General features: G+C 40.5%; 3 protein-coding genes across 5 annotated transcripts; 2 read left to right on the top strand and 1 right to left on the bottom strand.

Moving 5' to 3' along the window:
• Positions 1 to 269: 269 nt before the first annotated feature.
• Positions 270 to 51,958, top strand: PAMR1 (peptidase domain containing associated with muscle regeneration 1; the record flags this gene model as incomplete). Of its 2 annotated transcripts, XM_084288446.1 has the most annotated exons (11): positions 270 to 342; positions 11,203 to 11,379; positions 12,113 to 12,241; positions 16,983 to 17,097; positions 21,774 to 21,991; positions 25,633 to 25,740; positions 45,156 to 45,368; positions 47,000 to 47,066; positions 49,244 to 49,476; positions 49,889 to 50,184; positions 51,422 to 51,958. In XM_084288446.1, 11 exons carry the CDS (start codon positions 270 to 272, stop codon positions 51,956 to 51,958), a joined length of 2,166 nt encoding a protein of 721 aa, XP_084144572.1. The 2 variants fall into 2 exon arrangements, with proteins under 2 accessions (XP_084144572.1, XP_084144573.1); XM_084288447.1 differs by lacking the exons at positions 16,983 to 17,097; positions 21,774 to 21,991.
• Positions 51,959 to 55,468: 3,510 nt separating this feature from the next.
• SLC1A2 (solute carrier family 1 member 2) lies at positions 55,469 to 148,701 on the top strand. Of its 2 annotated transcripts, XM_084288172.1 has the most exons (12): positions 55,469 to 55,812; positions 111,308 to 111,447; positions 113,364 to 113,516; positions 114,129 to 114,379; positions 117,901 to 118,066; positions 121,121 to 121,247; positions 123,382 to 123,615; positions 127,365 to 127,559; positions 130,077 to 130,211; positions 135,704 to 135,935; positions 138,482 to 138,552; positions 139,509 to 148,701. In XM_084288172.1, the coding sequence occupies exons 1-11, from the start codon at positions 55,796 to 55,798 to the stop codon at positions 138,515 to 138,517; spliced, it is 1,686 nt and encodes a 561-aa protein (XP_084144298.1). In that variant the 5' UTR covers positions 55,469 to 55,795; the 3' UTR covers positions 138,518 to 138,552; positions 139,509 to 148,701. The 2 variants fall into 2 exon arrangements, with proteins under 2 accessions (XP_084144298.1, XP_084144297.1); XM_084288171.1 differs by lacking the exon at positions 138,482 to 138,552.
• A 5,904-nt stretch (positions 148,702 to 154,605) lies between these two features.
• On the bottom strand, positions 154,606 to 217,444 carry CD44 (CD44 molecule (IN blood group)). Its single transcript, XM_084288422.1, has 9 exons — positions 217,312 to 217,444; positions 193,603 to 193,768; positions 190,556 to 190,692; positions 188,898 to 188,969; positions 188,381 to 188,620; positions 187,102 to 187,197; positions 161,149 to 161,271; positions 159,994 to 160,072; positions 154,606 to 157,893 (listed from the first exon to the last, which is right to left on the bottom strand). The coding sequence occupies exons 1-9, from the start codon at positions 217,376 to 217,378 to the stop codon at positions 157,677 to 157,679; spliced, it is 1,197 nt and encodes a 398-aa protein (XP_084144548.1). The 5' UTR covers positions 217,379 to 217,444; the 3' UTR covers positions 154,606 to 157,676.
• Positions 217,445 to 287,582: the final 70,138 nt, after the last annotated feature.

Here is a 287,582-nt window from a genome sequence, read left to right on the forward strand (position 1 = left end):
CAGCGCGAGACAACAAGCCCGTCACAAAAGGGATCGCCTGCCAGAGTCCAGAAAGGGTTAAGGCAGCAGTTGGAGAGGTTTGGGGTGACGTCGTGCTTCTGGACGCCTGAGAAGTCTCTTGAAGGTAGTTCCCCTCTGGTGAGGATGGGAGCGAGCCGAGGTCTGAAATCCGAGATCCCTCGCAGCCTGGAGCTGGTGAGGTCCCAGTAAAAGCTGTTTGCCTGCCTTCCCTTGCTGAGCAGTCACACCGCTGCACCGGCCTGGGCAGTATGGAGCGAGCCCTCTGGACACACGTAGGACTCACCCTCCTGCAGCTCCTGCTCATCTCCTGCTTGCCGAGAGGTACCGTAAGTCAGCGTCTGCGTTCCCGGCACGGCCAGAGCAGTCCCTTTCCTTCAGTGTGGTCAGAGGGGTTTGAGCTCAGGGGCTGTCATGGGCAGTGGAGAGATCTGCAGGGCTGGTAATAGTAGAAGGAAGGGGCTCTGCTTTATTTATTCCTTTCTCGCCGGCACAGAGCATGTGTGGGGGGAGGTCTGCCCAGGGATGATTTCCAGGCAAAGTTAATAGCCTTAAAGAGAAACAACTGGCTGGATTTGTTTGCCAATGGCCATCAAGAAAAGGGTATGCAATCACTTCACTTACTACTGCTTTATTTTCTCAACACTCAGTGCTAAGGAAATGATGATAAAAAGAGGCATTTAAGTCTCCGAATTGTAAAGCGTAATTTGTTTAGTTTGGCAAGACAGAGACTTTCCTCTCCAGCCCCAACACCAAGAATGAAGGCAAGGGAGGAAAAAAGTGAAGGAAAAAAAGAAAACAAAAGCCACACATTGTTTCCGATCTGGGCTTTAGTTCTGCCAATATTATTCTTTCGAAGGGGAAGCCTCGTTAAAGCAGAATGATCTTTTTTATAGCCAAGCCTCGCTCCAGATTCTGCTGAACCAGCATGTTCAGTTTCTTCTTGATAAGGTTAAGCGAAAGGCATTTACTGGCGAGTGCAGATTCGCTGTCGCTGCGGCCACGACCGTGGGCTGGTTACACCTGGGAGCAGCTGAAGCTGCAGATGGCTGTCAGCATCCCGCGGGCTGCCTCAGGAGCCAAGCCCTGAGCGCTGGGCGGTGTGGTGCCCCCGAATCGCCCGCCCTTCGAGCTGTGGGGTTGTGGCAACGTTAGCTGCCAGGTAAGCACCTCGGGGGGACGCAGCAGAGCAGGGGAGGTGCCAGGCATGCAGGCAACCCCATCGTGACGGCTATAAATAATCAGTGTCAAGGACGGGGCTACAGAGCCCACCCCGCTGGGGGCTGAGGCAGAGGGTCTGCCTCTGTGGTGTCCTTCCCTGCTGGGCCTGGGGGCCCAGGGTGCTGGTGACAGGGTGACTGATCCCCTGCCAAAGCCTGGCCCCAGGGCCACCAGCACAAAGCACAGTCTCACTGTCCCACGTGCACCCACGTTTTGTCCCCACAGCAGCCTGTCCCTCTGCCATGTGCCAGAGCTCCCCTAGGCATGGGCAGCGGCTGCCTGGTGCTGTGGAGAGGCTCATTGCCCACTCGTTCTCCCCAACACCAGCTCCTCACGCACCGGGGGCAGTGACTGAAGGGCCTGGGGGTCCCACATCGAGGACAGCCACCCCCCTGCCCCCTCCGTCCTCACTGTGCCTCCGTGCCCTGTCTCCAGAGGAGTCACCGCCATCAGCGCTCGCCCTGCATGCAGCGGTGGGAGGGGTGCTTGGAGCCACGGGAAGGATTCAAAAGTGCGGTGGCCTGAGCGTGTCAGGGCAGGTTGGAAAATAGCATTTTGCCTCCTCCCCACAGATGTATCCAATTTTTATCCCTATTTATCACACCCAGTTGCACAGGGCCTGCCTCTGGAGTTGGGGGCAGGAGTCAGGGGAGGTCTGGGAGTTGATTTCTGGAATAAACTTGAAGTGCAAGTGACTCATATTTCCTTAAAAATATATGTGTGTTTGTGTGTGCTCCTGCCTATCTCAACCCTCCCCAATCTCTCCTCCCCTCCCCCTTTGTCCTCTGTCTAGAGCCGTGGAGCCCAGATGCACTCAGATGCATCCAGATGCATTCAATCTTAGCAAATGGGTTACTTCAGTTCACACGTTTAGGTCCCTAGCTTGGACAAAGGGGGAGAGACTCGCTTTTTGGATCGGAGGAAAGCTGGGGTTACTCATGCTCAACCCCGAGGCCACCTCACGGGGCTCCCGGGAGTCCCGTTAAGCCCTCCAGTGCCCCCTGGTTTGGCTTGTTGCCCTCCCCGCCGCAGGGGCAGAGGGCTGGCAGCTCGGGGGCACCCTGCGCTCCTTGGCTAGGGCTGAGCTACAGCCCCAGGGCTGCCGCGTACAGCTTGAGGTGGAGGCTCAGGGATTTTGCTGCTGTCTGTGTGGGCTGTTTCTATCCAGGCAACATTAGCTGCCAACCTGCTCCAGGTCTGACACCGCTACAGCAAGCAAACACTCAAGACAGCGCCAGCACCACTTCTCCATGTTTAACACAGGCATGTCCCCATGTCATGTGCTCATGGATTTAGATATTGCAGCTGTTTCTTTTCTACAGATTCCCAAATATCCTCCCATATCACAGCAGTCTGGCTTTGTTCCCCAGCCCCGTTACTGAAGGCTGGGCTTTCCAACCTCGTGCAAGCTGCCACTATCTCAAAAGTACCGCGTTCACACCCGCTCCTGTTCCTTGTCTTGCAGCACAGGAAAAACAAAATCTCTTCCCAATCACACTAGTGTAATTTTCCTGGCCAGAATAAGCTTCTCTATCCCAGAAACAAATCAAGGCCTGCTGGGTAATGTAGCAAACTCAGTTTCAGCCTTATCCTGGCTGTTTTACAGCCCTGTCACAGCCCTTCTTGGATGAACACGCGATGCCACGGTGCCAATAGTGAGATCAAAAATGCCGTCCCGTAATTACAGAGGAGAAAGTGGAGGACGGGGAGGTTTAGGGCAGACGTCTGCAGGTTGCTTTAGATGCTATAAACATCCCAGCTCGTGGCATAGATGATGGCCTGTAATTTAAATCCAGCCATGACGAAAAGATACAGAAAGAGGAAGCTGTGGTGTTTTGAGGGCAGGGGGAAGACGCGTGCTGAGGAGTGCGAGGTTTAAACTGGAACAGCATCTGAGATGCGGCGGAGGCGTGTACGCCTGCTGCAGCGCTCCGGGCCTGTGGGCCAACTGGCCTGTCCCCAGAGGGAAGGCAGGGATTAGAAGGGCTTTGTACAAGAAAAAGGGGAAAGGAGCAGAGCTGCTACTTGGAGTGTATGGAGTAGAGCTCTATCTTGTGTCTTACAGCTCACTATCTGGAAGAAAGGGCTGCTCAAATGTAGGAAGAAGCGAAGCGGGATGTTTCTAATAGGAACGAGCACCCTGCCTGAGGCCTACCTGCCCTGCTGTGCTCCTCCTCAGCAGGGGTAGGGCAGGCGAGGAGGGGCTGCAGGGCGGGCGGGTTTGCTGGGAGGAACATGGGCAGAACATGCGCAACCGGTGGGCATCGCAACTGAGGCGGAGTTGGCTGAGGGGTACTGGGACCATCAGGGCTTTATGGTATAGAAAGACTGAATGGATGCTCCTATTTGCACTTAATGCTCTTTATCCATTAACCCACTGCTGTAGCTTCTAGGTGGGCAACTCCTACACACCACAAAGAGGAAGCACAATTTTTACTTGGCTTTCCTTGATTCTTGATTTTTCTTATGGACAAAGCAAAACAAGGCAGTGTGGAATGAGGTACAAACACTGGAAGTCATATGGGAACTCCTGTTAAGGACCTGATGGAGACCTCAAAAAGGACTTTTTATTGAAGTAACAATTCTTCTTGAAGCAGAGGTGTTGTGATTTGTTTATCACAGCCCAGTCAAGAGTGGAAGCTTGCAGGTGTAAAAGAGGCACCACCGTAGGAGCATGCTGAAGCAAACCTATGTCCTATTGGGATCAACAGAAATATTTATTTCTGAATTTTATAGATATATGTTTAGTAAGTGGACCAAGTCAGCTTAGTATAGTAGACCTCACCATGTGTTCACATGTTAACTTTTTAATTTTATTTATTTTTAATGAGAAAATCTTTCATTTTTTCCCCTCACATTCATGGCTGTGTAAAAGTGCACACTGACAGTTAGGAAAGGATGCAAACTGGCTCACTGGAAGAAGCAGTCCAATTATTCAGCAGTGGCCTGCAATCCATAAATGAAACACACTGAGTAAAACTAAAACAGGGATGTATTTTAGCTCCTCTTTTAATTAGCTCAGCTGCTAAAAAGAATAATAGGCACATAATTTCCTAAAGGGAAGCAAGCTTCTTTAGAGATAGCGTTATTCCCTTTCGTCTTCTTAACCTATTAGGAAAATAGGCATCGTTTGCACAACGGGTTATCTGAGGGATAAAAAGGTTAGGAATAAAGACCTGCACTTCCCATCGTTATTAAGGGTTTGGGGTTAAACTGTTCTCCAAGTGCACCAGTTAAAACTTCTTAAGGGAACAACTCTCTTCCTTTCTGAGGTCTGTTCCTCTTGGCCTTACTAAGTGAATCCAAGATGTTTCTCATTTCCAGTTGAGAAATTCTAGATCTTCTGTGTGCTCAGAGCTCTTCATGTTGTTAATGTCCATACCCATAACACCTATGGGATAGGAGCCAGCCTGCACAGTGGTGCAAGGAGAGTAGACTTGAATAAGGAGCAGGATAAAACAATCATGAAAATGAGACAGACATGGAGAGAAATAAACGTGTTAGCTTTTACTAGATTTCACCTCTGTCAGATTTATTCTGTCTTTAAATGAGAAACCTTCATTTCAGAATTATTACATGGCTGAACATTTCCTAATAAGAGCCTTAAGAAATTGCTCCTTCAAACTCAGATGCTTGCTTCTTCTGCAGAGGCAGTAATTGTTATTGAGCATCGTGCTGAAAAAAATAAAAGGCAATCAAATAAAAGGGGACATATTCTCATTTGTGGAACATGAGCTGTTTGAATAATCACTTTGAAACAGTCATCGTCTATGGACTTGCATTTTGGAGATGTATATGTTTGTATCTGCTCTTATTTACAATGCACTTTTAATTTGTATGGCACTTTTCAAAGCAATTTGAAATGATGTTTCTTCGAGTGTAAGTATTGTTACACCAGCGTGCTGATGGATAAACCGTGGCATGGGAGGAAAACTCATCTTTTCTATGTAACACAATGGATGTGTAGGATGGGAAGTTCCATCAGCTCAGATCAAGGTATGGATGTCCTTATAAAACACTTTCTTCCATGTTATGATAAATACATATATACAAGGTCTCTCTTGTAGGACTGTGGCGAACATTTAGGCTTTTTTTTTTTATTATTTTTTTTTCTTTTTTTTTTTTTTTCAGGGAGAAATGGAGACTGCAAACTGGCTTTCTGTTGGATCAGTTGGATCAGTACTCTGATCCCTCTATGTAGCAGCTAATGCCAGCACAAAGATAGGGAGTGGGAAGTCAGGGACACAATGGAGGGAGATGTCCCATTGCAGCAGCAGCATGGATTTATATCAGCTTAAAATGACTACATTAAAATGACAACAAGCCATTCTTCCAAAGAAGTAGAAGACATCTAAGTTAATTGCTGTAATTGGGCTTGCTTTAATTCACCTTAGATCCTAGCCATATAATTTTCCTAGCTCCAAGCCCTTTGGAACAGAAATCCCCTTTCTGTTTAGTAAGGTATCTATGACAGGCAAATTCACCATGACAAGAAAAGTGTGCTAAAATTGAAGTTTAAGAGTGATGAACTGTCTGGCCCACCCTTGAGGCAGCAATGTGCCTGTGAATCTGTGAATCACCAAAGTTTTTAGCCTGACCTAGTAAGATAAACCAAAATGGTTGAAGCTGGTTTACTTGAATATCCCAAGCTGCAAGCTGCAGTTGGTTAGAAGTTCACTAGTATGTGGATCACACCTTAACTGTTTCCACGCCCCCAAACCCATTAATGTAGACTCCCTAAAGATGAAAGCTAAGAACTCACCACACTGCCCACCACCATCTTACATTTCATCTGCATCCGCATCCCACAAGAATCGCTTTTCTTATTTCCTTATTTTCTTATTATGACTGAAGAACCTTTTACTATTATTCTAATTTCCTTCGCAAGGTCAAGTTCAGCTTGGCTTTTGGCAGCGCTCCCTTTATCCCTGAGCTCTAAGACATAGCTTTCTTTGATGATCAGACTTTTTCCATCCCTCATAGGTCTCCGCTTTTCCCTCAAATGAGAGATTTGGCTGGGCTCATTGCATATCCCATAGGACTCATCACTGTCCTTTCCAGCAGACCTTGTACTGAATAGAACTAGTGCTTTAAGACAGCCTGATCCTTACAGCTATTTCTTCTTTCTTGGGCATCCTCTTTGAACTCACTGGCATAAGAGTAAGTAACATACCTCCAGTCTTCAGGGGGAGTGCTAATGGAGCCTTCACTTATCTTCCAAAGAGACTTCTGGCTTTTCCGAATGGCATGGCAAAAACTGCCCTTTTGGAAAGCTGCATTTCCAGTCCATTTCAAGCAATATTTCTGTCAAACCTCCATCGCCATCTTTCCCAAGTACTAATAAAATATTTCATTGTGGGGGCTTCATCACCTCACCTTCTGAGGTCCTGCAGTTTGGAAAAGGATGGTATTTGAGGTTTGGCCAGGACAGGGATGGCTGAGTCACACGCGTGCCCTGACCATGAGGGCAATAGGAATAACAGACCCATTTGTGTGAGGGAGATGACAGCTTCACTGCCAACTGTTCAAGCTCCTCTTCCACACACCGGGCTGCCTAGCCTAGGCACATCTTGGCTGAGGACATTAGCACCTCTTGAAAAGGTGAAGCAGGAATAAGAAGCAAATAAGAGCTCTCTGGGCCAGAGCAAGTGAGGGAAGTGGATGCACTAGACAAGTTAAATCACAGCTGAATTTTTTGCAACTTTGTGAATGGAGTGCGTGACAGCAGAAGCTTGGCAGTCCAGCGGATTAAAATTGTATTTCCCCTTAAAGCTATTAGAGCACCAGGAGTAACCTTCTTCCACTCCTTCCCTGGCTCCTGTGGGTATACAGCACAGAGGCAGGCAGATAAGCAGCACTTGTACAAAGGCAAACACAGAGCTGAATCAAAATCAAGAGCAAAGGCTGAACACTTTGCCTTTTCAGTCTTGAGAATCTGTGGAGAACCAAGGCCCTGTCTGCACAGGGATGTCAGTAAGCATTAGAGCATCCAGTAGATCAGCCGTGCACTTCATTCTGTGCTGGCCCCTCTGTGGCTGCTCTTCATCTGCTTTCAGCGGCTCAGCTCCCAGTGCAGGCTCAGCCACCACAAGAGCAGGAGCTGGCTCCCTCGAGACACTCCTGCGGCACCTTCTCCTCACTGTGGCTCATCACCTGCACGCAGGTTTTCATGGAGGAAGCTCAGGGCCTGCCTGTTAGTGGGGACAGCTCCCCGGGGAGAGGAGTCTTTGGCTCCTCCAAACACCCAGCTTAGTATCTGAGAGCAGGGGAGGTGGCGGTGTGTCTGTGATGAATTGCCTTCTCTGGAACAGCCCTCGGGCTGATGCTGCCAACAGAAAGGCCATTTAGAGCCCACAGAAACGTGGGCACTGCTGGGGAACATCCCCTCCCACTGCTGTCTGGCAGCAGCAGCCGCTGAGAGCTGCGGGATCTGAAACGCGCCCCTGTGCTGCGGGGGCGAGGCGGTCTCTCTAGGTACAGATGTCAGCAGAAAGAATGAACGTGCACCCACCCAGACCTGGAAACACGTGAGAACTACCAGCTAGGCCGCATGTTACCACCATACTCCCCCACTGCTCCCCCAGGCTGGACTCAAAGCAAGAGGAGAAACGTGGTGCTGTGTCCTGCCAGGCTGCTGAGCCCCACGGGCATTCCCCCAGCACCTTCCCCCGGCTGTTCGCCTGCCTTCCCACACGACTACTTCTTGCTCCGTTTCCGTGGTCTTGAGCTGCTTCCACATGCACTGTCTATTCCTGGATTTAATGGGTTTCTCTTCCATCATTAAAATCCCATAAATTAATCCGCTGTTTATTTGCCTGTTCTGAGACTTGTTTGTTGATTTCAGCCAAATATTTTGCAGGGGTTGTCAAGCAGCCTCTTCCTGCTTCTTCCAAAATCAGGTCAAAGCACTTTCTGGACTATGTTTGACACTGGGAGACGCAGCCACTGCCTCCACGCCAGCCTGCCTGCTCTGGAGGATTATCAGCTAGGCCCACAGTGTACCCTGTGATTATCGCAGCCGCAGCCGGCCAGGGCCCTTTTTCCAGCAATTCACTCAGTAAAGCTCCCCCTGCTCCTCCCTGCCTCAGCCTCTTCTCTTTTGGGGTAATAATGGCCAAGTGTGGCTGCAGGGAGCTGCCAGTGGGGACATGGTTAATGTTCCCCAAGTGCACAATAGGGATAATTCTTCCTCCCTGGGGCCCAGGCTGAGCTCAGCAACCCAAACAAATGTTTGTTGCGTGCAGACTGCTCTGTGCATCTCCCTCTTGCATTTCTGAGGGAAAGTGTTCCTTGGCCTGCTGCTCAGCAGGCAGGAGATGTATGTGCAACACAAAAGGGACACTACCACTATTAAAAGGGTACATCGAGTCTTTGCACAAGTTTCCTTAAAAAATAGCTTCTACAGATCTTCAGAATAACAGACTTCATGATTTCTTTGAAGAAAATCCTAGACATGATCACTTAAAAAAAATAAATAAAAATCCTCAGACCCACAGATTTCCCTGTCAATGAAAATATGCTGCCCAAACTACCTGCGAACCTGGAAGGGAACTCAATGGTCAGTGAACCAAAAGACAGTCTGTTTCCATTGTCTCACTTGAAACAAGGGCAAGAAGGAAGCAAACAGCAATATTGCTATAAAATCATAGAATAATTTAGGTTGAAAAGGGCCTGTGGCGGTCGCCTGGTCCGGCCCCTCTCAGAGGGAAGCGCTAACCCGGCAGCCACGTGGTGCTGCCTGCGGCCTGGCCTGGCCAGGCTTGGCATTTCTGCACGGGTGGAGATGTCTTGGTCAGCCCTCATGGTTCTCTCTGCCTGTGAACATTTGGATTGTTTTAGCTAGCAAGAGATAGCTACACCCCAAATGGATAGAGCCATTTCATTAATGAGCATTGGCAACCTTGAGAGAATTTAGATTTCCAGCTTGAGCTGGGAGACCGAAGAATTTGAAGGAAGCTTCGCGAAAGCTCCTGAGTGTTAGGTAGCTTTTTATTGCTCAGGCTTTGGGGATTCCTCCTTCAACAGGGAGCGAGACACCAGCCCCCGCACACCACAGGAACAGCGATTGCCAGTCATGTATGATGAGATGGATCAAGCTGAGTGTCAGTTCTAATAAGATAATTAGACACGTGTAATCAATTCGCTCTGGAATCTGAATCAGATACAGATCACAGATAAACGGCTTCATTAGAAGAGAATAATAGCTATAGGTTAAGAAGTCCCAACTTGGCCAAGCTGATTGACTGCTGTTCTGGGAATTAGGAGGCATGGGTTTAATTCCTGGCTCTGCTATTGTTTTTCTCTGGGACCTTGAGCAAAGTCACTTCACCTCGCTTGTGCTTCAGTTTCCCATCTGGAAAAAGCACTTTGTAAAGCATGCCGAGATCTACAGGCAAAAGGCTATATAACTGCTGAACACTAAGGTCATTTGGATGCAAGAACTTATATTGGAATAAATAATTACAGAATGTTATTGAATGACAGACGTGGCTCTTTTCTTCCTTTTGGAATGGTTGTGGCTGGGAGGGAACAGGAAGGTTTTAGCGCAAACAGCAGCCCGGTTTCCAAACTCCGAACGGCAGTGGACTGGGAAAGGTTCAGCTGCGAGGAGCACCAAGGGCTAAACTTCATTTCCCAGCCAAAGGGAAAAAAAATGAAGAAACAGTTGGTGGTCCCTTTTTGATGGAGCAAATAAATATCGTTAGGGAAAAGGATAAGCTTCCAGGAACCTCTTCATGAGCCCGTGGAGAATCCAGTGAGACGGAGCAGCAAGGTTCAGTGGCAGGGAGCTGCGTCTGGCAGATGCGGTAACTCGGTTATGAGGCACGACGACAGCAGAAGCAGCGGGGTGAGGAGGGAGCCAGGGACGGGCCCAGGCGGGAGCGCTGCACCTTAGAGATGTGTGGCTGGTTGTGATGGCAATGCAGCTCTGTCACTCAGAGATTAAAACAAAAGAAAAAAGGATGTTACCTAACCACAATAAAAAAAAGAAAAAAGGGGAGGGGAGAGGGAAGAAGAAAGAGAGAGTCTCATTATGCTTCCTTCATGCCTCATCTTCCCAGGCTGCTCTCACACTTCTCACCATCAGGCTCCATGAAAGCAGCCGTCAGGTCTGTCAGCTGGCTGAGGCATGCTGACAGCCGCGTGCACTCATTAGATTTCAGTTTGTAGACCTTAGACAGCGTGCTGGTGACGGAAGGTGGGGTCTGCACTTACTGCGGCAGCCTGGAGTCACACCCTGAGGTATCACAGTGCCCTTTCCTAAAAGGGCACTTCCAGCATAGCTTAAATACCAGTGTATAAGGTTATGCTAGATAATAAAAAGACATTAATAATGTTATCATATTAGAAATGCCAGACAAAACAAACCTTTATAAATAACGAAAAATCTTGTTTCCTTTGGCAACAAGACTGAGCATAACACTATGTATTTCTGAGTGAAAATAGGGAGTGAAACTGGCGAAAACCCAGCTGCGAAATTGGCCTTTCCTGCCGGACACCCTCATCTTCGACAGCAGCAAATTCACAGGCTGAACAAAACATGCTCACATAGCTTAAATAAAGTACGCTGTATACGAGGCTGTAAGTCAGGCTGAGATCTGCAGAAGAGTTTCTCACATGACCTCATCCCCTGTTTTTTTTTTTTTTTTTTTTTTTAATAATTATTTTTCTCAGTGCTGATGTGGAAGGCCCTGCAGAGAAAAGAATTAAATAACCATATTCCTTACGTCTGCTGTGTTTGCCTCCCCTGGCTGTCCCTGCAAAACTGCCCGTGCGTCCCTCAGACACCCCAGCTGCTATTTGGGATGTGGGTTACCACCTAGTTTGCAATTTTCTACACTGAAGACCCGGGGCAACCTCATGCCATGCCTGATCTGACGAATCACTGAATAACAGATTCTGTCAATCCTCTGCAGAGTGGCTTATTTCTTCTGTCCCCCCCCTTTTCCTCCCTGCCTGCAGAGTACACGGTGATCAATGAGAACTGCCCCGGGGCGGAGTGGAACATCATGTGCCGGGAGTGCTGTGAGTATGACCAAATCGAGTGCGTCTGTCCAGGACGGAAAGAAAAAGTGGGATACACCATTCCCTGCTGCAGGAATGAGGAGAACGAGTGCGACTCCTGCTTAATCCACCCAGGTACGTGTACTACCAAGCTGTGCTCACACCAGACCTGTGGCCAGCATGTAAAGGCAGCTGTTGAGCAGGGGAGCAGTGAGGGCATGGACATCCCTCAGGGCCTGGGATGGCGCTGGGTCTCCTCAGGAACGCCCCTGTCACTCTGGTGGCAGCAGCAGTGCACATGGCAATGTAGCATTGCTGCCCAAAAAAAGACTCTTCTAGCAGAAAAGCTGTCCTCAGGGCTTCTCAGAAGGTTTGGCAGCTGCCAAAGGGTGATGATGCAGCTGGCTGCCCACCAGGAGTGTTTCACAGGTGCTCAGGGATGATTTGCATCCCCAAGGCAAGAAGAGAGAGATGATGGGGCAGTCTGACTAGCGAGGAGGAGAGGGCAGGGTGACAGGTGAGAGCAGGAGGAGACAGGACCAGGTCAGGAAACATCTGAATCACTTGGGCTGAGTCCAACCTGCACCAGCATAATGTGCTTAGACTCATGAGAGAGGCATTTACAGCTGAAGCAATGAGATTTAGAGGTTTGGCCAGTGAAACTGAGCATTTGGCTCCAGATCTCAGAGTCTGAGCTGCCTAGGGCTTGGAGTTGGAGGCTGGGTATGGTTCACAGCGGGGAAGCTGTCAGCACCACAGCAGTCAATAATGTTGTTGGCATTTATTGTGAAAAACAGAGAGTGGCTGCTCCTCTCCCCTCAGCACAATCCACCTTGGCTTTCTTCTAACACGGTGGCTCTCCTTTCAGGCTGCACCATTTTTGAGAACTGCAAGTCCTGCCGGAACGGCTCCTGGGGGGGGACACTCGACGACTTTTACATCAAGGGGATCTACTGCGCGGAGTGCAGAGCTGGCTGGTACGGAGGGGACTGCATGAGTAAGTGTCCTACACGGGCAGAGAGGCACGTCAGGGACAGGGAGCGATGGGATGGAGCCAGAGCCATGCTGTGCCTTTGCAGCTGTTCCTGTACCATGACCCTCGCAAAGGGCACAGGCAGGAGAGGACAAACGCAACCAGGCACTGAGCAGATGTATGGTGGGGAAAAGTTCTCTCCCAAGGCTCATCTGCTAGGGATTGGCGCGGGCCCCAAGTCATGGGAGTTTACAACCCTACTAAACTTCTGTTTTGTTTTGTTTTGTTTTAAAACTTTAACTACTGTGACTCTGGAAATCTTCTGTTCTCTGCATTTCTCGGACATATGTCAGCATAACTAATTCCCCAGAGGATTTCAGCAAAGCATAAACATTTACAAGGGCAGCAGCTACGTTACAGAACTTCTCCTCTGTCCTCTTTCAACCCCCGGGCTACAGAAGCAGCCCCAGGGAAGTCCTGGCGCTCCCTCCCTCCTCCTCACAGCTCCAACACGCTCAGAGGAAGCGCTGGGTAACACAGGGTCTTTCAGGCCCTGCTGGTGCTATCTGAAGGTTTTGATTCAAAAGCCCTGCCTTCCTGGGTTTTGCTAAGTTGTTGGTCCCAGTGCTATCATTTAATAATGAATTCCATAAGCTAATTGGAGACCGTTTAAGGCACGTATTTCCTTTACCAATTTCCCACGGGTGAAACTACAGCCTTTCACCAACCCTCCCTCAGCTTTTATTGACTGCCTCTCTGTGTTTCACCGAGAGGGATGAAAGCAGCGTCTGCTTTTCCTACTCTCTTCTGTCCATTGTTCTACACACTTTAGGCTTATCTCCTCCTAGTCACAGATGTTAGAGCAACAAGTTAATCTGTCTTCCTATCGGACACAGCCCATGACAATTAAGGAGGTGAAAGCAAACAACATAAAGTAACTGCTTGAAAAGCAGGATTCGGGGAGCCCATTGTTTCAGCAGCAGGGTTAACTCAGCCTTGGCTCCTCAGAAGCTGGTAACTGAGTCCCTTGCGATTTACAGTCTGATTTCTGATTTTTAAGGCCCTTTTGCTCTGGGTTGATTCTCAAACTCCCTCGGCACTTCAAAGCCGAGCCAAGACAGGCTCATTAGCTCATCTCATCACCTCACGCTGCGGCCCGTCAGGAGGCTGCAGCACCACTGAGACTTCACAGAGCTTTGCCCGTCGGTGCTTTTCGACCACTTGGTCTTTTGGGGTGCCGGGGGGTGCCCTTGTCTGGGTGCCTCGGGGCGCTTCAGGGCGGAGCGAGGGGAGCGGCGGCCGCTGCCCCCCGGCAGCGCGGTGCTCTGCCTCCCTCTCGCGGGCCGCGGGCGGCTCTGCCGCGCACAGCGGCGACCCCCAGGCTCCTTCTCCCGGCTCCGGCCGCTCCGGGCTCGGCCCCAGCGGGACGGCTCCGCCTGGCGCCGGCTCTGCCTTCCCCGGGCCCGGCCAAGCCGCCGGGGCACGGCGCAGCCCCCTCCCCGCTATGCCCGCCCGCCCGCGGCGCCATTTCCCCTCAGGCGGCCGCGCTGCAGTAGCGAGGTGCGGCCGCGGGGTGGCGCCCGGGAGCCCCGCAGGAGCCCGGCCGGGGAGTGGAGTTAATGGGGGCGAGGGCAGCGCCTGAGGGGTGGGAGGCTTGGCGTCCCCTGCCAGGCACATCACAACCTAAAACCAGCCCCTCCTGCCCGACCCTTCTCCCTGCACCCAGTCCTCGAGCCTTTCCCGAGCTCTGATGTTCACAGCGCTTGGGAAGATGCTTCCTCAGGGCAGGGTTACCCACAGAGCTGATAGCCAGCAGCTCCTTCCCTGTCCCGGTGTTCCCCGGTGATGGCAGTGCCTGTGCATTTACAGACTGAAAATTACAGTGTCTCCCCTAATAACCAGCCTGTGACGAGCAACGGGTACCAACGGGGTGGGACAAGCGAGAGCTGCCTTCTCGTACCACCCTGTTTCTGAAGAGCGGTAGCATTGCTGCTGCCATTCCCCCCTGCTCACCCACCGGAGCTCTGAAGGAGCCCCACATCGCTGCTGAGCACTCCAGCAGCAGGCACCAAGTTCTCAGAGGAGGTCTCCTCAGGACCTCTACCTTCACAGCGCCGCGGGTCCCCGTGGGCAGGAACTCGGAGCTCTCTTGCATTGTTTTGCTTTCTGTCGGTAACGAGCCTTAGAGGAAATCTCACTGTGGCCCTGAAAGCTGCCTTTTTTCAGGAACAGGAACGGAACAAGGAAGTTGACAGCCTGCCAAAGTGGATTATTTTTTTGTAAATGAGGCCGAATTTGCCAGCATTTGTGTTTAGGATGTAAATTATTCTTGAGAGCTTTCCAGGTCTCCTGCAGATTTCAGGAAGGGAAATGATTCCTTTTGATCAACAGATAACCGAGCTGTTGGTCTGGGGAGGCAGCCTAACCTCTGCTAGAAGCGCTGGAGATACAGGAGCACAGATGTGATCGCAAAGGTGCTTTGTGCAGAGGAAGGTGGTAGCAAACCTGAGAATGTTCTTTTGGAGGCAGTCACTGAAAGGCTCCTCTTTAGCCTCTGGACCACCTGCTTCGCTGGCCAAACCTACTTCCTTGGCATCTGTGTTCAGAGGGTTCAGGCTGTACCACTGCAAACAGAAAAGTTCATTTAGTATGCCTTGCACACAAGTATCTCTTTGCACCAGTTCTTTGGCTTTCCTTTGTTAAAGGCACAGGAAACTCAAAAGCCCTTCGGGACGAAAGGGAAACTTTCTTTGAGGTGGTCCAAGCCCCCTGTCAAACCATCTGAAGATTTCTAGCAGCTTTGTCTCAGGTTGTTTTTGAGGCAGGAGCCAGCGGCAGCACAAGGTCCCGCTCCATGCTGTGGGAAGGAGCATTATCATGTGCACCACAGCAGATCCTGCCGTACTTGCTGAATCGTAATGTGGCTCCTGGGCACAGTCATTAATCCTTGCCTTTTACACAAGGAACTAAGCAAGCCACAGAGAAGGATGAAACACTTGTGAGGAACTCCTCTGAGCAGGATTTCTCTTTCCTTGGGTCCTGCTTAATTAAGGGTAACCGAGGGTAAATGAACAAAGGGTATTTCATTCGAGCAACTCTTTCTTAAGAAGAAAGAGGAGTAATTGACCCTCAGTTTTCACGTCTCCCCATAGACAAGATGCAGCAGGACAGATTTCCAGACACTAAGATCAATGGGAACCGCGGTGCTTTCTACTTCACCAAATCAGGTCACTGTCTCCCTCATTTCCCAAAGGAAAGAAGGGCCCTGGGGCAAGTGTTAAAACCCACCACTCCCGTAGGGAACATTCATCCTGCATTACTTGTTAAAAACGTAGGGTTCATCTTCAGAATTTATTGCAGGGAACAGGTCTTTATGTTGGACTGAGAGATAAAAAGAAGTGAGAGACATGCCGTGGAGGCCTGTTGGGTCATTTTTGACCCTTTGGCTTCTTCTAGTTACCTGTGGTGCAGAGCCTATCAGGATCCCCTGGTTCAGCCGTGCTATTAGACTCGATTGCAATTTCTGGCTTACAGTTACAGCCTTATTCCCCAGCAAAACAACAGAAGGCTTAGTAGAGAATGTAGCCATGTGCAAGACTCTATTCGAAAAGATGTAGTCAGGAAAGTAGAAACTGAGAAATGAGCTCTGCTTGGTGTGTAAGGATTTAACTGTTCATTTTGCTAGCATTTCCATTTACAGATCACAGAAGGCTGTACAAAAATTGCTAAACAACTTTCCTTCTTCCACAGAGGAAGATACTTCTAGCCATATTTTATAGCTGGGGGAAAGGGAGAGGTTACAGAAGGTGAGAGAACTCTCTGGACTACAAATGTTCAGCATCCACGATGAGGAATTAGGGCAACTATCTCTGGACAGCTGCCTAGGGACAGCTGCAGGATGGCCATGAAAAGATCCTGCTTCCTCTGTGTGTGACCTTGTCTGCCTATTCGAGTCCCTCTCCTCTGATGTTTTTTTTCAGACTGGGCAGAAGTGACTGGAGTACTTCTTCTTATTCTGTTGATGCTGGGCACTGAGGTAGATTTTTTGGTATGATGTAAAGCTGAGGGTGACACAGATAGAGTAGGACAGGAGGAGAGAAAGGTTAGGAATGAACCTGAGAAAAGAGGTGAGGGCTGCATATTACACATACCCTACAGTGAGGTGGAGGGGTCATGGTGGTTTTATGTCTCCATTGGCACACATAAGGATGATGTGGTGAATCCTGAGGGAAAACGGATACCTCCTGTAGGAATACATCAGCTGTTTTTCCTCCAAGAATCTCCTTGGGAAGGTCTTCAAACCATGATTTTGGGTGCAATGACTCCTCCTCTCAATTTTTTACTCACTTGAACTAATTTAAGTGTTTATAGTACCTTTGACACTATCCCACAAGCTTCTTCAGCTTCAGTTTGAGATGAGACCTATCGGAACTTTTGTGAGCTGGAGCATTGGCCAGGTGGGTGGACGGGCTAATCCTGAGTGGGACAAAAGCAGTAAGACATAGTGTCATGGGGCTGCTTTGCAAAGCAGGGAAAAGCAAGAAAGTAAAACTTTTATTGGGGCAGTCTTAACATGGATGAGACTTCTGATAGAATCATAACTTTTTACAGCCTCTGTGTGGCCATTCCATTGTTTTCTGTGCTGCCTTGTATGTATCTTCCTAAGCCACACTGTCTTCTCATTCCAATGTTGTTACTACTTATATTTTCTTCAAATGCATTTTGAAGGTTCCTCAGACAGATTATTTCTTCTTTTGCTCCCCAGGGTGCGGGCAGGTTCTTCGGGCTTCTAGAGGTCAGATTTTGCTGGAGAGTTACCCACTGAATGCGCGATGTGAATGGACTATTCATGTTCAAGCTGGATTTAACATTGAATTAAGGTAGGCTATAATGACTTTCAGCCAGCACTGGTTTCAGGTAGACATCAGGGCACATGAATAACCGAAGAGTCAGCAAGTGTCAGCAGCTCAGAGCTCTGGGACAGTGAAGACACTACTCCCACTTTGCATCTGGCACCTTCAGCTTTCCCCTAGCTTAGCTTGTGATGGGCAGCCACTGCACAAATCATCGATGCTCTGCCTTCAGTTCCCCTTTAGGACAGCTGGATACTAAGAAGAGTTTCTCAGATATTGGGCACAATGCATCTCTCCAGATCTCTTCAACACCTTGATGCCACAGCACCCAATACTTTCTCAAGCACATACCAGAGTGACCTAAGACATTCTTTGAAGAAAAGCTATGGGAGCATTTTGATATGATGCCTCCTGCCAGGAGAGAGCTACCTTTGGGACATGCTTTGCAGTTAGTCTACATTTTCTCTCTCTTAATTTTCTTTCACTCATTTTACCAGCCCAGTCCTCTACCAGCCTCAGTTATTCATCTTACCATTCATATGTCTGGAGATGTGACCGACTCTCCTGAAAGTCATTGCTGCTCTGACCCGTGTATGCTTTGCCCTGTTACCCTCCCCTGATGACTGAAACTCACAGTTCTTGATCAGGTGTCTTGTCTAGAGCAGGAGAGCCCCTAGTTGGGGTAATTAATACTGTTTTTGTATGTGTGTGGCAGGGAACTCACACACACACAGCAGGAAGCTTGGCAGGGGATCGCATTCAAAACCCACGAGCTAATATAATAAAAACAGTAGCTGAAGCCTCCACATCAATATTTCACCAGCTTCTGAGCCCAGGCAAAGGAACTGTGCTAGACACACAGACATATTTCTTCCTATATATTTAACAAGACTTAATATTTAATAAGAGGAACAGAAATGAACTGAATAGAAATGAAGAGCTCGTGGCATTCCCACACTAACCCTCCCCCCCTTTTTTTTAGACTTGCAAATGCAAGCCTATTGTGTAGTTATGAGTAGCTGTAATTATTGCCTGGTTAGTGTTGGAGCCTCTTGACTGGAGAATTGTGTGGCACATGGGAGACACAGGGAAGCAATGCTGTGAGGAAGAGTTTGGCATTCTTGTGACACAGCTTTGTTTCGGTCTCAGTGGGTATGAGCTGTACCTACCCTGTTTTTAAAAGACATTGTTGGCTAGGTGCATGGTTTGCACAGCACAGGCTCGGAGAGTTGATAATCCAGTATTTTTTACACTTATGAACAAGACTTTGTCAATTTTAAGGCTAAGAAAGTTCTTCAGCAGCTACAGGTGTCACCCTGTCTTCACTTTTATGGGAATAGCTATGAGAGGAGAAACGGATCCCATGCATGCACATCGCTAGTGAATGCACCCATCAGTAGTGTAAAGAGATGTTAGCCAGTGATACGGGGTGCACGGTACTAGAAAGGAAGGAAAGGCTATTTTAACAAAGGACACTTAGCCCTGCAACCCTGCATGGCGTAGGAGGGAACCTCTAGGCCAAGCAGAGCAGAAGGACCTATATCTGCTTCATGTAATGAAGCCCTGGCGTGTATTCTGAACACGCTGAGGTTTTCAAGGTAGGCTACCTCAAAGTGGCCATTGGGGTACTTCAGCAGATAGGTACTGTGGAAAATTGGTACATTTAGCTAGAAGCTTCTCCGTTAGGCCATACTTGCACAGAAGGGCAGGTACGATCAAGCCGGCCTGCAGAATCTTCCTCCTGGTCTGCCATCCTGGCTGAACCTTTGCCTTCACTGCATTTCTGTAAAAACACTGATTCCCTCTGAGTGCTAACTCTGCTGAGAGCTGTAGCACACAGCCAGTGTTGTGCTGAATCAGCATCACTGCTAACAAAAGAACGCCTTTCTTCCTTCTCTCTGTGCATTCCCCACAAATTCTGTTTGCTGCCACGCTGATGGCTTGCGAGGGCGAGGGATGGGGACAGTGTGATACAAAGGGGGAACAAAGTGGTTTGTCTCCACTTACACTGGGCAGGAAGAGTGAAACTCTCAGGAGCACCAATAAATCTTCTCTTGCCTCAAGCTGTGCCACACTGTCCTTTGGGGGTTGGCTAAGCAGAGCTGTTTTGATAAATGATGCCCAGATTGCAGTGGTGGTTTGTTTTCTCTGTTTTTTTTTTTTTTTTTTTTTTTTTTTTTTATTCGAGCCTTGTTTTTCCTTAGGTTGTGATGTATAGGCTCCCTCAGCCCGAGCCACATCAGGGATGTCACACCACAGTAGACGTAGCTCACAACTTTCAATCATTTTCTTTAATGCCTCAGCAGAGATGTAGTTTTAAATCTTTTCCTTTGGCTGGAAGCTTTCCTCAAAGGGGTTGGTGAATGTATTCCCATCGCAGACAGTAATGAAATCAAGACAGTGCTTTTCATTCCCTTTTGTCTCTGGTGACCAGTAACATTAAATTTAAATACTTAGTTTCATAATACATAAGAGAATTAGGATATAGTCACAGTTTCACAGCTGAGGGAAGTGAGGTTAATTACGTAGACTGTAACTGATTTAAATAGCAATAGATGTTGTGGTCTCTAAATAAGAGTCCTGTCAACTAGGCCATAGCCAAGAGGTTTTGAATGGCAGGTTTTTTGACCTGCTAATTCTGAGTCTTAATCATGGGATCCAGTGTCATCAGTACAGTGTGTCTGCTTCTGTGCTAAGTGAAATAAAATGCAAATCAGAACCCCCTATGCCTTTCATATATTCCACTCCGTTTTCATCATTTTTAAAGCAGAGAAAACAACTAAAAACAGTGTTCCGCATACGAATCTTGCATTCTGTGCCTTCACTCTGTCTAGTGTCTCCTGATACTCGTTCAGGAATGCATTGCTAGACAGAGTTTGCCTCTGCATCTGTAAATAGTAGTACGCAGAGAGTTAATGGTATTATCCCAGCTCTTTCCCTCATTACATGGAGGGCATCCCGGAAACATTTCTGGTATTCTTACACACATCCTTAATTTTAGTCAGAAATGTATCAGTTCAGAGAACCAGTAAGTATCTTTAGGAGTGAGTCAGGATAAACTGTAGCCAGATAAGTGTGACAAGGATGAATAGATTAATTTGCACGGCTTTATTACTTCCATAAGGGTAGCTCCCTGGTATTTGACCTGCAGGTGAAAGAATATTTTGAAGATGTAGTGTGTAACCTGATGCCTGTGAGGATGTCTTTGGCAAACCTGACAGAATTAGAGTTCAGTCTTCCCAACTCATGTATTTTATGCAAACCTAAGTGGAATTAATCTCTTATGTATATTAAAAGCAGATATATATATATTTTTTTCTATTTTCTACATTCTACCAGATAATTTAAAAAACGAGGGGCTCTGCTCCATTGTTGTAGCTTCCTAAAACTGCTCATTCATTTCTCTTTATGTAGAGCATTCCTGATGCTCTAACACCAACCACATGAGCTGAACAAAGGTGACTGAGTGAAGAGGCCTCTTAGGTCAGTTCGTGAGTTGGCAAAGAAAGGTCATTTCACAGAACACGGGGGCTTCCTTATGGCCTGAGTCCCCAGAAGAGAAGAGCAGGAGATAAACTCCTGTACTCTTTTGCCTCTTCAGACTGTGAGATGTGGCAGCAGATCCAAAATTTGGCTCATCTCCTTGGTGTGAAAATACAGTCTTTCCAAACCACTAGGCCCACACTGGAATAGGCAACGTGGGAGATATAGCCTGATCCTAAGTACACATAATCTACGGAGTTAGGAATTCTCAGGAAGATTGAATGCTTTGGGAGTTTCTTTTATAAAATGTGCAGCTAAACAGTAGCATGGCCTTCTCCCAGCCCAGATCTTCTCGTTCTTATCCGCTGTACCAGGGCTGGGCTGAGCACCCCTAGCCATTGCTTATTCTCCAGAGGCCCTTGGTGTTTCTCACTCTGCTTCTCATTCATATTCTGGTGGCATGCTTTGGCTCGGTGCCCCTCTGAACTCAAATAGCAGCATATAACATTGATGTTAATGAACAAGAGCCTCGCGCAGTGGCTGGATCAAAGCTGGGAAAGACAGACATTGTGGGGAAAAGCTTTAAATATTTCCCTTCTACACTAACTGCTGTCCCTTATTTCTGCCCTTAAAAGAAGGGCAAGTGCCAGACACTGGGGATTTACTACCATTTTGCTTTCTAATGCGCAACGTGCTGTACTGTTTCAGATTCCCTTTCTCCGTTTCTCCTTCTGTCACGTCTCTGGGCTTTCATTGTACCCCGAATTGCCGGCTTTTGGACATAACAATGTAAATAGTTTTTGATCCTTGGTCTTTGATACTGTTACTTTCAGTACTTAGGACTTTATTTAGGGCAAACAGAACAATCTTTAGCAAACAGCCATGAAAGAAATATACCCCCTACTGCATCTGACCAGAGATGAAAGCTTAAACATTGTGATGTGGTTAGGGTCCTGATGCAAGTGATCAGACTGTATGACTTCAGTTCTGGCTTCACTGTCGTGCCACTTAATGTTCTCATGAAGCAGCTCTGTAGAGCTGAGCTGGCTTTCAAGGATCATATTGCAAAAATGGAGATGAAGCAAGGGGGTCTTCATGTGATTGGGACTTGTTGATTCACGGAGGAGGGGGCACTAACATAACTAAGCTTCTAAATAAAACAGAATCAGGGTGCACAGGTCAGAGTATGAGGTCTGAATGCATGTCCTTATTCCCCCAAGGTTTTCCATGCTGAGCCTGGAGTTTGATTACATGTGCCAGTATGATTATGTGGAGGTCCGTGATGGGGACAATTTGGACAGCCGAATAATTAAGAAATTCTGTGGAAATGAGAGGCCTCCTCCCATCCGAAGCACTGGGTCTTCTCTCCATGTCCTTTTCCAGTCTGATGGATCCAAGAACTTTGATGGATTTCATGCTGTCTTTGAAGAAATTACAGGTAAAATAGTCCCAAAAGTGGAACATTCCGCTCATTCTCATTAATTCAATTTCACTAATCTCTCTCCCTGTTTTGCTTCATTAAAAACTTTCATGCTGTGTTGCCAACAGCAACTTAAACAAAGTCAGTGCATGGAAGGTTCAGAAGCCATCAGATAACACGTGAATGTGAGGTTCTTCTAACAAAGGCTAAATTCCCTCTACCTGTGTGAAGAGCAAGCATATCAGCAAGCACAGAAAGGCTGCTGTGTTGTGAGGCTTTGCTGTGTGAATATGAGAACTAAGAGCACAGAAGGAAATAGAGGAAGGGGCATGTATATCTTTGCAGTTGTGGAATTGCTCAATGCTGTGTGCAGGAGCAGAGCCACTGACTCTGTTAGCAGAAACCTGATGCAAAGCCTCGTAATTAGCTAAGTGACAATGTCCTGACATGCCTTTTATTGTCTCATGTATCATACCATTAGAGTTAAGAAAAAAAAAAAAAAAGTAAAAAAAAAAAAAAGTGTGTACAAAGGACAGATTCTTTTCTGAAGAAAAAAATAGGGGCATTTCCCATTCTGTGGTGAACTCAGTGTTATGAATGACAGAAGTAGGGCTCCAGAATTCCAGTGTTTTTGTTCATACTCAGTAACATAGAAAGTGTAGCTGGCTCCTGGTTTTGCAGTATGTATGCTCTTCCTGGACCTTCCTTATTTAGCTATGTAGGGAATTTTGGCCCAATCTATCTACAGTACTCCTGGCACAGAAGGCTAATCAGAGCATACTGCTTTGCCACAGATAATCCCTGCAGGGCCTATGGCTCAGTGTAACTTACCTTCCACATACCCCAATGACCCACATTTCATGAGGTTGTCCGGGGTACATCTCTCTCAGGAAGTTTAGTTGGTTTGTGTAACTCCTATATAAATATACAAACCTCCCGTGGGGCAGCTGTTGCCAATGATCAGGGTTGTGACTAGCAATCTGAGATGTGTGTACTGCTGCATGTGGTGCCTGTGCCATTTCTTAGCCTGCCCTGTTCTTCAGCTGTTACCTTTGGTACCCCTTAGTAACGTGGCGGTAGCAGTTAGCTATTGGTAGCTTGCCTGGGCTTACAGCAGGAGAGGTGATATCGAACAAATGAATGTGGTGTGGGCTATGTTGCATAAGGGCTGCCTACACTCAGGAAACTAACATTTTCCATATGGCGCAAGCTGAATTGATTCTGTTTTCTCTGCCCAGCAGGGAACACTTGGTATTCGAATACTGTTGAGCACTTTATTTCCGCCCCATTTTTAGTGGTAATTATTCTGAGGCTGGGTGGTTGCAAGTGTGGTAATCCACACAGAGCATGTTGCAAAGGGCTTCTTAGAGTTTGTGAGGAGGTCTCATTGTAGGCTTTATTATGAGGCTGTTCTGGCCTAATGTGTAGCTGGAGTGAAAGGCTTTTAAAACACTCCCAGTGCCTCTTTATGTGAAGCATTAACCTGGCCAGCAGGACGGTTTAGGGGAAGAATACGGCGTGCATGGGGCAGTGTAGAATTGAAAGCAAGGGCAGCACAAGATCGAAAGCTCTGGCAACACATTGCAAACTGAAGCATTGCCCCTGAAATTTCCCTCTGTGCACAGCCTTGTGAAAAGCCAAGGTCTCGGGAAAAAGCTGCTCGAGGCTTGCTAGAGCAATTCCCTGTGGCGCAGGTGAGAGCTGCAGCAGCAGTTGTGCTTATAGGGTGTGGAGATGATCAGACGTTGCCAGCACTGTAATGGTGTAATGGGGAGGACTGGAAAAGTGGCTTGTGCCACTGTTTTCCCTTCTGCTGAGCTTTGTGCTGGCTTATCAGTCACAGCCTGCTGAAGCAGTGGCACTGACTGCACAGAGGTCACTGGTTCGACAGCCAGAAAGATTTTGATTAATATAAAATAAGCTGTGAAGCCTATATTCCCCTTTGGAAAAGTTGCTGCAGGTGTAGTTATTAAAGGAAGAAACCACACAACCTGCTGCTCCGCTGCCTGGTCTGGAAACAGGTGTTAGGTCCCTGAGCTCTGTCACCCATCCCATGCTAAGTGTCAAATGAAAACCAGTAATTGGCATGAGTGATGTGAAGCCACTCAGCAGACTTCAGATGAGAAGGATGGAGGGCCAGATGGGGAGGCATCAGGATCTCCTAGGGATTAGACATATGTTGGATCTGTTTAGATGAAAGCCTGTTGTTGAATTTCAGTACCACTTCACTTTCTGTACCCCCAAGCTAGTGATCTTTGACACGACATAGGGGCTTTAACATTTTGTAGCACTGTCCCATGTTGTTTCACTGAAGCCCGACAATCAAGACTCCTTTAAAAAGAAAAATATCTAGTGCTCTTGAGAATCAGGCATTTTCCAGGACAGTATCTGGCACTTATCCTCGTTTACTTGTTTCTACAGAGTCATGAGACAAAGCTAGGGTGAGGAGAAAGCTAAAAGTTCACTGGCTTCAAACCAGTGACTGCAAAATACCAGTCTATACAAGCTCTTCTGCTTCTCTTTCCCTTTCTTGGTGATTCTTTAGGTTAATTGGATACAGTACAATTGCCACATATATATTCCAAATTATTGTCCTTAGTTCGACCTTAGTCCTCAAAGGGACCTGGGAAATATACATTGCCTGGCTACATACCAGTTAGTGTTACATCACCACGTCAAAACCTCTGGAGAAACCTATATGTGTCAGCTTTATATTTCTTGTCTGGATGTAAGGAATTCCAAGTTCATGCTTCAGGTGAAGTCTTTGCAAGGAAAACTGCTTATTCTGGTATCTGTGATTCTGAACTGCAGCAGGGAGAATGCTTTAAATGTGATAGCATGGGACCTTCAGGTGTCGGACATACTCAAATCTGAAACGAAATCTAAATCTTGTAATTGGGATCTACTTTCTGTCTGCTGAAACCAGCATTCAGTTTTGAAAATAATCTAGACTGAAACTATGTCTTTGTTTTTCTGAGAGTAAATGAATATTCTATTCCATCGTCTTCCCTTAGAGGCCAAAAAATGTGTATGTGTTATTGCACAGTGCAATTTGATGATATTAAATGGCGCAATTGCACTTTCTCCATTATGCTAATATACACTGTTTGATGTGCATCACTGTTAGATTTGTGATATGCAAGAGCTTCCTCAGCAGGCTCAGGATCATCAAGACCGCTCAGCTTCTTGAACCGAACACCAAATAAATGTTCCTCAGGGGTAAAACAACTTGCAAGGTCTCAAATGACATATGCCCAATACAAAGCCAAAACAAAACAAAACTATAGCTCCTGTAATTCATCCTTCAACTCCAAGATGAATGGCAGGAGAAATGTAGCTTGATATTAAACTTCTTTAAGGCTATAAAACACTAAGCCCTAAACACTGTTGGAGCTTGCTGTAAATTATATTTCTTCCATAAACCTTTCTCACCACTGGGCAGCAGGTAGAGGAAAATGGTAAGAGTAAATGATGAATGCTTGGAAGAGAACTCCCCATCCCTAGAAGTATAAAAGAGCAGAAGTGTTAGGCTGTTTACTGTCTTCCCACCTTTTTACCAGAATATATAATTCTGGTAAAAGACGCAACCATCGTGAGGAAAAATATATAAGAACTCCAACCTATCAGAGACCATGAATGTTCTTGTTTCTCTTTTATAGCTTGTTCTTCATCTCCATGTCTTCATGATGGAACTTGCATTCTCGACAAAAGCGGTACCTACAAATGCGCCTGTCTGGCTGGCTATACGGGGAGTCGCTGTGAAAACTGTGAGTACAGGCACTGTGTGTGTGACCAGCCTCCAGGGTTGTTACTGATGCAGGTGCTTGAATGTTAGGAGTGTCACTGGTATGTAGGTTAGGTTAATCACAGTGCCAGAGAACACACCAAACTACTTCTGGCATTTATAGACACATTGCATGCAGTTTATGATTTCCACTGAAAAGCTCTGAATCTTTATATCTGTGTGGAAGAGGGTAAGACAGAATTGGAGCTGAGAAACAGCATATGAGAGGTATACCTCTCTCCTGAGAAGGCCAGTCCATTACAAGATTTCTTGTCTTCCCTCACAGTGGTCTGAAAGTTAGAGCACTGGCGTCATGAATGACAGAGATCCTTGGGGTCAGAATGAACAGAAAATGGCTGATTCCGTCCACATCTGTCTTCGTAGTCCTCCCTGTACATATAGATACACACCTGCTTTTGTTCTGCCAAGTGAATTGTAAATTAACTGGATTCAAATCTGATCAAATCCATTGTCTGCTCTAGCAGTTTCATTTTTTCCATGCTTGAGCAAATGTCTTCATCTGACAGGGCTTGAAAGAGCAAGAAGGAGTAAAAATTATGCAATATATGCTATGATGAAGGCTATATCATCTCTACTGGCTGAAGGAAGCAGTATGCAATATTTAACGTCAAAGAGCTGAAGCTCCAGCTGACCCTGGAGGATTTCAGTGATACTAGTGAAATCCAGAAGGGACTATATTTGGCCCAAGTATGGCTTACTATGGCATTGCTTTGGCACTGATCTGGCCATAAGGCACACAATGCCTTGCCTGCTTTCAGAGTTTTCAATTCTATTCAGAATAGCCACTATACACCAAACCTCACCACTTCAAAATCTTTTCCCCACTTGTGCCATTGTCAGAAATGGGTTTCTGTCCTGGAACTGCTTTTAATTCATCAGGGGAGTTAAATCATAGTGACATGGTATCTCCTTACATTGTTAAATGGATGATTTTGAGACAAAAGACCTTTGGATTTCTATGGATCCAGAACTAGCTCATAAGACTTGACTTTTTTTTTTTTTTTTTTTGGCAGACCAAAGGAGAGGTAGTTTTGCATATTCTATAAACCCCAGAAGTTTTGGTTCAGAAAAGGGTGCTACATTCTGACAAATTGCACAGATTCCTCATGTTTTTGGTATGGAAAGAGCTGCTGAAAATTGAGGGTTCGGGGCTAACGTGTCTGTCTCTTTTGCTAAAAAACCCGTTTCTGCCAGTAGCAGGTCATTTAGGGACTGCAAACTCGAAGCTCTTCTCAACTGCTCAGTGAGATTATATTGCTGTCTGTAGGAGAGAAATTAAAAAAAAAAAAAAAAAAAGGTTCCTATTTGGTTCAGAACCAACCTAAATTTCAAATTAATTAAATTTCCAGCAAACCTCAACCCTACTTTTGGCAGGCTTTACAGTACAGTCAAGGGAAGAAATGAAGTTTGAATTCTTGTACTAGTTTTCTTTTGTAATTCCAGTATAGAAACTTCACCCATGCAACACAAGCAGCAAACAACTGAGGAGGTAAAGGATAAACAATAGGATGAGACTTCTATTTTAGTGTAAACAATGAAGGCTGTATATAGTAATAAAGCAAAGGGAGGAGATACTTATAAATATATACAGTAAGGTCTAACTTGACAGGAATCCTTTTGTTTGATTTGTGAAAGAATGGGGCAGGTGGATAAAATACTGTTACTTTATGATGTTTGTGGTTGTATGCTGACCTTTTGCTTAGGCTAGGAAATATTTCTTTCAACATCTGTTTTGCTGTCTTCCGTAACAGGTAAAGGTTGACTTTTTTCCTTGTATGTGAACAGCAAACCTCACAGTATGAGGAAATCATGGCAAATCTCTGTTCTCTCTGGCTTCAAAGAAGTATTTTTAAAGATATTTCCTGCAGTTTTGCCAAAGCATATCCTAAGTATTTTCCAGTGTATAGGGGAAAAAGAGGCAGAAAATAAAAGTTTGATTTGTTTTCTAAGAGCAAATGGAAGAACTGGAAAAAATATCTGTGGCTATAATTCTTTAAAAATTAGTCATTTAGTTTCCTGAACAGCATTGCAGTTTAAATATTAAAGGAAGATCACATCATGCTCAGAATCATTCTCTGTGTTAGGTCTTGCAGCAGCAGAGCTGTCTTTCCTGTGACTTGTGAGGTGGAGCTGAGGTTGTAACTTTATTTCTGCAGAAAACGGTCATAAAATGGTCACTGTTGGAATACCGAATATGACTTTGGACACGGTGATCGTGATTCTTTCAGTCCGGTTTTCTTGGAGCATGTCAGGTGCAATCCCATTAAAGACAACGGATTTATGTTGATGAAAAATAAGTATAAGAGCGAAGAAAATTAGAGCCCCTTAATGTTAAGTGGATGTAGAAGATTTGAGGTGGTGCAACAGAAGGTAGCCAGAGAGATATGAGAGATTTAGTCAGAGAAATCCAATGGGCTTGCTTTGGAGAAAAGGAGGCTGTGGGATTATCTCACTGAGGAATAAATAAAACAAATTCAGCAATAGACATTCAGTGACTTGTATCCCCCTTGATGAGGAACTTGTAGAAGTCCCTCATCATCCCAACACAGCTATGTCTTTTTGTCTGTTTCCAAGTCTAGTTTTAAAGGTGTGGGATGCACTGTGGAAATTATGGAAATGGCTTTAATGAGATAAACCTCAAGGAACCTACTTTTTCCTCTGTTAAAGTAAATTCTATCTCTTTAACAGGATGATCAACATTGGTCAAGCTACTTTCCTGGGTTAATATCCAGCCCTAATTGCTGTCAGTTGCAATTTGCAATATTAATAAAATGATTAAAGGCACAGATTGCTGATTACTAGTACTCTCTTCTCTCTTCCTCTGTGGCAGCCAGGCAATTGCCTTTTTGTTTACAATCTGAGGGGCTAATACAATCATCTAAAGGCATGAAAGTTGAAATGCAGGCTCATTTCTTTCTTACAGCTGTTAATATTTCAATCAGCCATACTTATGACTGATTCACTGGTCAAAAAATTCCTATTTTAACTAAGTCTGATTTGACTCTGGAGATTATTTATTTATTTATTTATTTTTCTGTAAGAAATTGTAAAATAGATGCTAACCAGTACAGTGAGATCTTTACTTCTTTCTTCTCTCCTAAAACACAGTAAAGAAAAGGCCTAACGACCAGCAACAAATACCTTCTTACACATAAGCATGCTTTGTTATGATGATACAGTAAGTAGAGAATCTTAATTCCTATTTTAAATACTTGGACTTCTTCCTGATCTTAAGCTGAATTTGCAGTATACCAGCACACCCCTCCCAGTGACCTCTGAGCCATGCTGATATGATTGAGATCAAACTCAAGTTTTTCTGTATGACCTCTGTCTATTTTAATGCAAATAATCCTGCAATCAGAGGTGTAAGAAATGACAAAAAAAGGATCATCTTGTTCTCTTAGCCTGAAATATCCTGAAATGGAGCAGCAGCTTCCTCAAAAGATATGTTAGGGAAAAAAAAAAACAGCTGATTAGTGGCCTGATCCTGGAGCTCTACATGCTAAAAAGCATCCACACAAATATCACACTGTCAATGACACTGTACAGTGTGATGCCTGCTTGTTCACCTCAAACTTAGCAAGGTCTTTTCTAAAGTCTCAGTGTTGAGTTTGCCTTCTGAAGATGCAGCTGTAGCAAGATGGTACCCTGGTACCCCATGGCAAATGCTCTCACCCTCAGATTGTTCTCCTCCTAGGACAGGGCGTTCTGACTCAAGAGTCCTCCCAGGGCCTGCTGGCCCCAAAGCAAGAGACCTTGACCTCATCCTGCCCTGAAATTTCCTGTCACCTTTATTTTAAACAAAGCCAGGCAAACTAGAGTTCCTACGCAAATAAGGGATCTCGTGCTGAATGGGGAATTCAGGGCTCAGATCCGATTTCCATTTTCATTCTGTTTCTCGCTCCTTGTTGCCAAGAAGAAAAGCTTTGTTCTGCATCCTAATGAAGGGTCTGATCCAACTGACTAAGCTGTATAAACTAACTCCACGCTGTAGCCTTTGATGTTGCTGGGGCTGGCCTTACCATGTTGCAGTCAGCCTCTGAATATAGCTTTCAGACCCTTCCCCACTGCTGAAATAATCCCCTTCCATCCTTCTCTCCCCCGTGAAACTATGACTTGGGCTGGTTCTTAGGGATGGCCTCACCCTTCACTGGACTGATATTTAAAATAGGAAGAAAGCAGTAACACTCCCCCATCCTCTGCCTTCTTCTGCTGTGGGAAAAAATGAGCCCAGCTGTCAGCGTTTGGCATAGACTAGACAGTTTTAAACTCAGCAGAGTCTAGGATGAGGCACAAGGGTAAGGTTCTGGATGTTAAACCTATTTTTCTCACCTAGCTATGGACATGTAATGTAGAGACTTCTAAGGATATACTATTTTTTTTTTTTTTTTACTTCTGTCAGAACGATTCTCAATAACAGGTCAAGGAGCACCATAATCACTGGTGTATACTCTGCCATTTGCAGCCTGCATGTGTTAAGCCACGCATACACTGCATATTTATAGCAGACAACTTCAGGTGTAAGAAAATGCCCCTGAGCCCTTTCTTGCCATTCTGGCCAGTCCTATAATTAGGAGTAAAGGATAGCGGCCTTTTATTCACCATTACTACACAAGGGCTCAATTACCTTGAGACCCATACACCAGCAAAAACCTTTAACTGGAATGTGGAAATCCTCGGCTTTTGCAGGCCTGGCAGGGGTAACAGGCTAAGGCCTAAACCACCACCACCCTTAAGCCTGTCATGGCAAAGCTGTGATGTGAACACAGTCAAGATGCTCTCATAGATAGCTTGTTCTCAGAACCTTCCTGGGACTCCCTCTGAGAGGCAACGTAGCATCACTACTGTGCCTTGAGCACTGTCACTCACTGAAACTGCCCTTTGTGGGCAGGACTGTTCAGCAAGGCAGTTTGTTCAGACAGGGTGAGGTACTTCTGCAGAGAAGACATGGCCAGTGCAGTCATACAGGAAGCTTTATTGGCCCACATTTCTCTGCATAGCTGGGTAAGAACAGTACTGCAGTCCTTGGGTTTTAAAAGTCACCTTCAGAGTTTGGTTCTGGTGGGATTTTGTTATTCTCCTGACCTGGTCAGAATATTGTGATAGCAGCTAGACAGTTGGTGGGATGTTATTGTTGCTCCCCTGTAATACAGTATGGTGCCACCCAGGAGAATTGTAGAATCACAGAATTTCCCAAGTTGGAAGGGACCCACAAAGATCATCAAGTCCAACTCCTGGCTCCACGCAAGAACACCCAAAAATCAAACTGTATGTCTGAGAGCATTGTCCAAATGTTTCTTGAACTCCAGCAGGCTTGGTGCTCTTACAGCTTCCTTGGGGAGCCTGTCCCAGTGCCTGACCACCCTCTGGGTGCAGAGCCTTTCCCTAACCCCCAGCCTGCCCCTCCCCTGTCCCAGCACCATGCCATTCTCTCGGGTCCTGTCGCTGTCCCCAGAGAGCAGAGCTCAGCGCCTGCCCCTCCGCTCCCCTGTGAGGGAGCTGCAGGCCGCCATGAGGCCTCCCCTCAGCCTGCTCTGCTCTGGGCTGAACAAACCAAGGGACCTCAGCCACTCCTCACACATTTTGCCCTCCAGACCCTTCACCATCTTTGTAGCCCTCCTTTGGACACTCTCTAATAGTTTTATGTCACCCTTATACTGTGGTGCCCAAAACTGCACACAGTGCTCGAGGTGAGGCCGCAGCAGCACAGAGCAGATCTGGATGATCTGTCCCATGACCAGCAAGCCACACTGTGCCTGATGCAGCCCAGGATTTGGTTAGCCCACCTGGCTGCTGGGGCACACTTTTGACTCATATTCAACTCACCATTGACCAAAACCCCCAGATCCCTTTCTGCAGGGCTGATCTCCAGCCTCCCATCTGAGTCTGTACGTATATCCAGGGTTGCCCAGTCCCGGATGCAGAACCTGGTACTTGCTCTTGTTAAACTTCAGGTGTTTGGTGATTGCCCAGCTCTCTGATTTCAAGATGTCTCTGCAATCACGTGCTTAATATGTGTGATCTGCATTGTTTAGTGCCTAGTGCATGTATTCAAAGGGCTTAGCTTGAGATGGAGATAGAGATTTCTGCTCCCACTTTACAGTTCAGTATATTTCCTGGAGGTTTTTCCCTTAGGTAGAAGGATGCCAGAACTGTTCACATAGCAACTGCCAAACCACAAAACATGGCACCCGATGTTTTAAGGCAACCTAACATCAGTTTTGGGTTATCTTAATTCACTGAGCTGTAGACTAAAGGTCTTCATCTTCTGTTATGCAAACAGCCAAGATGCCCCCATAAGGAGAGCAGGAACATCTAATAGGAAATTACTACAAATGTCTGAGGCAATCAACAACTGCTGCTTGTGAATCAGACTGCACAACACTTGTCCTTAACACTGCTCTTTCCTTCAGCTCCATCAGTACAACTACTGGATTGGGCAAGTCACGGTTTGTGCAAGGAAGTTGCTAATACTGTTTAGCAGTGCTTGGTTTCATAATATTTTTATAGAGTTTTGAAACCCCAGTGAGTAAGTGTAGCTGATAACAAGGCTTAAAGAGACAGGATAACTCCTTTAGTGGCAACTTCTCTTGGTCCTTTATTATTTTCCCAATGTTTATTAAGTAGCCATTTTTAAAAACTTCTCAAAAAAGGCAACGTGTCTGGTAAAAAACATTCTGCCCAGAGCATAGCTCTAGGCATTGCTATCATCTAAATCAAAAGTTGTTTTCTCTGTGATGAAATCTATACAAGGATAGGCCTGCTGTAGGAATAGAGGTGCATTTCTAAACCACGTTAAATCAATTCATAGGAAATCTCCACTCCTTACACCCCAAAACAATCTTGAGCATTTTCCTCAGTCTGCTAACATGCCTTAGAGTAAAACCATCCAGGGGATTCTCCTTGGTATGACTTGCCATATGGAAAGACAAATCCATATTACAGGAGGCCAGTTCAGCCCAGTCTATGTTTCAGGTATTCTTGTCATTCTGGACAGCACAAAGCTACTTTTCCCTGTCACTGCATCACTGAATCACTTAGGGACAAAGTCATCCTCCCAGGTCCAATCGATGGTGTAAATCAGCTCTTCAGCATGGCAGGCCAAATAAAACTTTGCATCGCTGACACACTTTGGGGTCACCCTTTGGGGTCTACCCTTTGCAGAGGTTGCTGACTATGAGTTGCTGGTATACAGCTGTAAGCTGCTGATGGAGATGTTTTCTGCCTCCTAGCTGAGAGGCAGGGGATTATCTTTTGATTTCTTTGGAGTGAAAAGAAATGAGAGAAAGGCCCAGAGCAGTTATAGATTTGGGGTCTCTGCCTCTAACTGCTCCTTGTCCTCTCTGAAGACTACTAATACATAGCTCATAGCTTTTTGGGTGCAACTGTGGAGCCTGCGCATTCTTTCAGTGTTTCAGTGCTTTGGGGTAACTTTAAATCTACTTTGAAAGCTTGTTGGAGTAACCAGCATGCTTAAGTGCTGACAGTTTCACTCCCCCCTCCCGTCCCCTCCCGTCCCCTCCCCAGTTCATTCAAAGGCTTTGTTCCTCCTTGAGGATTTTACATGCAAACATCTCTGAGGCTAGGTACCTTAGGCACTTCCCTTTGTTGTGCTCTTGGGCTTGATTTCACTGCCTTGCACACTCCTTGCAGCTGATAAAAAATACTACCAAGGCAGGATGGCCCCAGGCGGTAGGCATGATGACACAAATGATCAGGCAGTATCTCACTTGCTCTTTCTTATGGCTCCCATACTCCTCTTTGTATTCTTCAAGAGCTCAGCAACTGCGTTTCACAGCCAACCAAATTGCCCTGCTACTTCCTTAGTACTCTCCTGCTTTTTAATTCCCGTAATTTTCTTTTTCCCTATACCCTCATCTCAACACTTGGTAATTTTGATCTCTTTCTCTTAAACAGGCAATGCCAGATCATCTTTTCTGCCTGAAATCCAGCTTAGATCCCTTCCAAAGACTGAATAAACTATTCTGTCAGCCACACCGGAGTGAATCTATCTCATTAAATGGTGTTTTCCTGTTCCTGTTAATGGACATTCACAAACATTGTTTCAAAGCAACTTGCATTTCTTTAGAATGTCTTTCCCATCCGGCATTGCCTGGGCTTGTCCCTGCTCAGCTGGAAGGCTGACATCTCCAAAATGAAACACCTCAAGATGATTTACTCTCTTTTGTCATTTGGTATAATAACGAGCATATCAGCTTCTCTGTGGCTCTACAATCTTCCCTGTGAGCAGATGGTGCTCTCCTCTGCAGCGTGATATTGTGATGTTTTCCAAGGGACACATTGGGGAACTCACTCTCAATATTAGTTCCTGCTGCTGATAGAGAAAGTGAATATTGAGGATCATTCATTAGGATTTCACTCAGTCCAGTATCCCATGCACAAACAGGTCCAGTTGTGTAATTAAGTAGGCCATCCGAATACCGAATACCGGAAAGGTTGTATCCAGAGACACAGCTTTCTAAGGGCTAGGAACAATGCTGATAAAGATCAAGTGGCTAATTGTAAGCAACAACCTCCAAATTGCCTCCGGATGAATAAATCACAGTGGGTGATCCAAGCATATTTTCACATGGATACTGTCTCATTCACAGAAGCAGGGAGCTGGAAAACATCAGGAGTGAGTTCCAATTGGCTGGAAGGGAATGAAAAGATTTAAATTTCAGTAGGGATTATGTCATAGTTTTGTGTAATTATTCCTAGCTGGTGGAACTGCTGCAAAAGTGAAGAGGCCCAGAAAGTAGGACTGGAAGTCTACAATCTCTAGTACTTGGGGTTGGCTCATGAGTTGCTCTTGTTATGATTTCCTTTGACATTTCCAGGATTAATGTGAGGACTGGCAAAAATCAACAATGAGAGGAGCTTTTCAGCTTCCAGAACTCTTTCAGGGGGCACAAATTAAGATCAGCGGTCTTTGTGGTAAATTGTGCGTCCCAGCATTTCTGCAGGAGATGTGGCTTGAGCTGGTTTTGGAACTGAGAGAATGTGTCACCGCACGAGCCATGACAGAGGGCAGATAGTTTCCTCTTTTTTGAAACACAAGTTAATGCAAAATCCTTGCTGGCTAACAAAGTGAATGGAAGCTACTGCAATGAAGGGGCACATTTCTGGGGAAGAATCCTTGTTCCTCTTCTAGCAGTGTCACAGAGAGAAGGGCATTCCTGCCACAGCTAACACAGCTTGCTCTATTAGGTGCTAGACAGAGCAGGTTTCTGATGCTCCAGCCACTGGGTGTGAGACCTGCTTGGAGTCATCCGCCAGCAATGGCACCTTTCTGCCCTAGGGCTGTGGCAGCTCTACCCATTCTCCTGCTGCAGACCTCAGGTATGCAATGTGGCAGTCAGCAGGCTTTGAAGGCCAGACCAGGAAGCTGGGGGTCCTAAAGCATGAATCTGGAGTCAGGGCTTCTCCCCTGCAGTGTGACTTGAAGCATCAAGGTCTCCCAGGCTCCCGGAGGTGGTACTGCCCTGCTCAGAGGAGACTGCAGAGCCACACTGCCCCAGGATGTGCCTCAAGATGCTGGTGGGCAATTTCATCAAACCCACCGCCAGCATCATATACTTGCTTGGAAGCCCTCCTCACTGCTTATGAGAAAAAATTAAAAAACATTCTCCTGAGTACTCTGAGCCACAGCCTCCAGAAATCCCTCACCTTGTTCCCTCCTTGAGGACACAGGCATTCCAAAAACATTTTGACAGCCAATGCCCTTATGCTTTTGGCTAAAGTTAGTATCTGTGGGCTTATGTGTTAGGCATCCTCGTCTCTGGGCTGCTTTGCCAAGCTGCGGGGGGTGATGTCTGAGGAGAGCCATCTGAGTCCTCCTCCACATCAGCTCTTCTCTGCCAGCAAACCCTGTGGGAACCTGGGGCATCCTCACCTTGTGGGTGCCCGCTGGGGAGGGAAGGGATAGTGTAGGAATAAGGAGTGCCAGAGATTTGCATGGACTCCCAAAGCTCAAGGGCCAAGAATAGAAAACAAGCTCTGTTATGAGTGAAGATGACAAATTCTGTAAGTCTGAATTCGGAAAAGCTCTTTATTCAAGGGGCTTTGCAAAGGGCGTCCTGCTCCCCCTCAACTCCTGTGCTGTGCCTTCAGGGGCACACAGCTCTCTGCTCCTGTACAGCTCCATCACCTCGTCACTGCTGCTGAGAACAGCGCATTGGATTATACAACGGCACAATATTTTAATGCTGGTTTCTGCACAAAGCTGGGCCAGTTTGCAAGTAAACTTAGTAAGAATATACAGAGATAACAGCTCTTTTCCTAGCTCTGCCACTCACTCACTATTTGCCTTCTGGTAAATCACTTAATATGTCTGTCCTACAGCTTCCCCAGCAGTCACATGCAGACAGGCGCTCATTTTACAAAGAATTCGGAAATACAGATATCATAAATTTTAGGAACTGCTATATAATGACACTCAGGTAGTCATGTAATTAGACTTGCCCTCATAACAAAAGTTAAACCAAGAAAAAGATTTTGATCAAGTCAGAGATTTACAAGCCAAAAATCAAACCTGATGGGATTTGCCACTATTTACTTCAGCAGAGTTGGCCATAGGCAGCAACTGCAGCTACGGGTGGGCTGCATGAAGTGCACGTGGGTACCACTGGCTGGGAGTCCTCTGTTAGAACGGTTCTGAAGTGGTAAATTCACTTTTCAAAGAAATTTCTATTTTCTGCTGGATTTTTTAAAAATTACTTACTTAAGCAGAGGAAAAAAAATCACTTCCAATCCCACATCCCCTGCGTGTTAGGCTCTTTCCAGCAAGAGCATCTTGGAGCTGTGATTTCCAGGGCTTCCAGGTTCACTGGCTCCAGAGTACCTTGCCAGCCAGGGTGCTGTGGAGCCAGGAATCTGCAGAGCTCAGGGTCCAAAATCTTGCTGTGGAGGGTCCCTGTCCAGCTTTTGTCTGGCTCAGGGGCTGCTGTGGCTTTCAGCAAGGGGCTGAGTCACGGTGCCGTTCCCAGGAGAAGAGAATGGCGTTTAGGCTTTCTGCTGACAAAATGCCCAAATTCCATTTGGAGGCTGTTTCGGGATTTTGTTTCTGAGGATAGTCATTTAAATTTCTTCAGCTGAAGTCTCTGTCAGGCTTTCTTTGACAGTCACTAGAGTGGTTTTGGCTATGGTGGTGGCACTGTGAGCAGGTCCGTAGCTCTCTTTCACTGCAGAATATGTACGCTAGGAGCCATACCAGCAGAAGCTGCTCTGCAGCCCTGCTCATCATCAAGTGCAGTTTCTGTGGCCATTTTCAGTGTTTGGCCTCCACTAAGCCTGCCAGCACACCTTATGTGAAAGCAATATTACAAGTGAATAGAAAAATTTTCCCCAAAGCCACTAGATGTCAAAATGTGCTATATACATTAGCATGGGTCAGTCTGAAAGCCAAACTCTGACTTGGGAATATGCAGAAAAATCAATTTCTTTAGCAGTAGTAGCATTAAAACATCCTGTGAGCAAATTAGTATAAAAAATAAAAATAAAAATTATTAACTCTTTCGCCCAATATATTGGGGGGAGTAAAAACAGAAATATAAACCTTTAATTTGAAACAGCAATGAGAAATGAGATTTATTTCAGGTAAGCAATATATTATTGAAAAGGATGTGCAGAATTTAGAGATAATGTATGATTTGTGTGAGGGAATATATATTATTTAATGAGGAAGTGGGTGAGAGGAAGGCAGCAGAATAAAACGGTGTTCATTTAATGAAGGGACTCTGGGACAAGAGCAAATGATAATTCCATCAGGCAGGATTTGAAGGACACTGAAAAAGAAAAGTGTAGCCTAAGAGACCATCTAATTTATCTCACTGGTTATAAAATGAACATGAAAACTATTTCTAAATGGCAGATAATTCAGATCTGAGGAACGTCTCCTACTTATAATTGAGAAGAGAGAAGAATTTGCGCTGGTTTTATTAATAATGGAACATTTACTTAAAAATTCAGGAACTTACTGTTCCTCTAGTCTAGTTTTTCTCTGATTGAAGAAAGTTATCTGCAAAAGTGGAACCATTTTTGTGTTTCATATGGGACAGAAATATTTTTGTTTTGTTTTGTTTTCCAAGGCAACAAGTTAAGAGACAAGAAGGATAATCAATTTTATTGGGATTCTCTGAGTTTGTTATATAGATACTTGAAGCAGTTCTGAGTTTTGTCCTCCCTCTAAAAACGGTTGTGACAGTTCAGCATTTCTTATGGAACTGTCTGTAGCCACCTTGTCTTACACCTCTCTACTTTACTTTCTTGTAAACTGAGTTTTCTCAGGCCACTAGTTGCCTCACACACTAAAGTGACAAGGATTATCTATATGCCTATACAGATTAATTGTGGGACTTCCAAGGAACAACATGGTGGGGCAAAACATGGAAAAATTAAAACAAACAAACAAATCTCTTAGGTCATAATGGGCTTGCTAGTGATGATCAGTGTTCTCCAACATCTTCTTTGTTGTTTTGTTTTTATTTTTTTAGATAGATTTTCAGTTTTCAAGTGCTGAGACATACAATTTCAATTTAGATCCTACTATGTCTTTCAAACATTTGTCAAGAAGACTTTTGTAGCATTTTTCTTGAGTAAAAATTCTGTTATTAATTTTATTCTGCCTGAACATACCTCTTTATCTTCCTTTAAACATTTTGCCATATCCTTTCTGGTTTTAGCTTTTACATTATTACAGTTTTTAGTTTTGCATGACCAGAGCCGTCATTCTTAGCTCCTAGTCTCTTCTCAAGATTATTTTTCGCTAATTTTCCCCAAGATTATTTTTCCCTAATTCCCTAGTTTTTCTTTCAGATCCCCAGAGCCTTTATAGGTGTGATAACACCATGGCATGAGAAATGGATCAGGCTCAGACATGGGGTCTCTGTGTTGCTCAGACCTTTTTTTGGCAGACGTTGCATGCAATCTCTTTCATATTTGGCTGTCCATTACCATCTTGTAATTTTTCACTCACCTATCCCATTTTCTGGATTCTCGGTGTCTTTGGTCTTCTGTTTGTGGAAAGAAGGGTGCAGAGACTGAACACTACAACCTGAAATCCCTGCCAGTCTTAGTTCCATTTCTGCAGGATTGTCTCAAACATTACAGTTTAGGGTGAGCATGACTGACCTCACAGTACAGTTCATAGATGTTCTTCAGGTAATTCTGTTTGAAGCTCTCTACCTTGCCATTTGCATCTTTGCATTGCAAAGGGCACTGAGAGGAAAGGTAAGGTATTTATCTCTTGAGAAGCTAGGCACTGGCTGCTGTTCAGAGGACAGAGGCCTTTCGGCTACTGTGTATAACCAGAGGGTAGAGCTAGGTATGAATGACATTTACAAAATGTTCCTTTTTTCTTTCTTTTTGACTTCTGAAAAATGTGTTGGAGAGTTGGATATAGTCTTATATCAGGAGAGAATGTAAAGACTTCAGTACAATATCTCAAACAAAAGAGGCTGTCCTAAGATTCAGTGGAATATACTGCACATTCAGAAAGATGTAAGAACCCATCAGATTTATACCCTTGATGGGAAGCCATCTACAAAAAGGAAAGAGTGAACTGTATGAAGCACACAAGAGGCTAGGATTCCCTTCACAATAACTGTTCAAAACTTCATTGCCTGAAGTATTCACAAGTAAAAGGACAGGGTGCATAAGAGCTACCTGAGATTTATTAGGTAAAAGGGATAAAAGGCAAGTCAGGCTGTACAGGGAGAAAAGCTACAGAGCTCAAAATCAAAGCAGCAGAGGCAAGTACTAGAGTAACTGTATGTGACTTTCAGGCTAGATAATATAAGCTGAAAACAGAGCTCAGCTGCGGTAGTGAGGTGCAGGGAATATCTCAGGATTCAAAACCATGTTTAATTTGAAGCGAGTAAGAATGAACTAATGAAATGATCCAAAGAAAAGATAAAAGGCATGGCTGTGCCTCCAGTGGCACAGTTAAAGACTAGGACAGACCATGAGGGAGGATGATGAGAACAAGAGAACAGACACCCAGCAGATAGAGGCACGGGCAACAACAGGGACACGCCTGTTAATAATACTCAGCTGTTTTGCAATCAGAGAAATTCCACCATGACTCTGTGACACAAGTGGATATGAGCTAATGCTTATAACATCCCTGTGAGGAACAGGGTGCTTTCGTTTGATTGATACAGCAAATGAAGCAACTTACCCATGGCCACAGTTTCATAGCTATGATTAGATCTCATGACCTTCTGCCTCCATATCCTCTACTCTAGGCCATAGTTTCATTACTAAATCAATCTGTGCACAAAATCCTGAATTTACCTCATAAGTAAAACCAGAGTTGTTCCAGCTGGGTCACACTGGCATAGAGAATCTAAAGAAAGACTGGCAACCAAAGCAAATCGCAAGAGCTAGGAACTGAATATCTTAATCACTCAGGAGACTGAACAAGAACAAACACTCATAGTTTGTGGGTAAAAAGTAAGTGTAGCTTGGATAAGTTTTTTCCAGGAGGGACCTCGAACACAAAAGCACCAAATGATTTTTTCTGTAGAGCTGAACTGGACCACAAGAAAACAGAAAACCTGTATTTATGACAAAAAGGAGAACTCTGAGTGGTGTACAGATGGTTCTGATCAACTGTTTTCATTTGACAAGCTGAGTGTGACTTTACATCAACAGAGAGAAACACAAATATGATGCAATAAATTGAAATTTAGATATGGAGGGAGTTACTGGGAATACAAAGATCATAACTGGGATGACAAGCATTCACTGAGAAAATCTATGCTTCCATTATTTTCCTTTCATTTCTGCATGTGCTTTTGTATACACATAAATACGCATGGGTATATTTCACATGAAAAGCCTCATGGGCAAGGAATGAATTTTGCTGAATTTTCATCATTATTCTTTTTCAAAAGATGACGCTGATGCAGAACGCTTGCAGCCAAGAGGAAATGTTGACCTTCCCTAAGTGGATGTGTTTTGACTTGGAGTAGTGAGTCTGGGCCCGTCTCTAAAGTTGACGTATTAGACAGTTTTTCTTTCCAGGACTTGGGCTTACTAGTGCACAAGTGATTCTGCCAAATCATTGTTTGACATTTGTAGTAATCCATAAAATGAGGGGAATTTCTACTGAGCCTTGTTCTTGTGAGTGCTACTGCTTTAGGACGTTTACTCACTCAAGAATCTCTTCCTTATGTGAATAATTGGATCGTCCATGCTCCATATAAATAGATGGAGTCATGCGTGTTCTGAGTAAGGATTACAGGCCTGAGGCCTTACAAAGTTTTTTCCTCTGCAAGTGTAAGGATCAAAATTTGGCTGTAAGCAACATTCTTTGTGTGTCCAGATCCAGTAGCTACAAGGCAAAACAGAAAGGGAAGTCAAATTCTAAAAACATAAAGCAAGGATGATCTCTGTAGCATTCACCTGTCTATCTTCAAAGGAGTACTGCATCTGCTGGGTTGTGCAGACACCAAAATCTGTATTTCCTACATTGTTTTAATTTCTACATTGATACAGAAAATTGCTCTTGAAAAGTGACTTGCAGAAGGTGAATAGGACATGGGCATTCTTTGTCTCTGATAGCGAAGAAAGCATCAAATGAAGTTATCATGTGGCAGGCTAAAAACCAAACCTATGAAGGCAGTGGATTTTTGACACAACGCGTACTCTGTAGAACTCATTGCCACAGCATATTGTGGATATAAAGTATGTAGTTGAGTTTAGAAGATACTTAGACAAACTAATATAAAGGAATCCACCAGGGTATGTTTTACCAAAGATACCATCGTAGTTTGGGTAGTTCTTGAGCCTCAGATTGCTGAATGCTGCCAGATTATGCCAGGAAAGCATTCTTTATGCTTTCTCTGTTTTTACATTCTTTTTATCAAATCTACCTTTTGCTGTCATTGAAGACAGAATTCTGTGCTGGATGGACCTTCAGTCTGATTTAGTATGGCTGGTTTGATGTTCTCAGAGAAATCTTGCTTAGGATGTTTAATCTAATATTTACTACTTGCAGTAGTTAAATACACCATCGTCTGTCAGTATTTCCCCAATAGAACAAACCCTGTGGAAAGAGTAAATATCACGGTTTGGTAAATATCAAGGTTCCTTTTTAATGTCATTATGATAATGTTTGATCTGTACAAATAACAATGTTTTAATATTTCAGTGATGTTATCTGAAAAAGTATATAAATGTTGAAGGAAGAATTTGAAAGAGTTTAAAATTTAAGGCTCTTAAGGATCTAAATTTTCTGTTGACCAAAAATGGTTCAAGACCTGTTTAGGTGGAAGGTGCTTCAAATACCAGTGTTTTGAGCAGATGAAAATCATAATGGTACAAATACTTATGCATATGATCATTTTGAGTTATCCCATTGAACTGAATGGATCTAGGCATGTTTTGAAAAGTGACGTATATGTAAGTGTGTGTAGAAATGAGGTATAAACAACTTTCTAAAATCAGCAGTTGTCTTGCAATTTTGACTTCTGTGCCCATTTTAATTGGTTTTTCAATGTTCTAAATAAAGAATCATCTTAACACAGTCCTGTTTTTGTAATAAAGTGGATTTTTTTGAAATATCTGAACTGTCAGTGGTGATGTGTAGGACTCCAGGTGCTCCCGCTCATGGTATTGTGGAAGGAGATGACTTTAAATACGGGGCCCAGGTTTACTTCAAGTGCAACGCAGGTTACAGCTTAAAAGGCAGCCGTGTTGCCTACTGTCAGCTTGATGGGATTTGGTCAACACATCATCCCGAATGTGGTAAGGTCACTTTAAGTTTTGGTTCTTATCAAGTGTTTCAACCATTGTATTCGCATGAGACCAGAATATCCAAATCTCGCTTGAAATTTGGTAGATCCATGGCTTAACATGATGTTCTTATGTCTTCCTGCCTTAAATAGCAGTAGGGATTCTTATTTTATTCTGCTGGAGCCCAAGCCTGCAAGACTTACTTATATAAAGGTCTGACTGAAACATCGAATGACTGAAAAATAATCTCAAAAACTGTAGGCATACATCCTTCTTATATTATAGACTGGCAATTTCTAGGACCAACTCCAAGTGAGGGTCTTTGTGCATCAATGGATAGCTACTTCCATTGCTACGTACCTCTGATACTTTCTCTGCAGGAGCTTGGTGCACTCTGTGGAGGTGATTGAGGCTTACCACATGAAGACTAGACTCTTACATCAACAGCATTCCCATCCTAGAGAAAAACTGTTAAAAGAGAAACTTCTATCCATTCTTGCTGTGCAAGTTTGCATGCCTATGGTAGATCTACCATTCACTTTGATTCAGCTGTGATATTCCAAGCCCCTTCTTCCCATCCAAAGAGACTTCTAATTTTTCTTTAGTTGTTCCATATTGCACAATTTTATTTCCATATTCCAGAATAATTTGTATCAATTTGAAAAGTGCTTTCACAACTGTGTTGTGGCAAGCAATGCAAATTTCAGGTGAAGTGTCGTGAAACAGCTGTATATAAGTTCATCTGAAAAAGCAAGCAAAGGCATTCTTCTGTCTAGAGAGAACACCTCCAATTGCAATAAATGTGATAATTTCCTGCTGCATGACGTCCCTGGATAAAGATCTGTTGAAACATCTGTCTCTAGACTTGATTGTTACTGTAGTGTCAGTGCTGAAATTTGAGTCTCTCCTTCCCAGATGTTTTCTCTTTGTTTTTAATGTGTCAGAAAAATCATAACCCAGAACTTACAGAAGAAAAGAATTATGATTTGAGTTACTGATAGGCACAGGATGAAATAAGAGAAGGTCTTTGTTGACTTATTTGGTCAAGCTTTGGTACATTTGGAAACAAATGCACTCTGCTCATCAGATGATGCCTCTAGGCTAGATATCAGCACAGAAAGCAACTTGCAAATGAAGCATTATACTGTGGGTGATTCCCTGCAGTCTTCAATCAGTATCAAGTTATAAGTCATCTGTGAGAGAGTGAGACAGTCCCTGAGGTACGGGGCAGAAAGACAGAGGCAAAAGAACAGGAGACAGGGCTTGGCTTCTCCCTTTCTCCTGGTTGAGAGGAAGTTCAACTCTCATTCTTGTTTATTCAATATGACTCATGTGGAAAAGTATTCAAGTACACGCAAAACCTTCAGCGCATACAAAAATCCAGTGTCATTAAATAAAGCACTGAAATGCACACTACACTTGAATTATACGCTCAGTGTTAAGAGCACATGCCCTTATTGAACCTTGTACCGCCATGGTTAGCAATGTGCTTACATCTTTGTTGGTCTGGGCTCTGTCTGGTGACATGAGGATGTGGGAGCAGGTCAGGCCCATGCCTATGCACTTTTACTGTGCTCCTTTCACAGGGATTTTAAGCATTTTGGTCTGTGTTGGTGCTTTTGTGAAGTGAGGCTCAGCAGAGTCTGAAGCAATGCCATGAAGGGGTCATTTCTGGTCAATTGAAAGACCACAGACTTCTCAGGACGCTCTGCACAGAGCAGCACCAACACTGTCTAAATGAGACCTTCACTGGATGTCATGCGATGAGACAGAGGAGGAGTTAAATAAAATTGCATATTACGATCAGCCTGACAAGAAAACTGAGATGAAATCCAAAAAAAGCAACCTTTTCCAGCTGCTAATTATAAAGAGCGGAGGGGTCAAGATTACAGGGAATAGCATTCATTAGCATCAGATAGGGAATATTTTCATCTAGATTTAGGCCAAAAATTTAAGCTTATTGAAAGAAAAAAGAACAACAGCAAAAAAAAAAAAAGGAAAGGAAAATATTGGGAAGGAGAAAGTAAAAGAGGTTTTATAGGCAGTGTGCTTATGAATTTCCACATTAAACTTTTAGTATCAGTAAATATATTTATATATGTTCTATTTAAATTCCTGTATTTCCCTGGATTATTGAGATCTCTCTGTCAGTGCTAAGAGACCAAACTGCAACCAAACATAAAAGCAAAATTAAGTAGTCTAGTTTATTATTCAAGTTCAGTAAAGTATTGGAAGTATATAAAGGGAAAAGGATGCCAAGAGCCTGTTTTCTGCAAATAGTTTAAGTGCATCCTTTTATGCTCCTGAAGTAGCCCCGTTAATGTTAATGGGACATTAACATCATGTAAAGTCAAGGTTCTTTTTCAGGATTGGCAGCCAAGTTTTAAGGACTTTTTAATGATTTGAGAGTTTTACACTTTCAACAAAGACAAATGTATTATAAATAGACATCTGTATTAACATTTCTTCTTTAATATATGATCTTTTCTAAGACTGGGATCCCAAACGGGTCTTGGGGCATCCTTAATGAAGTGCAGAATGCGTTGTAAAATCCGAATGAAATGTCAAGCAGTGTGATGGGTGAAAATAATGCTGTGAACTTGATAAAATGGTTACTATTTTTCCCCCTATCATTAGTTCTAGATGAAAAAAACTGCTCAGATCCTGGTGGCCCACTCAATGGCTACAGAAGAGTAATGGAAGACGCTGAGCTCTTGAATGGACGCTATGCAAAAATTGGCACAGTCATTGCTTTCTTTTGTAACAACTCATATGTTCTTAGTGGGAATGAAAAGAGGACCTGCCAAGACAATGGAGAATGGTCAGGGAAACAGCCAATCTGCATAAAAGGTAGTTTACAAATTTTTTATTTATTTATTTTTTTTTTACAACAACTCTTACAAGCTGCTATGTTTTTACTGGAGTTTGCTTTTTATATTTTGCATTGGCCAAAGAAACATTTTTCCTAAGAATAAACTCTGACTGACACCTGATACTGAGATTGGTAGTTTGCCAGCTCTTACTGGCTGCTAAACTCAGCCAGAGAAGCTGCCAGTGATTCCAGCAGATGCTTTCATCTTTAAAGATGGTGAGTAATGCTCCCCATAACCCTTATTACCCTCTTTCTAGGATGAAATCTGTATAAGGTTAAAAGCAAAGAAGATCAGCAGGGAATTGAAATAGAAGGAAATAACTGTGTCATCAGAATTGTTGTGACAGGACCCAGCTCTCCTCTCACAATGCTGTTCAGTTGGTGGGACCAGTCCTGAGCATAAAGGTTTATAAGGCCAAGCCTGTAGATTGCAGCCTTGGACATTCGGTTCAGAAAACCACTTGAGGACATGCTTAAATTATCTGTGTTCACCAAACCATTGAAACACATCTTTAAATACTTTGCTAGAAAGGGACTTATGCTGTTGACCTGGGGCTACTGTAAGCATGAGCCCTGAATGGATGAAGGAATTTGGTCTGGGGAACTGCCAAATTCATTTTCCCAAAGCAATTTTTTGAAATATATTTTAATGGATTTTTTTTTTTTTGTTAACTGAAGTAATGATAATATAAGGAAATATATCTGTCCCCTGAGGAATTTGCTTTATTCTGTTATTTTAGATGGAAATACTCTCTCCCTGAAGCGTATAATCATCTCCATTTGTGGAAGGCTTCTTTATTGAAGTTAACTTTGACAATGACATAAAGGTTAACATATACAGTAATCACAAAGAGCTAGATATTGTTAAATCCCACTGAACATGAGTGCTCAGGCATACAGATGAAATACATCCTGCAAGATTCCTTTTCTTCCACTGTGCGCAGCAGGAAGGAGATCCTTGCAGAGTTATTTGAAGTGATAAAGCTGAATATTTTATCCTGCTTTTAAAGTAAATAAACAGAACATGCAAAATTAGAAATCCTCAATTGTCCTTCTGCTATTTTGTGCACATTCAGGTAACTCTGTGGTGTTCGTTTCCTTCAGAGCCCCCAGCTCCTCCCAAAGGGTGCCCAAGCAAACAGGCTCTCAGGAGCCTGTAATATCTTGCAGCCTTTCTCAGTGTGCTGACTCACTGGCATTAGATCTGTGTGGCTACATAAGTGGAAATTAAATGTTTTTTTTTTTTTTTGTATGGTTCTATTATTGCTAAAGTTTGCTAAGATTCATAACTGCCAGCTGTGGTGGTGTAAATCTGACATTCAGATACTCTAATAGACAAATCTTCTTCAACAGCTGAAAGTGTCCAGTGCAGATGATGCTGAGTTGCTTCCATTGTGGTAAATGGATAGATATGGAGACCTGTGGGGAAGTATTTTCCTAAAGCTTTACCTTTTAGGGCCTACCTTTATTACAATGCACATAATTTACTGCCCCTTTTCTTAATCCAGCCCCCTATTGCTAGTGAGAGGAAAGGGTGGAAATGGGTATGAATCATAACATTTTAGCTGTGAATGTGGAAAAGTACTGTGCAACATTATATTTTTTCTAGCCTGCAGAGAGCCAAAGATCTCTGACCTGGTGAGACAGAAAGTGCTTCCAATGCAGGTTCAGTCAAGGTGAGAATGCAATACCTCAAGTACAGTTTTAAGAAATTGTGATTGCTTTTCCTCTCCTTTCCATCCCATGACCATGCCCTGACTGAGCAGCCTTTCCTAGGAAATGCTTCATGTGTACTCCACTGATAACCGAGCCCTGAGAGCTGCTGGGAGGGGAGGTCTGGTTAAGCACAGGTGTGCAAGCTGCAGGACACTGCCAGGAAGAACTGCATGGTTAGAGGTGTGCAAACCACTGGACAGTGCCAGAATTAGGCTTGCAAGCTTGTAACAGACTACAAGAACAGTCTGAGGAACAGTTCCCAGGAGCTGGGAATGTATCTTAAAATATGAAAATGTGTTACCTTTGTGAAGAAATGAGTGAGGAGAGCACAAGAAGGGAAAGGGCAATGTAGTCTGCTTCCATTAGGTTTCACTACCCATTAGGTTTCACATTATAGCACAGTTGATAGAAAGTTGGGTATGGGATGGGCACAGGGAAAAGGTGAAGGAGAATAGGAGGGAATGAAATGAATGAATGATTAGACCTTGTGTGAGCTTGCCCTTTTGCAGATTTCTTGAAATGAACACAATCTGAATCTGGTTATGCTGAAATGTTCAGTTTAATTTCTGTCCAAGTAGTCATTTCTCATTTCAGCGTTTTCTTTCAGTAGAGGATTCATTTATTTTTAGATGCAGTGCAAGAACTGTCCTCATCTTTGGTCTTAAAAACAGCCATTTGAGGGCAGAATAAAGGTCCAGCTCTAGCCATATCTTGTCTCTGGCAACGGCCAGTAGCAGATGCCTAGAGAAGCCTTTAGGAACAAGGCAACATGTACCCCCCACACTTCTCCCACTCCCCAGCTGTCTGTAGTGTATGAGTGTTGAGGTGGCCCTGGGAAGCCATCAGGAGGCTTTCATAGCCATCAAGATTTGTTGCTTCACTTTTGAACGCAGGTCTTTTTATGCTAAATGTTTCAGATATTAACACCAGCTGTATGAGAGGGCATGCATGCCCCCACCTGCATAGCATCATGATGGCATCTCATGTCTGTGCACTGTTTTTGTCCCTTGAAGCATGATCCCATGAAGTAGCACAGATAAATAAAGAGGACAAATGTGGATTTTGTAGCATTGCGTGGTCACACGTGAGTAGGGAATGGGACCCAGGCAGTTTGAGCATGACCAGAGCAATTCTCATCCTTCTTCCAAAACCCAAGAAACTTCTTATTGCTCTTCTTCTTAGTAAGTTTATTTTCCCTGAGTGGTGTCATGTATCTCCTCACAAATTCTATATGGTGAAGGTAGTCTTCGTTTCTCTCTGACCGAAAATGGAATTACTATGTGAAAAAGCATTCTTATGGCTTTTCTGGATACAGGCAGTTCCAAAAATAGCAAGGGAAATTATTTTCCTGCTGTTTTTTTCAGATGTAAATAGTTTGTTGTTGTTGTTGTTTTGTTTTGTTTTATTTTGTGTAGATATATGCTTTTAACCATTAGAACAAGAAATATATTTTAAGTGATGAAGATTTAAGTATAACTGTAGTCAAGCTTATGGTCCATATCCAGGCTGGTGCATATATTTATTTTTTTTTAATTATGTGCCATGTTTCAGCTAATCAGTACAATTTCCAAATGGAAGCTTAGTGATTATTGCAATTATGAAATCTCTGTGGTGAGGTAATTATCTGTTAATTGCTAAATCAAGCAACTTTATCAACATGATTTAATCTGAATCGATTCCTAATACTGCCTATTAAAACATTCACTAGAGAAAAGAAGTGCCTAACTCCTCTCTAGTGAGAATTAATTATGGCAGCACCAACTTCTAGTGTAATTTCTCTATTTAAAAACACAATATCTCGGTCCTTTTGTGAAGGGTGAAACCTGTTCCACACTCAAAGACAACTAAATATAATCCAGAAACTGTAAAATAAAAATAATTTAAAAAAAAAAAAAAAGAGATACAAATAATTTAAAAATATGTGAATATATATATATGTATATATATAAATAAAATATCTGGGTTGTAAATGGCAATATTGCTCAACTGTGTTGGAAGGATATTTTCCTTGTGTTTTTACAAGCAAACTACCTGCTTATATTTTTAAATGTTACTTAAGACAGCTGGTGATAAAGCTATGGAAATGATCTCTTTTATTTTGTTGTTATCATGACCTTGTGTTTGTGCATTGAAACAGGGAAACACCTTTGCATCAGCTTTACTCATCTGCATTCAGCAAGCAAAAGCTTGAAATCTACCCAACCAAGAAGCCAGCACTGCCATTTGGAGACCTGCCCCCCGGGTACCAGCATCTGCACACTCAGCTTCAGTACGAATGCATTTCTCCTTTCTACCGCCGCCTGGGTAGCAGCAGGAGGACTTGTCTGAAGACAGGAAAATGGAGTGGGAGGGCCCCCATTTGTATTCCAAGTGAGTCTCAGAGGGAAGAAAAGCACATGTCTCTTGGCGGATGGGGGCACAGGCTGTGTATTTGTCTTAGATAATTAGGGAGTCCCAGCAGTGTAGGCTGCCTATGCTTCCAGCTGGGAGATAGGAGCAATAAAGGTTGGAGGATATATGGCTCTTTTTACCATCAGTAGGTGATGTAGGTGATGGTAAAGGGATCAAGCTTTCGGCATGGTAATTTGCCATCGGTTTTTCTACCCTTTCATTGAGCAAAGGGAATGAGGTTCTGTCATGATTTGAAAATTTGTTCCTACTATCACCTCATGTTTTCCTGTATTTTTATTGCAAAAATGTATTTTTATTGCAAAAAACATTGTAGTTTGGTTTCTTTGATTGGGAAGAGGTGTCACCTCCCTCTTTGTCCGTGTTTCCCCAGTCTGTGGAAAGGCAGAAAACATCACTCTTCAGAAGACAGTGACCTCTACCAGGTGGCCCTGGCAAGCAGCAATCTATCGGACAGCCAACGGGGTGAAGGAGAACAGCCTCCGAAAAGGGTCCTGGATCCTCATCTGCAGCGGGGCCCTGGTGAACGAGCGCACCGTGGTGGTGGCAGCTCACTGCGTCACTGACCTGGGCAAGACCATCGTCCTCAAGTCAGCAGAGCTCAAGGTGGTTCTGGGGAAGTTCTACAGAGACGATGACAGGGATGAAAAGACCATCCAGAACCTGCGGGTGAGTAAGTCTGCTGGGAGCTGAAAATGATGAGCACTGACAGATGCTGATCACATCCGTCTCGTATGGGGAGAAAAAGATTATCCTTTGGGCAATGTATTGTTTTACACGCCATTCCTTGAAATACATCTCTAGAGATTCAACTGACAGAATGATCATGGCATAAGGAGGGCACGTGCTGTAGTGCTTTAATTCCCCTGACATTGTCCAACCAGCGTGTTTCTCCCCTAACACCAATCACTGAGAAAATAGCTCAGGTTCCACGGGCCATGACATCTTGAGTGATATTGCCAGAAAAAAAGAAGAAGAGGTGCCAGCTACTGTCAAAAGCGATTAGCATAATTTATGAAGGAAACACTTGTGCTCTAGATCCTGGTTTGACACCGTGAACGCATTTCACATCTCAGCCCCAAAGCTGTCCAGCTCTAAACTCAAAAGAAGTTTGTATCTGATTCCAGCTCCAAAAACAGCAACGCAGGCTCAGAATAATTTGTTTTTTCAAGTAAAACCAGGAGCATAGAAATCAAAATGAGGAGAAATACAGTAATTTTGGCTGTGAATTTTTTTCTGAAGTGGGGAGATATGTGAATCAATTAAAGGATTTGATCCAATAGTTAATAATTAATTTGTTTCCTCTCTCCCCTTTATTTTTGATTCCTTTCTCTAATTCCAACTTTCTCAGACCTACCTAGATATATTATTTTTTGACAATTTTTTAGCTTCCATGTTATGTTATGTATTGCTAATATATATATATATATATATATATATATATATATATATTTTTTTTTTTTTTTTTTTTGGGGGGGGGTATGATGGCTGAATTTCAATGAGAATATAATATTTAATTTCAAAAGGCCCTCAAATTCAAATTATACAGACAGAAGATGACATCATAGGTGAATTCTTTTCAGTAAACAGTGGAAAAACTTGAACTGCACATTAACTCCCTATTTTTTTGGAAATGTCCTTGACTATATTTCATTAGAAGGAGCTTTGTACAATAAAAACTGTCCTGAAACGACCCCCCACCCAAAAAAAAAAAAAGTTCTTAGAAGATGCTTGGTCTCTTTGCTTATTTCTCATTTGAGTGAGCTCTAAGGTGAAAGAACCCTTTGGGAGCAGAGGTTGAGTTAAGTAATGCTAAATAAACTAAAAAGTACTAATATGGAAATAATGCTGCTGATTTTCCATGGCTGTTAACGCTACAATTGTTCTCGTTCTGTTTCCTCCCCAGATTTCTGCCATCATAGTGCATCCCAATTATGACCCCATATTACTCGACTCTGACATAGCTATCATAAAACTCTTGGACAAAGCCAGAATCAGCAGTCGCGTTCAACCCATTTGCTTGGCATCTTCTCATGACTTGACTTCACCCACAGAGGATTTAAAAATAATGGTTACTGGCTGGAAGGTGTTGGCTGACATTAAAGATCCCGGATACAAGAACGACACGATCCGCATGGGAGCTGTTCGGATGGTGGACTCACTGTTGTGTGAGCAACAGTATGAGGACAATGGGATACAGGTCAGCATCACTGACAGCATGTTCTGCGCCAAACAGGACCACACGGCCTTTTCGAATATCTGCCCTGCTGAGACTGGTGGGATTGCAGCCATAACTTTACCAGGAAAAGCATCTCCTGAGCTAAGGTGGCACCTGATGGGATTGGTGAGCTGGGGTTATGATAAAACTTGCAGCCTAGAACTCTACAGTGGCTACACCAAAGCTTTTCCCTTTAAAGACTGGATTGAGAAGAACCTGAAATAAAAAGCTGTGTCTGGAAACGGCATTTTATAATTACCATAATATCTGTCACAGTCTCCTCTGCTTTAGGCTTCTCATCCCAATGATGAGCCACGTCTGGGATAAGGTTAAGGCAGACACCCTGGTAATTTGTCCTAGGATCAGATGTTCCATCAGGCTACTCTTAATTCCTGGCAGAGTGTCTTTGTGCGTGGGAAGTTTTGCCATATTTCACCTGTCTCCCCTGGTGGGAGGACGATGCCCTGCTCCTGAGTCTGACATACAGAAACGGGACAGCAAATTCTGACTGAAATTAATCTGTAGCATGGAGTCCCTTAGAGAAATCAACGGTGAGCCTCTCCCAAAGGTCAGCGTGACTGACAGGAATAAGAGGCTGGAAAGAGTAGCCTGAATTCATTACGATGGATGAGCTTGTTACGGTATGTGCTGTCTCTATTGCCATAGTACAATGTAATCTTTTTCCCTCCCAAGTACTTTACACATTTAAATAAACCATGGTTTGTTTTTTTAACCTACATACCCATGTCTGACATTATTTAGATTCCTTGTTGCTTTATCTGTGTCACACTCTAGGGACTCCCTGCTGCCCTTGTCTGTTTGCATGTGACTCACTTGGGACTCTGGGACTCTTCAGGCACACCGAAAGGCAAAATTAGCACAAAATTCAACTACTGCATAAATAACAAGAATCCTTTTTTTTTTTTTTTTTTTTTTTTTCCCTTAATACATCCAGTGATGGTATTGTATATGAGCCATTGCAGTGAAATGTACCTGGAGGGTTAACTCCCACCTTGTATTCTGAACAGATGAAAACCCAAAACACACTTTTCAAAGCATTTTTCCATGTGGATTATTTCAAAGACCTCTGAAAACCTTGGGACAAGTTCTGGTTTCTGTCAGTTCACACACTTTTGTGGCAAAATAACTCCCCTGTAGTCCACCAGGGTAAAGAATAAAGTCCAGCTCTCATGCTTAGTAGAGGCTTTTCTTAACTGGACTTTTTGACATCCGAGTATAAGATTCTCCCGTTGGGCATATTGCCAGGGGAGAGACTTTGGTGTCCTCATGGTCCTTAATTACTGCTCTCTGCCTAAATCATTTTCCTCTATTCAGCTGTGGATGAAGACTGAAGATGATCCCTAGAAAAAGTTTGTGAGAGTGGACAGAGGAATGTCTCCTGTCACAGATCTGTCATCTATGACACCCTGGAATTTGCAGGACTTCCAGATTATTACAGAGCCCAAACCAAGTCAGAACAACAGTTGGATGTGAAGATGTGATGAAAGGATTTGTTACTCTCACCAGGAAGGACTTGCATGTTATAAGCTTGCTGCTATAAGCTATCAAGTCTGTTTTCAACTCTCATTTCTCTGACGCCATGAAATCTTGTTTAGTGTTTCTTAGTGCTCAGAAGTTTTTCCACCTACTTTTGAATCTGAAAATTACTGCTAAAAGGGCAACCTGTATTGGGGACCACTCTGTGTAATTTCTGTTTGCTTTCCTGGTCAACAGTACTTAACACTTTTGAAATTCTCTTATTTTTACTGGTGATAGGATCAGTTTATTTGTTAATTGAATCAGAAAGTTTAAGGGCTACAACCAAAGTGAGTTACTTTTCTTGATGTTGCTTGTCTATCTCCTCCTGCCAGGAGATTATGCTTGGCTGACAAACTGCATGACAACAAAAATTCTGAATTAAATGTGAAAAATGAGATCCGTTCCTCTGCTGGGAGGAACATGTTTCAGTGAATGTATGGTACTTGTCCTCTAAAAGAAGTGTTTAGAGGATATTAGGTGGCAGTTTTGGAGGAGAGTAAACTCACAGAAGGTTGACACGTGTTTCTTCCTAACACTATCAACGGTGAATGAAATGAAGGAATGAGAAAGAAATATAATTGTTTATTGGAGCATGGCTTGCCCAGTGTGAGCTCTTCCGTGGTTAAGTTAAATAAAAGTCTCACACCCTAACAGTAAGAGAAATTCTCTTCTAAATCACAAATCATAAAGGGCCATGAGCTGGATCTTTTCTCCGCTGTGGCACTGTAGCTGCCCTGCTCTATATCGTGTTGTTCTCCACTGCTGCAACTGAGAAGGTAGGCCACAGGGGGTTTTCCCTGTAGGATTTGTCCAAAGGAGAGCTAGGTGCTCCGCACTGAACTGCAAAGTCTGAGTTAATTCCAGCCTTAGCCCTCACTCCTCTCCTCTTACCGCAGCTCATCCATACTGAGTATTTACTGATCCTCCAGCTCCTCCTCTGTGATGAATCCCATCCCCATGTCATTTCAGTCCCTACAGATTTGGCAATGTAAAGCTGAAATCTGCTGGGCTTGGGCAGCAACAATATAGCTGTTCCCTGGCTGTGTATCACAGAAAAGTGCATTATTGGAGAGAAACTTGAGTTGAAGGAACTGATGGGATGAAAATCACCGGGTGTTAAGGCTCGTCGTGGGAGGAGGGTGCTACAGCTGTGCACGCACCGCAGAATTCAGCCCCCTCCCTTTCACAGGATGGAGATGCTATTTAGGGGGAAGCAAGGACATGGTCAGGCTTCGCTGGACACCAGCATTAAGATTTCAGCTCGGTCCTTTATGGAAGGAGGACTTAGCTGCAGCATCGGGGTCTGCTTCTGGACCACCACCGGGCTGAATCCTCGATCCAGTTCTGGCTGATCTCCAAACGCAGCCACCGTGCGTTGTTCCTGCGTTATGTGACAGATACATGGCCGTGTACATGTACAGATACACACGGGCACATGGGGCGGGCGGTCACAGCAGGGCACACAGGCACCTGAGCTGCCCCCGGGGGTTACAAACATGCTCCCGGCTCAGCCTGCCCCCCCGGCCCGAGCAGGGCAGGGGTTAACACCTCCTTTGAGGAGGGAGAACCGGGGGTGAAGGCTGGCAAGACCCAGCCCCCCGGCTGTAATCGCTGCTCCTGGGGAGCTCCGGGACCCGTCTGCGAGCCGCGAAGCGACGCGGAGCATCCCCATCTCCGCCCGGCTGGAGGACCCCGACCTCTCCCCGGGGACAGACGGCACCCGGCAGCCCGGGGGTCCCGGCCTCCCCTCCCCGGGGTCCCTCACCCTCAGGTAGGGCGGGGGGCTGCGGGTCGGGGCCGTGCAGGTGGGGCCGCGCCGCCGCCGCCTTCCCGTCAGGGGGCAGCACCGCACCGCCGCCGGGACCCGGGGCCGGGAATGGGGCCGGGAATGGGGCCGGGGGGAGTGGGGAGTGGGGCGTGAGGGGCTGGGGGCGGCTCCTTGGTGTCCCCCCCCCCACGGCGGAGGGGAGCGGGGCAGGTAGCGGGCGGCGGCAGCGGGCGGTCCTCCCCTTGCGGGGGGCTCGCCGCCCCCTTCCCCTCGCCTCTCCCTCCCGCTTTAAAGGCGAGCTTGGGGGGGGGCGTGGGGGGGGATTTGCGGGAGGCACGGCGGCGGTGATGTCAGCCCGAGCCTAAAATAGAGCGGGATAGGCTGCAAATCCACGGCGCGGGGGCTAAAGCCTTGCAATCCCGCCGCAGCCCGGCACCATGCCGCTGTGAAGTGCCCCCCCCCCGGCTCTCTCCCACTCGCACCCGCAGCCGGAGGACCCCGCCCGGCCCCCGCCAGGTGCCCGCAGCCCCTCTGCTGGGCGGCCCCCGGGGCACGGAGCCGGGGCGCGGAGCCCCCCCTGGGCGGGCGGCGGCGGCGGCGGGGCGGGGGCTGCCGGTCGCTGGCGGATCCCCGAGGATTACCAGGAGCCGCTCGCCCCGTCCCGGAGGCTGCCGAGGGCCGCCCGCAGGGAGCGCAGCGCCCCGCTGCCCGCAGCCGTCCCGCGGGGCCCCCAGGAGCCGGGGGCTGCCGGCACCATGGCATCGGCGGACGGGTGAGGGGGACCCCGGGGCTGCTCTGGGGGGGAGGTGGGGGGCGAGGGGGGTCCCCCCAGCCGTGCCCCGGTGCCGGCTTCGTGCCTCGGCCTGCCCCGCAGAGGGAGATCTGGGGGGAAAAGGGAAGGGTTTGCGCTGTCAGCCGCCGGGAGGGGTTCGGGTTCCCTCCCCGCCGCTCCTTTGTTTAACCCCTGGGGGGCACGGCAGGCTCGGAGCACCTGCCGGGGAGAGCGAGCCGCTTGGATGGGAGAGGGGAGCCGCCTCCTAAAATAATACCAGCAATAGCAATAACCTGTGCTGCTAAAAGAAATGGGGAGCTGGCTTCCCCCCCCCTTACACCCCCCCCGCCCGCCCGCCTCTGCAAAAGGCAACACGCAAATCCAACTTCTCGAGGAGTTTTGCAATTTTGCAGGTTTGTGCCAAACGCAGCGCTAGCGAGGGAAGTGCCGGGAAGGGCGAAGGGTTACACAAGAGGCTTTGAGGCAAGCCAGCCCCGTCCCAGTCCCGCCACGGCCTCGTCCCCCTGTCCCCTGCCCTGTCCCCCTGGCAGAGACCTGTCCCCTGCCCCTCAACACTGAGGCTCAGCTCCCGTGGGGCTGGGGGCTTGCTGCTCTGCAGACTGGCTGGCAGTGTGCGAGGAAAGAAAAGGTTTCCTTGATCTCTGCTTGCCCTCTTCTAATAGTAGCTGGCATTAGGCTGCGTGTGGTGTGAGCCTCCCCTTTATCCCTGGCTGTTGTCAGGTTGGATCAGCGTGATCTGCTCTGGATGGGACTCTCTGAGGACAGAGTGCAAAAGGAAGCTGTGTTGATACTGCCGCTGCGTCTGGGGCTGGGAGGCTTGCTGAGCTGCTTTAAATAACCTAGCACATGGCTGGGGGGTGTGCACACAGGTGTCCCATCGCTGGGATGGCAAAAGGAACTTGCTCTCCGCAGAGCGGCCCGAGGACAGTTGGCTTGGGCCGAGGGGAAGGATAGGAAGAGTTCGCTTTGGTTGCTTTAGGACAGGGACAGTCCCCAGGGCTGGCAGAGGGCAGGTCCGTGGGGCTCTTCTACCTCACAGAGTCACTAGCTTGCCGTTTGTCTCGCCCTCGCTAGGAATTTCTCCTCCAGATTTGTACATTCCTCTACTACTGGTAGCTGCTCAGCAGTTCAATCTGCCCTGTAGCATTCCCATAACAATGCAATCACCCAGCTAGATGCTGTCAACGAATGCTTGGAGCCACAGGGCAGAGGCTCGGAGATGGAGGAAACCACCTGCGGCCGTATGGCTGCAGCTCCGTGTCCTCTGTCCCTTCTGTTTCCTCGGACCACCCCAACTTCTGCTCTTCTCATAGTGCTCTGCTTGCTTAGAGTCATTAAGGTTGGAAAAGACCTCCAAGATCATCTGGTCCAACCGTAAAAAAACAATAATAGAGCATTGCTCAGACACAGAGGGCTTCCTTTCCTTCCATACGGAGGTGATCCAGGTGCAGAGGGGCTGGATCAGGGGCCACAGCAGTTAGCCAGGATGATGTCCATTACTTCCTACCCTAACAGAGCATTTGGCTTTGCACCGTGAGGGTCATAACTCTCAGTTAGTGCTGACTTGAGGCTTCTGCTGCAAGTGTTTAGAAATATTGCTTGCACATAAAGCATTCCCCTGCCTGAACAGGGAGGTGCAGAGGTGTCTGCTTGTTTCAGGCTGCTGGGGCAAGGGGGGATCTGCTGTGCAAGGCTTTAATAGGAAGAGACGTGATGAGAGGTGGCTGCAGCACCGGGATTTGTCAACTTCAGGGGCTTTAAATGTGTGCAGAAAGAGAGGCGCTTTTCAAGGAAGCTACCTGAGCAGGTGGGCTGAAAAGGATGAATGCCACAAAAAGAAGGGCTTCGCTAGAGGTTTGGTTTTGCTTTCTGTATTGGACGGACCTAAATTGTCAGCGTGAGGAAAGAAGCAGAAAGGTTAGACTTTGTTTTCAAACTTTTTAGGAAACTCACCTAGACAGAGACAAGCCAAAACTGCTTATTTGGTGTGTTTCTGCTGATGCTCAGTGATAGCTGAGGTAGGTGTGGAAAGCAAGCTGAGTGGAAAGCATTTCACTTGCTGGTCCCTTTTTGCCACTGAGAACCTCTTCCAAAACTGACCTGCCGCCTTTCCCTCCCCTCAGGTAAGAAGCTGAGGAGAGAGATCAGCTTTGCACGCTGGCATAAAGGTCAGCAAACTCGAGCCCTGTAAGGATCAGCAGGGAAAACGAATTCAGGACCAGGCAGACCTTGTTCAAGAAAGGCTTTCGTTGGCACCAGCACAGTGGAAGAAAGACAGGCAGCAGAAAGTGCCCATTGCTGCCAGCAGAGCAGTGTCTCAGGGACACGCGGGTACATGGAGAAACACCTGCTGGAGGTGGGGACAGGCTGCCTGCACTCCAGTGTAAGGTCTGGTGGCTCTTGCGATGTTCAAATAGACACCTTCATTGAGGTTTATAGTATACGAAGTCATTATTTTGTAATGATATGTGCAAATGACCAACCGTGGTCATTTTCACAGCGTACAATTTCTCCTCTAACAGGGAAGTTTACATAAAAACTCCAAACTGGTGGTGTCAGGAGCATGATAAGGTATTTGGCAAAAAATAAGGCCCCTATGTATACACAGAGGAAGACAAATCTCTATTATGTTGTTAAAAAATAGTCTTAGAGCCAGGATTTGCTAGGAAAGCTTCCCTTGTCTGCACCTTTCCAGTCTTTTCTTTTTTTTTTCTTCCAATGTTTAAGTTGGATAAAGTTATCCATGTAAAGAAATTTGCTGCCCAAAACTTTCTGTTCCAAGAAAGGAAAATGTAGACAACAGAAAACTTCAATCAGTTTAAAACAAAAAAAGGAAATGTCCCTTGTGCAGCATGGCAGAATCAGACCCAGGCAGTCCCTGTGTCCACCGTGCTAGTTTCAGCTACTGGGGCTTCCGCAGGCCAAAGAATACTCTGGCTGCTATCTTGACTGTTAAGTCTTCTTTCCACAACATCCTCCGATAGCGATCTCATTACCAAGGTGGATTTTTGGTGCTTAGCTGGTGCTGGAAGCTGAAAATAGTGAGTTTGGGGAGGAAGAGCTGGAAGCAGTTCTTGATGTACTGCTCGGGGTTGCTTGTTTTCATGCTCTCCATCTAAACCTCCTCTGCTGGCTGTGACTGCAGAGAGGATGCTCACAGATGTGGCCTTTTGGGCTGTGCCAGGATCATCTTTTGTGAGCCCCTAGCATGTTTCAGAGATCCAGCGATGTCAGTTCACGCTCAGCCTGTGGTGTCTGGCATAGCCTCAGTACGCACTAGGTTGAATGTATGGGGACTGACTTTCTGCTTCAGGATGGTTGAGCATTTAAGCCTTTCCTTTGCTTTTACAGGGTCTGAGAGGACCTAAAGGTTAGATGAGATTGCCTCTGAGCCAGCTGGTTCCCATGCTTGTCTCCAGACCTTTGAGCAAAGGCCTGAACGCCTTGCCTCACCTGGGTTCCTTGTGTCTCTCCTTGCTCTCTGCAGTGTTACTGTTTCAGAAGGGAAATAATGCAATGCTTTGCTACAGGTTTTTAAATTACACTTGTGTATCTAGAGAGAGGTTTTAAATCTTAAATCAGCATGTGACTTTGTAACTGGGATATTAAACCTGGAACGTTCAAATTACTTTGTTTTCGCCTCCTTGAGTGATGCTCTTTTAATGCTCTAAAAACCCTGCGACATGTTTGTATTTTGCGTGCTTTCGGAGCGTGGGAGTTCCAGGTGTGAAGTTTGGGTCTGGATCAGTTCCTTTAAGAATGCAGCCACTAGGAGACACTGTCACTGCGTCTAGAGCAGAAGTTGAGGAGAGGCAGAGCAGGTGTCTGAGCGCTGGAGCTCAGCCCTCTGCGCGCAGGTCGCGCACCCCCAGCTCCCAGCCAGCCTGGGCCCGCCGGGATGCCTCTGCCACCTTTTGGAGAGGGCAATGACACAGATGTGGGCTCTTCCACTGCCAGTAGTCTCAGTGCCCGAAACAGTCCCAGAGCAGGTTGGCATAGATGGCAGAGATGTTACCTTTATGCGTATGCAGGGCACAGGTACCTGGCAAGTGTGTGTGTGTGCTCTGCTACTAAACAAATCCGGTGAAGTGGAGCGGTACGCTGAAATATCAGGATGTTTGGAAACACAGAAGTCTCTGGGTAATTGCCTAGCATCGTGGTTTGATTAGTGCGATAGTCGCAAGTGCTTCACAATTGTATGTACAATTAATACAAGTGGTGTTTACGTTACATGGATTGGCGTGGAGGCAGGGCTCCCGGTCTGTCTGGAGGAGCAGAGATGCTGCATGTCAGCTGCAGAGATCCCTGTCTTTGCTGTTATCGTTACCTCAGTTAACAGGCCAAACAGCAGCCCAGCTGTGGGCTTTTCTTCCTCTCTCAGCCCTCCTACATCCTTCTACAGATGCTCTCTCTGCATCCCGGGTTTCACTGCCTCTGAAGTTACGGTTCCGCAGGCAGAAACAGAGTCTGCCTGCGCTACCTGCTCACAGAGCAACACGAATTCGGTCCCGATCAGGGAGGGGCATACGATTTGAGTTCTCTAAAATTAGCCACAGTATATCGCATGGAACTTACAAAGGTTTTTCACCAGCTGTGGAAAGATGATTGTTAGTCAATTCAAGATAAAGCTAATATGGGAGGCATAAATAGTAAGTACCTTACCCAGCATCAAGCCCTGTGGATGCGAGTTAACCTGTCAACAGTTTTTGAACAAATTTGATCCTTAAGAATGAATTTATTATGCTGGATTAGTGTTTTAGTCATGTGGCTGTAGTGGTTTTGGATGTTGGAGTAGAAGCCCTAAAGCCATTTGCTGCATCGTCAAGACAAAGCCCAAAAGGGAGATTGCCAACATATATTATACACCTAGCCTGGGGACAATGAAACACACCTTAGTGAGTCAGAAAAACTAGCTTTGCATTTCATGATAGGGTTCAGGCTCCTACATAGAGTGGGTTTTCAGGATCTGCCACAATATGTACACAAGCACACCCACAGATTTCTTGTCATCTGAATTTTCACTCTGTAATTTACCCACAAAACTCCTCTAAATGGAAACTTGGTGAAATGTGCTGGCACAAATGTTTAGATACTTCAGAGGATGAAATCCTCCAAGTGCTCTCGCTGTTATTTTTATGCAGATTTTGAACAGTACCAACTCAGGATGGAGACGTTTTACCCTATACTCTCTCAGACATTTTGTGGGACAGATGGAGTGGATGTAGCCTATTAATTAGACATATCAGCTGTGGCTCTGACCTCATTTCACTGTTGCCGATTGCAAATCTCTCATCGATTTCAATGAAAGGGAATGAGGCTCCGCAGAAGATAACACACGTTCCTTAAAATTAACCTGATGACATGATAGTTCTCATGACCCCAACCTTCAGTTTGGCCTTGAGCTATACTTTCAAAAAGAAGTCATCATCTAGACATTAACTCAGTTTTTGTAGGAACCCAGACACTTATGTAAAGGTGCAAATACTAAAATGCTTCTTAAGAAGCCTATAGTGCTTATTCATTCTAAACTTTTTGAAAAAAACAGATTAGGGAATTGGATTAGATATAAAAGGCTGTATAGATAGCAGTTCCTGAAAAAAATGGATAAAGTTTTCAACAGTCTTGGCTTACCGTAGCGTTTCATGAGATGAATAAATACATACACACCCCCTTCCCGTGAACATACGCTGAGATGTTTGTGTATAACACCCTAAGAATTCACCTGATGAAGCAGTTCTGTATTTCTACACTAACAAGTTACCGCATTTAATTTTCTTTTTGATCTTAGCATTTCCCCTTGATCTACAGTCTGTCCTAACCAAGAATACTGATAACTCAATCTGTGAACAATATTCAAAGGGTCAGATTTTTTCAGCTAAAAACTACTGTCATAAAACCTCTGCTCTGCTCCACCTGCACAGATATCCATTCCTTCCAGTAGTGACCCTGACCAGCAGTCACCGAATGCTTAATTTCAGTAGGTAGGGGAAGTTCACCTGGAAAGTCTGATATTTTGTGAAGTGCCATTACTGGAAATAGCCACCTCGGTGTTCCTGACAATCAGAGATTTTAAATCACGTCGGATACCTCAGATTTTTCAGTGCCTGCTTGCCCAATTTGACATTGATAGAGCTAGTTTTGCTCCGTGAATCATCTGTTCCTTGGCTTAAGTTGTGAAATACTGTATTTTATAGCTTATACCTCATGACATAGATAATAAAGGACATTTTTAGAAGACTTAAAATAGCTAGTACTACTTTTGTTTCTTCTTCTGGCATGCACAGGCATTCAAGTTTCAACAACTTCCTTAGGTGTACTGAGCAGGAGGAAGTGAGAATATAAAGCTGATCAGCAAAACGAGCGCTTTTGTAAGAGGTGAGGCACGGACAAAGTAAGTGCATAGGCAGTGGGAGCAAATGCTGTTCCCTCAAAAGTGCAAATACAGCTTTTAAACCACCGTGCCCTATGCATTGATCATCTTTCCATGGGGTCTCAAATGAGTTCAGGTGTGAACCTGTCAGGATTTACCACGTTGCTCAGATCAGGTTACTGCGGTGTGTATGCGTGAGGGCCAAGCCTGTGGGTCTTCAGACAATGGTTGTTTTCAGCTGATGCAACAATCTGGAGAAAGCTCTGGGACTGCCTTTGGGTAGGGTGGCATCACTTAGGGTGCAGCCGGTCAAGTTGTGCAGGAGCCCTTCCCTGTCTGCAGGCTGCACCCCCTGCCAGAAGGTGGGCAGGAGCCCTGGGCTGTCAGTCGAGGGCATCTTGTGAAGAGCACCCACCCTCTGTGCGAGCCCCCAGCGCTTCGTGGAAGGTGCAGGTCCATGCCCATGGGGCACGTGCTGGGTCCTTCCTGGCACACATGGCGGTGCGAAAGGCGCAGCGCTAGCAAGTGTGCCTTCATCTTTGGTGCCTTCTCATTTAATGCCTTCTCATTTTCCGTGAGATTTAATTCTCTCCCCCAGACCGATGTGTTGCAATACCTGCTATTTAGAACAATTAAGAATATGAGTTCTTGAAAACACTGGATGGGTCTGTCAAATCCATCATCTCTGCTATTGTCCATCTGCTAATGAAAACCCCGCTTTTGCCAAGTCAGTACAATATCTGACACTTTTAGCCTCCAGCCCTTTAAGTTAAAATGCTGTTTCCACAGGCATGAGAGCAATAAAAATGAGTGTGCTTTTATATATTTAATCCTACTTCTATATTAATTTCAAAGCCTCTCAGTGTACTTAAAGCTTTAAGACAATTAGCTGCAGTGTATGTCTCAGTGCTTGGGAAAGATAACAGACTAGGTTCAAAGATCGTATTTTATAATTTTTATATAGAACATATTTGATCTTGTATTAAGCAATTCCAAACTGGGGACCCTTAAAAGGAAGGTCAAAAAAAGAACCAAAGCATAAAAGCATTAAGAAACACTCCTGCTAATTACAGGCTAATTACAGGCGTCCTTAGGAGAACAGCGTGAAATTCACAAAAATGCAGTAGTTCAGGTTCACTGAAATACCCGAGAAATCAAATTCATTGTAGTGTTTTAAAGAAAAGAAGGTGGAAAGGGAATTTAAAAATTAAAAGTGTTTAGTTTTTACTTTTCAAATATAAATGCTCAGTTTCAGCTTTTGAAATGTTTGAGATTTCAAAATTCCTACTTCACACCTATTTTTCAATTGGAAAAAAATGGAATAAAAAAAGAAAGACTAAAATGAAATGACGGGATACTCCAGTACAAAGGAAAACACACCACTGTGTATTAAGGAAGCATTTTGGGTTGACCAAAACAGCGTTTGTCCTCTTTTCTTTCTTTTTTTTTTTTTTTAAACTTTCACTGGCAAACTCAAAATATATGCTGTTAAGTGTGACTGCAACTGATCTTTTCCTTGATATATATGTTTTTAAAATATAACCACCAAGTCAAAAATCAATAATTTCTCTAGGCTGCTTTCTGCTCTGTATCCTTTCTTACTATTTTTTTCAACACACAAGTAAAATAGTGGTTTATTACTTTAGGCATTTAAATTTATATACGTATAGAGTTGTGAGATTTTACGCGTCATCATTCCATTTCAGATATTGTCTCCTTTCTGCAACATTTTTATTTACCAGACTTTGCTGCTGTTTCTGTCATATTGATGTGCTTTGATTCCACCTCTTGCATACATTTTGACTTTCTCTTTTACCTTTAGAATTTGGACCAATTCCTATACTTTCAACCATTTCTGTTGTCATTCTTTTATTTCTAGTCCTTCATGGCTTCTGTTTTGTCTTTTTCATAGTACTTCTCTGTGCTGGTCAGTAGCCACTGAAGGTTCACTTAAGTTCTCTGTGAAGACAGCCAGTTGAGGAGAAGTTTTGCCAGGTCTCAGTGCTTCAACACTATTCTGTTTAGTTTGGAGTGAAAGGTTTCTTTTTCTCTGGAAGCATACAAAGGCATATCTGATTCTGGCTTCAGCTGGTTCACTTGTTTTTCTTCCAAAATTGCCAGGGTGTTTTGAACCTTTAATGTGTCAATCGCAGAAACTGTTAGTATATTTTGTGGTGCTGATTTTCACAGCTGCGGGTTTGTGGTGTTGGTTGCTGATGCTGGTTGCCGTAATGCAGGTAACCAACACAGGAGATACCTGCTCTGACCTGCTTGTCTCTGCTGGGTGGGCAGGACGCAGCTTTCGTTACCGAAGTCAGGGTCCTGGAGCTTCATCTAGGAATCGATCTTTTTCTTCTTACATCTGCACATCTACTTGTACATCTACCTCAGGGAAGACCAGTAAGCAGGTCTAAGGGGAGTGATAAGTACATCACCTGCTAGTTCACATTTCTGTGTGAATCAGGTTAGTCTCTTTTAGCTCTGTTGACAAAGCTGTGTTTCAAACCTGCGAGTGACTGCACCTCTGATTTACCTGTGGCCTCCTCAAGATGTACCATGTGGCTTCCAGGCCCATGGACTTTGTTTCCCCTGAGGCAGGAACCCCTGGTGCTCGCCTTTCCAACCACTCATTGCACGTTTCTCCTGTAATTCTCTTGGATCTTGGAGATTTGCTCTCTCACAGGGACTGCAACAGGGATCACAGGTAAACAAGTCACGCGCATGGCTTAGCTTCTGACGCACTACCCACTGTTGGCAGGGGGCGTCTGGCACATGCTGCACGTGAACTTGTTCATTCCTGCTCCCATGGGAGGGTCTTTGGGCAAGTGGGTTTCATGCAGCACCCTCCTAGAGACTCCTAGACTGTTGCCTCAGGTACATCTTTCCAACCTGGAGGAGCAACACTATCAGGGAACGGTTTTGAAACTGAAGGTGGTGTAACTGCTTTAGCCCAGTACTGTATCCAGGCTAATGATAGCCTCTTAGCTAGGCTAATTAGCTTGAGTGCAGCAGAGAGTTAGTATGGATGTCCTGGGCTAGCACGGAGGAAGACATGGTTACCTTTCATGCCCCAGGTCAGGTCCACACAGAGCCTGAAAGCCTGTTTCTCAACAGGCTTCTTAGTCCGAGGAAAAAAGGTCGACATTCTGTCTTCAAGAGTATGAAAATGATGGCCAGCTCTTGTGATTATTCACTACCAGCCATCTAGGACTGTGGCTTCCTTAATCTATAAAAATGCCAGCACATATGTAACACTTATCTGGGAATATGGGAATGTATTGGAGGGTCTCCAGAGCTCCTTTCCAACCATAGTTATTCTGCATTTCTGTATACTGCAAATAAACAGCATACAGCTGTCTCCATGCAGTGCCTTCGTATCTCAGTTTTTGGATGTGGCTGTGATGCCATATACTGCTGGCATACCATATCATACTCTGTACACTACTTCCATGTCCCTGAGCTTTCAGGAGATTGGCTATGCCTACATGAATAAGTAGTTGAGCCCAACAGGAACAGCTGGTCCTGGTTAAGTCCACGCTACAGTGGTTAGTGTGTGGAATGCTGTTGGTGTGCTACTGGAGTGCATTTTCTGGTGTAACTGCACCCAAAACCAATTCAGTGCGTCTGCCCCAGCACAGTTCTGTGATGCGAGCCGCAGTGCAGCAGGTGGGCACCATCAGGAAATTCACTCCAGAAGCTCATGCCTGGTTCAGACTAAACTGCTAGTGTAGGTTTGTCCTCAGCCGGTTACTGAGACTCCTCAGGTAAGTGCTCCCTGCTGGGCAAGTTCCTGGTGGCCTCCTGTGACCTGCTGGGTGCACACATAGAACCATAGAATAGAATCACTGAATCATTACGGTTGGAAAAGATCTTCAGGATCATCTTGTTCAACCATCGCCCTACTACCAATCTTGCCCACTAAACCACGTCCCTAAGCACCAGGTCCAACCTTTCCTTGAACACTCCCAGGGACGGTGACGCCACCACTTCCCTGGGCAACCTGCTCCAACGCCTGACTACTCTTTCTGAGAAGAAATGTCTCCTAATTTCCAACCTGAACCTCCCCTGGCTCTACTTGAGGCCATTTCTTCTTGTCCTATCACTAGTTATCTGCTAGAAGAGGCTGACCCCCAGCTCCCCACCTCTTCCTTTCAGGTGGTTGTAGAGAGCAATAAGGTCTCCCCTGAGCCTTCTCTTCTCCAGACTAAACACCCCCAGTTCCCTCAGCTGCCCCTCACAGAACTTGTGCTCCAGGCTTCGTGGCCCTTCTCTGGGCATGCTCCATGGTCTTGGTGTCCTTGTACTGCGAGGCCAACGTGCGTGCAGGCAGCGCTGCTGATGCCGTGGCCACGACCCCGAGCCACTGCTGTGGCCCGTGGAGATGCTGGGGTACGCGAGCTGCCCCCGAGCAGCACGTGGAGCACTGGCTGGGGCGGGCATGGCCCATGGTCTGTCACAGAGGTGGTGTCCTCTGCCAGGTCATGGCAAGAGTGCTGAGGGCTCCGGGTCCCTTCCAGTGGCAGAAGCACAAGCTTCCGAGTTTACTACGGTCATAGTACGCTTCCCTTGAGGCAGAAAGCAGTCTTTTAATGAAGCATCTGGCCCCTTGGCCGTGTAAGAACTGCTCTTCCTATAGCAGCTGAGAAAAGGTTTGCCTCTACGAGTGCACGTGGATAAAACACATGGCACTCGCACCCGGGCGTGCATATGGGAACTAATTAACACCTGGCTGCTATTTATAGCACAGCAATCTAGGACAGGGAGCGCAGAACCAGTCCGAGTCCCTCGCCCGCCATTTTAGGGGCTGCGAGGCGGGCGGCTGGCACTGCCCCGCGGCCGGAGGCATTCCCACTGCGGGCTCCTGACCGACACCAGGGCGCCTCTGCCGGCGCCCTCCCGTGCCGCAGGGCTCGCCGCGGCCCCCGGGGGCTGAGCTTGGACCCCGGGGGCTGAGGGGCCGCCCCCGGCTCCCCCGCGGCCGGGCCGGGTGTCCCGGAGCCCGCATGGCCGCGGCCCGACAGGGGGCGGCCGAGGGCAGCGCTGGCGGCCGGCGGGGAGAGCCGTGCTCCGGGCCCGGTGCTGGAGCTCCCCGGGGGCCTGCCTCTGATTTTTAACCACGTTTAAACAGTTAACCACGCTGTGGCCTCGCAGTGAGAGTAGGAGTATGGTGGAGCCTGAAACCAGCTCGGTTTGTAGGTGTTAGCCTGCTCACCAGCCTACAGAGAAACGCTTCTAACCAGAACAGCAGTGGGGCTAGTGAATCTGGACGTGCTGTCTAAATCAGGAGAAAAGAATGCGTTTTCCTGTCATAAGGGAATGGTTAGGATGTAGTCATAGAAAGGCTTGAATGCCAAGATCTTCATTCCTATGCATTTTTGAGCTTCAGGCTGCCCCCAAAACGTCTTGTGGAGCCAGCATATGTAGCCCATAACAATAAAAACATGAAGAACAATAATATTACATCAGTGAGATTTTCCCCTGTGTCTGGAGCACTTGATCCAGATTTCATATGCTTTGATCTGTATGACTGATTTTCTAAAGCACACAGCTCTATAGCATGCTATTCAGCCTGTGCACGAAAACGGTTCATTCATAGACTCCTAGACAAATTGGTGTAATGACAGTATGTGACCGAACATAGAAAGTCCTCGTTTGAAAGCTGGTCAGGAGCCGATGACAGGGACCAGTCAGAATGGGACATGAATTGGACAGGCACAGCAAACAGGAGCAACAAAGTCAGGAGGTCAGACTCAGCCCCGAGGCTGAGAACCGAAAAGGAGGGGGACAAATTAATTCCCGTCTTGTACCTGCGTGTTCATGCCTTGCAATTACCCTGGGGTCAGCAGCGACGATGTATCATCCTCCAAGTGAAGTATTTCCATAATTTTAGACACCATAAGGAAATCACGGTAGCTGTCATATACTGTTTCTTCATTATTTTGAAGGGGCAGAGAAAAGAAAGGGAAGGAGGATTTTTAACTTCCACCCAGTTTCCCTGCTATTTATACTCAAGAAAAACTATAGTTTTTATAGTTTTGGCAACCGCTCTTCTCACCCGTGGCATATCGAGAGTGGCCACAAGGAGGTGTTGTTTTTCCAAGCCGTGTATTAGTAATCCTGTGATACCAGAATGCCTAAGAGGCGCCTTTTGGGGCTAAAATATGTACTGAAAGATAAATGTCTCCTAATTTATCTTCTTGTCTAAACAGAGGAATCAGAGACAGCCTGGAAGTAATGTGTTCTCGTCTTTATAGATGGAGAACCAAGGTGTAAGGTATGCTCGCTGTTACACAGGATCTGTGACTGTGGACAGAAGTGAGTTAAGTTGTCCTGTCTCAGTAGCCAGTCAGGTAACACAAAACTCTCTGTTTTCCACACTTGTCATCCCAGGTGATGTTGGTTGTCCCTTGGCTGCCTGACCAGAGCAGAGGGAGGCCAGGTGAGGGGTTGAATTTACTTTGTGTGGACCTGTAGTGGCTTCCTTGTTCTTGCAAAAAGAAAATATCAGGATGTTTTCAGATTTATTGAATCGCTTGAGAAAGCTTAGGGTTCCACTTTTGCTTTCTCTCATTTTTTTTTTTTCCATGAAGCTCAAAATATCTGAAAACCTGACAACAACTTATTTATTTTTAGAGTCAGACCACGTTTCTCAGAACTTCTGTTTCTGGCACTGTTGTGGAACTGATGCATTTATTAACAGTGGCTGATTTGTAAAATTAGGCTTTTAGGCACCAGAAAATGCATACCTGAAGAACAGATAGGACATTGCCCAGTGATGGGAAATAGAGTAGTGCCAGCTGTGCACCGAAGGCCGGAATGGAAAGATCCTTCTTGGCAGATGACCAGCATATCACCATTCACAAACCTGCCACTCACTGTTTGTTTTATGGACTACTACAAAAGAATACTCAGGAAATGGAAAGTCACAACCTGTCTGAAGCCTCTTTAACACTTTAACTGAAGTTTCTTTAACACTTTTTGGTGTAATGTGTCATGTTTCTCATGGTTCTTTCTCATTCGTTTTCTCTCTTGACATAACTTCAGATTCTGCCTAGCAAGACAGAATAGCAAGAGAAAGAAAAAAAATTAGTCTATCCGTTGAATAAGCAATTAGGTAAGCAAGATAACATCCCAGTAATCCATTTTTTTTCATGACAAAACACAAAAGACGAATGGAATAGTTCATTTTCTTGACATCATTCATAAACAATTGTTGAATTGAGGGTGTTTCTTGTTTAAAGAATACATTCACACATCTGATGAGCCAGGGAAGACATTTTTACTTATGGACACATACTGTAAGAAATACATGCTAACATGCAGTCACTCGTCTGGCCAAGTGGTCAAGTTGAAATCTGTCTCTAGGACATAACTGAGAAACGTGGCATAATTTTAAATTGCTCCATTTGATTTACTGAAAATAAAATAAAATAAAATAAACCAGAGATGGCACAGCTATCATTTGGTTTGTCTGTGGATAGTTAGAAAAATTACAGTAAATGCCCACTGTAAAAGCAGTTATGGTAAGTTGACTTGGCTGTTTTGTTGGATAATACTAATTCTGATTTCACATAAAAAATCCACATCAAAAAAATCAACCCACAGCTCAGTAGAGGACCATGACCAATGACTTCCCCAGCAGGGAGAGAGGCCCCTTGGTCTCATTGTTCCACACTGGTCACAGCAGTTACTGCTTTGCATTTCTATCTAGATTCCATATCACTGACACCACTGAAATACCTTCCAATGGCTTTCAGATCAATGCACGAGTCTATGTGCTATATGAAGATCATAGAACAATGTGTAAGTTTTGTTTAAAATGCATCCTTCCAGGTCAATGGAATCATACATTAGGTGTTTTCATGTGGGAAAATGAAAAATTAGAAGTTAACGTTTCATGGTCTACTTAGTATTTGCCCCTACTGACATCCACCTAAGTAACACTTCTGTTATCACAGAATCACAGAATTTCTAGGTTGGAAGAGACCTCAAGATCATTGAGTCCAACCTCTGACCTAACACTAACAGTCCTCCACTAAACCATATCCCTAAGCTCTACATCTAAATGTCTTTTAAAGACCTCCAGGGATGGTGACTCCACGTTAAGTGCTTTCTTGCTTTTTTTTTTTTTTTATTATTTCCTTTTTTTAATCACTGATCCACATCCCACATGGGAATTTTCTCCACCTTCTTCAGTGCCAGTCTGGATGAAGCTCATGCTGGAGACCCTGTATGCCCTGCTCTGTGACAGTCCCCCCCCCCAGCAGGCTCAGGAAGCAGTCTCTCTTGTGAGCATGCATCTTCTCAGCATCTGTGAGTGCAGAGAGCCACATTCTTGTGGGTGTCAGTGTTCATGTGCAGTGTCCCACAGGTTTGTCCGTACAGACATCTCACATACCTTAAACCTGACAATTTTTCACTCTCAGTTTTTTGAACAGACCAAAGGAGGATTTAACAATTCTGCCTACCCACTCTATTCTGTTTGGACTATAAAACTCTGTTGATAAACAGTGGAAATAATCTCAGATTTTCTTACCACGTTTTTTCTTCAGTCCAGTGGCAATGGTTAGTCAGGTGAACAAGAATCAGACTTGATAGCTGTTGGGACTCATTCATGATCCAATTTTTTGTTGTAAAGGAAGCGGGGGAAAGCTGGGCATTGTAGGATTTTCACAGTGCTGTACAAATACTTGTTTTAATAGGTGAAAGGTAGATATTTTGCCCAATTGACACTTTTTTGATGCTTACTCATTGCAAGAATGAATGCAAGTTAATTACAAAAGAATGTGAGGAAGGTGGTACAGCTTTAATTGCAGCTTTCCTGGCCAACTATGCATAGCTTGTTTGGGTTTGTCAGTACAGACTGTCCTGTCTATTTGCCCATATTCTGACAATTGTTTCTCCTCAGTTAAAATAAAGGAAATTTTTATTTTAGGCTTAGTCTTTTTTCAGTGCAATTGTTACCTCTGTGGCTGGCAGTATTGTCAGTGGAGTGTGCTGGACTTTGCCTGAGTGCGGACTTCCATAGGATACGTGCTATGCCGCATGCATTCATTCTGGTGCTTTGCTGGATTTTCTGTTGATCTGAAAGTCTTTCTTTGGGAGTCCTTTGCAGCAACTCACAAACATGCTCACACTTGGTCTGGAAATGTATGGGCCTGCCTTCTGTGAAGCAAGCTATCTGGCTAATTGGCAGCGTGCTAGCTACTCTGCTCATTCCTCCTGCAGGTAGGCTTGCCCCAAAGCAAACGTGGGGTACCTGCCTCTACCTTGAAAGCGTAGAATAGGCAGCATGGTGTATACTCGTACCTTTGTCTGCACCACAGTAGGTTCCAGAGTTGGAAAGGTTTTGCTGTCCTAAAAATCACATCTTCTTTCCATCCACCTCATGTTTTGTGAGCTTTCTTTTCTGTGGCCACACTGTGAGCCCGACTGCCCGGCCGAGCCAGGAGATGGCGTTGAAGAATTGACTCCGACTCTGCTCCTTTCTGCCTACCAGTCGGTAGCACACCAGGCACTCTGCAAGTTTGAGCCTGGCAGCTAATAAAACCGCTGGATTTTATGCACAAAACAAATTTGACTCATGGTCTTACTTATCTTAGAAATGTAATTCAGCTGTGTCAGAGCAACAGGCCTTTGCTTGTTGCAGGCTTTGCCTTGTTCCCTCTGTGGTGTAACCTTGCGCTGTGGGTGTGAGTGGAGCAGGACGGGGGCCTGGAGCTGCTCCCCCCCAGCCGTGGGACACTCGTGGACACAAGTGGCATGCGATGGCATGGACACCATAGCAGGCAGAGCTCACAAACACTGGTGTGAAGGGCAGACAAATTCCTGGTTCTCCCAGCACCAGGCCTTTTGTTGGCAGCGAGTGCTGCCACCCCATAATAAGTCACTGCAAGGACGCAACAGGGCTGCATGGGAGGGTGTAATTAGCACTAAATAAAGATGGCTTGGGAAAACCTAAGCAAGCCAAGTAGACACTTCCCTAATGAGGCTGTCAGGGAAGTGCTCACAGATGGTAAGTTTTATGAAATGCCATAAATAGGCTAATGAAACTGTTTAAGAATACACTGACAATGCCATTTCCAAGCAGCAGTCGTGGAGTCGCATTTTTTCCTGCCATAGAAAAATACAAATCTGGAATTCAATTCTGCCAGCGGATGGACAGCAAAGATGTGCTGTGTTAAAAAAGCAGAATTCACAACATTCAGATCTGCTTCGTAATATGCATCATGACATACTTTTAACATTACGGCTGTGATTTTCTTCTGGGGCTCCCCAAAGCGGAAGAGAAAAGGGAGTGGTGATTTATATCATCAAACCCAGCTAATAACATTTTTTAAAGTAGAAAAAGATCCATCTCTGCTCCTCCCTGAGCATTTGCTTAATGCTGCTGTAGCTGGCTTTGGAGTAATGTACTGGAAAAACTCAAATGGGGGACATGCAGGTGGACGCTTGAGCTACAGAAGGAGCTGGGCTTGGTTGGAAATGGATTTAGGAGAATTGTAATGTTGTTACTGCCTTTTCATATGGCTTGGCTCAAGATGCAGATGTTGCTGGCGTGCTCTGGGCTGGAGGGATGTGAGGCAGCTCTGGTCGAGGGGAGCTGTGTGCCTGCAGTAGCAGTGAGCTAGCGCACCTTGTCTGTCGGCTGTGTTTGGGATCGTGCTAACCCTGCCGGTCAGCCCGAGCAGAGGGAGTTTGTTTCTGCATGTTGTGTGCCATTTGGGCATGGGAATTCAGTATCATGGTGCATCAGCCAGGCTGCAGGCTGACCCCAAAGTCACTTACCCTGGTTAAGCAGGAAGAGCACAGTTGTAGGGCTGGGATCTGAGCTCCTCCAGGTCTCCAGGCAAGAACCTGAACTCAATGACCAGCTCTCCAAGAGCACCCTTTTTCTAGGGAAATAAAACCCTTTGTAGAGAATTAGATACAGTTCTTAAAGCCATTCTTACAGTGCTGTTAATGTGGACACTCCTATTCCAGCACAACGTAAAAGAATAGAATGAACTTTGTCACCTGCTAGCCTCCTCTCACTGCCACCTTACAGCTCATCACAAATACGTGCATACCGAGCATCTCTTTCCCTCTTTGTTTGCCTTTCAGAGCTTAGTCATAGGCAGTTTCTCTGAAATTATTTTTCCTTTCCTTTGTTTTTAATCTGAACCGTAATTACGTGATGGTTTCACTTCACATTAGCATGCTCTTTGCCTACTGTAGGTCAGAGTGAACTCTGTGCTGAAGAAGGGAGCTGAAAGAGCAGCCCAGGACAGATTTCAGTCGTTTTTTGTCCATGGGTAGGAAGGCCTCAGCGCTGCCTCAGTACGGCCTTGCGGAGGCCTCCCAACACTCACCCGCACATCTGTGTGTGTCTGAAAAATCTCATCCCGTCTCTTGCAGGGAGCGAATCCAGTCCCAGCAGGCAATTTATCCTCTGGCTTCTCCCCGCTGAGTCTACCACAAGTAATGTGTTCGTGGTTTGTGGGCCTGTTCCCTAGGAACTGAAATCACTTGCCCCACATCCATCACAGGGCTGCCGTTAGCGGTTGCGCCTCTGGTCACAGCCAAGCCGGGCTGGCCGGGGTCCAGAGGTGAGCCCAGCTCCCCTCCCCTGGGCATCCTGCAACACCAACACCCTCCGCTACGTAAAACTCGCTCTGCCTCTCCCAAAATAAAACTCCTTGCGGTATTACACAGTGCTGTTGCTACATCCATCATGCAGGAGTGGCCCTGCTAGGCAAGCAAGGCTGCATACATGTGTGCAGCTCACGCAACGGTGAATTATGTGTTGCTAATAATAATCACGGCTTCATGCTGGTGAAAAACAGCCCAAGCTCCAAGACCCTCCTTCTGAAGTCATGAGCAGCAGCATGAAACAACCCATGTATCTGACACCGCTCCTCCAGGCTTGCTTGGATCTGAAAACGCGGATTTTTGTGGCCACAGGGCACAGACCGGGGCCGATGCAACGCTGTGGAGGGCTGCTGTGTGTGTGCATGGGCACACACAACTGGTGTGTTGTGTCTGTTAGGGCAAATTGATCCCGTTATAGTGTGGCCAACTACTCCCCAGTGCAGCAAGAAAGAAAATGGAAATGAAGAATATTGATTGTGACTTCCCCTCAGCCAGGAGACCTTGCAGACAGTGAGCTATATTTTCTGCTCGTGCTCGCTGGTCATCACTCTGCTGGCTTCAGTGCGGGTCTGTCAGTTTGCATCAGCAGAGGTTTGACCTTCCACTTGCCTGAAATTTATAGGGACAATACATCGTTCAGTCAGTCGCAGACTACGTGTTTTATGGGGCAGCCATCACCTTTCATGTAGACACATCTACCCTTTGTCAAGACACGCACCGTTCGTGTTCAAAGAAGCCCAAGTATGTTTTTATGAATAGAGATCTTAGGCATTGCTATGGCAACCTAATGCTGTCATTCAGGAGTAAATTATTAATGCTTTTCAGCAGCAGAAAATTGAAAATCCAATTCCTTATGGCTGTGCACCGTGGTATCATGTTTTATTATGAAAATACTGCAGGACTTGTGTAGCTCTGGGAGTTCACAGTGCAATATGTAAGCCAGAAGATTTTTTTCCTTTTCTTTATATATTTTTTCTGGAGCTTTGTCATCTACTCTCAATCTTTAAGCAGCTCTAGCAGTTCATTTAACCATTACCTGACAGGCAGAATAGGTTGTGTTTAAAGGGGAATCTTTTCCTCTGAGCTTCAAAATTGGAACCCCAAACTCTCACTTGTTATAAATTTTATACAGAAAATGCCTCCTGACATTTAATATATTACTATTTTAAATTAGAATCTGGGTGGTAGCTATAAAAATCAAAACTGAGGAAAAAAATGTGTATGTTGCTTGCTATTTTTTTTGTACAGCTTTTCTATACAGAAATAGCATGGTTGTAAAAATATTGCAGAAGATTTTAAGTTTTTTTATACATTCAGTAATCAACAATTTTTTTTTTTTTTTTTTCCAAACTAATGCACACTTAAGTAAAGAGTGGAGTGTTTAATTTTCTAAGAAAATTATAGCTAAATTGATGAGCTGTGAAGTTCTGGTTCTGCTCTTTTTAATAAGAATTTTAGTAAAGGATTTCCTTGCTCAGATCCTCCCCCAAAACATATTTCAAACATTTTCTTTTGCAAAATTTCCTGGAAGTTCTTCCTAGGGTGTAGTATGAAAAATGTCATGAGGATAAGAAAGCAGATCGCATGGAAATGAAACACGCTGGTGGCATGACTTGAGGGCAGACCTTTGCCCAACATTAATATCACGAGCAATGTGTGCTTCTGTGTGTTAATATTGCCGAAGGTGGCAGCTGTTCTGGTAAGGGTCAGACAACTCCTTCAAGCTTACAAAACCGGTTAACTGGTTGTTTACTTCTTGAAAGGCCTCTGAGTAACTGCTCTTGTAGGATCTTACATTACTGCTTTAAAACTACTTAAAATATGATCCTCCTTATCACATTTCTCATGAATGTACAATCGGTTTTCTTAACAAATACGCTACAGAGGAAATCTGGTAGACGTCGTTATTCTCAAAAAATACTGGAGAAATGTGATCCTACACTCGTTTGCTGAAATAACTAGATAACTGAGTGACTACCAGTCACGTCATAAATTCTCCCACCTCGAGGTAATGTGTCTCCCAGCTGGGCTGTCCCAGCTAGGCGAGTGTTGGTGTTAGCTCTGGAAAGGGAGGTGTGTGAGTCTTTCACTGGGCTGCTGTTCCTGGCTGGAGACAGTCTTTTCTTTCAAAAATTGGTAACTGGAGTATGCTGCCATGTGTAGCTCCACCTTCGTTCGTTGGGAATAGGGACTTGTGACTCTGGGATGAATTTGGAGCTTGCTGTGGTGTAGTCAGTGGGGATCTCCTCCTTCCAAGCCCAGCTCTCCCTGCTGGGATGGCTGGTATATCCAGGTGTTACTGCATGCTGATAATTGTAGTTATCTTTATTAATGCTGATTTTTCCACTGCTCTTCTCCTCCTCTCTTCATGCTCCAGCTAGGCTTTGATATGCAGGATTGAGGCCAAAGGCAGGTTTTGTGTGCAGGGTTTGAAATACAAAGCTGATGGTCTAGGGCAGATACTATAACCTCATTAGCCACGCAGACACGAGCTGCATCTGCCTGGCTGTCCATCACAGGCCCTTAATGAGTCCTTGGGAAAAAAGATAAAACCAGGAAATCAGAGCTGTAAGATGCCCTGCTTTGCTGAGACACCTGGCAGGTGCCTTGATCGTTTCTGGGAAAAAGCAATAAAATGAAGAGTAGGCAGCTTTTTATTTATTTATTTTATTATTTTATTTTATTTTTTTTTACCGGCTGTTCCAGCTCAGATCACACTTCAGTGCAGCTTTGTAGAAGCAAACGTGTGATCCCATTTCAGAGGAGATGGTGGACTTCAATCAGTCAGAGAAGCTGGGAGCAGGTCGGGCCAAACAACTGACCTCAGATGAGCGGCAGCACAGCAGGCTTCTTGGGGAAACTTGAAGTTCAAAGCACAGATTCTTGCTTTTTGTCGGGTTTTTGTTAGAAGAAAGTTTTCTGTACTAGGCCACTGTAATCAGACAGAAAAGCAGGGCCAGCCTTTACTTTTATTGCCATGGGAAGGAGAAGCAGTGATTTTGGGTGAAATTGTTAGGAAGTTGCATGTGTTTGTGTGAGGACATTCTTCTGCTGGGCACTGAGCTGAGGTGCACTGCTGCTGGTTGAGTTAACTGTTGGTATCATAAAGAAAAGAAGGAAATTAATTTGCTTGGTCCTCGTGAGATATAATTAGGAATATTCAGATGAAAATAAACAGGGGAAAAATGATCTTGAATTTACTGAAAAAAAAAAAAAGATCCAAATGTATGCGTGTATTTATGCATTAATGGCAAGATTCATTAGACTAATGCATAGATTCTCAGGGGAAGTCATGGAAGATAAATTCCTTAAAACTTTAATGAGCAGACTGGACAAATCACCCCAGTTTATCACCAGACACACAGCCTGCTTTATCTGGGGAGTGCCCAGATGACCTACTAGATACCTGGTTTAGAGCTTTCTTGGAGAGGAGAGAGGTCCAAAGGCACTAATGGAAATAAAAAACACCCAGTCATCTACAGGGGGATCCTCTTGTGCTCTGGTTTTGAGAGCTTCCACCAGGTTCTTTCCGGATGTGCTTGTCTCCCATCTTCTTCACCGTGCAATCTGCACCACAGCCCAAAAGCCACCTTTTAGCAGGAAAGGAAATATCCCTTCCCTGTGCAGAGTGCAGTCAGTGGTCGGGAATGGTCTGTGTACTACAGCCAAGGAGTGATCCTGAAATGGAATCCACTGAAAACATCCAGACAGCAGGGATGAAGAGGCTGGGCCTGTGGGGAACGCGCGGGGCTGTAATGTTAGCAGGGGGATTGTGCTTGGCAGATATTTTAGCTATTCAGTAAGCCTGGGGAGAATCATGAATCAGGAGTACTCAAGGCAACTCCCTCTTCCTTGTGACCAAAAACGGAAGCATTACAAATCAGATGGGATCAAAAAAAAAAAAAAAAAAAGGAAAAATAAAAAATGAAAAGTAGTAAACCTTCAGGAAAATCCTCATGGCTTGGGAATAATACGTATTTTTTTGCTTGCTCTGTTGATTACCATTCATCCCCCAAGGGTGGGATGTAATAGACCTCCTGGAGGCTGGCTAATGCAACTGTGTGCTGTTGAATGGGAAAGGCCCAGGTCTCTGATGTGCTCAGTGTACTGATTTGGACACAGTCATCGCTTCTTGACTGAGATAAAAATAGAGAATTACTGCAAACCCCAGGAGTTCTGACTGTAGCAGAAGCAACGCTGCTTTTTGCTATTTTCCACCCTTGCCTGACATCTGTATCTTTTCCTCTGTCCTGCAGGCAGCCCAGCCATCTCTGCGGTCAGCGGTGCTGGGCCCTGCCCCTCTTGGCTGATTTCTCTTGCAGAGGTCTCGGGGCTGTTGGCCAGGGGATATAAGGTCTCAGATTCATGCCCGAAATAGGGCAAAATGTTACAGCTGGAGCCTCATTTATAAGATTTATTTGAATATTTCTAGAGACATTTGCTTGCATTTACAAGGCATTCCACTGCCCAGGAATTCAATAAACATCTCAAATGAATAGTACATCTAGGTGTCATTTCACCAAAAAACGGGTTTCTTGTGGTTTCTTGTGCTTGTATGCCTTCCTTCCCTCCCCAAAATGGAACGGAAAGGAGCATTATCAAAGCTAGGGGCAGAAGAGTTCAAGGCTGATGTTGCAATGCCTGCTCATAAGCAGTCCCTGCAAGGTTACTTGGAAGAATAAGGGTTGTGGTTGTACTGTCTGCAGAGCAGAGCACATCAGGGAGCCAAAGCCAAGATTTTCTTTCTTGCTGAAGAAAATCAGACTGCGGTCTGGGCCTAAGACTTGGTGACGTTGGGAAGTGCCTGTCAGAGCTCCCACATTTTCCAGGTGTCCATTGCTCCAGTGCAGATTAGGAAAATATATTTGCTGCTCTACCTCTACCTAGCTGCGGGTCATCCGATGTCTAGGCTGGCACTTTAGCATGCAGGGAGTCTGCTGTTTGTCCTCACAACTCTTCTGAGTGTGAAATGGCTTTCCCCATAGCCATACAGCTGCTGTGGTGGTGTTTGGAGGAGGGATTTCGGCCTTTAGGACCTCCCTGACACTAGAGAAATCCCATCTACTCATTGTATGATGGCCAGGAGGCCCTTACCTTTATGCCAGATCCTTCACAGCACCTGCAATAACCATATTACCACATACAAGCGGTGGGACACTCAGTTTTGGGAGCTTGGAGGCCAAAGAGGCCTCTAAAATTGCACCATTCCACAAACTGACGTATATTTCTCCCTCAGCGCTTTTTTTTTTTTTTTTTTCCCCCAAAAAGCCTAGTTGGAGAGAAAGAGATAAAACTAAGAAAACCTGAGTAAGCAAACGTGATGTATGTTTTTCCTGTCATTGAGATGCAGTGAGTAATTGCATGCAGAGCAGATAAATCCACGTGTTGCAGAGCTGCTAAAAATATTGTGGGAAGAAACAGGGGAGAACTAAATGCTTGTGGCTCCCCCCCAGTTTTCCAGGCTGCACTAGAGTCCTGGGGAAGCACTGCATACTGTCTGGCTTTTTATGTGCCTCCCTTACCCTCTCTTAAGGTAGGATGTAAAAGAGGATTAATTGAAAACGCAGTCGGTGTCTTCTTGCAGCTCACTGCCAATCTAAGCTAAGATTTATCAAGAGATCAGCCTAGTCCATGGTGCAGCAAAGGTTAGTCAGGCTTTAAAATAAAACTCTTTGGAAAAAAAGTTCACTAAAAATAAACCGCCATGCTTTTATCCGTGAATAGGTACAGGGACTACAAATAGACACCAGGGCTTAAGACAACATGGAGTCACGGTGAGAGAAAGCATAAACACCAGCCCTGTTCTAGGACGTGTAAAATACGAATTTCTGTACCTCTGCCCTAAATGGGGTGTGATGGTGCCTGGGGTTGCTGCAGGAAACAGGAATTCTAGGTTATTTTTAATGATTAAAGAGCATCATGTTATTAATCAAATGTACACTTAGACATGTCAGTGGGAACCTTCCCACTAATGAACACCACTGACATCAAAATTCCTTGATATTTGGAAAGTGACAGGGAGCGTTACATCCCAGTCAGCCCTGACATCACTGCTGGAGATGTAGCTTGTCAGACGTGGTTCAAGGAGAGCAGCGTGACGCCTCAGCCCCGCACAAACTGTAAAGCACATGCACTGTCTGCGGCAGGCTGATAATTAGGAAGAGATTAAAGGCAATCAAGCAGCCAAAGCTCTTTGCTGTTTGTTTGTGTTAATGCTCATTCCATGTTAGTGAACACCACAACACAGATGTAAGGCAGCCATTGGGAGTCTCAAAGGAAGTAATGCTGTGAGGGGCCTCGGAGGTTTTCCATCCTTCATCTGAGATGGGTCAGTGGCTCGGGTCTCACCTCCCACAGGTCTTTGGTTAAATAGGCTCAGTGAAGGGCATCCCCTGGCCTCTGCTTCTTGCTCAAGTGTCACTGTCTGCATCATTAGAAAAGTTTTTTTTAACACCTAGCCTTAGCCTCTTTGCTAAACCTTAACATTTTTGCCTTCTATCCGTTGCAGCCACAGATTAAAAAAAAACAGTTCCTGTCTTATAGAGCAGTCTATTTCATAAGGGAAGACCTTTCTAATTGACACTTGTTCTTAAATCTTAATTTAAATAGCTAACGTTTTATGAGAAGAATTACATTTAGTATATTAAAGCTTATAGCAGATCCAGTCCTGTGCCCAGTTCCCACTGTGCAACCACAGAATAAAGTTCTTCTTTTGTTCTGGCCAAAATAAAGCTATCAGCCACTTGCTTTTATAATGTGGTATTTTAATGAGGGTTTGTTGTATTCAGCAAAACCTGTTTCCATTTTATGAGCAGGGAAGATTTGGTACATCTCTTACACATATACATTGCAAAAAACCCCTTGTTTTGTGAAAACTCTACCTTTTTAGACCTGTTCAGAGAGCCTACTTTAACTCCCAGATCATAAAATGGATTTTTTTTTTTTTCCTTTTCTGAAAAATGTCAGGAAGACATCTATGGGGACTAGCCTCATTTTGCTGTACTGTGGCGTTTATGTGTCCGGCACATGGGGCCAAACGTGGTGGTTGTCTGTCCTCAGCATATGCTCTCAGAATGGCAGACTGGGCTTTCCCTTCGGATGTAGAAAAAGGAAAAATGAAGACCTTTGCAAGGCAGAAGCAATCACAGTGGTTGGTGGGTCACAAAATGTTCTGTGTACACACATGAGGGACTGGTATCACTAGGCCAGTGATGTCTATCTTATTTTTCAGTATTTGTTTTCTTTCTAGAAAACTGTGTTTTATTTACTTTTCCACATATAATACTGGGTGCATTTTGGAAAGAGTCTTGAAGAGAAACCTGGTGATCCTCATTGTGAATAGGAGTGACAGTGTGTAGTTTGATACAAGCTTGTTGCAAATTTAGGTGACATTTTTAATAACATGTTTTTCTAATATTGTGTTTCTTTTTCATTATTCTGCTTAGCCACAAGTGGGATTTAACTTACAAGTAGGATTTAACTACAAGGCTACCTTAGTTTCTTCTTTGTTTTCTCTTTGTAAAGGCACCATTTGAGAAGTGTAATTATAAGAAAATAGGAGTTTAGTTCATTGGATTAATGCCCCCTGCTTTTTGATGAAATTTGTCCAAGAACCTGACAATAAAAACACCATCATTTATTAAGTCAGGGGTAAAGTGTGAGAGAAAAATGTTTAGAAGATTTTCTACCGGCAGCTAAGTCAACTAATTGAGCAGAGAGCAAAATGCTGCATTGTTAATTGGTTTAGTTTTATGCTGTTTTAGCTCTCTTAATCTGAGTGGTATATCAAAATATAAATCCAGGAATGGTGTGGTGACTTGTGGTGACTCTGGCCTGAGTGCTCTGGGACTTTGCCTTGATTTTCATTTGCGATACCTTGCTACAATACCCAGAACAAGTCCAATAAACTGATGGTCTGTGTCCTCAATGCAGTTCTTGTTGACCCCATAAAGAATGGCACAATGTCAGCTTAAGAATCAGATGCAGCAAGGTCAGACTTCTCTAAGACTAGTGTGGTAAACCTGAGGGTCAGGTCATTTATGTGATTTTTATAAGGACTATGTTTTAAAATGTCAGTGTATAGGTGATGTTTAGTTGCCTGTTCTATGGAAAATGCCTTTGTGTTATCAGTGTAACAGTTCCTATGTTTTCTGGGTTTTATTGTGGTAACTGGAATCTAGCATCTTGAGACAGCAAATGCAGGATGGCTCGTTACTAAGTGCAGTTAAGAAGAAATACATTAAGGTTTGCACTAGCTTCTCTTTATTACGTTTAAGACTTTGCTTTGGGAGAATGCACCTAGGGTAAGTTATGTGTACAAAGGCAGCTCTGCGAAGTAATGGCACCTGCACACGCACACCGTAGTTTACCCAGCTGACCTTCCCATGGTGATGATCTTTAGGATAAGCAACAAATGCGAGTCCTAGTATTTACTTTGTAAAATAAATGCTACGTAGAAGCCAAATCCGTGGGCGTAGGTTGAGGCAGAAGAAGGCCATAAGACAGGGAAAAATTGTCCTTATGAAACATCAGAAATTCTCAGCAGTATGTAACGATGCTGTAGTATTTTCCATACAAGTCTTTACAGTCTATTCTCCCTCTCAAGGCAAAAAGTGGAGGGCATAAAAGGATTTAGATTTAGTTTGCCGAGACCACATCTGTGCTTGAAATGATGCACTACAGACTGATCTGCTCCATAGGAGACTGCTGGGAGGAAGGGGAGCTTGAAAAAACATGCTGGGGTTTATTATTCAGCTAGAATCATGAAGGGTTGCTCTGCCATGACCTCAAATATGGCAGAGGACAGTGTTTGCTTTCACTGGAAAACAGTCTGCAGGTAGCTTTGGTCTGTGTGGGGGCTACCGAAACAGGTACCTGGTCTACTGCCACCAGCCCAAGCTCATGAGTAGGCCGCTGAGCCCTGAGGCTTTCTTCTAGGCTTCTGTTCCGAAGCAGCTGTGTGTGATTTCCAGGCTCAGGAGCCTGTCTGTGGGTCCAAAGTGACAGAAACCTTCAGGCTTAGCCATGAGTTTGTTTAGGTGCTGGAAAGGCCCGACGGATTTACTGCATGTTGGGGCCTCCCTCGCTCCCCCCGGAGCACACTTTGCCCGTCTCCTGTCCTCGTTTCCCCAGTGCCCTTCAGGTGAGCAAGCTTCATCAAAGCTGTAGTAAAACAGCAATAAAAACTCCTTGTTTCTATAGTGGCCTGCAAACATGCTTCTGCACCCTAACAGCACAGCTGTGGGTGGCGTTACATTTGCTTTGTTGGAGGGTAAGCTGAGGTGCAGGGAGGTCCAGCAGGTCACCAACGTAACGGTGAAACAACAACAGAGCCAAGGACGAGCATAAAGGAGCTATAACTCTGATCATGCAGTGGGCTAATTCATCATTAACTAGCTTATCTTCTCTTCAGTCGATAAAACGGAGGTGGCTTATTTCACAGTAAATGTGCCCTTAGAAGTGCCGAGCTGTCCTAATAATTGGTATTCTAATTCATATCCTGATTCAAATTTGCAGCAGAAGAAAAACAGATTGAAAAAAGAACTGGAGTGTATATCTTTGTCTTTCAGCAGCTGTCTTGTGTCCTATGGATTCCTGCTATGAATTGCCCTCAGTTAGGTCTTTGGAAGGGTTGCCAAACTGTGATGAAGTTCCCACACATGTTTCTTGGTCTGACTACCAAGTTTGCCACAAAGCTTCTTTCTGCTTGGTTGACACTTTTTCATCTGCTGTTGTGTTTTTTTTTTTTTTTCTTTTTTTCTTTCTTTTTTTCTCTCTCTCCCTCTTTTTTTTTTTTTTTTTTTTTTTTTTTCTTGGCTAAATTAAAAAAAAGGAAGGTCTATAGGCAAAACTTCCAATAACCTTAAAGGAAAAAGGATCTGATCATGAATGCAATTCATCTGTGTTTTCCAATAACAAGTTTAGTTCTGTCTTTAATATATGTTGGTGTAGGACATAAAACATAGCTTTTTCTTGAACTGATTATTTTTATGTCTCTTTCCAACTGACAAGTATATATGTTTTTAATAACATGATTTTTCAGATTCACATTAACTTTTTTTTTTTTTTTTTTTTTACAAAAAAGAAATAAACAAATGCAGAGATCATTTTTTATTTGTCAAACTTAGATTGGGAAATCTAGACAGAAAGAACATATGAGCAAAAAGCTGTGATGAAAAACATTTCCAAAGGCAAATGTTGACCAACTATTTTGAATGTTGGTTGCTGCACACTGCCTGTGTGGATCCAAGATCCTTTCAGTGTGTGCAGCCTGGCAGGGAGTCATGTGGGCACCTCCTCTTGTTCCATTTGCGAGAGTGTTCCCTGAAACAAGAGGACTGATTGTCCTTCTGGGTTTACTTCAGTGCACACCAATATTGTGTGCTTTAAAAATAAGTCTGCTCTTTCATTTGGAGCTAAGTGATATGCTCCCAAAAAGTCAGAGGGTGTTTTGCTTAAAGAAGTAATTAGATATTTGTTTGACAGTCTTGTAAGGAGCCTTTTTTTTTTTTTTTTTTTCCCCAAGATATTCCATGTCTATGCTCAATATCCCCAAAAGGCACTTTTGTAGCCAATTATTTCCATGCTCCAGTAACACAAGTTTGGAGAAGGGAGTGCTCTTTGATGGCACTGTAGACCGTAATTGCAGAAGAAAAGGTTTGAAGCTCCAGTGTGCAGTATATCAATACAGAATGATTTTTTTTTTAATTACTTGAAAGTTTCATAACTGAGCTAGAGAAAACCGAACTAGGGGGTATAGTGGGACTCTTTGGAGGAGGTGTCACACGGAGGGAAGGAATAGATTAGCAGCAGCTGCCTTTCAAATATCTTTGAGGTTGTGGGGAATGGCTTCGTACCAGGCAAAAACATAATGAAGCCCATAACATGCGGAGGAGATGAAGAAATTTGATTTTTTTCCACTTATTCTTGGTTGTGTGTAAGGGAGCGCTAAGGCACGGATGTGCTTTGACTGCAATGGTTGCACAGTATTTGAGATGAGTCTGAGAAACAATGTGGAGGCTTCTCTACTCTGTGCCCTCAGCTTCGTGTTTTTCACTGCATATGCCGGGATACAATTGCCTTCCTCTGCATCTTACTGAGAGAGGATCTAACTGCTGAGTGTGACAAACGAGTGTGACAACACAAGATGTTTTGTGGGGCACTGCCAAGCCTCTGAGCAGTTTTGCCACCATCTCTGTCATACTTTTATGTCCAGAGGGAGGGCGCATGCACTCCAGATGTGCTTGCACGTTATTTTTTCCCAGCAATATATAAAATGAAATCTATTGCCAGCTGCTTTGTTCTGCTTGAACAACTGAGGAGAGATTGTGCATAAAACCAGCAAGGCGTGAATGAGATTTATATCTACAGAATCAGGAATGGGAGTGCTATTTCTTCCTGCTCAGGTAAATCCCTTTCCTGGCAGGCAGCTCAAGATTTCACAGAGCAAGGAGTCCACATCTTCCTATCAGGTGGCTCTGAGGTTTGAGGACTTCCTCTGAAAATCACTATAAGAAATAGGAATCCTCCATTAACTTTGGCATGGTTTAGCTCAAGTTCAAAAGCAGAGTCTTGGAAGAAGAGAGGAGATCAGGGCTCTGTCTTGGCTTGTTTTACCTTCAGCAAATCACTCCTGCTGCAGTCCTGCGGCTCTAGGTGGTTGTGCTGCTCTGGTGAGCTGTGCTGGGGGGGCATGGTGCTGCTTTGCTCACTCACACGCGTAGGGTGCACGGTGTGCTCCCTCCTGCACCTCGTCACCTCTGATAGTTGGCATGGAATAATAGCGGCCTTTGTTCAAATCCCTTTCTGCTTCCTCTGGAAAGGCTACTAGTTGCGAGGAACTCACCCCATGTGACTAGAATTTTATGTTATTTTTTAAAATATAACGTCATATAACATAATTATTATGCAGCTGACTCAGAAGATGAACCAACCACTGACTGGGTCATGCAGCAGCATGATGTGCCTTAGACAGCAGGACCATAATACTAGCCCAGGATGGCATAATTTGAATCTGTTGTAGTAGTATTTTAAATGATACCAACTGGGTCAGGCTGAGTAACCAGACAAGCTCTTTCTCTAAAGCCTTTAGCATTATCATCTCAGACAAGCGCCTGAGATCATGACCCCAGCTCTTGCGTACTTGACCTTGCACTAAGAAGCTGCACGTATCACATGGCCCGAACTCTTCAGCCCTCGAGCCTCCCACTGCTGAGCTCCATCTGTGATGGTTTGGTGTAAGAAAGGTCCCCCAAGGTGGTGCCTTGCTCCTTTGATACCTGAGCTGAAACTGCGTTACGAGCATGGGCAGGAGTATATAAAACAGATCAGGGAGCAAAAGCAACCTGGTACAAACTGTTCACCTCGTCCTCACTTCATCTTCTGAAGAAGCCCATGGAAGACTGCAGTATGACAATCTTAGAGCTCACCAGGTCTGGATAAGGGCAGACCCAGACTTGCAATAGTTTGCATCAACTCAGAGGTTTCACAGACCCTAGCAAATTCTTTGGAAACAGCAGTTGATTTTTCCCCGTGTTTGTTTTTCCCTTTGCTTGTTTTGAAGTGTGAATCAAGGCTGTGCTTATTTCTCCATCGGTAACCAATCAAAAGGGAAGTCTGCAAAAAACAGAGCAACAAAGCAGAGGGAATGACCACAGTGAGGGCATGTTGTTTGCTGTCTGCCAGCCCTTATCCTGAGTGCCAGTCACAGACACACCTCCCGAGACTGTATTAGAACATGATCTAAACCAAAGCCATTCAATCATAAATGACATTTTGTTCACTCCAGCTCTTCTAATTGCACAATAGCACAAGCTTTGTGCCCCTCAACGACCTGAAGCTTGAATGTTCCTGTGGTAAAGTTTACTCTGTGGGAGTTTATTTCCTTGTAAAATAATGTCAAGTAGGAGAATGTGTCTTTCTTCAGGAGGTCCAGATCTTTAAAAGTTAATAGATTGCATTAACGTTTCAATCTTTCTGTTTTCCTTGTGTACTCCATTTACACCAGAATATTATGTTGTAAAACTGGAGTTAGGATTTCACGTTCTTGTGCATTTAAAAGAGAACAAAGGTGGCATTCATTCATGTTGTTCATGCTATTTGCTTTCTTGCGTTCTTACTGCTTTAGTAAACTTTCATTTCGAGTCTTTATCCCCCATTTCATACTACTGTCTGGTTGCAGGTTTCTTGGCATATATATGGCAAGTGCAGCTGTTCAAAAAACCAAATTCCCTTCCCCCCATTTTTATGAGTGGTTGCAGTAGGATAAAATGGTTCATTCAGGCTGTAGGGAGATTAAGGCTGAAAATCACCATCAGGAAGCAGGAAGAATGAAATACATGTGTGTGCACAGCGAGACTCACTGGACAGCCCTTCTTTTAAAGGTTCTTCCTTCAGACCTGTATGAATGCTGCAGCCCTTGCTAGATGGACACACCACTTTTCCTGCTTTAAATACCACTCCGTACACTGAAAGTACTAACGTGAGTGGTCTGACGGAGTGTCAGTCATGTTTTCAGGATCAAGCCGTAGTAAGAACGTTAATTTTAAAAGCCCCATTATGCCTGCTCCTAAGTGAATGAAAACACGAGAGGAAAACAGGTTTTGCACCTCTCTAGTGTAATGCAGGTTCAGTTCTTCTGAAAGGCCTTTCTCACCACTGCAGTGCCCTGAACATCTCTTCTTTTTGATATAACAGGATGTCACCATAAATTATTTTCTAGCAAAGGGTCTTAGGAGTAAGCTGTCCTGCCCCACCTTGTGCAGGGGTGTCACAGTGATGTGAAAAGGCTGCTTATTCATTAGGTGAAATGGCAGCAGGCAAGAAATATCAGGTTATTAATTCTCTTCCCATGGCATATCCGTAAGACTCTTTACCTCACCGAGCTGGAGTCACTGTATGACTGTGCAACATGTGCTAATGCCCCAGGCAATGGACAAGTGAGAGACACAGGGCCAGATGATGTTCTGTCCAAATTCCCCTTTCAGCTCCGTGCTCTGATCTGTTTTCACAAAACTATTCATACTACATAGAGAAAAAAACTTTGAAATGTGAGTGTTTTTATTGTAAAGGCTCCTCTTTGGAATTTTTTCCCTCTTGTACATTAAAGGGATACAAGAGAAGCATTTCATATTAAAAAAGAAAAAGAAAAAGGCCCAACAAACCCACATCCTGTGGGTTGGGCTGCTGGATGGGAGGAGAGAGACAAATCAAACAGTGAATAGAACGATTGATCTCTGTTTTCTACTTAGTCTAATTGTTTACATTATTTTTAATTGCTTATTGATTTCACTTTTGAGGCAAAAGGCTTTCCTAGATTTCATTTTCGATCATATCTATATATTTTAGTAAGAATGTGCAAAATCAATAGCTGCAAGTTCTTTCCTTTTTTTTTTTTTTTCTTCTTTTTTTTTTTTCCTTTCTGCAATAGGAAGATCCACATTTTGACCTTCATCATAATTCACATGACCCCTAGTCAGGAATCCCAAGAGTAGAAATTATAAATCTACTGCTAATTAAACTTCTCACTGAGGCTATCTGCTGAGGAGCAGTGTTACTGAGGAGACGAGCATGCCTCTTGGCAAGTTGTGATAACATGTTTGTTTTGTTTTTGCATGTTTGCATTTGGTAGATTTCCTGGGATTTTTCTTGCTTACATATTATATGCAGAGAACACATGAAAGGCACGTGTATATTGCTCTGTTTGTGTTGGACAACTGCTGTGGTTATGATTCAAAAAGAAAAGCATAACATTGCCTCAGTAATGTTGTAAGTCACAACTGTGTTAAAACATAGGTTTTCCAGAATTCTGGGATTAAATCATATTGTCACAGAGATATGGCCCAGGGATGAAGAATGTTTCAGAAAAGGGGGGTAATTTTGTGAATCTGGTTTTATAGCAGATGTTTGAACTGCCTGGAAAGTTTGTGTGAGAAAGGAATTTGCAGACAGAGATCTTGAGGCGTGCTTTCTTTTCCTCCTATGGAAATCGAATCACTGCAGAGTAACCTCAGATCAGAACTACCCTGGCTGAACTATCAAACTGTCACAACATGGAATGCTGTTGTCTTGCCACAGGAGTTGTAATGTGGGTACCCAGATGGTTTCCCCTTCTACTTAACAGGCTGGGCTAAAGGTCAGATTATGTCTCGTGATAGGAAGAGTGAATCATGTTAATGTCCCTTACCCAGATAAAAATATATAGACCTGAGGTAGCTAGAGACCTTCAGTTCAGCATATCTAAACTGGAATACTTTGTCTGGGGATTTGTTCTGAACTTTCTTTTCCTGGATTCTTCTCAAACCCTGAATTTTGACTAAGCCCTGAATCAGAAATAAATAGGAGTAAGTAGGCAAACTGGGAGACGCACTCAAGTCCCATGTAATAAATTATTTTTCCCTCTGGGAAAGAGATTATTGCTAACCTTTATACACTCTTAATTTTGGTCAGTCATAGAGCCAGGTCTTACCTTCCCATACATATCTATGCAATTAACAGAGAGAAATAATCTCTTCTGCTACAGAAGTGACAGCAAGGAGAAAAAAAATCAAGGTGATTCCACAGGGGACCGAAGCCTTAAGAATTCATATAAACTGTATGCCTCTGTCAGTGTGTGAGAAGTGGTGGCTCAGAAAAGAAACAAAACCTAAGGAGATTAAAGGGGCAGGCAAGTGAGAGACAAAAAGGAGATGTACTGACCTTGTTTAACTCAGGAAAGCTAATTAATAAAGAGGAAAAGCATTGGGATTGAGCCTGAATGTGAGCTTTCTTTTAGGTGATGCTCATTAACAATCTGGGAGATTACTAGATGAAATATTAGTCTGAAGCGTTATTATTTCTAGTAGAAGTAAGTGGGTCTAGACTGTGACTTGTCAGTCCAGTGACTTTGTAGAAAGCCTGTGAGTAAATGTTCTTAGCTTCTTTCCTAAGCAAGAAACCTGCTGACTGGTGAGTGTGGAGGATCAACCTTTTATATTCCAAAGGGAGTTGAAATGTAATCTTTGATACGCACACAAATGAGGTAAGGGAATTCCCCTATTAATTCAACAGTGTCCACCTCACATGGTTGTAATGACAATAGCTCTCCGTTCTGTTCAATATGCAACTGCAAACAAGGAGAGATAAAATGACAGCAGATGTTATAAGGGATATTGTAAAAGGCTGTAGAGACAGTGAGGTTGTGCACAAGGCAGTCATTGTGATCACTTTGCTGTTGTAATTTTCCATCTTCAGGGCAGTGATCCAAATATAGTACCAGCAGAGAGGGCTAACAGAAAGTGTTGGCGAGATAGTCAATATGTAGAAGAATGGATGACAATGGCCTAATTTCTATGGGTGATATATGTTCTAAAGAATAGGCTTTTAGTCTAAAAGGTACTTGAAGCACTGTGTTTAGCATGATCTGCAGTGGCTCTTTGGTTACCTTGTGCTTAGATAAAGAATTTTGGTTTCCAATGCCTTTCCTCATCAAAGGATGTACACACAAGTGAAAACAGATTGTAACAAGACTTGCTGCTTGTCTCTGGAAACTACCTAGAGAACATGCTCAATCTGCAGGGCACATAGGTGTGGAAAACATTGAAATGTGTTGGGTTACTGTTGAAGGCAAGTGTGTGCTGGACTTAAAATTTTCCTATGCAAACATCAGCTTCTTCTATCTCACAGTTGTTTTTTTCTCATTTGTACTGTTGATATGCTCAGTTCACTGGTACAGTTCCTCACAATATGTGTGCTGTGGCCAATAGTGCATTAACCAAAAGGGTCTCTAGGGTCTCTTTGTAGTCAGATTTCTTTTTTTTTTTTTTTTCTCCCCAGCTAGGATGGATGTTTCCTATTGCATATGAAATCCTCCATCTTTGTTACCATTTAAGAACCCTTTGGGTTTTCAATGAGGAGCGTTCTGGCTTTCTGGCTCATTACAAGATTACATGTAGCCATATCACCCACAACAGGAAGGAAAGAAAAGATGTAGGAAGTGACCAAAGACAGTCTCAGCAGTGCTTAATACTAAGGAGATACTATGAGGCTGAAGTATTTAAAATTGCATTCAGAGCACAGTCTGATCCCACAAAATACTGGAATTTGGCTAAACTCTTTTGGTTTGTAATGGACCCTGTATTGCATAAATGCACATCTGGGAACAAGTCCAGGTAGTCTTCAGGATGTAAATTCTTTGTGGTCTGTCCAAGCCCACTTCACTCAGAACAACAGCACCCAATTCAAGCAGACCAGGTCTTGCTGATTGCAGTGTCTGTTGGCAAAGCCATACAGTACTGAAATCTGGACTCCTGTGTCATAACAAAAGTGATCTAGGACAGGGAAAGAAAGAGAGAAAGAGAGGCAGCATTGGAAAATTCTGTTTGTCAGGAAGGTAGGAGGTATAAGACCTCAACAGTCAAGTGTAAGAATTACTGTTAAAACTTTTACACTTTGATAAGGTCTTTCTATAATAATGTTCTGGTTCTTCTGGCATTTAGCAGGTCTTGATACAGCAGGTATCAGATGCAGATTCTGGATTCTACTTCTTGCCCAAACTTTTGCAAAGATTTTAATGTAACAACAAACTAAACAAAATAAAACAAAACAAAAAATGACTTCCACCACAAACCAGAAAACAAAACAAAACAAAACAAAAAAACCTGCATGGCATACAAACTTTCCCATCCCTCTGTCCAACAATCCCAAGCCTTTTCATGAAAAAGAATACATGAGAACAATGAAATTCTGTATAATCTTGTATCTTGTTTTGGAGACCTGTATTCAAAAGTCTTTGGGGAATGCACCACGTTTGCCTGTCTGTGCATGTGCTTTCTTGGGCTACGAGGAGTTGTGATGTGGACAGATAGAGATGGTACTGAGAGCTGTGACCTGCCTGTCCGTGGCTTTGCTTATCATTCCTCCTCGAGGCAGAACATGTTGGCATCAAAGATAACTGCTGACTGCTGCAGAGGAGTGTTTGTAGGCCACTCTAATGCATCTGATCTAGTGTGATGGGATGTTCTTAGAGTACACAGGGGCTGCTTGACATACTCAGGAAATGCACGGTGGAAACAAAGCAGTGTCATTAGGGTACAGTTGTAGAGAACTGTCAACCCAGGAACGGTTTGCACCCACCTCACTCTAATATAAATGGCAACATAAATTGGCAAGATTATGAATGATTCTACTGTGTCTGTCATGATTTATTTCCAGAACGCTGGTGGCTTATATATGTATATGGGGGACACTAGGGTACAGCAAAATCTTGCCTGTATGTATCATGTGCTAAATTAGGTGTGTTTTCACTTTTACTCCATCCTCTGATGAAAGTAGAGAGAAAGTGGCACTATACTTGTATGCATGCACATCGGGCTCTGAAGTTCCTTAAACTGCTTAAGTGCTTTTGTTGTGTGAGAGCCAGAACTGCCAACAGGATCTGAGAGCAGAGAGGAGGGCAGGGGCAAAGAAGTCATAGAAAGATTATTTCCTGCAAGGCCTGAGAAAATCCCATGTAGGCCTCAGCTGTGCTCATAGAGAAGAAGCCCGAGCACGGCTTCATGCAGACTTCAGTAATTCTGGAACAGTGAATGGTAAAATATTCGTTTTGCTCCTAGTTCTGAGAAAAGAGTAGAAGGAAAATTTTGTAGCCTACAACCCCTCTAATTTTAGGAAGCCTATTTTCTTGCTGTACCTGCATAAATCCCTGTTGGATGTCAGCCCACAGAAAGAGTGGTTCTGGGAAAGGTGTAAGAGACCCTCTGTGGGGTGGTTTTGGAGTCCTCTAAGAACAATGTTCCTTCCTTACTTGTGGTGCAGAGTAATTGGTCTCTGTCTTTAAGATGGAAGCTTCTCCTTTATCAGTTTGTATCCTGTCGGGAAGAACCAGAGGGAAGGATGTAGTTTCCACTAATATAATGCATGGTTTCCAGTAATGATGGCACAGCGTTAGCTAGCAGAAGATGGGCTGAGCAGACTGTATCCACTTTGGGAACAATTTTAGCAACAGGCAAGTCAGATACAGGTGTCTCAGCAGCCCTAAGGGCTTTTTCAACCTATAAGGTCTTTGAAATATTTCACATGTGCCTAGTGGATATCAAGTGATGGATATCAAAAGTGTCGTTTCACCCTTTAAAACTGTGGTAACATTCTGCTGAATTCTCCCAACCATCCCCTTCTTCAAGGCCAGATGCAGATAAACCCTGACTGAATGTAAAAACAAGCCTGGGCTTAGCATGTATCTGCACTAGAAAAATACTGTGTTAACAAAGCAGACCAACTTCCCTTTTAATGAGTTTAAAAGTAGATTGGCTGCTAGTGCAGGTGTGCATTTCATCATCCCAGACAATCTGTACCACACTTCCTGCAAGTGCGGTAACAAGCCAGATTGTTTTCAACCCAAGTGATGTGTAAGAGGAGGAAGAGCAGTTAGAATGATGTTTTTTCTTCTTTGTATAGACAATACAGGAAACCATGTAACAGGCTCTGGCATGAGCCGTTAGAGTTATTATCTTATGCAGGGACTTGCAGGAGGTGATGTAACTCGGGCTCCAAGTTCTGCTTGGTACAGATAAGGCCAAAGTCAGCAAAGGCAGAAAAATTCCTACCTGCATTCTGCCTGGCTATGGGATACATGAGCTAACAGGGTATGCAGGCGCTCAGATTGTTCTGGGGTTTAGGTAGAAGGAAACTGGGGGATGTTTGCTGAACCTGCCTAGTCCAAAGCAGCTCCCTCAAGGATTGCCAAGAGATTCCCGTTGCTATCAAGGCTATCTTCTGGAACCTGGAAATGAGAAAAGTACTCAAATGCAAAGAATGACCTAGTGGGAAGGTGCTTCTTGGAGCAGGGCTAGAGCTTTGTTTTTCCAGAGAATTTCAAGACCAGGTTTGGGCTGCACAGTGTTGTAGTGTCTCACTGAATTATGAGCCAGTGAGTCCAAATTTATTCACTAGTGAACTTCTGGTACAACATGGTGGCGAGCAAAATGCAAGTGTTTGCTTACAGAGATAGAGAGGTTAGTCATGGAGGCTAATTCAGAAATATTTTTTATACTTCTCTGAGTAGATTTTGGCATAGAACTTATTCACAAGTGGTTACATGTATCTGAATGTGTGTAGCATGGCCAGACTGAAAAAAAGGAGACCACATCACCTTAAGAAAACCTCCAAGCAGTATCCTGACAGAACAGAACATGGTCTGTCCTCATCTTGCACAGGGCTTGCATGGGCGCCCGATATATCACTTCACAACCTGGAGACACCCAAGTGGCCCTCAGTCTGCACCCAGAGGGAGATGTGGGAGAGCCTGGGGAAGTGCTGGGGCTATGTCAGTGGTGAGGGGGACGCTGAGGTACGGCAGTGATCATGGTTAATGGGGTGGGTCACTGGCAGCCATCCTATGGCCTCTGACTTTTCCATCCTTAGTGCTGTGGTATTCTTATATAGCAGATAGTCATGCTGCGTGCTTCTAGAGAGGAACATCTAAAAGATGGAGCAGCTGAGAAACACTTTATTAGACAAAACTATATATTTAAAATACAAGGGCCCTATATTGCCATTGAAAGATGGTATTTCATACACAAATGTAAGGACCTGTTTTGTAACTTCACTCTATGGCCATATATTTTCCCACTTGCTTTGCCTAACGTATGTGTGTTCACCCTTACTGTTCACATTTTCTGTTTATTTTTAAGCATGAGTGAAGAGCGATTGTATTTCCTTGTCTAACACCTATGCTTCCTGTTATAAATAATCACCTGCAAAGCACCTGTGAGTCATTATTTGTGCTACTAATAAATTTGCAAACAAGGCAGTATTGAAACACATGGAAAATGTTAAGATGTATAAAAATCTATTGTGTTAGTCTTTGCCATAAAAGCGGTCAAATTACTAAAACCAACAGCCAGGGGCAAAAACGCAGAAGCCATTATTTTTGTCTTCCCTAGCTGCAATCCTCCTGCACCACCTGGTTTGAGAAAGGCCAGGCCTGGTATGCAGCTTGTGCTCGAATGACACCAGCAAGCACGCAGTGCTCTGCAGGTCTGGGTCAGTACACATACCAAAAGGCAGTGAAAGGCAGTAAAAGGGGGTGTTGAGGAGGTTGCAAGGGGCATACCTTCACAAGAAGCCATGTTTCCTACTTCTAGAAGTGGACACATCACTGACCATTTGGAATCAGTCTTCTTCCCTCTGAAACACAACATTTGTGCTGTTCAGTTTACGAGCAAGAGTCGTTTCCTCCTGCTCAGCTGAAAATACCTTTTTTCTTTAGATATTCTGATTTCCAGTTGCTGGAGAGTTTCAAGCAGAATAAGAAAGAAGGAGGCAGAATTGGAATAAATCCAAGCTTGAAATAAAGGGAATTGTGTTGTAAAATGATTTAATTATCACCTGAGAATTAAAGGCCAGAACTCAAAAAAATAGAGGAAGTTCTGAGAATTCCCAAATTTATGTTTATCTGATTAAAAACTCAAGCTCCCTGCCAGGAACCTAATTTCAGTTTAGCCCAGATTTATTGCTGGCATAATATACTAGTGTGTAAAATACTCACTTTAGAAGAAATGTATAATATTTTACCAAAGATATGGCCATTCATCTCCCACAGATTTCTACTGTGTAGCAAGAGGCAGAAGAGATTTTTCTCCTTGTAGATGATGCCGTGATTACCAGGCAAAACCTTGCTGAAGCATGTCAGACATAACACTTCATCCCATGCCAGGAGACCAGAAGACAGTGTGACCATTTGTAGCTTTATGCTTACTGCAGCTGACAAAGAGAGCTCAGGGCAATCAATTTGAATGAACTGTACTTTTGCCCCTTAAAAGGTCAAGTGAACCTGCCAGGAAATATGATAAATGCAATAATTGCTGTAAGAGGATTGACGCATTGATTCTGGCATGAAATTTCCCACTTGTCGGTCTCATGCACTCCTAGAAAGTGACTTTCACCTAAGAGCTGGGAAAGCACCCTGTGTGTACATGGTGGCGTGGCAGAGCTGTGCTGCTGGCAAGTGGCGGGGCAGCGAGGAGTGGGCATGGGGAGAGGACTGGAGACAGAAGAATGGGACGAGAGGGAGAGAAATTGGTCAGAGGAAATGCATGCTGAGGGTGTTTTTGGTAATTCTTCTGAGGCAAACTGTGATTTTGACGAAGCTGCTGCTTTCCGCCAGCTGAAGGAGCTTGCTCATCATGCTTGGTGTTGGCCAGAGAGCTCTTGTAAATGTCCTCAGGGACACTCGTGTATTTTGAAACACACCGTGACCGGTGTCATATGCACAGTACAATGACTGAAAGGCATGTGACCGCAGGAGACAATTGCTTGGGTAATGACCTTCTGTCCTCTGGCAGGGAGATGCGGTTACATTTAGAGTGTGCTGACAGCATAAGGGAGCATTAAGCGCAGAAGGACCCGAGTTCAGTATTTTAAGAATGACAGCACCAGAAAAGATTGACTTGTTGGACTGTGTTATGATAAATATAGCAATGAAAAGCTATAGTTTTAAGTAATCAGAAAACAGCAGGGTTAGCGTGTGAAATGAGCTAGGCAGGAAGAGTGGGAAGAAGTGAGCAAAATACATGGTAAGTTCAGGTCAGGGACTTCATGATGCCTGAGGAAAGACACACAAATGCATAAGCACAATTTTTTCATTCCTATTGCTTTTAAAGAATTTCACTGGTACAGACGTTTGCTCTTTGATTGGTGTCACCTGTTAATTAATCAGACGGAAAAGTACCAGAGATTAAACTGACTCATTGGCACTGCAGGATACATGGGAAGGGCAGGAGAGGTTTAAGGAGCATTTGACAAGAATGATTCTTCAGTTAGTTTTGTTAAGCAGAAAAGCGTCATATTCCCCACTTCAGTCTGTACACTAAATGCTTAGCTGATGATAAGCAATTAAACTAGCACATGCTGTGCTGTTTATGGTGACACTGAGCTAAGTTATGTGCTATATGGATTTTTAATACAGATTTCTTCATTTCTTTGATTTCTTTGAAGTGCTGTGGGGTGCTATAAAACTCAGCATGATAACTGCAATGTATGAAGTCATTGATCTGAAGCTATTTACAAACTCAGCCTACCCTGAGCATTATTTTGCCCCAGAATCGGGCACAACCACAGAATTACCTAGTCCATTGTATTTTCTATGTGTCCACCATGGCTATTTCCCTACTTTGTAGCTTTTGACTGAATAATCTTTGCTGATGGGGAATAAGCTGTAAATGTAAATGATGTAAGTGTCTGCTGGCTGCCACTGAGGACACCTGTGCTGTGCTGTCCTGGCAGCCTGAGCTCGGGTCAGAGTGCCTGGGTTCAGAAGCTGTGTGCCAAGCTGGGGCTCCACAAACGGCACTGCTGTAGCAATGAGTTATTGGCTGAAGTGCTGGGGAAATGTTCAAGAAATAAAATGAAAATGCAATAAATAAAAGCAATGTAAGATAAAGCCTATGTAGCCCTAAAAGTCAGAACTATCTAGGTGGTCTGCATATAATGGAAAAAATCATTAGGATCTTTTAAAGTACTATTGAATTCAAAGTCCCAAAGTACCTAGAAGCCTAATATTTAGTCAATTAAAAAAAAAAAAAAAAAAAAAAAGCATGAGTACAGTAAAAAACCCTTGTTTCCCACAATCATAATTTAGACAGTGGCTACTTTCAGTTTGCAATTCTGTTGTAAACCTTTTGTCAGAAAAAATAGCCTAGTAAATTCTAGGGTTATATTTTCCTGTGGTTCACTGGTTAGGGCCCAGTTCAGTCTCCCAGATAAACATATACTTCACTTTGAGGACTTGTGTAAGAGCTGCTGAGTTAACACATAGTTGTGTCCCAGGAGATCACTATTCGTTAAAGCAAAAGTCCAGAAGATTGTGGTTGGCTGTGGCATGTGCTGTGAGTGAGCCTCCAGTGCTGTGCAATTCCTCTGACATTGGCCAAGGAACAGGCCAGTCATTACACCGAGGGATTTAACGCTTCACACGGTTTTACTAGCCCTTTTCAAACCCGCTTAAGGACATCCATTGTTTTGATGGTTAGTGGTGTGGGCGGTTTTTATTTCTTGGCAATAATTTCCTCTAAAAGTGAATGATTTTCCACAGCTCCAACTTCAGGTAAATGTTCAAGTGGCTTTAGCAGAAACCTCAGTAAAACTGAATAAAAGCTTTAGGGTTTAGCTTTGGCTTTTTATTCCTTGGACTGCAGCACTCTGCAATACGTCACCATTTCATTGGAGATGATGTTTACATAATATGCTTTGGAATTTGCTATAGAAAACATATAGCCGTAGTAAATGTGGTGGGGGTTAAGATCATTCTGTAATTTATGATTTGAGGTGTAGCTGAGCATAATTCAAGCTAAAACTCTGTTCAAGCTTTCCACGTGTATAGCATGTTCTGCAGAGGTTCCCAATCCCATCTCAGGCTTGGTCTCTTAAGCAATCTGGTTTACAAGTCTCACAAGAAAGGGGAAAAATGCTCATGGTGTGTGCTTGGACTGTCCTTTTCTAACTTTGCACTGAAGGAGTCTTAAAGCTTATGTGGAGACAACACTAGAAATCCACATCCACACACTGATGAATACCAGAACAGTACTTTGGAAATGCTATGCTGCACTCTTGTCTTGCTTTCACATTCTGGGTACGCAGAGCTCGTCACTGTCAGGGATCTGAAACTCTAGGCCCTCTAATTTGACCTGCTTCAGCCTTCATATTAGAAGCCACTACAGTGAGGACTACAGAATAATTGGTAATTTAACCTTTCTAGATCTCTCCTAAGAACTTTGAAAAAAATTCAAGTTTTGGTCATGGAAGCCAGCCAAGGTCAGGAAATCCATCCTAATTTTCACAGAGGCTATTCTGCCCCCATGCAGTGACAGCAGTTGCATCCTGCAGAAAGCCTCCTGCTACAGCTCAGAGTAATGTACTGAGGGGTTGAGCCTCAGAACTTTTATACACGAAGATTTGCCTTCAGCACACCTGTAAGTGGCTGTGCTGCTCCGTCCCAAAGAGGGGCATCTCCCTAGGAAGGCACTGCCAGCTCAGCTGAAGTTCAGCCGAGGCTACCCACAGTGCTATACCACAGTCCAGTAGACAATAGCAAATAAACAGCAAAAATAAAATGCTTCAGAAAATGTCTTGTTAGGTTAGAGCTTTAGGGAATGCCAAGAATAATCCTATTCTTTCCAGCCCTGAAATTCTGTCAACTCTTTTGCATCTGTAAAATGAGTGTACTCAGACCCCGGGGAGACGGAGGCAGTCCAATCTTGCATACAGCCCCTGAACTGGATCCTTTGGCAGAGAGCCACATGCCCCGAGGGCGTCACATGTATAATATATAAGAGAACACAGCCCATTGAGCCACGTTCAGGTCCATAATCCTAAATACACGCTTCTTTGTGAAAGCTATTTTGTATTCATGAGCTCCCATCTTAAATACAGTTGTTTTTCTGGGTGCAACCTGCAGTTTCCTGGCAGACGTGCTGATGAGGAGGCAACAATATAATCAGATCACCTGAACAACCAGTTCAGCTGTCCATTCCATTTCATGCAGCTTCTTCAATGTGAATAGAAAACTTTCCTCGCCTTTCCCCAACCTGTAGTTGCAGTGTGTTTGCTGCTGTTTTCATTAGTTTCACAGGTACAGTATGAGAAGAAGGCTCCAAAGCCTAATTTAATTATGAAGGAACATGAGACAACAAATAAGATGCTTTACACTGGGTGAAAATTATTGCTGCATTTCAGGATTTATTCAGTAGAAAGCCTTCTTGGTTCCAGCAGATGGCATGCACTCATCAAAGCTTGCTGTGTGTGATCATAAATACTGCTCCAAGCAACAGCTGTCAAAAAGGATAAAACAGCTCATGCTGAGCTTCAGGAGCTAAAATAATTTGTCACGAGAGATTCTATTATGCTACAGTTTATTTCTATAATCTCTTTAACATACTGCAGGAAGTTACTGTGTCTTCAAAATGAAGTTTCTTTACTTTTTCGGGGCTCAGCCCAACTAATTTTTGTTGAGATCGTTCTCAGTAAAGAACATGAGCAGATTTTGGCCAAAGTAATTTTGCCGGAGCAATAGCTATGATTAAAGCAATCTGAATATCTGGCTATAATAAAAGTGTATTGGCATTAAAGAAAAGCAGGGACTCTGGAAAAATAATTACAAAATGAGTAACAGAAAAGAATGATGAGAAGTTTCTTGAGCAGGATGTGTTTTAAGCTAGAATATGCCATATGGTGAGGGAAAAAGCTTAAAGAGTCTTTTTTTTTTTTTTTTTTTTTTTTTTTTTTTTTCCTGCTCGTGAAATAAACAAATACATTGTACTGGTGAACAAATATAATCCTATTCTAACAGAACTCCATACTTGAATAGAGGTTTCTGGAACTCAGAGATTGCAGTAGCAAATTAGTTTATAGTTGTTTAAAATATGCTTTAAGAGAGATTTTGGAAAGAGCAGAGAACCACCATTATTTACAGTCAAAGCAGCATTAACATCTGTTAGGGTACGTAGGAGCAAACGGGGACTTTGAATTTCCGTACACTAATCCAAGCTCTGACATTTTCTGCATAGACATTCGACTGTTTTCGTGTAGTCTTCTTAGTAGTTGTTCTTTGTGCAAACAGTTTCTGACTCTCTCCATAATGCTTTCTGGAAGAGAGATTTCCCACACAGGAAGCACTGAGAAATGTTTTAGAACAGAATTAGTGCTGGACTCGATGTTATGTGCTGGCTTGTTGACAAAAATCCCATGGAAGAGAATGCGTTTTTTAGTGAATTGGCTTCTTTTTATTAAGTTTATCTGAAGTCTAGTCAAACTTGAACCTATTTGTGTCCTTTGCAGGGTTTAGAGGAAAATGCTGAAAATGTGAAAGGTCAGTTATCTCAGACTTCAGCCACTGGAAGTCAGAAAGGAGCTTTTATTTATTTATTTAGTTTCGCAACTTCATTTTTCTAGTTAAATGTGTATAGCAAACCTAGCACTTTTAACTTCTTATAATTTCTTTTACAAACAAAAATGTTGGTTTTTTTTTTTTTTGATATTTTGAGAAGCAAGTGGTTGGTTGGTTGTGTGCCTTCTACAGCATACGGAAAAGAAAGATGAAGCTTTAGGATAAGGGGGAATTTCTTTTTGAAAGTTAAAGCAACAGAGCAATAAGAAGACTTCTAATGTATATGATCAGTACTTGCTTGATGCTGTCAAAGCTATAGGGAATTTTGAAAGTGGATACCAAGAGCAATAGTAATTCCTAGAGAGGTGTGGATAGTTTTCCTTATTTTTTTGTACTTTTTCTGCTCATTGACACATATCACACTTGCGTTACTAAATGGGTAAGATAGAAATTTGATGAGGAAAGAAATAAGCAAAGAAAAGATTAGATATGTATTTCCCTAGCAGTGTCTAAATGAATACTAAATAATTGAATTCAGATTTAGTCAAAATTTAACTGTAGAGCTCCAATTCAGCCATTGGGGTTTACATGCCCACTAGAAACTTGTTCTGTGCCAGTGATGTGGTCCAAAATCACTGGCACAGTTGCTTTTACTGACAAACCTCTGAGACCTTACCACAGGAGAAAGTCTTTCAAGAGCCATCACTTGAGAAATAAATTCTTAGGAGAACTTAGAGCTTGCATTTTGTTTCCTCTTGTCACAACAAAAGTAATTATTACTATTTCGGAGTTCAGTCTGCTTTTCTGTGAACTACTCTGAATTATATATATATATATATATAAAAACACTTCTACTCATTTTTGACCCTAGCCAGTGTAGCCAGTGTGCTAGGAGCACATTTCTGATCTTTGCCTAATCTAACTGGTTTGATAATCTTTGCTCAGTGCCCTTGAGAGCTATGTTAATCCCCAGTCATTTCATAGCCTTTTTCTTTGTGCTACCTGGCACACCCCAGGTAGAAGCAAATGGAAGATCATGATTTTACTTGTCTCCGAGTTTCTGAGCATGTAAGTAGATAATTTTTGCACAAAGCACATCATTATTATATCCTTTGCCATAGTAATAATATGATTCATCTTTAATTCTATTACTCTCCGTCTCAGACTCAGTACATAATTCTGGGGTAATGAAGCATGCAAGGCAGTGTTCCCAGGTTGTTACACCACTGTAAAGCCCTATCAGAAATTTGGCAGTTGAAAAGATATTCCACATGTGCATCATTACATAAATAAATGATCATATTTATAGCAGTTATTATACTGTGTGTTTTAAAATACACTTTTTGTTTTATATTCTGGATGATGGATAGACTATGATCGCTGTAGATGGAAGTGCACCTCTTTTGTTCCATACAAGAAACAAACCAGCAGCCACTTTTCCAGAAAGAATTGATATTCCTTTTAAGGTTCTATCAAGGAAACTTAAAGTACATTTGAATCTTTACTGTGTCATAGTAGGATTTGCTTTTTTAGGTTGGTTAGGCCTGAGATTCAGAACTAGGAAAGCAGAGAGAGTAAGTGGATAGAGTTGAAGTTTCACTAAAATAAATATCAGTGCCAAATTTAAAGACTTGTTAAAAAAAAGAGTTTGTAGCCAGATATTCCACTGATGTGATCAGAAGACCTGGCAAATAGGAAGAATTATGGAGGCTTTTTTTTTTTTTTTGTCTGCTAAAATGTGAATTATATTGCAAATTCTCTCTTCCTAAAATCAACAGCTAATCTTGCAAGGGGAAGGGCACGAGTCTTTGCTCACTCACTCCAGTCCGTAGACTGGTCAATGTGTACAGACACAATAAACCTGTTTGGGCCTTTCAGGTAGTTCTGCAATGAGTGCATCTCCCAGCACTAAAGTTTTGCCCTGTTCAAGTGCTGGGGATCTTCCTTGCCCCAGGCCATAGAAGCTTTCAGGATGCCTTTCTCTGTGAGGTCTGGATAGCTGCCTTCCCCTAGCTCTTGGGAACCAGAAATTAATCTCCTGTCAGGCTCTGTCATGCCGCTCTATTAAAAAATTAGTTAACTTTCTGTTGTGCATGCACACAGACACTCTCTGTGAGGTGTTAAAGTCAGTTCCTCATGTCACTGGGTAAGAGGTGCCTGAAGAAGGCACAGCTGCCTGCAGTCCCACCTGCCAAGCAGTCCGTGGCTCACAATGTGGCAGCCACCAGGCACAGGGCTCAGTGCTGCACATCCCTCTCCTTCCTGCAATCGCCAGCAGAAATTTCCATCTCTCTTCTTGTCAAACACCAAGGTGTTATCCTGGTTCCTTTCCTCCCTAGCTACGTGACACTACCAAAGGTAACGCAAAAGTCAGGCTTTTGCTTGCCTTTGCATTTCTAGGTCTGCAGTTACATAACCGCTGGTGTAAAACACAGTTACCTTTCTAAGAAAAACCAGCATGATTCAATGTGATCTCTTGGTCTCATGGTTTATGGTACAGGGTTCCAACAGAAGTGAACTTTAGGTCACAACTTCTCCACAGGGACTAATTTTGTATTCTGTATAAAATACCATAAAGCACTATATAAAATCTAAGTTGTGAGTTAATGGGAAAAATATTGCACAGGAGGAGGCTTCATCCATGCACTGCAGTCTGTCTAAAGAGGTTACTCAGAGTCATGCACGCAGGCGTGCACAGAGCGTGAGACCGTGTTTGTGAGTAGAAATCAATTCCTGCCCACCTGGCAGAGCCAGGACCTCTACTTCTTGTTATTCAAAGGTGTTGCTGCAACCCAATTAATACAAAGTCAATATATATTTGTCAATCAGGCATTTAAAAAAAAAAAAAAAAAAAAGGAAAACAATCTCAGCTCCTCAGCGTAATTATATGTGGAAAGACCTGCATAAATACGTAAAATTAAAAAAAAAAAAAAAAAGCTTGTAAAAAAACCCTGTCGCCTTATCTTTCATTTTCCTTTGCTCCTGCTTTCAAATAGTCTCTAAACTACCCTTTCCCCACTGTGCAACTGTGCTTCTATGCTTCTTGAGCCAGATACAAAAGCTGGAGAAAATGTTAAAGGCAAAATTTAGTCATCAGAAACCTCATGCCAACTCTATTAGAGTTTTAAAAATGCAAATAAATTGAGCCAAAGTTTGAAGTTTGGAAACTCAGGTAGATCGTGAAGAGTTGTTTTCCTAAATGTCCTAAAGGAACAATATTTTTAAAAAGTCAGAAGAAAGTGATGCATGTAACTGCTAATGAATTTGGAGAGGAGTGGGTTCGCTCAGGCCACTTTTCCCTGCAGGTTCAGTGAGGATGCTGCTGGTCGGATATTTAAATATGATCGTGTTAAACTTGCAGAATGTATACAAAATGCTAACCTGGAGAAAACAACATGGTTGTAAAATGATACAGGGAGAAAAGTTCTCCCACTGTGAAAAGCAAGTCATGTTGCAGGGTGTTGCTCATAACACCATTCTGTAGGCCAAGTCAGGATCCATGGTCAATGACTAAATCTTCACTTAGAATTCATTACTGTCCTACAAATAACAAGGAAAAACCTACATAATGCAGTTAAAATTGAATATAGGGGCTTAGTGACAGCAAGAGGCTTAAAATAAGCCCTTCATTAATGCGGACTAAAGCTTATGTTGCTTCTGTTTGTAGCAGTTGTGTGTTTGTTTTTGCATTTCTTTTGCATTTGTGAAGAGTCTGAGAGCTGACCAGAGTATTGTATTGATGTTAAAAATGCCATTTAGCAACTGGCTGTCACACAGCAGGAATGATGCCAAAGCTAATGTATACTTTGCACAATAAAAATATTGTAGCTCTTTCACCTGCATGACCTGTGCAGCCTCATATTGTGGCTCTACATGGTAAGCTTTTCCAGCTCCAGTGTGGTTTGAAAAATGTATCTAATCTAAAAATATAAAACCTCACACTGCAGCAGTGGAACAAGAAATACTCCCAGACTCACTCCCAAAAGAAATGCAACAGTTCTTGTCTTGATACAAGAAATTTAAGCAACAGATAACTCTACTTCACCTCACACTGGGAGTTTCCCGGTAAGCTGGTGCTTGAGCCTTGTTTCACAAGAGTTGTGGCAGATGATCCAGACTCCTGACATTCAGGTAATGAAATTGCTCTTGCCTTGGTGATGTTATACATCGGTTTCCCTAGTCACTCATCTTTCAACTAGCAACCACAGTAGACCCTTTCCTACAGTCAGCTGCCTGGGTGAGGCGGAGTGGATCGATGCTGTTACAGACACAGCACGTGGCCCTGAGTCACTTGAATGGCACCATTTCTCCCATGCTCCATGGTCAGGGGAAGAGATACAACCCTGATCCAAGCATTGCTGCTAACAAACGTCCTTGAGGGCAGATTAAGCTCTCGTTTACTCCCATGCAATTCCACTGACTGCCAGAATAAGCTCAGTGAGTGAGGGCTCACCAAGATTACTATATACCAAACTTCGTGATATCATTTTTGCCATGAGTTTTCAGTGACTGTGTTTGTACCACCTGTCTGAGCATTAGATAGTAGTACCTGGTATTTTGAGGTCAAGAAAACAATTTTTTCCCCCATCTTAAAAAGGCCAGTCCTACCGGGAACAAGTGCTGACATTTATACCTGCTGCTTACTCATCGCTCCAGAATAGAGCCGTGCTTGGTTTGACAGCAAACATCTAGTTCAAGAGCTGTTTTCAGAACCTGAGCTGAAACTTAGCCATTCTGTCCAAAATAAGTTTTTTTTTTTTTGAAGAATAGCTCCAGCTGCCCAGATTGAAGTAATTACTACAAAAGATAAACTAGTGTTTTATTCATGGCATTCCAGGAAGAGAGTGCTATTTCCCCTAAATGCTTATTGAAGATTTTACAGAAACCCCAAGTGACTCTAGTAAATAACCCTTAATATACCTCCAAGAGCTATTCGGCTAGGTCCTAAATATATGAATGCCCTCATTCTGTTGTCCTGCTCTAAAAGAGATATTTGTTATGCTAACGAGAGCCTCTTCTCTCAAGAGCTCACCATCCAATCCTAACCAAAAGCCAAATAACCAAATTAGCCAAAGCAGTATTTTATACTGAGTAATCCAGCTTGGTTCATTGACACAGCTAAAATACCTTATACAGATTAAACACGGTCACTGCTAATTTACCCTGTCCTCAGCATCTGTTCTCACTAGCCTCATTATGATCTTTGCCTACAGTTTTCATTTAGATCATGGATTATTCTTTCCCTCCAGTCTCTGCTCTAGGTTGATGCCAAGCTAAGTGTTCTGTGATAGGGAGCTCTTTCCCCATGACTGACTGGAAATAAAAGGATATTGTCACTCAAGTGCTATGTGAATTGTTAACCCTTAACTTTTGTGAGAAAATGAGTTATATTTTGTAACCAAGGAAAAAAGCAAACACATTTTTCCACTCCCTTATGTCTAGAGTATTCAATGGGAATATGAGAAAGAAAAAAGAGTGGAAATGAAATATAACAGCAGACTTTCCCAGAGGGAGGGAAAATAAAACCTAAGAAAAATGTTTGGAGGAAACAGGACTGAAAACCCCAGGGGCCCTTGTGTTTTAATAAATAGTTTTCCTACATTTTTACACCATTATGTGTAATAACCAGAAAGAGAAACAAACTACAGTTTAAAAACTACAGATAATTTACAGCCCTGTATATCTAACAGGCAAAAGTAACTCTAAACATTTAGGTAATCTAAAATCAAACACTTTTGGACAGATTTTCGTCTTGTACCTTGGGCATACTGTGGGGATGCGGGATACTGGAATGAGCAAGTGGCTAATCTCCTGGTTATTTGGGCAAGAGGTGGATTCCTTGCTTAAAAGGCAGGAAAATTGAATTTTGTTACTTGTTTCTATTAATGCACACATATACTGCCTTGGCAGGGTAGAGGGTATTTGGAGTAGATGAAAAAACAGATTGTATTCACTTGGAGATGCTTCTGTACTCTCCTAAGGTGAATAAAAATGAATTCTTCTGGGCTCAGAGGAGTTCCTCTCCTTTTCCTAGGGGTAAGCACTGCCTCAAAAGGGAGAAGAGTTTGTGGACTGGGCTAGGCAGATGATCATACTTATCATTCAAAAGCCACTATATGCATCTAGCTCTTGGTACGTACTGTTTCACGTGGCTACGCATTTTCCAGTATTCAGTTTATTTTTTATTTTTTAAAGTCCTGTCAATGTTTTCAAATGCCAGGAGTCAGCAGAAAGCATTCTCTTTTATTCAGAGGTCTCAGTCCTTACAGTTCTCTGTGGGCCTATTCCAGAGCTTAGCTGTTTGGCTGCTTGTCACTATGACACATGAAAATAATGAGCAGAGTTAATTTATATTATAGTGTTCTGGCTTCAGTGAATTTAGGCTAAAAGAGGTTTTGGTCTGATGGGTTTCAGACGAGCTTTCAGAATGCTCTGCTGGTTTGAGTAACCATGGAAGATCAGCGCAGTGGAACAACAATTTATTTAACCAAGGTAATCATTTGCATGTTTGAGAGATCACAGCTGCTGAAATGCATCCAGTGCTGTTTTATGACACCTACCTACAGAGGTACCATTGACATAAAGATTATATTAGCAGTGTCCAGTGACACAGAAGGGGCTGACGTTGTTGGTACCTTCCTGGCTTTGTGCTGGGGCCCCAGCACTGCCCACGAGCTGGGGCGCCTTGAAGCTCTGCTCTGGTGTGCATTGATTTGTTCCTTGGGCAGAAAAATCTGAAGCACGAGGATGCTTAATACATGTTTAAGCCCCTTCCCTGCATGCTTTTGCACAGCACTGTGGCCTGCATGGTATGGAGAAAGCGGAGCATGTGAGCATGCACTGATGTATTGGAAAGATAGCAAAGGATTAGGCCAGATCCAGGGGGGTTGCTGGAGTAACATATTCACTGAATTTACAGTAATCTGCAGCACAAGTTTTCTCTTGTTTGTTTGTTGTGTAAAGGATGTGCTCCTCACCAAGCACGTGTTGGTGAGAAAACTTCAGTTTGATGCTGCTGCCACCTCAGAGGTCAGGGAATAAGAGTTTCTGCCTGGACATGCGAGGAGGCGACTGTGCGGTGTGAAGGAGGAAAGTAGTGTCCAAAAGTGACATGAGGGAAACAGACAGATCTGTGTAGGGTGCGTAGGGCACTTGCAGGCAGAACTGCTGCATGGCTGAGATGATTTGCAGCAATGTTAGTGTGCCTTCGGGAAAATGGGAGTTCTTCTGCTGGTGGGACTTGCTGTGCCACTGGGCCTGCCCTGGGCACTGAGAGCAGGGCTGAACGGGGCAGGGGTCCCAGCGACAGAGACGTGTTAGGAAGGAGAGGGCGATGCTGCTTCTGTGTTCTGGGGTGCAGGTGCTCTGATGCTGGAGCATCATGAGATCAGACCACAGTAGTTTAGGCCATTCACAGTCTTACACTCCTCTCCTCAGGGTGGGTAAACAAAACAACCACTCAGTGCTTTCTGTGGCTAACATTGCCTTCTGATAGGCAGTGGAGGGTATTTGGCTGTTCTTGCTCGGAGGGAACTGTACCTTTCTCTTTAAGATCTTAGATCTGCACATCTTTCGTTGACTTCTCCAGGAACGTCTCGCAGTTATGTCATTACGTGATGTCTGACTTTAGATGCTAAAAGTTCTGCATCCTTTTAGAGGTAAATAGCATTTGCAAGGTGCAAACAGAGGCACTCTGTACTCTGCAACATCCTCAAAAGTCTGGAAGATACCTTGTCTCTGGTCTAGTGATAAAAATCTTGTTGCTAAGAGCAGTGCTAACAGTGCAGATGCTTAGATAATTATCCTTTGTGGTCCCGTTTTGTACGTGATTATGTTCATCTGTCAACACTTTTTGTAACAGATCCATACAGTTAACACATTTTAGTACTACATCTTTTTCTTTAAAAACAAAACAAAAATACAAAAACAACATAACAGTCACAATTTCAGTCCATGCTGGAGGTTTGCTTACAATCTTGAAGAGCTGGCGAGTGCAAAACACATTTTTCACACTTTAGAGAGAAACACAACATGGTATTAAGTTCCTGGAAGTTTAGAAATGTCCTTAAAGAGCTTTGTGTCCTCATTTCCTTCTCTTCTCAGTGGGCATTTGGATATATGAGGTTTGTTGTTATGTAAAAGCTCTGTGTTGTCTGAGAACCTCAAGCAGAGCTGGGTTCAGTCCACTTTGGGGGGTGATGCTGAAGTGGTCACTGCGGCTGTAGGAGGAGGTCCAACCCCCCTTCACTTCATGAACCTGTGCTTTTTGGTTGCTGGTCAGAGTGCAAGGAGGATCTAGCCAGCAAAGACCAAGATGTTACTTAAACATAAGTGGGAATAGAAATAAGGCTTGAATACAAGAGCATGATCAAAGGCCTGCTTCTTCATGGAAGGACTTCTTTGAGCAATGGTGGCAGGGGAATGATATGCTTCTGTCTGTGAGTCTGGGAAAAGGCATTTAGAATAGCCCACAGCTGAGGAAGAAGGTGGTGAGGTGGCTTTTCTTTGGACACTGTGAAGCTATGGGCATGGGGTTGGGTGGGAAAGGTACAGCATCCACTCAGGGAAACCAGACTCAACCTAGCCCAAAGCAAAATCCTGCAGAGATATACAACATCATCAGGTGTGTCTGCCTACTGACAAATTCTAGTTCCACCTAGTTGTCTCTAACAATTTATTTTGAACTACTTTCAACTGCCCATATTTCAGTTTCAGCTGAATATGTATGATCAACCTGTGGTGAATATAAGTCTAATCAAGTGACACTCTTGCATTCAGCATACAAGTGAGACTAGACGTGGTACCCAGTTGCAAAGTTTAGATTCCACATTCCTTGATTTTGTGGCATGTTTCCGCTTGTGATTTCATGGCTCTGTTACCCATGTGTCTGAGTGCTACAGACACTATCTAATTTCTCTTACAGCACCTCAGATAACTGCTATGAACATTTATCCCATGGATAATTCTTGTTTACCTCTGATATTTGCATTCATAACTATTCGAGATGTAGGCATGCTTCTCATTTAATCTGCAAGAATATGCACTGGTATTCTAGTTTGTTATTCCAGTCAGAAGTACATTTTACCACTGTAAAATATTTTAAAAGGTACAAAATCAAAATTGCAACACCTAGAAATCCCCCCACACCTTAAATAATAATAATAAAAAAGTATCTCCTAACCTAATATATTTTCTGCTGGTGCTGCTTTTTAACAACCAGGTGTATTGGGAAAAAATGCCATTTCACTTTGAGTGGCAACATCGTGGAGCTGTTTGTGTCAAAAGCACAGAATTCTTACAGGTCTAATTATAACTCTCTGTTGAGAAACTTTATGAAGAAAATGAACTGGTACTATATGTAATACAGAAATGTTTTGCTTCCCTGGAGATGCTTTAGCTTGTTATCTTTTGTGGCAGTTACACTGGTACGCTCCAGACAGACTCACAGTGAGACAATATCTTAATAACATCTTAAAAAGTGCTAGAGCATCATAATTTTGTCTGTCTTTTCAGGCCTATTTTAGGCCCATAAACCTCAATTTACTACTGTAAAGACAGATTTGGTTTCCTTTTTCTGAAATGTTGTTCTAATCTGGTGCAAGACCAGATCTCAATCTTTTTTTTTTTTTTTTTCTTCTTATTTTTCTTCATGATAAAAATGCTAAAAGTGTTCTTCACCCATTTGTCCCATTGAAGTAGACAGACCAAAATTTTGAAAAAACTCTGTTTTATTTATGGTAGTATTTTTAGTGTATTTTTTCCAAGTATATTTAAAGATTTTGTATATAAAAAGAGAATCTGTTACTAATGATTTCTTGGGCATTGAAAAGTTAAAGTTAGTTGTATGGCTTTCAAACTCCTGCATTCATGTGCGTATCACTTACTCAAATATAAAACAATTGGTAAAAACAATAACAAAAACAACAACAACAAAATCTTTTCCTCTAAACACTGCCAATTCAATGAAACCAAAGTTTTTCACAGAGGATGTGTAGTTTTCAGATGATTTTTCAGTGGCAGTTGATCAAATCTCATTAGAACCAGGTTGAAAAAGATTCTTTTGACCTCAACATTCTGATTATATTACATTAAGTGTTAAATGTTGAAGTGAAAAGTTTTGGAAAGATTAAGCAAAGTAGTCTGGAATGGGATATTTTGTAAATAAATCATTGTTTTTAAACTCCTTTTCTGGAATGGAATTGAAATCTGCATTTTCTTGTTAATAGAAACTTTGGTCTTCAGACGTCTCTCTGATTTCAGTAGACAGCCACGATCTTTGGGAAAACCAAATCGTCCAGATCAAGACAAATATTTTATTTCATGAAACAGTTGGCATGATGTGTCCTGTGAATTCATTCTAGTTATATCTCCACTGTTTAAGAGAGAACCACAAAAAAAAATACCCTGATGGCTAAACCTTTAGAAGGACCATTTCAGACATTAGCATTTCAGAGGCCTCTCCTTAAAGCAGTGAAGATAAAGTGTTTATGAAATGTGGGAAGCAATGGAATATGCATCAGATTCCCTAGTTATATATGATGGAAGTAATCCAGACTTTCCTCTCACTCTTGGCATCTTGTGTTATAACTTTACTTGATTTTCATTTTTTATTCTAGTGCCAACAATATGCCTAAGCAAGTAGAAGTGCGGATGCATGAAAGTCATTTGAGTCCAGTGGAGCACAGATCCAGGAACATATGTGTGCAGCTTTGCCGGTCGCTCCGCAGGAATCTGCTCCTGACTCTTACTGTATTCGGTAAGCTACAGCTGCTTCTCTGGATGCTCTGTGTATCTGTACTTGTTCCTGGAGGACCACAGCCCCTTTCCACACTCCTCAGCTGTTCTAGCTGAAGTAGGATGCCCTCAGGCACTGTCACTCTAGTTCAGGTGTGCAGAGTGTTATTAACACAGCATGGAACAAGTCCACCCCACTGAGCTACACACCATCTCCTTTTTTAATGGAATGCAACCTAACATCCCAAGGCGAGCCAGATCAATGTAATTCAGTACAACTAACAGCACTGCACTTTTTTTTCCCTCTCAGTTACTTGAAAAGAAAAAGACAAAAACTTTTCAGAATTTCTTTCTCCTCATCTTTTTATCTCTCAATTCTTGCTCTGCTGCTTTTAAGGTTTGTCCCCCTCTCTGTAGCTGTAAGCCAGCACTCAGTGATCTCATGCTGCATATTGCCCCTGGCTTCAACAACTCCCAAATATGGAGCAGTTTGACATTTTATTGTGGTTCACTGGCTTCTTGCCTGGCTCATTTTCACTGAAAGCCTAACAGCCTAACGCAGCAAATTCGTAGACATGCTCTATTTTGTTACTGTTTGAAAGCCCAACTGCAGCTGGTCCTGAGCCGCAAATTTCACATCCATAGTTTTAATCCTTCAAAACCCGTACTGCTGAAGTGTTTATACAGGGTATTTGCTTTGAATCATCTCTAGAAGGTTTCTGATGCAATTCCACAAAAAGTTTTAAATATGTGTATATTTTCCTTTGTATCAAACTGAGACTTCAAAGAGTCATAGTTGCTGCAAATCACAATTTGGGCTTTTCTGTCAAGTTTTATTACACTTGAGACTTTTTAATGGGCTTGGGATCAAGAAGGCAAAGCATCCTGGATATAAATATAAAATATGCATTCACAAAGACTGTATTATGGAAGTAAATGTGGCCTTTTTTCATATAGACAGTGCTTTAGCAGCCTCAGTCCATAGAGAGAGAGGTTTAGGTGTTATCACACTACACTTCTACACGTGATGAAGGGATTGTTTGTGGTAATGACTATTTGAGAGCATTAGTACAATTAGAACAAAAGAATGCAGTCCATCAAAGAGAGGGAGCAGTAAATTGGTACCAAGAGTCAGGTTTTTCTTCAATCAAGTTTTCTTCATGCACTATATTTCAGGTCAGGCACTTAAAAGGATGAAAAACAGCTCTGCGGGAGTTTCAGGTTTGAGTAGAAAAGTGGTGTCTGGTTGCTTGAAAGGATCCATCAGAGCTTGGGGTGGAAAGGGAGCTGGAATCTGCTAGGTCTTTTTTTTTTTTTTTTTTCTCGCTTAATTTCCTATTTTGCTTAATAGTATGCTGATAGTGATAAAACCAGAGATGACCATGTTGCTAACAAATGACTGGCCAAGCTTGAATCTGTTTTCCATGCAAAACTATTCTATATTTCCTGTAGGGTTTTTCCTAGTCTGTAAAATAGCTACTTCTGCTGTCCTTGTTTTCAAGCAGTACCATTCCGATGTTGAGAGCTAGATGTCATACTCAGAAAATCTGGACTCTAACCCTAGCTCTTCTACCAAGCCTGAATGACCTTGTATAATTCACTTCACCTCTTCGTGTCTCAAGTCTGACTATCCCTCAGCATATTACAAGGCCTACTCAGAATTAGTAAACCTCAATAATGTTGTTGGGAAAACATGATGCAGAAGCAAAATAACATAGGAGGCGTAAGCTCAGGACTATTTCTCTTTAATCGTGAGATACATGGCAAGCATGTTACAGCCAGTATTAATTAGAAGGCTAAGCCTTCCAAAATCTGTCTCTGTACCAAAAATCAGCTGCCTTCTTTAAATGTTTTTCTTCTTGGCTTTTCTGCTGGGTAATGAATGCACATTCAGGTATATTTTTCTTGTCTACTTGCTGTCTTTAATTCTGCTTCCAGGTGTCATCCTGGGTGCACTATGTGGGGGTCTTCTTCGTCTAGCAACACCAATTGACCCTGACATCATCATGTTAATAGCCTTCCCAGGAGATATACTTATGAGGATGCTAAAAATGTTGATCCTCCCTTTAATTATCTCCAGTTTAATCACAGGTAAGATCTAATACTTTAAGATGCTTGCTACAGAAATCACCTGGTTTGCTTTTTGTGATGTAAGAAGAGTAATAGTGTGATCCTGGGACTTTGTAGTTACAACATGTATTTTGGAGTTAATTTCTGATTAACTTTATTGGCTTTAATAGGTAGATGCTCTGGTGAATTTATTTTCAAACACATCCACACATACTCCCTTCTTGAACATGAGAATTTTCTTAATATCTAATTCCTGGATTGGACCTTGTAAATAATATGGTAGGATAGTCAAATGCCTAGCATTCTTAAAGCTGTGCTGTCAGCCAGAACATGACCAGTTTGCAGCTATGAAGGGCAAAAGATGGTATCATATCTTCTATATTTTTCAATGTCTCCTGTGCAGTCAGATGAAATCTCAAATGCTTCTCTTCAAAGCAGTAACAGCAGACATTGCTCACATAAGATTTGGAGGGAGAACCTTCAGTAGTCTATGTAGTGGTGAGAATTTTGCACAGACAAGAAATAGGCAGACATTAAACTATGTAAATTAGACAGTATTTTCTGTGATGAGTATTGAAGTGGGTATTGAAACTCTATTTCTTTGTTTGTTTCTTAAAAATAAAACACCTGCAGGACTGTCTGGTTTAGATGCTAAAGCAAGTGGCCGATTGGGAACAAGAGCCATGGTCTACTACATGTCCACCACTATTATTGCTGCCGTGCTGGGTGTGATTCTGGTTTTAGCTATCCATCCAGGGAATCCAAAACTCAGGAAACAGCTAGGTCAAGGGAAAAAGAATGATGAAGTATCTAGTCTGGATGCCTTCTTGGATCTGATACGAAACCTGTTCCCTGAAAATCTAGTCCAAGCATGTTTTCAGCAGGTAAATCCTTCTACTCCTTGGCAATATATTTTTTTTAAACATCTTTTATTTACCATGGTTGTCTGTAGAGTTAATGTCACTAGTTGAATGACATAAATAATGATGCTAAGAAAAATACAGGTCTTAGGTCTTGTACAGGTAAATGAATGAATATTATTTATTGCTGCTTTGTTTTATGTTGTAGTTATTTTGTTTCATAGATTATTTTTTTTTAGAAGAAATATTTTTAGTTTGTTATTAGGTAATCTTAAAAATTTTCCTTACTTTGTATACAGTATATAAGGTCATGAATGCTAGGTTGTGGCTGAATGGATGATGACTTAAAGGATCATTCACCCTGGTTGAATTTGGTTTTGGTCTTACAAAGCTGATGGTTTTATAATGGCCTGTGTATAATGTATAGATGATCTTCATTCAGGTTGGCTGCCAGTGGAAATGTAGTGTGAAACCCAATCTCTCATAACTGCTATTGCTGTACTACAATCCAGATTATATGGGGATAATACACTCAAGTGGCTGACCCACCTACAGGTGGCTCCATCAGGCCAGGCTTGAAGGATGCTGGGAAAGATGCATATTAGACCATGCGTTGCGTGCTGTGTAGGTAAATAATTGTCTGAAAGCTTTCTGCTAATGCTTTATCAAAATGGCTTCACTTTGAGGGGAAAAAGAAATGAAGATGGTATGCTTGCTGATCTTCTGCTTAAACAAAATTCTTCTGTGTGAGCTACTTTTTCCTACAACTAAACTGTTTGGCAGTAATGAGGATTTTTTTTTTTTTTTTTTTTTTTGGATGAAACGGGGTTCATTGCCAAACCTGTTCTTAAATGTTCCTAAGTGAAATGGCATGACAGCTGGAGCTGTGGTTATGGCTGAAGAGTGAAGAGAAAAGGGGGAAGGGAGAAGAGGCCATGGGGGTGGAAGAACAGAGGGCAACCTAAGATGCCAAAAGGATTTGGATTGCTTCACTTCTTTCACAGACTTCCACATTAAAACACATAGTCCTCTGGGGTTTAATGAGAGAACATTCTCAATATTTCCAAATCATCATGGGAATGTCAGTTGTGGTCAAACTGTGGTTGGCCAAACACCACATGTAATATGAAATGTGTTTTGCAAAATTGAGTGAGGGGAGAACAGGGTGCTTATGATTTTTTTTTTTTTTTTTTTTTTTTTTTCTCTTTTTACCATCCTTTCCCCAGTTTAAACTGTGGAAGAGAGAATTAAATTTCTGGTCAGTTGAAAGTTGCTGAATATCTAGACAATGGGACAAAATTCAGGAGAAAAAATAATTAAGCCACACATTTCAAATAGTTTTCTTGGAAAGTTAATATTGCTTTTTCAGTGTGTGTAATATCAATCTTCAATTCAATTCAATTCCATTGTTATGGATTACCAATTCCGTTGATTGTTTTTTAAACTTGCCTATGCAGACCTATTTCAAAGCCCGTAAAAGTCAGTGGACACAGTCCTGGTAATTTAGGTGGCACCTCAAGGATAGTCCCTTACTGAGCTTTTGGTTTTCCTAAGTTTCATCTTACGAGATTCCAAACTAATTGCCATTGAATGCCTCTGCACAGAGCCACCTTTCATTTACAAAGTCAGTCATGCTCCTTTCCAAATGGAACTTGTGCCTTCTATTAGCTCTTAACTGCTCAGTAAGGGAGTTACGTTTTACTTATTCCCCCCTTTGTTTAGTAGGAAAATTAACTTCTTGTAATGGTGTCAGCATATATTTTCTCTTCCTACTTTTATTCAGACTCTCTCCATGAGCATTCAATGTTTCCAGGTTCTCTTAGGAGGAAGCAATTTTTGCAGAGTTCCTGCAGAGTGATTTTGAAGCATGCACAGCAGTGGTGCTATGCAGCAGTAACCTATGTGGGAGTTCTACAAATAATGAAGGGATTAAATAACAATTTTGATATAGCTCATTTGGAAACTGAACTCTGAGCCATCATGGGATTTCAGTACCTGTTGAATTTTTCCACAGTCCACAACAAATTCTTAATTTATAATAGAAACTGCTATTCCAGCAGAGACTTAAGTTCTTGTGTGCCATGAAGAGAAGTGGACTCCTATGTTTAAATATGACTGTAACGCTCAAATGATTTTCAGGCCTCAGGCAATTGTAATCTAAACTTAATGTTAGGCTCAGCATTTTTAGTGCTATGACCTTATGCGATGAAAAGCTGAAGACTTCAGTGACAGCAGCGGAATTTGTGAGTGCTTTAATGTTTTAAGGTTAATTTCTGTGACTCTGCTCTTATATTCTGGCTACCTTACATAAAAAGTTAAGTTGTCTCAGAGAAATTCAAATCTGGAAATAAATGAAAGCATGCAGGCATGTTGGATGGTTTCAGGACAACTGAAGAGTTTCTCATACAGTAGCTGTGTAGGCTTTCTGCCTACAACCCCCTCTGTAGGTGCAGACAGCAGGTTTTGAAAGGAGATATGTAAGGTATGTTACAATGTTATGTGGATCAAATCTGGATCATCATCTATAGTACTACAGTTTGTCATCACAACAAGAAGGAGGTGCAAATGCTGTTTGAAAGGCTAACACACTAGATCTGATGCCTTGCTTAAACTTCATTTCTAGGAAACAAGGAAAGTAGGGAGCAGATGGGAAACAGTGGCAAAACAGTTGTAGCTTCTCAGGCATTCTGCCTGCCTCAGAGCCATGAAAAGGCAGGAAAGGCTCAGGGTGGGAAGTGGGAAAGAAATGCAGTCCCTTCTAACAGAGCAAATCATAGATCTCCCTCTTTATATTCATCCTTCCTGCCCTCCTGCCCCCAGCTGTAACTCAAGCCTGTTTCTCCCTTTACCATTCCTTCCTATCTTTCCATTAACCCTGCCTTTCATATGCCAGGAGAGGTCCAGAGCCATTCAGATTTTGTTGTCTTCTTTTTTAAGGTGGTCAGATTTAGTAGGTGTCTGGCAGCTTAGATACTCTGTTATCTGTCACTCAAAATGTTTTAATTGGAAAGCTCTGGGATTCCATGTGTTTCATTTTGAGCTCACGGTCACTAAGCAAAGTGTTGGAACTGTCGTGAGTTCAAGTCAACCATCAAACTATGATAACTTGAGCTGGACAGCCCATCCTGAATAACAAGCCTTATTATAGAGTTGCTGCTGTGACTGATCTTAGAGGTGCCTGCCTTTTGGTGCTAAATAAATTATATCTATGTGTAACATGCAATCTGTGAAGCACCATGTGTGAACCATCTGGACAAAGGGGCTAACTATCTGTTAAATGCTATGCAGTAGCAATATGGATCAAGTATTTAACATAGTTTTCACACCAGAGTCGTGCTAAAGACTCCCAGGACTTTGTGACACTTGGAACTATTGAAAAACAAACTTATTTTTGGAAGAAGGGGTAAGAGGTTGTGGAATGCATGTCTAATCCTTAAAAATATAGTTTCCTGGAATTTCAAGATAATTTTTTTTAATTACTTCCTGATCTCCCATGTTACATTTGGTCTGTTTCCATTCTTATCCTCCCTTTTTATTGCTTTCAGATCCAAACTGTTACCAAGAAAGTGTTGGTGCCACCACCCATTGAAGAACCACCAAATGTTACTGATGCTGCCTTTGCTATCATGAATGAGACAGTGCGCGAAGCACCAGAAGCCCAGCTGGTCATTAAGAAGGGACTTGAATTTAAGGATGGCATGAATGTCCTGGGTAGGGAAACTTTTTGCCTGTCGAACATGTACATCATATGCATGACACAGTTTTTGGCTGTGACTGGGTAGTCAGTGTTGTCTGATCTGCTTCTCAGTGCAAGTTTAGTCTCCACAAATAATAATCATAAAATGTTATCATCTACCGGCTGCCCTTTGGTCTTTGAGATGAAAATCAAATGGTCTTAGTAGAACTATGGCTATATCATAGAAACAACCAAGAGAATTATTCTGAATTGGCAGCTTTACAGGTATTGTTTGGAGCACTGTGGGGAAGCATGTAGGAGGTACGCAAAATATCCTTTCATCCTACAAGTAGCCTACCTAGACTAATACTAATGCATATTGGCAAAACAGTATGGGGGAGAGCTTCAAGAGCCTGTGCTCTACCCACCCCCTGATGCATTTGAGCTCAGTTGTTTCCAGTAGGTTTCTTGGGCAAGTTGAACTAGATTTTGGCTTGAGGCACAGCCCGAAGTGAGAGGTGGGGTGTGCACCACACCACCCAAGAAAAATCCCAGAGAGGCTTGACACATCTCTGAGTCACAACTCCCTCTCTCTTTCATCTTGGCTGCTGACCTTTACCAGCTGCACATTATGAACAACTGCCATTGTGCCATCTTGTCTGTACAAGACGGCATGTGGGGGTGGTATGAAGGTTTTGCCTATCTCCTACTCCTTCCTGAAGCACCTGTTCAAACTGGGGCGGGGGTGTGGGGGAATGAAGAGTTGCTACACAGCTCCTATTTTCTCCTCTGTGCCTAGATTCAGTTTTATCAGCTCGGAAAGGAGTGCTCCACCTTCACCTTCTTTGTGGATGTGGGTGAAGATGGTCACAAATTAGCCCTCAATTTGTACCACTCATCAGCACGCCTACATTTGGAGATTCATGTGCTCTGGGGCAGCGTGTTCACAGGGCTGAGGCCCACACCCGTGTTTACAGGCACTCTCCTCAGAGTGGGACAGTATGTGGCAGTACCTATTCCACTGCTTTATCTCAATGCTAGGCCATCACTTTTTAGTGGCAAATGGCCCTTTACAGACCCCTTAAAGCTGATGAGCTGTTCCTGCTGAGACTGGCTGCTGTGCCTGCAGATCTGCTCCAGGTGTTGGTGAGCAGGTTGGCAGTGGCTGCTTCACTCAGACACAGGTGAGATAGCATCAGTAAGCTTATCTGAGATGATTTGTTTCTCTGGGAAGCAGCTTGCTCTGCAAGAGCCAGAGCTACTGCACTGTGCTTGCCTCAAAGATGCCTCGTTTCACTCTGCCTCTGTGGGCAGAGGTGATGCTTTAAGGTGCTGATCGATGTTCTGCACCCTGTGCGAGGCAAGAGCTCAGTGTTCATGCTGTTACCATCATCTGCTTTTTTTTTTTTTTTTTTTTTTTTCCTTCTTTCTTAGAACTCTTTATTTTGTGCTAAAACGAAGCAGTATTTCTGATGTGAGAGATGCATTACATTTAGGGTGGGATTTGTGTTGTGCTGGTCCCATCCTGGATAAAAAAAGAGCTAGAAAGCTGAATAAAACTCCTACAGGAAGGAAATGCACAGCATTAAAACTATAGTTTAGGTGGGATATATGCTGCAGTGTTTTGACTAAAGACTCAAATGTTGCAGAGTTTGCTTGCTTTTTTTTCCTTTTTTTTTTCTTTCTTTCTTTTTTTTTTTTTTCCTCGCCCCCCCCCCCCCCCCCCCCCCCCTTTTTTCCCCTCTTTTAAATGAAGAAATGAAAATGTTGGGGAAATGCCATCCAGCTTGCATAAACTCTGCAAACCATGCAGACTCCTGCAAGTATGAGCCAACTTGACTTTTCTGACTAATGTAGCAACTGTTTTGGAAGTAACAGAACAAAACCACCTACAAACATTTTCTGATGCAGTCTGAATTCCAGGAAGTTACTTGGTCTTTGACTAAAAAGCTTTTCATCATTTCTCCATGCTCTGCAGCACACACACATACATTTCACTTCCCTCGTTAAGGACTCAAAAGAAATATATTGGTGCTAGAGAATGACCTTAAATTCAGTGGAATGGATATTTAAAATAATAAAAAAAAGATATTAAACCCAATGTGAAGATATGGGACAGGGTGTCTTTTCCCAGAATACTGGTAGCTAAAATTCCCTTCTTTAGAATGCTTTTGTATCCTGATGGGTTTTTCCTCAGGAATTTCCCAGATTGGTTCACACATTTGATAATACTGAACTCATGCTGTGTTTGAAAGTTTACCCTCAAAGCCAACAATTCCTTTCTGGACACTGAAAATTGCTGGAAGCTAAAGGTTAGCTTTGGAGACACAGCTCAAAAGGAATACATGACAGGCACACTGAAAGTCTAACAGTCTGACATATTATCATAACTTAGTCATTTAAATGTTGGGGTCTAATCCTACTCATACTGAATCTATGATTAGATATCCACTGATGCTGGTTTCAGTGAGGGCAATCTGTTTAATATGAATTCTGTGTGGTTTAGCTTAAAGTGCAGTACCCACCTTCTCCTCCCACCCCTACCTTCTTCATTTAAGGTGGGTACCCCTGGCCTGTGAAAAGTGTGTTCTGGGACTTCAAATTACAAAACTGACTAGTCTGTAGGTTGACTCTGCCATTTTTTTTTTTTTAAAGCTTGCCAAAAATGCTTTTGGTCTCTAGTGACTGTTTTAGCAACAAAGAACAGTCGTGGTGCGGTGCTGTGTTGACTCTCCCATTTGCCAGGGGCTATGAGGTTTCTAGCAATTGCATGGCACTGAAAAGATTAGGGTATAGGTATTTTTTTACTGATCAGATCAACTCAGAAAAAAAGAAAAAAACATAGTTCGACATAGTTCCAATTTCAATTGGAATGTAGTAAAATATTAGAGTAAAGGATGTTCTTCTGAATATGATCATGAAAGTTGAGGGTGAGATCATGTTAAAAAGACCGAAGAGATGTGGAATGCACTATAATCATTCTGAAAAATTGATTAGCAGGTAGTATGAAGACATTGATTAGGTACAAGAACTTTCTAAAAATGTGTTTTTACTTGCTTTTCTTTGTGTTGCATTTTTTTTCCCCATAGGTTTGATAGGATTCTTTATTGCTTTTGGCATTGCTATGGGGAAAATGGGAGAACAAGCCAAGATGATGGTGGATTTCTTCAACATTCTGAATGAGATTGTAATGAAGTTAGTAACTATGATCATGTGGTAAGTTCAAACTCCTATCTTCTAGAACAACAACAGCAACAAAAAAAGATTTAAATAATCTTACAAGACCCTTATATAGCATGTTGTGAACACGGTTTGTTTGTAAACAATGGAATGAAATACTTGGGTTTTTAAAGCCTTAACCGCTATGTTAGAACCAGAACAGCTTTATTTCTATTTGTTGAGGACTATTTAGGAATGATTTTGAAATATTTCTGAAGATGACAGCTTTTGTTCTTTGTTTACTAAAATCCAAGGCATGCAGGTACCGGCAAAGACCTTCAAATGCCACATTTCTTATTGAAGTTCACTATATAGAAGGACACCTAAGCATACAACACCGCCCCACATTAAGAACATCCAAATCTTCCTGGGAGGTTAGCATAATCCCAGGATATTAGCTAGAAGGTATAATTACAAAGAAGCCTGAAGACATACTTTATTTGCTGTCTTCTGTAATAAAAATACTTTACCAGCAAATAAAATTCCAGTGGCTTTCAGTGATGTATAGCTCCTCCCCCCCTAGTTTCTGCAGAACTTGAGTTTTTGAGGCTCACAGCAGTGGGGTCACTGGAAGGTACCCATCCTGTTTTTGAAGTACACCCATCTGTAATAACGGGACCTGGCTTGCCTTCAAGGGAGTGACTTACCCAATTAAGACTGAGCCCTTGTTTACATTTCTGGAAGGGGATTCTCTCTCTTTCTCACTCTCTCTCTCACTCTGTTTCTTCTGAGGGCTTCCCCAGAGCTATTTGTACACAGTGCCAAACCTGTCCAGATCACACAAAACCAGTTTTTCAGAACATATAAGCACATTGCTGCATGTGGCATCATACTACTACCTTTGGCACCTCCAAGGTCTTTTAAGAGCAGAAGTAGCCACTCCAATACAATGCATGTGTCCTGGCTTACTGCTTCCTGTGATTCCCAGGTGTCCCTGGAAATTATTCCATGAGTCACAAGGCTGCAATCTACCTTTTCTATGAGGCTTTAGATAGGTAAAGTTTATAGAAAAGGGAGAAGGGTGCCCAAAGCATGAACCTTTAGCATCATGAGTGTTTCAAAGAATATCTTATGCAAGAGTGATGCAGGTAGGAAGAGCGATGCAGATGTGGAAATGCGTCAAACAAAAGAACTTGAAGCAATGATTCCTGTTATATTCCTGTTATGCTTCTGCTTTTCTATAGGGGATCTTGCCACATAAAAAGGCAGTTGCTTATAATCACAAAGCTCTTCTTCTTTCAGTAGTTATTGTAATTTGCTGCTTTCGACTGTACAGGGAGAGAGACAGTGACTATACTCTCATAACACTACAAGAGCGAGAATTTACTCTTACTTCTCTTAGCACCAGTTGGTACGCCCAAGACTTAATAACTTACTGAAGTTATAAAGTTTCCGTAGTGGTCAGTGTTGCAATGGCAGGAAGCCATTCACATTTCAAGAAATTCACTGCACTTTTTTTTTGTTTTGTTTTGTTTTTTACTGATGTGCTTTTTATTTCTCTTTTCTCAACGAATGAGATAGGTGCTGGGAGCTCCACTTGTTCACCTCTGTCTAGAATTGTTAAAGAAATGCCGTGGCTAGAAGCAGCTTCTGTGTGTGTGTGTTTATAAAGACAACTGCACTTTTTCATGCAGAATTACATTGTTTGGTTTATGACTTCTCTGCACCAAGAGCTGGAACTCCTGTGGTAACTCCAGCAGTTAACAACACTCTCAGGAGCATGGTGTTTAGCTGAAACAAATTAAACAACTCCCTGAAACCAGATGAACAATGAATTTTCAAAGTCACAAACTAAAAACAACTACTGCAGTACTCTGCATAATGGTACAAGCCTGTATAACATTATCATGTTATCATAGGATGTTATTCCAGGATCAAAGACTATTCAGGAAAATGCATATTCCATTCAGTGCAATAGAATAAAATAAATTAGATGTGGAATTTGCTGAAAATGGGCAGTGTTTTTAAAAGAGGTGTGAAAGCTATCCATTGAATTTCCATCACTTCCTGGCCTGGTTCTCAGAGTTGAGCCTGGGAAGCCCCTAGTCTGTCTCCAGTCTATATTAAGCACTAATTTTATGACTGCATGCTGCAAAGACCAGTTCTGTTTATGCTTGTTCTCTTTCTCCAGGTATTCCCCTTTGGGCATTGCTTGCCTCATCTGTGGAAAAATCATTGCAATCAAGGATTTAGAAGTAGTTGCTAGACAACTTGGCATGTACATGGTAACAGTGATTGTGGGTCTTGTCATCCATGGAGGGATCTTCCTGCCTCTGCTTTACTTTGTGATAACGAGGAAAAGCCCCTTTTCATTCCTTGCTGGGATTTTCCAGGCATGGATCACAGCACTAGGCACAGCTTCCAGGTACACTAAAGAAATAACACCTTTATTAATTTTTTTAGCAGGTTATTAGATGCTGTTTAGAAGTGATAAATCTGCTGTTTTGACCTTCACAGTAAAATCATTTTATGCCACTGAATAAAAATTACTTTTTAAAAAATTTTTTTTTCCATTTATGAAATAAATGGATGAAGGTGTCCTGTGGCTACCAGTTGCTTCCTGTTTTGAAGTATCATGGTAGTAGGCAGCAGAGGCTGTTGTGGGGTTGTAGGATTTGTGTGTATCTGCTGATCTCAGTGAAGATTTCAGTGCATCCAAGACCTTTCCTCTTTGGAAAAAAAAATCATGCATATATTAAAAACTCTATGCAAAAAAAAATCTGTGCATATTAGGCTTAACAGAACTTGGTTCCCAAACAGTGGCAAGGTGTTACTATAACCTTCACTTTATTCTTTCATCCAATTTAGCAGAACAAGGCGACTTTAGTAACAATCTGAGCATATTAGACTCATTGGTAACACACAGACTAGTCTCAGAAAATGGGGTAGGCAACTGAATAACTCTCAGTAATAAACTGATGCTTTGCATTGGGGCAACCTGCAGATTGTCTGTTGATATTTTTTTTTCCAGTGAAATAGTATATTTTATAATAAATGTTTTTCCTCAATAAACACTTTCTTTCTGAAGAAAATAAGAACTTGTTACAATTGGAAAGGTAAAAACAACAAAACCAAATTCAAAACTGACCATCAAAAATCCTGAGCCATCTTGACTTCAGGAACACCTCAACAGAACAGTAACTCATCTGCTTCTGGGTTAAAACTGCTCTGCTGGATGAGAGACTCTGTGGGGACATCACTGATGTGCATATATATCTGATGGGATGGTGTAGAGAAGATGGAGGAGGATTCTTCTCAGTGGTACCCAGTGATAGGACAAGAGGCAGTGGGCACAAATCAAAACACAAGGAATTCCATCTGAACAGAAGAATCTGTTTTACCGAGGTGGTGGTGGAGCACAGGTTACCCAGAGAATTTGTGGAACATCCCTGGAGATATTCAAATCTCAGTTGGGCACAGTCTGTGTACCTTACTCTAGATGCCTCTGCATTGATGCAAGTGGCTGGAATAGGTGAGCTCCAGAGGTGCCTTCCAACCTCAGTAATTCTGCAGTTCTTTCATAAACACTGTGACATTATAGGAGATGCAGTCTGGCCTGGAGTTTGACTAAATCACAATTTTCCTAAGGCTTTTCTGCATTTTCTGCACTTGAATATTCAAGTTTCCACCTAGATTTTTCATTAACATTTTGCAGTGTGCATACACAACATTTTCAGGTTTGTTTTTTCAGTATGAAGTTTTTTTTTTTTTTTTTTTTTCCTGCTGGAGGATCACAATGGAACAATGTAGGGGATTCTAAATGGTTCCAGCTTATGGATTTATCTGGGTGCTACGTTTACCACCTGACTGCTGTTGAGATCTGAATTACTGACGGACTGGAAGTGGACCAGTTTGTAGCTCCACAGGCAGATCACCACATGACAACAGTCACCATCATACAGTCTAACCTGGCACCTTGGGGAGCCAGAAATTATTTCTATTCAGGTACCTATTAAGGCCCTCTGTTTGGCTAGGCTGAGAAACCATGGAAGGCATCTATTTACTGTGCTCTTTTAATAAAGAAACCTTGTCTCCATGGTCTGCAAACCTGTCCTTGCTCATGGTGGCAGAACTGAAGGGGGAAGATATTTGCATATCTTTGGAGATACACAAGATATATGCATATATTTGCAGATACTTGCAGTCCCTGCCTGCTGAGCCAGCCAGGGTTCATTACAACACTGTTAACCTATGGCTGATACACACCTTGTGCTGATGATCTCATTTGTGAAAGCAAAGGTAAGGTGGGATTTGTATTTCTGAAGAAAAAGAAACTTATCTGACTGGATTTCAATGTGTGTCAGTCAACTACTTCTATTTCTCTTTTAATAAGATGTGGGAACAGCTTTAATGTAGAAGGCAAAGTGATCGTGGAACTGACTTGAAAATTGACAAGCAAACATTAGTTAATGACTCACCAGATATTTTCCACTATTTACTATAAATATAGCTGCTAGAGTTAACCTATGGGGGAATACTACATTGCTTTTAGAAACTATAAATTCTCTGATTTGGCTAAAAAACGCAGAATTTTCAACACTTGATTAACTCCAATTAAAACCACAGTTAAATAAATCCTAAATGCAAATATATTTCTAAAGATGCTAGAACAAATGAATGGTAATGTGTATCTGGTTTATTGGCAACTGCAAAAAAAAAATCACCTCTCTGAACAAAGGATGGTCTGATCATTTGAGTACAAGATGGGGATCTACAAGCTTATGTCTTCTAAGTCCTGTTTCCAGAGAAGTGGAACAAGGAGTCATTTAAAAAGTGACTTAGGTCTGTCTGCCAGTATAGAAGGGTTTGAGTTTCCAATAAATCTCATGTGATGTATATCAACCTCATGTGCTTGTTCCAGATAACTGAAGACATTTATTAGGGCACTACATATTTATAGTTAGGTACCTAATCATCCTTCAGTCTGCCTTTTCCTTGGTTTAATTATCTGTAAAATGGAAAGATGACAGTTTTTGTACCCAATAGCATCTCTCTGGTAATGGATGAATGAAAGAGTTGGAAAGACTCTGAAGTTACAAGGCACTAGAAACAATATGCTGTAAGTATTATCAGAGAAAATTTGGTGAGTCTAGTTCTTTACTCCTTTATAAGAAAAATAGTATTTTTTAGGGGCAATGACACCAGCATTAGTGGTATGTAATGGTGAAGGCCTTTGAGAAATTCTGCCAACTCAGATGAAGACTCTAATAAGCCACAACAGATGTGCTCCAGCTGCTTCTGTATGAAACACCAATTAAAAGGAATTTCCCCAGGTCAAGTTTGTTTTCAGAACAGCTTTTCAGGCAGCAACCAACTTCATTTAGTGGTGGACTTGACCTCAGAGATAACACGGAAAAGAAAGGAACCAAAACATGCTCCTGTGTGGCTTTCATACTTGTTGCAGCAAGTCTTTTGCCTGAGGCAGGCAGACCTGCTAGGGAAGGGAAGTAGAAGATATTTGCATCTACAGGGAGTAATAATCACACAGAGAGTATGTTCTGCTTTCAAGAGTATTTTTAGATGGAGTTTTACTTTAAGGAAGTTAATGTAATAGCCTTAACCATTCCCACAAAGGCAACGCACTGTGGATCTGTGCAAAGAGCCGTTCCCTTTTCCAGCCGTCTTTCCTTTCTTTTCTTATCCTCCAACCATGTTTCATATCCTTTCCTGTCCTCCAATGTTTGGGAACTGCACGGGCTGTGTATGCTTTTGCCTGACTTTTTCCTTCCTTGATGCAGCACTGATTTATCCCTTCAGAGCAAATTTACAGTCAAAGAAATATTTGTCCCTTTGCATGTAGTTCTGTCCACCAGAAAACATCTGGAACTGGTCTTTTTGAACAAAATGCAAGAAATAACTCACTGAGGAGTCTGAAAGCTTCATCTACAATCTCTCAAGCTCTCATCCCTCCTTGAGTCATGTTTGTGTCTTGGCCTCAGTCCCACCTCCAGCTAAATGTAGATGTAATTGAAAAATTGGCCAAGATAGCTTGAATCACAGCTGAAAGTACAAGTAGAAAGTGTAAACACAGAGAGCAGAATTTGACTTTGCTCCCTCATGTATATATTATATTATAACATTGTCTTCTGTACTTATTTGCTTTCTTTCCTTCAGTGCTGGAACATTACCTGTCACATTCCGGTGTCTTGAAGAAAATCTAGGCATTGATAAACGTGTAACAAGGTTTGTTCTTCCTGTTGGAGCAACAATTAACATGGATGGAACTGCCCTTTATGAGGCTGTGGCTGCCATCTTCATAGCACAGATGAATGGAATTGAGCTGGATGGAGGCCAGATAGTTACTGTGAGGTCAGTTCAAAACACTCATAAGCTTTATTTCTAAAGACTATAAAATGTGAAGCTTTGGGTTGGATGTCTTCTCAGTGGCTGTGGGAACTGCTATGAAACACATGGATTTGTAATAATGATATGCAAAGGAACGTAATATACATGGGTCTTGGCTCTCTAGTGATGCAAATTTTCCATCATTTGCAGCCTCAATGTACACTGGTGGTGATTTATGCAGTTTTGCAGTTGACAATACATGATGAAATTCAGCATGCTTTGTCCAATGCTGTGCCTTCTTTTAGTACAGAGGGTTGCCCCAAGTGATATATGGGGCATTAACTTTCTAGAATGTACCTGTTTATAAACACTGGAAGAGAAAAATATACCTAAAAATTTATCTATGTCTTGTTTTGTGTGTGTGTGCATATTTTTTTTCTTTTTCTGTGACTTCTGTAAACAGTAAAAAACAATGGGCTGACTATAAAGCATCCTGAGAGTGAGATTGCCTGCTGCATGGTCTAAGCACACTCGGGCTTTTTCTCTCTAACCCAGAGAATGTTGGCTGTAATCTTTTCATTTCAAATCATCGTATTAAGGACAAGGCTGAATTTTTAGAAAGACAAAGAAAGTACCCATTCAAAATGGGTAAGAGTGATTGAAGACTGTTTACTGTAATGGAGTTTTAAGACTCATTAGATGTAGTGACTAATAAAAAACAAAGGCAAAGTCATGACTGCTGCAGCTAAAGTTAATGTACAATGGAAAACTCGATGAAAACACCAGGTCTAACATTTTGAATAGTTAAAATGCAAACCACAAGTGATGGCTGCCAAGTTTGCCTTCTTCCTGTAGTTTTCACCCACCCACCCAACTTTTCTTTTATTAAACCTTTTTAGCACTAAAGAAACTCCTGCATAGGGAAGTATAATTCTATGTTTCTTACCCAGCTATATTATCAGCACATTTTCCATTTCTTTACCTCTTGCCTCAGCCCCTAAAGTAGAAAAACCAAGGTTTCTAAAAGGTGCAGTGCTGCTTCTAATGAAGGCAAATGCTAGACCCTAGTGACTCATATCTCCTGATGAAAATGAGAACAGTAATTTTAGAGGTGCTACTCTTTAAACCAAAATAAGATCAGGGCAATTAAAGTCAGGAATCAGATGCTGGCCAGGAGATTTGCTAAGCCTGAAGCACAGTTACTCCTTTTCCCCTCAGTACCTCTGAGGTGCTGACTCACTAGAGCTGTCTGACCCCGCTATTTTAAGGCTGGGCTCACCAACTCGTGACTTGCATATACTAAGCAGCAGGCACCTCTGGGGTATCTGTAGGAAAAACATTCATTCTCCTCTTCATGTAACAGCACATTTTTGCTGCAACGATATGACAAGAACTATCCCTCTAGGTACCAACACAAATGAATGGGAAGTTATTAGGTTTTGTCTGCCAAACTCAGCATGTGATACTGGAGATAGTCAAACAACCTGGATGTAAACTCACAAATACTTCTCCTTCTCCTTCTCCTTCTCCTTCTCCTTCTCCTTCTCCTTCTCCTTCTCCTTCTCCTTCTCCTTCTCCTTCTCCTTCTCCTTCTCCTTCTCCTTCTCCTTCTCCTTCTCCTTCTCCTTCTCCTTCTCCTTCTCCTTCTCCTTCTCCTTCTCCTCCTCCTTCTCCTCCTCCTCTTTCTCCTCCTCCTTCTCCTCCTCCTCCTCCTCCTCCTCCTTCTCCTTTCTTCCTTTTTTCCTCCTCTTGGCTTATTCTCTGACAAATTTGCTTTCCATTCTGCATAGTATTGGCCTGTGATGTTGATATTTGTTATGATCTACTTAAATTTTTTACAAAGTTCAGCATTTGGAACATTGACATTCACTCTATTGGTCTTCGTCAAGAAAAGAAGAGAGGCTGGAGCAAGTACAGTTTTGGATTTATGAAACAATCAGAAGAATTTTGCATTTTTATGTAGGGTTCTTTGTATCTAGGCTTGGTACACTACTGGCTTGTACTATAGGATTTGGATACAATGACTTTTACTCTTCTGCACTCAATAATAACCACTTTCTCTCAACCATTGTCTTACAATTCAGTGTTCAGGTACCATAAAATAAACATAAATGAACTGCCCTGAAAATTCAGCCTGTAGCTACCAAACTGCAGCAAGTCTACATGACCAAAACTCAGGATTCAATAACCCATTCACTAATGTGTTGGTAGAAAACAGAAAGCAAAACAAAACAGAACAAACAAATAAAAAAACACACTCCAGGCCAAACATTTGAAAGTTGTAACCAACTTACAGAATTTAAAACTGTCTAAAAACTCTCTCATAGTTCTCACTACAACCCCCAAATGGCCTCCCCAAGATAAGTATTTTTGGAAGAACACAAGCATGAAAAATTATGGCCTAAATTTGCCATGGTTTATTGTACTCTCTTTTAAGGGAAGAACTCATTAAAAATAAGACCTTCCTATTGATCACATGAGTATGCAATGAAAGTATATGTTTCCCTTCCTGCTACTCCCATTTGATTTTTGTTTTTGCAGTTTGACTGCCACCCTTGCAAGTGTTGGAGCTGCCAGTATTCCCAGTGCGGGACTCGTCACTATGCTTCTGATCCTTACTGCAGTGGGTCTCCCTACCCAGGACATCAGTTTGCTTGTTGCTGTTGACTGGCTTTTGTAAGTTATGGTGACTCCATTGCTTGATGCAGAAAAAATAGTGAATGCTTGTCTGTAATGTTTTTCACCTAGTGATCTTAAAGAACTCTAAGAATTTCCTCTACAGATAAAGCAAAGAAGGAAATAGGCATCTCGGGTGATACAAAATATTACAGAACTACCGAAGTCTGTTTCTGTGAACCGTCTTCTTGTATGACCCTTGGGCCCATGTTCATATATTTTAATCTTCTTAATGATACCACCCTTTCACAGACATAGATCAACTGCAGTTTTCTGATCTCTATTTTCATCTTTCTGTTTCTTATAGTTCTATGCTAAAATAAAGGATAAATGCTGAATAGGGGGTTCCAAAACCATGCTGTCACATGTTATTGGGGAATTTGGGCATTTGTATTATAAAATGTTGTGCTTATAGTGGAGAAGTTAAATTTCTTTTTGTACATAAGAAACTAAAATGCTTTGAAGATAGAAACTGTTATAGAGCAGGATATAAAGAAAAAAATCAGAAGGCAAACTAGAAGAATGAAGGTCATTCCACAGCCTGGTTTTACTGACAGATCCTTCAAACTGGAAAGCCCAATTTTCATTTTCAAGGACTTGAGATCCATGTCCATCCATCAAACCAAATGGTTTCAGTGCCATTGCTAGTCTTCTGACAAGAAACAGCTAACCCACGGATAGTTGTCCAAAGCTTTTGTTGTTCAACATATGAATACAGAAGCTGTAAATACAAAGTATATGCTATGCCATATCTTTTCTTGTGTTGTCATTTGACACTGTAGACATCTTTCCATCACCTATGCAAAGCCAACAGTGACTCAGTAGCCTACTAAGTTGTTCTTGTCTTTAGGAGGTTTTGTATTGTCCTGTACTGCTACAGCACAGAATATTCTGCTCAACAGCCATCTCTCCCTCAATATACTTTTATATAGTAAAGAAGTATTTTTCTATTGTGCCAGCTGTGGTGCCAGGAAGGGGAAATGTAAGTTTTCTGTACTATTTGTGCATTTTCTCCTACACTTGCAGCCTCAGCTGCTCATTTGTGGTAGCTTTCAATCAGATACACTACTAAAACTATGCAAGAAGGAATAGAAATGTTGAAAATGTTAAGATGAAATAGATTCTTTTTTTTTTTTCCCCTGTCATTATCTTTTAACTTATTGAGAAGAATTCACGATCTTGGTCAATCCCCTGACATGACTTCTGAACTGTATCTATTATTATCTGTCTTGTCACTGAGTTGTGACAAATAGCACACAGCTCCTTTTCTGCTTCAGATAAAAATGAAAGAGGAACTTACAGGTTGGGAAGACAAAGGGAAAAGATGACTTACATATTTTATATATAAATGAATATGATGATATCATGACTCAGAATGGCAAAATGAGGCAGGTTCAGCCGTCAGAGTACAGCTGGCAAAGGGAAAAAATGTGATATTCTGTGGGTTTGTTAAATTTATGAGGTCATGGCTGAAAATAGGAAAGTGGTGTAGGAATCTGCAGCTGGTAAGAGCAGTGCAAAAGGGAAGTGGATGCTCATTTTAAGTGTATATTTTTACTGGCTCTCAAAGTGAGACAAATAGGTAGGTTTCTGCAGCTGGTAGAAGAATGTGCAAAAGGAGCCTGTGGTTTTTTTTTTTTTTTTTTTTTTTTTTTTTTGTTTTGTTTTGTTTTGTTTTGTTTTGTTTTGTTATTGTAGGGAAATGTCATTTAAAAATATTCCTGTGGACTGAGAAGCTCTGCCCACACTAGCAAACCTCAGATCTGTAAGTTACCAGAAGCTGTGATCCAGTAGTAGCTGTTGTATTTCAGGCTCAGCTTGGGAATTGTTACCCCTGGCTAATGCAGCCCTGCTTAGAGAAATAAAAACCTCCGTACAGTGGAGCTGGAGCAGCAGTGAATGTAAGTATAGGAAGGCTAGATTGAAAGAAAGCACTCCTGAAAAAAATATTTTATGGTATCTTTCCAGAAGAAATGCCAAACAAAGAACCTTTCAGCTAATAAGGTTGGTTTTGGATCCATATGGCCTGACAATCAGCAGTGCAATTCCAGAGTGACTCAAAAGTGAAAGATAGAGGGAAAGGGGAAAAGAGATAAAAAAGGAGATGTAAAACTCTTTGTCATGCCACTAGTGCTGTGAAGTTAAGACCAAGTTTGTTGGTGAAAGTGTGATGCTAATTAGTATATGTCAAGGGGTAATAGCTTTGTTTTCCATCTTCTAGTGGTTGTGTTGTGGCAGCCATGATGGTCTAATGAGATATGCAAAAGATGTTGCTCACATTGGTGATGTTAAAAAGGGACAAACAAACCAACTTTTGAATGAGCTTTTAGGCATACAAACCAGATCTATGAATATCTAAAATAAAAAGTCATAAAAATGAGTTTTCTTTACTTACAAACATTTCATTCTTCCATTTCTTTAGATCATGAAACAAAATTACAGCAGTATTTATGTAGAAGAGAAAGTTAAGAAAACCTTTAAGGCCTTATTCTAGCCACTTTTCTGGAACAAGCAGAAATATTTTGGAACAGTTCTGTTTATAGCATTTGAATTCCAGTTAGTGAAAGTTTCAAAAATGTCCAAAATGGCCAATTTTGTAAGATTTTAAATATTGCCAATGAAAGAAACTATCAGAACTTCAATTGATTTTACAATACCGCCATCATCTGAAACTGCAGTCTTACCAAAACCAGCTTTGCAAGAGTTGGTCATGGTACAACACAAAGCTGACTTTTCATTGGCCTTAAACTTGGCAGTTTCTCCTTCAAATTGGAGCCAGAAGGTTTCTGTACCGATTTCTTCTCAAGCCTCTCCAATATCTAGAGATTAGGTTGCTAAACCTTTCCCCCTCCCACGCATACATACAGAGTGAGTTTTTTCACCAGGCAAGTTTCCCAAGATTTCACAACTCTCACAGTTTTCTCAGTTTAAAACTAAGTACAGCACAGCAGTGACATTTAATAGGATAGTAATTATATGGCAACAGCTGGAATGAAACAAGCTTCTTTTGCTCCAGCTAGAAGCTGGCTACCTTCCAAATGGGAGACTGACAAGCTTAGCAAATACCATTGCCCAACCTCAAATACAGTGGTATTTTGCAGTGAGGAAAGAGGAGTTAGAGAAAATGGGCTTGGGCGGCCATTCCAGTATTTAAAGCATCTACCTTTGTTCAGTAGTTCGGAAAAAGATTGCTTGAGTTCTCACTTTGTTCCTTGGCTTAGATCTAAATTCAGAACATTTGTACCTAGTCAACATCTAATGTTACAAACAGGCCTCAAATGAATTGAATTAAACTGTAGAAAACCAGAGCTCTTTCCTACAACAGCTTAGAGGTAAGGCAAGTTAAACACCTCACCAACTCTTTGTCTTAGCAGGTGTGCTAAGATTTTAATCTCCTTTCCAAAATCTAGTAAGGTTGATACACCGGGTTTTCAAGCTTTCAGGGAGCAGAAGCACCTTTTTTGCATAGAAGATTACTATTTAGATACTATGACATTAATGGCAAGAGGGCCTGTTACATTTCCTCTTCTTTCTATTCCTCTTGCCAATGTTGGCAAGCTTCCAGTTCTTATTTATGCCAGTTGGTGGAAATCGGGCATTAATATTTATCAGGATTTCTTCCCAGTAATTCCTAAGCACATTCTTACCAGATGTTGAGTTGGCTTTTGAGAGAGAACTTTGACTTTCCTTCCCATTGTTCCTCTTGGGATCTGTTATGGACAGCACAGAAGTAGCTGTATTGGGCAATTGACTAGACTGCAGCTTTCCTATATTAATTTTGTTTACATCGTTCCAGCATTGCTGGAATTATTTGGTGGACTCTTTTTAACAGAAGAGTAAATACAGTCTTCTTGCTTCTCTTCAAGGTGTCCTTAGCCCCAAAAGATGTCAATGGCACGTTGGTGCTGATTCCTGACAGCTGAGATTTTGTCTGGTTGTAAGAAAGTTTGTTTACTTCAGCTCACTCAGTATAGGATGTTCTGCAGTAGTGTGCAGTTTGTGTTGCTGAATCTCTTGGCTAGTAATTCATGAATATGGGCTGAAACATATCCTCAAATGACCCATTCAAAATTTGAATCATGCCTCAATTATATTTATGTATTCTCTCCTCATTTTTTGGGCAACTTTTACACTATCCCTCCCGTATCTGGCATCAATGCATCCTTTCAGAATTTAATGGTACTCATACAAATGAAAATTAAGCAGGTGTTCTTGCGGAGCTATATGGCAGGGTACAGTATATTTGATAGTCTTAATTAAAAGTAACTCTTGGAAAGTCATATTTTCCTATTCTGCAACTCTGTTTAGCTTTAAAATGTTCTTCACAGGCATGGGATGAGATCTGTAAAGCACTTCATTCATGTGAAGCAAAACTGGAAGGATGTTTTTCTTCTATGGATTTTTTTTTCCTTTTGGTTAAAAATAAAAATGGTCTGCTTCAGCTAACATATAACACCAAACCCATTAGCTCTTCACATCTAGCTGGCAGGTTTAAACAATTTCAAATTGTGCAATGCAGCCTGTCTGCGGTAAGAAAGATAGCAGGAGCTCACAGTCCTGCAGTTCTCTGCAAGACCATTGACCTTTTTTGGGAGGTTTTGGGCAGAACTCTGCAATGAGGGAAAATCCACAACCATGACTTCACTGCCGGCAGATAGAGTCACACTGTAAACGCAAGGCAGGAGTAAGGCAGCACATCTGTCCGACGTCAGTCTGTCGGGAAGTGCCAAGAGACGTATTTCTCTGTATTGGAGCACGTGGGCCTCTGGCACCTGTGCACAGTGAGGGGCACTTGCTACTGGAGTGCTGTCACGGGCTCATCATTTTGTAGGCTGTGACCTATATTTGGCTGGCTCATCTGCTGAGTGCTGGCATACGGTCATGTGGGCGGGCATGCTGCCATGCTGACAGATGACCATCTGTAAAGATGATGCCAGGAGAGGAGCTACAATGGCCTGAGCTTTATGGAGATATTTCAGGCATTTCTTCCCAGTAGTGTGCTTGTGTGCTTGCTGAGAGTAAGGGGAGAGGCCATTTGTTAATCTGTCCCAGCAATCAGAACACTTCATCAGATCCAAAACCCTTTTCTCTGGCTGCGTTAAGTAAGTTAAGTGCCCTGATAAATTAAAATTAAACAAAGGGCAATGATGTGAGCCTGGCACCCTGACACTGAAACCTCCAGCTCCAGAAGCAGGCACTGGGGAGATTTCAGTGAAGCACAGCTCTTCAGTTTGGCTATGTCCCCTCTGCAAGCTCCTTGCCAAAATCCATGAGTGTGAGCAGCTGGGACATGGGAGTTTGCACATCCTTCCTGTCTGTACAAGTCCCATGGGAAAGCAAGCTTTTCCAATTTCACTTGAAAGCCACCATCTTTTTATTCTAAAGATGACTTAAATTTTCTGAAATAAATGCAGTAACTGTGACTTTAACAGGGCTTTCAGGCCCCACTTTTTCTTCTTCTCATGCCATTCAGCCTTTTGCTTCTTTTGTAGGGACCGGATGAGAACGTCAGTCAATGTAGTGGGGGATTCTTTCGGTGCTGGCATCGTCTACCACCTTTCCAAGGCAGAACTTGACAGCATTGATTCTCATCATAAAGGGCACGAAGACATTGAAATGACCAAGACTCAGTCAATCTATGACGACATGAAAAATCATAGGGAAAACAACTCAAACCAATGTGTTTTTGCAGCTCACAACTCAGTCATAGTAGATGAATGCAAGGTACCTTTCACATTTATGGATATTGAGACATGTATATAGCACTGCATGCTTGATTTTATTTTTATTTTTATTTTATTTTTTAACCTGCATGCATTTTTCAAATTGTTCCGCAAATAACAAAGTGACAACAAGCTTCATGAACCCCAGACGTTTTTAATGAGTTTGAGCAGTTCAAAAGATGTTTTTTGGCTCTCTTCTTAAAAGTTGTCATTTGAGGAGAAAAATCATGTACCTTGTTTACATATGAAAAGGCAAGATGCAGCGTATTATGGAATATGCCAAGACACCGAGAACATGGCATCACCTTCTATGGACATTTACCTAATTTTCTTTGGCAACAAAGAACTTACTTGCCAACTCAAATGAAGGGTATCTGCAATCCAAATATAGGTGTAGTCATTTGCTGACTGCCTTCCATGATATGCTGTTCAGATGGATGTGTTGAATGCACTTTAGCATCAGAATGCTCCTGCACTCATACAGCATGCTTATGCTTTGCTTTCATCATTGTTCCAAAGTCATTAAGACATGAATATCGTATTTTCTCTCTAATCCTTGCTGTAACTAACATGGATTACTAATAGTAATGATAATGTCTTGACTAGAGTAAAGTGAGCTTGAGAAACCCCACCAGTTGAAGGAGAAAATGGTTGGGATGGCTAGTGGCTAGAGGTTTACAAAGCACCCACCACTAGGACAGGGCAGTTTAATGTCGAGAGAGTTTTTAATTGAAAAGGAGGAGTAAGAGGCCAAAACAAGCTGGATCTTTTAATTTCATAGTATTTATATATATATATGTAAATATATATATATATATAATTTACATATAGTGGTCTGTGAAACAGCGAGCCTACCTTAGCCAATCAGATTCTCTTGCATCTTTCAGTTGAAACAACTGAGCCACTTTCTAACTGTAAATACCTACAGTAAGTCCTGTAGCAAATCACTGTATATATTGGAAATATAAGTCCTGTTCTACCACTTTCACCTATTTCCACCCTGTCTGGAAATGTTCTTTAGAATATCTTCTTTTCCAATGCTTACTTCTAGATAATGTCAGGACAAACCTGAATTTCTAGGGGACAAATACTGAATTCAGGAAAAAAAGTCAAAGAAAAATAACACAAAAAATCATCCAAGTTATTCCTTTTTTTTTTTTTTTTTTTCCCCAAATCTTCCACATTTTTGATAAAGTGATTTTTTACAATGAAATCAAACATTTTGTTCTGATATGCCTCTTCCCTTCTTCTTCAAACCTATTCTTTCCTGTGAGAAAAATGAAAGAAAAATTATTTTAAAATTGAATGAGAATACCTGTTTGCCCCAAATTAAAAAGTCATTAATTTGCATGTCTCAGAAAAGGAAAGGAAACTTAAGAGATAAAATCTTGAAGGAAGGAAGAGATTCACTGAAAACAAATATCTTATTCGATAAAAGATTTTATTCTCATTAAAAATAAGCAATACCACCAACAACTCACTTTTTGATTATTTTGAATATTTATGTTGGAAAACTTTTTCAGTGAAATAGAATATTCTAATTTCAGTGAGTTTAAGAGAAATTCAGCTACCACAGATCATTCTGAAACATCTGATTGGTTTGTGGAGCTGCATACTGAAAATATCTCCTTCCAGTCTCTCAGAGATCCGAGCCAAACTAGAAAGTAGTAACTCTTTGATACAGTATTTACTGTACTTTCTTTTCTCCTTCAGTTTCTCTTATCATTCCATCAGTTGAGTCATTGTTTTAACTCAGAGACACAGACATATTGTGCAGTAAGTCATCCTAAGCACACCCTTTAATAGAAATCTGGGACCAATGATGCATGAGCTTGAAGGGTTTTTACCTTTTCCGTTGCTTTAGGTTTTCTCTGCTTGGGCTCTCACTTTGCACTTTTAAACTTGTGAAAAGAACCAGGGTTTACTGCATTGATCACAAGACCAACTTTGAGCGGGTCACTTGTCTGTTTGCAAGCTGCCAAAAGGATGTGATGTTACAGTCCACTTTATAAGCTATGAATGCATGCTGACATTTGCAAAGCATTTGGATCATGTTGAAGTGGTCTACAGATAAGTGTTAGAGTAGCAAAAGCAACTCAGTATAGGATTTGGGGATTTGAAACAGCCAGTTGTTAAATGTGAAGAGAAATATCTTCATCCTGTCAAATGCACTGGTGGGGTAAAAAGTTCACTGCAACTCTGATCAGTTTTGAAAAGCTAATCTGCTAGCATGTCCTTTCTATTTACTTTCTGTATTATACTCCATGTATAGTGCTGGTAGTTTATAATTTTGCATGGTCAATGTATATTTTTAATAAGTAGTGTACCTTTATATTGGGGTAGAGTGGTTGTTACTGCATGATATTTTTGTATTTTTTTTTATTATCACATTTCACATGACTCTATGTGATTTTCATTTCTGAAAAAGCTGTTCATTCCTGTATTTGCATGATTTCCCCTTTCAACTATCTAAGAAAAAGCTTGACTTTATTTGAAAATCAGTGCACTTTGTCATATTTCCATGTCCCAATGCTTCCATGCATCCAGTTTATCCAGCATGGGGATTTTCAGCTGTGTCTTTAAGTTTTCATTTGAAGCCGAGGATGTTAACCTATAAGGTAAGTTAGGAAAGGTTGAGCCATCCACTTGGCATTAAATGAAGGGTTCTCTCACAGTTATGCAGATCTAGATTATTTCTATAAAGTTAAACTGGTATTTTACTTTTTCTCTTCCCTTTTTTAAGTCACTATGGCTGGCACTATCTTTGTTGAAGTGTGGATTTATTTATATCGATTTCTGCTATGCAACATATTGGCCGGTGTTTACCATGAGTTGGTAGATCACTATACGTCTTCTACCATACTTATAAACTAAAAAATGTAGCACGGATCTTTGCAAACAAGAGTGACAATTTGCTTTAATTTGTATGAGACAAACGTAGCATTGCTATGAATTTTTGGCCCTACTGTAGGCATAATCTTACATACTTATATACTACAAGAAATAGTTATACAATGAAAATTGCTTTCACAACGTATCTTTTCCTCTATTTCTTTAAAGGTGGTGTAATTATAGGTGAGTTTGTATAGATATATATCTTTGATTATTCCTGCCTTGCACATTTTTTATTTCCTTGCATCAGCTATCTTGCTTTGTGAGGGAATTTTACTGAAAAAAATAACAACTTTCTACATAGAAAAAAAACAAATAAACAAAAACCAAACAAAAACCATTTATGAAATAACCCAGAAAAATCAATAGGAGATAGGTGTGTAATCTGAAACATTTATTAAACATCTGAAACATTTATTAAAAACAAAACTACAATAAAGGCTAAGAAAATATGGAACTTTTTCCTACTCCTAATGTTTTCTAGTCAATATAATAAAGGAACAGGAGTCTCACTGTCTCACTATTTGTGAGTGTTGTGAATTCTGAATAAATTTATTTTGCATATATAAGGCATGGTGTATGTAATTCCTGTAAATATCATGATCTTCCATATAAAAGTCATGACTTTTCTTGTAAAAGTGTCTTGGCCTTTAAGTCGGTTGTTGATGATAATTACTTGCAGGTAACACTGGCAACCAATGGCAAATCTGCAGACTTCAGTGTGGTTGAAGAAGAGCCGTGGAAACACGAAAACTAAGGGAAGAGATTCCCAGCTCCATCTTTAATAAGCCCTGAAGCTCTCTTCTGGTAAAAGATACCACGATTAAGGAAGATTTCTCTCTCTCTCTCTTTTTTTTTTTTTTTTTTTAAAGTTAACATCTACAGTTTCTGCTTACTTAATTTCTTAACTGAAACTTAGCAAAGATCTCATAAAGTCATTGTAGCATCTTTGCCAAACAATGATCCGTAACCATCTGTCTCCCTTGTGTTACTGTTTGGATGATGCAGCTGGAGAATACTCCATGCAGTGCAATGTGCTCTCACCCGCCTCCCCGTTCATTCAAGACGCAGAGAATGTAAATGCTGCAACATGGGAAGATCACAGTGCCAGTACAGTTCACTACAGGGACTCAGGGTCACAAATTGTTTCAGATAAATATAACTTCATGCAGACCTCCAAGTGTTTCAGTGACTCTTGTGACACACCTGATCTAGCTGGCACTGCATGGCTAAAATAGCTTTTGAAAATGCCCGCCAAGATTTCTATTTGTTACAATAATAAGAAGAACCTGGCACGGGAAGCACTGAACTTTTGTGCCTACTTCAGACTGAACTTAGATCCAGGGGCAAGGTTAACGTATGGAAGCCAATAAATCATCCCAGACCTTCTGTTAGATTAGTACAACTAATACTTGACATTAAGACAAGACCTTAGATTTGCATGTACATATGATACATTTTTTGTAAGCTGTCCCAGGGCAGGTGCAGCTCCATTTTATTATGGGTCCGTGCAGCTCTGTGACCACAGTGCATCAGATAATACAAGGCAGTATTATTGCAGGGTGTAATAGTTCTTAAACCAATGCCTGATGTACAAAATATAGAATACCATGGGCTCAGTTATGTCATTCTTAGTCCAAGCAGGTAGCACCGTACTCTTCACTCTGCTCCACTGAAGTCTGAGGGATTCCTCATGTGGAAAGGGAGGCTCAAGTAAGGTACTACTAAGCGTGAGCAAGGATGTCATGATTGGGTACTTGATGATGATCCATATAAAAAAATATAAATATATTACACTAAATAATTGGGAGTTTTGAATGTAATCATCAGTAGCATTTGGCTTGAAGTGTATGTCTTCCAAGTTCATGTCACATGTCAGAGAATGGCTAAATCCTGAAATAATTACTAAGCCAAATTCCTTATTAAGGTCAGTGGAATTTGGCCAGGGCTAGGACTGAATGAAGAATACACAAGAATTGCAGGATTTAGACCAATGTGTTGAATTACTTCTCTCTTTCTCTGTTTTGTAGAGTAATGATTCATATACATTTCTAATGTCAGAGAAACGTTTCTTAGAGCACGTGGCATCTGATTTAACAAGATGGTGTTTTGTCAACATAATATAGCTGACTCATCCTGTCAGGAGAAATTACAGCCACAATAATCGCCTTGTGAAGTGTTTTCTAAAGGTGCTTGTTAATACTCTGCAATGTTCAGACACTGGTGAACGCCTCTGTACTACTAGCAATGTTCTATAGCGCAGCTGAGCCAAGCAGCCTGGGAGGCTGCACCCACAGAGCGAGCCCCGTGCAGTGTCTGGGGGAGCTTGCAGAGGTTCTCAGAGTGACCGAGTATGAGTGTACTGTGAGCTTAGACATGGCCGTGAACAGAGCCAAAACATTTAGGGACACATGCCATTCAGTGTCTGTGCATGGACCTCTTGTAGGTGTAAGCAGGAATAATGTGTTGAACTGTGGAGTGGTATACGGCTCTGTAGAAGCTATTAAAATATAAATATAATCTGCTTTTGCTCATCTGCATTCATATAAAGACCTCTGAAAATGCACATGGACGTGAACCAGCAAAGGCTGCTTGCATGATGAGTGATGTGCAAGACCAAGTTAATTGTCAAAGCACCTCTCATTCATGCATTTGTTGATGTGGACTATTCTTCTTGCCCTTGTATTTCTCTCCTCACTTACATGCCATTGCTATGATCCTAAACAAAATGGCCTATATAATTTAGCAAGTATTGAACCACTGTGAATGCTGTAGGCCTCTAATGTATATTAGAGGTGGCGACCTTTTCCAGAGGTCTTGTGAATCATCTTAAGGATCCTTTTTTGATGGATGGAACCGTAGATATCCAGAGAAGTGATAGGCAGATGATCTTCTCTTTTCTTCGGTCATTGGTATCATCATACCCAGAATTAACCTGGAGCTGCTGCTTCTCCCAGTAGACACGCGAACGCTCCCAAATGCTTTCTTCTTAAAGTGCATTTGTGATAGCAAGAAAAGAAAGCATTATGCCACCTGTCCATATTGAACTGAAAGTCTGGGTATGGAGAGTGTCTGGGGATCAGGGCCCTAGTCTGCATTTGAAGACAATTTCTCTTCTCTGTTATGTGCCAGAAGTGTGCCTAGGGCAGTGTGCAGGTACTCTGAAATGTTCCCTGTTCTGAGGGCGTGAGCTCGCATCGAGTGAAATTCGCTGTGACTGGAGTGGTGGTTATATCCAAGAGCAGCACACTGCGTTTGCCCAGTAGCGCGTGTCCTGCTGTCCTGCTCGCCGCGGCAGTCTCTTAGGAGCAGCCACAGTGACCGCTTGTCTTGAGAGCAGCTTCAGAAAACCAGTCTGCAGATTTCTAGCTGTCTTTTGAAAGCATTCAGCAGTTGGGAATGAAAAGGAATGCCAGCAACATGTGACTGGGCAGCTCCACAAAATTACATATTGAGAAACACTTATGATGTGCTTACGCTTACCCGCCTGGGACATGCTGTCCTTTGAAGAGTGATTCTTCAGATGGAGACTAGGGGAGGAAGGAATGAGATGCTAGAAAAACTCCACCCACACAAGGGAAAATAAATTTGGGCCTTTTGATAGGACTGGAATAGCAGACTGTGATTTTAAAATGGTAATCCTGTAGATACAGTAACTCAGGGAAGTTTCAAAAGATAATTACGGAGGCATTTCTCGACTTAAATGTGGATGTGGGAGAAGGAGAAATGTTGTTTTTGGTAAACTCCTCTGCTTTTAGCCTGGCTGAATATTTAATATAGTGTTACTCCAGCACATCACTGTATTTAACCATCAAAAAGCTTTCCATTTCACTGGGAAAATGTAACTCACTCTTGGCTTGCATTTCTCGATTTGCTCATTCCACATGAGGCCGGGTTGCTACTTAACTAAATAAACAGAAACTAACCCAGGGCCTGGCCACTTCAGCTAATACAAGTTCACGTTTCAGCAGGCAGGGCTGGTCACTGACTAGTCTCTTTTTAGTTTCACTAGGAATGTTGCTGCATTCATTTGCATGTGGCAAACATTTTGTGCTTGTTTCCAGGACTGGGGTGGCAAAGTTAAAGGAAAAGCAGAGTAGAAAGCGATTTGCTTTCTGTGCAGTTCCTGGAGGAATTAACGTTTCTTTCTTATGTTCACCTCATGTGCTGCTCTGTCCGTCCCCCCCCCCCCCGTTGTCTGTGCAGCTGTGATACCCTTTGCCCTTTACATTATTGGCAGCACTCTGGCACATGGGAAAGTCTAAACCAAGCAAAGACTCAGTTAACTGCATGACTAATTAAGTACATATGTATTTACTTTGTGCATTCACTGCTGAAGCTAGGTCGGCATTCTCTTGATACCTGTTCATTGAAACTAAAGCGCACTGCATGCTGAAGCTAAAGAAGAGGTGGAGCACTTTCCTACTGAGTTTTCTTCTTCACTGCTTCCCTCAGAAAACAAAGGCTGTGCCACTGTAAGATGCACATGTGGTTCTTACACAGGAAGATGCTTCAGATAGGTAGGGGACAAGCCATGTGAACCATGCTGATATGCATGCCCTCCGTTTGAATCAGTGAGAAACTCATTACATCTTTGAAAAGCTATGTTTGCTGTAGTGAAACCTGGGCCAGCAATGCTCTGGCTACACAAAAGTCCCACTGAAATCCAGGGGAGTCACGAAAGTGTCAGGAAAGGTCAGATCTCTTCCTGTCTCCACTAAGTAATAAGGTGTTTCACAATCCTGTCTGAGTCAGTAGTCTTTGTCTGCTGCTTAAAATGAAGGTGATTCTCACACCCTCAAGGTTTTTGCCAAGATGCTTCTTGTTGTTTGGCCTAATTGTTTCTATGCTGTACAAATCCAGCAATGAATTTAAAACTCAGCACAAAAATAAGGATTGCTGTCATTAAGTTTTTATTTCTTTTTTTTTTTTTTTTTTTTTCTTTTTCTGTTCTGTCCGTGAGATACAGCTAACCTCCATTTCTTTCTCAAAGCACGTGGAATTACAAACATTGTGCCACTCTAAGATGTGTGAGTAAGATGTGAGTAATATGGATTTCTGATTTGTTTTCCAGCACTACCAGGGTCATTGCAATTCTGGTAGTCAACACTCAGAAGAGCAGACTGCTCATCTGAGAAGCTGCAGCAGCAGTGCTTGAACAAATTTGTTCTGGCAACTGCCTCATTTTTCTTTGCTTCCTCGCCTTCTCTTGTGTTGTTGCAGACTTGTTGTAGCAACACAGCAGCAATCGCACAAATCCCTAAAAACACAAGCAGCATTAAACCTCACCTCTGACATCCACTTCTTTAAATAAGTTTAAGAAAGCTCTGAGCTTTAGTATCATGCTCAGAGAAATGCTTTTGTGGAGACTTAATGGTATAACTGTTTCTCTTTTCATTAGTTCCATTCATCTATTTTTATTGCTGCATTTGAGTTCATTTACAGAAGGGTAAATAAGGGCACTTTATAAAAAAATGTACTGTAATATTAGTCTGTTATGAGCCAGAAGACTATCCTTGTTTTGTTACTGTGACTTCTAAGGACACGATAATACTAAGATATTTTTCATACTAGTCATTAGAGTAGGTGTATGGTCCGCTGGGCCAGTTCACCTCGGCTATCGCTCTGCTTGCATCCCTGCATAACATTGTGTGGAGGCTCCTGCTCCCACCAGAAAGCCCTCTCTGAACAAAGAGTGATTTTCTTTTCTCCAATGCTATCAATGACTTTTAAGGAAAAATATTTTCCCAAATATTTATCTGAATACCTGTAAATAAAGGATTTTTATTTTTATTTTTTATTTTTTTTGGGGGGGAGAGGAGGAATTACAACGCTGAACTGTCAGAGAAGGCAGCCAGCTGTAAACAAAGTGTTCAGCTTCACCATGTTACTTTTTAAAGTGTTATGTTCTTGTTCACAATTTACCCCAAACAATGTATTAAATCCGTATTCTTTCCAAAGCCATTGATCTTTCTTCCTGGCAGACACAGAGGCTGTGGCTCTCCCTAACCCTGATGCAGGCTCCGCAGTTCCGCATGCCTACATCAGGACCCCCATTACGGTACACTGCAGAAGGGGTGCCTTCCTCATTTTTTCCCCCTGATCTTGTTTGATATTAAATTGAAATCTGCTGCTGTGAATGAACCAAACAGCTGCTGATTCCCTGGTGCTGATCATTCCTTCACTTCTTGCATGAGCAGGCTCTGAGGAACCATCCCTCGGCTGTGCCCACCATCCCAGAGACTTTTTCCATGCTTGGGGGAAGCCTGGTGACTTCCCACTACCAAGCTGATACAAATCCTCATGGATAAGGTGGTTGTGCTTTTGCAGCTAGTTTTTTTTTTTTGAAAAAAAACTAGAGCATATGACTGAGCCACTGAATGGGTCTCTGCTGGTCCAGGATGGAAATAACTAAGCTAAGGCAAGATTTGGGAAGGCATAAAGACCAGTGAGATTTCTCACCCAACCTTTGATCCCCTTTTATGTCTGTGTTCTGCTGCAGAGCCAATGCTGATTGATGCTGGAGTGTCGAATCCTTCTAGTTTGATTTTTCAAAATTCAGGAGCCCCGCAATTGTTTTTAATGACGCTCTGTGGCATACACCATTACACGAAGGGAAAGTGCCATACGCAGCATCACACAACCTGGGTTGTCTAGTACCTGTACAGTGTTTTGTACATAAATAGAAGAGTTTGCAGGGATTTTTGTATCGTTCTTTTCTATTTCTTTTCTACAGTTTTTCAAAGACTGTATGCAAACTGTGTTTACAAATTGGTTTTGCTGTCAGTATTGTAGATTATCGCATGTCCATTTTGGTGTTTTGTATGGGCTTGTGAGTCCTTGTGTGTTACAGGTTGTCCTTCCTTCTTAAAAACAATTGCATACGCTTCCATCCAACATATCCTGTGCCCTTCTTAAATATATCCCATTTCCCATGGTCCAGTGTGAGCTGTAGCTTGTAGAATGCATGAGAAAACACTGCACATATATTAATATAAATATGATATGCTCAATCCTGATGTAGTTATTAATATAGGTTTTAGGGGTTTGTACTTGTTCTCTGGAAACTACAGTTTAGACTGAACTAAATTGCCTAGTATCTGTAATTTACAGACACTCATATTTTCATATAATATTTTCTATATGACCATATAAGATAGGGGGATAGGCCTTTAAAGGTGATCTGTACCTTAGAACAAAACCAGTTTTCTCATAGCATTTAGGATCAATGAAATGTTTCTGTGTTATGTTTAGTGATGAATTATAAACAAAGCACAAAATGCAAGAAGCAAATAGGAATTTCAAGATGTCCTTAAATGCTGCAGTTCATTATAGAACAATGTTATAATAACCTGAACAATCTTCTAGATTGACTGTCTTGGGCAATTGCCCCTCATTTTTGTCATTTTTCCTGGTATTACCTTTGCCAAATCTTGCAGTTCTTTCTTAGGACCTGATCATGTGTAATTGACTCACTCAGACTGCTGATGAAAGAAAATTGGAGATCTGGGTAGGCAAAAGATAGGTTGTCAGTTACCTAGTCCATCTTGCTATAATGTAATGTACTTGAGTTTAGCCTGCAGAAAGACTTCATGACTTGGCCACCAAGCTTTGCCTTCTTGAAAGGGGACCAACAGAACCACCATGGGACCACTGCAATTGGGTAGCATCTGTACAAATACCTCCTGCATTCTTATGTATTTTAAAGAGATCAAACACTATTTTTTTGACCAGGACAAGTAAAAGTTGCTTCTCTTTTATGGTCGTCTGTTCCCATTGGGCAAATACCTGTTGGCATTAAGGCCATGGCTACAATAATTTTATTTAATGAACAAAGTACTGTTTGGAGAGGAATAAACATGATTTAATATAAATATTAATAACACTTACATCACAGAAAGTTTCCCTTATGGTCAACAAGTTCCTTGATCATGATTAAAAACAAAGAAAATATTGAACAGCAAATATTGCTATCCCAGTGTGACTGATATTGGGCATCTCTTCATCTATTCAGAAATCTGTGGGGTGTGTTATTCTGCTGAGGTTTTGGAGACTAAATTTCTGGTAGATATACATGTAGGAAGTGTGTTGATGTACCCTTGTATTTTAATCTGTTTCTTGTATTTTAAATCAGTTTTACCACGTATTATCTTAATAGGAACTGCAGGTAGAATAGAGCTAAGTGAGTCACTAATAGCTGTAAAACCTTATTGATACCAGTTTTGACATTTTGTTGAAGCATGATGTCCAGTGCCTCTCTGCACTTAGTGTAGATAATGTAGCTATCAATGTGTAATTTCAGTGAAATGGTGTATACAGTATGGGTAGCGGTGCTTTAATTTAATTTTACTCGTTGGTGTGTATTGAACCATAGCATCAAATTAGGCCATCTTTTAAAATTCTGTTCTACTTTTGGTTTTTGTTCTTTTGTCTGAGTTTGTTTTCCTTCTGGCCATTCAACTGAGTCAATTACGTAGTTTAGTAACTGCTTTATCTTTCAGTTATGGGCTATCCTGTTCTGATAACATTCAGAATAATGTATTCAGTCAAGTTACTGTAAATACATTGGTTTTAGTTTTCAGGTCTCTAACCAGCATGGTACGTGCTAGTACCTGCATGGGTGTGCTTCCCTGGCAGTGAGCAAAAGTGATGCCAGCATAGATGTGTTCCTCATGAGTACATTTGTTATGACACTAAAAATTAATGCACGCACAGAATGATTAGTTTATGTTTTGTTTTATTCTTGTTTGTCTGATGCGTTGGGACTCTACCACCAGAAGTTCAGTAAGTCACTGCTTAAATTAGCACAATGAGCAAGGGGGAAATCAATCTAGCTGCCTTATGCTGGATACCCTGTCTGCTACTTGCGCAGTGTGCTGCATGCTGCGGGCAGCAAGGGTCTGCCTGTCCTCTCTGGAGCACCAGCCCCTGCTGTGTCCCCTTGGTAGGAACAGACTATAAGGAAAATGCACAGACTCATGGGCAAGGGTCCACTGCTTCTGACATTGTTAGAAGAGGATATTGACAGCTACTGGAAATTAAGTGTAAAGCTAAGTGCTTCTCAAGCTACTGTAGTTGATGTCCAGGATGCCTGTTATATACAAGAAGTATGTCTTATCATAAAATAGATAATAAAACAGACGTACGTATTCAGTGGCAAAATTATTCTGAAATCAGGGCTATAATCTGTAAGAAAATTACTTCTTTTTTTTTGTGGCCAAAAACTGAAGGTGGTTCTGAAAGATTTTGAGACAGCAAGAAAAAAAAAAATCTGGATCATGCCCAGGGTACCTGAGCCTGGTTCTCATAAATATATATGTATATATGTTCATCCCCCGTAAGTGGAAAAAGATCAAAATTAGGTCCTAAAGCATGGGAAGTATCCTTCTCGGTGAGTCCTCCTACGATGTTTCAGTGTGAATCACATGCTGTGGGACTGTGCACTGCCTGCTCCTGCTCCTGATACTCCTTCCCCCTCTTAAAAGTGACCAATTATAAGATGGAATATTTTCAGATGCTTCACCTGAAAATAATAAAAAGCAAGAGGGGTCAGGTTGGTCTTTTCCTTACACTCAAAAAGTTCCCTAGGTTTTGAAATGACATACTGTACAGTATCTATAGCACACTTTGTAAACTAAAGAATACAGATAAAATTTCTCACAACTTGAGGCTCTGTTCTTGTATATTGTAGCTGGAATGCCTTGTAGACTAAGTCTATTTTTGTAGTTCAGATCCTTACACTTATCTGTAGTCATTTGCTTTTAATGCTTTCTTATGGTGTACACTGATTTCTGTAACTTTTATGTATAAAACAAACTGGACATTCTTTCTATACTGGAAATAGTCGTGAATATAATATTTCACTAAGTGTTGTACCTCTTCTGTACATATCGTCAATAAATGTTGATTCATAATTTTCCTCGCTTATACCTGTGAGTTTTACTGTCAGCCTGGATATAATTTGGGTGAGAGGTTACATAAAGAAGACAGATGTGAGATGCTGAGATCCATGAGATCTCTGTGAGAGGTAGATGTTGGACCTGGATTTGCCAAAGCACCAGAAGTCTGCCCCCTCATGTGTATGCTCTAAATGTTCCAGGGTACCAGCTGCATCTGAGCTTCCCTGCTGCAAAGTCCAGGATGTGCTAACCACAGTGAAGTCTTAAGCAGTCTTGGCAGTGAAAGCTAGAGGAGTAGGAAGAAATGTTAGAAGAGTAGGAGGATGCAATGAGTTGCTTGCAGTTGCTTTAGAAACATGCTTCACTTCCCTGCCTGATAAAAAGTAAATCTCTTCATCTTAGCCTTAAACAAAAAATAAATTAAATAATAGACACTTTTGCTGAATCCCTGGTAAACTTTGTAAAGAAATAAACTGCGCTTAGTACATGAATTGAGATATGCTCATGGTACGGGCCATGGCCTGAAGGACTGGCCATTGCTATGTATGGAGAGAAAGCCCCGGCATTTATGATCCCAGCAGGACACAATATGGATCTCACCTAACCACAACTAGGTGATCAATAGATGTAACCTAAACCAGCCTGTGAGGCACAGCCTGCACCTCTGTGGGCTGCCATCCCAGCTGAGGAGCTTGCAAGGGGAGGCCCGGTGTGGCAGGAGCAGGCTGAAGACCCCTGCAGCACTGGGGGATCTCAGGGTGGGAGACGAACCTGAAGCCCAGGAGGTTTGTTATGGTGTCTGAGCCTCTGACACAGGCTGCCAGAGGCAGGATATTACTGCGTTCAGGCCTGGCCTTGTTCATAAATCAGCTCTGCTGCCTTAAACCCCCTGGTCTCTTCAGAGCTCCAGATTCCCCATCACTGGCATACTCACGAAGCATTGACCACACTGAGAGCCATTCCTGTATCCCTTCTCAGGCATGAAAGAGAAAGAGAGAAGACTTCAGGGCTGCCAAACCTCCACCAGCCTCCTCCGTTGTATCGGTGCATGAAAACAGGACAAGGATATGAAAGAAACAGGTGGCCCCAACAGGCTGCGATGTAGGAGGGGAGCAGCGTAAAAAACAACCAGCTGGCAGGCTGGAAGGCACCCCTGCAACATGCACACACATGGCCAGCAAGGACTGGCACCCCGGCCAGGTTTGGGGCAGAGCTCCAGGGGTGCAAGGGTGGTTGCATGGGCCCTGTGCTGGCCCCATGTAAGCAGGCAGCCACGGCTCCCCTTTGCTGCAGGAGATGCAGGAAGGAAATGACTGTGCATGCGATGCCGGGCCTTGCGGTCGCGGCGGCGTTAGCGCGGCAGGCAGGTTCTGCAGTGATAAGCAAAATGCGTCAGCGGAGACAGATAAACAACAAAGCTGGTGGCTGCCCACTGAAACGGGGAGGGGCGGCAAAGGAACTGGGCCTCTCACAGCATAAGGCACTTCCTCAGGACAAGTGCCTAAGAAAGTAGCCTAGGGCCTGTCCTTCACAGGGGTAGAGCAGTGGTAGTCGTTCATGGTTCAACTTAAAAGAGGGTAGCACTTCTCACACTCATTTGGTAAAACTGATCCTCATGGTGCCCAGGGGCCTTCCTGGCTCATGTTCCCATGGCCTGAATCACCTGAGAGGTTCTGCTGTGGAGATGCCCCAGAAAGAGAAGATTGGCTCCAAAATCTGTGAAAGGTTAGGAACAGAGACAAGCCTAGGAAATACATCTAACAATTCACTGCAGGGTTTCACCCAAGTTGCCAGGACTACCTAAATTGCTAGCATTAAATAGCTATCTTGCCTTTTACCAAGAATTTTTGAATGCACTATTCTGTATGAGTGGTGGTTATTATGGAGAAGATTTTTCTGGGAGTTATTGAAAAATTCCAGAAAGATAATGCAGTCATTGGTCTCAGACAAAGTGGGTTCACGAGGGGGGAGTCCTGACTAAACAATTGTGTACCCCCTGCTCTGCACTGGTGTGGCCTCACCTCAAGCACTGTGCGTAGTTTTGGGCACCACAATGTAAGGAGAACATAAAAATCTTAAAGAATGACCAAAGGAAGAGAAAGGTCTAAATGGGAATATGTATGAGGTCACATTGTTCAGCCCTGAGCAGAGCAGGCTGAGGGGAGGCCTCATGGTGGCCTGAGGGGAGCGGAGGGGCAGGTGCAGAGTTCTGCTCTCTGGGGACAGCGACAGGACCTGAGGGAATGGCATGGAGCTGGGACAGGGGAGGGTCAGGCTGGATGTTAGGGAAAGGTTCTGCACCCAGAGGGTGGTTGGGCACTGGGACAGGCACCCCAGGGATGTGGTCATGGCACTGAGCCTACCAGAGTTCAAAAAGTGCTTGGACAACATTCTCGTACATATGTTTTTTTTTTTCAGCTATGATCAGAGGTCTGATTTTTGGGTGTTCCTGTGTGGAGCCAGGAGTTGGACCCAGTAATCCTTGTGGGACCCTTACAACAGGCTATTCTACGATTTCGTGATTCTGTGAGGTTCCTCTAAAAAGGCTCAGTGCATAAGACCCACAACTTTGCAGAAAGCCAGCACAAAGCTGACCCGCTCAGCTGTACCTGGGCTCAATTTCTGCCACATGAATGGCATGTAACCCACATGTAGGCTTTGAGTCTGCTCTCTGTGTGGGGGAACTTCATCCTTCATGAACACCGGAAAACTCTGTTGAGTCTCTAGCTCAACAAACAAGTATATTTACCTAGAGTTCATTTCAAACTTTCTCTTGACGAGTGAAAGAAACATTAACTAGAAAATGAGCCACAAAAGAAATGCAGGGAAGTTCCAAATAACTGTAAACATAATGTGCCCCCACTGGTGAATCTGATGTCCCTCTGCTGCAAAACGAAACATGCCTAATGGTGGTGATGACTGCTAAACTGTCCTTGCTCAGGAGCTGAGGAGCTGTGCTGCAGCCAGCCGAGACTGAGTAGTGGGCACTGGGCACAGCTTCGATGAATTCATCTTAGAGAAACTCATCCTCCAGGCTCAGGCTGAAATCTGCTGGAAGCTGTCTCTCTAAGCTGGCTAAGGAGGGGGTGCTGATAGCAAACATCAGCAGCAGCCCAAAAACAGATGCTTGTTATTAAAAAGAACAGGCTGATAAAAAGTGGTGAATATAAATGCAGACTTAGTTTCCAACCATGAGTCAAAACATACCCAGTTTATTACTGCTTGTTCTGGGTAAAATGAAAGCGTGGAGTCTTGATTCATGAGAGGAAAATGTGGATGCTGAAAATGATCTAAGATTTTTTTTTGGATTAAGCCAGGAAAAAAAATAGGCTTTTGAAAATGTGGTGCCAGAAGGCAGATGTACACTCATGACTACAAGTAAATTTAGATTGAAGGCTAAAACTCTGCTGTGACCAAACCTTTTATGCACTGCAACACAGCATTAGCATGTGGGCATTCAAGTGGACAACCCCCTAGCACAATGGCCTGAGGCAAGGCTTTCAGATGCCAGGTGCAAAACTCACAGCCTCTGGAAAAGAGGTGGAAAGTGTCTTCCTGTGTCCTCCTCTCTCCTGCGTTGCTCTGGGGGTTTGAAAGACTTTGGGACTAACTCAGCAGACCCTGAGTCTGGTTTGTAGAGCCACCACTGCCTCTGAGCCACATGCTGACTTCCTGCTGCCCGCCTACACACTCCTAACTTCAGCTGTGTACTTGGCATTACTTGCAATGCATCTGCTTGCCTCAGAGCCAGCACCAGAAAGAAGCTGCTGTTGAGCTCAACTCTGTTAGGTGGGTGCTACAGAGTGAGACTTTTTTACTGAAGGTGTGAAAAGTCTTGTAGGGTTTTTTCATAGATGTACTTAAATTTATGTCAGATCCTATTTGACTTGACAAACTTTATTTTCCTGTAAATTTCTACATTTTTTAAGAATGGGAAATCAATTACATTTAAGCATTTCACTGTACAAATGGAAAGACGTATTATGTATTAGGCATCTTCCACAAAAAAAGTTTCCTATTTCAGATACTGAAACTATCTAAAACTATGTCTATTTCTGAAAACAAAAAAATACTTATTTTCCCATTTGACAGTCTTTGTCCATAACTTCATCATTTTTGTGTCTTTTTTTTTTTTTCTTTTCTTTTCTGAAAGGCAATACAAAACTAATGACATTCACATCAGCATTCCGTGCATGGCAGAGGACGTATGAAAATGGTTTTTATCCATCCCCTAATTCATCCAAACCCTTTTGCCTATAGAGTAAGAAGCTTTAATAAGAAGTTTGCAAACCCTTGAAGCTATAGCTCAGGCAAAACCGTTCTACTGTTTGCTGGAGCCATGCAGACAAAATTGAAAGAAAGCTGTGCTTAAAGCATTTGTAAAGCTTTTGCTGCCTCTGCTTTACCTGCACTTTAACAACAATCAGCTCCCTTGAAGTCAGGGGATCTTCTCTGAGGATGGATTCTCTTCTTTAATTTAAATTCTCAAACAAAAACAAAACCCAAAACAAAACAAAACAAAACAAAAACACTAAAAACCTCCCCAAAACAAAGCCCCAAAAAAACGTTGCTGCATCACAGCTGACCTGTGTGAAGAGCCGTTTAAGTCTGGTGCTTTAAAAACAGGAAGATGAGCAAGAACAGAAATATTCTAGAAATCTTGTCGTTGCCTACCCATCCATGAATGGGTGAGACAAGAAGGACAGAAAGTGAAGCTTCTGTGCTGCACAAAAGACACCGATAGTCATCTTTGTGAAGTTTGCACTTTGCCTCTCATTTCCCATAGCCCCAGCTGGGTGCTCTCAGCGTGGCATTGGTGAATGCCACAGCAACACAGCAGAGTAATAGTGAGAAAGGAGCTACCAGGGAAAAATGGTCAAAATCAGTTTGCAAATCATGTGGTGAGTGCAGAGGGTGACCTGGAGGTGGGGGGTTCACAGGAAAAGGCTGATTCTTTTTCCTTTCTCTGAGCTATGAACCATTCAACTGACGAAGTCCTGGGGATATTGAGGGGACTTTCCCAGTCAGTGGCACAGAAATTTCACTCTTCCTCACTTTGTCTCCCAGTGACTGCACTCCCCTTCTGCCCTGAATTCCCTGGAGTTCCCACCCTCAAAGTACCATTTCGTGCTTCTTGCCCCCCAGGAAGAAACAAGAGCTTTGTCACCCATGCCCACAGAGCTGGAGCTGCTCCCCAGGGACCAGCCCACTTCAGCACTTTCCCTTCCACCTGTTTGTCCTCTCCCCTTCCACAAAGGAGAACTTGTCAGTGCATGTGGTTACCCAAAGGGTTCATGTTCTTTAACTAATCAAAATCTTGCAACCAGAGAAGTCTGAGCCTTCAGTTGTTTAATAAGGCCAAGAGATAACTGCTGGCTAACAGTCTAATGTAGCATAAAATAAACCCAGTAACTGCTGGCTCATGAAGTATGCTGAGGCAGAACACAGTTCTCAGAGGATTTTATTGCTTCCCTTCATCTACAGAAAGAGTGACTAGGAGCAGCCCTTACCAGGACGATATACAAATCTCTGCCTCTCCCCAGCACTGTGACTATGTGTCGATGTTTATGAGACACCTGGTAATTTTCTCCTAATAATATTCCAGCCAATGTACACTACATAGTGCAGAGGTAGTTGGTGTTGGTGTTCTTGGCAAAGGACACAAAAAAGAAGAAGAGACTGTTGTGCAGAAATACAATTTGGGGGCTGATGTTGTGGGAAGGGTTTAAAATATCCACACAGATAGACATGAAGGCTGCATATCCTTTCACTGCTTTAATCAACCATTCCTTGTAAGAGCTTCAAGAAAATACAGGGGAAGCGATCACCCCAGACTGTTCGACGAAAATATTACATTCTCATAAAACGTACAACCTCTCTTTTAAATATACTTACTGCTTTAAACATTACTTCTCTTTTACTGGGTTGATCTTGGACTGAAATATCCCAGAGATATTCAGCTCCGAGGGGAGATGAACTCATCACTAACCCCCAGAGCAGCTGGGGAGCCTGTGGGTGATGTGAGGTCCCGCAGCCTTCAGCTGAGTTTGGCTTGCAGCTTGCAAGCAGAAGAACTGACCTCTGGTCACCACTATAGCAGCTCACCACTGCTATATATGACTACCCTGCTGAATGCCTCCTCTCTCCCACTAGTAACTTTAATCTTACTTTTTACCCTCAATGTGGAGTCAAGTTTATTTTTGGAAGCTCATTTTACAATTATTTTAGAAATGTTATTTCTAATTACAATTTAGAGGTGCTATTTTCTTTCTTTTTGATTAATCTGTTAAATAAATATGCAAATATATCTAGTGCTCTATAGAAAAAATACATACACACAACAAACAACCCCTGAAATAATAAAAAAAACAAGATTAATAAAAATATGTACAATATTACATATATGAAATGGCCATCTAGTTTTGAAACTATAATAAAACTTAATTGCACTTCAGTTGCATGACATAATCTAAAAAGAATCAGCATATATAAAATAATGGCACTGCCTTTTTAAAGAGAAATTGAGCATCTCCCTATTTAAAAATATAAAAAGAAGCCAACCAGCGTTGTCCATGCATTTACAGTTACAGTTACTGAATATTAGATAAATTTCTCCACTGAACATCTCAGTAGGGAGATGAATAATAGCTCTCCCACCCTCCTTTTTTTTTTGTTGTTGTTGTTTTTAAAAAAACTTATCCTCCTTTTTTTTTTTTTTTTTAAAAAAAAAAGAAAACTTTATCCTTCAAGACAGTGAAAAGTCTCCTTTTGATTGTGGCTTATATTCAATTGAGATTTAAAGAGAGTCAAAATTCTTATTCTGGATCTCCACACTTAGTGATAAGCATATATAATTACATGTTATTGATTTATAATGACAAAAAGAAAAGCTTGCTTAAAAACACTGTAGGAAAAAAATCAATGTAGAGTCAACAAAGTTCCCACAGCACAGCTCAGTATTCAAATATGTGCTTGTGGCAGGGCTGAGAAGTTTGACAATGTACTGATATACATATACTGATAGTGTTGTTAGTCACCTTGACCTTATTGGCTTCAGCTTGTTTGAACACCTTTGGAGCTGTGTGACTGCTCCAAAGTCGTGATGAGACGTCTTTACATACATGGAGCCAGAAAATGTCCTACGTGCACCCTGAAATCATGTCTTGTCTTGGGACCTTTTGCCCAAGTGTACATTTTCCCTGAGGAGATCTGCCTGCAGATACTGGGGCACTGAGCAACTCAAATAGATGCTTGGGGAACTGCTGAAGGGCTGTAACTGAGAACCATAATCACGATTTTGATTGGGCTTCATGTTCTAGTAAAGATCAGTGCTAGATAATGTTAGTACTTAGCCAGCTGAATACTTATCCTCCAATTGCTTCAGATGGAGAACATAAAATAATGCATTAGCAGAATGGCGTTTTCCAATGAAGGTGCTATGGTCAGTGAACAGGAACATCTGAATGGACTTCTCTTGGTATTCCCCATCCCACAGCTGACACACCTCGCTGAATGCTATTACCTCTGGTTGATTTTGCTTGCATTTTTTTGAGGCAGCCCAATTAGAAGTTACAATTCGCCCACCGTTCCAATATGCTTTCTTAAAAATGGCACAGACCACTGGTAGTAAATAATTTTCTTTCTGGCAGTTCATATCAATATAATGCACAGCATCATAGCTTAATACAAATACTTTACATAATAGACATACAATGACAAAACAAAAGCATATGACAATGCAGCTGCAGCTATTTTACTATATTACATTGTTGGGAGAGTTTCCTTTAAATCTCTTTGATCTTTTCTGTAGAATTTCAACTTCTGGTACCAGTAAACAAGCAGTATTTGTTTTGGTATTTTTAAAAAGAAGAAATAAAACGTGGAGGAAATAGAATTCAGAAGTGAGTGAGATCATAGAAAGGCCACTTTTAAAATATCATCAAACTGGTGTAACACAACAGTTACAGGGGAAACAAGCTTTACTAAGCTCAGCATCTCCTAAGTACAATTGAGCAGGGGAAAGTAAAGACCTATTCTTCTGGAATAAAAATACTGTCATCATCGCTGATGATTTCAAATTCCTTGATTTGTGCATGCACAATAGAGCTGGGGTCATTCTGTTTTATTAATTATACTAACTAACAGACTCATTAAAACATACACAAACTGGGACCAATGAAGGAGAGAGGGGGAAGAGCAATGAACACTTCAAAAACTCAAGGATAACTCTTCAAAAACTCAAAAACTCAAGGATAACTGTACAGATTGTTAAGATAATAAAGTAATGATGTTTATTATGTATCAGCTCATGTTTTCATTTCTTTATTCCCCCTCCCAAAAAGACTTGCTGCATGCCCGCAGACATTTTAAAACAACGATAAATAAGCTTTGTCCTTCTGGGTTTTCCTTGTTACAGAATAAGTCATAAATCATTATGTCACTTTTTGATTTTACTAGCAGACTTTCAATGCACCTACTGCTCTTCCAGGCTGTAAGGCATTTCTGATGAATTCTGCTGTTTTAGACATTGTATAGGAAGCCTTTTTGGTTTAAGCTTTTTGTTTTGCTCTTGACATTTGTTGCTCACTTACTCTTGTACCATGACAAGTTTAGTACCTTAAATACCTGTAAGATAGAGCAACTGCATACTTCTGTAGCTCCGCACAGCGAAGACACTGTATCTGGGGATCAATGATATACCCAGGACACAGTAAGTGTCCTCTGTGTAGTAATTGGGAACTGACAAATTTATGCAACTCTTGGGGCTTATTTCAGGTAGCAAATGTCAATTCTGTAACTCAGACATCATTTAAAAATGATTAAAAATGAAGACAACTTAAGTTTAATCGTGTTCAAAAGACATCAGTAGCACAGTGCATCTGTGAATTCTGGCCCAAGTTCCATGTGATTTTGATTTCCCCAGCTCTGATCTACTTAGTGAGTTGGTACCATTACACTCCACTCTTCATGTCCAGCTCCTGATGATTTTGTGTTTCGTCAATGGTGAGGAATTCGTCAGATGCTCCTGTTCGGTCATTTGACTGTTCTTTGTGAACCAAGTGCACCATTTCTTGTGATTTGCTGGCATCCCCATTTAATTCACTTGTCTTCCTGTCCTCCACTGCACCTTTGCCATTATTGATCACAAGCTTTTTCTTCTGCCCACATCTAGAAAGAAATTAAAAGGAAATAAGTGCCATAAATGGAGGCTAATGGAAATAAGAGAAGAAAATTCAAGTTAGTATTTAGAAAAAGGTGCTTAGAAATGAAACTTGCGTCTGTCAGTGCAGACCTGTGCAATGAAAGGCGTAAGGTGTCTCCACACTGCATATTTTATTTTTGAAAAAATCCACAATTATATACATAAAATTTTTCAGGATCCTACTAATTCAGTTGCTATCTAGTGTCATTATAGACAGGACTAACAGGCATTACTGAAAGCTAGAAAAGATTTTCTAAGGTGTGGATATATCCACATTTATGAACTTTGTATACATCCCAGTATATGGACAGGGTCATTGTACATCCAGACTTTGGACCATGTGGGCTGGATATTCTTCAGGGCAGTAGAAATTAATAGTTGGATGTCAGGATTTGCCCTAGTCCATTAAAACTCTGGATACACTGTGCTGAATATCCCACTTGTTGTCTTTGAATAGCCTAGTATAAACTGAATGCCCAGAGGTCTGTTAAGAGGTACACTAATTTTCTGAAGTTTTACTTTAAAGCATTTTCTTCTTCGTTGAAACAGATTTTGTTTGAATGACTAATTTTGCAGTTAAATTATGCCATTATGCTTTTGAAGTATGACTTTTTTCATGCTTACTGACTGGTAGGTGAGGATTATTTCATCCAAAGCAGCTCAGTTTGCTGTGTGAATGCTATGCACACACTTGGGAACGATTCCTGCTCTGCAACTATGAAATGCCGAAAGAGAGGCCACAGCCTCTCAAAAGAGCAGCTCAGCTTTTCTTTCCTGACATGATGGTCAGGCTGTGCCGCACCCAGTGTTGGACTCTGGATGGAGGGCCTAACACTTTTTACAATAGGAACCAGACAACGACGTTCTTCTTTGCAACAAGAGGAATAATAAAAAAATAAACAATCAAACAAGGAAACTGCCTCACACTGAACCTTGGGCCATTTTGTTTTGTTTTTGTGAAGATAACACCAATTTTATCAAGACAAGACCAATTAAACAGCAACAACAACAACAACCCTATAGTGAAGCAATTTGCTATTCGCTGAGAAAGACCAATTGCTTGGTGGAAGTGCTTGAGATCCCTGCTGTACTGACGTTGTAGCTATGAAGGCCAAGTCTATTGATTTCTGAATCAAGAAGCTAACTACCTTGAAACCAAAGCCTCCAGCCCACAAGCTTTTACAGGCAGCCAGAATGAGAGCAAAACTGGAGAAGCTGCTGTCAACATTCCTTTTAACTGACAGCATTATAAAAATAAATACGCAGTTCTCGTTTTTAAATAAATGAATGCTTGGAACATTCTCACTTTACTGCTTGGATAACCCTGGATGCTCAATCCACCTTTTTCACCTGCCCAGTTCCCTTGCAGCACAGCTGCAGAGCTACTTTCAGATGAGCTGATGCTTGTGTGCAGTGTGGTGACTGCATAGCAACTCCTTCCCTGGGTCTGCAGCAGATTATCACTTATCTGAATAGATTAATCTCTTAAATATTTTGATCCTAGTGAAAGAAACAATGCCACCTGTTTCAAGAATACCAGATTACGTCCATGCTTCAAAGACTGATCCTCATATGGACTGATGCATATTGGTAGGATCTAATCCATGAACTCATGCACACCCACAGACCCATGTGCACTTTTTCTCCTTGGGTCTCAGTCCCACCTGCATGGCAGCTCTAAGTAAAATATATGTTTTCCACTTGCAGTATCTAGGACATAATTTTTAGCTTTGAGATTGTTTCAGTTCTTGTCAGATGCAGTCTATATTTAGTCATACTGGCCCTATTTGTCTGTTTCTATGGTGTGTCTGGGCTAAGAGGGAGGAAACAATGGCAGCCTCTGCTTTTGTACGCAAAGCAGAGTGATACATAAATCAACAAGCCGTGCCATTCAGGGTGTATAACTCCAGAGTCACTTAACAGAAAGAAAGGTATAGATTTTTCCATCTCACCATGTGTCTTATCTCCATCTTATTTCAATAAGACCTCTAAAAGATATGTGGCAGTGCTTTATTCCAGCACCCACATCATGCTGTGGTGTGCTTCAAAGTGCAGGGCTACCTTACCTCCTCCGACTGCTGACGGCGATGCACACTACAAGGATCAATGCCAGTGCCAAGAGAGCAGCAACGATGATCAGCCATTCTGGGGACAGTCAAGGGAAGGGGAGAGAATGTGTTAATCTGTCCTGGGTAATTTTGCAGTTTCACAGATGCTTGTGCATTCTTTAAGTTGCACGACTTCTTGAATGAATGTTTGTTCACTTTGCAAATTGCTTCTGTGCAAATCAGGTACGTTTTCATCAGTCACATTGCCTATGTGATCAAAGAAAGTGCTCAGCTACACCCAGGCCAACACCAATGAAATACCTGGCCACTTCTGGCATCTAGAATCAGTGCATTTTAGATTGCATAGGTGAAGAGGAGTTGTGTCATTGATTTATTCCAAGAGCAGAAGAAAAGGCTTAGTGCTGACACATCTGCAATCCCACGTACAAAAGTAGGTTGGCTTTAAGGTAGAGTGAAATATCTACTTTTTTTTTTTTTTTTAAATCTTACTTTAAGGGAGATCTTTAAAAAGCCAAATCCTAAACAAAAAAAAAAAAAAAAAAAAAAAAATAGAAGGAACTACAAAACCAGGATAAAGAGGTAAAACTGGAAAGGACCCAAAGAGATCACCTCAGTTATATTTCACTTCAGTGAAACAGAATGAATAAGAGCATCTCTGAGAAATGTTCCATTTGCTCTCAGCATTTTTAATAAAGGAGATTTCACAACCTTCTCCATAGCCTGTTCTTCATTCCACAATATGTCCCAGAAAAAAAATGTCATTCTTTGACATCATTGTGTTGACTTCTTTCCATTTTATTTTAACATGCAATTCCTTTTCTATAACACTTATCAGATATTGTTTTCATGGAATATTCTCAGTTATGATACTTTGCATTTATCTTTACTGAATTTTCCCTGATTGTATATCAATTTATCAAAATTATTTATCTCTTAATCCTGTTCTCCAAAATGCATTATTTCTTTTATCTACGTAGTGCTAGAATATTTTATGAGTTGCAATATGCTCCATTTCTCAGACTCTCAGTGACAATGTGATTCAGAACAAAACCTGAACAACTATACTTGATGTACATCTTCATCTCTTATTTCAGTTTATATTATTATCATTATGTTCTTAAATTGTTAAAAGATATGACTTCAGAAACCTACCTGGTACCTGGGATGACCTTGGTTGTGATGTTATTGTCGTTGTTGCGTTCTCTCCAGGGTTAGGAGTGGGTTCAAAATTTCCCTTGGGTGAACCATGATCACCATCTATAATGGATGTAGATCCTAAAGATCAAAACTGTATGTTACTCCAAATATCTTTAGTGAATATTTAACAGGGAGGTTAAAAATGATGACTTCCACAATACAAAAAAAATATTTCTAGAAAGTTCACACTGAGGTCATTAAAAAGTATTCATATGGAAACCTATTACAAGGACTATAATCATCATACTCTGAATAACAAAGCTCAGGGTTTTTCCCTTTCCACATTCTCATATGTTTCATTTTTGATTATGCAATACTTTCATGAACCAAAACGCAATTGTAATTGCCTAGAAATTTTCTGGAGAGAAGGTAAAGACTTCTGAATGTTGGAAACTTTTTGAAGATGCTTTTGTTATATAAGTCAAAGATCTTGTCTGTTCCATGGAGAAAAGAGAATGACAAAAGAGTAGAGAGAGAAAAATAATTTGACAATTTGACTTTCTGATTTAAATTGAAAATGGTCAATATGGAGAAATTTTAAGGCTTTTTATTTTATTCCTATATAGAATGATAAGGAATTTCTAAAACTTTCCTATTTTCATAAAATAAAAGTATAGTACTCTGGATGGTTTTAAATTTGATAGCTATGTATAAAGTGGGACCTTAAAAATTCTAAATATTCTCTCTAATAGCAAAAATACTCTCTGTAAAATTATATATGGAGCCTCTGGCTCTTTTTAATAAGTTTTTTAATTTGGTTCTAAGACTGAATTAGATCTTAAGTTCAAATGCATACTTCCAGTCTCACATATTTCCTCTGATGGTCACACTGCTTGAAGTTTTATGTGATGACAGTAATATTTGTGGCCCACTCTGTTGCCATATGGGTATCCCATGTCTAAAATTATCTGTATGTTATAGATACAGTAGTTTCACATGGGACTACAACTTCATTATCAGTACAAAAACAGTATTACAGATCTCCACCTCTCTGAATTCTTCCAGACACTGATAGAGCAAATTAGACACTTACTCTAATCAGCTGTAAAATTCTTTTTCTGTCACACACATTGCAGCTCTCTTCTAGCCAGCCTTTCTGATCTCATTTCCTAATGGCAGCTGGCAAATACAAAACTAAGAAGTGCATTTTCCTCCTGTTAAGCATAGCCAACAAGTAGTTGAACGTTCCAGATGTTTTCATTATATTTGTTAGCAAGGAACTTATTGACCCTTCAGTTGTTTTGTACTATCTCACCCCAAAGGACAGAGCACTAACTCAGCAACTATGGGACCTAATCTAGCCTCCAAGAAAGCTGAGTAAGATAAATGTAATGACTTGTCTACTTGACATGTCAGCGGATATTTTTTAAGGTGCTTTAAATCACCCTCGTGAAATGGCAGAGCTTTTTCACCAAAAAGGCCCTTAGAAAGACATTTATTAAAGATTTCTGTGTTAAGAGAACTGCTAAATTTGCTCTTCCCCTCCCCTGAGCCCTGAGAAGAAACAGGATTTGATCATGTCTCCTGGTGTTCTGGCTCCTGGGAAGTGCCTGCAGAAGGCAGGGAAGTCTCCTCAATTGCGCTCTACATTTCATTTTGATGACATACTAGATTTTCTTCTTTTTGACTCTTATTTTTTGGATTCTTTCAGTAGACTGATTTGTTATTCCACTGTGGCACTTTGACAAAAGGTCAGTCATTAGTGGGATGTCAGACAACAGCTTAAACATTTCTGCAGAGGAAAGGCAAGTGAAAGGAAGGAGTATACTACAGGAAGCCATTCATTTGTTTGGAGGAAGCCTTTAAATAGTGCCTGTCAATATATTAAGGAATCTTTTTCACTCAATACAGCTATAGAGGGCAATGTTACAAATGAAAGAACGCTTCAATAAATTAACTTAAAAAAAACCCGACAACAGTAGTGTCCAAGTAGTCCCCTTGTACTACGTTTTACAAAGGGTAGGTAAGTGAGAAAAATAAGGAAGTTTTAAGAAGAAGGCCTTATGAAACTTTGCCAGGGCACTGGCAATGCAAATATTCTACACAGGCATTCACCTTGAAAAAGGTCTTAAAACCAGTCCTTACAGGTTTTATATGATCAAAACAGAAAGGTAGCAAACATTTTTTCAAAGTTTGTAATGTCTGTACAGTAAATTAAGGAGGCTGCTTGGACTAATTAAGTTAGGGCAGTGGGTGTCAAGAAATGGGTTTGTCATAGTAGGAAACAGTTATTAAAATATTTATCTTTCCAATAAAATGCAAATACACATTTTGCATTTATATTGCTGTGCCTATGTCAAAATATTTTAACCGCGGTTTTGGTAGATTTGATTTTACTGTGTCTACAAAAAACTCTGGAAAAAAAAAAAAAAGGAAGAAAAATTCTACCTGATAGCATATGAATTCACATTAATTATTTTAAATAGACTCCACCAAACCTAGTGGAGTTATCCCAGGGTAAAAGTGTAGAGAGAAATCAAACATACCTAGAAACATTTAGCTGTCACTCCAAATTCCATTTTCAAATCTTTCAAAATTAATGTTTTCATTGGAAGCAAATTCTAACTCCTAACCATTATGAATAATAAAATTATCTTTAAAGTGCTTGCTGTAAGACACATACATAGCATATGTAAGTATATGTATGTTTTACATATACAAGTATATAATTATGTTTGTGTGTAAAGAATGACCACAGAGCATTGGCCAAACCTGACAAAGTTCCACTAACTTCCAGGAAAGTGCATGAAAGTAGTATTTAGGTTAGTGTGTGAGATAACTAGATTCTGGAAAAAAAAAAAAAAAAATTAAAAAATTGCTATTAGCATGATGTGTTTAAGAACAAGGAAAAGTCCCCCAATTTCCCGTACTACTAAGTTGCCAAAAAAAAAAAAAAAAAAAAAGATATTTGTAGTGTAGTAAAGTAAACATGGTTACTGTTAACTGCACTAACTTTATCAGAAGAATAACACTTAAGAAACTGTTCACAAAGGAAATGTCAGTTAAAACCCACTATATGTAGCTATAATTATCATTGGCAAGATACCAATAGCAGAGGTAACTAGGCAGGAAAAAAAAAAAAGAAAAAGGACTGCAGAGAGAATTACTTTTTCTTGATATGTATTCCACTGACACAGAAGGAATGAGGACAGGGGAAGAGTGAAAGACTATTAAGTGTTACAGAGATGTCACTTGCGACCATCAAATAGGAAGAAAAATGCTAGCATGGGGAAAAAGCTTATGCTTTTTCATTTTATGAGATATGTTGTCACATACAGATAGTAAAATGTAAGAAAAAGTTATTTGCAAAACACTGCTTTGGCAAAAGTCCTCTGCTTTGCAGAGAAAAAGATTTCCTTTCATGGCATCTTAGATGTGGATCATAAAAATATCTAGAAATGCCAAAAGCAATAATAACCAAAAAAGCAAATTAGCATAACTGAAAACCCTGGTTAGTGCAAATACTTTCAGGGGATCATCGTTGTCCCAAACGATAATTGACATGGAAAAACGAAAACCATTTTAATTTATACTTCTTACTAGGAGGAAGAGGGGTCTGTAACTGATTGTGATGATCATCAATGTCTGAAAAAACTCCAGGTACCAAATTGACATAAGAGCCGTCTGTGGTATTTGCTTGTTCACTTTCACTTCCAGGCTGAGCGCTGGGTGCCAACGGCTCTTTGGTAGCTTCCTCCCGGCTGACAACATCCATGGACTCTGTGACTGCCATGATGATGGCACGATCAGCTTTAAACGTTAATGCCCACCAAACCACCACCCATGTTATTGCCCTCTTTCCGGTATCACAGCAAGGCAGAAAGGATGTCCTTCTGCCTGGTTTAAAGCACGGCAGGAGAAGGATGAGCAGAAGGCCTCCCCTTCCTCTCCCACGCTGCCACTGGCTTTTGAGACACTTAAGCAAAACTTGTTTGTCATGTTGGATGGAGATGTTGGCTGTATCTATGTATCCCAGTGACAGATGGAGAGGGAAGACCTTCGGAAGAAGAAACCACAGCAGCAAAAACCTGACCCTGTAACTCAGGAGTGAGCAGCCATACCACAGCCCGATCTGTGGTGTTGTGCCTGTGACTCCCCTAGTGAGGAGTAAGGAATGGAAGGCAGAATTAACGGGATATAAATCTTGTGTGATTGCTCTGCTCTCATCATCAGGACAGTCTTCCTTGGTGATGGTGTCACTGCTGAGTCACAGGAGCAGATCACTCAATTAAGTCCACCAGAGCACCTCCACCACACCAATCGCAGCACCAAAGCATACCAAGCCTGACCCCACCGATGAATAATATGGGAGGATGGGGCTGGGAATTCAGGATCACCAAGGCACATGACGTGCATAAGAAGAGACAGGAGGCCACCTGGCAACATGCTTCAGCAAAGACCAGAAACCACCAAATGTACCGGGAAGAAGTCCCCTGCGACTACTCCAGAAGGTTGTTCTAATAACAGCACAGATCCCACCACAGGAAATTTTTGGGTTGCAAGTCCGCAATAGGGTTGTAGATCCCCAAGATGAGAAAGGTAGTGAAAGGCATCAAAATCAGAAGAAATAATGCCTCATTTCACACAGCATGTGAGAAATGAGCATGATCCATTATTCTTACTGGTACCCGTCAGGAGAGAGTCATCTCCAGCTTCATTCGTACTATCAGGATTCAGCCCGTGGAGGACCTCACCCCCATGGGCATCTGTGGAATGTGTGATGCCTTCAGTGCCCCATCCTGCTTCATTGTCTGAAGACAGAGGTGGCTGAGTTGAGTCTTCATGATGAGCACCGTCAGGAGTGGCAAGAGCTGTTACGATGACTCGAGGTGTCCACACTTCCTGGGTTACATCTGCTGGTTCCAGAACATCAATTTTGGCTGTTGCTGTTGTGATGTGATGATGGCTAAGTTAACCTCAAACATATTTGCAAAATCCCACCTTATCAATTTTTCTCTGTTTATTTCATTTAACAAGGTCTACCTTTTCCTTGGGGAAGGGTTGGGGCAAGCAAACAAGATCTGTATCTGTCATTATTATTATTATTGTTTTTTATCTATTCCTTTAACTGTGATTTATTGATTATTCGAATAGTTGCTTACTCATTTCCCCAAATATCAGTGATCTTGGAAGTATATAAAAACTGTTTAAAGTATAGATAGCAGCTACTGCTATAGCTACCTGATTATTTAAGATTAAGATCATCATCATCAATCTAATAAAATCTCCTTTCTAGTGTATTTTTCATCTCTGCTTTTCCATGAGATTATCATAAGAGTGCATGCTGGTCTCCCAACAGACGAATTCAAAATGAATTCTAATGGAAAATAAAGGAAATAAATTTTTTAATTAACATCCGTCCCACAATCACTCATATGGTGCTCTTCTCTAAAGAGACTGCTGCTGATGAAAAAGAGTACGGATGTCAAAAAAACACGCAAAAATAGCATAGCCTAACTAAATGCCCTTGCAGTAATTGCAAATGCTCCAAAATATGAATAGAATAATAAAGACTAATATGCATGCAAAATTACAGCACTGAAAATTAACATTGTGAAACAAAATGACACACCAAAACATGCATTTCCAAACAACGGGAGCCTAAAATGTTATCTTGGAAAATATCTAGTAACAACTATTTAGAAGGGAGAAAAATCATATTATTTTCAGAATGGAATGTGTATTAGAATTCCTATCATTACATAGGAATAAGATTAGAATGACTTGTTAGAAAGCAGTTACAAGCACTTAAATAGGTTGTCACATCCTGTTGTGTTCTTTTGTTTGTTTGTATGTTTTTGTTTGTTTGTTTCATTTGTAATTGATCTGTCAAACTACGTAGAGCTTAACAAGCTGATGACAATAAACTGTGAAGCTTTATATGATCCTTTCCATTCTTGGAAAACAAAAGGAAGAAGTAGAGAAAAGAACTGTTTTTTATCAACACAAGTTTTGGTTTTCATAGCTGTTTGGAAAATCCCAGGAGTTGTGATTTAAAGGAATCCTGAAGAAAATGGAAGTTGAAAAGGGAAAGCATAAATTTTAATTTTTCCCTTAGAGTTTTATTTTACTTAATAAAATACGAGAGATGTAACATTTCAAATGCACTAAAACATCATAAAAATCCAGTATCAACAAATAAATTTTTAGGATAAAAATTCAATATTGTGATGGTGGATAACTCAATAGGATACCATACATAAGATAGGAATTGAACCTTGTAGATCTTCATGAACTGTAATAAGTTATTTTAAAATTTACTGTACTAATGGTGTCTGTGGTGATCCTAAAACCAGGGATGAATAGACATGAAAAACTGTTTTTAAACATACAATTCAGTTACCTTTAAAAAATATAAAATAATAATTTTCTCTGTATCACCTTCCACTAAAACTTAAATTGAAAAAAAAAAAAATATGGAGGGCATAAGAAACAGTGCACCCAGGAAAAAGCAGACTGAATGGATAGCATTTCTTGTTTGGATGTTCACATGCAACAGAATTATAAATCAGTTTGCACTGCAAGTCTACAACAAGAATATAGATCCCCAAGATGAGAAAGATAGTGAAAGGCATCAAAATCAGAAGAAATAATGCCTCATTTCACACAGCACGTGAGAAATGAGCATGATCCATTATTCTTACTGGTACCCGTCAGGAGAGAGTCATCTCCAGCTTCATTCGTACTATCAGGATTCAGCCCGTGGAGGACCTCACCCCCATGGGCATCTGTGGAATGTGTGATGCCTTCAGTGCCCCATCCTGCTTCATTGTCTGAAGACAGAGGTGGCTGAGTTGAGTCTTCATGATGAGCACCGTCAGGAGTGGCAAGAGCTGTTATGATGATGGTTGAATCAGCTGTGAATTCAACATGCATCCTGCTGTGCCCCTCATATACCCATCACATTCAAGTCTCCTGTTCACCTTAAACCACTGCTACGCTTTTCACACCACAGAGGGGGAGAAGAGGGATCTTTTGCCCCCTGTACATCCTCATCACTCTCTCAACATTTTGAACAGAACTTTTTGCTTGTTATTCACATGCACTTCATGACTTAATCCAACAGAGTCCTAAGGACAGTGGATGCAGTGAAAGGCCATGGAGAGAGGTCAGGATAATTCCTGCCCTGTATCTCAGGCTGATCACAGAGCTTCAGCACCACCGTCCAGTGGTGATACAGTGCATTTTACCTTACAGATATCAGTAGTGACAGTAAAGATCCCATTCTACAACCGTTGACGCCCCTTTGTTGCTTAAGACTATGTGAGTAGTGACAAGTTAAAAAAAGTGCTTTTAATTTGTATGCCTTACTTGTAGAAAGAAGGGTTTGTAACTGATTGTGATGATCATCAATGTCTGAAAAAACTCCAGGTACCAAATTGACATAAGAGCCGTCTGTGGTATTTGCTTGTTCACTTTCACTTCCAGGCTGAGCGCTGGGTGCCAACGGCTCTTTGGTAGCTTCCTCCCGGCTGACAACATCCATGGACTCTGTGACTGCCATGATGATGGCACGATCAGCTTTAAACGTTAATGCCCACCAAACCACCACCCATGTTATTGCCCTCTTTCCGGTATCACAGCAAGGCAGAAAGGATGTCCTTCTGCCTGGTTTAAAGCACGGCAGGAGAAGGATGAGCAGAAGGCCTCCCCTTCCTCTCCCACGCTGCCACTGGCTTTTGAGACACTTAAGCAAAACTTGTTTGTCATGTTGGATGGAGATGTTGGCTGTATCTATGTATCCCAGTGACAGATGGAGAGGGAAGACCTTCGGAAGAAGAAACCACAGCAGCAAAAACCTGACCCTGTAACTCAGGAGTGAGCAGCCATACCACAGCCCGATCTGTGGTGTTGTGCCTGTGACTCCCCTAGTGAGGAGTAAGGAATGGAAGGCAGAATTAACGGGATATAAATCTTGTGTGATTGCTCTGCTCTCATCATCAGGACAGTCTTCCTTGGTGATGGTGTCACTGCTGAGTCACAGGAGCAGATCACTCAATTAAGTCCACCAGAGCACCTCCACCACACCAATCGCAGCACCAAAGCATACCAAGCCTGACCCCACCGATGAATAATATGGGAGGATGGGGCTGGGAATTCAGGATCACCAAGGCACATGACGTGCATAAGAAGAGACAGGAGGCCACCTGGCAACATGCTTCAGCAAAGACCAGAAACCACCAAATGTACCGGGAAGAAGTCCCCTGCGACTACTCCAGAAGGTTGTTCTAATAACAGCACAGATCCCACCACAGGAAATTTTTGGGTTGCAAGTCCGCAATAGGGTTGTAGATCCCCAAGATGAGAAAGGTAGTGAAAGGCATCAAAATCAGAAGAAATAATGCCTCATTTCACACAGCATGTGAGAAATGAGCATGATCCATTATTCTTACTGGTACCCGTCAGGAGAGAGTCATCTCCAGCTTCATTCGTACTATCAGGATTCAGCCCGTGGAGGACCTCACCCCCATGGGCATCTGTGGAATGTGTGATGCCTTCAGTGCCCCATCCTGCTTCATTGTCTGAAGACAGAGGTGGCTGAGTTGAGTCTTCATGATGAGCACCGTCAGGAGTGGCAAGAGCTGTTATGATGATGGTTGAATCAGCTGTGAATTCAACATGCATCCTGCTGTGCCCCTCATATACCCATCACATTCAAGTCTCCTGTTCACCTTAAACCACTGCTACGCTTTTCACACCACAGAGGGGGAGAAGAGGGATCTTTTGCCCCCTGTACATCCTCATCACTCTCTCAACATTTTGAACAGAACTTTTTGCTTGTTATTCACATGCACTTCATGACTTAATCCAACAGAGTCCTAAGGACAGTGGATGCAGTGAAAGGCCATGGAGAGAGGTCAGGATAATTCCTGCCCTGTATCTCAGGCTGATCACAGAGCTTCAGCACCACCGTCCAGTGGTGATACAGTGCATTTTACCTTACAGATATCAGTAGTGACAGTAAAGATCCCATTCTACAACCGTTGACGCCCCTTTGTTGCTATGTGAGTAGTGATAAGTTACAAAAAGTGCTTTTAATTTGTTATTCTGTTTATGGCAGTAGTAAGAGCAATTTTCTTCTCAAAATGAAATTCATATTTTGGAATTACTGAAGGATTATAATCATCAGAATTACTTTGTTCACAAAATTAAAAATAGATTCTGAGGATTGTCTGATTGAGAAAGGGTTAAAGTTACACTTCCTCTTATTTTAGTACAAATAAGTCATGTTCTCATATCATAATTTTGGAATATACTTCAATGGCATAAATGGTATGTGCTATACCAAGCGGCATCATAAATTCAGTGGTAGAGTTGTGTCATGTCAGATTTCTAAATTCCTTTCTCTCATAATTCTGTGAACCAGAGTGGTGGATGTTTTTCAAAAATCTATGAAAAGAACACTCTTCTACCAGATCATTATTCACAGATTAAAAGCATTAACCCGTTTAGATACAAGTAACATAATTATGAATTCAACATTATGGTAATAACTGTTTGGCAACACAAATTAATATAACATATATGTATGTACCGAACTGCATGCAACTCCACAGTCACGCTTAACTGAAGAACAGAAAGCAATAGATGTGTTACTGGTAAGTATAAGATAAATGTTTTCTAGAGAGCTAAAATCTCACCACCATTCAGGCAAGTTATGTCACTGTCCTAAAGAGATCAGTAAACTACTCCTCTCTACAGTCATGCAATGTTGTTTCAAAACTTGCCACCAGAGAGATAGAAGTGATTAAATATGCATAGCTGATATTATTAATAGTACCTGTATTGGAAGACTCTTTTTCATGATTATTTTCTCTGGAAGGAATAATTCTATCCATTACAGGGGCTTGTGTGGAATAATCCTCTCCCTTGTCCCAGCCTGGATACACCAATTGGTCTTGCGCTGAGTCATTCTGTCTGGCCCCATGACTGGAGGCCATAGCTGTTATGATGATGGTGAAGCAATTATGAACTCAGTATATAAAGATCCATTTCTCATATTATTCTCCTCTTCGGTTCTTGTCTCTATGACAGGCCTTGCTCACATGTCTACTACATTTAATGGCAAAGAGAAGTAAAGCAGTTTTGCTTCTCATTCTGGTTTATGTTTAGAAAAGCTGCCTACCATCACCAACAGGATTGAATCCTTCCTCAAACTGAGCATATGCTTTTCAGAATCAAGATACCTCATTGATTTCTAAAAGTATTTCCCTGAGTCTTGCTTTTCATGACTTCGTATTGGTTGAATATCAAACCAAAATCCACTGATGCATAAGAACAAAGAAGGCAGAAATAACTGGAAGAACCTGATCCACCAGTAAGATTTTAATCACAGAATTTGAATGTATTGACTATACCCAACTTTTCCCCCTCAAAATGTCACTATTTTATTAGTTGCAGCCTCTCCAGAAAAAATAAAAAAGCAAGTCTGGCAGCAGGGAAGGTTGGCAGATGCAGATTTGTGAATGATGCACATAGTATATGAGTGAACAATTGACTGGAAGATATCTGATATAGCAATTATATAGAAATATAAAATATTTTGCATATTAAGCAATCTGTAGTTTTTATTAGATAGTCACAACTAAAGAGTACCCAAATCTTAACATATGCCCCATTAAAAACACCTCCAACCTAATAAAAACCAAACAAATAAATAAAACAAGAAAATTACCATAGGAAGTAAAAAATTAAATTGCTACTAGGCCAAATTATATTGCTATAATAATGTAATATAATATTTATATATCTATCAGTAATATATTGCATTGCATCACCAGATTTTTAAAGGATGTTGATGAAGCACCTGGAGTTGATATCTTAGAAGAATGTAGACCTGGGGACTGCTAAAGCAGTGAGCTACCTTAAACTTTTGCTTAGATTTAGGTGAAGGAATATATGCACATGATACAGCATCCCAAACAATGTCTATGATATACTCGTCTTCATTGGTCTGTGTTTGATAATCAGTAAGAGCAGATGATGACTGTTGGCAGTGCTTAGTATAGCACATCAGTCATTAGCTAGACAGACACTCACAGGAACATCAACTAATATTTATCAATTTTCAGTTACTGGCTTTACAGTAGAATTGAATCTTTTGTTTCAATTTATTAGACTGATGGAAGAGAGAAGCCTCTCTTTTATTCTACAGTATGCTTCTTTTTTCTTCACTTCAGTATCATCTAGTCAGATTTCAAAAGTGGAGTGAGTAGATATTTTGGATACTATTTTTTAGTTAAAATTGCTGATTTAACAAAAACTGTAGAAAACGGGTCCAATAATGGCTTTCAAGAGGGGTGTGAACACAGCTCTCAAATATGCAAAAAATGCAACAGACATTATTATCTTTCTATTTAAACATTTACTGTTTCCTACAGATATAAGCCTGGTAGATAGCCTGGTAAAGAGTTGTGACTGCATGTGATAGAACACAAAATGTAGGAGACAATTGTAGTATTAATCCACTATAGGTATTGACACACAGTCCAAATGAGAGAGAAAACAAACCTCCAGGACTGAGCCTGAATAATAGATTTTATATATATGTATAGAATGCAACCTGCAGATTCCTGTTGCTCAGGTTTGTTCACAGAACATCTGATATGGCTTCAGATTGCAAAATTGTTAGTAAAAACATTCTAAAATTAAACCTTAAGTAAACCCTGATAACTTACTAAAATCTGACCTGTAGTATTACCTGTATAAGGAGTTTTCTTTTCAATATCATTTTCACCTGGAAGAGTAAATTCTTGATGTTCAGTACTCCCAGTTGTATTTGCAGGGTTTTGTGCTTGACTGATCCATCCAGAATGAGCACTGTGTAACAGTGGATGTTGGGTTGGTCCTTGATGCTTTTCATTTTCACTTGTAACTGGTGCTGATAAGATGATGATTGAATCAATAATGATCAAAATACCCAACACCAGTCATATTATCCTTATCTTCATGGTCTACGCAGTAAGGCTGGATTTTGTTTTGCTTTTCTTTTTTAATTGTTGCATTTGGTGTAAAAGATGAAAGGAAGCAAAGCTGCTTTGAAAACCGAAGCTCATTTTGAACACAGAAGCTCCACCAGGAACAGAGGAAGATTTAGTATCCCAATGACCAATGGCAGAGAAAAGCTATAGGAAAAGCAGTGGAAGAACACATAGGGAACACCAACTTGCATCTCTACTTCATATTTATTAATACTAACATAACTGTTGGGTCTGCAGATTCTGGGTTTATGAAAGTGAAAGAGATGATGAACTTTCTCTTTTGAGTTAATATCTCAATTACACAATTGCAAGGCAAGGAATTCCTATCTCCAAGGAAATTGTCATTCCTTCTGGGACTGAAAGAATATTCAGTGGGATGGAGAAAATAAATAGGTTTGTATATTTGAGGTTGAAACGCATACTAGCTTTGAACTCAGTAATAATTAAACCTAAAATAAATTAATTGCTTGCTGTTGAATTTGGTGTTTACACAGCAGAAAATGCAGTCAGAAGTCATCTGAAATACCACCACCATAAGAGATTTTCTAATAAACAGTAGAAGTCTTAGAAAAAGACATGCCAAAAAATAAAATAAAATAAAAATAATAATACTTGTAATAGTAAGATGAATATTAGAACCCAATTAAAAAAAATGCATTAGGTAGCAAACATTTCCATGAGTGATACATGGATACATGAAAGGTAAAATAAAGACCCTTTACCAGAGGATGCAAAGAATGAATTGGACCTGTTACATATGCACTTAGTCACCTGCTAAAGAAACCTATGCCAAGCATTTTCCTAGAAGAACAGAAATGGAGGAATATATATCTTCACATTTCAAATGATGAAATGTTCACAAGGAGATCATTCTTGCAAATGTAATTCATTATTTTTGTAATTAAAACAAATATATAGAGAGATTATCCTGTACTATTTGGTGCTGAATTTGCATCCAGTAGGACTATATGTTAAAATTAAGAAGTGTATTAATACAACTAATTTAACAATGCTTCAGAATTAAAAGAAACTTTTCACAGAAATTCTTTCTAGGTGATTATAGCTTCTGCCCTGTGTCACCTGGATAACATTACAGTGCTCCCAAAAATCGCAGGATCAGAAAGAATTGTACCTAGCCATTGGAGGCAGATCATATAAATCCAAAGAAGTACTGCTGTAAGTAGAAAATGCCTGTTTTTACAGAAGGATAAGAAAGCTTTCCACAAGTCCACCTGAAATATATTTATTTTCAGTGCAATCTAATTTTATGCAATTACAAGACTAGCCCCTAATCCAGCTGTAGAAAGCTATGCCTTCAGCTATTCAGTTTTGCCCTTCACTTTAACAGGGTATAGCCAAAAATGAAGTTCATATTCAACTATGTTTTAAAAAAAAATTACTGGAGACTATTTGTGTACACAACAAAAATAGCTGGAGAATGCATTCCATAGGCCTTTGCACACAGAGGTTTTTAGGCTTGAAGAATGTGAGAACATTTTCAACAGCACAGTTGGCTGCTGGCACTAACACTGGTAGGAAAAAGTTCACATTTGTCTGGAGGTAGTGTATTATCCTTCATAGCACAGTTAGGAACGTAATGTTTACTCTTCCACTCATAATGAATCCTTAGCAGTAACGGATCCTAGGCTGAGCCCTTTGTGTCTTGAAGACCACAGTTTAATTTCAGCTGGATAATTTTTTAACTTTGCCAAATGTATACTACCAGCATTATCTTATTATCCCAAACTAATTAATTTACTTAAATTGATCCAAGCTTTATATCTGCAGATTTTCCACCTACATAATTTTCAAATATTGCCCTAAATGTTTCTGTAAGTAGCCTTATGGTTTTACATGTGTACTAAACAATGGAAAGAGTAGGAGGTTACTACTGAATTTTGTCATATTTGTATCTGACAAGAGCTTGTTGTTCAGGAGGCCTGATTTAACCGAGAAGTTATGATTAATCTAACCTTTATGTTTCTGAATCACCAGCTCCCTTCCTCTTCTTTGTCTTCAGATTTTACGATAGGAATTTTGTAGTTAAAAAGGGAAATTTTTTTTCCTCACCAAGCTGGGTCACCAAAATGTTACACATTGCAATCTGCTTGGTTTTATTGTACTACTGGCAGTGCAAGTTTAAAAACCCTGGAGACATGGGGAAAAGTGGCAAGTAATGAAGATCAGTTGTCAAAGATAGATTTGGAATGGTAGATGAATGCTACAGATGCCACCTCTGAGGGCTCTAGCACAAATAATGTATAATTGAAGCTAATAGTATAGGAATTATAATCAGCTGCACCATAAGTGAGTTATATTTCATTGAATTATGTCATAAATCTGACTATTATCTGAAATGCTAAATTGCTTTACCCCTGCCCGCAGAGCTAGGATATTGCTCCTCTTCATCTGTATAAGAGGGGTTCCAATGATCTTGTGTGGAGATTTCCAGAAGCACTCCATGTTGCAAGTCCATAGCTGTTAGGACAATGGAGGATTCAATGCTGATCATGCTGTACGTCTATCATTATTACTTTACTGTTATTGTGTGCCATAAAGATAATGGATTATGGAAATTCATGCATAAATGGATCATAGTCTCACTACTCTTCTTATCAAATCCCTTTAGATCAAACCACTAGGTTTTATTCTTTGTATCAGACAGATGCAAAGTTTCCCAAGAGTAAGGGGGAAAAGCAATAGAAGAATAATGTACAGCAGAAGTAGTGCAAGGCTATTACAGAAGTTACAGACATTTAAATTCTAGTTTGAAGAATAATGCTCTAACTAAAAAATATAGTAGATGCCTGAGTACATGTAAAACATGCTTGCTAAGTACTCAAGTATTGAGATTCATGTTAGAATATCCACAGAGCTCAACAGAAGTAATCAGCAAAAATCTGAAAGCACCATGACTGCCAATAGAAAGCCAATATTAGTCAAGAAAGTTATAATACGATTGAACTGGTAAAATAAAACTGCTACAAGAAGCTATGACCAGAGATTGTACACATTTTCACCTGGGGAACATGCAGACACCACTAGGCCATAGAGTTTGTTTGAACATTATATGTTATGTGGAATAAGTCAGAGAGTAAAATGCAGAGTAAAAGCTAAAGAAATTAATACCAGAAAAACCTAAAATGTAGGCAAAAGGATAAAATTCCCTAAGCAAGCTGAATTGCTCATTTTGTATGTTCCTCTAATACCAAAGACTACTGCTGAAAATCAAACAGAAAAATCCTCCACTGCATTCAGAAAAAAAAGTAAGATGCTTATAAGCACAGATTTGTTTACACTACTGAGTGCACAAGTGCACAGAATAGAAGACATTAAGATGTGCTTAAATTATATTAAATTACATTCAATTACAAAAAGAAGAAAAAAAAGGAACAAGTTATTATATTTGAATGAATGAAAGCCATATAGTATGGTTATCAATGACAAAATATATACTGGATATATATATAAAATATATACTATAAAAAAAAAAAGGAAACGGAAATGCCTGAGGGTGGGGGACATTCCCTGGTTATGAGGCCAAGTAGCACCTACTAGGTGCTTCATTGAACACAGTGTTTGGCTTCAAAACCTCATATGTGGAGATCTTCTGGTTTTAAAAGAAAATTATTTTAACTATGGATGACTTTTTAGTTAAGAAAGAGTTATCAGATCATCACTGTGGTACTATGCATACCAGAAAAAAAAGAAAGAAAGAAAAAAAGGTTATGAAAAAGGTTATGTAAATCTTTCGGTTGTGGTATTAGATCATGCCTAAATATTTTTGGTCAAAAAAAAAAAAAAAAAAAAAGGGATGATATTAGAAAAGTGTGTGGGAAGAGTGCAGAAGGTGGCAAACATGAGAGTGTATGGTAGCACTTCCTAATGAAATGAGAACCTAGGCTTTGATATCCCCATATTGTGGCCAAACATCTTACAAAAAGCCAAGAAATCTACTAAGAAAACATATCAAAGAATCGTGTTCAAGCTCTGTATTACATTTCAATCATGACACATATGTAGATTATAAATAATACAAAACAGAACTATTTTAAAATTGTTTCCTATACCTGAACCCACCCACCTACAAACCAAACCAAACCAAAAAAAAAAAAAAAAAGGGAAAAATGATAAGCATGTCCTTCAGGAAGATAATGAATGAATGAATGTGTTCAAATTGGGATAAAACTGTGATGTCAATTTTAAGTAATGATAGAACAGATATCTATTCAACTAATATGGGTCTTATAAGATTTTTCCAAGGGAAAAGGAACATTCATGAGTAATACTTGATAGAAGAGTGTCCACTCTTTAGGCAAAATACATGCAGTAAAGGAGGAGGAACATAAGATTTGTTACATAAAAGAAAAAACAAAACCAAAAACAAAACACACATCCAAAGAGAAGGGAAGTTCCTTACTAGTACTTGGAGCATACTCTTTCTTGGCCACACTTATATCCCATCCTGGAAACACCGTAGGGTAAGTCGTCTCCTCTGAAGAGTCTTCGTCATCCGAACCGTTGCCGCTTGAGGTCACATCTGCTGTGGTGATGTTAAATCTGCCATGAAGCCCTAACCCGCAAGGCCTTCTGCTGGCAGCAGTTATGCTTTGCTGTCTCCCCTGCATGCAGCCCTCCGCCACTGTGGAGGCTGAACAGCACCGTGCTTGCCACGGACTGTATCTCCTACTCGTTCTTCCTCCCACAGGAGAGATCCATCACCATGCCTTGGCCCTGCTGAAGCCACCCCACCAAGGCTGTTAGCTATATTGCAGTGCCCTATGGAGGGTCATTGCAGAAAATGACTCCTATCTCATTCTTGTGTCTTCTCTCTGGGATTTGACCACCACCACTCATTTGAAAATGGATTCCACCTAGTTTGGGAGGTAGTTTTCTCCAGGTGAACATGATGGGGCCCCGGAGCTGTTAGGACATGGGTCATTGAACAAGGAACTTGTTATTTCTTGAGAGGCACATTTCCTTCATCAAAGTCGAGTCCACCAGCACCAGCACCCTGAACATGCTCATGCCACTGAGATGGATGTGAGTGGAAAGGGAATGTATGAACCTGTGGTATCATTACATTCCTAAGACACTTAGCCAGATGAAAGAACTAGTGGCAGTCCCAGGACAGAACACAGTCCCTTGAGAGGAGTCATCGCAAAGCCCTATGGATCTGTTCTTGCTGTTCTACGAGGTTAATGAGTTCCTCACAGGCTGTGCCAGCAAGAGAGAACAGATAGGCCGAGGTAACTTCCAGCACACGGAACATCCACCAAGACTTGACACAAAATCAGGCACAAAAAGTGATAGAAGCATCCATGACAGGTAGAAAGGATACCCAGAAACAAGCACACCCATTAGTTTTGCCTTTGCTTCCTCTGACAACCCTGTGAAGCCAACGCTGCCAGAGACCTGGGCTCAAAAGAATGTCCATTCTGCTTGAAAGACACATGCACTCCTCGTAGCCAGCTGGAATCAGTAAGATGTACACCAGAAACACTTCTGAGGAAGGCATCAGCACATTGCAGAGACACAGCTTTACCTCTGTTATGTTACCCCTGCACAACTTTTTCTCAGAACATAGCATTTCAAATAGTATTGACCCATAGCTTGTGACAGACATTTAAGGATGGAAATAGATTTTCCCCTAGAGAAATTACAGGGCTTACACTCTTTTCCTTCGCTGTGCAAGGCAGGCCAAATAGGTATATGCATGCAAACATAACTACTTGAGCATCATGTGTAGAGGCTGGAATTTCCCTCCAAAAAGGAATTTTTCCTCGGGACACAAAGACCCACACAGGAAGCCCAGAAATCCAATGTATGTGAAAACAAGATATAAATTCCAGCAGTACTGGAAGAAGTTCCTTCTAAGGATTGGAACCTCACAAGTTCAAAAATCAGCTTTTCCTGTGGCACAGGAAAGATCTCTGAAACAAGAGCCAATCAGAAGAGCAGCTACTCCTTTACACGATACTCGTTTGGTGAAAGAAGAGGATCATTGGGTAGAAAAGGGAAAAAAAATAAGAAAAAGCAAACTCTCAAAGCCAAAAACCCAAAACCCCAAACCCAAAATCAAGACATCCAAAGAGAAGGGAAGTTCCTTACTAGTACTTGGAGCATACTCTTTCTTGGCCACACTTATATCCCATCCTGGAAACACCGTAGGGTAAGTCGTCTCCTCTGAAGAGTCTTCGTCATCCGAACCGTTGCCGCTTGAGGTCACATCTGCTGTGGTGATGTTAAATCTGCCATGAAGCCCTAACCCGCAAGGCCTTCTGCTGGCAGCAGTTATGCTTTGCTGTCTCCCCTGCATGCAGCCCTCCGCCACTGTGGAGGCTGAACAGCACCGTGCTTACCACGGACTGTATCTCCTACTCGTTCTTCCTCCCACAGGAGAGATCCATCACCATGCCTTGGCCCTGCTGAAGCCACCCCACCAAGGCTGTTATCTACACTGCAGTGCCCTATGGAGGGTCACAGCACTAACTGATCCCTTACATGTCTTATCAAAGTTAAGGACTAACAATTTTGGTAATTTTAGTAAATTTTAATCAAGAGAGATCTGGGATCATATGAATGATATCTTTTTAGAATTAAATTAATGCTTCATACTTTTTTTTTACACAGCTTTCATTGCTTAATAAAAACAGTAAGTCAATAGAAATTAAAACATTTCCCATTGAGTCTATTTTTTGGTATAACCAGAGATATCTTTTATTGTCTCTTCCTTTTTTTCACAGGCATTTCCCACTTTTATAAGCACTGTTCTAATAACACTGTAAGTAGTTTATGAAATAGTATGTCATTCATTTTCTATTCAGTAAAGCATATTCTTTCCATTCTATATCAACAAATATATATATATTTTCAACTCTGCCATTGGTTGAAACTACCTAACTGATCTTCAAAATTCAACTCTTTTCCTTTCCAGAGGTGTACTACCTACTCAGTATATTTGCTAGCCTCAGGTGAAACAGTGTCCTCTGCCACTACCAAAAGTACAGACTCAGAAAGAGACCAATATGTAGGTTTTCACTCCTCAAACACATAATACAGAAAACCAGAAACATGTACAGTTGATTGAAAACCCCCTCCATTTAATGCTTCGCCAGCTTTCTGCCTTGGAACTATGGTTATTCAGCCCTTAAACAAAGCACCCTCTTAGCATAATGCTCTTTACCCCTTGTTGTCTGGGTGGGTTCTTGTGTCTTCTCTCTGGGATTTGACCACCACCACTCGTTTGAAAATGGATTCCACCAGGTTTGGGTGGTAGTTTTCTCCAGGTGAACATGATGAGGCCCCGGAGCTGTTAGGACATGGGTCATTGAACAAGGAACTTGTTATTTCTCGAGAGGCACATTTCCTTCATCAAAGTCGAGTCCACCAGCACCAGCACCCTGAACATGCTCATGCCACTGAGATGGATGTGAGTGGAAAGGGAATGTATGAACCTGTGGTATCATTACATTCCTAAGACACTTAGCCAGATGAAAGAACTAGTGGCAGTCCCAGGACAGAACACAGTCCCTTGAGAGGAGTCATCGCAAAGCCCCATGGATCTGTTCTTGCTGTTCTACGAGGTTAATGAGTTCCTCACAGGCTGTGCCAGCAAGAGAGAACAGATAGGCCGAGGTAACTTCCAGCACACGGAACATCCACCAAGACTTGACACAAAATCAGGCACAAAAAGTGATAGAAGCATCCATGACAGGTAGAAAGGATACCCAGAAACAAGCACACCCATTAGTTTTGCCTTTGCTTCCTCTGACAACCCTGTGAAGCCAACGCTGCCAGAGACCTGGGCTCAAAAGAATGTCCATTCTGCTTGAAAGACACATGCACTCCTCGTAGCCAGCTGGAATCAGTAAGATGTACACCAGAAACACTTCTGAGGAAGGCATCAGCACATTGCAGAGACACAGCTTTACCTCTGTTATGTTACCCCTGCACAACTTTTTCTCAGAACATAGCATTTCAAATAGTATTGACCCATAGCTTGTGACAGACATTTAAGGATGGAAATAGATTTTCCCCTAGAGAAATTACAGGGCTTACACTCTTTTCCTTCGCTGTGCAAGGCAGGCCAAATAGGTATATGCATGCAAACATAACTACTTGAGCATCATGTGTAGAGGCTGGAATTTCCCTCCAAAAAGGAATTTTTCCTCGGGACACAAAGACCCACACAGGAAGCCCAGAAATCCAATGTATGTGAAAACAAGATATAAATTCCAGCAGTACTGGAAGAAGTTAAGGGGAAATTTAGGCTTGACATCAGGAGGGGGTTCTTCACAGAGAGGGTGGTTGCACACTGTAACAGGCTCCCCAGGGAAGCGGTCACTGCACCGGGCCTGTCTGAATTTAAGAAGAGATTGGACTGTGCACTTAGTCACATGGTCTGAACTTTTGGGTAGACCTGTGCGGTGTCAAGAGTTGGACTTGATGATCCTTAAAGGTCCCTTCCAACTCAGGATATTCTATGATTCTATGATTCTATAAGTTCCTTCTAAGGATTGGAACCTCACAAGTTCAAGAATCAGCTTTTCCTGTGGCACAGGAAAGATCTCTGAAACAAGAGCCAATCAGAAGAGCAGCTACCCCTTTACACAATACTCGTTTGGTGAAGGAAGAGGATCATTGGGTAGAAAAGGGAAAAAAAATAAGAAAAAGCAAACTCTCAAAGCCAAAAACCCAAAACCCCAAACCCAAAATCAAGACATCCAAAGAGAAGGGAAGTTCCTTACTAGTACTTGGAGCATACTCTTTCTTGGCCACACTTATATCCCATCCTGGAAACACCGTAGGGTAAGTCGTCTCCTCTGAAGAGTCTTCGTCATCCGAACCGTTGCCGCTTGAGGTCACATCTGCTGTGGTGATGTTAAATCTGCCATGAAGCCCTAACCCGCAAGGCCTTCTGCTGGCAGCAGTTATGCTTTGCTGTCTCCCCTGCATGCAGCCCTCCGCCACTGTGGAGGCTGAACAGCACCGTGCTTGCCACGGACTGTATCTCCTACTCGTTCTTCCTCCCACAGGAGAGATCCATCACCCTGCCTTGGCCCTGCTGAAGCCACCCCACCAAGGCTGTTATCTACACTGCAGTGCCCTGTGTAAGCAATGAAGTAACTGAGCTCTGGCTCATTGTACCCGAGTAAACATGGGGTACTGACTGGAAAATATTCTCTTCCTTTCTCTCATAAGTCTTCCTCATTGAAACAATCTGCATCTAAAGTATTTTCAAAAATTAAAAGTGAAAGACTTGAGTACATCGTTTACTAAATGGCTCACGCATTCACCCCTCTGAGATATGCAACTCATGACTGATCGGAACAAGTGCTCTGTTGCTACCATACCTACAGTCAACCAGGCAGAGCCCTGTACTTCACTTTTCTCTCTCCAACACATTGCAATAAAAAGCAGAATAGAACTTCCAATTGAAAACCCCCTCCATTTAATGCTTCGCCAGCTTTCTGCCTTAGAACTATGGTTATTCAGCCCTTAAACAAAGCACTCTCTTAGTATGATGCTCTTTACCCCTTGTTGTCTGGGTGGGTTCTTGTGTCTTCTCTCTGGGATTTGACCACCACCACTCATTTGAAAATGGATTCCACCAGGTTTGGGTGGTAGTTTTCTCCAGGTGAACATGATGAGGCTCCGGAGCTGTTAGGATATGGTTCATTGAACCAAGAATTTGTTATTTCTTGAGAGGCATATTTCCTCCATCAAAGTCCACCAGCACCAGCACCTTGAACATGCTCATGCCACTGAGATGGATGTGAGTGGAAAGGGAATGTATGAACCTGTGGTATCATTACATTCCTACAGTAGTAAATATATATATATATATATATATATATATTAGCGTAAGAGAAGATTGAATCATTCTACTAAAGTATAAGATTATGTAACTAGCTCTGATAGTCCAGCAAAGTCAATGAATTCTGCATAGGTTTAATAGCTGCAACAGGTCAAAATATGCACTGTATGTGATATATGTCCTAATATTTTGACAAAATGCATACAGAGCTAATGAGGTCATGCACACCAAGAATGAAATCTCTCAAGCAAGCCAGCTGATAACTTAACCTTTCTCCCTCCTAATAACATTATTCAGCAATAAACGGAAAGAGAAAGCTTACAATATGAGCTGTGTTTTAAGTCATACACATATTGAATGAAAAAAAAAGCAAAATCTTCTTCAAAATACTACCCTATTTTTTTTTTTATTTCTATTTTTTTTATTATTTCTATTCTACACCAAGCCATCAAACCTCCTTTACCAAAGAAGGCATTCCCACAGAAATGAGGCAATTTTTAGATACAAAATTCAAACTCTGAATACAGGTGCAGATGGGAGCAGAAGGAGAGGATGGTTTGCTTGTTTTTCAGAATCAGAGACTTGGACATTCAAAATCTGATCTCTGAGCAACAGAACATCAAGAAATAAATAAATAATGGTCTCAGATTTGGGGCACAAAAATGATCAAAATGATAATATCAAAAAATTGTTAACAAGAAAATAACTGAAGAGCAGAGCTGCAGGACTCTGGTACCTCTTAAACTTCAGATTATACTGAGGAATTAACACATGATTTTATAGAGAAAAGAGTGTCTGATATCATTCTTTAAGATGTCTTCCATTTCTTACTGGTGAACATGATAGACTGAGAATCTTCTGTCTTTAGCACATCTCAAGGGATGAATCCACTGTTTATTTCAGGAAGAAAAGCTGCTATTAAAATGTGTCAGGGGAGATTGTATACTGAAATTATGTCACAGATGTCAAACGAATAAATATTTATTAGCAATCATCTGACTCCTATCTGTTATTATTTCTAGAAACATCCAAATTCACATTCTTGAACTAGAGGGACTAGATATTTTTGTTGTTGTTCTGGCATCCATTCTTATGGATGAACCAAAGTTGAGTGTGTTTTTAGAGAACATTCAATAGAAGCATCACTATTATTTATCTCTACATCTATTAAACTTTGCCTTGAATTGTCATCTGACTTCTTGTAATCACAGCAAAATTCTCACCTCTACCTGCTCTCCATAGCAAGCATTAGGAACATAGTTACTTGAATATGTATATGCTTGAATATGGCTACATGGCTTCCTTCCATATATAAAATACTAATGCAGATGCTTTCCTATCAAATCAGCCAAAGTATCGACATAAGATTTTTTTTTTCTTCCCAATAATGACATTTTTTAGAGAATGCTCCAAACCAAATAAAAAAAAAATCCACTACAGCATGGGAGTGTCTACTGTAGATGGATGAACAAAAGCAGCCGCAGTTATTGTTTGAGTAACTAGCTCTGATAACTCAGGGAAGTAACTCATATCAGCTACAGAATTTTATGATATCTGATCCATGGCACATCTGGAGATGAATCATAACTTGTTAGCAACAAATAGAAGATTGTTTCAGTTTAGAGATAAAGAACGTCAGTGGCAAAGTGCTTGCAGTGTATTAATCTGGACTGTGAACTTGATGGAGAACATTGCCAATAATGCTCAGTCAGAACAATAATGAAATGGTAATGTGAAAAACAAGGAGATGTAACAATTGCTTACTTCAGGCCCATAGCAATGACTTATTTTGATCAAAGTAGGCATCTTTTCACCAGACTTTAAGTTTACAAACAAGGTGTAGTATAGATGGATAGCCACTGGTTTTGTGTCTAACATTCATACACTATAGAGTTAGACAGGTAAACTTTTACCTATCTATCTGAAGATATATGCCTAGTGGGATGAAGTTTTTTTACTTGCTTCTTAATTTTCTACTTTCTTGCCAGTGGGGTTTTTCTCCAGGATATTAAGTTCCTGCCAAGATATTCCAATGAGCCTGCAATGTTGCACAACGTAAATACTAGACACTGGGGCATGACTTTAATTTCTCTTTTTGTTTGTTCTTCTTGTAACTTTCTCCTATGATATAGAGTATTTTATGACTTCTCTTGGAGATAGGTAGCATATATTTAACTTGTGAAAAAAGTGCTAAATTACTCATTCGCTTATTGTACAGTAACATTAAACAAAATGAATCTGTTTGGTTTTAAAGTGATGTTGCTAAGCAATAGCTGAAGCTATCAGAAAATCTCAGGTGCAGTATTTTCATACCCTCCCCCTCCCCCTTTTTTTTTTTCACTAGAAAATCAATCTGCCAGCCCCAATAAACAATCATGCCAATGCTATCACTTCTGTAATATAGATATATCAGCATTGATAGTTTTATTACATATCTCTGTACTTAATTCAATCTTTTTAAATGTTAAACACCTCTAGTTTTTCTTTAGAATACCATGCCCATGATAGGGAACTGTTAGCAGCAGGTAGGGACATAAATGTTTAGAATCAATATATTTGATAAATCAAGTAGTAAAAGCAAAACCAAATACTTTCCTAGAATGCTGCCTAGAAACAATGCACAGTCTTTTGCAGTGGGTGAATAAACATCTGTACAGGCAAGCATTAAGTCACACAAGCATACAAAGGCGAATAAATGTGAAATCACCATTAGTGTCAATGAGACAAACTCCCCACTGTTACCAGATGGGATTTTTTTCCCCTTTCAGGCAATACTCTGAAGCAAAAACTCACACTAGAAACAAAACTTAGAAAATTGTCTACTTGCTTTCAAAGTTTGGGGAAAAATCATGCTGATACATATATGTCTTTTTTTTTTTTCCATTTATATTTAGAGGTGTTATTAAACTTCTCATATTCTGTGATGAGATGTTTTGTTGAATGATTTTTGTATTTTAGTAAAGCTTTTGCTAACTGCAATACATAATACATAATAATTCTTACACTATGCTGTGATTTTTAAATACAGTAACTAGGACACTGACCCTCCAAGTTGCATAGACCATTTGACTACCTGTCAACACCCCAAAAAAAAACAAGCAAACTCATCACTATCACGTGCTTCTCTGGTGGGAAAAAAAATGTTGGCAGGAAGAAACTTTCATTTCTATTGTTTTTGACTACAACCTTCCAACAACCTTCCATCATGCCTCTATAGATCTTCTCTGTGAAATTCAAATGTTCTTCTATGTCCTTTTTTTTTTTTTTTTTTTTTTTTTTTCTCCCTGTTTTGGCTGGTTGCAAAGATCTATATTACTTCAAACTCAAGACATCGAGCAAATACATGTACAGTTCCATTTTAAGAAAAAATAAGATTACTTCAAAAGGTTTTTGTTTGCTGTAGCTGCTGTGCACCACATATTCAATAAAAGCATCACATCAGTTTTTCCCACTCAGCCCAGAAATTGACTAATGTTCTTCTGAGCCTTCAAAGCCTGCAGAGACATCACAGGCTCAAAATTGTTCTTGTGCACCTTGCCACCACCAAGAACAAAATTAATTTTAGCATTACACAAGTGGGTTAGCAACTGGACCTACCACTTATAGCACTGTTTAGGTGAGTGAGGCCATGGTTTTGACATGGATTATCCACTTTCACAACCATAAGAATATTAGAATCACAGATGTACTTTTACCACAAATTGATGACAATGTCCTTTTCTAACTCTGAGGTAGGAACAATGTGACTTTGAGTGATAATTTGTTACACTGATTTGTGGTACCTCATAAATATGTGTAATAAAAAGGCAGTGGGAAACACAGAATAAGCCAAACAGCAGTCTTTCAGAGTGCATGTATAAACACTGAAGAAAAGAAAAAGCAAATGTTTTGGCTCCCTTTATCTCTTTAAATAAGCAAATAAATAACTTCACCAGAAAGTGAAATTTATTTCTAAATTAATCAGTCATTAAAGTAGTGTCTTTCAATGTCTTTCCAAAATTGGAGAAAATGTATATTTCACCACTTACCAGAAAGCCCTGCTGAAAGAAGAAAGCAGTTTTAACACAATCTATAACTGATGTAGTTATTATAATGCATAAATCTTACTAGTACTTCCACGATGCCATTCATCATCTTCTTTGGCGAAATCATCAAATCCTGTTACCGAAGAGATATCAGTTGATGTAGGAGAAATTTCATCATCTGTATAATGATGGATGAAAGATTACTATTTCATTATCTGCTCTGCAACTCATTGCTCACAACTATATCAATTATTCTATATTGCAAACTTCATTCCTTCTTTTATTAGCACAAGGGAGAAGAAAGATATAGAGGAGGTTCTTCACACAATTCAACCCCAAATATCTTTATTTACTAACACAGCAAGATTAACACCAAAATAGATTATTTCAAGAGGAGCATATATTATAGTGGTAATGAAACATCTGGCAATGATCTCTTCATGTTATTCAAGCTCTAACTGTACCTGTGTATCATCTGACGGTACAAGGAACCCAGAGCAAGAAGTGAAGTTAATTATACTCCCCTTTCTACTGAGCAATATTCAGAGTTTTAGTCCAAAAAACTAAACTCTGAATGTTAGCAGAGTTGGTAAGGATTGTCATGGCAAGCAATTGAACTACATGGCATACACCTGAGGGAATGAATCTGATCCTAATTGCTCAGGAATAGAATGTTAGTAATTATCTTTCATGATGTGAATTATATGGACAAAAAAGCATAAGGTGTTTCTCCTTTTTTATTATTTTTTATTTTTGCCTTTTTTCTCCTGCTATATTTCACTGTTAAATTATTGGTGATTTGAAAGAAAGTCAGAAGTCACACAGTAACACATCACTGCACTTAGAGGATGAACTCTGTTTCTATCCCTTAGGTTCAGTGGAGCTAGTCCTTCAGACCTCTGATAATTTCAGCTACACACAGAATATAAAAGATGAAATACAATAAAAATCACCTTCACAAGAAAGCAAAATAGTGGCAAGGTACCCCAATTCACTGATTTGTCCCTGTGCTGAATGCCCTAGCAATGAGTATGGCATTTGTATTTGGTAAGGTTTCAGGAAATTAAAATTTGACTTTATCAACTAAAATAAGAAGGTATTAATAACATATAATTTGACAATTTTATCACTCTGTGCATTCTGTAATATACTGTAGTAGAAATTCAGAAAGCTTTATTTCTTTTTTTCTTTTTCCTCTTCCCCCTCCCCCTCACCCCAGAGACACACCTTTCTCCTTTCCCTTCCCAGTGATACAAACTAGAGACAGTGCTTCCTATTCCTACCTGATATCATTTACGTAGCTAGGTAATTCTTCACTTTGTTGTTTTAAAGAGGGTATAGTTGCAACCCACCATCCTTACCAGAATTTGTGACAGGAAACTCCTTTTCACCTCCTCCAGAAGAATGATCTGACAGATGTGAGACTGGAGTAACACTTCCATAATACGAGGGACTGGATCTTCTGATGGAGGTATCCACTGGAGTTGTGTCATGTGATGATCCACTACCTACATTTTCATCATCCGCACCTGAGGTTGAGGAGTCTCCACTATGACGTGTGCCATCTGCATTATAACGTGAGCCATCTTCATTGTCAATGACTATAGGAAAGAGAATATTAGGCAGTTGTTAATACCCAGGAGCTATATAGCTGTATTTCAATTATGATAGCTTAATTCCTAGAACCAAAAAAATACAGAGAAACAGTTGTGGATTAATATTAGTTTATTAATTAAAATTAATACAAATTTAAAGTTAAGTAATATTAATGCTTTTAATAATTAATATCATTAATATAATTAATATTTTAATCATTAGTATTAAATTAATCATCCTGAAAATAAAACAAATTGCAAGTCTTTCTAATCAATACAGTACCTATTTCACTCTGATTACTGAGAAAAGAAGTGTCTATTCTTTCAATTGGCTCACATGCTTTGTCCCTTGTTTCTGAAAAAGAAGGAAAAAGAGAAAATATTAATTTAAGAAAATTGGGAAAAAGTATAGTGTATACCAACATAATTTAGATTCAAAGATGTATCAAAATGAATTATCTAGAAAACTTCTCCAATACTCCTAAAAATCACTTTGTCCTTTTCTAAGCATTATGTTTTTAGCTAGAGTTGAAGATAATGACATTTGGTTTGATTCCTCATCTGGCAGTCCAGAAAACTTCCCGGAAAATTTCCACAACTATACATAATCACAGAAAGATATCTTGAAATCTGGACATTTAAAAACAACTTCCAAATTGAAGTTCATTCACTGATCTACCTATGTTCCTTCTGATCTTTCCCAGCTGGGGCACTACAGATTGCTTTCTCAGCTAACCATGACATTCCCTTTTTCCATACCCGTTCTAGAAAATAGTTGCAATCAATGTCCATGAAAATAGCCTTACTCTGCCATTTCAATACACACAGCCCTAACGTCATGGCAGCTCTAACCCTGTATAGCTAGAAGGACTGCATCCCTTCTATGGGGGTTCTGCACAGGCAGAGTGTGCCCTAGTCTGGTGAGCTCTGTTCACCCTGGTGGTCTTCTGTGCCAGGCTTGGGGCCACTGTGTGACCTCCTGCTTGTAGTGCCAGAAGGGGATAATACTTGGAAGTGTTTATAAAGCTCCAGAGGGATGGACACTAAAGAGCCACCCTGGATGGCACAGGCTGGTGATTCACCTAACACTATGCCAATGCAGAGATGGCTTTTAATGATATGACCACCAAGGACAAAATCTAAGAATGTCGCTGTCATTTAGATCATCACTGAGTTTTGCGTTGAGCTCTGTATGATCTGTCTGTTTACATTGGAAATGTTTACTGAAATTCAAGACACTTGAAGTTAATCCAGATTTTATCTTGAAATACTGTTTTCAGCATCTGCCACAAGATTATCTACATTTTCCTAATAATATGATCAAATATTTCCAACTGTTACAAAGTTCAGAATCTTCAGTCTGCTTCTTGGCTGCATCACCACCTAACTGCCTAATGTCTGAACATCATTTGCCAGAGCCATTGCATACACTGAAAATGAGAACCATGATCCTCACCAGCTCCTAGCTTTTCAGAATTTGTAGAAATTGTAAGGATTAAGGGGACATGGGAGGAACAAAGGAGGAGCCAGACAGAAAGTACTACAAAAGGCGTTGGTCAGCATGCTTGTCTGACCAAGCCCTATACCTTGTCACTGTAGCCTGCTGTACACTCTTATTAAATCCTTTAGTAGATTTTGGGATCTTTTAGATTCACCGTTGGGAGTTTCACTGCACTAAATAGTTGTAATGAGCTGTTGTGAAGCTATTAAGTTAGTCCCCAAGGCAGCAAATTGTTTAGTTGGAGAAACACTAATGACCAAATGGGTCAAATTCATTGCTGGTATTATAGATGCACTTCTGGAGGCTGGCAAAATGTATTTCTTCTCAGCTGAAGATCAGATGATATTTAATATAAAAGACCTCTTCTGAGTACCTTAGGAGTTACATATATTATTGTAATTTGATATATATCTAAAATACATCATAAAACATATACATACCTGTTGCATTGTAACAATACGCATCATAACGGCCTGTTGTATTTGCTGAAAGTTTATAAATTCCAGTATGATTTGCTGCACAAAGATGATAGGGATTGATTCGTGGGATAACAATATACCCCACTACAAAACCGTACCTGGGAAGTACAGAGGAAAACACACCACATTATATGCTATAGCAGACAACATAAATGCTCAAGATATCTGTAATATGAAGAAGTTACCAATAAGACATTTTCATCTGCTTTTAATTAAGGATCTCATTAGCTAGGATGATTGGTTCCAGAGCAAGGCATTGAAAGTGAGGGACTGGAAAGTTAAGTGAACTTTTTATTTGTTGGGAGGGTGTATCACCTGACACTAAAGACTGGCTGTTTGTTGTTGTTGTTGTTGTTGGTTGTTTGTTTTCCTTCACGGAGTCACATTTTGATTAATTTGAGCATAACATACTGATCAGTGCCATTTCACACATAAATATTTGGGGCTCAATTTTATAGAATCTGATTAAATTTAGAGAATGACACACTCTTCTTTCTATAAAGCAGATACCTTAGGAAAATATTCAGATACAAGTCATTCATCCACATATTCTTACTGTTTCTTTCAGTGGAACAATGTGGCTACTGTGTACAGAGCTCACACATTTCAGCAAAGACTGTGGTTAACAGAGCTTCATAAAGCACAATGCATTAGTACTATTTTGCAATCCTGCAACACCTGTTTAATTCCAATGTATTTAGCTGGGAGGGGTGATAGAGTAACAAAACTGGGATTTGGTTTGCTTTTTGTTTTACTTATTAAGACATACAATTATCGGAAGAAATATATTTCATAGCTTGGCAGTCCTTTTGAAGTTGGGAGCACCATTCCAGTTGCATGCCTAATGTGCAGATGCTTGCAGTTCTAAAATTCTATAGTAGGTTGAATTATAAACTACTTCACTTACACTTCCAACTGAGCTTGTGATGTTGACACTGTATAATCTATTAATCACCTTCTTCTCTTACGGTCTGTTGATTCACCTTACTCACTCACCATTCCACACGTATTTTGGCTATTATGTGCAGTTTATTTTTTCTCTCCAACTCAAGCTTGATAAGAGTCTAGTCATAATGACAAGGACTTCTAAAACAGGATCAGCAAATGAAAGTAAGAGGGTGGGCTGGCTGGCTGGAAGGGAGGGAGGGAAGAACCTACATGCCTTACATGTCCAAATCTGTCCTCTGCTAAGCTGTGAAGTAGAGAGAAATTCAATCATTAATGAAAAACTACAGCTCCCTGCTGCATTTTTTACATTTTACTCCTTTCTTCAATTAAGTTCACATTTTAACTTCAGGAAAGGCTTTCTACTTTGCAGAATATTTACAATGCCAGCACTAGAGATCCCTAACAATAGGCTTTAGTTGGGATTTGATGTTTTGTCTCTACACGTGGGGTAGTGATGGACATTTCAAAGTACTGAGTACGTGTGACAATGTTGAAGAATGAACTTGCCTACCACATTATCCAGGACTTTTCCCTCACAGTAAACAACTGTCTCTAGTCTGTATTTGGCAGTGTTTTAAACTACATTCCCACTTATGGTGGAAGACTCTTTAAACATATTCATCCTCAGGATTTTTCCATCCATTGTTCCCTGGTACTACAGTCCACATCTTTCTCCATAGTGCAGGACATAACCCTAGTGAAAATAAATGTGCCATATACCATTATTAATGGCAATGCATGACATTTATTCTTATATTTTCAAAGACCTGCAAGTATATCTCTTTGTGATAGTCAAACAAATTAATTGATATGGATAGTACTAATTTGAAGGAGCTTTATTTAAATCTTATGAATTTGTAAATCAAAAGGAAGGAACATTCATGCATCAGGAATTAAAAAAGTAAAACACTACTGACTAAACTGAAGTGAAATAGTTCACATGAAACAATAGCAACCAGTATTGACACTACAGCTACTTCTCAGGGACAAATTCAAGGATGTAAGTTAAAACCCACTTCAAATTTACAACTCCTGAATTCAGTCTTTCTTCTGCATTTGTTTAGGATGACTTGCATAGTAATGTATTACATATTTTGTACAGCAAAATCACTTGGTCTTCTACTCTGACCTATTTACAGACCTCAGGACTGTCCTGACTTGGTTACTAGATTGAACTAGATGGCATCCCTAGGAAAAAATATTGAATCTTGATGGTGTTTATGTTAGACAAAGAATCAATTACAACCTTTACAAGTTGTTTCAGCCAAAAATTATTATCTTTGACTAGTACTAGTGTTGTTATACTAGTGTTCACTTCATTTTTTGAGTCAAAAATTATCTATGATCAACTTCCAATCTCTAGGTGTATATTTTGCTAAACTGAGGAGTCCATATTATCCACATTTGTTTCCCTACAAATCATTAATTAGAGAGGGTATTTAAATCACTTGACATCGGTTTGTGTGTGTGTATGTGGGGTGGTTTGGGGGGTAGTTTTTGTCTCTCTACCAAAACTTATCTATACACAAATTACAAGAATGCACCACTAACACCATCACCAGTTTTTCACTGCAAGTCAGCAGTTCACTCCCCACACTACTGATTTGATGTTTTTTAGTGTTGCTTGACAAGACAGAGTTTCCTATACCGCATATACGATCTGCAGTTTTTGACCCTACATCAGGTCATTAAAAATCATAAATATATTGCATGTACTAGTCAGTGGTACAGTATGATCTGAACACCATCCTTATTAATTTATTATAATCTCAATCTTTAGTTATCTTTAGATTTTATCTGTAGAAAGTTATGATTTCTTCAAGATGGCAAAAACAATATGCAGTCAAGGACTTATTACAGGACCCAGGGCAAGCACACACATTCACAAAGATGTTTTGCTTGTTACATAATATAACTTACTTCAGGACTGATATGGACATGTAATTAGCAACTAGAATGAAATTAACTGTAGTTATTACACTGGATAGATGGATGGATAAATGGATGGATGGACGGATAAACAAACAGACACGATACATTATTTTTCATAGTTTCTTTACCTGCAAGTTTCAAATCCAAGTTCATGAGCTTTTTCCAACTGTTCTAGTGTTGACAAGGTACTATTGAGAGCTCTGCAAAGGTCAGCTGCTTCAGTTCGTGTGAGACTGTAGCGACCATTTTTCTCCACATGAAAAACTCCTCTATATCTGCAACTTACATTGAATTCTGTTATTGAAAGAAAAAAATAAATAAATTACTAATTGTTGAAGTTGCTGCTTCACTGAAGACCTGAAAATGATTTATTTTCAAGTACATGTATAGTGCTTTCAGTGCAAACCAGTAACAAGCAGCAGCTAGTAATTCATTCAGAAAGAGAGCTAGCACATTAATCACCTTCTCCATATTTCCCTCTTTGGGCTCAGACACATGACCAAAACAAAACAAGACAAAACCAAACCAAAACAAAAAAGGCAAGAAAAAAAGGATTACATGTTTTTTGAGGTAGCTTAAACTTTTACCTTATAATCAACTATAATTGTGCAGAAGATACAAATATGTTGTGAAAGTCTTTGAAGCCACATTACTGCAAAATTTACTTATATTAAAAAGAATTTTATAATATTTTGTTCAATACAGAATTATTTAAAGATGAAATGGTGGTATAGTCAGAGCCTTTATGATCACAAACATCCTTAATCCAGGATCATCCATTGTGATCCTTTCACAACAAATACTTTCAAATTAATATGTCAATCCACAATTTCAGAACTGGTTAAAGCTAGTCCTTATTATTAGCTAGACAAAAGAGAAAAGCTTGCACTGGTTTGGTACTACTGGATCTGCCTGATATGAAACCTAGGTGAGCTGCACACATATTCTAAACTAGAACATCATGCTATCAAATACCCCCTGAAAGACAAATTTCAAACTCTTTCTATTCAGTCAGCATATAGAGAACCTTTGAGTACTCATCATCTGGATGAACTTTTTGCTCCCTGATCTTCAGTTTTGACAGTATTTCCCTCCATTTTGAAAGGCTTTCTTTTGATGCACTTGGAACTCACTCTTGCATGCAAACATATTACTATCATACATATACAAACATATTACTATCAACCTGTCACAATTTCAATATGTACCGCAGCATCTTTAATAATAAAAGATGTCTTGGATGGATTTTAATTAAATAATACTTTACAAGTTTGCACATGGAAGCAAGTGTATAATGCTGAACATTATGAGGATAAATATAATGGATAAAATAAAATAAAATAAAATAAAATAAAATAAAATAAAATAAAATAAAATAAAATATAAAATAAAATAAAATAAAATAAAATAAAATAAAATAAAATAAAATAAAATAAAATAAAATAAAATAAAATAAAATAAAATAAAATAAAATAAAATGTAGGTGCCATAGTTACATTTTACAATTTGTTTCCTGGCCTTCACCCTGGGAACCCTGAGCAAGCTGCTGTACATGCAAAGCATGTGGGAGGGGAGCATTTCATTCAATTCACTACAGGCACTGAATGAAAGGCATAAGGTCTAGAGGCTATGAGGTGATCGCAATCCGTTCATCTCTATGTTGGAAAGATGCCACCTACACAGTGCAACAAGTAAAGTGGGAATGACTGTATAATCTGAGCAAAGTCTGCCTGAGTAAAATGAGAGACGATATAAACATCTGTTTATTGTCTTTTTTTTTTTTTTTAAAAAAAAAAAGGAACAGCTAAGAAAGAGTTAATAATAATAATGTGGGATAGAAACTGGGGAAAGAACAGGATGCTTCAAAGCAATGTGAACTTTACTCCTGCCCCACCTTTCCCTCAAGAGAAAAGCGTGGTAGCAACTCCTGACTAGAACAACTGCAAAGCATGCTTGATAGGAGCAGCCTGTTATTTGTAGTGAAGAGAGGAGCATGACTCATTTTTATCTTAATCTTAATGGGAACTCCACGTGCAAGAAAGGGAAAATAGACCAGTCTTCAAATATTTAAAGGAGGTGTCTGTCTCTTCTATTTCAAATAAAAGATGCCATATAATAACTACTTTCCTAAAACACCCAAAATGCAATTCATGCAAATTTGCATTGACACATTCTATGTGAATAACAAGCAACTTTCCTAACATCATTTTTGCTTGATGGTCTATTTTCTTCTATAGAAAAGATGTGAAAGCAAATGATAATAATCAAGGTGTGCACTCTTCCTTCAATTGCTTTTGTTCACTGGCAAACTGAGGTTATTCTATCTACGGTGTATCTACTCAGTGCTCCTGTATATTCACCACAGTTGTAAACTGCAAGGAATGTTCCTTTCCACAGGTAACAGGAAGCAATCAAGGAGATGAAACAGCAGATTAGATCCAGACTGCACAGCATATCAGAAGAGAAGACCATTATTCACAAGACAAGTAGGAGTCCAATAGTATTGCTGACTACTCATCCAAAGGAACTAAAAAGCTGTGCATCAAATCTTAAGGGCCTTTACTGTTACAATAGAATTAATCCTTATCATTAGTCGGACGGTATTTCCACAAAAATGTATTTCCACATTTCAGTGTCAACAATACTAGTCAGTCCTACTTCATTCCCATGCAATTATTTAAGCTGACAAAAAAATTTCATGTGAACAAAATTGATATACATTGCATAGTTGCTTAACATCTTGTTGATTACAGTTCTTAATAGTTTTTTTGTTTGTTTGTTTGTTTGTTTTTTAATCATGTTATCCCAAAATACCAAGAGGACACAATTTTTAATTTTATACAATTTATGCAAGACTAACATATTTTCTCAAAATGTCTTTATTTTGACACAGCTATTTTCTTCCAGGGAGAAATAGAACCATAAAATCGTAGAATGGTTTGGGTTGCAAGGAACCTTAAAGATCATCTAGTTCCACCCCGCCCTGCCATGGGCAGAGACACCTTCCATTAGACCTGGTTGCTAAAAGTCCCATCCAACCTGGCCTTGAGCACCTCCAAGGATGGGGAATCCACAGCTTCTCTGGACAACCTGTGCCAGTGCCTCACCACACTCTCAGTAATTAATTTATTCATTATATCTAAGCTAAATCTATCCTCTTAAAATCAATATTCCTTATCCTATCACTACACACCCCGATAAAGAGACCCTCTCCAGCTTTCTTGTAGACCCACTTTAGGTACTGGAAGACCAGTATAAGGTCTCCTTGGAGTCTTCTCTACATATAAAAGTAGTTTTATTAAAATTTCACGGATGACAGCCTTGTCATAGAAGGCTTTGAAGGCAACAATGAGGGGCCAGTACAGAAGGCAGAGGAGGCTAACAAATATGTATTTTTTCCTCCAGAGAACTTCATATCTTGCAACAAGTCTGAATTTCACAGTCAGAAGAGAAGCCAGTGAATTAACATAGAGTGATAGCATCAGCAAGTTCCCACAGATAAATTAAGAAGGAGTGACAATGTTTCTGCAATTACTGGACTCGGACACACACAGCACTGGACCTGAGGATAGCTGATGGACTAGAGACCTTCTGCAGATGCACCTTCACTGAGCAGCACAACATGCTCTAAAGCCATCAATATGTATACCTGTAAGTCACAAACAGACGTTCACATTGTAGATCAACAGACAGAATGTCAACAAACATTCCCATTGTAGATCCCAACAGACATCTTCTTACAACAACATAAGAACTAACTACGTGAAGGAGTATGTGGCCCATAACTGCTATGCAATGGAGCTGCTCTCACAGCTGCCACGAGTGACTTCTACTTTGGCTCTGAATGTTCGTGATTCAAAGCCTTACATTATTTTGGAAGCTGTCCACTCAGCAGCTGTATTCAGCATAAATGACCCAGGCAAGGAAAGGTCTTCTCTTTACTTTTCCCTTCATGTTGCTCTTGCCCCTGTAGAACAAGGCAGGCCTATGTTTCCTAATAAATAAGCATACTCTGTGAAGCCTAAGACAATGTTACATTCAGGGGTCACATCATGAAGACTTATTAAATTAATTAAAAGTAACAAGTTCAGTGATTTTGGAACAAGTTTTTTTTGGAACATCAATCTTTCTTCCAATAACGTTGGGCTCGTTTCTGAAGAACTTTCACTATGAAAGCAGATTACCACATATGCTTGCTTTGGGTTGCATTTGAGTCTTGCAACTCATCCCAGTTTCACTGAAATATGAAGTGAAATTCACTTTTGTTTAAAGGGAATTAGATTCAGCTGTCATCAAACCTCAGCCTATTTAGGACTTTAAAACATTAGAATATATGTCCTGTTACCACCCAGAGATCCAGTCATGGTGGGAATCCCATTTTTTAGGCAGCTGATTCCTTAAACTTCAACTGCTAAGAATAAATAGGATTACTTACAAAAATAAGTTAATGGAACTACTTGGAGGCTACAGCTATGCACATGTATGTTTTCCATGGAAATGCTGAGTCTAGCCCAACAGTGTACATCCTGTACACTGGGACACTTCTGGGAAGCACCAGATGCATTGCACGTGCGCTGACCATCTGCACTGCACAAACATGCAGAAGGACCAAGCTCCCAGGAAGCCATACACATGCAGCACATGAGGTCACGTGGCTGGCCCGGAAACACCGGGGAGACATGTGGCAATCCGATTTGCAAAACTGGTTTCGAGGCCATCCAATTAACTGGCACTTTGCCCTAAAGTAGTGTGGAGAGAGCGCTTTGATTGTTTGTATTTTGACTATATCTCCAAACCTGCTATTACAAGTGTTTATAACACTTTTGCAGTATAGGCACTTCTGTTTGTGAAACAGTCAGTGTGAGAAAAGGACTACAGTAGTACCTAAAACTCACACAATGTTTCACAGTCTCAACAAATTGCATAAATCCAGCATTTCCTCTATGAAGGCAGTAATGACCACATTTTACAAATGGCAAAATACAGATGCAGAGAACACTGACCAGAGCTATACAGTCAGTCTGGGAACCCAAAAACCATACTCCAGAGTTCTGACATGATCCTCCTGTATTTTAATTTCCAGTCAGCTTGGACCCTTAGAAAATATTTCTCGTTACATTGATACAAAATTTATTAAAAATAAAACACAGGGCCTAAATTAAATTAACACCTTAAATTCTTTCTCCCCTGCTGAGGCTTATGGTCTAATTTTGAGTTTGGGAAGAAACATGATTACCAAATGCAAAATCAAAACATGTCCCACTTTTCCATATAGATTGAAAACGTTCAAATCCATTACTTTTATGCTACTGCTACCTATTTGGCCTTAATGCAGCTATGGAAAAAAAAAAATGTTTTTCTTTCTATTTTTCCTGTTTCAACATCTAATGCAAAACACATTGTGTGTACCAGGCTGCTACAGATCCCTTCACCCTGTCTGAAGTTTCAAAGGAGCTGATTCAGAGTGGACTCACAGCATTATCACAACCAGTACCCAGAGCTTCCTTCCTGCCCCCTCTTATAGCTGGCAGGCTTGGAGAGCAGACAGGCCATGATCTGTCCCTGACATCCTCATGATTTGCTGCAGCTGAAAGACAATATTGTTTAATAATAGCTCTTAAAAAAGGAAAAAAGACTAAACATGCCTGAATTGTCATGATCATTAATCTTATCCAGACCATGAGACTTGGCTGACTCAACCCCAAACTGTGGAATGCCCCTAAGCCTGCACTCAATTTTATAAGCATGGAAAACCTTATCATACAGGTAATTTCTCCCTGACTTTCCTGGGATTTCTGATGCTCTGCCTTTCTCTCCAGCTCTTTTGCCTTTCTCTCCATTTTTTTTTTTTTTTTGTCATTCATAGATAATCAGAAAGCAACTGCAAGTTCTTCTTCAGTAAACTTTTCAATTCTATTGACATTCCTTTATCTAAACCAGGCTCAAATAATGCTTTTAGCTACAATCACTAGACCCAGTTGCACAGTTTGATAGCTAAGGCCCACTGATGTGACAGAACTGGCTAAGACTGAAAAGCATTGTCCCTTCATGAAATCATGAGTTACACATGTTTATTAACACCAAAGACTTGTTAGAAGCTGTCACAGTAAGAAGCCAGGTGCAGCTTCCAATTCCACCCTGGTTCTGTAACCTTTACTCACAATGAGTAATGCTGACTCATGTCAACTCTTCCCATTGGAGTCACTTTTCCATAAAGATTTTTGATCTGATGTGTGGATGGTTCTTGCACTGCTCTCTGCTTTACATTGCTTTCAGAAGAATAGCTAGTGGTTTAATGGTTTAATTCTCAAGGTGGATGCTGTCTTATGTTTAAAAAAAAAAAAAAAAAAAAAGTTTGTTAACAGATTTCTTGGTAAAACCACAGTGTGTATTTTATTTGTGCATGGCAACCAGGAAATGTTAATGCACTGTTCTTATGGGGATTTTTCTTTTTAGTTTGTGGTTCAAGATGTTTGATAGGCCACCAGGATGTGAGAAACTGAGGCTGAAAACAGGACAGAACAAGGGTTTTGAAGGTGCAGATAGCTTTTTTCTCTGTTTGCTTATATAGGTTTTACTCTTAGTTTGTTGTAAGAGCTTTGTTCTAAATTTATTAAACAGATTTCAAACTCCAGAAACATATAGATGGGTCAATGCTTCCTTATGGATTGTTTAATCTTGTACTGACACTTACTTCTAAAAAGGAACAAAAAACTAGCTTAGCGCTGAGAATTACATTTTTAATATTAACACCTGTTTTAATGCTGGTAATGAATTAGAGGAAAGTGGCATTTCAGAAACAGATTAAAATACTTTTAAAAAGGGCTCCTGGTAATTTCTGTTCCTCTCCAAATAAATCTACAAATTGGACGATATGAGTCCTAACATTTGTGGAGGTTTGGACAATTCAGATCTCAGTTTTCAGTTCAGATTTATCTCCAGCTGAAGTTTGCTTTTTTAAAACGTTTCTCAGGAAAACTACTTCATGGCTAAATCAGAATACTGTATGCAAAAACTAATGTTGCAGTAGTTTTGAAACATTTTAGAAGCAAAGACGGTTTATCTGCAGAAATACTAAGATAGCACAACTACTGCCATGTGGGCCACTGTGACAACTTGAATGTACAAAAATAGTGTTCAGGATTACCTAATACACTAAGATACAAACTGGCCTGGATGGAATGGTTATTTGCTGAGTATTCCACCGTATCCTTAGAGTCTGTTAGCAAAACCATTCGCTAAAGCAATTCACAGCCCAGTCAACTCTAATAGCATACAGAGGCTTCCACCTTTTTGTCAAAAATTGGACTAAAGCCCAGGTCAGTACTGCTGAAAACCACTGGATAGCTGTTTGGTAGGTTATGTAAAATGATTCATTAGTCCCAGCCCCAGTCACTAATATACACGTGTCGACATCATTAAAACACACCTATACCTGAGTCCCTCAGGGCTTGATGGGGAAAGGAAAGCTGTACTGGGAAAATATGACTCTGAACTGGCATGACTACACACTGATCAAAATTTAGAAGTCAAATTCTGCAGGATCCATGTGAGTAAAGTGAACGTGTCTGTGAGGTTGCAGCGCTTTACCATCTCAGAAAAAAAGTGCAAATGGTCAGGCAACATGCATGTCATGTAGCATGGCTGGGTAATGTTTTTCATTTCTCCCAGCTGTGATATGCTTGCTCTGCTAGCCACCATTCTCTACAGAAAGCACAGAAACAAACTTGGAAATAAGCCACCTAATAAGCAAAGCTTCTCCAAATAATGGCTGGCATAAGGTGAAAGTAATTTACAGATTCTTGGGAGTTGTCAGATGAAATACTTTCCTTGGGGTATTGCCAAGTTGTGAAACCTAAAATGATTTATAGGAAATTCCTTTTTTAGATTCAGTATGAATAAACCATACCTTGTGTTTTCTAAGTATCCTTTGTGGACATTTAACAACAACAACAACAACAAAAGATTTGTTTTTCAGTTTGAAACTGTCTCTCATTTTGAACTTATTAATTAGTTTGCACAAACTAAAACAAAATTAAAGCAATTTCAGAAAAAATAATTTAAATGTTTACTGTTTTCAATACAAGTAGATGATTTAAGGAACGCCATCCAAAAATTCCCTGTAGTTTTTTTTTTTTTTTTTTTTTTTCTTATTTTCATTTCAGTTTGGTATACGAAAAAGTTCTGAACCTCGAAAAGATCATTGAAGAGAAAAAAATCATAGCTGCATCTTTAACAGATTGCTGATATTAAAAAAAAATTCTCTGCACAGCTGGCTTTTTAAAGGCAACAAAGTCCAGGAAAACACTTTAAAAGGAATTTACCTGCATGCTGCAAGGGCTGCCTGCTGAAAATAGAGACAACATGCTCTTAATAGCTGGGTGTGGTGACAAGAAAGTGAAGATGTCTCTCCATAGATGCAGAGGTATAAAATCAGACCTTTCTTTGAAGTTGTGCCAAAACTGTTTCTACTATGCAGTTATATTTGGGCACCTAGTAATTTTGGCTGAAAGGGCAAATAAGATGGTAGCTTCCTCACATCCCTGTATATTGTTAACTACATAAAAAAAAAAAAAAAAAAAAAAAAAAAAAAAAAAAAAAAAAAAAAAAAAAACATAACCATGCTAACCCTGTGAGCCAAATGGGCTTAGGTGGATCTCTGAAATGAAATGAAAAATAATAAGGAGAGATGTGGCAGGGAAATTGACAGTAGCTGAAGTGGGATGAATGGCAGTAGGAGGATCTCCCTTCTCTACCAGATGATAAAAAGTGTTCTATATATTTCAGTGTTACTTCAGTAAGTACACACTGGAAACGAGATGTGGAACAGAGCTCAATCTCTTGGCTTCCCTCTAAGTTGTTCGCCTTTATGAATGTACCTACCAGGCACAAAATCATTGTTTCTGTATTTGTTTACTGATAGGCAGAGATCATCTGTACATTAATCTGATACTTTTCCTGGCTACTAATTTATCTTTATAAAAATGGAGGGGGAGTGGCACTATTAATAAATCAAGTATTCATAGAGTCACTCAAAATGCAAGTAAGTACAAGAAATATGTTTCATTCTTCTGCATCTGCTGCAGGAAGGAAAAGTCTGCTAATGCATCTTCCAAACATGCTTCATCTGCTTGGCAACTGTTGCTCTGGTAAACATCCTGAGTGAGCCTATCCAGTGTCATCACTTACGATAAACTTCCTTGCTGCTGACATCAATATTATTCTTTTTGTAATAGTTTTACCCAAAAGTGTTCAAACTCCACTGGAACATAGTACAGCTGTGCAGCACCTCAATGGAAAAATTGCAGGCAGTGAAATCATAGTCCTGGAATTAGACAGTTATCAGATATGCCCCCCTTGAGATGATGAAAACATAATCATCATTGTCGATACTAGGAACGCTTCAGGCTGTACAATGAGTAGTCTAACCCCAAAGGCTGAGTAACAAGGACTGTGAAGCAAATCAGTTGGGACTGATTCCATGCAATCCAGGTGAAGAAATGTGTATGAAACTAGAGCTGGTGAATAATAGTTGGAGTCTGATCTTTATTGTTTGACTGAAAGCAAATTGTTTAGTCATTTGGGATAAAAGCAGGTGAGATGCAGTGTTGCTCAGAAGACAGATCCCCAACCTGAAGCTCAAAGTGTCTTATATCTATTCCCTGCACTGTCATCTACCTGCAGATATAAGACACGTAAGCCAATTCATCTCTCTTTACCTCAGTTTGAAACTAACCTCCTTAATAAAGCAATTTAAGATTGACTGATAAAGAACACTGTAAGAGCAAAGAACTATTACATTGTTGTTTTATTGCGTGCTTGCAAGTTTTGCAGTCAGCTTCTATCTAAGCTTTGAGAAGTCACAGGATGCCTGATTTAACATTTGTGGTTATTTAGACAAGAAATTCATACAAAATCAGACAACAGATCAGCAAGTCCAATAAATGACAGATTTTGTCATTTGGCAGCATGTTACTCAATAATAATACCAGGTGTGATTTGAAACTATTATTCATGTGACATTGAAAAACTTCAATTTCCTGGTAAACAATTTATAAACTTAAAAAAAAAAAAAAAAAAAGCTTAAGTAAACAAAATTTCTATTGAATATTCTCAATGTTTTATGTTCAGTCTTACAGTAAGTTCATTACAGAAAAGCAAGCAATGATCAAAACTGAAAAGAGGAAAAAAAAGGCTTTGAATAAGAAGTAAAACATCTATTGACTTTAACAAGGCCACTTCACAAGGAAACAACAGTGAAAGGAACCTCAAGAATCTTTTTGAAAGCTCTGAAAGCCAGCCAGTTAACACAAAAATAATGTTAGTCATCTTTGCACACTAAAAAAAATAGAGATGCTTAGAATATGCCTCACAAGGTAAGATGTCGGAGGACAAATGACCCAAGCAGGAGAGAAAACTGCCCAAAGACGAGTACATTCCTCACAATGCAGATGAAATCATACACAGTTTCTTTCACATCCCCACTTAAATTTCAGGGAAAATTATGAAAAAAAAAAAAAAAGAGAGAGATAAAATAACTTTTTTACACAAGTTTCTTGTACAAATTTGCAAAGAAGTGCCTTACAGAATAATGCAAAGTAGCACTTTAAACAGTTTAGATCGTAATTGCATATTGGTTAAAATATTGGACAGCAGTCCACTGAACTTGACCAAGATCTCACTGGAGACTGAAACTGGAGAACTGAAACTTCCAACGTAGCGGATGTTTTAATGACTCATACTAGATTCAGATTTCTCCAATTAAAAAGAAAAAAAAAAAAAAAAAGGAGTCATTTTAGTACATAGCTTTGCAGTTAGAAACCCATACTTCTGAATACTTGCCATTAAAAAAAAAAAAAAAAAAAAAAAAAAAAGCCAAATAAGATATGGTATCATCTGCATTTCCAAGGTCTGGAGAATATGCAAGAGTCATAAGCACTGATACTTGTGTTCATTGGAACAGTCATTGTCCTAACAAATTACTGGATGAGTTTGTGACCAGCTATTTATAACCCAATTAACTGCTGAATTATAATTAAATCATGAACAAAAACTGAAGAAAGCTACTTATCTGAATCAATGGTTGGCAAAAAGAAGCTGTCTCCCTTTGTGATGTTAGATTGAAACCCTGCTTTCTTCCACAGTGGGATTTTGGGTAAGTTCTGTTAACAGCGTTGTTCTCTGTTTGTTGTATGCACAAGATCTTACAAATGCTATGTTTTGAAGAGATCAGAAATGCTGGATATGAAAAAGGAAAGAAAGAAACTTGGAAGAAAGAGTTCTCTACGGAACAGATCGTGGAAGAAACCTGAAGATTTAGCAGAGCTTAATTCAAAGGCTATCATGAAAGATGAAAGAAGAATATCCAGCTATGTGTACAAGCTACTGCAGTTTCAGAGATGTACAATTGTTTGATCCTAGTGTGTCCCTCTCCATGAAAACATAAACACCAAACTATGCGTTTTTTTTCAATAGAGGGATGGCAACAATGTTACTTTTAGGAGCACTGGAAAGCATACTACACATTATTGAAAAAAAGTTAATGAAATGCACATTTCCTTTGCACTTCCTGAAGACTGTGAAATTTACCTCTGGAATCATTAGGACAGACCAAGTGAAAAAGCCCAAGATTTTCCTTGTCAGAAAGACTTGGTTTGGGATCTGCATTAAGTATGATTCAAACAAGAAGTCAGTTTTCGAAACGATCACTTTATATAAGTGCATGCAATGATTAAAACCGTCAGCTTAATCAAATCTTTTCTGGAGTCTATGCAAGTCGGTGGGAAAGTTAAATGTACTTAAATCAGTGTAGCCTCCTCGCACAGAAAAGAACTCTGTCACACCCATTGCTCCCTCCACTTCCAACACTAGGAGGGCAGTGATCACACAGCCTGTAGCCAGAATGCCTAGGCTAGCAGGAAGCCTCTACCGGAATTTTTGGTGGCAAAATGTTGCCATTTTCTGCACTCCGTATAGCTCTACCCATCTGTATGCTAGTTTCAACAATCTTGAAATCTTGACTTACACTGAAAATACCAAAGCGCAAGAAATTTTCTTAAGATGCATGCAGGTTCTTTATATCCCATGTTCAGTTAAATTTCTTACAGTTCTTTGCACAGTCCTAGTTTGGAATCTTTTTACAATTGGTTAAGGAAAAAGTTATGTTTAATTTCTAATGTTTCCAATTAACATTAGTATGTACATAATGTTGTGGCTATTGCCCATATGGAAAGAATAACTATATGCCTTAGGTCTCATATATCTTTCATACTTTTTTATTTTCCCCAGATATTTTAACTTAAAAATTCATAGGAAGCAGTAAGGATTTGCATGCATAAGGGAAGAATTGGAAAGAAGTATTAGCAGTGTGGCCTCAGTCTTATGTGAATTCAAATATTACATTAAATCCTAAACACATTTAGGTATGTGAGGGCAATGCACTACTGTTTGCATGCAATAATCCTCAAGCAGTGAAGCACTATTGTCTTCCAGAAGTGCTGGAATGATTGTGAAGCCAGTGACTTTGCTGTGATGTTAATGGGTTCTAATAATCTTCTGTTTTAAAGAAATATTGGACTCGATGACCTTGAGGTCTCTTCCAACCTAGAAAAATTCCGTGATTCTGTGATTCTATTTTAAGAAAAGATCCAGAATGAAATCAATCTTTGAACTGCAAATGATAAAGTGACATACCTCAATTTATGTGCTATAAGTTTCTTGACAGTAGAAAGCATTCACTCTGAGCAAGAGTCAATTCAAACAGCAAATTGGGCATAAGCCATCTTTATAAATAGAAAACCCTAGATAGGTAGCATGATTTTTTTATTATTATTATTTTTTTATTTTTTTCCAATGAAACTGCTTACATTCTTGAAGCAAAAGAAACCATACATATTAGACAAAGCAAACAGCTGTTCTTGTGTGACCCATTATTACCAGATCATTGAGACCAGGAAGCTTAGACTGAGATAAAAAGGAAAGGAAGCCAGTAAGAACTCAGAAAAGAGAAGTGAGGAGATGTCATCATGTACTAGCAAAAAATAAAAGAGGGAAGTTCTTTACACAAAGCAGAGATCTCTCTTAGGAATAATAGAAGTAGCTGATGTAGAGTGGAAACACTTTTACAGATGATATGCTACCAGTCATTGTGCACAGATCCCATTTGTCTTTCTTGAATAGTGCGAAAGTCTCTTAGGCACACCTTACTATACCGTTTCCTAAAATACTGCTAATTCTGCCGAGTCTTAAAACTATTTTTTTTTTTCTGAAAGGATGGGAGATACTGGGTGCTTAGCAATCAGTTTAAGGTACCAATCCAGTAAACTGAAAAGCAAAAGACAGCCTTACATTAGGACATGAACATGTTGCTATAGCTGTAACCGTGGCTATATTTGTATTGTGGTAGGGTTTTCTTGGTGAAAAAAAAAAAAAAAAAAAAAGTTGTTAATAAGTTGTCTTGCACTTCTCACACCTGAATTTCCTGTGAGCCAATAGCAATATGATTGTGAAGTGTGCTGATAAAGTGATATGACCTGAACACTGAGTATCAGTAGTAAAGTCAGTAAAGTGTCTGACTGATACTGTTAATAAACTCATTGCAGGTCTGCAAACAATGGGTTATAAAGTCGGATGCTTCATAAATTAGAAAAACACTTAGCTCTTGCTCATAACGTAACAGGCAGGAGCATTTTCTCACATGGGTTGTTCAACTGCAGTAAGGATTGCATAGCTAGGCTCAGATTACTAAACGGTCAGTAACTGAGGAGTTTCCTGTTTTTAAGATGCCAGCTTTCCAGAAAATGTTCCAGTCCCCTGTACTCTTGTAAACTTCTGCATCAGTAGAAGAACTTTTGCACAAGGACTTTTTTTTCCTTTTTTTTTTTTTTTTTTTTTTTGTATGAATAATAAAAATGCTTACTTCAGCTGAAATAGCCTTGTATATGAAATCATAGTTGCTTTCTGAAATTCAAGCAAAAGAACACTAGTTGTGTTGATGAAGCACAACATTGGGACTTAGGAAAAAATGTTTTAATTCCAGTTACATTGCTGGGTAACTTACTTGCTTTCTCTCAGTTTGCTTACTTGTAATGTGGGGGTAAAATCACTGACTTCCAAAAGCCAAAAAAAAAAAAAAAAAAAAAAAAAAGGAGCTAGCTTTTATATTTGTCAGTTCACTTGTTTCTCACTAGCTAAGGTTATCTTTATTCTGTTGAATAACAATATACTCAAACTTGAAATTTCAAGTTATCTGGTAATTTAAACATATTGAGTCTGATTCCACCTGTACTGATTGTACTGATAAAATGCATCAGATGAGAGAGCTACCCCCTCTAGACCAAATGTTGTAACATGTATGTAAACTGCATGTAATGCAAGAAAAAGATGACTACATGGAACTAAATTTCATCAGAGACTCCACCTGTTTCTAATGTAATACATTGAGAAAGCGTAAGCATTCAAGTTCTCTTTCAAGAAGAATTCAGGTTCCTCTTTTACAGAGCCAGAAACAATCCAGCAAATGACAAACAGGAGTACTTCTTAGGCATCTTGATGTCCAGTTCAAATGTCTAAGTTGCTGTAGCATATGTTAAGAGAACACTGCATTGTGTTATTAATGCTCCCCTGGAGCTTTGACGATGTAGTTTTGTAACATTAAGTAGATGTTATCAGGAAACACTTTCACAGGTTATGTATACTCTTATAGGCATATAACCTTTGCTGGGCCCAAGACTTTCAATGCTGTAGCTATGCTGTATATCTAAATAGGATTGTGACAACAAAGAAGCAGCTGAAGAAAATAACATTGCATCTCTTTTATTTTGAAGGGTAACCTAACCAAATAGAGAGGTTTTTGGACTTTTCCTCTTTTGCTCAGCAAAGAAAAGCTGCTAAGGAATTTTACCAATTTACCAACATTTTACCAGTCTTGCATTGGTCTGTGAGTAACATACATGTATTGTGTACTCTTTTCTAGTTTACCATAGTGTTGGGCCCCATTGGCATATATAGGAACAGGTGTCCCTAGGAAATGTAAAAGATCTAAAGAAAAAAAGCATCTCAAAGTCCAGAAACACATACTACTTGTTATATGAACTGCTGAGACAGAAATATAATTTCGGCAAAGGGCTAACAGGAAATAAATTTGGATGCCGTCATTGATCTCAATAGTCTCCAAGTCTCAGGATACGCCACCTTCTGGAGAACTGGATGACTGGGCTTTTCTCTTGAACCCACACAGACAGAAAACGCTGTCTAACACTTATGCCTGTATTTTCTCTGAAAAAAGTGAATGACTGTGCTGACCTTACTCTTCCATGATGGCATAAGATTATTTCACTGTCTTAAAAGCCAGTGAATGCTGGCTCTATTCAGGATGAACACCAACTGTATCATTACTAGATAATGTGTGAGACTTGGCAGGCCAATGAGAAGGAGAAAATAAAGCAGAACTGCCACAATCATTTCCTATCCAGCAAGCAGCCAGGAAAAAAAAAGAAAAAAAAAAAAAAAAAAAGGAATGAATGAATGGGACTGATCTAATGGAAATATTAGGAGACACAAAAGTCATCATACACAGTCTGAGAAAAGCATTGCAACATTTTACACCACAGCAGTGAGCAAATGGATTCAGGGCTTTCTGTGGCAAGCCACGAAAGCAGGAAAGAAACTTCTCCCCAGTCAGTCACCATGGGAAGGTGTCTCACATGCTCACACTGTCTGCCTGTTACTGCTTTACATACAAGAACTGTGAATTTGATGGCTGCCAGTTTATACCTTAGCTGTGCCATTCAGTTATGAACTAAACCCACCAAGTATCTGTTCTCTATAGGCTATAAAATGAATTGGTTATGTTCTGGAAAAGAGAAGTTTAAGAGTTTAGAGCTCAATATTTCAAGCAAAACATTTTTATTTTCTGTGCTAGAAAAATGTTGTGCTTTTTCTCTTCCCAAGAAGGCAAAGTGACTCTTGCTATTGCAAAATAAGAGTGATAATTTGTTATTACCACTCTTCGGAAGTCAGTGGATGCTCCTGCCCTATTAGCCTCATGCTGAACTCAATGACAGCAAGTCAGACTTGCCAGCAGAGATGGCTGAAATAAAAAGAAATTGTAAAAATATGAACAAGAAAATTTTCTGCTTGTTTGAGTCTTCTCTGAGGCCTGCCTCTTGGAAGAACTTGGTCTCCATGTTTCATTTTGCTCAAGAATGACTAAGCTGCTGAATAGAAGTTTTACTGGATTAAATGGATTTAACCTGCTATCACAGACACAGGCTGACAGGAGTCTAAATTTATCGGATTGCTTCAGCCAAATGTCACAAAGAGATGGAGATGGATTAATGTGTATGGAATGGAAAGTAGGTGGGAGAAAGAGAAAAAGTTCAAAAGAAGATGTGAACATATACAAGATACACCTGGCTAACAACTGGAGACAGCTGGTTGCCACACAGTGACAGTTAAACTTCTCTGGACCTGTAGCCTTCTGTTTAAGTGGCCTTATGGCATCATGGGCAGGTTGCCCAGCCTCAAGTTAAAGACAGTGGGTCTGTTCTTAGCTCCTCCTCTTGCTGGGTCATTTTGTGTCTCTTTGCACTCATCTTTCCCAGAGTATCAAGCCCTTATGTACAAATACCTCATAAGCTCAAGAAGATAAATGATAGTTATTACTAGGAAGTTTTGCTTCAACCAGGAATGAAACGTGAGTGGATTTAAGGCATCATTCTTCAATTAATTATTAAATCAATTTTAAAGTTCAGGAACCAAAATAGGTGTTCAGTTTGACAGTAGGATGAAAGACTTAGATCAGTTCTCATTTGCCAAACTGCTTCAAACATCCCTTATCAGAAATAGACCAATCCTGAATACAACCTTTTTTTATTTTTTTTAAGAAAACTACATCAGGAACCAAATGTTATTGCAGTGAAAATAGCTGCCAGTCTTTCATGTGTATATGAACAGCATACACATGAGTAAACAGGATAAAACTGTCAGAACAATGGACAAAAAAGTTGATTAAAATCTGATTTTAGTGGGACTGCTACTGGAGAATGAGGACTTGAATGAAGACTTGACTTGAACAGAATACATGTTATTTAATTTCTGTGTTTTAAATATTCCTATATGTCAAATTTGCTAATAAGCAATATTCAGGAACAGAGAACAATAACAACAAAAACATTTATAAATCTAGGGACTCATTAGCAAAAAAGGGCTTTTTCTCTACACTTACACGCCTGAGAAAACAATGGAAAAGGGAAGGGATATTAATGGAGGATGCCTAATCAAGCAGGAGGAGGAAAAACAGGGAAGCAAGTATAAGCAAACCGTGAAATGAGCTCAGGCCTCACCCTCAGTTTCTTCATCATTAATGAATCATGTTTCTTTATAATTGGCAAAACCTACTTTTCCTTGAAGCTTCCAAGTTAACTGTTTAGTGTTCCCTGCACAGAAGCTTCCCCCGGAGCTCTCAGTTGGAGCCAGGAGACCTCGCTGCCACTCGCACAGCCACACTGCATCACCACCTCGCCTCCACGCTTCCCAGCAGCGGAAGATGGCAAGATGGCAGAGGGTAGGTAAACGACTAATCGCTGCCACCACCACAAGTCCTAAGGCACTCCTAAACTACTAGGTTTGCATGCTGTAGAAGGAGCAGTTGCCAGCTTGCTTGGCCCATTTGGGGTGGGCGGGCGGGCTCTGCCTGCCCTTTGAAAACTCTAGAGTTGCACTGCGGTGGTGGGTGTGATACCAGCCCCAAGCTGATGTGCCTCCCCGGCAGCAAGATGCATTCTCTGAGTGGCTGCCAGCCTGGGGCTGGTGCTCAACTTTCAGAGCCCCAGCTGGCTGCTAGCCTGCTTGCTGCCCGACCGAGCTCGCTCACATCTGCCCACAGGGTCCTGGCTGGCCAGGGACCACGTGCTGAGCACCAGTTCACCTCTCGCTTCTGCATGGGAAGGCTGCAAGAAGCCATTCATCACATCTACCCACACACACCACACCCTGCTGCTTTACAGACACTTATGCATTAACAAAAATAACAATAAAAAAGCCCCCTAGGGAAATATACTTCTGAGAACCTGTTTCACTGTGGGCCTTGCTAACTCGCTGCCATGGTGAGACATCTGTAATCAACAAAAGCTATGTCACAGCAGATTTTTAAGTATTATATGCTCAGCAAGGGCAGATTCTTATTTACAAAAACAGGTACTTACTAAAACAGATATTAGCTGTATAACTGATGATCACTGTCTAATGCCCTCTGCCCTGCCAGCTGCCCGCCTGTACCCTGGCACCCTCTTTTACAACCATCTCACGTTCCTGCTGGAACCGGATCATTAGCAGAGACAGAGACGGAAGTTTTACCACAGCTGCTGCATGTCTGAGGTTTTCTTTTTTTTTTTTTTTTTTTTTCTGGGGGGGGGCAGGGCAGGCATGGGATGGGCAAAGACACAACACAGTCAAGTCAGTTAGAGTTTCCAGCTACTGAATCTAGTTCGGTCATCAATAAAAGGAAAGAAAGAAAAAAAGCAAATCAATATATTTCTCAAACTGCAAATGTAAGTAAAGTTCAGGTCTTCTTTGTTATTTTTACTTTGAATCAGTGTGGTTGTTTGAGTTTCCCTGCTAGTAATTGTAAAACTAGATTATTCTTCAATTTCTTTTTTTTTTTCTTTTTTTTTTTTTTCTTCCCTATTTTGCTATATGAGGGTTGAAGGTTATTGTACTGAATTAAGATTGCTGTATTATAAAACACAGCCAGTGTTGTCATGTAGAGGAACTGGAAAGTCCCAGATCCAGTGCACACAAAAGGGAGTTCAATTACATGCCTAATTGTATGCACAGACTCCAAAAATGACAGCAGATTTCTTTAGGCAGCAAACAGTTGCAGAGGCTTGAACTTTAAATCGCAATTAGCTGAAATTTCAGTCTGACTGACAGGGCTCTCCGAGGAAAACCCCTCTCTCCTCTGCTGGTTGCTGTTTCACATGGCTGCCTGCAAACTCATCCATGCGCTGAGCTTCTCCACCATGCCTTGGGTGGGGTGGGCCCTGGAAGCCACAGCGAGAAAAGAAAATCACCGCCAGCTGCTACTGATATTACTGCTGATGCTGCCGTAGAGAGGCCTGTGATTTCACAGGGAGGAAGTTGATAAACATTCAGGGCTGAAACAATCTTCTCTGCCACCAGTATTAACAGCAGCCATAATGGTCACTGATAATTACAGCGTCTGATGGCCGTAAGCCTGGCTTTGAAATGATTATTACCTCCCTGGGAGTGACAGACAACAGCATTGTAACCGCTGGTGAACTTCTGGCACAATCTGGAAGATGGTGAGCAGCTGCTCCAAACTGGCTTCTGCCTTCCAGTTAATAGCCCACAGAGAATGGTCTAAACCACCAGATATACCATAAAAAGCCTTATGGGCAAAGGCAAAATATAAGTAGGTTGTAGGTGTGGTTTCACTCGGTATCAACCATGGCATATTTAGTACAGAGGTATTGGTGACAATCCCAACCTCTGTCTTTATTCTCTCACTTTGCTTGCCTTTAACTGTAATAATGAGATTCTGTAGTCTAAGAATTCCATTCAGTGCCAAAAAACGAAACGTGATTAAAACATGCTCTTGGTTATCAGCTGATGCTATAATATCATGCGTTTCAAACACCATGAATTGTTCCAGTACGGCATTGTATTCTTTTCAAAGTAGGCAAAACTACTGCGGTTGGTCATGTTTGTTTCACAATTATCCTCTCTGTGAGGTAACCACGTACATTTAGACTTGGTCCTGGGACAAGCAATTTTAGGGAACAGTTCAGCAGAAAACACTCCCTACCTCTCTTCCATAGGATTCCCTTTTAAAGAAAAATCTTTAAAAGGGAACGTTTTTACATGTTTTTGTAAATAATGCAATCTGTGTTATATGAAATTGAGAATTGCCTTCTTCTGTCCTAACTGCATTTTCAAACACTTGTCTGTTAATGTCAGAACAGAAACGCAGGGCAAGAAGACCAGAAAGCAAGTGGGGAAACCTTGTTACAGCATCACTGGAATTTCCCAAAACGTCTAAGTTCTTGGGCACAGTTTTCCTCTCTTCATATAAGGAGCACTACATCATTTTTTCCCCTGCTTCTCTACAATGTATTCCACTACCAGTCATCTACATTCAGAACTAAAATTAACCTTTTATCAAAGAAAAAACCCAGTTACCAGATGTCTTAGATTCCATCTTCTGACCCAGTAGCATGATCACCAATACCAAAAACCTTTAAAGCTGTTTATCTAATCTGCCTTTATCTAATTGCTCCTTAAAATCAATGTCTCTTAGCAACCTATTTTCAAACTTAGCTACTGCTGCTAGCCGCTCCCTATGAATACCATCTCTTCTTTGGCAAGAACATTGCCATCTTGAATTGTTTGCCCTTTACAGTTTAATTAACATATATCCCACAGTTTTCATCTCTTATTTTTCCTCTGCCATGTCAAAAGTGCAGCTTTTATTCTTCTAACTTTTCACATATCTACAGACTCCACTCCTGTTACACGTTAACTTGATTGCTGCTGCAGGCTTATTTTATTCCTCATTTCTTATTTTTCCCCTGTTCCTAGTAGTTGGTTCCCAAATTAACTGAAATCTGCGTTGACATTTATGCTATTTTTTTGCTTGGATACTTTTCATGTTTCTTCTCTAACTTAAAATTCTTTGAGACTGCATGCTGTGTATATAACCAATGTTAGTTGTTTCCTGCAATCCACTTTGCGCCTTGTCACACAACCAAACATTGCTTTGAGACCTTCATTTTTCTTTACTATATTTTCCTGCTCTCTTCCATGTGTTCTTTCGTTTGCAATGTTTTTGCAGTTGTCCATTAATGAAAGAATTTTTTAACCACTTCATGAGGTTCTTGAGAGCCCATCTTTTCCACAGTGTAAAGTGTTTTTGCATTAATGAGCTCATACTCATTTTCTCTGATGTTTATACTTGTCTATCAGCATCTCAGGGCATCTCATCCTACTGGCATATTCTTGCTGCACTAGAACCTCATGCATGTTTAGGTGCTAGATAAATAACAACAGTATGAGTACTGTCTTCAAGTCCTGGCCTATAAAAGTCATGGGAACAGTTCTGGAAAGAAAGACACGCTGGGTATGGGGGAACATTTCATTTGATATTGGCTAGAGCTACCAGTGACTTTAATAGCGTTTAGTTTTAGAAGTTCTACCTCACTTCTGTGATGCTATCTTCCCTCATTAAGCCTTTCTCCAACTTCCTGTTTTCAAGGTAAAGGTTTTGCATTGTGGTGAATACCGGTGACTAAAGATGCAACAAACGTTTCTCCAAAGACTGCAAGACATTCCTGTGCTATGGTTTGTTGCTTGTGTCTGTGTGTGTGTGTAAGCTGTTCAAGGACAAATATATAACCTTTCCATTAAGCAGTGATGGAAGTCCAAGAGAACTTTAATAAAGTGCAGTTTCTTTGCAGCTTTGGGAGAACAGCCAAGACACACACTGTAAGGACTAAGTGAAAAAAAAACAAATAAACAAACAAACAAAAACCTAGCAAACCTGGCATAGAGAGTTTCTTCAAACTACTATATTTACAAATTTACATGACATACGTAAGCTAAGAGGCAGGCAGGTCCCTTTGTTTGTGACTGACTGTTTGCTATAGTAGCCCTTCCTCAGAGCCCTATCTTGTCCTGAGACTCTGGCCACCTCTTCAGTGCTGATACATAAGCCTCTCCCTCCCACTGGTGGACTCATTCTTCCTCTTTTCATTCCATCTTTACTCCTACTTCTATTCTAGTTTCTTTCAGTTTGGGGGTCAAAATTCTATGAGTCACTTTGTGTTAATCTAGGAAAACTTTGAGAGAAATATTTTTACAAGTACATAATATCCACAGGGGAAAATCTCTCTAGAATCGTCATTAACCAAGATGTCAGCCTCCATATCCTCCTGGGGTTTGAAATGTGGCTCAGACTACACAGACAACAAAAGTCACATCAATATCATGAGTACACCTCGCTGAAAGATCAATGACACTATGGTCATAGCAACACAGAACTCAGGATGAATCAGTTTTTCAACAGCTCTCTATATCTCATCTTTCCTTTAGCAATCACATTAACAGCAACCCTGGGATGTTTTTATTTTTGCCATAATCAGCACTAACTGAATCAGAATCCAGGAACAGATCTGAATTTGGTCTTCCAACAACTATGATCCAACATCAGTGGCCAGTATTCTGTGATGCACACAGGAAAGTCACTGATTTAAAAAAAAATAATAAATAAATAAAATAAAATAAAACCACCATCAACTGCCATTTTGAAGTCATTACCAACTACAAAGTCATGCTGGAATGTACCGCATACCAACTAAAATATATTGTAGCTATAATCTAATACCTTGCTAAGCCATTAAAGAAACTTCCCCGTGGGGCATATGTGAAGTCTGACATACTTCTTGTAACTATGCTGAAGTAGTAGGGTTTTCTTCTATGTCTCACTGCAAAAATACATTACTTCCAGAGTCACTACAAAACCTGCTTCTTTAGGACACTCCTGGCAGCTCATAAAAGGAGAAATCAGTTGAGCAGGCGGTAACCAAACCATTATAATCCTTCTACAGCATACAGACCTGGAGTAAGTCAAAGTTTTAAACACGTCGGATATCCTTCATATACTTTCTCTAAGGACTTTATCTATATACCTGATTTTAACAAGAATATTTCAGTACAATAGGTAGGCAATTTTAGGAAGAAAGCAATGAGGGCTCTCCAGCTACCCCAGATGCGCTGGGAACTGTTCACTCTGACACACCCATCCACAGCCCAGCCGCGCTGCAACCATTACAGAAGTATCCAATGCTGCTCAGGCAAATGGGATATATATGTACCGTGCACACACACACAGCCCTTGGGTGACAATGGCAATGAAAAATGTACTTTGTTAGACTCCTGGAACTGATGAGTGGAAAAATAATGTAGAAGGATAATTGTTACCCCTAACCACAAAATGCCTCAAGGCTGTTGCTGTCACAATGAGAGTCTGTTAAAAGCATGGCCATTTCCCTCAGACACGGGTGAGCCTGCACCATGTCAAATTTCCAGAGCACTTTGTCATTTTGGACATACAATTATTATTTTTTCCCTACATGAATGTTTCATTTTTAAATGCAAATATTTGAAGCAGACAACCAAGCTACAGAAAGCTAACTGATAAACAACAAATTTTGCATGCGCTTGAACCCCCCTTTGTTCCAAAGTCTCACCAGTCAACCCCAAAGAAACCTTAAGTTAGAAGCAGGCATGCCTGGCATAAAAGCTCTCCAAATATCAGTCACACAGATCACTGCAGTTTTGTTTCTGTTCAGCAAAGCTGTGTCCAAATGCAGTCTGCATTAGGTGTTAGTTCAGCCCCTCTGAACTCAAGAATACAGCTATATGCTGGGGAGGGGGTTCCCCCACACTCCACTCTAAAACAGAGCTAGGAGAGCGACCTAAGTATGTAACAGCAGTCACGTTGTCGAACCGAGCTATACCAGAGCTATTCTAAATTCCCTTGTGTACCTCTGTTCTTAGTTTAAACTTTAACACTCTACAACTCACTTTTTATGGATCTGGAATTGCCCTTTACAAGCAATACACAGCTTTCTGCGATTGTACAGAGCGGCACAGCTGCAGTTACAGTTCTAAAGCATCTCTGATAACTCCCATAAATAGTAACACTTTATACAAAGATAGATGCAAGGAAGCTTTTAGCTATATAGCAGAAGAGCTGTTGTTGTCTGAAGCATAAACTTATTAACAGTCGTAAATGTTTTCATTCATACAAAACTTACGTGTCTCTGTTAGACAAAGCTTCAGCAAACATAATCCAAAAGTTGCCCACACGTAGAAGCTGGCCATTGTTTTCTCAGAATTGTTTGGTAAAAAACAGAGATCCTTGCGAGCTGCGGAAAGAAGAAAAGCCCCGGCGCTTGTTAAGCTTGCAGTCAATGAGTCTGAAGTTTGCTGCACTTTTTATTCTGATTCAAAGGAACTGGAGTAATGACATAACAGGGAGGGGGAGCTCCATCAAAAGTCACACCCATATTGCAACAAACTTACTGGGCAGCGAAAGGGGGAGCAGCGGGGGGGGGAGGGGGGGGGGTGCCTAGTACTGACTAAGAAGCCGCATGAGTTTTAAAGAGGCACTAAACCTCCTATTCTTACACACCATTACAGCCAAAAGTTATATTTATCATGCTTACAGGAAAATGTGTATAATCTCTCATGAGGTAGCAGGAAGGCACTGTTTGCTACAAGCTCCCCCTCCTGCATTTTAAAACAGCATTAATACAAACCAGGCAAACATACTAAAGCACTAGAGCTTCAAAACCCCAGCAAAGAACCTACAGCTGCCTGGATGTTTCCCCAAAATATTTTGCTTGTTTTGTCCCATCTCATCATTTTCTCACTTTGCAGTAAAATTTACAGCAAGCAAAAATACCTGCTCCACAACGAACCTTTCCAAAATGTTCCTGCTTGTACCCGGAGGATATCCTCGTGCAGCAGGTAAATCAAGGTGGATCGTTCCACCCTTGGCTCCTCTGCGCAGGCTGCTCCAAAGATGTGGTAACTAATGCCAGTGGTGGTACTGAGGACTAAGGTCAATGTTTTATTGACAACACAAGGTAGAGAAGGAGTTATTCCTCCTATTCCCAATTCACAGAGCAGAGGAACAGGATGAGAGCACGTGACAACATTTGATACACAGATGAAGTCCTGGTTCCCAAGGGCCACATGTTTATTGCCATGTGGGGCTCTGTGGGACTCTACAATCAGCGAAAGATGCCACATGAAATCCCTCATTGAAAAACCTCAAACCTCTGCAGATAAGAGAAAGGTACGTCTGTTGTGTGCCCTAACAATCTCCTGTAGTCTCCATGTCCAGGTCTCTCTTAGGGGGTCATGGCAAACGTTTGTGTGCAGCAGAATGAGGGGCTGGAGAGGGCTCACCCAGCTCAGCACACCTCACCTGTAGCAAGCAGCACGTGGCAATGACTGACAGCCTGTAATCCCCCGATTTCAGTTTCACTCAGCAAATTCAGAATGAAAAATTCTGTATCGGATTACCATGGTGTCGATCCTCCCACTTTAAAGAATTTTCTCATTAATTTTTTAATCTCTGTTAACGTGAACTATGGAAAAATACAGACAGGTCTTTCCAGCCACAGGCACGAGAATGTTACGCTTTGCCTTTTCTTTGACTTTTGACTTAAAGATGGCTGGCTATCCCTTCCCCAATCAGCCAAATTTTTAACATGTTCCAACAGGCTTTTCCTACAGGTCTGGAATATCTGATGGGACAAGGTTAAAGAGAAAAATCTTTCCTTAAAACGCAGGGCATCTTTTTATTAAGAATCTAGAAACTTTGAAGTTACAGATGAAACATACTTTATTTAGTGAATTTGTTACTTTTACTTTTGAAAAAATGACTTAAAGAGCAGAATAAAAACAATCACCTATAGGACTTACTGTTTATAGTAGTGGAAAAGAAATAGTTCTGTGAATTCCTGTACATTTATACCAACAGGTATTCTGGCATCTAACTATATGAATGAAATTTGGGGATTGAAAATGCTGGAGCAGAGATAAAGCATGTTGTCAGTTTACTAAGGATATCTTTTTCTTCAATTGATAAATGACTTTTGAAATTCACCCCAATGTATGAAACAAAAGAATGGTGTATTTAATTAAAATTTAGTTATCTGTAAGTGCTGTTGTTTGGTTCGTTAGTTAGCTGGTTGGTTTTGATTAACATAAAATACCTCTTTTTAATGTCCTTTATTCCCAATTAAATGGAACAAACAACCAAAAAAAGGAAGTCTGTTTTCTTTACTACGGGTAAATGGAGAATAATGTTCATTTCAGGGATGTGGGCAAATGTTACAGAGGCAGGTGTCTTATTTTACCAGAAGTGGAAATTCCCAGTCTCTTCATGGACTGAAGTTTCTAATTCTAGCTGTTCTGACATCTATGAACAGGTTGTTTTCTCAATACTGAGCATTATTTGATATGCATCTTAGACATCTCAACGTTTCTGCATGTGTTTGGTGTGTACAGGGGGTATTCCACTTCAGAAAATCTGCTTCTTGCTTGTTGTCCTCTGAAATTGGGCTAAGATTAGGCATGTTTAGACCAGGTGCACATATATGATAATACCTAATGCAAGTGGAAAGACAGATATATACAAGAAAAATAATTCATCACAGTATGTCATTTCATGTGATAAACCACAGAAATAATTACTGAAATGTATATATATAACAAGTCAGCCTGTCTATTTCACATGCCATCCACCTGCGTATGCATTAGCCTAGGACATAGACTTGCATTTCAACCCCCTAAGCACTTCAAAGAGCTGCAATAGATAAATAAATAAAACTGACATGGAAATATTTCCTTCCTTCTCACCCAGACATGGAATTTCTCCCCTAAAACATATTGGCCTGAGGTAGACAGCAATCCATATTTAGCCTGGGTGCGGCAGAACCTGATGCTGCCCAGAAAATTTAGTTGAAGGAGATGTTCATCTCTGCGAAAAGGGTCCTGCAAGATTATTATTATTATTATTATAGTGAGAAATACATAATATTTTTTTTTAGCTTGAGATAATCTTACGGAACATGAAAATCATGAAGCAAATATTCAGCTGGAAATGCAGTTGACCATTGTTTTAAGGTGAGGCCATTAGTTCATACCCATTGTGCGTCTGTTTCCATGACATTATTGTTAACACAAACTACACAGTGAAATGTCAGAGCTTTTGGAATTTTCTTACTCCCTTGGCAACAAAGAGTTAAATTCCTGACACCAAAATTTTGTAAAATAATTAAAGGTACTAAATGAAGTATGATTTCAAAAGAGAATCTGACAACTAATCCAACAACAGTAACAAAGCCCCAACATTTACAAAATGTCTTTTTGAGAAGCCTTTGACAAAGCAGATATGGAATCTATGATGGTGCAACGTAGTAGAGAAGCACCAAAATAGCTCATTCATGATTTTATCATATACATGAACTGTAGCCAGCACCAATTAATTTTGATAAAATCCTGTTAGGGAATACATGGTTTGGAGCCCTAGAAAAGGAACGTGTGTGGCTTACAGCAATATAAAAAGTTTTGGTTTTGGTTTTGTTTTTGATGGAATCCCCTTAGAGGATGAAATTCTGGCCCATCTGAGGTCAAAGGCCAAAATTCCACTAAACACAGCATGGCAGCCTGTCCCTATAATATATATTTGTTTGGATTTTATTAAGCATAGAGACCAGTAAATGAAAATACCTGAACTTACGATGAAAAAAGAGATATCAATGGACAATGGTTTCTTTATCAAATGGGAGCAATTGAAACAGAGGGAAGAATAGAATTTTGTTTCTGTCAAAATTACTCGCATTTTTTTTTCAAAAATAGAAACACGGAAAAAGGATGTTCATAATTTGAAAAAAAAATCTTTTTTTTTTTCTTTTTCTATTATCATCAGATTATTATTTTTTAAAATAAAAAATCCTTTTCTGAACACATTTTTGTGGAAATGTCAAGCTTTTCATGGGGAGCTAAAGAGTGTAATCTCAGTGAATATAAAAAGCACAAATCTCATTAGGTAATTGTGGTCGTGGCAGCGTACATTCTGCACAGACTACAGCTGGCCTGTGAGACGGGCTGTAAGGCAGTTTCAGGGGTGGAGGGAGGATTTTATATCCATTTAACTACGATCTCCAAAAGATATGGTATTTTTAATAAGATTTCCTCCTGTGTCCCTAGACTGCAATCTTATTTGCTACATTTCAGACTGGATTTAATTTTCATGATCAACCCTGAAACCAGGTTTGTAATGGAAATGGTTGTAAATGCTTCAGTGTAGCAAATCCTGTACTGCACACTTTTCTTGGGCTCTGAGTGCTGGTGGGAAGGCATAAGAAGAGTCTGTGCTGGTTTAAGCCGGAAAAGCTACTCTTTTGGCCGGAGGGCAAAGCACTCCCTTGGGAAGTTGGGCACCCGGTTCTACTCCCATCAACCTTTTGTTCCCAGATGTAATTTACAGCTTGTGTCCTGCAGAGAGTCAGGAAGATGAACAATGGCTCCTAGTTGTTTACTTCTGAAAAAGGCAGCAACCCAGATTGGCACCTACCGCATGGATTCATCAGCCTGTTTTACTGGTTTGCCCCAGATCCCTAAACAACTTGCTAATCCAACGCAGTCAAAAGTCTCTAACAGCCAGAATCCCTCAACTACTCTGAAAGAAATGTTCTGCAGCAAGGTTTCCTCTGCAGCAGACTGCCTGGCCCCATCAGCTTCCTTGCTCCTTGCAGTGTCCCAAAACAGTCAGCCCCTGGCTGACTTCATGGCTCACAGAAGTACACCTTCAGGACATCCCAGTGCCTGTCCCCATCCACAGCTTCCACACCATTGTATCCCGTTAGTTTCTAATGCTAGATGCTGGAGATGGGGCAGGAAACCTGCACAGAGCACACAGCAGCTGCCACCAAGAGCCAGATGTCCAAGCACTCAGCGCAGGAGTACTGGATGTGTTAGGAACCCACAGAGCCAAAAGCAGCTGGGGGCTGGGGCTGGGGGCGGTGCAAGTGGGACTGAGGGAACAGGGGGAGACATCTCTCTGCAGGTGGTTTTACTCTTCCTCTGTCCCTCCCTCCTCATTCTTCACCCTCCCAGCACATACCTTGCAACACAAACCTGAAAATCTACACATCAGTGCATGACTGCCATCTCTGCACTGATCTTTGTCTTCCTGCTTTTGTTTCTTTCATCTGCAGTTTAACAATAGGTAAATCAAGCTTATACTGTGCCATCTCCACAATGAGCTGTTTCTTGTCCTCCCCTTTCTCCTCCCCTCTGCCCCTTTCTCCATTCTTCTCCTCCTGGTTTTGCTTCTTGACTTCTACCTCTACTCCTCTCTCCCGTCTCCACTTGTTTCACCCTTTCCTTATCTCCCATCCTTTCTTATCCACTCTCTCTTTTATGCAGTGGAATAACGAAGTCAAACATTTAATGCCCCCAAAGAGCAGGTGAGCTTTACAAAACGCAAACATACTCACTACTCAGGAAACTCTCGGGATTTGCATAAGCAAACTTAACTGAACGAACAGATAAGTCCTTGGGGCTTCTCACACCTAATATGGGCCTGACCAGAGCCCTTCAAAGTCAAGGGAAGTTCTGTACTGATTTTGAGGAATTTCAACTCAAGCCATCTGTGAACAGCATTTGGTTTAGTTGCAGTATCTGTATTACGATAACTCTGCATACTGAGTTACATTTTTTTCCTGTATGTATATAAACTGAAAGGATGGAGGGATTCCATTGGATTTATAGCTACTGATAAAATATTTTCCTATCTAAAGAAAGTAGAAACCAAGTTCAAGTTGGATTCATTCATGGAACAATTTCTGTTTGCACAGTATATGTTTGTGCCAGTCTTGCCATGGCCACATGCAACAGCCACATTTAGGCTGTGCCCTAAACTTAGCAGCGTGGGAATGAATAGGTAAGCCTCTCTTTTCCAGTTATGAAGAGCACTAAAACCAGACCTGGGCTGTACATAAACAGAAGCTTACTGAATTTCAGCAGTCTCCCTGTTAGTCAGTATATGACCCCTGTGAAAAGTGGAAGGGAAGGAAAAGTATCCTAATTTTAGACCATAATAGGCATGTTTGTTTTGAGAGACAAAGATAATAGCTGGTTCCAGTCTGGCTCTAGGAGGGAAGGTGCAGGTGTGTGCACGTCATGCAATGAGCAGGGCAAGGAAGCTGATAGGCGTAGCTTTTGACTACTAAACTGGCTGGGTAAAATACACATCAAACAGTCTGCCCCTTCTCATGGCTTTAGGTAGTTCATCACTAGAGCAACAGCATCTTCCTCAAAAGAGCAGTCCTTTTGCCTCATTGGACCTGCAGACATCAGCAGCAAATAGCATATTCTTACCCCCCAAATAGCATATTCCATACCCCAAAATAAGAAATCTTAAACCCTGTTAGTTCTGCAGGCTAAACGTAGCCAGCAATAAATGAACTTGGCTCCTCCTGGTACAACATCAGCAGCTTGTTTACTCAGATTCAACCCTTGCCACGTGGACATACTCAGCCACAGTCTGGGCAACTGTCTCCATGAGCTTCAGCTGGGAAACAGGGACCCTGAGGCCCAAACAGCACTAAGTGCCCCTCCAAGGATGGAGAAGGCAGGAACCCACCCCCAGTTTATCCATTGGAGCTTACTCAGAGCATGCAGAACTGTCAGTTAGGAAAGCAGTTTTCGCTTCTGATCTCTACATAATTTATGTAGGAATTGTCAAGGAAAATAAATGGTGACTTCTGAGGGAAATTGCTTTCTCTATATAAATAAGCAAAAAAAAAAAAAAAAAGTAATTCTGGGTGTCTGCAAGCAGGATTTTTGTGTGAGGCTGGGACAGAAGTACATAAAATAGATTTCATAAAATTAGTGACACAGGAAATTCTGTTTTTGCACATTTCCGTATTTCTAAATTTCTGGTAGAGAAATAGATAAGGGAAGAGCTGAATGCTATTATAACACAGTAAAAATTAATCTTAGAATTGGGAATTGTCACACTAGAGCATACATCCATTGCCTACTTCATAATTTGGCTTAAGAATAAAAGGCAGTATTTTAGAAATTGAAACAAACAAACAAGCAAACCAAAACATACACTCATTTGGAATATTATGACATAATTGATAAGAGTTCAATTATATGTTGAAGTTTCTTTCTTTCCTTCTTTCCCTTCTTTCTTTGTATACATAGCATAACACATCTGTGTCTGAGTGCATGTTTCTTACTGACCAAAGGCTGATATTACTGGTGTTCAACTTAATTTGTCTTTCCTTTAGTAATACTGAGTGACAATAATTTGGCTTTTTTTGGACCTCAATAACATCCGTCCCTTAAGGGGAAGTAATAGTGTAAAGTAATACAATAAACAGAGATCCAGGGGATATACTGCTACTCCCACTCTGAGTAGCAGTTAATGCTACAGATCTGGGTCAGTCACATCTTTCTGTCTCTGTTTTCTCCATCCATCAGCAGTCGAATAATGGCAGAGCAAGGAGGAAAAAAAAAAACACCTTAAATATGATTTTGAAAATATTATTGCATACAGTTGCAGTCATTTCAAGTTGGCTTTTGAGAGACATTTAAGTTGATAGGGTCTTTCAGTAGGAGAAATTTTCCCGATAGAAATTCTATATGTAAAAAATGAAATTCAGTGTTTAATGCAATTTAAATTACAAAATTTGCACCATGTTGGTAAACTATATAAATGGACTAAGTACAGCATCCCATGATTATCGTTGCCAACCAAACCCCTATAATTTTTTGGTTCTTGAACACTCTTTTTCAATAATTTGTGACTCATTGGTAAAGACAATATTTACTCAGAAATTTACTAGATTCTTCTGAATAATACATCTAAGATATTTGCACTGTGTTCACAACCTTTTAATTTGTAGAAATGTACAACTGGTAATAAATAAAGTATTATGAGTTATTTGTTCACCTCTAAAACACTACTTATGTATGCTAAATGTTTTATTGAAGTGTTGGAAGGATTAAGCAGGACGTGTCTGAACAGCATTTTGAACAAGTCAGATCTGGAAAGCTATTAAGACTCCTTGAGATGTCGAAGTTTCAGCCAACTTGCACTGAATTTACAAGAAATGATCCGTGTCTGAGTCATCCGAGATTTCAAAGATACGATATGAGAGCAAATTTGGTGACATACAAATGAATATAAGAACAAGTAAGAGTGTTCAGTTTATCTGCTGTCCATTGTACCTGGAAGTTCTACTTGTAAGAAGACCCTCTTCCTATCTTTGGAAAGATATATTAAGATAAAGGTGTTTATACACATAAGATTCTAAGATTCACACTCCACGAAGTCTGCTTTCTATAACCATATTGTGAACTTTTTAATTATTACAAGAATTTAGTGAAAAGTTTTTCTAGAGTGATGGGTAGGAGAGGCAGAGAGAATAGCAGGGAAAAAAAGCCAGATGCGTCTGGTACTATCATAAACTCTGCACACCACTATCTAGCAAGCAGAAAATGCTGGCCAATACCATAAAAAGAGTATCACACTAAACAGATTTTTTAAAATCTTGGGACAAAATGGAATGCATTGAGAGAACTCCTGTAAAGCTTCTTTCCCTTATACAGGCGGAAATCTGTTTGATATTAGCTAGCCCAGGAAGGATAGATCTACATCATCGTCAATTCTTACAAATGTATTACTCCCTAAGTTATGAATTATACAAGGCATATCTCAAGGGGCATAGATGTGAGATAGACAGGCTATGAATGTTCAACAGTCTGGTTCAAATAAAGATATAAGGATACTAAAGCTTATCTCAACTATTTAAGGATTCCTTTTTAACTTCTCCCTCCCATATTCAAATTCAGTTCTTCAATCCCAGTCTAGCTAGTTTTTCCTCTGTTCTTAATCACACTTTTCTTTACAGACAGATATCTGAAAGTCAGTTTGCATGGCCCAGTCTTTGCTGAACTTAGCATTTCCAAAAGACTTCTTTTTTCCAAGCTTAGTCCATTTGAGAATTAATTAAAGAAATCGAAGCATAGAAAACAAAGCAAAACAAAACAAAACAAAACAAAAAAAGTATTATTGAGAAATAAAAGGTAAAAATAGATCATACACTGCTAGTCACATGCAGACAGAAAGTCTTACTGACTGTCTGAAGAGGCCCAGACTGCACCTCTCAAGAGATTACTCACTTCCTTCCAAGATATGGGTGCATCATGTACAGAGCACAGCAGCTCCTTTGCACAATATCGTTAAGTATGAGAATTTCAGAGAACAGAAATATCTGTTTAACTGTAAATTTAGGTTACAATCTTAATTATTCACATTGTGATTATCTGCATTAAAATGCAGCCAAGACCATAGAACTAAATACACATTTATTAGTGAATAAAAACAGAGTATTTGCTTGCATTTTTTTAATGGATGTGGAAGACAGGTTTAAGTACTTCTGCTATGACCATTTCAACCACAGCTGCTGTCCTGACAACTTGTGTTAGCTAGCAAACTGTTTGGGCCTCTTGAGCTGGGAGTCTCTCAAGCATTCCTGTTGAAGTTACTGTTTAGCCTAGACAGTTAGGGGAATGTTGAAGCAGAGAAAGAAACTGAACCTATGGCAGGACGGCCTCGTTAGACACCCTTGTGGGAGAATCAGGGTCCTCTTCCTTCCCCTGGGAGGAGGCAGCTTAGCAAGTATATGCATGTCTGCATAGCACAGAAAGCCCTAACCATCTGTCAGCTGAGCCTGCTTCAGAGCTGAAAATGTAGCCACAGTTGTATGGCATTGCATATGAGATAATTAGACTTGCAGATACAGCTAACTAGCTCCATCCTGGTAATGATCTATGGCTTTCAGGAACTCATGCTTCTGCATAGCTCTGAATTACATCATGTGGATATGCCAGCTGAATATATCTCTTTGCTCTCATCTACTGTATGCTGAAGTCCTGTCCCTAGTCCGTAGCAGTGAGCTAACCTAAAGAACACAGCACATTGAAGGATTTAGTCATAAGCTACTGGTAATGCTGTTTGTGGGCTTTCAGGTAGGAAAGGGAGTATCTTCCACAGACGTCTGGGGCAGTTCATCTCTTCTTCACCTCCCTTCTTTTTTCTTTTGCAAGTTTCTGCAGGATTTCAGATTTTGCTGGATTTAGGCTGAAGCAGTAGCCTATTCACTAACAGATTTTGGCCTTGTCATGTAAGAAGCTATTTGCCAAAGAAGCAAGTCTTGTCAAGCAAGACAAGGAGAAACTCCTCCAGAGGCTCAATTGATGTAAAGGATAAAATTTGGAGTGGAAATATTAAGATGAACATTAGGAAGGTCCTGGTGTGATACCAGTTACATAGTGGGATAGCTTCTGAGAACACTCTCACCCTTGCTGAATGATGGATGAGATGACTATTCATTTTAAACTATGAGGCTATGATTCACTTAAGAGCATCCCACATCTCCAGTACAACACAACTGAAACTTGTAACACCTGAACAGTCACTGAAACCAGACCTAGGGGTTAATCACACCATGGTGGGATATGCCACTCCTTGGAGACTTCGTTGTAGACAAGAGGTGCTTTCAGTCACACAGCTGCCAGGCTGAAACACAACTAGAAGTTTCTTCTCTTTCCTGGAACACAGGTATACTTGATTACTTCATGTGAAAGGACTTTTGTATTTTAACCTGTATAGTATTGATGTTATTGATCATCTCATAGACATCCTGGATTTTACACTCCTCAAGAATTCATTTCAACATCCGTGAAGGACAAGAGATTACCACCAGATGGCCAATTACTAGGTGAAAAATAAAAAATACTTTGAATATGAGGTTCATTTTTAACAGTCAATTGGTGCTCCAAAAGAAACATCAACTTATCTATATTTTCCTTTACTCTGTGCCTTTGTCGTGGAAAGATGGTGCCATGTTCTGGGTTGTGCAATGCAATTACACAATTGCATGATCCTCGCAAGATCAAGATCTTAGAATAATTTCTACTGCTTTGTATACTGCCTCACAGATTCCTTAGTTGCTTTTAATACACACACACACACAAAAGAGAAAATATAAGGTTTGATACCTGACTGAATTCTCCCTTCAGCCACAGGCATTGTAAGCAAATCTATACAAAACATCTCTAAAGAGTCATGTAGAGATCTGCTACCTTAAGTACAATCTTGTCATGTTATTATGCACAATAATCACTTTTTAGCATGGCATGCAGTACTAAAAATATTGGAAATGACTATGTGGTTCTGACTTGTTTCTTAAACTCTTATGACCCAAATGGTACTGTGGGGAAGAAATCATAGAAATAAGGGCCACAGGATTTTAAACATGAATATTAGGATTGACCTAAACACATTCTTTTCTGGTTGTCATTACTTTAATGTCATGGATGAATAATTTTGTGCCTACTGAAGCTCAGAACCATGAAATATATAATACCTTTTCTTTTAAGTATGGTAGTATGGTAGTACAGCAAGGAACAGGTATAACGTATATCAAGAGTTATGTTCGTCACTGAAATATTAACTCTAAAGAGATCTCAAGCAAAATGTACTTACAGTCCTTTGGATCACCCTTCATAATGCTCACTCGTGCACAGGTTTAGCCATGCAATATCGACCATACAAGTAACACTAAAATACCTTCATGAATCTGAGAGCCACAAGATGAATTATAGGAAACTGAGGGAAAAGAGGGGAGTTCCACAAGAGGTTCACATGATAATGGTTCCTTCTCCTTTTTGGGGCAGAGCTGAGCTGGGCTGGACACACAGGGCAACTCAGCAAGATTGACCTCAGCCATTCTTTCCTACTAGCAGAGACAAATTCATCAGAAGCTGTGGTACCAGCAGAGGCTTCCTCATTCCCCATTGCTAAGTAGTCCCAGACTAAAGTCTCATAAGGATCATGAGCTACAGTTTGATCCTGTGTATTTTTATGTTTTGGTCCCTTGTCCTGAATGTATAAACTCTAAGTTGGAGTTATCCTCTTAGAGGAAGAAAAGCAATTTCTTGATTTCAGTAGAGATTCTTTCTCAATATGAATAGAAAAATGTATTCTCCCAAGATAAATTTGGTGCAGAAATCAGTGCAAAGCAACAAAAAATAAAATATGAAAATGGCAAACATAAATGAAGCATTCATTTTTGACAGCTTGAACCTTTCATTTTTTCAAGGTCTGAATACTATTTATCAGGCAGTCTGAGAATTTGTGCAGAAAGCAGTCTGAACTTGGATGTTCAGCCAATCTTTGGAAAATCTATGATCAACATACAACTCAAATGGCATTCAGCTGTACCTGTCGATGACTTCAAACTTAATGTTAAAATAAAAGGTGAATAGGATACAAAGTATAATGATAGAAATTTGGTCTATTCTGTGCTTGAAGTTTTAAAGTTAAGGAGCTTGATTTCCCCTTTTTGGTTATAAAGTTTAGCTTTGTTTAAGAATCCAAACCTATCCCAAACACTTACAATGTAGGTCTATTTCCAGTAAACCAATATGCATCACTAATCCAAATACTATTATTGCCTTTTCTCCCTATCTATACCCCCAAACTGAACAGATTCTAGCGGGAAGAAGAACCTCCAAAGTCTTAAGAATTTCTATAAACCTCAGCTTGTCTTCTCTGATAAATCAAAGACATACCAGAATTTGCATCTCTGGTGATCGTTATGAGATGGAGAGAGGTGCAAACAGTAGAGAAAAGGTGAGCCTGGAGAGAATTCATAAACCTGCTTTAAGACATGTTCTCAAGTCAGATACGAGTCTGAGAAAGGACACGAGCCATGATATGGACAGAGAACTCATTTCTACCCAGCAATTAAAACTGCGTTGTCTCAATCAGTAATCATTTGCACGTAATCACCACCTACTCACATGCATTCTGGATAAACGGAAATTCACTTCTTAAATTTATTTTTTAATTCAGCATCAAACACATTTGTTTAATTATTTTCAAAAGCTTTTGAAATGGAATCAGAAGCCATCTGTGGGGTTTATAAATAAACTCAGGTTTCCAAATGAACAAACAGATTTTTCTCAACATTCACCTTAGTCCAATCATTTCTTTCCTCTGCATGTGGCTACATGATGAATGAAGGAAAGAAATAAATAACCATGCCAAGCATTTGGCAATGAACTCGCTCTATTATAGTCAAGAAATTGCACATCAGATGAGAAGCTGCAGAACTTAATTAAAAGGAAACACAGTCACAGTTTGTTACTTTACTTTTTTTTTTTTTTTTTTTTTTGAGTTACAATTTATTTTAAGCTTTCAGAAATCCTCAACATCCTCTTAAAGGAAACAAAGATCTTAGCAATGTGAACAGATTTTAGAAAGTACTAAAATGGCATTCAAGGATTGCTTGGTTTAAATATTCCTCTGTATTTCTGCACAGTTACCCTACTGTTTGAGTTCCCTTACAACTATTATTATTGTTAGCTTTAGTGGAGACATTCTTTTAAAGGAGAAAAACTGTGGCAGAAATATAAACATAAATGCCTGTCATGTTAGGTTTGCCTAAATATGATTTTAAAAGGAAAGAGAGAGACAAAAAAAAAAAAAAAAGAGAAAACCAACAAAACACTGAGTTACTCAGTTGTGGTATCAGGTTTCTTTGTATCTATTTTCATTTTGACATGCAAATGAAGGCTGAAATCTCCACTGCAGCATGTATCATAGAAGGACACAAGTACATATATTTATTGAGATTTTTACACTTTACATTTTTCTGTGTGTGTGCATGTAAAACAAGCAACTTTATGAATCACCCATCACATATCTGAAGAACAAAACTACAAGAATATGTGATGAGGGGATTCCTGAAGGACTTCATAAGAATTCAGCTTTGGCATTACTCAAATTAAAGTACCACTTCTCAGTATCTCTGTGTAACTTTGTTCTGAACTCTGTGATTTTCTTGAGGATCTTCATCCTGATCTGATTTACATAAGGAAGGGGCTAAAACTGATCAGCTCTTTTAAGACAAGGGAAATTCCAGACATGCAAAAAGTCACTACTGCTACGACTGACTACCTTTTGAAAGAGAACATCCCAGTTTGCTCTCTCTGGTGTGGGGGAGTAGGTATGTGTTCTTTCAGATACTGCTTTACGTAGGTAAATATTTATTAACTCTTATGCCTAGTAGCTACTTCCAAGTGACTGTTCAGGGATGTGATGTTGTCTGAATGGAAACAGACAGCTATACAACTGAGAAATTGATCTAAACTTCAGAGAAATGTGAGATTTCAGAAACAGCCTTATTCCTCTCAGCATTTCCTGCAATAACTCTAGGAAATGCTTTTTATAGTTTCCATTTGGAGACACCTGACTTTCCTTGTCCACTCTATAGAAACTCTAGGTGAGGTTCCGGCTTTTACCTGGGGAACCAAAGGTCTGACACATTGAGTTATTAAGTATTCAAGTGTTTTACAGGATCTAGCTTAAAAAGTATGTTCCTCAGAAATTATGTCAGTGACTCTGCCTGGTCTCAATGGGATTATTCTTGGACTTAAAATCATGCATGAGTTTAGGTGTTTTGCTGAATGAGAGATTTCACGTTGCTAACTGATCAATGATTGCCACTGAGGCATTATTATACACAGACTTCCTTTATTCTACTATTTATAACTGGGCAAAATTAATGTGAACTGTTGTCATTTTATTTGCAGATCACAGTAAACAGCTTTTCGATCTCTGAGATTGGCTACTCAGGAAGGGAGGCAATGGCAGAACAAGTTTTCTTTTTGTTTGTTATTGTTGTTTTATTATGAACTCTGTAATCTAAATTCTGCCCAAACAAATTGCAGTTTTAACTAGAAAGATATGGAAGACTGATATGCAAGATAGGAATTTATGAATTTAAACAAGGTTAGGTTTCTTTGATGTTTTGCTGGATTTTTTTTTTTTTTTTAAACTATCCAAACGAATCTAGGAAAAACATGAATGTTTGTTACAGGGACCACCAAGCAAAGAAGCACCGGTTTTAGAAGTCCAGGGTATGAAAAAACTAAAGCCTTTATCATTTTGCATGTGTACTGAAAGTGCTTTATACAATCCTAAATTGTCCTTAGGGGACCTGGAGTATGTTTTGAAATGTAGAGTTATTTGACCAAATCATTATAATATTCTTTGATTCCTGATATCTTGGAAACCGAACGAAAAGTTCATGCTTAGAACTCTTTTCAGATCTGTATAACTCAAAAGTGTGCTCAAGTAATTAGACCTCCATATTTCTTCCAATGATTCAGAATATGGTAAAATAAGTTTTCCTCTACAAAACCAAATTACTTCATTTCATGCAGTCAGAAATTGAGTGTTTAGAGGTGTGGGAGGCATGAAGAACACCCTGTTTTGCTTAGGAAATATCAGATAGACTGGAGCAATGCAGAGGTGGGGAGCTGAACTGGGAGGGAACAAAGTAAACCGGCAATTAAAGGAAACAGGGAAAGCAATTGTAAATAAGGAAAGTTGACTTAAAATGTGATTTCAGGTGAACATTTCAAATGGCAGATTTTCTTGCCAGCCTACAAGGAAGTAAGAGTTGAATTTGTGAAAGGGATTCAGATATCTTGCGGTCTTGTCTCTGTCCCATCAGAGTCTAAAATGCCACAGTAATGATATTAACCCCAACAGAAGCATGTTTGCTGTTTTGTTTGTTTGTTTTCTTTTATTTTTGTGTAATACCTAAAATCGTCTAAACAACATAGTGAGGAATCTTCTGACATTACATTATTTTACTGTTTCAACTTCCTTTTTCTATAGTTCCCTCAAATTCCTGTTTCCCCTCTACTACCTACCAGTAATCACACCTCTTCCATCATAAAAAGTACCCAAAGTTCTTACCTAAATTGAAAAGGAGGTTTCACATTTTTTCAGTCTGCAATTAGGTTTTAAAAAATTCTTCTTAAGTCAATTTTTCTCTAGCTGGATGTTAGGTTAAAAATTGAGTCCTTACGAATTTTCTCTGAAAGATTATTTAGAATTTTAAATTGTGAGACAGTGAGTTACCCCTATTTTCTGGTATTTCCACACAGTAAGCAGCCTAGCTTCAGCTTTTGGTAATTCTCAGGATACCTCTAATAACTGATAGCCCAGAGCTGAAGATATTTTCTTGTATCGTTGCATGGTCATTAATGGCTCATAATACTGGCTCATCAAGTATCTGTTTCATACTCCAGGCAGCTTCAATTATTATAAACCACTGCTTAAAAACTATTGATGACTGCACATTTTATTCAGACAGAAGTTCTTAGGACAAAAATCCCAAAGATAAAGTATTTATGTGCTAAAGACTCTCTGAAACACAACTCTTTACTATCTTTCAGAATACCACCTCGTAGAAGAGTTTTCCTATACTTCCACTCATTCAGCAAAGGAATGATTTCTTTTTATTCTTTATACTCATTGGACTAATGAGAATTACATCAAAAAATAACAAAAAAAGGAGTTGCATTAACTTGCTTATTCAGAGATTTCTGTCCAGTCTGTTGCCTTCTATCTTACTGATTAAATAACAAATAAAACAAAGCATGTTTTTACATGTTCTCACTTTTTTAAGATATCCATAAGAGTAAATGTTTTCCTGGCTCCTGTATATATGATGAGATTCATTTCCTACTTTGTTACCATGTTCAATATCTTTTTTTTTTTTTTTTTAGAAAGACAATCTTCTCCCCACTATTTCTCGCTGTGCTTCACAGCAAACATTTTCATAGCCTTTGTGTAGAATTTGTCTGCAGAGAGGGACTTAATTCTGCTACTGACGCTTTTTTTTCCCTCCACCTATTTAGCAGATTGTAAAATGTGTGCGCTTAAAACAGCAGTTACTGTCAGTTCTTCCACCACCAATGAGATCACAACTAGAATTAAAGAAATTCCTCTCCCATTACATAATACGTTCTTTCCTTTATTTGATCATTATTGATCACATTTATTATTGATCCTATCTATTTTTATCTATTTTTTATTGATTTTATACTATTATTTATCCTATCATTGTTTATTTGATCTCTTCCCCAATCCTCCTGTCCTAAAACATAGAAACTTGGCATAATTTTTTCTATTTCCCACAGCATTTTAAGAAAATTGGTCATCATCCCTCCTAAATGTCGTTAGAACACTTTATTTTATATAACTCTGCAATTCTGACTTAGAAATTGAATTGATTCTGTGTTTATAAGAAAATGTTTTCTCATTTATATTCTCACTTACACATATTCAGATCTTAGCGGAAGAAATTATTAGATTAAGCAAGAAAGTAAAGCAGTTCTAATCTTTGCAGATATGTTTGTATTGAGCCTGACAGTTTCTCCTTCAAAGAGTCAGACTGGATATTCATTTGTGCAATATAAACCAAACAATTCCTCTAAAATGGACTTTCTTGTTGGAAGAGATGAAATTAAAATATTTACCCATCTGTTCTTCCTTATTATTTTGGCCATAGAAAGTCACTGGTATTCTACTACAATTAGAAGTAAATAGGCAGGTCAGAGTTTCAAAAATCCTTCACAGCTCTCCCTGTGACAGCACTTTTAAAAAGAGGTGAACCAATACATTTTTTGTCCTCTGTATTGATATAAGTGATACCATTGGCTTGAAAGAGAGTGCTCAAAGGAAGGTGATCAGAATTTTACAGTGGGAAAAGTTCTTAACAATGAGGCCTATACATTCTGTATACCTATACAGGTACACAGTCATCTTCCAAGGGAAATGATAATTGTAATACAGTCCAGAATAGCATTGGATATACAGCATATTGAAAATATTCTTCTTTGCCAACATCAAGAGATTAATTTTTATGTTTGTTACACATTGCTTTGGACATCTCCAGATGGGTACATTTCAAAAATTAACTTATATAAATACAGTATTTTACTGAGAGAATTTGAGATAGGAATTTTGCATGGCTTGTGCATGATTACCTCCATGGTAGTTACAAAAAACATTTGTACAGGGACAGTGAATATCAGGATTTTATAAACAGAAAACATGATCTAAATAAATGCTAATGCAGGACAATTTTGACAATCTTCATGCATGTTTCCTGCCAGTCTACATTCAGCAAAGACCTAAATTATTTCAGTGACCAAGAACATAGACATTATTTAGAAAAAAAAATCTCAGGAACTAACCTGGTATTTCCACGGTAAGAAATCCTTGGAGTTTGTAGCTATTGTTTCTAAATAACAAAAGAGTCTGTAATGATTCAAAAATTTAGTAGTTTGTCCACTGATGCCCTTGATAGCCTTTCAAATATTCACTTCAAGAAGAACAAACAGGTTGATAAAATTTTGAATTTATGTCCAATTTAAGCAAGTTTTACAGGGAAATCTGATGCTTGCTCCAATTCCATCACATTTGGTGATCTCAGAAAGAAAGTGATTACCATACAGAACAACTTATTTTTAATAAACAAAACCATCTGGTCTCTTGAATCCCAGAATCAAAGCTTCATATCATTTTAACCACAAGACACTTAAGTTACCCAAAAAGGCAGGAGCAACGTAATTACTGCCTCAAATTATCTCTTCTAGTCTATATGGCCATATCTCTGCTTTTCTGTTATGTCCATTTAGCATTCTTGTACTTGACCACATAATACTTGTCAATGATACTTGCACATTCATTTTCCCAAAAAATTATTAAAGTTACAAGTTTAGTCAATTGTAGTAATTATATCCTTTTTTGCTTTCAATAAGGTGTACTGAAGTGTTTTTAAGGAACATATTAACAATAATAAAATGAGATACTGCATAAAGTTTTCTTTGGTCATTTTACCATTAGATCTTTAAGCAGGGTTAGGTTCTATCTCCTTCAGCTTAAAAACAATACTATTGAAAATAATGTCTACTTACATGCTTGATTTCAGGGCTTCTTTATTTCTTCTTCAGAGTACTTTATGCTACCTTAGGCATTATTTCAACATCACTTGGTGCAAACTGGATGCATAATGTATTGCTCCTGGATCTTGATAAATAGATGCTGATTTTCAGTCCATCATTAATTATATCTGCTGACCTGGGAAAATATATTATGTTAGCTTACAAAAACCGTTCAGCTTTAATTGACACTGAATTAAATACTGGGGCAAGGGAATACTTTTTCATAAAACCAAGATCGCTAACAGCAGTTGCTCTAATGGTCTTTTTACACGACAAGAAGAAAACTTCTTTGCAAAAGCAATTAAACATCCTCTTCTAATGTTTATCAACTATCATGGAATTGACTGAGAATGAAATTGGCTAAAATTCAGTAAATGCAAAAATGAATCTGTGCTATTTTCCTTCTTTATCCTAAGTAAAATGCAAAAATCAAATAAGCAAAAGCAACTGCAAAAGACAAAATTGTTTTTCCCCTCTGACCACCTTCTGTTGTGTAATACCTGAAAGCTGATATCTATCATAAAGTTGCAGATTCTTTATTTTGCATACAAAATACAGATATCCTGTATTTTCAGTCACAAGCTCCATTAATAATGGGATATATTTGCACACGCTGAATAAATGAGTGTGACACTCATTATGAACTTAACCAAAATCCACACTGATGGAATCACCAGCCAGGATGAAAAAAGTCATCATGGCTTCTCAGATGAGCCTGAGGAAGAAATGCTTTTGAAAGGAAGCAATTCAGGGAGACTATTTTACATTACTGAACCTTACTGCAAGATCAGTCAGTTTAACTAATGAACCCAATATCACTCCCTTGGTTCTGGGAGCACAGGCTGAAAAAAAAAAAAAAAAAAAGCAGCCCACATCAGAACTATTAGTTACTCTCAGTAAGTTACATGAAGAAATAAAGCCCTATTGAGGCCTGTGTTTAATCAGCTTGAGTGAAGAAAGAGAGAAATCAAGGGCATTGAAAAGAAGAGCAGTTTATTGAAGAACACAGAGCAAACAAACAAATAAAGATGCTTTCTGAGAGGTTCATCTATATGAGCCCACATACTATAAGCACTTCCTTGTTGGGATGTGTGTGCACAAGGCCCAGGGTTCAATAGTGCTACAGCTACTGAAATAGCTTGGCTGTGGCAGCAGTGCTCAGCATGTCTGAAACTGTGTAAAGGTTCAAGTAAGATTTTAGCCACTTGCTTCAGTCTGTACAGTCATGGCTGAACCCCCGTCAGTCCCCATACTCCATATGCTACATCTAACTTTGGAACATCTACATAGGTTCTTAGCCGTTCTTTATATAATAGCATAATCTTAGGCTTTTCCATCACACTGGGTATTTATTGCACAAGTTTTGGAAGAAAACAGCTGGTGACTTTGCAGAGAAGAAGAGATGTAAACTTTTTGCAAGGACATTCTGAAAGTCTAACTCAGTGTCTGACATGCTCATCTAGATCATATTTCACTACTATAGTTATATTATAAAGTGCAGCAGCTGGTGAGTGTAAACTCAACAATGCCTTCTAACAGACAAAATAACGTTCAGATGGAGATTCCAAACACTTTGCCAGGACTCTTGAATTAAGCCCTGAGTTTGTCTTTGAAAATAATAATGTTTTTTCCTATTTTGTAGTTAGGATAAATGGACCCTCCCACTGACCTAGACAGTCAGACTGGTCAGCATTTTCAGTTTGCCTTTTCTTTTGTAATTAACATAGAAAATATTATGTGGTTAAAAGGTCAGCTTAATCCCATCTATGCTGTCAAACAACGCATCAAGTGTCTACAATAATTATTAGCAGACAGTCTTTAAAAGCAACTGAGATTCAGTGTTGCTTCTATGCAGGCCATCAGGAAAAAAACAAAACAATTTTAATGACTCAGTCCTAATAATGAGAAGTTGTAACCTCATTTCTAATGAAGTGCTGATTTTGCCTTGGAAGCAAAGATAATGCTTAATTGAACAAGACATTGAGCAAAATGAAACAGTTGAATCAGTTTGGAGCAATGCAACTATTGAAACATGATGAAAAAATATATTTACATTTGGAAGGGAGAAACAGAACATAAATGTTACTGCGTAAATGTTTATTTTAGCAATTCATATTATTAATTAAAAGAAACAAATTAATAGAAGGAAAAAAAAAAAAAGAGAGAGAGAGAAAAAAAAACATTTCAGACATAAGTTCGATCTAAGAAACAGATAATAGTACATGCATATCAAAATCTCCTTGCCAGTTAGTTACCAATCTTAAAAAACAAAAAAACAAAAGCACATTGCTGTTTGTTCTTCATGGGATTTAGTTTCCTGCCTAGTAAATTTTTCTCTGCTCTCAGTTGTAAAATATTACATGCAGCTGTACTAAAATACAAGGTGCAGGCCAACTATGTGAACTAGACTGCTGTGTCTAACCGAACTGTCTGGCCATTTTTATCACTGCACCATGTTTTACATAAATTTTCTCTTTCTCTCCTACTGAGATTAAGAGGAAGATTTTAAATAGCAAGTGGGCCAAGAAAACAGAGGCTCCTCTAGATACATTTCCATTTGCTAATGATGGCCTGTTTACAGTCAGTTTTTCTGATCAGTCAGATTTTGTTTAATTTTCTGGTGTAACACTGACAGAACATGTATAATTTCAGTTATATAAATATATGTATGTAGGATTTAAGTGTGTAAACTCTTCTACTCATTTTCTCCCTTGTGCTCCCAAAATTCACTGAAGTGATTCCTACAGATTCTCAACTCTATATGTTTTTAAGCTGTTCCTAATATTACCAAAACTCATTAACAGCTGCTAATATAAGATCAGCTAGACAGACTCTGATCTCCCCCAGCAAACTTAGCACATATCCATGAAAGATGTGGCAGAGTCTTCACTCTAAAAGCCAACGGAGGGCAAAGCAAGAGTTTAGCAAAGACTGTATTAGAATTTCATCAAAGGGGTTGGGAAATTGGTCTGAAAATCAACACCGGCATTTTATTAAAATGTCATGATAGAATGGAAAACCATTTCAAAACATTTTTGGCTTTTTTATGCTTCTAGATGTTCAGCAAGTTCTTAATGAAACTGTCCTTATCTACTGTTTATGGGAAAGCAATGTAGATCAACATTTTCCTGCGAGCTATTCAAGAAAGCCTACTTTATTCATATAATTCATCTATTCAACTGCAACAGAGATTGTTTAAATAAAACGTTTCCGCTTTGAGTGATTTTTATGTTTCAGTTCCCCTCCCTTTCCTTCCCCTTTTCTTATTTGTTCTTTTTACTAGTTGCATCCACTGAAAATTTCTTCCAAGAAATGTCAAACTTAATACGTTATTTGAGGAGATAATATGGTTTGTTTTACAGTGTGTTTATGTTTAATATGATCTCACAAAGACTCTCTTATCTTGTACAAAGAGCTCTCAGATTTTGGACTTCCCATTTGTTCAGCTGAAGACTTCTGTAGTAAGGCTGTAGTAAGGCTGTGTAAGGCTGGACAGAAAGAACCAAGCCACAATAAATTAGATTACATCAGAATGATTTATTTCCATTGTAAAGAAATCCAAGATACAGAGGAAAACCAAACCAACCAAACAAAAACACAAATCCATGAATTTTCCTCTGAAGAGTCTGCCTCACCGTAGTAACCAAAGGCTTTTTAGAGCTAACCATTGAAAAGGTCAATAATCCTTGATTCTTGTAAATCTAGGGCTTAGTTCCAATCAACCTTCTCATGCCACCACACCAAAGAAGCCTTAGAATTCATATTTCTATTTGATTCAAATGCTTAACAGGAGCTAATAAATAATTACAGCAGACAGAAAAATACTGACATTTCTACATTTCCATGTAGAAATGTGTAGATACGTAGTAGATGTGTAGTCAGAATTATATCACTGCAATCTTTCCCATACTAAGAACTAACAAGCATCTTCTCAACAAAACACTATTAGAGAGATGAAATGAAATGAAATGAAATGAAATGAAATGAAATAATAAAATAAAATAAAATAATAAAATAAAATAAAATAATAAAATAAAATAAACATCAGCTGAGATTTAAATAATGGTTAGATAATGGTAGACAGTGATCCAAGGAAAGATAGAGAATGCCCCAGCATTCTGTTGGTAGCCCCTTTAGTTTTATTTAGCAAATGCATGAAAGAGCATTTCTGAACAGTTCATTATCTGAGGTGTCAAAGAAGAACACAACTCACACTTTTGGCCTTCAGTGATCTAGAACCATCTTACTTATGCTAAATCTGTCCTTCACCACATCTCTTGCTTCCCATGTACAACCCTGAAAGCACTACATCTTTTACCTGTATTTTCCTGTTTCGTTCAGGGAAAATGTATCTCCTAAAGAGAGAAATACTGCAGAAGTGGTTCCTAGTCAGAAATAGCAAGTGAAAAGTGTCACTGACTGTCAGTTCTTATTAAATGAGATTAGATGACTAAGGAGCTGACAAAGGAAAAATAAAGCTTTATGCTGAACTTTTATTTGTGCAGTACAATCTATGTTACCTTCTGTAGCCAAAAGTTGCTTTGGTGTCAAGTTTAAATTGGTGAATATTAGCCAGATTTTAATGGCTTTTGAACTTTTACTGCTATGAACTGTTTGTCCAAAACTATATTAAGCTGTATAAGCTAAAGTATAACTATTCCAGAGAGGAACACACTATAACTTTTGTCAATAGATCAGAGCTTCTTTACCCCAGAAACGTTAAAGAAAAAGTAGTAATTAAAATAAATAAATAAATAAAAAATTGTACAACACCCTACCCAAAAATAACAGTTAACTTCTGAATTGTTAACATGTAATAATTGTTTACTGAATCTGTCAGACTAGTGGGAAAGGTACCAAATTTAGATATGCAATTTAGATTGCAATTAATAATATTCCAAATGTTATTCTATAGTATCTAACAATATTCCAAGAAGTTATTTTAAAAACTATTGCAACTACCAAAAAGCAACAACCTAGGCATGCCAGTTATCAACATCTGAATATAAAACACTTTCAAATAAACGTTATTATAAACTGGGTATGAATCAAGACTACAAGTTGTCTCTCATTTAGCAACTATGCAGTCTGGAAACTGGAAAACACTCTCACTTCTGGCTCAGATCCATTGCTGAATCTATTGAGTTACTCCAGGCTGATCTCTGACTGGTGAGTAGCAAGAGCTAGCACTAGCTTGTAGGTTTTACTGCCTCTTCTGCTTTACGCTGGAGATATCTACACTGCCGGTTTCTTTCAAGAGTTCTGTTGCCTTTATCTTCCCCATTGCACATATGTTGCATGTATCAGATTTATGCCCAACAGAGAATTCTTTTCAACAGGCCCAACAGAGACTTATTTTCAATAGGCAGTATGAGTGAAGATCAAGATATGCCTTGCCCCACATCACTGGTTCCATTCTCAACTATAATACATCATACCTTGTGACTATCTCTTCATGCCGTATCTCTCTACGTGAGAACACACACCATTGCATTATGAAAGCACAGATAAGGTGGGTAGCAAAGTGGCCCCTTGGTTTCTTGTAAAGAAATATTAAAGGGTACTTGAAGAATTTTCACAAATATTAAAATGTGTCAGTATTAAAAGTAGGTCAGAGGGAGCCAAAGATTTTTCAAAACCCCACTGGAGGCTGTCCTAGGGGACCTGTTCTAGCTCACCTTGCCTGAACAGAAGAGGTGAACTAGATGATTTCAAGAGGTCCCTTTCAACCTCAGCAGTTCTGTGAGCTGGGGTCTTGAGGCATTGTACTGGGGTAGGGTAGCAACTTTACAATCTCTCTGGCAGCTTACACTGACACAGCACAGCTCTTCCTATTGCATCTCAATCCCAAATTGAAATTTAACCCTATTTTAAGGACAAGGTGATATCCAGCACTATAACACAGCAAGGATGGAGTAAATATTGAGCATAGCATGCATAACTTTCTACAAAGGATTGAAAGTGCAAGAGGTTGTAGGATACCACGTCAGAGATGAGCCCAAGTGTGGGTTGTGCCTGATTGCCCTAGGTCGAATGACTGGGAGAACAGGCATAGGCCCATGAAAGCAGTCTAAAGGTACACAGATAATTAGTGATAAGACTGCTTTTAACCAAAGCAAGTTTAAAGCTACATTTGGTAATAGGTTCATGTGATGTAGATAGGCCAGAATGGAGATGAGGTAAAATCTATCTGAAAAATATGATAAAAAAATTCCATCAAATCTCCTGTACCTAAGAGAGTGACTAAGGGTCACTTCAAAACTTTTTAAATTTGACTACAGAGAACTGAAGCAACCACTTTTAAAACAAAACTAACAATCATTGTCTTGTCTGACTGCAGCAGCTGTAAGTATGATCAAATCTTCCTGCTATGCACATTCATGCAAAGAATTTAGCCACTATTTATAAATATAAAACCACTGAAATTCCCATTGTAGCAACTCATATGTTCATAAGAATGCTTAATTTATTTTTGTGTTCCTCTCACTCATGGTTCAACTGTTTGCTCTCGATGAAACTAACTTGTTTAACTATTAAAAGTAACTGAATCGATGAGGTTTTCCAGAAGAGGAAGTGATTTTTTTTAATGAAGAGTAATATAAAATGAAGAAACTGATTTTTTTTTTTTTCTTGTTTCAAATCTTCACTTAGAAAAATCTGAGAGACTCAGATACGTGCATCTGCAGACATTTCATTTTCCACATTTTCCACTCCTAACTGCTGCCACACCTCTATAGAATTACCATCTGGTCCTACTGCTAGGCTGCTTACTAGGATGGCAAACAGGGCCAAAAAATGGAAACACTATTTTTTGTTACTGCCTGAACTACTACTTTTTCTTTTTCCTCCCAAGTTCATATTTCACTGGTTCCTTAGGAATATTATATCTACCAAATCAAAACAATGTGCAAAAAATTATTTTCTATGATTTACATGTAGACATGGACATGTTCCTTCCAGACAAGAACTATAGTGTTTTAGCTGATATGCGTGCTTCCTATGAGAAAGTTTCCCATGAGAAAACAGTCTCCAGTGCTTTCCAGAATATTTTCAGTATCTACATAAAAAAGATCAAATCTTCAATAAAGCTTTTCTGTTTTCATTCATGTAAATGTACATATTCTTTTTGTATGAAATTTATTGTAGTTAATCCTAAGGAATTTCAGATTTTTCACTTTTAAAAAAATTGAATTCTGTGACTTTTCTTTTTTTTTTTTTTTTTACTGTAATTCATGAAATGATCAAAACATGAAAATGCAAAATGTTTTGCAAAATATATTCTCTTGTTAGTTTTACAGAAGTACAAGGCTTTGTGACAGTGAAGCAGCTTCCTCTCTTACTAACATGGAGTTTGAACACTGATCTAAAGAAACCAGCACTGATTGGGAACAATCTCTCCCTGTATTAGGGTACATTCAGTGAAATATCAAAGCACGTGAGTCTGAATACAGTATTTTGTATTGCCTCCTGAATCTATCCTGCTTACTTCAAGCCTATTCACAACCATCCTAGATTATCTCCTTTTTCATACCTTGATGATACTTTTCTTCATTGAAGATATTAGACCACTTTCTTATTTTATGTCATTCACATACTCTCCCCTATTCAGCACTCCCCAGAGCAAAACTCAACTGTGGCTATGCATGTCTCCTTTATGACAATATAATGCACTGATAGTCTGGAATCTTCTACAATCATTTTTCCTAAGTGGACTGCAAGGCAGTAATGATGAGAAGATATTTTCTTGGAGCACTAGAGTACATATTGTAATATTTTCTTTACAATACATCTCAGTAAACAGTGTTTGCACATCAAAATTCCAGGCAGACTTGGCCATCCCAGATAGGCTACTATCTCAGACACTAAGACCAGGGAACCATTTCCAAATGATAATGTACATGCTTATACTAGGCAAGATAAGTACATCAAAGAGGTGATAGATAGTATGGGCTGTGGAGGGACGTGTTTAGTGTATAGTTTCTGGAGACTCCAGACACTCAGAACATCTATGTTGGCATGGAAAAGTTGGCCATTTGATCATCTGTGCAATTTATGCTTGGACGTTGCATGGTGACTTCGTGTAGGAGGAAAACAATATTTACAGCTCAAGAGGGTATGTAGAGAAGGTCAACTACATTAAAGCACTATAAAATTAAATATCCATTTAAAGTCTGAGAACAGATTTTTTTTTTTTCCTTATAATTTAAATAAGCTCAGCAGCTTAACATTTTCTTGCCATTTACCCTTTCTCAAACTTTCAGCAGTGCAGTTCATTAGATACAGAAGGCCAGCAGTTCTCTGTGGAATGAGTGTTTTGGTAATTTATACCACCTAAAATGATGACAGGCCATTCTGTTTAATTTTACCTGCTAAATAAAAAAATATATATATTTTTAACCTGTGGGCTTCTCCATAGAAGTGCTAGATATGAAAAGAAATTGTTTTTTTCCCTGCTCTATTACTGCAGGAAACACTACTTACTCCACTGATTTGTGGTTAAGTTCACTGCTGTGTTCACAAAAAAATGTGTTTTGGACAGTGGTTATTGAGAGGTGTGTTTGTATGGAAGAGGTAAGTAGTTCCTGCACAGTAGATTAAGTAAACTGGAGCCAGGAACTGGCTATTCAGAGACTGAATATGCATTTAGACTTCAAATTTGAAAAGATTTTCCAAGCTCACTTAAAGCAGTTCCTTGTTCAAACAGGCACCTAGTCACAGAAGTGACTTTTTGTATTATTCTGATCTCTATCTTAAAAGTCTTAGGAATACTATGGACTATTTCGATGGACTATTTCTAGTGGAGGTCTCCTCCAGATCCTTCAAATTCTCCTGTGTGACAAGGAAAGTGATATAGGGGTTCTGTTTGATGGAAAGTTGAATCTGAGTTGCCAGTGTGCCCCAGCTGCCAGGGGGGCAACCAAATCCCTGGGTACCTCAGGCACTGCGTGGCTAGGTGGTTGAGAGAACTGACTGTCCTGCTCTGCTCCATGCTACTGTAGCCTCACCTCAAGTACTGTGTGCAGTTTTGGGCACCACAGTATAAAGAGGACATAAAACTATTAGAGAACATCCAAAGAAGGGCTACAAAGATGGTGAAGGGTCTAGAGGGCAAGACGTGTGAGGAATGGCTGAGGTCACTTGGATTGTTCAGCCCAGAGAAGCTCAGGCCAAGCAATCATGGGGGCCTTCAGCTCCCTCACGAGGGGAGCGGAGGGGCAGGTGCTGAGCTCTGCTCTCTGGGGACAGCGACAGGACCCGAGGGAATGGGACGGAGCTGGGACAGGGGAGGGTCAGGCTGAGGGTTAGGGAAAGGGTCTGCATCCAGAGGGTGGTCAGGCACTGGGACAGGGTCCCCAGGGCAGCGGGCACAGCACTGAGCCTGACAAAGATAAAGAAGCATTTGGACAATGCTCTCAGACACATGGTCTGATTTTGGGGTGTTCTTGTGTGGAGCCAGGAGTTGGGCTTGATGATCCCTGTGTGTATCTTCTCAGGGTTTTCTATGGTTCCATAATTCTATAATTTAGTTCTACTATATAATTACAAGGTTCATCACCTTTGTCATCATCAGTCTGACACACCTTTCCCAAGGTGCTTCTTTACTTCTTTCCTTTACCAATTCTTTCTCCATTTTACAGTTCTTGCACTTAATTCCTTTCTTAATTGACCATTTCTAATGTGATCTCATAAATGATGTGTTTAAACTCAAATAAATAACACTTTCTGCACTGCCAAATAATTACCTGATTTTCTAAACAGAGATAAAACCTTTGAGTGCCACAACCCCATCTGTGAAATCAATGTTGAAACATGTCCCTGCATCAACCTGCTGCTACATCTTAAGTAACCCTGTCCTTCAAATCTACTCTAAAAGCTTCCTTCACTTTGAGGTTGAAATAATGCACCTATACATATGCAAATATACTCCTTTCTCTGTAAGCATTGATAAAGCACCTGCTTTTCTTAAACCTTAATTTGAGTGATTTTACAGTAACTAGGTAGAACTTGGTCCTACAAATTTTTGTATGCTCATTAATTTAGAAATCCAGGAAAGAGGTTGATTCTGATTTAAGTTTTGAATTGTAACGGTTAACTATCTTTATATCATGTCTTCACTGCTTTGAACTTTCTGCCTTGCTCCTTTTCAGTTTAAATGGCTAAATGACCTAGTTCAGTCCTAGCTACAGTGTCCATATACTTCTTCATATCTGAGATGGCTTAGTCTCTTGTTTTATTTCTGTTGTTGTAAGCAGGCCCTTTTTCATTTATTCCCAGCTCTCTACTTACTGCGATATGATTTGGAAGTAGTTATTATCCATTTATGCATAGAGTCCTTTGAATAAGTTTTCCCTTGCATGAAATAGGAATTCCTGATAGTTTTACAACATTCTAATTAAACTTCAGACCTACCTACATTTAAGCTTAGCTCTCTCAGTGAAGTAATTTCTTTAACTAAACCCTATCCTTTACACAAGACTTTTTTTTTTCCTCTCTTTAAACTGAAGACCTTATTTAAAGATATGCTTTTGTTTATCCTTCCCTTAATTTATAGTGGATGAAGCCCCCATCTGTCAAGGCATGTGTGTTTTCTGTGGCCAACTCTTTTATATCTTCTTTGCAGAATGTTTTATTACACACACCAGTCAACCTAAATAACATCATCCCTTTCTGATTCAGAGAAAAATCTGTGAAGTAGTGTGTTAACTATTAAATCTGGGTATGTCTAGGACTCACCATTGTAAGTAGTTCTTTCTAATTCTTATTAAGAAATCTAAAAGTTTCAAAGTCATACAATTCCTAAAGTTATTAGGATGATTAGAAATTTTAAAACATCTGTACATGTTTCAGTATTGTTCTGCAATAACTTATTTTACTATTCTTAACTAGGCTTCCTTTTTCTCCTTAAGCCATGCTTCCACTTTTTTTTTTTGTAATAATTTGTTATGCTTACATGTGATCATATCCCATGTTGCATTAACACCAGTTAAAGGTATAAATAGCATTTCTGTATATGGCACACCTCTCATTATTCAGTCATTAGCCTTATTCCACCATGTTTCTGTTGTTCCCATGCTGTCTAGTTTCATTTCCTCTACCATCTCAAGTTCCTCCATTGTGTTGCCAGGTTGTGGTATTAGTGTATAAATATTTGATTTCACCCTGACCACACCCAGTCTGTCAGATGAGGTGTAGTCCCTTCTGTACCTATATGGGTCCCTATTTTAATCTAAATGATTCTTCTTGTTGTCTTTCTACCCAGAGATGAGACTCCTTTGTGTTTTGCTGTATCCTTATTTATCTGATTTTTCCTCTTTTGGAGAGCAAAAACTAAGCCTAGAAATCATACACGTTTTTCCCCAACTTCTTCCCTTGATGTTTGTTTTAAAATTATTGTCACATTATCATTGCAGAGATTTCTGCAGTTGATTATTTAGAACATGATTTAAAGCGGATCACCCATTAGCTTTTACCTTTTTACATGGCCTATCATAGCACAGTTCATAATCAGTAATATAACAGTCAGAAGTGCAAGATAGCTACTTGAGAAAAGTATTGAGGCTTCTGGCAGGAAAGAAAAAAAAAAAAAAAAGTTGTGGAGGAGGTATGTCTACATGGCTCTAGATATAGATTATCCAGTTCCAATTTTCAGATTTGTTCCTGTACTGTGTATTTTTAGTCATTCTTCCAGTCTCATTTTTGATGTCTACTTTCAAATATTTTTCAGTGTTATGGATATACTGCCTCAAAATTTTTCAGATCATCAGTGCTTGTTGTATCTCCCTTGCACCACAGTAAATTCCTCTCCTTCTTTGGCATTCACTTGCTTCAGCACTTGTAGACTGTTATCACAACTCCTTCTGAGTCAATATTTAACGTATTCTTCTTAAGTCAGTCTTTCCTGACCATACTCATTATGCTGGCATGTTTTGCTCTAGAATTTTTGCAATTTATCAACATCTTTTTACATGAGCATGTGACCTATGCAGAATATTCATCTTTCCTTAACAAGCGATTCTTTCTAAAATTAAAACAGAATTTGTTAAGCTGTCACATCTATTTACCACATCATTTCTGAGTGAAGTTGTAGTACAACCTAATCTATGATTCAACCTGAGTAATAAAATGAATTGTATATGAAGAAATGAAGTGAATACTTGTAGAAGAGACAGTAAAAATATATATGAGAAATGTATGAGAAAAGGAGAAAGAGAAAAGGAGAAAGGAAAGAAAAAAAAGGAGTAAAAGTAAAATTTAAAGTCTTCTTCAGTGAGTTCCATTCGGGAAGTACATGTATGTATAAATAATTGAGCAACAAATACCAGAGCACTAGTACTACTGTCCATTCAGCTTTTCTTGTAAGATCATACAGCTCCCCCTTGAAATTACCTCAGGTAATTCAAAGGAAATATTGGCTGCTCACAGAAATCATAAGCAATCTGGAGAAGTTCCAAGACTTTTTTTTTTTTTTTTTTTTTTTTTTTTTTTTTTGTCTTTGCCAGCCGTTTTGAAGCAAAATCTACAGAAGTGAAATCTGGCTTAGGTTCCTCTGCCTGTATGTTCCAGAGCCCAGCAATAATCTTTCCTTTTTCTTCTTCCATTCAATCTAGCTCAGTTTTTCGTGAAATATTTTAGGTCGTATTTTCAAGAAGAATAAAAAGCACTCAGAAAATGCCAAAGCATTTTTAAAAGAGAATGGAAAATTTTATATATGAAGATTAGCTAATAGCTCAAATATTCTCCCTACATCTCTGTCTTCTTGGAAGAAATCCAGACAGGGCTCAATTTCATTTCAGTGTTGTAGATCAAGAAAAATGTTTTATTACATGCAGGGAAAGGGGAAGAAAGGAGGGAGACATTGATTGTGTAGGAAATCCCTTCTACTAAGGAAAGAAAATCTTTAAATAAATTTTAAGACTCTGAGAGAGGAAAAAGAAAGCACACAAGACTGTTCCCTGGGTTACAAGTTAGTCCTGTGTAGAGAGAAACATATTTCCATTCCACTAAATTTTGAACTAATTTTTTGGGGGGTGTCTGCTGTGTTAAGGTATTTAGTTTGTTGGGAAAAGTCAATCAGAACAGTTTGGTCATTTCAAAACAAAAATAGAAATATATTGTTTTATTCAAACATCCATACTTCTGACACTTTTCTTTCAATTCTTCTAACACCCACATACTTTACATTTTTACATGGGAGTGGTTGTTGCATCAGGACCATGCCATATTCCAATCCTATGAATGCTACTAAAATTGTAAGAGTAATAACTGCACCTCATATACACCCAGTGGCTCTTCGCAGCTATGATTATCAAATATTCCACCTCCACAGGGCATGCCCAAACATGGGGCTAAGCAAAACTTTCATTCAAACTGCCAAATTCCTTGTAGCCACACAAACTCAGAGAAATAAAGAAGGTATCATAGTCAAGGAGAGGACAAGAGCTGACCCACAGATAAGTGGACTGCAAACAGGAGCCTGTTGAAAGATCTGGCTGGGAGAGAAGCAGACCTAGGCTGACTCAGTAAGGAAACAGGCCAGAAAGCAAGAGGGAAATTGTGGTGTGGAATAGAAGCAATAGAGAAGTTCAGCTTTGTGTTGAAAGATATAAAACTGGCAGCCATGTCCACACTCATATGGTTTCTCTCAAGACACGTGCCTTCTCCTGCCAGGAAGATTGCCCCATTAAATGCACAGTAAATGCTCTCAGAAGGATATAAGGCTGCTTTGTGCTAGAGCCACATGGTCATCTGTCAGTCCTTCCTTTTTCCTTTAGTTATGGTCATAAGCATTGGCCTACCACAGATAACCATCACTGTCAACTGAGACAAAAACTGTGATAATACTGAAGATAGCTGTCTGTGAGGCAGCACTTTTGGAGGTTTTTTTTTTTGTTTTTTTTTTTTTTGTTTTGTTTTTTTTTTTTGCTTTTGAAAACCTAGAACATTACATATTAACACCTCTTGTTTTTTAGGTTGCAGGGTCCAGGTTCCAAAATGAGGAAATATCAGGAGTCATCATTCAGTTCTGTTGTGTGCACAAGAAAGCCACCTTCACAATTTCACAGTCATATTTTCTACCTTCACAATGCCTTATGTAACATACATGCTACAAAAGTGATTATTGGCAGTAGCACCCTTACTCACCATAGAGACTGGGAGGTGTATAGCAGTTAAATTGTGGGACTGAAGGAGGTAAAGGTGTGTTCAGGGTTGAGGTTAAAAGTTAAGTAGCACCCTGTGAAACTGAATCCTGTCTCTGCCACATATTTTCTATCTGGACCTGGAGAACTTGAAGCAAATATACATATATAAACACAATTGAAGGCAGTATGTTGACTTCTGAGTGTCTGAACTGAAGCTTCAGCTCCAGTTACAAAAATCTTACTAGTTCACAGCTGCAAATGAAGAGAGAGCGAGCTCTAGTTTTTGTCAGGACTGCGTATGGTGGCAACAAACAGAACTGTACTGTCACAAATCAAGCACATGAAGTTAATTGTTTCTGTACATAATAAATCCCATGTGTCCCTCCTGGAGGTAATATAATTTACTTGTCTCAGGGGGTGGTGGTGGGGTGTGGGTTATAAAGACAAATTATAATACTTGAATGTTTCAAAAGAACTAGTGATGAGTCAAAGAGAAGCAGAAGGGCTTCTTGGTCATCAGACACAGCCCCCAAGTGCCAAACAGAATAATGAGACAAACAAAACACTGAAGAGATGCTTATTAAGTGAGCACTGTCTATGTGAAGCACTGAGTGAGTCTGGGGTCCTGGGAAGGTGAGGAGCAGAAGCAGTGTGTGATCATGAATTAAGTAAGCACCATAATTAATTGAAGTAAGTAATTTAAGTAAGCACTGTAAGTAATTGAAGTAAGCACTGTAATCAGAGGTATAAAGAAGCCAAAATTAGGGCAGCACAGACAAACCTGGTTTTGCTATATTTTGAATGCTTGACTTCATGGACTGATATACTGTTCTCTTCAAACTGTATGTCTATACAGCTATATATCCTTTCCCAAATAATTTCAAATTACTTGATTTTATGACACTTAGCAAGGTTTCTAGGGATATCCTTTGCCAAGTTAAGGACTGTGGCTTTGAGAGGGAAGCCAGCATATCATCAGCTTGTCAAGACAGCACTGAGGGTTGAGAGTTAAGAATATTTGCAGATGACCTCGGGTAAGAAGAGAAAACAACCACTAGTCTCCCTACAATTTCCTGAGTATTTACCAAGTTCACATTTAAGCAAGACAGCCTATACCAGCCAAACTGGCAGCATCCTCTACAACCTCAGTGCTGGCAACATTGTTCTGAATGGACACCACTGCCATTCTTTGCAGCATCTTGAATGCTTCATCGACAACAAACCTGTTTCCCCTCTCTTTATTATCATACAGTCTGGGCTCTTTAAACTGTAAATTCAGTAAAAATATTCCTCCTGCATTGCTGCAGTGTTGCTTAATAAAAGAAAGAGGAAAAAAAAAATACAAAACAACAACAGTTCTCTAAAACTCCTGAAGCTCACTGTGGGAGATTTCCCACTTCTGTCTCACAGAGGAAGTTTTCCAGTTTGAGCCTCTCATCTCAACTGGGGAATGCCCTGATACAATGAGTGGGAAGCTTAACCTCAGGGAGTCACAAGGAGACTGAAACGCCAGATCACAAGGTGAGAGAGAAAGAGAGAGATCAGCTAAGGAAGGCTCTGCAAACCGGTAATAACACAACTGCATCTGAGTGCAGATATAGCCAATAGACATTACACCACACATTTGATTGTAGCCAGCATTCTCTTAACTTGAGAATGGGAAATTACACCAAGATGAGAAAATCTTAACTTCTGCAATTAAGTGTTTTTACCCTTAATAAGCACCCACTGCATAAAGAGAGAGCAATCATGTTATATATTGGTAACAGCCCACTCAAAATAAATACTAGTGAAGATTCCTATATTCAGACACACACACGTTCAACTAAAATACCGAAAGGAATATAAAAAATGGAACTTTTAAATGAATCAAGGAATTATGATAGTAGGGTAGAGAACCATCCAGTGTAATATCTTTTCCGCAAATTAGTAACAGGTTATACACTGGAAGAGAAAGGGAAACCCAGCAACACAGTCTTTCAAATACTGGGAAAAAAGCTATTTATCTATTCTACTTAAGAAACCCAAGGAAACTAATCTAATGCCATTGCTAATGTACTTGTCAAGTGAGTGTGATTTTCTTTTTCTTAATTAAAGGCCTTCGTATTCCAAACTGCCAATGAAGCACTATTCACCAGAAACTTAATTAACATAGTAGCCTCTTAAAGTGATGTTCACTTTTCTGCTTAGTTTATATTTTGGCCACATTTTGTTTTTCATTTCCTGATCACTATGTTCCAAGCACCACCAGTTTTGCTTCTAAAGGAAAAGAAAGTTTATTTTAGTTGCTTTCACATTTGACAGATAACAATTCACGTGATTTTGCTGTTATCTTTTGACTGGCGTGAGACATTATCTTATGATGACATTTGGCTTTTGTATCAGATCTACTGTACAATTTGCATCTCAACTTTAAAACTACCAGGTAAAATACAAAATACATCAATTTCATTTTCTCTGCCCACAGCAATATCTAATCGTTGTTCACTATATGACTATTTATAATGGACAACAATTACTATTTACTTAGCAGTCCATCATCATGAATTGACTAACTACAAAATATGTTTAAAGATTAATTTGTCTGTCACTGCAATACAGCAATTGATTGAGAGCATATTATTTTGACAATTGTTTATTCCAGATGAATATATGTGAGAATTTAAGGTGGAAGAATGCTGCTACTTGGCTTGTGACCAGAACTCTGTGTTGCTTTCTTAAATGCATAGGAACATTCATAGGACTAGTTACAGCAAGGTAGTCATTAGCACTCTGTGCAGAGTTTGTTTAGTCCTAACTAAAGCCAAATGCACAGCCAGATGGGCAAAAAAGATGGACGTGAGTTCTCTAGTCAGGGGCAGGATGCAGAGAATGAAGTGTTTGCTATCTCCCCCACAAAAGCTTACTGCCTATTAGTTAATAGCTTATTATTCACTGGTGGTGATTATTACATTTCCATGGCATAAGCCTCCTCTTCCCAGTCACACCCTGAGCTCTTTCTCCCACCCAGGAAATAAGCCACAAACATGTTGCTTTGTTGCATTTCTGGTTCCAAGAGTACCTTATTCTGTAACACGTTACTGTAATTATTGCTTTTTTTTTTTTTATTTTTTTTCCTGGCTATTCCCATAATAATTTTCCAGTGTAAGGGAGAAAAAAAAAATAAAAAAAATTCCAAAAGATTCCAAAACAGGTTTGTGATACATTCAGGGGAAAAGACAGAGAAAGGATGTAGGAAACAAATGATGATGTCCCTAAGTGATCTAGATTCCAAATGGTCTCTTTCTGCTGCAGAATATTTTTAAAAATTTTGCTTTACAGAAATACAAAACCAGCCCCCAAAGAGTTACATGCGTAGATGTTTTGGTACCTGTGGTCCTTATGCTATGCTTTTCCAAGCTATAGCTGTGTCCTCATTTAGACTTGCACGATGCATTCTGGCTGGCATCAGCAGGGTTAAAACATGGAGCATCTATTTAGTACCCTTGTCAGAACAAAACACAGTGTGATATAACTCTTGCTTTGCTCTTTCTGTTGCTCTGTGCCCAAATCCATCCAAAAAGAATAAACTAGTTCCTAGATAAATTGAATATTTTATGATGATTTGAATACAAACTCCTCTGGAGATATTAGGCATAATACATACACACACACACACATATATATTTAAATAACACAATTAATCCATTCTGAAAACAAATAGCAGACATACCTTTCATATACATTTGGAATACAGAGGAGATGAGATCTGAGAAAAAAAAATGGTAGGTCCAGTGAATTCTTGATTTCAAAAGATGCCAGGTGCCAATTAAATACTGTTAATTAGGCCCTTCATGTCAGTATTTTTAAGCCTGACATACATGCAGTGCAGTGCCAGGTACGTATCATATAACTGTGTGCTGTTGCAATTACTGTTCTAGTTTGCACAGGTGTTTGGTTCATCTCATTTTGCCTAAAAGCAAACAGAAAGCTATGTTAATAAAGATGTGAAATTGTCCTGAAATAGAGTAAGAACTTTAAAGACTGAAAGTCTCTATGTCAATCTCTCCTGAATCATTTCATTATAAAATTTATGAGAGTGCTTTATGATTAATCCAAAGCCCTGAATGCTCGCATTGGCTGCAGTAGGCGAGAGCCGCCTTTGCAAGCAGGAAAGTAAAACTAAAGGCAACCCAGCGAGCTGAGACTTGTTACTTCTTACAGGTTGGTTTTGGTGACCCTGTAAGAGTAGAATTAATAACTGAGAAATTATTAATTCGGCTGCCTCTGCCTGCTGTGACGCTGAGCATGCCTCCCACTTGGTAGTACTCCACTCATGTCACAGGAATGTTAGCAGGGCTGGTAGCAGAACAGGCTGCACGTAAAGAGCACTGGTCTGCTAGCCATTGAGCTTGTGTAACTCAGCTTCCCAGAGACAGAGGAGATGTTTTTAAGCAATTTAAGTGAAGGAATTCACTGTTTCTAAGTCAGGAAGCCCCAAGCATGTGAAATCTGGGAAATCCCTGCTGTTCAGTTTCCATCCGGTAACTCTCACTAACTTCAAGACTGTCAAGAGCCATTTCACAAGTACTTAGACTGAGATTTACCAAAAGTAGAATAAGAACTATCTATATTTCTCTCAAGCACACCATACCTGTATAGTATGGTATACCTAAAGCACACAATGACTCCATTAAGTGGACAGATTATTATTATTATTATTAGTTGAAATAGATATCAGTGAAATGACAGAACCACAACAATATTTACAAACTAATGTCTATGTTCTCCTTACAGTCATTTTAATAAAAGCTTTAATTTTGGTAAACCTAACTCTACTTTGCTCTGATTTTCATATTTTCAAGTGGCAAGAGTATATCATCTTTCATTTACACTCCAATCACATGGACAGCATGAGGGCAGGATTTTTTTCAGCTTACCCTGCGGGGTTTTTTTCCCTTCTGGTTTATATCAAATGACTACTTCAGACTCAATGTTTCGTAAACAAGAAATTCTGTCTCTTCTGTTAAGTAGCATACACATGAATATGCTCTCTCTCACACAGAAATACTTTTCTATTTTAATCTTTTCCAACAAAATTATACACAAATAGAAGGAGATGCAATCCTGATCTCTTCTGGTCACTTCTGGTAAAAATCTCCAATTTTTCAGAAATTCATTGAAGATACCTTAGACTGTATAAGTCTAAACAAAAAATCATTTTTAAATAGACAACATGTTAGCACCTCATATTTTTTTAAGGACAACTTTTATCTTGACATATCCTCTATAATTTAACTACATATGATTCATCAATTTTGATAAAATTTATTTATTTTTGTAACATGTAGTTTGTATGTAACAAAAAAGCCTTCGGACTTTGTTTATGAAGTTATTCTGTACTGATTTCAGGGTTATTTTTGCAAACTCAAACAACTGGGAAAGTCTGATGAGAAAGTTGTATTATCTCTTCCTTAGTGAGCATTCTTCAATTTACTTTTAAAACAAACAAACAAACAAACCTGTTTCCTAAATTGCTGCCTTGCTTAGACAGTATGTGTATGAATAGCACTGGCATGACGTACAGGCCATGTTTTCATTCAGGGTATTCTCTGCCTGTAGACAGGCAGACCCTGCCAACAGTCATTCAGCCTCACACTCTCCAAGCTTACTCAGAAGATTATCAAGCACATTTGGGAAAGAAAAGACAGTTAGCTAACTGACTCAGTGAAAATGATCAGATTTCCAGAAATGATCCTTCTGATGTAATCAAGATTTCTTTAAAAGAACAAATGAGTCATGTTGCTATAGCAGGACAACATTTCCATGCATTGTAGCTATGCAGTATTAACCATGGAAAACTGTGACAAGGGGGTATATCATGCTCATGTAACTCATCCTTTTGGCTCTGTTATTATCTCAGCCCAGCTCCATGCAATTCAGACTTTCCTTGGTTTCACCTGCTGTGAACCATCACATATAGTACATGACAAATTCCTTCACTGGCACATATCAACTTCTCTAACATCACATTGGAAAAGGGAACAGTTGCAGAAAGTGGCATTAATCATTTAGAAGGCAGCACTTTCACCTTCTCCCACCAAATGTTATGCCTGAAGGGAAGAAAATAATATATTTACATTGTTTGTTTTCAGGAGATATCATGTTCTTCTGCAAAATGTGCTGAAAGCGGGATAGTTACGTTTACTTCAACTGATAAAGTTGGTCCTTCCTTTCTCTGAGCCTTGACAAGGTAGAGCACCAATTGCCCATGAGGCAACAAAACCAGCAAATGGATGCCTACAAAGAACTAGATACAAAAAAAAAATAGCTTTAGAAATATCTCAAATGCAAACCAGGAAGGATTCAGGGGATCTCAGCCAAAGGCTGCTATCTTCAACAATCTTATCTCAACATTTTGATGCCTATAGGGCTGTAGTTTGTGCAATAAAATGATTGATTTCTGCTGCTGGACATGCTCAGAAAGTTCAAATGCAAAATTCACTGAGCTCTCAAGAGCTAGAAAGTATGATCAGATTTCTTATCAATGATGGGAAATATTGATTACTGTTCACCTAACACAGAATAGTAAATAGATCTTTCTGGGAAGTAGTGACTTATAAGGTGTAGGCTTACTCCTGAGAACCACAACTCCAGGACAGTCCTCCAGACTGACTGTCTTTGCTTTTGAATGTTGTGTTCTTGGCTACAGAGTGGCTCACTTTTATGGGTATAGGTAAAGATAATCAGGTGCCTGTTTATCCTCTAGGCTATCTCTGGCTCTTTTTTTTTTTTTTTTTTTTCCCTGGAAGTGTGAACCCTAGGCACTGAAAGCACTGAACCTGTTTCTTCTACTTCCTGAGCAAGACTAAATGTCAGACTTCCTTTCAGAGGAATACCTGATAAAAACCCTGCTGCCTCTGAGCCAACATCCTCACTAAGACAAATTGGGCTCTGAACTCTAGAGGGAGGTTTCTCACTGGAAATTCCATTTTTTAATATACTTCAAGTCATGACTAAAGAAGAATTCCAAGCCCAGAAAAAAAGGTCCAGTTTTAGAATTACTGTTCTACTGGCCTCTATCAGTCTGCCTTGAATGACCAGGCTGGCTTCTAGCCCAACTCTCCAGGCATTGCAAGATGCTTAACATCCGTCCAAATTAAAAGTTTTTTTTTTTTTTTTTTTCAGCTGAGACTTCTGTAATTAATTTCCAAGCTTTTCTGTAACTTTGACAGTTTTAAAGACTCAGAATCCCATAGAATTGATTAGGAGCAAAAATACTGGCACTGAGATAGTTGTGTGCAAAAGGTTTACAGGAGACAGTCCTGTAAAAACATGCACCAAAGTCTCTCAGTCTTTCTCTTCCTTCTGAAAGAAACAGTGAATTGAATTTCCCTGTTTAGAATCCCATAGTCTCTCAAAACGTGTAAGACGGAGTGTTAAAAGTCAATAGATGCATCATTTACCTCTTAATATTCAGATGGAGGCTGCCAAGAGAAAATTACTTTTGAAATCAAAATTAACTGGGCAAGACCGTTACAACCATAATAACAATGTGATGAAAACCTTTGTTCTTCAGTCATGTACAGCTCACATTTCCTTCACAATATTTAATTGGAATGAGAAACCTCCTTGTATGCCTCTCTGATAGTAGTCTGGGAAGCCTCACATCCTGTTCCCCTCGCAAGGACTGGGTCCTTCCTCTTTAGGTGTTTTGGAAGGAAAAAGCATTGTGAGAATTTCTGAGGTTTGCCAGCTCATGTGCAATAATCTATTTCCCTCTGGGGTTCATTTCCACATTTGCCAGCAGCTTCAGGAGAGAAAATCAGATAATAGCACTGGATCATGATCTCTTGATTATTGCTTGATGGCTCTGTTATGACAGCAGAACACATGATATACTTGCACAGAGACATATGCAAATCTTCTGTTACTGTCCATGGCTAACTTGTAGCTCTGCTGAGGCAGCATATCTCATCCTGGAAAATTAAGTGCTGTTTGTTTAAGTACAGCTAGTCCAACATGACATTAAGTCTCTGGAAGCAGTGTTTCATCTCTTTTTCTGTGCCTCTGTTGATACTGAGCAATAGTCAGCATTTCAAGTAGTTGCTTTCAGCAAAAGAGATGTGACACATGCATAAAGGGGAACTATTATTGTTCTACTGTCTTTGCTTCTAGCAAAACTAATTGATTTCACTCAGCTTCCCCCCACCTAACTTTCCTGCTGAGGCAGAGTGAGACCTTTTCTTTCAAAAAAATAGATCTTCCATTAAGGCTTCAGAAACATGTGTCTGGGTGAATAAAAAAAAAAATACCAAAAAAAAAAAAAAGAAAAGAAAAGAAAGAAAAGGTCCTTAAAATTACCTTAGAAAAGAGATGTCACACTAGCTGACCTGCAGAGTTTACTGATGTCAGCTGATGATCAATTGTAGGCACAGCACAGCTGATGGCCTACACCACCATCTGTGAGCACTACAGTCTACTGGAACATTAAAAGAAATCAGATCAAAATCCAAATAATTTCTGAACAAAAACTACAGACTGGTGTTCAAATGAGTTTTCTCTCTTTAAACTAGTGGTTGAGATATTTCTGTCATTTCTTATAAAGTACAGATTTACCTACACAAAGTATGGAACGAGAGAATTACTCTGAGAAAGCTGTACTTTAAAGGTACTACGGATACATGGACTGAAGAGTAATTTAGCACTTGATTGAAAAATCAGTTGTTGCACACAGTTTGATTCTCAGAGCCAGCTGCATTTAGGGAAATATGATGTTATTCACCTTTGGAAGAAAATTATTAGAGAAACTCCCTAAAGTGGAAATAAAGCCACACACCTCCCCAGAACTAATCAGGGGAGTTAGCTATGCAAACAAATTACATTAGTTATCAGACTGTTTTGGATAATTAAGTCTCATGGGCCAGGGTGTAATCACCGGAAAATTCCCACCCTCTCCCCACCTCTGTGTGTGACTTTGAATACATTCCTCATGTGTCTTATTTCTGTTTTACTGTAGCTCATCAATCACGCAACACTATTGAAAACAGGATACAGAGGTGAATTGTTATCTCCCAGATTGAACTGTTAGATCCTAAATAAGAGACTGGAGTTTCTGTGCCACTGAATTTAAGCTCTCTGTACTTAAATATTTCTGTACCCTGAAAAATCTCTGCAAAGATTACTTAATTCAGCTTTCTGCTTAGAGGCTGGGATCCACAGACGAACCTAGACACAATACTGGTCTAGTGTTGTGCAGGTGAAGGTCACCCACAGGTTTTTCATCGGGCTTTTAACTGGGACCATGGACTAGCTGCAACAGAGCACAAGGCTGCTAACCATTTCCTGCCGATCAGAATTAGGAAAAGTGTGCTTTGAGCCAGAAAGGAACAACAGCTTTGCAGTTCTGGACATTGGCCCAGTTATCAGGAACAAAAGACAAGTGTCAGACAAGAAGGTAGTGGAGACAGCTTAGAGCAATAACCACAGACTCGCATGATTGACTAGATAGGGATGCACCTGAAAACGCTGTAGGGTTGCTGTGGCTAGCTTCAAGGCAGTTGCATCCACAGCAAGCTGAAAAAACTTGTTCCTCTTGCACCTGCTAATGAGCTCAAGTGAAAGAGAATGTAGGCCCAAACTTTGGGGCTTTGCCATTATCACATTTATATTTTAAAGTCCATAATTAAAAAGAAACCTTGAAACATTTGGCTTTGTAAAAATATGCCTTAACAAGAAAAAAGTAATGAAAGAAGAAACTTTGCTCTGACTTGTAGTGTTGGATAATAATGCATGAAAGAAAAAAATAATCAGGAAAGAAAAACATCCTACTCTAGACTAAATACATCCTGACAAGTGAATATGGCAAAAAAATCAATAAGAACTGTAAAGTAGCTGCACTACTGAAATATTTTTCCAAAACACACTTTAATATTAGGTCACTACCAACGCATTTCTGAAAAAAAAAAAAACAGCTGCAAAAAAAGCCATCAACCATGGCATCAGTCCTTATAAAGGGAGAAAAGAACAGTATGAACAATTCTCACCCATTGCTTAGCCAAGACATGGCAAAAATATATATCTATATATCTATCTCTCTCTATATATATATATAGATATCTTTCAACATTAATAACTTTGCAAGTGTGTTTTGGTTGAAATTGAGGAAAAAAAGAAACAACACCATGCTAGAAACTGTACAGCTTGGTAGCTCTATTTTATCTGATTTCACAACTAACAATTTTGTTTGCTTTCTAAGAAAACTTACATGATAAAAGTAAGCATCCTTGACTTGGATGCCTTTTTTCTTTATTTAAAGTGTTTTGTTTTGTTTTTTCCTATTTTTAAAATCAAAATTACATTAAATTTCTTGTAAACCATACACTTCTTATGCCTCTCTATACCAGCATCTCCAGCATGACCCAGAATTAACAGATTACATGATCTGTGGGAAAGTCAGTTCAGACACTGATGGTTCTTCATGAACGAACTCAGACTTTCAAGCAGTACAGAGGAGTCCAATACAGAAATGTCTTGCCTGGGGAAATACAGTACTTTTTCTAATGGCAGCTGCCATTGAGTCATCAAGCACAAGTGGTTAGGGAGAAACTGTTTCTCAATGCCTTGTACTTCAGTGATTCAAAGGCACCAAGCAGATAACACACTGCTTCCTTTTAAAAATTAACCACAAAGGCCAACAAATATTATTAAATGAAATAATGTAGCTAGAAACTGTATCTAGGGGTGACAAAGCAGACAGACTTGTGATGGATCAGCTGCTTCGTAAAAAAATGCAAAATAGCTGAAAATATTTCCCTTTTTATAATACTGCTTTTGTATGTCATGATGAGATAAAAGTCCTTATGTTTTTTTGTTTGTTTGTTTGTTTGTTTTACTTAGAACATTCTAGAAAACATGGCATTGGCAAAACTGCTGTGATCCTGATAACTAATAAGAATGGTACTTATTGTGATTGTTTGACAGCCATTTTACTACAGATTGCTGAATAAGTAATGAGAAGAAAAATTTAAACTGAAAAATCCCAGCTGAAGTCAATGGAGATGTGTGGGCTGAAACTAGTGGAGAACCAGCCCTTTGCTAGAGTGTAGAAATGGAGTTATACACAGCAGTTCATGGAAGGCCTCAAAAAAAAAAAAAAAAAAGTCAATCTTGCCTCTTATATGAGATCACAGCAATGGCTGAATACAACACCTGGCTGTTATAGTAATAGGTGTTTTCAAAATGCATAGTTTCTATGTTGCAGTCTACACCCCTTGCTTTACCTGCTTTTACAAGAGATGTCCAAAGCTGTGTTTTCATGTTAATAATAATACAATAGCAAATATCTGTTTTGTTTTGCTTTCTAAAGTGCAGCAGCCTCCAAAATGCATCTTAGCATCTGCTCAGCAGCATGGAGTAAAATGGCACAACAAGGTTCAAGCAAACCAAACCAAAGTTGTACAGGGATCTTTTTGGAAAGGCTGGAGGCAATTAGTCTGCCTGGAACACTTCCTGCAGTACAGGTCACTACACAGCCCTTTCCCAGTTCTCTGCTTATTCCACCATTCTGCTTTGACAGTCTTGGTTACTTTTCCAGCAATCTTAAAAGCCAGCCACTGTAGTATATTATACAGCCTTAGAAACTATTCATGCTACTATTTGCAGAGTGCAAAGAGAGGGAACTTTGCTCTCGTTTCTGATGGGACAAAGTAGTTAAAATCTTGGTCAGATGTTTGACATGGAGAAGATTTTAAATTAACACTCAGGTATGAAAGACTCAATAACTCATGGAATTAACTGGAGAAAAATACCATTATTAAAATGGCAGATATGCTAATAATAACCAAACTTCTTGATATCATGAGTGAAAGATCACTTGTTTCCATTCAAATCCTCTCATGTTTCGTACAAAATATAGATTTGAATAGGCAGCATTTGGTTAATGATAAAGTTGAGGCCTAAAATAAGAGTGGGAAAAGAGACTTGAATGGAAAATTGAGAGGCAAACAAAACAGAATGATGTGAGAACTAGTGGAAGAGTGAGTGCCAGGAGACAATATTGGAGAAAACAAAAAGAAATGAGCTACGCTGAGATGAAGAGGGAATAAAAAAAATAATAAAAAAAAAAAAAAAAAAAAAAAAAAAAAGATTGGGAGAATAAGACAAGACCTTGGGGAAAGGACAGTAAGAGATAAGAGATAAGATATTATTAAAAATAAGAGTTTGACAAAGAAAGTATCACATCTCTAATCCTGATCTTCCTACTGTGTCACCTGGAAGCTTTGTGAACACTAATAAACTTACATGTTCTACTGAAATTGTAGAAACTTCTACTAAATATTTTATATATTTTTCTCAGCCTAATTAGCTAGCTGTCTAGCTACCAAGAGGTTCTATCATTGTAAAACTGCTGACACTATAAAATACATTAATCTCTACAACAGTAAAATCATGCAGTGTATCACCTTATTGTAAATCTTTATATACTATATACTATTGACTGGAGGGTAAACACTATATAAAATGTGTGAACATACAAAGTTAGATAGCACATCTTCTCTCAAGTTATCCTCACTTCAGCACAGGTTGTCTATCTTTTAAAACAAATCTGCATGTATTTGGCAATGGCTTTGTGAAATAAAAAAGCTTTGCAAAGTTAAATTTCCAGAGGCTACCCTAGCCATGCCAAAACATATAAACACAGTGAAGCAACATTTCATTTTCTCTAAAGTTGTTCTTTTGACTGAACTACTAACTAAAGCTTTCCAGGTTATTCTATCATCCATCAGGCTACTGAGGATGATGGCTACTGATTTTTGAGAGCATTGTTGTACTCACTATGTAGGTGCTGAGACAGCTCACAGCTGGAACACTGAAGTCTAATACTCAGCAGTTATGGACACAACTTGAGGAAGGTCTTGTTGCATCATAACCCATCTCACACTCTTGTCCTTGTTCTTGAAGTAACAGTTGTCCAAGAAATGGGCAGTCTAAATCTGTCTAAAACTTAGCAAGGCAGAAAGTAACAGCATCCTGAGTTTGCTACGCCCACAAGTTTTAGATCACAGGCAAAATGCTGAGATACAATGAAACTGGTCCTAGTACAATAAATGTACAATAAATATAAAAATCTGATTAGGGTTAAAATGAAAACTCATTTTTAAGGTGAAAAGTGTATCTGGTTGTGTTTATGCTGAAGTCTTGGCATGTTCTCACTTTAAATCCCAAACTGGATGTTGAAACAAAAAAAGCAGAAAGAGTCTGCAAAGAATCTATCCAGCTCCTATACAGAGCACGGCTCATTCTAGGGCAAAACACTTCAAGTAAACTTAATCACTTTGGTACAGACGACGAGGACAGAGAAACATAGTAACTAAAGCTTCTGGATTATTCCTTAATGCTGGTGTGCCAGTTTGAACTCGCATTAAAAAATTCCACAGCTACCCAAATGAACTGGAGTAAGAGTGAAGTCTCTTCCAGTGACTTAGGTATTTAGGAATTTATATTCCACTGATTCATGATAAGACTTAAGCTCTTGCAGGATACATTTTTAAGCAATATGGTCCCATTACTCAGTAACAGGATTCAAATTTATTACAACACTTTCACCTTTCAGTGTTTTAGTTTCAAGTTGTACCAGGACACAGCAAACAAGCCCTGATTTCCAGCTAACTACTGGCCCACTAACTTTGCACACAGATCTTTAAGCTACCTTGAGCCAAACGAAAGACCCAGCACAATGGCTTTTTATCTGAAGTTCATTTTTGTGATGAGTCAGCCATGCCCAATGCAAGATAAACACATGAAGCAGTGATTCTGGGGAAAGATACAATGCTGGCACGATAGATTATGTCACTGTAAAAAGTTGATCCTTCACAAAGATTATTTAGCTTGTGCATCTCTGCTATATATATATGGATACGAAGTGAAGAGACAGTCTGCTTCTTTATCCAAAAATGTAAAGTGTTAGAAAGACATTTACAAAGAACAACAACAACAACTTGAATTTCTGAGAAACAAAAGAGGACAGTTTGCTTTGGGGCCTAGAGAACATGTTTTCACCTTAGTAAAGCATCAGCATGGGGAGTTGCAGTTGGAAGCCATGCTGCCTCAAGGTCTTCAAAACCAGATGAGAGGGAAAAAAAAAAAAAAAAAAAAAGACAAAACTGATTCAGAGCAGTCCCACAGGACGGCACATGGTGGGCCATGTGCTGCTAATAAGGATCCATCAACACTCCCAAGCAAGACAAGAGATGAGTCTGCGCAGGGAGTCCTGTCAGGAGCTGGGGGATGCAGAGCCACAGGTGTGTAGCAAGGCTACAGCACACACCTGAGGGGTCTGGCCAAGAGACAAGCGGCCTACAAGGAAATCCAAAAAGCAGGAGCTGAGACATTGACAGCGACATTGTAACCCAGGCCAGTAGTGAAACCCTGTCATCCCTGAGCTTAAATGGCCCATGGGCAGAGAGCACGTGTGTGTGGGTTATCAGTCCCAGCTGAAGTCCTTCAGGCCTATAGCACCCTCAGAGAGGCCTGCCACTCACATTCTCCTCCAGGGGTGTCAGCTCAGTCTTTGTCCAAATACAGCCCTCCATTATGCAGAACAGTGTACAGTAACACAATGCACAGCACAAATAGAGGGGAAATGTCCAAATACAAGAAGATGAACAGGTTTGTAACTGTGGGATATGGTATAAACACAGGACACACAACACGGCTGCAGAGCTCTTAGATAGGGAGAATACTGCACATACTTTTCCGTGGCTGTTTTGTTATAAATAGAATCAGTAACGGTAAAGAGGATAAAACAGTTTCTCAGCAAGTAGAGCAAACATATTTTGGAGACTCAGTTGATACTAGATGGAGTTTGGAAGAAATCCAATGGTTAAGCGCCTTTTTTTTCCCTTAGATTAAAACAATACATTTTGCACCTGTGCATTTATGACTTTGGTATTATATTAACATTACCCACCTGTTCTTTTCCAGCTCAGTTAACAGTAAAATTTGAGGCAGCCTAAACCCAAGCCATATAACTTAAAAGATACATGTAATATTATGATTTATGACTCACTTTGTCTTTTTTCTGTTCACAAATGTTGCAATCCGTTGCAATCTTGAGACACTCAGAATCTAAGACTTAAAAAGCTACAGCCTCTGTAGTAGCTTCATTTTGGGTACTTTCCTTCTTATTGGCTAGAAATAATGAAGGTCTGATTGTAACACAAGTTTTGTTTTCAAGAATGACTTCAAGTGATCTCAGACAGTCTACTATGTCACTTGTGTGTCACAGGAGAATCAGGAACTGGTCAGTCAAAGCTAGCAATTCCAAATGTTAATCATTCAATAATAATATTTAATCTGGAAAATATGGTTGCAAGGTGTTTTGTGAAAGAGAGTCACTGAATTTTCTGAAGTCACTGAACTTCATTACGCCAAAGGTTTCACTGAACTGAATTATATCAAAGGTAATTTTAAACTTTTTAATGAATACTTTAATTCAAGTCCCTCCTTATAAGATCAAATAGTTGTTAATTTGTTAACAAATCACATTTGCTGCTGGTTTAGAAACGGTAAGAAATTTTGTAACCTCTCAGAGACTCAGGATGCAAAATACATAGATATTTTAAAGCTGAAACCAATCTTTTGTGTTGGAACTGAACTGCAGTGGAGCTTATGAAGCACAGTTGTAATTCACTTTTCTTAAATGGCTCTCTGAAGTATAAGAAGCTTCATGAGGAGTATGTCCTTTAATACATATAATTCCAGAGCTATTTCTCCATGCAAGGACTTGGCTCCAAGTAACTTGCCCGACAGAATTATTTTTCTGTATCTTCTCTCAACGCTGACTTCTTGATCAACCCAAGGCTCTTCTTAGGGAGCTTACAATCTGAAATATCACTTAAGCACCCTGAAAAGGGCAGCTTTCCTTAGGAGTTCTTTGCTGGACAAGATTAATAAAAATAAGGATAATATCTTCTGATAGCATCCACTAAGACCTTCGGCAATATTGCATTTATGATTTACCATTTACCATGACTGCTTCAGAGATATTGTATTATTGCCAAACATAAGATTCAGCCAACAAAATGCTCACAGATGCAGAGAAAAAGAAGAAAATTGCCTGCAAGTAAAAGGATAAGGAAAAAATGAAACTACTCTGATAGCATGACAGATAGGAAAAGAAGGCCAAAAAGTCTGGAAAATAAAAATGAAATATTGGGCTCACAAGGTTCACCAGAACTAGAAAAGTCAACAACAGGTGTAACAAACAGGTGATTCTATAGAGCAATCCACAAATGGAGTTCTTCTGTCTACTTCCATACAAACCTAAAATGAATCACCAATAAACCATCCTGGGGTTAATTTCAGCAGAAATATGTCCCTTGTTCTGGCTTTCTACCCCAAAATTCAATGATGTGTGAGTAGGAGATTGAGTTGATAGCTCTTGCCTCTTTTTAGTTGCATCAGATAGTCAGCATGCTGTGGTTGATTGCCTCACATTTACCCAGCAGGCACAAAAAAGCTTCTGCTTTTTCTGTAGTCTATGAAAACCACAGAGAAGGGCCTGGTGTTTTCTTGTTGCCTTATAGTACTGGACCTTGAACACTTGAGTGATGTGTCTAACAGTTGGAAATGGCTCTCATTTTCCAACCGTCTTTTTCTGCATCATTCCAGCAGTTATGAAGTAACACAGTAAGTTAATACGTGGATATTTTAGTCTGTCTTTGCTATTGGCAATTCTCTTCCTCCTACATCATCCTGCCTTCTGTCCCTAGTGCAGGCAAATTTAAACAGTTTTCCACACCCTTTGATGCATTGCTTGGTGAAGTAGGTGCTACAGAATATTTTAGCATCAGCATGTGAGGGTAGGCCTGTTTAAAATTCTGGCAGATTCACAATAAACAATACACTGTGGAAATAGAGTCTGGAAAGTTACAACTGCTTCCAAAGCTCCAAAAAGAATATCTCACTGGAGTTTAATCATGTTACCTTGGGGATGACGTATAATAACATGTATTTAGCTATTAAGGATAAAATCCCTCCTTCTCAGGTACCCACCCTACTAATAATAATCCTGAAAGATTGTCTTCTGTGTAAAATCCAGTGTTTGTTTGTTTTTCCCCTCCAACTAAAGAGAGACAGAAATTTTATAAAATAATCTGCCATACAGAGGACTGATGTCTGGATAATGGATTTGACTCTGAAACATTAAAATTGAATAAAGTCACTGGAGAAAATAAAGCAACAGACTCACTGAAATCTATTCACCTTGAGAACAGTGTGCAAGTGCGTAGCAAACTACACTGTGGCAAACAACTTCTGATCAAGACCACTAGGGTAGGTATCTTTTCTGTTAAAGTCAGTTTAGACAGGTTGATAACATTGACATCTACACATGATGCTGCGAACAGAAACTCATCTAGGCCTTATGGTTGTTAAAATGACAATGGAACTATGAAATTAAACCACTTTTTGCCTACATGCTGCTCAAAAGGAGTGTAAGAGATGCTTACTTGGGAGAAGCTTTGCTGCTTAGTCCATGTATCAGAGAAAGAAGTATATCTGCCTTTGTATGTTGTCCTCCACTTGTGGTGGGGCGATGTCCCCTACTGCAGACAGCTCAGTGGATTAGAGGAAAAAAGTTTTACTCTTTTAGACAACCAGAAATGAAATAAGCTTCTTGTATCCTTATTTACCATGTCACATGTACATAGAATTAATTGACAGTTACTGTTCATACGTTTCTAAAGCCTTTCACCAAATTGTACGTGCAAAGGCAAATGTTTGTACCTCTTAAATATATCCAAGGCATAAAGATGTGACCTTTTCTGTATGGGATTTTAATTACATTACATTTCCCCACAGAAACAGGCCTACAACATCTGCAATGAATACCATGTGTTCACAGCTGTGATCAGAGAATGAGGCATCTCAGATAGTTCTTCACTGATTCCTGGAGAAGGTTGCCTGTTCCCCAATACAATACTTATGCCTAATGCATTACACGCAAGGCACCAGAAGAGCTGAAGCGCATCAGCAACCAAAAAAGAAAAGCTGCAAAATAACAAATTATTCCGTTTAGATTGGGCATCTGCACTTAACAGCTTGTCATTTACCTCTGCTTGGGCCACATCAAAGCAACCTCTCATAATGCTCTACAGTGTGACAACAGAAGGCTCACACAATAACGCCAATGTATTGGCCAGAAAAGGGGTGTACAATCAGAGCTATTACTTCCGGAACTTAAACAGTTTAATTTATTAAGTACACCATAGTAAAGGAGTCATTGTTTTCCATCAACACAAACTGCAAAAACACCTGGCTGGCATCCCAGGCACAGACTATCCTTGTTGGATACTTGAACAAGCAAACAAGCCGCTGCACAACTGCTTCTCTATCCTGTTGATCACAGATGCGTTCAATACAGTCCATGTTAGAAATCTCAAAGACTTGTTGAATTTTATACTCACAATGCTTGGAGAGAAGGCCTCTGTAAGGAATGTTATCTTTACCATGGGTAACATCCCAGGATGTAGAAGAGGCACAGGAGGTAAGTGCCGTGTTCTGGAACTCACTGGACAGTTCTGAGACAAGGGAACAGTCCTGAAGCAGGCTGGCTGCAAATCACCAGGCAAGACCCTTCTCCTTCCATCAACCAGACTTGCTCTGCTTCCTACCGTGCCACCTGCTTGACCTGCACCCCCACTTCCAATATCTGTCTTTAGTCTCTGGTATACATTCCTCTTCTGGGAAACTCCATGCCCCTCTTCAGCATGGCCTCTTTCTATAACCTTTTATCTCACCTGCTAGCGTGTATTCACCCAATTATCTTCCTTGGAACATACTAGAAAATGCACACTCATCTGTTCTAAAAATCAGGCCTAATTACAGACTTAGTTATGTGACTGTTTGTATGAATTACAATCATGTTAATTAATTATTAATTCTCATACCAAATAATCAGTTGAAACAGTACTGGGAAAAGTCTAGTGTATTGCCTTTTATAGCAGTTAAATCTCCTTGGTGTTTGAGATCAAAGGCAGGGGTTTGATGATGTCATGCTCTTGGTTTAAGATGACAAACCTAGTGTGTTGTAATCAGTATCAACATGTACCAGCATCTCTTGTTTTTTCCCCCTACTTTTTTTCTGTCCTAGTGTCAGCCAAGTATTCATTAAAGAAATGTTCTTTCTGAACATTCTTGTTTCATTTTGTACTTGCAAAGGACTTAGGAGATGCCTACCAAGTTATTGTTAGGTTGCTTTCGAAATTCAGGTATGCTCAGAAAAGTACATATCCTTATAACAGAAGAAGGCTTTTCTTTTTCTTTTCTCTCTTTTTTTTTTTTTTTTTTAATCTAGGTTAAATGGTTTTTGATTTAAAAGATGCAAATACATGTATATAGAAAAAGCAACTATATTTCATATTATTTACTATGTAATGAAGTTATCCTGAGGAGCACTAAGTTTTTACATCTGCTCTAAACACAAAACAAGGGAGACCAGTTGTCTTTGTAGTTGGATGCATTCGATATGAAATCAGAACACACTTTTAATTTATCATCTGCAAACATCTTACCCAGTTTTAGGAGCAATTATTACATTTTTTTCAAGTTCTGGATTTAAAAAAGATTCTGCGTTTTCTTTCTCATGCCTCAATAAATCACTTGGTAAACACCTGATAAGCAGGCGATCCTTGGAAGTATGGGGTGAGACTCTATTTGTAGTTTAGAGTTTTCAGGAAACCTACGCCTAAAACTCAAGTCATCAGCAAGCATTTAGCTTTGTGCCAGGAATTACTAGACAGGACTTTCCTTCTCTTTGATTCATAATCTAAGTTTCCAAATTATAGATAACAGGAGTTGATGCTGAAGATTGAGTCAGATTTAATCAAAAGTGAAGATTAAAGTGTATCTTTCCTGCTGTATCTATTTCATTGAGCTTCATTTCACTGCTGTAAGTGATTTGAAATCTATCGGAAAACTAATCAAATTGAGCCATTCTTCAGCAAATCCTTGCTTCTCATTTTGAAAGTGGCTTGCATGCTGATTCCTGACTTGTGCATGAAGCAGCTCTCTGCCAGGAACGTGGCAGTTCTAAGGGTTGTGTGTACCACACATACCTTTGTCTCTGGGACATACGCATCTGGTGATGTCAGAAACAAGTCTCCAAGCCTAAGGAAGATAGTATTCCTTTTATATCATACACTGTAGTGAGAGCACAAAAGGTACCTTCAAAAAAGAAAGCCAAACATTTAATTAAAGTTCATTCAAAAATCATTCATGCCATTCTCTAGGGAAATAAGAAACAGTAAGCCAAAACCTAATACTAGTTTCTCTCCATGCTTACTCAGTGATGAGAGTCAGTCATTTACACACAAGCCTGAGCTGTTTTAGACACTTTGGCTATGCCACCTGGCCTCTAGCTGCTACTCCAAAAGGGCAGCTATTGTCCCTTTTTGCTTTAGCTTCCTTCCTTTTGTTTAAACCACTTGTAAAAGGCCACCACAGTCCCAACACGTAATGTGGGGGAAAAATATAATTAAAGCCATAAAAGCAAATTATAAATCATATTAGCTTCAGCAATGGTGCATTTTACATATCCTCAGTAAACAGCTTCTAACAGAGTGATTTGGCAACAGGTACCCTGTTCTAAATGCTAAAAAAAAAAAAAAAAAAAAAAAAAGAGTGCAATTTAAATTAATGAGGCCTACTTTAGTGAATCCCAAAGAATTAAAACAGTTTAGAGGTGGAAAAGGAATTCTTTTGAAACGGTGGTAAATCCTGCTGGATTACAACGAGCAGTGAACGATTTACAAATGAGCAAATAAAGTAATCTTAATTATAATACTTCCTCTTGCTTCACAGGCTTTCACTAGTTAACTCAAAAGAAACCATTTCAGGAGTTTACTGAGGTAGGTAAGTGATTACAATATTCACAAATACATATATTATATCCAGAATATATATTGTATCATAAATATGCATACATATATATATGTATATGATATTCATAGATTTCTTACTCAAAGCCTCTATTTTTCACCTCTTGTAAAAGCTGTGAAGACATCTACCAAACAGTTCCTGACATGGGACTGGTAAAACCAGAAGACAGGTCATGGAGAAGCATTACTAGCAGGGATTATTTGAAGCCAATTGCAAGATGAAGGAGAAAGAAGAGCTAACAAATGAGAAAGGATGGAAACAAGCTCACAGGAGAGGAGGCAACAGAGCTTTTTTTTTTTTTTTTTTTTTTTTTCCTGAAGCATATGATTCACAACGTGTCTGAGATTTCAAGACTTCTTTCTAACAAAGATGAACAAGGACCCTCTAGAACATCTCTACAACCGTCAGATTAAGTTCCGCTTCTGGAATATCCTGTCCTGTTGAATTTACTGTAGTGGAGAAACAATTAGCTTAAAATGTTGAATTCATTACAAGGAAAATGAAAATCTACAGGTGAGAAATCTTACAAGAAGGTTAATCTCTGGAGTCTTCATAATATCTCCAGGTAGCTAAACTAGGTGCTTCAGCTTTCTGTTGTATTGTAAATTGTTTTCTTTGTCTTCTCATAGTACAACTGTTTGAAAGAGATGAGATTGAGTGCCTGAGACACATGAACACGAAGCACCACCGCACCACGTGCCTCCCTCATTGACATTTCAGTATCACTGGAAGCAAACTGCAGCTTTTCAAGATTTTGTTGGATACACTACTCTAATGTTTTTAGTCTCTTAGCACCTTTGTGGCCAGTCCCAGTAGCATTTCCATTTTACGACTCTGGATTCTGTTCACATATAAGCAGGAAAACAGTTACCGATGAAAGAATATTCAGGAAGTCTTTAAAAATTTAACTCCAATACAGTTTAAGTCTTCACAGACTTCGACAAAAGTTGAAGTTTTGCATCTGAATATGCTTTGCTTTTTATGCAAATTAACATTTTTTGAAATATTCATAGCAATACTAGCAAAAGTAATTTTAACTACAGATAATACCTCTATAGTTCTGTGAAAATGCCAGTCTACTTAGAAGTGGTTTTGGTAGATTAAACCACTAATTCTTCCAATACATTGAAACTAATCTTAAATGGGAGGGGGTTTGGGCAACACCAAAAACTACAACAACAACAAAAACCACAGTGGAGTAATAGAAAAGAAGATGAGATGTTCTTCTCACCTTTTTGAAAGCCTAGAAAAAGGCTCTTCTTGACATTTCTTATCATAGGTGAGATGGGGATTTATCCTAGAAAATATATTTAGTGGTTGCATGCCTTAAGAAAACACTATTTAGAATTACAATCTATAATTGCTTACTCTGATGTTTGCATATAAAAGTCAGTCAAGCATTCAAGCTAACCACAAGAATAATAGTTAAACACATGCAAATATTTCTTTTCAACATCACAAAAATTTCAGAACCCCCTAAAAATTCCAGAGTCAGAAGAACATATTCTAGAGTTTGCAATTAGAACTCATGGTTGGTATGATAATTCCCTCTCATTCAGGCTTTTTCTGCTTCTCACTTACAAGGCAGAGCTAAAATTTCCCATGTTTAATTAACCTGAAAAAAGAATAACAACAACAAAGTATTAAAACAATAGCATCTAGTAATGCAAGAATCCAGAGTTCTTTTGACAATTCCAAGCAAAGTTACTATTTTCCTGCACTAATCTCTTGCTTTCTGTCATTAGGTAGACAAATTTGTGTCATTAGATTAAGTATTACTCACTACTACAGCTAGTGAATATTTTTGTTAAAAAGCTGGTATTTCCTGAGGTATTGATGCCTGTCTGCTCAAATCTGAAATTACAAGTAAATTGGTAATCAGATATAGAGCACACCCACGAACAGACAAGGACTACATTAAACAGCATAAAAATTAATAGGACTGAGGTTTAGAATAGCCCAGAGGAAATAATCACCAAGACTAAACCCAAATCAGCCCTAGTCCCTTGAGATCTCTAGACTGCCCTTTCTGGATTAATAGTTTGATCAATTAACATAGTAAAGTCCACTATAACAGTTGCAGCTTTTGTTTGGTTAGTTGATTGCTTTTTGTACATATTTTAAACAAAATTAAATGTTTTAAAAATCTCCAAGAGCACTAGACACCTTACACTCAAACAAGATTACAAGACTTCCCTGTCCCCTCCCTGCCAAGTTTATATGTCAGTCCAAAATACCATGATGAGCTATGCATAAGGGAAAGCCGCCTTCTCACAGATTGCCTCATAGATTCTTCAGGGTATATCTCTCAGCCAAGAGTATCTGCTCCCAACTATCAACTGTCTCATTGCTTCTGTTTGAGCAAGAGATGCAATGTTGCAATTATTTTCTTCAAATGTAATCAGGGCAGGTTTCTCTCAGGCCTGCTCCAATGTTGTACCCATACACATACATTCTCTCACACACACACTAAAGTAGAAAAGTTGAAGGCTCAGCAGGGAAGCTCAGAAGCCTGTCCATGCTCATCCTGCAGCCCAAACCCAAAAGGTTTTCAAACACATTTGTTAAGCAGTAGTGAGACTGGCTCTCTCTACCAGTCTGTCTCAGCACATGCAGATGCACACTTGCACATGCACACACACGTGATGCATACACATGCTTAAAAAGGGTGGCCAAGAAGTAAAAGTCACTTTCATAAGTGTGTTATGGACTTCAAACTTATTAAGTTATATTTCTCTAGGAATTTACTAAAGATAATCACATGGACAGAGATCATCTGCTTATGCTTTATGGCTTAAAATATCCAAGCATTCCTTGATAATCAATAAAATAGAGATCCTATGCTATACAAAGAAAGACGACCAAATACAGGTGACATAGAAAACTATCTTATGACTTTCTTTCACCTCCTCTACCCTACACAACGGACGATCTTCCAACATAAAGGACGCTTTCCTGCCAGTGTGCATTCTTTGGCAAAATACCCCTCTCTTTCTAGGGTCAAGATCACACCCGATATTTAAGCCACATGGATATAATTTAAGACACTTCTAATAGGTCAACTTAGTTTTGTGAAATCATAGCAGCATCGGTGCTATTGTTAAAGCTGAAATTGATAACCTCTGGGTAAACAGTGAGTATTGACCTTCATATCATTCTTCCCTTTAATACACCCAAGTGTGTCACTAAGTAATGATTAATGCAGCTGTCACAGCAACAGGCAGCTGGGAGAAGCTGACTTGTTTTAAAACAGCAGTCTTAACACAGGTCTCTTATGCTAAAACTACAAGCCTGTCCTTCAGCTCACAGTCAATGGAATTAGGTACATTGTGGCTAAAGACGATGTGTTGAACTAAATGTTTGTAAGAGGAGATGGTCATACTTCTTTATGAGCTTTGCTTATTTCAGTAAGAGCACCTTTATACCCTTTGTTTGGGGTCTTCCTCTGAAGATTCCAGAGTGGTTGAAGCCTGACAGCATACAAATACATAGGAAAAGCAGATGAGGAGGTGCCTTAGAGCACTGTCTAGGATAATATAGCACATTCCAAAGTTTCTCTTCCATTCCAAGCTGGAAGTTGCTCAGCATCATTAGCACTTGTTATGAGTTTCAGCAAGACATCGCCTGCTTTGAAGACTATGAAAACCAGATCAGGCTCAAAATAAGAATGGACAGAGGAAGGACTCCTAATCCACCTGAAAAAGACGCAGCTTCTGTATTAATCAACAGGAAAATGCAAGTTGTTACCACATCTGATAATGTCCTGTAAGCACAACCAATTTGAGAATTGATTCCAGAACAAGCCTGTAGATAACTTCTCTACTTGTTTTTTTTGTTTGTTTGTTTTGTTTGTTTGTTTTTTAAAGGAACAGTGTGAAAGTTATTTTCATTTGAATCCGTGTAGTGCTTATACTATGAAGTGAATAGTAGAGGTGTTCTAGAGCCCTTGGAACTATGAGAAAATGCATAAGCAATGTGTTACACTCATCACACGTGGCTGAAAGTTGAACTTTGAGCCAGAAGTCTTACATTTTGGAAGGCTAAGAAGAGTTTCAGAAGACGATGCAAGTTCCTCCATCAGCCAGAAGACCCATTATTGCTCCTATTCTCCATACAAAGAAGAGGAATATGATGTTATCTGCTGAGACAGAGAGAATATCAGAGCATGCTGCTAATGACAATTGGGATGTGACAGCAACTCTGAGTCTCCACATGGCTAACAGACAGCCTTCATGGGCATTTAAGTTTGTAATTTATTTGGCAGGGAAGAAATTTGAAGTGCACCAAAGCTGCATAATAAAACACAACTACTTAAATCTTCATAAGAAAAGCAACTGAATTAGGAATTAGTTGATGAACTAGGTTAACAGAGTGTATCCTGTAAGGTTCAATTGCTTGAATCCCTTCAAAGTGAAGTGAACAGTACTCTATAATGTTACATAGACAATGCAAAAATCATGAAGCTTTAGAAGAGAGAATATCTACTGCGCTAACAATTGAATATATTTTTCATACAACTGTGAACAAAAATAAAAAGGATCACCGCTGTCCTTTCTTCTTATCTAACTCTAGGCTGCAGGAAAGGAACTTTTTAAAGTATAAAAAAGAATCTTCTCTTGATCTCTAATCTTTAAGGAGATAAACAATGGTATTTGTTGACATAGCATGAATCATCGTCCTTAGTACAGGTAATGAACAAACAGAAAAGTCTGTCATTTTCCAGCTAGTCATTTCTGGTAATGACACAAATGTTTAGCTTGCCAGGACAATCATTATGGAGAGAGTGAAGAACAATATGGTTATTGTATCTGAATAACTATCTACCTTGATACTGTCGAGTCAAAGCAAAACTTACGTCAAAGGGAATACAAGGTGAGTAATTTACAAAATCTCCTTAACTAAAACTGACATCCAATCCTCCAGTTAATGTTTTGTGTCCTGGTTTAATTAACACATTTACCTTCTCCTGAATCTCCTTGATTCCCGGGACACTTACTAGCTAGCATGTTTCTACAAATCACCAGCAAGTTATTGTGGACATCTGACCGCTTTACTCAAGCATGATTACAAAGGAAGAAATTATGTGAGCATGTAACTTTACATCTTATACTTAACTAAGGACATATTGAAAGGTACTTTCAACTAAAGTTTGGAACAGTTTTTCCTCTGTTTAATCTACTATGGATGTAATTGCCATGCTGATGTAACGGAATCTGCTCACTATGCCTTCAACGTTTTAGGGACAATTGGAATATAACATCCAGTTCCACAGGAAATGCCATACAGCTACCACGGTTTCTGCCTAATCTTAATTCCAACAGACCAAGGCACGTTACTATTTACTATTCCTTTTTTATTTGCGTCAGGTGCTTTCCAAAACACTTCAAAAACAAACACTGAATCATCAAGCTAAACTTTAAATTCAGGCATACCTATGTACTAAAATAGTTTAGTGATTATTTGCAGACCTTAACAGAGCCAGACTCTCAGAAAACCAGCCTGCTCTGTCTGCCCTCTGCTGGCCTTTGTGTATTTCAGTTTTCGCTTTAAAATGAGTCCTTGACTGAAATAACAGAAAATAGCAGCACCATCAAGGCTTATATCAAGCAAATCCACCAGCAAGGTGCAAGCATCAGTATCACAGAACTGTAGGGGTTGGAAGGGACCTCGAAAGATCATCAGGTCCAACCCCCCTGCCAAAGCAGGTTCCTCAGCGCAGGCTGCCCAGGTAGGCATCCAGACAGGCCTTGAATATCTCCAGAGAAGGAGACTCCACAACCTCCCTAGGCAGCCTGTTCCAATGCTCCATCACCCTCACCGTGAAGAAGTTCTTTTGCATGTCAGTGTGGAACTTCCTGTGCTCTAACTTGCAGCCATTGCCCCTTGTCCTATCCCCACAAACCACTGAGAAGAGGTTGGCTACATCCTTGTGTCCCCCACTCCTCAGATACTTATATATGCTGATGAGATCCCCTCTCACTCTTCTCTTCTCCAGGCTGAACAGACCCAGGTCTCTCAGTCTTTCTTCATAGGGAAGATGCTCCAGGCCCCGTATCATCTTTGTGGCCCTCCGCTGGACTCTTTCCAGGAGATCCCTGTTTTTGTGCTGGGGAGCCCAGAACTGGACACAGTACTCCAGGTAAGGCCTGACCAGGGCAGAGTAGAGACGGAGGATCACCTCCCTTGACCTGCTGACCATGCTCCTTTTAATGCACGCCAGGATCCCATTAGCCCTCTTAGCCACAAGGGCACAGTGCTGGCTCATGGTCAACCTGTCATCCACCAGGACCCCCAGGTCCTTCTCCTCAGAGCTCCTCTCCAGCAGGTCGTCCCCCAGCCTGTACTGATACTTCGTGTTGTTCCTTCCCAGGTGTAGGACTCTACACTTGCTCTTATTAAATCTCATTTGATTTCTTCCTACCCATCTCTCCAGCCGGCCCAGGTCTCACTGAATGGTAGCACAGCCTTCTGGCATGTCAGCCACTCCTCCCAGCTTTGTGTCATCAGCATACTTGCTGAGGGCAGACACTCTTCCCTCATCAAGGTCGTTGATGAAGATGTTGAACAAGACCGGACCCAGCACCAACCCCTGGAGAACACCGGTAGTCACAGGCCTCCAGCCAGACTCTGCTCCTCTGATCACCACCCTCTGAGCTCAGCCAGTCAGCCAGTTCTCAACCCACTTCGCCGTCCACTTATCTATCCCACACTTTCTCAGCTTTGCTAGTAGGATGTCATGGGAAACAGTATCGAAAGCCTTGCCAAAGTCAAGGTAGATGACATCCACCGCTCTCCCCCCATCTACCCAGCTGGTGATGTCATCATAGAAGGCAATGAGATTGGTCGAGCACGACTTCCCCTTGGTGAAACCATGCTGACTACTCCTCATAACCTTCTTCCCTTCCAATTGCTTGGAGACGGCATCCAGAACAAGCTGCTCCACAGAATCACAGAATTTCACAGAATTTCTAGGTTGAAAGAGACCTCAAGATCATCGAGTCCAATACCTTTCCAGGGACAGAGGTGAGACTGACTGGAATTATTCCATATTGACACGAATCAGATGAACACATTTCACACCAGCATGACAGCAATGGGGCCCTCAGGGAGAGCTGGAGTGAATGCAGGCTTACCTCGTTCCTCAAGGAAAGGGAGAGAGAAGAGAAGTGGATGCAGAGCCTGCAGCAGCATGGTCTTTTATGCCGCATCCCAGAGCCCTAATAATCTTCCTCCCAGGCTTTGTCCTTGTCCTTCTCCTTTGTCCATCTTGGCTGGATATCAGGCATTGCCTCTAACTCTATACAAGAAAGAGAGAGAAGCACACCTTTCCACTCTGTCAGCTACTGGCAGACCTAGAGAGAAAAAAAAAAAAAAAAGTTGTTAATTAAAAAGTAACGTTGTTTTAAGGCATTTCACCAAATATGTAATATTTGGTAGAAACCACACAGCAATTGAAAGGGAAGAAGAAACAGTAGAAGGTACTTGCATGGCCTTAATTTACATGGCAATGGACACCATCGACAATCTGCAATGATTTACAAGTGCCTTACACCATTCACCCTTGAGACAGAAAACTGGGATTCCCATATGATGTAAGGGGAGTGCAATCCCTCTCAAAATACGAGAGCCTGGGGGACGCTACTGAGTACTGAAAATGTTAAGGCTAGGCAGCACCGAACTCAACAGAGAAGGGAGGCTGAGTCTCCCTGGCTGTTCACGTAACAGACAAGAGCCTCAGCTTTTAGCCCTAAGCAACGATTCGTAGTGCCAGGCAGGGAACTAGTTCTTCTTAAGCCAGGGACCATTTCAGCATCTTTAAAGCTACAGAAAGCCTTAAAGGCTCTGTGGAATCATGTTCCTGGCACAAAAATCTGGGGACTGGGACTGGGCAAGTGGGGCGCAAGTGTGCTGGGGAGCAAGCTCTCTGGGCTGATTACCAGGGCTTTAAACTAGGTTTGATGGGGGAAGGGAGGGGAGCTAAAGGTGACAGAGAAGGGCTGGGGGAAGTCCTCACTACTGTTATAAATGGCTCAGTCTTCAAAATAGGACTATAATCAAAGTTTACAATTTATTAAAGGAATAGAGGTAAGCAAACAGCGCTGGGTGTGCCGGGAATCTCTGCTCCACCAAGACGCACACCAGTTACATCAAGCAGCTGATTTTTATGCTCCTAGGCTAACACATATTCATTACTACTTCTAAAAAACCACAGGGTTATTATGATTAGTTTCCGGAATCCAAACCCTCCTACTGGAGCATGCGTAACAGTCTCCGGTGGTCCCTCTGGGGGGGTCTCTCATGCTGAAGGCTCATAGTCTTCCTCCCTCTTGTCCTTCTCCTTTGTCCAGCTTGGCTGTATGTCAGAGACCTGTGCAGCATTCCCTGTAATCTTTGTCTTTTAGTCGATCTTCAGCTTTCCCTGTCTCCTTAGTCTCCTGGCCAGATATCAGAGACTTGTGTAGTGCCCCATGCAATAGTCATAATAGTTAGCAGCTATTCTGAACCCCCCCCCAGATATCAGAGACTTCAAGGAAAAGCCTACAAATACATTTCCCTTCAAGCTCTCTATTGACACGAATTACTAAAATGTTCCTTTGCAAGATACAAAAACTATATACATTAACCACTGTTTTTCTTAGACTTGTGGTTATACAAGGGTCTGTAGGACAGAAGGTCACATTCATCATGCTATGCGGCCCTAGCATTGTCCCATATTGACATGAATCAGATTAACACATTCCACAATCCCTCATCTCCTTTTTCATGGCATTGATTCGTGTTTTCCTTTCCAATCAAGCCAATACTTGCCGAATTGATACCAATTGATACCAATTTTGGATTTTTGTTTGTTTTTATTATCATCAGGGAATGAGTTTTCTCCTTCCCTGGTTCTGGGTCAACAGGTACCGCAGATATTTGCATTCCTTGTATAACCGAGTGTATTAGTCTGGTAATACAAGGTATTAAACATGGAATTAACAATCCTCCATGTATCCCCAATACAACCATCCTTATTTTAGCAAGTCAATCACCACCCATAAAGCCCCCTCCCATCATCCTCTTAGATCGATTCCATTTGAAATCTGAACTGGGACATGCGCAATTTTCTTCATTTCTTTTACAAGTTCATTTACAGCTTTTCTTTCTGTTGTGGTTTAACCCAGTGGGCAGCTAAACAACACATGGCCGCTTGCTCACCTCCCCCCCTTCTTCTCTGGGATGGGAAAGAGAAACGGGAAAGTGAAGCCCGTGAGCTGAGATAAAGACAATAAAATAATAATAACAATAATAATAATGACAATAATGAAGATACTACTACTAGTAATAATGCATATGAAACAAGTGATGCACAATGCAATTGCTCACCACCCACTGTCCGATGCCCAGCCTAACCCCGAGCATTCCAGCCCTCCTCCCAGCACTTGCACCCCCAGCCTGCCTGCTGGCAGGACAGAGTGAGAAGCTGAAACGTCCTTGGCTTGGTGTAAGCATTGCTCTGCAACAATTAAAACATCAGCATATTATCAGCACTCTTCTCATCCTAAGCCAGAACACAGCATTCTACCAGCTACTAGGAAGAAACACCCTCATCATCAACCTCTAAACAGCAATTACTAAGGTTAAATTTTCCACAGACTTCTCCTTCTCTAGTAAATAATCCAAAGCTAAGCGATTTTGATACAAAGCAGTTCTCATCTTGGTATTTTGCTTTGCAATTAATCCTGCGCATCTCTGGTTTTATTTACAATTATTTCCATAACAGCTTGTAACCTAATTATTCTATTAAGTATACATATATATATTGGGGTCCTATAGCCCCAGGACCTGTCTTCTGCCCACATAGCTGGATCATAATAAGCAAACGCCTTCAATCAAGGGGTTGGGCCTGCTTTCAGGGTCGATTTGAGTTTGTGTTACCATTCAGCCTGTCAGGGTGATCCAGCTCCTGGAAAACAAATCACAATTTTATATGGGTTTAAAAAAAAAGGTTCTTATGTTATTTTCTTAGGACAACCTGACCTTAGTGTGGGAGAAGTCTGGTCGAGGCCCTTTCACTCGGCAGTCCATACCCATAGGGGTTGCCTCCCTCGGTAGACCATACACACCGCAGTGGAGGGTCCTGCCCTGGTCTTGCCTTCTCCCTTTCCTCCCTTTACGCTTGTCCCCTTTATTTGGCCTCCTTAATTCATGCAGAGCCTCGTTGCCAGAATATTAGTTCTTCTGTAGCTTGAGTTTCAGTTCCCCAGGAGCAGACTCAATCCTCCAAGTTTCAGTAATTACTGGTCCTTTTATTCTGGATGCGTGGGTCCAACCCCTTTCTGCTGTGAGGTAGTAAGTAAAACAAGGTACGATCCTTCCCGTCGGGGGTTCAATGATTCTTCCCTCCAGGTGTTTATTAAGACCTTGTCTCCTGGTTGTATTTTACGAATAGCAAATCCTAAAGGTGGTGTTTGAGCCATCATTCCAATTTCTCTTAGCTCTTGTAATCTTCCAGTAATAATTATACATTTCTGGATGCTATGATCCTCAACTACATTGTTCCCTAGAGGCATCCCTTGAGAAGAAGGCATACCACATAACATTTCATATGGTGATAATCCAGTCTTACTGTGTGGTTTAGTTCTTATGTTTAAAAGTGCCAATGGTAAGCATCTCGTCCAGGGCATTTGTGTCTCGATCATTAATTTAGCCAATTGTTGTTTTACTGTTTGACTCAGTCTTTCTACTTTCCCTGAACTTTGTGGGTGCCACGGAGTACGGTATTCCCACTGAATACCTAACGATTGACATAATCATTTTATTATTTTAGAACTAAAGCGTGTGCCCTGATCAGAATCAATGTACTGGATTATCCCATATCTAGGTATCAGGAGTTCTAATAGACTTTTTACCACCATTTGTACCGTAGCTCATGCTACGGGATAAGCTTCTACCCATTGTGTTAAATGATCTACTATTACCAATAGATATTTTATCCTCCCTCTCTTGGGCAATTCAGTGAAATCAACTTGTACTTTCTCAAAAGGCCTATAAGCTGTTTTTTTTTTTTTTTCCCCTCCCGTGGCTGCTTGTTGAAACACTTTATCTTCTGACAAGTTAAGCAACTTTGTACAATTTGCTTTGTTATTTAAAAACAACAACAACAACAAAAACAAACAACAAAAACAAAACACAATGCAAACAAATTGTTTTAGTAAATGATCACTTAACGCCTTTTACCCCAATGTGTTTGCGCATGGAAATGTCCCAATATTTGCTTCGCATAAGCTTTTGGCAATCTCTCTCGCCTGTCTGGCAGTGTCCATTTTCCTTGTTCTAATTTAGCCCCTATTTTCTCCAGTTTCATTTGTTTGTTTTGTTTTCCATTGCATTTCAGAGTCTGTCCAAAAATTCCATAGGGGTTTCTTCTGGATCTTGTTGGAACTGATTCTCAATTCCCAATTTAACCAGATTTTGATATTTACCATTCATTATTTCCAGGGTGACTATAGTCTCAGTGTGGGGTCGGTAAGGGGAACGCAATTGTCAACAGCTCCCTGAGCATTCCCATTGGCAATCTGAGCTCACTCATAAACTCAGGTTGTTTTAAGGTGGTTAACTGCTTTTCTGTTTCCATGACAACTCTCTCAGACCCATCATGGTTCCTCTGCCCCAAAGGGCTCACACCAGTGATTTTGAGATCACAGCCTCCTGTTGAGGCAGAACTATTAATATTCCTACATCCTCTTTCCCTGCTTATTCAACTTCAAACAGCTCTGTAAAATCCTACATGCCACACCTCTAACACCTTCATCAACTCTTTTAACCAATCCTTTATCTTTCTCCAGCCTGTACTTTTCTCATGCCAACACTAAAAGCTCAGTCAGGGGCCAACTTAATTCCACTCCTTTTCCCTCTAAGATGCTGGAACAACGTATCAGTATAATACATTTCATCCTATTTTCCTTTTCTCCTCAAAAACAACAATAATTGCAAGGTAGTGTTATAGTCGATTGATCCATAAAGTGGTCATTTAGTTTATATAGTGGCCACCATTGATTGCAATACTTAGTGAAAGTCCTCTTGCTTTCTGTGCCCCCAGTTCTAACAATATCCTTCGAATGTGCTAATATGCAACCAAGGAGGCTTTCTTTAAAACATCTTAGTTTTGGATATTACTCATTTCCTTGATTTCCCATTCCCTTTTATTTGTTTATTTATTTATTTATTACTATTCTTTACTAGTTACTGTCCTTTGTTTCAATTTCCATGCAAACCTTTTTACTGCAGGTTTTTACTATCTTTTCCTAATCTTCTTCCCAAATGTCCCAATTCTCTGGGATTAAATGCTTCTTCCCACATACAAAATTCACTATTGCAGATTATTAATGAGCCCACTTGATTCCTGTTTTTGAAGAACAATTCAGTGAACAGCTACACTTATGAAGATGAACATGCTGATTAACACACCTTCCTGGAAAGGAATTTTGCATAAATATGCACATTTCTGACAATTTACGAAATAAAAGTTTATATTATATATTATATATGTTATTTATAATATTACATATATTTGTCGTGGTTCCGCTCGAGTGGGCAGCCGAGCTCCACCACAGCCGCTCTCTCACTCCCCCTCCTCAAAGAGGAATGGGGAGAAAATATGTGAAAAGGGCTCAAGGATTGAGATAAGGACGAGAAAATCACGCAGTAATTATTGTAACGGGCAAAACAGACTCGGCATAAGGAGATAGTAAGATTTATTGCCTATTACTAACAAGCGAGAGAAGTGAGAAAACGAAGGGAAAAGCAAACCAAAAGCACCTTCCCCCCCATCCACCCTCTTCCACCTCCTCCCCCGAGCGGCGCAGGGGAACGGGGGAATGGGGATTATGGTCAGTCTACAGCACTTCTTCTCTGCCGCTCCTTCTCTGTCACTCTTGTCCCCTGTGCTGTGGGGTCCCACCCACGGGATGCAGTCCTTGATGAACTGATCCGGCATGGGCTTCCCACAGGCAGCAGCTCTTCCAGAACTGCTCCAGATATGGGTCCGTACCACGGGGTTCATCCCTCAGGAGAAAACTGCTCCAACCTGGCTCCCCTACGGGCAGCAGCTCCTGCCAGATCACCTGCTCCTGCGTGGGCTCCTCTCCACGGGCTACAGGTCCGGCCCAGAATCTGCTCCGGCAGGGGTCTTCCACAGGCGGCAGCCTCCATCGGTGCAGGGCCACCTGCTCCACCGTGGTCTCCTCCACGGGCTGCAGCGTGGAACCCTGCTCCACCGTGGTACTCCATGGGCTGCAGGGGGACATCCTGCTTCACCATGGTCCTCACCACAGGCCACAGGGGACTTCTGCTCCGGCGCCTGGAGCACCTCTCCCCCTCCCTCTACACTGACCTTGGTGCAAGGCTGTTCTCTCACTCCCTTGACTCTCCCGGCTGCTGTGTGGCGCAGCGTTTTTTCCCTGTCTTAAATATGCTCTCACAGAGGCGCAAAACAACATCGCTTATTGGCTCGGATCTGGAAAACAATGGGGCCCTTCCCAAACATGGGGCAGCTTCTAGATCTTTCTCACAGAAACCACCCCTATGGCTCCCTGCTACCAAAACCTTGCCACGTAAACCCACTACAATATTAAAATATATAAAATATATAGATTAAAAAGTGCACCTCACATGTTTGGCTGTCAAACTACAAAATTGATTTTTCATGCTACATTAACATAGGCAGAAAGGGAACTAGTAGGAGACACTGAAGATTTTCTCTATATCCTTTAAAGCTACTGCATCACTGCTCATTTTTATTGCATTCTGAAACCACTGTTAGGCTTATCTTATTCTTAAACTCCTTCTGCAAGAACAATATCTACTCATCTGAATTAAAGAAAAAAAATCACGTTATAGGTTTCTAACATTTAACCCAGAATGCACAGACTAACAGAAGAACAACTTTCAAGATACTCAGAAAGGGTTACTGAAACACTGACTGGACCATCTTTTTTTTTTTTTTTTTTTTTTTTTTAACTAATATTTGGAAACTTCAAGGATAACGAAAAAAATATTATCGTAATAACCATATAAAAAAACACACACTGAACAACCATATTTTTTGTCTCTTTTCTGCAAATGCATTATGCTTTGTGACTATTCACATGATATTCAATCCTTATTTAAATTAAAAAAATAAATAAATAAAGGAAATACAAACAGCAGGCCACAAACAGATATTGGAGTATAAAAAATTGTAGGTGCTAGGATACTTCCTGAATTATACTGCTTGACTTCTCATTAGCAACCTTCAGGGTGAAGGAAATTAACAGCTACTTATTTCTGATCTATGGTACACTATCGCACTAAATGAATATTTCTCCTGATATAGAAAACTTAGAAAATTGAGAGCATGTGGATAGCTAGTTAGATTTTACTAGTTGTGCTGCAGTACTTCATTAGTAATGAAGGATATTATATTTCAAAGCCTTGGGAAACAACAACAACAAAACAAACAAAACCAAAAACCCAAACATTCTCTAAATAGCATGAACCAGACTTGCCAGTTAAGAAGGCAAGTCAGACATGATCAGGAGACTTAAAACAGCCCTTCCACAACACGGAAGTGGTATAGATAGTATAGAATGTAAATTGAAATATTACCTATATTTTACATATATGAAATATATATTTGAAATATTACCTATATTTTACCTATATATGGGGAAGACAACAAATTACTCAGATTACTAGAGTAACTGGTACAATGATGTATTAAATGACCTTGCAGCAATAAAAATAATCAAATATAAGCTCAATATGAACAGGTAACTGAACAGTAGTTTTATGTGGCCTAATACTATGAAGGATAGTCCCTTGCTGCACTACACTATTGGGAATCACTCTCATACAATTAAGCAGTTCCATTAAAATTCCCCATGTGGTCTGACTCCTAAAAGTTTCCTTCTAAAAACAGTACCTGACTTGCATCGATGATGAACATCGATTTACAGTCCTGAATTGAAGTTGTATAGGCTCACCCAACTGTGTATGACAGAGGAACATTGTGTGCATTAATCTGCAGATAAAATCACCACTACCACCTGTTTCAAAGAATTCTTGCTCTTTATCTAGCACTACCACAACGTACAGCTTTGTGGCTTACAGGAAGGGGCAGCTTGGCTGAATACCAGAAGAGAGCCTGTCTGTCACAACTATCCATCTCCTGCATTCTTTTCTAGCTTACACAGCTGTATGGACTATATGGGGTCTGGAAACAGATCAAAGAGGGTTTTGAACACATAGATACAGCATTCCTTGATAAGCAAGTCAATGACGTGCATCACTATGAATTCTTAAGACAATACTTCTACATTTTAGGAACGGGGAAAATATTCATCACCAAAAATGCAGACCCAAGAAACCTGGATAAAAACAAAGATAAAAACAGTAAGGTTTTAAAAAAGTCATAAAAAGACCTGCTAGGTTCAGTAACCTATACATCTTGTAGTGTTACATAGCCTACTTGCTTGCTTGCTTACAGAAAATTGCCTCATTGGCAAGAGGATTCCTTGTAATACGGCTTCCTTCTGCCACAAGACAATGTTGAGATGTTTTTCAGCCACCAAAGCATTTAAAATGGTTTATGGTCATGTTTGCTGCATCAACTGCTCGTTTTCCTATCCAATGTTTTCAGTTCCATGATACAGCTTTTCACATTCTTGAAGTGGAGTGGTTGTAAAAGATACTGGGTTGTCCATTAGTGACACCAAAATTCTTCTCAATAAAAACAAGAACAAAAACATCTATAGCAGAAATTAAGATTCCCAGTGCCTGCTCGAGATCTTCCCCATTTTTGGTAAAGTATAAATTGTTTTCCTTACTGTGATTAACCCATAACTGAAACTGCTGGGATAACGTAAGTCATACTGATAGGGACTTGCAATGTGCACATCAGATGGAAAAATCACCAACCCACCAATCCAATTGACACTGGTCATTGTGCAACCATTATTCACTATACTTTATTTCCATTGTTCTCAAGGAAATTACGATAATGTACAAAATTTTCAATGGACTATAGAGAGGAAAAAAGTATTTGTGGTCTGAAATAATCCATGAAAAGACTAAAAAAATAGAAGTCATGAGAAAAAACAAGTAATTTTTTTTAAAAAATACTACACTTTACCACAATAAAACTAATCAGATGACTAATCCTAAAAGCAACTTTATTTTTTTTCAATTTATGGCACAGCCTATTGCATATGAAATACATGTCAAACATGACACTTAGTTCTAGTGATTCTGCATTAGTTTCCTCCAAATGCAGTTTCGTTCTGAAACGACCAACTTTTAACGCAATCAAAATGCAGCTTGCTGTACAATGCAGTGCATAAAAGCACGTATTCTGGCTTTGTCACATTTGTAGCTTGCTGATCAACTTTCAAATTGTTGTATCCAATGGGACTAATCTCTAGTTGAAATGAAAGTGTCTATTTTGTATGAATGGAGATGAACATGTGGACAAAAGGATTAGGTGGAAATAGGTACATTCACTTTGTGATGAGTGAGGTTTTTTCAGGGATAAC

Source organism: Netta rufina (assembly GCF_964035555.1).
Source record: "Netta rufina genome assembly, chromosome: 5".
Lineage (NCBI taxonomy): Eukaryota > Metazoa > Chordata > Aves > Anseriformes > Anatidae > Netta > Netta rufina.

Bases quoted from the DNA above. Each gene is read 5' to 3' on its own strand.
- SLC1A2 (XM_084288171.1), top strand. The intron at 118,067-121,120 runs GTAGGGAAACTT...TTTTCCCCATAG, and splicing joins GGATGGCATGAATGTCCTGG to GTTTGATAGGATTCTTTATT. The intron at 127,560-130,076 runs GTCAGTTCAAAA...TTGTTTTTGCAG, and splicing joins GGCCAGATAGTTACTGTGAG to TTTGACTGCCACCCTTGCAA.
- CD44 (XM_084288422.1), bottom strand. From the start codon at position 217,378: ATGGCCAGCTTCTACGTGTGGGCAACTTTTGGATTATGTTTGCTGAAG. The intron at 161,272-187,101 runs GTAAGATTTATG...TTTGATCTTTAG, and splicing joins ATGGCATCGTGGAAGTACTA to GATCTACATCCATTATAGAT. The intron at 160,073-161,148 runs GTAGGTTTCTGA...GACTGTCCCCAG, and splicing joins AAGGTCATCCCAGGTACCAG to AATGGCTGATCATCGTTGCT.